At 39.7% G+C, this 285,854-nt stretch overlaps 19 protein-coding genes across 38 annotated transcripts; 9 read left to right on the top strand and 10 right to left on the bottom strand.

Moving 5' to 3' along the window:
- Positions 1-21,551: 21,551 nt before the first annotated feature.
- On the top strand, positions 21,552-46,289 carry pax2b (paired box 2b). 7 transcript variants are annotated; one of them, XM_026351502.1, is made up of 12 exons: positions 21,552-21,600; positions 21,885-21,887; positions 23,155-23,320; positions 23,663-23,860; positions 26,967-27,046; positions 27,143-27,262; positions 34,501-34,676; positions 37,389-37,503; positions 42,969-42,974; positions 43,494-43,595; positions 45,305-45,391; positions 46,149-46,273. In XM_026351502.1, exons 1-12 carry the CDS (start codon positions 21,558-21,560, stop codon positions 46,223-46,225), a joined length of 1,173 nt encoding a protein of 390 aa, XP_026207287.1. In that variant the 5' UTR covers positions 21,552-21,557; the 3' UTR covers positions 46,226-46,273. The 7 variants fall into 7 exon arrangements, with proteins under 7 accessions (XP_026207287.1, XP_026207284.1, XP_026207283.1 ...); XM_026351499.1 differs by lacking the exon at positions 21,885-21,887 and having other exon boundaries at positions 21,558-21,600; XM_026351498.1 differs by lacking the exon at positions 21,885-21,887 and having other exon boundaries at positions 21,558-21,600; positions 23,143-23,320.
- A 34,219-nt stretch (positions 46,290-80,508) lies between these two features.
- Positions 80,509-83,440, bottom strand: fbxl15 (F-box and leucine-rich repeat protein 15). The gene is made up of 4 exons (XM_026350934.1): positions 83,291-83,440; positions 82,793-82,952; positions 81,879-82,381; positions 80,509-81,760 (listed from the first exon to the last, which is right to left on the bottom strand). Exons 1-4 carry the CDS (start codon positions 83,314-83,316, stop codon positions 81,571-81,573), a joined length of 879 nt encoding a protein of 292 aa, XP_026206719.1. The 5' UTR covers positions 83,317-83,440; the 3' UTR covers positions 80,509-81,570.
- Positions 82,915-85,382, top strand: gpx9 (glutathione peroxidase 9). The gene is made up of 5 exons (XM_026350936.1): positions 82,915-82,983; positions 84,262-84,419; positions 84,541-84,634; positions 85,016-85,146; positions 85,248-85,382. Exons 2-5 carry the CDS (start codon positions 84,288-84,290, stop codon positions 85,380-85,382), a joined length of 492 nt encoding a protein of 163 aa, XP_026206721.1. The 5' UTR covers positions 82,915-82,983; positions 84,262-84,287.
- A 950-nt stretch (positions 85,383-86,332) lies between these two features.
- On the top strand, positions 86,333-88,723 carry ndufb8 (NADH:ubiquinone oxidoreductase subunit B8). The gene is made up of 5 exons (XM_026350935.1): positions 86,333-86,465; positions 86,716-86,842; positions 87,019-87,118; positions 87,767-87,922; positions 88,554-88,723. Exons 1-5 carry the CDS (start codon positions 86,333-86,335, stop codon positions 88,644-88,646), a joined length of 609 nt encoding a protein of 202 aa, XP_026206720.1. The 3' UTR covers positions 88,647-88,723.
- A 162-nt stretch (positions 88,724-88,885) lies between these two features.
- On the top strand, positions 88,886-99,403 carry sec31b (SEC31 homolog B, COPII coat complex component). Of its 2 annotated transcripts, XM_026350932.1 has the most exons (26): positions 88,886-89,007; positions 89,694-89,942; positions 90,175-90,370; positions 90,477-90,572; positions 91,066-91,206; positions 91,369-91,511; positions 91,589-91,688; positions 91,794-91,955; positions 92,360-92,512; positions 92,605-92,835; positions 92,931-93,005; positions 93,121-93,213; positions 93,296-93,413; positions 93,546-93,724; positions 93,807-93,933; positions 94,080-94,225; positions 94,564-94,737; positions 94,854-95,006; positions 95,109-95,292; positions 95,380-95,781; positions 95,869-95,907; positions 96,579-96,637; positions 97,457-97,582; positions 97,680-97,799; positions 97,891-97,962; positions 98,136-99,403. In XM_026350932.1, the coding sequence occupies exons 2-26, from the start codon at positions 89,740-89,742 to the stop codon at positions 98,313-98,315; spliced, it is 3,672 nt and encodes a 1,223-aa protein (XP_026206717.1). In that variant the 5' UTR covers positions 88,886-89,007; positions 89,694-89,739; the 3' UTR covers positions 98,316-99,403. The 2 variants fall into 2 exon arrangements, with proteins under 2 accessions (XP_026206717.1, XP_026206718.1); XM_026350933.1 differs by lacking the exon at positions 95,869-95,907.
- Positions 99,404-101,858: 2,455 nt separating this feature from the next.
- Positions 101,859-107,227, bottom strand: scd (stearoyl-CoA desaturase (delta-9-desaturase)). The gene is made up of 6 exons (XM_026350693.1): positions 107,113-107,227; positions 106,620-106,872; positions 105,977-106,107; positions 105,631-105,836; positions 104,658-104,890; positions 101,859-103,902 (listed from the first exon to the last, which is right to left on the bottom strand). The coding sequence occupies exons 2-6, from the start codon at positions 106,849-106,851 to the stop codon at positions 103,703-103,705; spliced, it is 1,002 nt and encodes a 333-aa protein (XP_026206478.1). The 5' UTR covers positions 106,852-106,872; positions 107,113-107,227; the 3' UTR covers positions 101,859-103,702.
- A 1,797-nt stretch (positions 107,228-109,024) lies between these two features.
- Positions 109,025-113,697, top strand: dnajb12b (DnaJ heat shock protein family (Hsp40) member B12b). The gene is made up of 9 exons (XM_026350696.1): positions 109,025-109,337; positions 110,415-110,592; positions 110,752-110,897; positions 111,016-111,189; positions 111,297-111,367; positions 111,619-111,728; positions 112,250-112,422; positions 112,594-112,750; positions 112,851-113,697. Exons 1-8 carry the CDS (start codon positions 109,205-109,207, stop codon positions 112,713-112,715), a joined length of 1,107 nt encoding a protein of 368 aa, XP_026206481.1. The 5' UTR covers positions 109,025-109,204; the 3' UTR covers positions 112,716-112,750; positions 112,851-113,697.
- A 524-nt stretch (positions 113,698-114,221) lies between these two features.
- On the bottom strand, positions 114,222-116,020 carry ddit4 (DNA-damage-inducible transcript 4). The gene is made up of 3 exons (XM_026350929.1): positions 115,864-116,020; positions 115,411-115,629; positions 114,222-115,310 (listed from the first exon to the last, which is right to left on the bottom strand). Exons 2-3 carry the CDS (start codon positions 115,589-115,591, stop codon positions 114,811-114,813), a joined length of 681 nt encoding a protein of 226 aa, XP_026206714.1. The 5' UTR covers positions 115,592-115,629; positions 115,864-116,020; the 3' UTR covers positions 114,222-114,810.
- A 1,401-nt stretch (positions 116,021-117,421) lies between these two features.
- On the bottom strand, positions 117,422-119,908 carry anapc16 (anaphase promoting complex subunit 16). Its single transcript, XM_026350930.1, has 4 exons — positions 119,774-119,908; positions 119,315-119,468; positions 118,178-118,252; positions 117,422-118,084 (listed from the first exon to the last, which is right to left on the bottom strand). Exons 2-4 carry the CDS (start codon positions 119,454-119,456, stop codon positions 117,975-117,977), a joined length of 327 nt encoding a protein of 108 aa, XP_026206715.1. The 5' UTR covers positions 119,457-119,468; positions 119,774-119,908; the 3' UTR covers positions 117,422-117,974.
- A 109-nt stretch (positions 119,909-120,017) lies between these two features.
- ascc1 (activating signal cointegrator 1 complex subunit 1) lies at positions 120,018-129,846 on the top strand. Of its 8 annotated transcripts, none has more exons than XM_026350926.1 (10): positions 120,018-120,389; positions 120,500-120,602; positions 120,715-120,812; positions 120,899-121,077; positions 121,164-121,297; positions 121,864-121,983; positions 122,101-122,225; positions 122,866-122,939; positions 124,412-124,553; positions 126,432-129,846. In XM_026350926.1, the coding sequence occupies exons 1-9, from the start codon at positions 120,275-120,277 to the stop codon at positions 124,526-124,528; spliced, it is 1,065 nt and encodes a 354-aa protein (XP_026206711.1). In that variant the 5' UTR covers positions 120,018-120,274; the 3' UTR covers positions 124,529-124,553; positions 126,432-129,846. The 8 variants fall into 8 exon arrangements, 5 of the variants coding, with proteins under 5 accessions (XP_026206711.1, XP_026206710.1, XP_026206713.1 ...); XM_026350925.1 differs by having other exon boundaries at positions 124,412-124,562; XR_003298273.1 differs by having other exon boundaries at positions 120,019-120,389; positions 124,412-126,302.
- A 3,137-nt stretch (positions 129,847-132,983) lies between these two features.
- Positions 132,984-166,479, top strand: LOC113155903 (testican-2). The gene is made up of 11 exons (XM_026350640.1): positions 132,984-133,252; positions 147,705-147,713; positions 150,155-150,200; positions 157,011-157,125; positions 158,832-158,940; positions 159,461-159,575; positions 160,278-160,397; positions 160,524-160,742; positions 162,505-162,567; positions 164,169-164,306; positions 164,887-166,479. The coding sequence occupies exons 1-11, from the start codon at positions 133,007-133,009 to the stop codon at positions 165,030-165,032; spliced, it is 1,326 nt and encodes a 441-aa protein (XP_026206425.1). The 5' UTR covers positions 132,984-133,006; the 3' UTR covers positions 165,033-166,479.
- A 1,087-nt stretch (positions 166,480-167,566) lies between these two features.
- sar1aa (secretion associated, Ras related GTPase 1Aa) lies at positions 167,567-173,513 on the bottom strand. Its single transcript, XM_026350624.1, has 7 exons — positions 173,451-173,513; positions 172,413-172,485; positions 171,826-171,945; positions 171,318-171,383; positions 170,109-170,212; positions 169,874-170,005; positions 167,567-169,767 (listed from the first exon to the last, which is right to left on the bottom strand). The coding sequence occupies exons 2-7, from the start codon at positions 172,468-172,470 to the stop codon at positions 169,651-169,653; spliced, it is 597 nt and encodes a 198-aa protein (XP_026206409.1). The 5' UTR covers positions 172,471-172,485; positions 173,451-173,513; the 3' UTR covers positions 167,567-169,650.
- Positions 173,514-173,815: 302 nt separating this feature from the next.
- Positions 173,816-177,117, bottom strand: ppa1a (inorganic pyrophosphatase 1a). Its single transcript, XM_026351619.1, has 11 exons — positions 177,057-177,117; positions 176,784-176,848; positions 176,399-176,452; positions 176,095-176,214; positions 175,928-176,014; positions 175,722-175,848; positions 175,503-175,630; positions 175,173-175,258; positions 174,818-174,887; positions 174,533-174,572; positions 173,816-174,436 (listed from the first exon to the last, which is right to left on the bottom strand). Exons 1-11 carry the CDS (start codon positions 177,115-177,117, stop codon positions 174,408-174,410), a joined length of 867 nt encoding a protein of 288 aa, XP_026207404.1. The 3' UTR covers positions 173,816-174,407.
- A 1,686-nt stretch (positions 177,118-178,803) lies between these two features.
- On the bottom strand, positions 178,804-181,565 carry lrrc20 (leucine rich repeat containing 20). 2 transcript variants are annotated; one of them, XM_026350657.1, is made up of 5 exons: positions 181,300-181,565; positions 180,193-180,281; positions 179,813-179,962; positions 179,479-179,646; positions 178,804-179,359 (listed from the first exon to the last, which is right to left on the bottom strand). In XM_026350657.1, the coding sequence occupies exons 2-5, from the start codon at positions 180,260-180,262 to the stop codon at positions 179,223-179,225; spliced, it is 525 nt and encodes a 174-aa protein (XP_026206442.1). In that variant the 5' UTR covers positions 180,263-180,281; positions 181,300-181,565; the 3' UTR covers positions 178,804-179,222. The 2 variants fall into 2 exon arrangements, with proteins under 2 accessions (XP_026206442.1, XP_026206443.1); XM_026350658.1 differs by having other exon boundaries at positions 180,193-180,269.
- Positions 181,566-183,095: 1,530 nt separating this feature from the next.
- On the bottom strand, positions 183,096-185,909 carry ndr2 (nodal-related 2). Its single transcript, XM_026351803.1, has 3 exons — positions 185,645-185,909; positions 183,534-184,318; positions 183,096-183,248 (listed from the first exon to the last, which is right to left on the bottom strand). The coding sequence occupies exons 1-3, from the start codon at positions 185,907-185,909 to the stop codon at positions 183,096-183,098; spliced, it is 1,203 nt and encodes a 400-aa protein (XP_026207588.1).
- Positions 185,910-187,442: 1,533 nt separating this feature from the next.
- pald1a (phosphatase domain containing paladin 1a) lies at positions 187,443-231,038 on the top strand. 5 transcript variants are annotated; one of them, XM_026351280.1, is made up of 20 exons: positions 187,443-187,600; positions 196,466-196,663; positions 196,865-196,967; positions 198,123-198,302; positions 198,756-198,920; positions 199,031-199,191; positions 199,736-199,811; positions 200,469-200,623; positions 200,726-200,822; positions 201,026-201,130; positions 201,222-201,317; positions 201,407-201,541; positions 201,768-201,884; positions 202,331-202,510; positions 202,654-202,851; positions 203,222-203,362; positions 203,479-203,550; positions 205,838-205,978; positions 221,308-221,463; positions 229,265-229,414. In XM_026351280.1, exons 2-20 carry the CDS (start codon positions 196,479-196,481, stop codon positions 229,412-229,414), a joined length of 2,613 nt encoding a protein of 870 aa, XP_026207065.1. In that variant the 5' UTR covers positions 187,443-187,600; positions 196,466-196,478. The 5 variants fall into 5 exon arrangements, with proteins under 5 accessions (XP_026207065.1, XP_026207066.1, XP_026207064.1 ...); XM_026351281.2 differs by lacking the exon at positions 187,443-187,600 and adding an exon at positions 190,711-191,069; XM_026351279.2 differs by lacking the exon at positions 187,443-187,600 and adding an exon at positions 190,711-191,161.
- Positions 231,039-235,793: 4,755 nt separating this feature from the next.
- Positions 235,794-267,105, top strand: LOC113156854 (A disintegrin and metalloproteinase with thrombospondin motifs 14). Its single transcript, XM_026352231.1, has 22 exons — positions 235,794-236,200; positions 236,614-237,035; positions 246,355-246,511; positions 247,681-247,877; positions 251,530-251,613; positions 252,828-252,984; positions 255,180-255,285; positions 257,458-257,601; positions 257,779-257,911; positions 258,306-258,419; positions 258,597-258,745; positions 259,192-259,364; positions 259,509-259,642; positions 260,172-260,295; positions 260,559-260,639; positions 262,363-262,526; positions 262,612-262,777; positions 263,183-263,315; positions 263,495-263,702; positions 263,867-263,996; positions 264,903-265,010; positions 265,102-267,105. The coding sequence occupies exons 1-22, from the start codon at positions 236,122-236,124 to the stop codon at positions 265,641-265,643; spliced, it is 3,705 nt and encodes a 1,234-aa protein (XP_026208016.1). The 5' UTR covers positions 235,794-236,121; the 3' UTR covers positions 265,644-267,105.
- Positions 267,106-267,755: 650 nt separating this feature from the next.
- LOC113156540 (steroidogenic acute regulatory protein, mitochondrial) lies at positions 267,756-269,819 on the bottom strand. Its single transcript, XM_026351755.1, has 7 exons — positions 269,756-269,819; positions 269,551-269,658; positions 269,326-269,471; positions 269,012-269,170; positions 268,602-268,786; positions 268,387-268,480; positions 267,756-267,860 (listed from the first exon to the last, which is right to left on the bottom strand). The coding sequence occupies exons 1-7, from the start codon at positions 269,817-269,819 to the stop codon at positions 267,756-267,758; spliced, it is 861 nt and encodes a 286-aa protein (XP_026207540.1).
- A 7,560-nt stretch (positions 269,820-277,379) lies between these two features.
- tbata (thymus, brain and testes associated) lies at positions 277,380-281,871 on the bottom strand. The gene is made up of 9 exons (XM_026351674.1): positions 281,840-281,871; positions 281,339-281,565; positions 280,137-280,307; positions 279,973-280,061; positions 279,705-279,854; positions 279,403-279,484; positions 279,100-279,244; positions 278,973-279,013; positions 277,380-278,303 (listed from the first exon to the last, which is right to left on the bottom strand). The coding sequence occupies exons 2-9, from the start codon at positions 281,529-281,531 to the stop codon at positions 278,251-278,253; spliced, it is 924 nt and encodes a 307-aa protein (XP_026207459.1). The 5' UTR covers positions 281,532-281,565; positions 281,840-281,871; the 3' UTR covers positions 277,380-278,250.
- Between the last annotated feature and the right edge of the window lie 3,983 nt (positions 281,872-285,854).

The raw sequence follows: 285,854 nt of genomic DNA, 5'->3' as shown, positions 1-285,854 counted from the left end.
TCTTCAGACATGAAAACAGCATCTCAAGTGCTACAATTCCAGAGGGGGTAAAGTGCAATTGCTGTTTTTACATTTCTATATCATTTTTTGCCCATAAGGAATATGGATAACAAATGAAATATTCAGCCCCATTGTCTGATTTATTTCTTTTATTATCTGCAAATATCACCGCGGCAATTTAAAGGATAGCTCGCTTCATTCTGGGCCTTTTCGCTGGGGGCCTGACAGCCTATCAACTTTATACCGCATAAACAGGTCAAGATTGTTTGAGCTTTCCTATATGTTATACTTTAAGGTTTTGAGCTCACAGAATTTCTAAATAGAAACTGGAAAAAAAAGAAAAGAGAAAGGATCCTTAAGGGATGCTGCAGAGCCCCTTGCCCAAGAAATGATAAATTTGCACTGTGCCCATTTTTGAAACGGGGGAACAAAATGTTATTAATTTCAAACCAACTGGAGACGTCCGTATCACAATTTCTCAGACTGTAAGTAATATGACTCTCCTGAAGAGGATGATTGACTGACAGGCGCTCCAGCTTGGCTTTTTTGTGTTTTGGAGCATCCCTACGCTCCAGTTTGTCTTGAAGCAGTCAAACAATATAATATGCCCGGGTTCTTGTCCTGTAGAGATGCTCTGGCTGTTAGTGTTTATAAATGACCATATTCACAATTAAAAGTCCAGCCAACCTGAAGAGCAATGCAAAAGAAGCTCAGCGTCTTGCCCATAGACATGACATGAGATCAGATATTTGAAAATATGTGACTGCTGCAAAAATAGTTTTTCTGTTTTTCTTTTTAGAGATGTAAACCTTAGTCTTAGTCCATAGAAAACAAATAAATGCTGTAAATAACATCAACCTAATGTTCAGTTTGGTGTATGTGTTGGTCTCTTTATCAGCTTTAAAAAGATATTGAACTTCACCAAATCTGTTCTTTGTTCCTTATGACATTTTTTATTTTTTAATTATTTATATTTTATTAAATTATTATGGTTTAATTGTCAGAGACTGTTGAATAGCAATGATTTTATATGGTCTGTACAATTGATAAAACTACTCTGCCCAAATCAAAATAAGCTAATTTGGATTTCTGTTATTGGAGTTTTTAAACAGTTAAAAGTTAAAAAATAAATAAATGTAAAAAACAACAACAACAACAACAGAGATTTAGACTCTAAACCAATGCAGTATCCATGTGTACATTTTTTGTTGGTATACTACATATAACACACAGTATACAACATCAAATATGTACCTGTTTGGAATGATAAGAAAGACATACAGTCATTTCCATACATTGTCAGCTTTATTATACATGCAAGTCCAATTTATAAATAATAAAAAAACTACTGCAACTATTATTATCATTATGCATGATATGTGGAACATCAAACAATGTGGAAGAAAATCCAATGTCAATATCACCCAGAGGGTTGTTCCTTCATAGAGCTGCAAGATAAAAAGACATAAAACTTTGCCTCTAAAAAACAAATATAAACAGGTTAATTGCTGCTGACCAGTGACTGAAACACATTTATTGAACTGTGGCTTGCCTCAGAATAACTTGTAAAAAATGTATCATAAACATGGCTGAAGGGAAATGTTTTGCCCTATGACCTTGAGAGAAACAATCTGCTGCAGGTTGCTTCACCTCTCTGTTCCTTGCAGGTGCTCTGTCCCTTCCCTCTGCATTTCCAAACATGCTGCATGGCTAAAGATAGTTATTCCACCTTGAACCGATCTACATCACCTCCCCTGGGAGCACCAGTCCCTCTTGTGAAACCTTACACAGTGCAGCATTTCTCACTTCCTAAAAAGGGAATCGAATGGCAGGAGGGGGTGGGGGGGTTATTCAGCAAGCCTTACTTTAAATCAAGATAAAAGACTGAAATGGAAAATAATAGGGGGAACAAACCCCTGGACGGCCCAGACCCCCTAATGGAAACACATGGCTGAAGGCTGAGATGTTGTCAGCAGCCAACACTGTGACATTCCTTTTTGATAATCTGGCCTGCCATTAAATTAGAATAGCAAATACCTCCTGACAAAGATGCATGTTCCTCCTCTATTGTGCCATCATAAAAAAAAAAAAAAAAAAAAAAACCTCCACTGGTGACTCTGAACACCACAAACTTCAATTTAAATTTACAGTGCTGCGAAAGTGATATGCACTCAAAAATTTTAATAACCTATTAAGTTACGACTTCAATTTCATTTTATGAATATTTTCCTTGGGGAGCACAGCCATCACCAGAGAAAGATAGAAATTTAAAAAAGATAAATAGTGCCATTAATCTACAACATTTCTCTTCCATTATCCCTGAAAATGAGGAGTTATTTTTGCTCAGATCCTCACGTAATTAGCTCCTTATACTTGATTCACTAGCCAGAAAATGACCATGTTCAGAAAATTAAAAATTTGTCATTAAGTGGAATTTAACATAATATCATTTATCTTTATATATTCCTCAGCTGACAAGCGGCAGCCTTGGGTGTTGATCAGGCTTTTGTGTCAGAGGCAGTGAGCGAGGACTTAACATTATGAGAGGAGCAGGAATCTTAATGTCTGCTGGGTTACCAGGTGAATATTGGTAGTTTTAACTGCTTTCACTCAGAATATTTGTCCTACTAATGGCGCTGTCATTTGAAACAGGGACTTGCCATTTGTACTGAAATGAGAATAAGACTGTAACACCATGTTGTACTGTTTTACTATTATGAAGACAGATGTAAACATCCCCTTTGGACTAAAAAGGCACGTTGTAAGGATGTTTGATACAATATACTCACATGATTTACATGTTCTCACATTGTCTGGATTATTTTACTTGAAGTGAATAATAATGACAATTATTTTGTTTGCAAAATGGGTGCACAGTGAAAAGCAAAAAAATAGTAGTGCAAAAGTAAAACATCAGTGTATATATCTGTATCAGTGTTTAGATTTACATACTAATTTGGCCACAAATGACAAAATTAGAATAACAGAATAAATGCTGCAGTTTTATTTTTTTTTTTAAGATGGTAAAAGTTTGACTGTGACTAATACATCGCTATTAATAATTTGATGGATTCAACATCTATGTGGGCAGGCACCAAAATATTTCATAATTTTTCCACAGCTACAGTTACAGTTTTGTATCACTAAAATGTTTAATCCCTCTTGGCATCCTGTGGGGGGTGCTCTAGGAGCCCTCTGTTAAAGGCTGTCGGATCCCTGTACAACTGGAGCAGGAGTTTGGGTCGCAGTCAGACCTATTCCCAGTGCATGTTGGACTCCAACAGAGCTGCCCTATGTCACTGGTTCTGTTTATTATTTTAATGGACAGAATTTTAATACAATTTCTCTCTCAGGTTTGAGGACAACAGGACAAATTCTCCGCTTTTTGCAGATGATGTTGTCCTGTTGGCTTCATCAGGGCCAAGACCTTCAGCGTGTACTGGGTGGGTGGTTTGCAGTCGAGTGTGAAGTGTTCGGAATGAGATTTAAATCTGAGCTCATGGTTCTCGCCTGGAAAAGGTAGCTTTCCCCAGATCCTGCCTCAAGTGGAGGAGTTGAAGTATCTTGGGGTCTTGTTCACAAGTGAGGGAAGAATGGAGCATGAGACTGACTGATAGATGGATCAGTGTATTAGTAACAGTAATGCAGTTCATGAACAGGTCTGTTGTGGTGAAGAAGGTCAACCTATGCTCCTACTGTCACCTGTGGTCACAAGGTCTTTCTTAGTCATGACTGACAGAATTGGGTCCAAGATACAAGCAGGGTGCAGGGTGGCTAATCTGTCACACCAAATAAATAGCCTTAACTATCTTATTTTGTTGCTCTACATATTTTCATCAGTTCATTATGAAGTAACTACCAATCCACCCCAATCATGTCTTTGTCTCAGTGTTGCAAGTGACATCAGAATATATTATACTATACTATATACTATATAATATAGTTACATTTGTCAGACCAGAAAACAATTTTGTAATACATAAGAATTATAACAGAGCAGGTGTTAAACATTAGCAACTAGTGGCACATTTCTAAGTGGAGGTCTAGCTTGCTAGCTTATATTTTTATAGATTATACTGCACTATAGAAACCATGAAAGTTCACTATGTGCAACATCAGTCAAGTGTCAGCTGTGTCTGTGTCTTTATTTGAAAAGTAAATAATTAAGTACAATATCTACAGTATCAATGCAGTTTACACAAAAAAAAAAAAAATCCTAACTTTCATTAAAGCTCTAGAAGTTAACATTCATTTTAAACACCAACAGTGGAAATTATTTGAAAATACCAAACAAATCCAGTAACGACACATTTAAAATGAAGTAATCAATGACTGAAACATATAGAGAGCGGTTTGAATGGAGCCTAAGTTCTGTGCTGCTGTGTATGGTGTGTCATTTACTTAGTTCAACACAAAAACACGTTGGTCATCATCTCACAGCACAGCAGGCTATCCATTAAGATCTAATTGATCGTCAGAAGGAATGGAAGGAAGAAATGGAGTTGATAATGGTGAGAGAAACCATTTTGTCTCACTCCCATTACAGAGTAACAACATTCTTGTTTAGTTATTATTCTCCTGTGACTATGAAAACAAAAAGTAAGGAGCCACATGCTGCACTTTCCTATTGAAAAAGTTTTACTTGTTATAATAGACCTATGCAAATCTTTTAGACAGGGGCGAGCCAGAGAGGTGCCTTTAAACCATTTTCCCACTTATATATTGTGCTTATCTATTGCTCTTATTTCATATCAGAATATATAAAAGTGTACATTATTTACAGTGAACAATCATTTTCATTAATAAACAGTGGGCATCTTTGAAAAGCAATTTTACATATGACTTTACCAACTTTATACACGTTTTCCAAATGCGACCCCCTTTCAGTACGTGCCCTAGCCTGAGCCCCCGTTGAAAGGATTCTAGACTATCCCCTGCTTGAGAGGCCTATATAAAGACATGATTTCTTGTTTTAGTTCAAAAATATACATGACAATGCTTGACATCATGACAGGAAACAGTGTGAGATTCATAATCATTCACTATTCAGACTCACACACCCTCTGCACGCACTGTAGCTGAATTGGTTTGCAATGTGCAAGATGTCACGGTACTGAGCCAAATTAGGCATACATGAAGTACAATGGAGCCTTCATGTCAAGTGGCTAATGCTGACTCTCGTCACCCATGCCTGCTTCCCTAAAGCAAAAGCACATTACTGCTGGCTTTAAAACTAATAAACTCATTTCATAATAATATGTGCAGCTGGGCTGGTAATAAATCATTATGGGACTCGTTGTTTCCCTGATACAGTATTGAGGCATTGACCCCAATCAAGTTTTTCCAACAAATATTTGGAAATACAGGGCGGAGTTGATTAATTTCAGCAGATTCTGAGATTATTCGAGGGGATCAATTATAAGTCCATGTGTTTATAGGAGAGAATATTTGAAACCTAACTGCCTTCAACAGGGTTGGGTATACAGTACATTTGCTCACATAATATACTGCACAGAACTAAAATATTGTTCTTTAATCCACTACATTTTTCTAAAAGCTGGAATTACTAGTACTTTTCCTTTGATAGATGATGCTTTGACCTCATCCAAAACTCACTCTTGACTTTAAGAGGACAAAAACATCAAAATATACTTAAGTCTTGGAATTGCTGTTTGTGTCAAATCTGTAAACAATATGTTTATGATTTTTAATTATTACAAGAATTTGGCAACAAAACAAACAAAACGATACGTTACTTTTTGTTTTGAACTGAATTGTTTTCGATTTAATTTCTCTTTTCTTACAAAGATTTACTAAGAATAGGCACTGTAAAAGTGCACCAACATTTGGTAATGATAAATTACCTTCATCTGCAAAAATAATAGACACTGTGCTGAAGTTACCTTATTAAATCCATCAAAATTCACAATATTTTGCAACTACAGAATGGCGAGGATAAATAACATACAGGGCTTCATTTTGGTCTTTTAAGTACCACATTGTTTTACCAATGAATGTACCTACATGCCTACAGTCAACTGCATCATAAGGAAATGTGTTCCTTAGTAAACATAACATTTTAACTGTGAACGAGACTTCAGACACCATAAAGCTTAAAAGCGGGATATTAAAGATGAGCACGATAGTCAAAAGCAAAGGAACAAAAGTGTAGCTTAAGGATGCACCAGAATCCACCACACATTTTTCACCAGCCCCTCCCTCTAAACAAAACCAGGCAACCTTACATGCGACTCACATCCATTCAGCTCCCTTGGGTTCAAACCAATTTTTTTTGGATCCTGCCAGTCTCTCTGCTTCAACCTGCAACAGCCATCAAACCCATTAATCCATCCGCCAAAGATGACTTTGACTGATTTGATCCCAAAACAATCAATTTGTATCTTTCTCACTCTGTCTTCTGGTGGGGATGTATAAAATATCATGAAAAAGGTGTCAGTGGTAATAGTTTCACCAGAGTGAAATAATAGAGTAATAAGGCAATGGGCATTTGACCTTGGACGACAGCTAATTCATCTGTGCATCTGTCTTAATTATTTCCTCTGAAAAGGATTCAGAAGATAAACTGAACATTTTGTTTGTTGTTAGACGACAATTTCATTTATTATTTGCTGGTAATGCTTCCTTTTTCTGTGTGATGTAGCATTTCCTGACATTGGTCAACAGACACTGTTCAAGTAGTTTGTTGCAGCTACATTTCAAGACCAGGACCTCAGTGGTAATAAAGTGGAAAATTAGTCCTGATCAAAAGTCTTGACATCGGCCATTTAGGACTTCATGAGCTTGCCCTCACGAGAATTAGCAAAATTCAGCTAATTCCAGCAATATTTGTTAAACTTTAAATGTAAGGTACTTCATTTAGATCAAATGGGAGAAAGCTTTGACAAGTCAGTTAGTCAAGTAAAATTAAAACAGCCTTCAATCAATCTTTCTAAACTTACTTAAAACCAATGTGGTAATTGCATTTTTTCTGAGAACTCGTCTTTTACTTCTTTAAGACTAAATATGCTGACACTAAAGAGGAAAGAAGCACTGAGGTGCCTATTAAGGACTAAAAACTAAAATTAGGTTAAAAAGTAGGTTAAAAATGTGTGTCCCCCTTCCTGGAAATCTACAGCAGCTACTCTCATTGTTCTGACAAAGCCTCTGACATTATTTTAATATTTACAGAATTCAATATTTTGCTGGCACAACTATCCACTTCCAGAAACAAGCAAACAAAAATCCATTTTACTTCGTTAGCTAGCTTCTCAAGAAAAGAAGAAGAACAGAACAATTTAGTACTGTGCATTTAATGAAAAAGTAATACCAACATCTCTTGGGTAAGATTGTTCACTTCATAATAATATTGTATAATATAGTGGGTTTTTTTTTTACCATTGTCATTAACAATATTAAATTATATTATTTTAATAAACTAATCATTTCAAATTGATGTGATCATTTCAAGTACTGGGGTGTCCTACTTTTTACTTTATTGGGGCAATAACAGCTGTGGATCTGGCTGTCTATCAACAGTGAATCACTCAGGGCTAAAACTGTCTGCTGTCAGCTACAAAGTGCTGGTGAGCAGCAGTTGGAAGTACTTGTAGCTTGTCAGTCTTTCTTGGTCTCCATCAGCGGGAGTTTTTGAGAGTCTGACAGATGATTCAACATGTAGGTTCAGCTCTGGTTGTCGGTCAGCTGAGGGCAGAATGCTTGACAGCTTTAAATGATGCCATGGATGGTGAAAGAGCAAAGCTTTTCTAGTCGATGACTGGTTTACTTTTATAATCCCTTACATCCTTATTTATCCCTTGACATTCATGATATTCTCTTAGTTTGGATATAAAAAAAACACTGGGCTACAGTGTTGTACCGCTTCATACTAAGAGGTTCAGTGCTTATTTATTGTCAAAGGTTATACTTTCCTCATATGAATCTGAATGTTAATTAATTTGATATGAATTAATAAAGAATACTAAACATAAAATAAAATAAAAAAATAAAGCTAATGGGGATCAATAATGATGCACAGATTAATATTAAATAAGATTTTGTTAGTGTTTCAGTGTAGACCCAATAAAAACAAACAAGAAGAAAACAATGGAAGTCAATGGATACTGAGATTAAAATTTAAAAATGCTGATTAACAAACAAGGTACATTCTACAAAATCTAAATAAAGCAGTTTTTAACGTTGATTATTTGCAACATCTTCATTAAATGGCCCATGTTTGTTCAGCTTATATTTGTAAATAGACCAAATTAAGGAGATAATAAACTCCCAAAGCGGTGCACATGTATATTTGTTTTGTCATGTGTCAATTATGACTGTGATCACATTTGATGCAGGTTACAGTACATTTGATAATCATATAACATATTTTTCCAGCTTCTTCTTCTTATCTTCCTTTCAGCTGTTCTCTTTTAGGGGTGACCACAGCAAGTCATCTGCATCCATTAAACCCTATGTGCTCTGCATCCTCTTCTTTCACACCAACTAACTTTGTGTCGACACATACTTCTCCAGCTAAAAAACATTATTATTACATAAAGAGTGTTAAATGTATCTTAACAGAGAAAGCCATACATGCTTTCCACAACATATGCCAGTTTAGAGCCAGTGAGAGAAAAGCATTCAGCAGTTTGGATACAGAGCATAACTGTGATATAACCCTGTGTGATGCATTCCCGAATGCAAAGCAGGCCATCTGATAGCAGAGAGCAGAAGGTAGGAAGGAGGCATGTGTCTGGGAGAGGCAGTCGGGGAGCATTTGTCAGGAGACAGTGACAAAAGGGGGTTGAAGGGGCCTTGCTCAACGCTATTCAGAGACAATTTGTAAGCCCGGCTGTTGAAGCCAGGCCAAAGACTCACGAACAGCTGGAGCCCTGCCGTGATTGATAAATGTGGGCCTCCAAGAACTTCATTTTGATATGAATGAAGACAAAAACGCGACAACATTCTGTGAGTGTTTAATATTACCGTCATTAAGTGGCGACAGTGGACAAACGCCCTGTCCTCAGCTGGGGATACACAACGCCAAAAGGGAGGTCAGTACCCCCTGGTAATTAACATTTTTATGACAAAATACCCTTTTTGTAGCAGATTTGTAATTAATTCAGGTTTCAAGCTGAGTGATTAAAAGAACATTTAATTTGGATTTAAAGGTTTGGAATACACAGAGGAACAATTAATGAAAAACTCAATTCAAGCCTTTTGATAACACATTTGACACACTATTTGGCTTTTTTTATTTCCTTTTTTCATTTGTGTTCAAAAATATAAGACATAATAAAATATTTAACTGTATAAAAAGTGTGTATATATATATATATATATATATATATATATATATATATATATATATATATATATATATATATATATATATATTATACATGCATATCTATATATTGTCTCTCTGCATCTTCAGAAAACATAATTTAAATAAAGAGTATTTATTTTATGATAGTTTTAACTTACAAACAGAGAGAAATGCTTGTCTCTTTTAGCACACTGATATTTATGAACGCTAATCTAATTACACTGCAGCCAATTTGTCATGCTAATCATGCAATAACCAAATTTCAACACATATTGACAGCACACAATGAAAAGAGTTTCTCTTGTCACAGGCTTTTGCAGACGTTGTGACCCATGCTCATATGGGTCATTGAGAGCAAGACTGACCATCTATGAGCTGTTCGCTTTCTGGGTTGGCTGACTCTTAAACCTGCTAGAAACGTCTTTATCTGCAGCTGATTTATATCTCAACACGCCAATTATGACACTTCACATTCTGAAAGGAGCTTTTAAATAAAAGAAACACAAAAAAATGCAGGCAGGTGGCTCAAATTCAATCCTTTTTTTCCTGTTGATTATGCTTTTTCAAGTAAGCAGTTTTATCAACATAACACAGGATTTCTCATCTGTTTTATAGAACTCAGAGTAAACTATGCACATTCATCCCTGACCTATTTAATGGCTGGATAGTGCCAAAGACCTACACATGAAAATTGAAAAGTTTTCCTTCATTAAGTGATATATATGGCTGTGACTGGAGTCCATAAAAATTGGGAATTGTTCTATTCTAATTTAAAATTCAATTTCAGACACTCCTCACAGTGACAAAGGAGAACATCCATCCAGTAATACAGTTGAGAATTTGCTGCCAGGATTCACGATGAATGAGTGAATATTGATGAAGTTGAAAAACTCCACCGGGTGCCTTTTTATACATCACTCCAGTGGAGGATGGGATGGGGGGAAGGGTGAGCTTTTACTGGGTTTCCATGGACAGAGGCACCTTTCTCAATATTCAGAATCCCAGTGTTCTGTACCAAGTCTCAGGAGGAGATCAATCTCACTTTGAAGCACTGGGGGCTTCATCTGTTTGTGAAGGATGTGAGGTGTTGCCTAAATGACTATGCCAATTCTTCAAAACCCACTCGCATTTGACACTAGGTGCCTCTGCGTTCATTGTTTTTTGGGCTCAAGTTTGCAGACGCATGATGGAATCCAGCCCACTTTGGAAAGCCTCACTCAGAATAAAGATTTAGATGCTTGGCAGTTATATTTTTCACTTAACTTAACACCTACTATCTCAAGCATCAGTAAAGTGAACTATAAAAGACCCAGGGAAAAAAGAACAATAAGAATCTGAAGTGAAGTGGGAAAATGACATCTGACATATCTGTGGATTGACTTAAAAAGGAAACATCATTTTAGTTGTTTGTGAGAGATTAAGAAATATTAAAACGTTTTAGTACCAGAGACTACTACATTACCTTGTTGTTGTCCAACAGAAGGGAAAACACTCCTTGGTACGATAATCATTTATAGGTTTTATAATAGTGTTTACTTCTGTTGGATAAATACATTCACTGTGCTTTTGGGAAATGTTACAACCATGCAAGTCTGCCAGTGGAGCCCAATATATACATATATATATATATATATATATATATATATATATATATATATATATATATATATATCCTCTCTTTGTCACCAGTGCTTAAGTAAGAGTGCGTCAAGCCTTCTTCTCCCAGTTTTAGCAGTGCAATGGCCCATGCGGTTCCCTCACGGTGTGTTTAGAAGAGAACCCTACCATGTCTGCTCAGTTGTGCCTGGTTTACCAACACTATTGATTGCAGGTGATGTTCTGGACAGAGTCCATCTGACCTCTGGAGGGGCTTAAATACATCATTGTCCAGAGAGAGACCTCCAGAGACTCTGGTTATACTGTGTGTGCAGCCCTGCACCTCAGTCCCAGACACACTGATAAAGTGGCAACAAAAAAAGTCAACGGGACACATGGATAAGCGCTTCTTACTCACTTTCAGCGCTCTGCAAAATCTAAAAATACAGCATGAGATTGAATAACTGTGTTGGGTTATAGGCTATTTCTCAGTGAAGCAGTTACTGCATTTTAAGTAACCCTTCTTTCAACCTTTGGACTCTTAAAATGTGAGAGGAAATGCTGCGGCCGAGCTGCCTTGTGTATATGTTGTGACTCAGACGATCTTCCTTGCTCTTGTCATAATTACGCTGATCTGCTCTTCTCGTTGCCTTGCTGTGAATTCTAATTGGCGTTATTAATCAGCAATCATGTTAACACTCTCCCTAATCTGTGTGGCAAGCTTTTCTTCCATACACACCTCAGAGCCATTGATGGAAATCCAATGAGACATAGGTTTACCTGCCATGAAAGTACCTAAGAAACAGTCGTCAACACATTGTGGGGAGTGAGGGGGGAAGTACACTTTAAATTAATTAACATGAAACCTCTTGTAATACTTGATTTCTGTAAACAAACATTGTAATATGCACTAATTAATTAAATATGCCAAGCTTCCCTTCTGTTCCTTATGTGAATCTTTCTACCTGTCGTTCACTGTTTTAGGGCTTATCTCTCTTTAGCATGGTTTACTGTTTAACATATAGTCCTCAGATAGGAGGTGCATGCTGTCTCTTTATTTTCATTTTCATACTAACTAATCGAGGTTTTATATATTGTACATTAAACACTTGGACCATGGAAGGTGGCAATCTTACCACTACACTATCCTTATATAAACTTATATAACTTATGTTAAGCAGTGTATAAAACCTGACAAATAATTTAGAAGTAGTGTCAGATTTTAGTCCTGTGACCCATTTTACATATATATGTATTGATTTGTATGTTGTTTACATTTGTGATGTAAACGATCAAAGATTGTCTTGTCCACGTGGAAGCATCATTTGCAACCGAACTTATTGCGAGTGGCACTAATTTCAAACTAGGGCCCTGCTTTTTGTTGTTTGGATTTCCATTTTATATCTACAACACTCACGCGCCTAGCTCTGCATGAGAGGTGCTCATGGGTGATGATTTTTGAATCGATTTGCCATTCTCACAAACAAACGGCACAAAAGGCTGAGCAATCAGTCTAAGGCTGGCTGCGTTTGGCCCAGAGAGAGGAGAGATACTCTGTGAGTGGAGGGCAAGCATGGCTGATCTGAATCATGAAGAATAATGTTTAGCCTGGCAGATGATTAGGGATGTTAATTTTTTGGGAGGAGGGTGGGGGCAAAGGGGGCTGGCACTTGGTGATGTCACTTTGGCTATCTGAACAATCTGGCAGGGCCGATCCTGGCGAAATGCTGCTCAATTTGCTGGGGCTCCTGCTCCATTTGCCTGTTAATGAGCACTGTTGTTGGAGGTACCCATGTGTACCATGTCATGAGGCTAGCAGGCAGCACCTTCACCTGACGCTCTGACCACAGAGGAAAATGGCAGCCGCCATGACAGATGTTTTCGCAGTCCTGGGGAGAGAGCCACGGGAGACCTGTACAGTCAGAGGGCCCCGATATATCGCCGGAACAACTGCTACAACATGTGTCTGCCTCAGCGTACATCCAGTATGTACTGAAAACAAGGCGTCAGCTCTTTTGTTTAAAACAATGTAAAAATGACAAAGTGGGTCCTTGACAAATGACAATATATATACAGTACATATATATGTAGTAAATATATGTATACTATTCTACATTAAACTGCAAAAAATAATCTGTGGGAACTACAAAAATATTTATTTTAGGTTCAGCAGGAGTGAAAACATAGTAGTGTTACTCGTATTTTAGCTTTATTGATACATTTATGCTTCGTGATCCAGGGGAGGAGCTCTCATGTCACAGGATGGATGGTCAATAGTCAACAGAACTACCATGTCATCCTCTTAGCACTGCTTTAGTTGGGGAAGTTGTCAGGTCACATCAAATACAAAGCAATTTAAATAAAAAAAAAACATAAATGTATTATTTTGTATCGTATTTATACGTTTAACTTTATCTGTGCTGTGTATTTTACGTAACTATGAGTGTGAACTCCATCTGGACTGAACAGTACTAGTACATGATTTGTGGGCGGAGGAACTAAAACATGAAAATACACGGTTGTCCACAGGCTGAAGACAACCTGACTTAAGGGAGAAGACAAAGCCTCTGAGTTGAGATGAAACTTGAAGGTTGCTGAGGTTATTTATTGACGGCACTAAGTGAAATGTGCCAATAGTTCGGGTACATGTAACACGATTATACAGTGCATCATTAAACAGATCCATAAAACAGACAGGCAACCAGACCAAATTTTAAACACAAAAGTGCTGAGATACGTATAAATACAATGTAATTCAGCAAGGTTTCATGCCTGGTTAAGCATGTACATCTTTTGGAGGCCCACTAACTGATATTACTTCAGCGCAATATTTCAGAGCACATCAGCATCCCGGTGAAATTAACTCTGATGTGTGTGCAGACCCGGGTCCAGCACTCCAAACTGTCTCGTGATTATTACGAGACAAGTCGTGCACAAAGCTCTCCACAATCTACGAGCTTGTCCTAGCACATTTAAATATGCCTCGGAAAAAATTGGGAGATTCATTCTCTTATGTTTGTGCTGCTGGCAAACAGGGAGTAGATGCAATTCCCTGAGAGTGTTTTTGGAGGCAGTTGGTTTTTCCTCCGTCTGATTACTAAATCTAGGCTTGATATACAGATGTAAATATGCTGCTTAGAAGCCCCCTCCTACTCCTCGACAATCCCTCCCTCCCTTTTCTCTTCCATCTGGCAGACAATAGTTTAAAATTCTTAATCCATGAGCAACCATTGAACATTAGTGAATTGCAAATTACAGATGTTTTACTGTCTCTCCCTCTCATTTTTTTCTGTTTTGATCTGTGCATCCCACTGTCACTCAGTGTCGCATACGCATCCCCCGCTCCTCTGCATTCATTAGACACCCTGTGCCATCGTGGCACCATATGACACTGTCATCATTTGGTAATTAAACCTTTGCTCGTTTAAATATGAAAAGCTGGCAAGGGTGTGATCATAAACAATGTTGCGCAAACCAGATTTTCCAGGCTAAATGAGAATTCGAGCAACATCATGCCAGAGATGTTTTTTTTTTTTTTCTCTATCTTCACTTGGAGCAAAACAAAAATGAAAAACAAACACTGGAAAAGTTGCTCTTGTGCCAAACATATCAGTCTGTCACACGCATTAAAATTCATGTAAACACATACTTTATTTAAGGCACAAAACAATGCACTTTACAAAACAAACTCCAGCTTCATGTCTGACGTTACTGACACACATGCAGTTTTAGGGTCACAGCCACAGATTACACGTCTCATCTTTCAGTTCAGAAGTAAACAATGATAATAAACCAACAGATGACAACACTTCCAGCACCGACACAATCACATTATGATGGCAGAGGGATTTTTTTTTAAATTATAACCTTAATAGATAAGCACATCAGTGTTGCACTTTTCTATCCTCTAAACACAGTTATGTGCTTGATCATGTTGGACCACCACACAATAAAATCTCCCCGGTGCCTGAGGACAGGCGTCAACATCTCCCAGACTCTCATCTACATTCATACAGGCCTCCATCACTGAAGATTTAGCCAAATGGCTGTGGAGAGGAGGAATGCCCGAACCATTACAAGCCAAACTACCGGCTTTTTATTACCACTAAACAATCTCCCTCAGAGCCGTCCTTTAGCGCACCTCCAAGCTCAGAGTCAGTGAGAAAGTACGTGGGAGGAGGCCATTCAGTCACATTATGGCTTTCCATAGATCAAGGTCACAATTTTCATGATCATTACACCACTGAAGGTGACAGGAAGCATTTACAGAAGTGATCAGGAGCTTATGTGGGAGCTGCTCATCCGTAGATTTCTGGGGAGAGGAATATATGTGTATACACAGCCTCGCACACACCCACAGACACACAAAACTAATCAGCAAATCACGCCGTGCAGCTGACATAATATCATGCCATCATTACAATGGAGATAACTAGCAAAGGCAAGGAAGAAAAAATGATCGAAAACACAAGACAAAGAGGGGAAATTAAAGAAATCAACTTCTCAGTGGTTAAAACAAAATCAACATTGGTGAGTTCGGATTTGCCACCAGGAGGTGACTGCTACATTATGCATTCACATGCCATAGGCTAACACATGTCAGCAGCCCACTGGACAGAAGCTCTGGTTCCCATATTGCTGACATGTGATTGGAAGCTGTTGGCTGTCTGGTTGGGACAGAGGCAGCTGGCGGGACACCTCCAAGCCGCCTCAGGCTGATCTCTGCTGCACACACACTCACACACACACACACACACACACACACACACACACACACACACACACACACTGATCCACTGAAGGATCCAGCCTCTCCCACAGTGATAAACCCACGACCTGATGGGAGGACGGGGCGGCGTGTGCTGCCTTTCTCCACCGGAAGAGGGGCCTCTGTGCACCTCTGGTGGCCGTTGAAGTTGGAGGAGAAAGTGGAGAAGACGGGGGTGTTATTTTTAGCTTAATGACTTGTTTGTGTAAAACAATAAAGGAGAACAATAAGAAAATGTTGGAGTTGGATTCGTGCAATTTTCTTTTACATTTCTCCCCAATATTCCTGCCTTTGATTTGCAGTGCCCTTACAATTGGACTGTTCTGTAAAGCGTCTCCATTCTTTGTTAAGTCCCAACCAGAGGGGCACATATTTAACTATTCATGTGGAAAGTTTGATGGGGAGGAGAAGGGATTTAGCTCGTGTTCCCAGTGCAATAAATGCAACACGGAGAATACTTTTGAAAATGACAAGATACAGTCCTATTTTTAATCCAGCACTGCAGGGCATATTTAACAATTACTTGCGAATCTGCATAATGAATGAGGAGTGAGAGTTTATTTTAAGACTTTAGCACTTTATTCCCCAACTTACAAGTGTGTTAATAGACGGTGGATGAAAAGACGTGTGTGAAATATTTGATATATTTATGCTAATTTATGTTGTGCACATGAAATCACCTATGATACAGATTTAAAAACTTCTACCAATAGTAATATGTAATGTTGTTTTTTTTTTTTTTTAAATAGGTCCTTTCTTCATGTTTAAATGCAAATGAGATGTTAATTTTTCTTAATGATTTGCTGTACCTGAGGCATGGAAAAGCTCAGCAAACCCAAGTGTCTGACTGCTTTTGTGCTGAGGGTATGAAAAGTAATTTAACAAAGTGTTTTCCAATCAAAGTAATGTAACCTGATCTCACTTGCATTTGGATGTTTAATACAATACAAAAAAAAAAAAAAAATCACCAGGACCACTCGGTCTGTGTGTTTGTGTGTGAGGACTAATGACGGGACAGATCATCAGCTGAACAGTCAACCTGAAAGCGCAGCAGATATACGAAGAGTTTAATTAACGCCAAGCTGGATGCAGGTTTTTTCCAAGTGGACTTTTTTTTTTTTTTACTGTTCCTCTGCAGAGCCAGAGCAGCAACATGTCCTTCCTGTGTGCGTTTTATCTCCTGAAATACGACCCTGACAGCTGTAAACTTTCGCACTGACTTTTACGCCTGTTCTTAATTTTTGATGATTTCCCATCAAAGACAGCAAACGGTTAAACTGGACGCATTAAGCTGACATATTTATTCTTTTAAGTCCACTTAGAAAGGTGGCACGAAATGTAAGTTATGGACTGTCATCAAGCTGTCGATGAACAACCCATAGGAAGAAAATACACTGCAGAAAAACTCGCTTTCGCTTTCATACAGATTTTGCTCTTGAACGCATCAATTTTAAAATAAATAAATCATATTCTACCAATCAAACATCAGCTGCAGCTACATTTAGACATTTGAATGGATTTAGACGTCTTACATCCCTGAACTCAAGGTAAAAGAGGATTCTGTATTATTTATACAGTTATTATTATTTATCAGTTATTGTCAGCTGCACATGGAGCTGAAACTACACTGAAGACCTTATTTGCAGAGTTATGGTCAGTTTTCAGTTGTTTTTATTATTATTATTTAACATCACAGGGATTTATTTTAAAGGCGTTTTGAAAGCAGAGATGCAGCCTAACAAATGGTGATAAATTAATAATATTAATATAAAGCCCCGTGTTAATCCTATAATAAATTCAAAACGACACAGTACATATTATAATAAATATTATATAAATTACAGGGGCATCACAGCAGAGGCTGTGAGAACAGCATGGGCACAAGTTCACTATAAAAAAGTGAATATTTCAGAGATGTTATAACGATTGTTCACTGAACAACAGCAGTGTGATGTTTTAATTACTTTATAACCGTGCGATTTGAATATAGGCATATACATTTACTGCATTATACAATAATAACTGGACGATATTTAATTATAAATATAGGTTTTGTTGCTGCAGGATATTTTTTTTCCCCAAAGAAAAGAACGAAACTACAATTAAAATAAAAAAATAAATGCAACAATAAGAAACATAGATCACCTTCTCATTCACCTTTGGTTTCGCCTTTAAACGGTGGGATCAATGGAAAACAGTTGTAATGATCTAATTAATTATGGGCAAAATTAAAAGCAAGTGCAAAATCAATCTTTCACGGTGTCGAGGATGGAATCAAATTGATGCTCCATCTGTTCATGCCAGCAAGATTTGTAGCCCGGAGTATAGTAGCCTCGCTGCAGGAGCACAGAGCGCAGAGTGGAAATCCAATATACAGTAGAGAAAGGAGATATTGTTGTTAGTGTTACAGTAGCAGAAATACGAGCTGAACTTCGAGGATGTCCTCCTGTTTCGTTTACACTTGTTCGTATTTATTTTTTAGCGCACATCAGTTTCAGTGCTGTCTTTTAATGTAGTCAAATAAAGAGCCTCCAAAGACGGTTGTGTTGGTTTTTATTCCAGCATGCATGAGCATGAGAAGCACAACAAACTCTCAGACTTCCTCATTTTTGGACATTATATTAAGATATGCAACATGTAAAAAAAAAATAACCTCAGTTTGGCTCCAAATTGTCCTAAATCACCACAGACCCCCCCTCCTCTGAATCCAAAAGGATTAATATTCAACTTACAACCAGTCTTGTCAGCTCCCCCCGCCCCCCCCCCCCACCCGTGCAGGGGATCTCGGATCGATTGGTGACGTTGGAATAACGCGAGACACCCAGCAGAGTGTGCGCATGGAGGAAATGACACCTCTCCCACCTTTAGAAGTAAAAAGGTCTTTACCACCGCCGAGACGTCTCGATCATCCTCCCCACAGTTGGCTCAAAGTGTGAGCTGATGTTCGGCGGGTGGAGCCGCTGGACCCTCGGTGCTCTTGCTCCCTTCTCCTCCGCCTCCTCCTCCTCCACACCACCTTTTCTGTCTCCTCTGCACAGGCCATTAGGAAGCGGGGCAAAAGATAAATTGCTCACTGTCAATACATTACACCTCTCCTAATGGGTGCACACAGGCTCCAAAAACATTTTCCAAACTCTTGACATGGCAGTGGCATCGTCTTAAATACTACACTGGTGTGTCAGAGCAGGAAGGAGTCCTCATTTGTTATTTAAATTGTTGCTTTGTTATTTTTTTATTTCCTGAAACTCATCATTCTCGCTGCCTTCTGACTTTTCACTGATCACATGATTGCAGGTATGCAGAGTTGAATAATTAGAGGTAAAACTGACAAATCATTTATTCACTCGTCTTATTGCTTAATTTCTCCTGAATGGCTTTTTCAGGAGCTCCCTGACCCCCGTGTTGTAGCATGTGAACAGAGCGGACCCCCTCCTCTAAAGCAGGGGTTGTAGGGCCCATCTGACTGCAGCCAAACACACTGCAAACACGAGCCGAACAAAGTAAACACGTGAAAACGGTGTATTCGTTTGTATATGTGCTCAAAAAACGATTTCAGCATTTATGCCCCCCCACACACCTCCACCGCCCCCCACACTTCTTCCTCCTGCTTAATTTTTTGCAGTGGGGAGATCAAATTGTGGGGAACAGGAGGGCATAAGAGAGGAGGGGTATGGAGAGGGTGATGATGGTGATGGTGGTGGTGGGGGTCTTATGGGGGGGTGTAGCTTTAAGGGAAATGTGCAGCCGGGTGTGAAATTACAGCCTATAGTGCTACATATTGTACCAGAAGCTCACTCCAAAAACAGTAACAAAAAGAGGAACCATCCCCAAACCTGACCACGAGGCAAGGCGCGAGATGTGGCCGTCTGCCCCTAAGAGATGCCCCCAACCCCACCTATACCCCATGCACCCCCCCCCCTCCCACCCCCCAAATAAAAGGATAAACATTTTACCAGTGAGCATGATGCACAATAAACAAGAATTAGTAAGTCACCTGCTACATGCACCAGTTTTATATTAAAATTATTATGATTGTTGATGTTTTTTTTTTGTTGTTATTTATATTATTATTAGTAGTAGTAGTAGTATTGTGTTGTTGTTGTTGTCACTTTGGGCTTATATACGTTACATAACAGACGTACGTTTCCTTCATTCATTTATTATTATGTAGCTTATTTTAAATGTTGCCTATTTTTAAATTATATATATTTTTTGACATTAAAATAAATGTTTGTCTTTTTTCCCTGTAAAACTTCATAACATTTCGAAAAGTGCTTCACAAATTGCGTGTATTATCATTGGAAAGGTAGATTTATTCAAAGCATAAAATAATTTTCAATAATCAATCATTTATTAATATTTGAGATATTAGAATTTTCTATGAACTTTTTTATTTGCATACTTAAAATGAGTAGATAAATATTATAACTCTATTTAGTGTAATGGCTCCACAGTCCAGGCTTTAATCCTCTCATAACATCTTGCTTGGACCTATAACTTATAGATAATTGTTCCACAAGTGTATATTTACCTACAGGCGCACAAGTGCACCCCTAAGTTAGACCTTTTTTTTGGGGACTACTCTGACAGTATCTTTGAATTTGGGAAACTGTACAGCGCCATCTACAGAAGCCAAGCAGCCACTGCTGCCTGCAGGTCAGTTTCACCTCCAACCTCCAACCACCACCGCTGCTCCCAGGTTGGACGATGCACTGCAATCATCACACCATCATCTGCATGTAATAAAGGTCAGTGCAAATGCATTATACACAAAATAATCCGTCGGTTTAACATTTTACACCAAATTAAAGAAAGAAATGTTGAAAACAAAAGGTTTTGGCCTACTTGGGTTCCAGAGTGGACATGAAGACAGGTGACAAAAAATTAAAAAAGAATAAAAAAAGATCAATTTCTCAGGACGATCGAGCTAAATCCGGGTTGTTTGGGGAGCTGTGCACACATGGACATCCTTTCCATTCCCAGAGCCCAGGGCTGTTAATCCGTGTAATTTAGGAAAAGCAACACAAATTTGAAAATCTCTATTTCATTGATTCAAAACTTCCAGTAAGCGAGCATATAATTCACAGCTGTTATAATATCTAATAAACTCTGATATTTGTGACTCCGAATCCATTCCTTATTTAGCCTACCTCCCTCCCCTTTCTGTCGGTGTGTCAGACCCAGAGACCTCCTCATTTGGACCCCCGTTTTTTGCGTTAGCGAATCACACAGTGTTGGCATCTATTGCCTTTGTCTGACAAGTCATCCATATAAGCAAAAGGGGGGTCTGCCGAGGGGAGGAGAGGGGGAGAGGAGGGGACGGTTGCAGCTTTTAGAACCACAGACTCAGACAGAGGCTTCATTCCCAGCCCAAAGATCCAGCCTAACGCATCCAGCGCGAAAGAGAAACCCCGACGTGTGTGCGCGCGTCTCTCCGCCGTTTTGACGCGTGAATCGAGGCCGCCAGGATTGAGGAGATACCGGGCCCCTGCACGCTGGACCTGAACGTGTCATTGCGTTAAAAGAGACGCGGTCTGCTCGCTGGCATGCTGTGAGAATTACCTCTGGTCATCACAGGCTTTTAAAAAAACACACCGAGAAACTGCACACAGGTCGCGTTGTTGAAACAATCTTTTGGTCATGCTGCGCACCTGCCAGACCTCCGCTGCCGGACCGGACTGTTGAAGAGGAGAAAGGCAACTTTTGGGGAAGAAGTTGCCATCAGAGCGGCTGCTGAGAAATCGGAGGTGGAGGGGCGAACTGAGTCCCTCCATCGAGTAGAATCCCATTTTTTTCTTCACATTTTCATCCTTGATAGGAGGCGAAACGGCGACTTCAGTTGATTATCTCTCTTTCCTTTGCTATCCAATGGATATTCACTGCAAAACAGACCCGTTCACAGCGATGCACCGTAAGTAGCACAACCTGAGTTCTTCTGCCACTGCAGCTTTTACTGTATGCGGATCAAAAACAATAAGAAGACACTTTATATAATCCTATTTCTGCTTTATGCAAAGAGCTGCAGCAGAGAACACGGAGAAGTTTGAAGGTGCAAACAGCATCTTTGCGCATGAAAAAGACAAGTTGCAAGCTAATAAACTGACATGCAGGCAAACAGAGGCAAACATGGAAACATGAGGCTGATAGTGGGATAAATATTCTCCTCATATTTCACACCTCTTCTTATCTTTGCAGCCAGTAATATAGAAAAATATAATTTTAAAAAATTTAAGTTAACCAAAATAGTTGTGTACAAAGAGTGATGCTGTGCTGAAATTCAACTTGTCATAGTAAACAAAAAGCATGCGTTGGCAAGTACACTGCGTTTTAAACGTGCATCACCTTGCAGCTTCCCGCGCACTGTGTGTGTGTGTGTGTGTGTATTTATGTGTGTGTTTCGGCCCTAACAAGTCATGACACATTGGTTGCACATCCATTATTCAAATGATCAAAAGATCTGCAAGTCCAAAGTCCAACTTAAGGCCACAAACAGTGTGGTTGACCTGTATCTGGTCAACGTGTGTGAATAATTGTCAGCCACGTTATTTATTAAATCAGATGTAATATGAGGAATCAGAGCTCGTTCAATTATCTAAAATTATCGTGCAGTGAAAATGAAGGAGCTTGAAACTTAACGCCAAAAATGAGCCGTGACGCTGCTGGGAAAATGTGAAGCCTGAGTTTTGACTCCGTCTCTGACCAGTGAGACACACAACACTAGTGGAGCCTCGAGTAAATCAATATTTTTTAATTATTTACAGAAATTAAATCGCAGTTATGACACAAATCCACATTTAGTTTAATTCAGACTGGATTCAAGGAGCAAACTGTGTGACAGGCAAAGATAAATACATTTGCTGCTGTGTTATTTTATTCAAAGCATTTTAAAGACATTGATGTAAATATTCAGCTTTTTAAAAAGTTGAAGTTGAAGATAAATTACATTATTTACTCAGAGAGAGGGAATAAAAACAGACAACAAGAAGAGACAAAATAAGCAACACCTGTGTGTGTGTATTGTCCATTTTGTTTAATTAAAAAATATTTATTTTTAAATGTGCACATACATCAGTTGTTTTGCAGTGTTGTTGATTAACTGTTAGGTTTTTTTTTCCAAATGACCAACAATAAAAAATAAAAAACATTAATTATGTGAAATAATGAATCATAACTGGTAAAAAATTAAAACTTTTTAATTAAGGATTTTAAACATTCAAATAATATTTTTGTTTTAAGGCTTTTATCTAATGCAGCTAATTTATGTAAATCCATCTCCTCTGGAGGCAAAATCATTGCCAACTAATCTGCAGTTATTTTATTTTTATTTCCATTATTTTTGTCTCCAAATGGTTTAAAAAATAAAATAAAATAAACACTCAGCAACATACTCACCTGCGCCTGCGTCTCCCCAACGACTTTATGTAATGTTACGGTTGTGTGTGTGCTGCTGTTGTATCCCACGTAGGGCACGGAGGTGTGAACCAGCTCGGCGGGGTGTTTGTGAACGGCAGACCCCTCCCGGACGTGGTGAGACAGCGGATAGTGGAGCTGGCCCACCAGGGCGTCCGGCCCTGCGACATCTCCAGACAGCTACGGGTCAGCCACGGCTGCGTCAGCAAGATCCTGGGCAGGTGGGTGAAAAGCCAGGTGGGCTGTGCAGGTAGTGAGGAGGGGACCCCGAAACGTAACAACTAAAAACAAATACAAAAATAGCGTTTGACCTTTCCCTAAAATCTAGATGAACACTGCTTTTAAAGATTAAAATTATTTTTATGTGGATGTTGGAGAGAACTGAAGAATGCGTTTTTCCACATTTGCGCACTGATGGACTCGTGTTTTTAAGGAAAGTGGAGTTTGTTTTGAGACACGAATGTTTAACTACATTTTAAACACAAGTGGACCTCACCAAAGCTTGTTCTGAGGTTATCACCGTCCAACTCTCATCTTCTCACTGATGCATATTATTTTTGCAGGTACTACGAGACGGGCAGCATCAAACCAGGGGTGATCGGTGGCTCTAAACCTAAAGTGGCCACGCCAAAGGTGGTGGAAAAAATTGCAGACTACAAGAGACAAAACCCAACCATGTTTGCCTGGGAGATCAGAGACAGACTGCTGGCAGAGGGCATCTGCGACAACGACACAGTTCCCAGCGTCTCATCCATTAACAGGTAGGAAGCCAAATAAAGGTGTTTGTTTTTTGTTATTTAAATATGCACAAAAAAAAAAAAACAGGATGTAAACACTTTAATGAAGAGGCAAATAGCAAATTAAAAATCATTCATCACAGGATATCGGTGCTATAAGCTCACCACCCACAGCAGAATATTGTTTGACCAACTTTATGCTGCCCGGCACGGCCGAGGCTGCCTGCGGTCTCAGAGGTGCAATTCAATCTTTCAGACCAAACTCCCTCAACAATCAGCAGTACATCCAGGACTGAGTGAATCTGTCGAGATGAAAACCGATCAATATTCGGTGACCAGATCCCGTGGCGCTATAAAGCAGGCCAATTTTCTTTAGCACATCTAATGTGCAGGAGCTGCAGCACTCAAAAGGGGCAACGCTGGCTTTTCTGCAAAATTTGGTTTTTAAAGAAATGGTCTGAAAATGAGGTAATTAGAGGAGAATAGATCCGCTGCAATTTGCAAAATGTTGCATCAAGTACATTATTGGAAATCAGAGGCAACCACGACTCAATAAAATCCTCGTTTTTATCACTAAAGCTGCTGATTTTAACACTAGAGGTGTAATTGTGCTGTAACTCAATTTGATGTAACATTATGATGATGCATAAAGATGCAATGTTCATTTTGCCTTCATTATGGTATAAAGAAGGTCATTTAAATCCCTGATATGTGTATTTATCAGACAGAATATTCAAATTTAATATTATTATTATGACCATTCCTTCTGAAAATCTTCAATTTTCTTAAAGAAAGTCATAAGTAGCACTGTACTTTGAGAATGGCAGTTATAGGAGGACTCAGGACAACCCCAACCCACTACCTCACCCCTCTTCACTCCCCCCACCACCACCACCACCAGAGATCCCTAGTGATGAACTTTGGTTAAGAGGCAGTGTTCCATAGAGCCAGCATCAGCATTACATTTTAATGAGCTGATGGGAGAGCATGGACAGCTCCGCACAAGACATCTTTTAAATAGAGAAAAGGCTGAAGAAAATTCATTTCATGCTTCGTGGCTGCTTAAAAAGCCCCATTTAAGGAGGCTCAGACACATGTATGTGATAAATTCAAAATGTACATTAATATCATTAAAGGAGCCCTATAAAGTTTTTTCACTTCCAATTAAAGCTTTCTATTTTGAACTGGGGGGTCGGCTTATGTGTCTTTGTTTATGTGGGAAATTAAATTGCAAATATAAAGAGCAGTAATTCTATCAGCGAAATATGAGAGCTACTTTGAATTTCTATTATGGCTCAAAAGCTCATGGTTTTTTTCTTTTTTTCAGCAGAAGATTTCAATGTGTTGCTCTGTGCTCTATAGCACCACACACACTCAGTGGAGCGTGCACACAAATAAGGCGGCACAAGCATTTGTTTTGATTTAGCTGGGGCCAAATATTTCAATACATGCTTGGATTTCTAAAGGAGCAGTCCACGGAAATCAATTAAAACATCGTTAGCGGTGTAATCATTATGGCAGACTTTGCTCCAGATCATCTGACGCTGCTTCAAGTTGCTTAAACGTCACTAGAAGAAGCAAAGCTGTCTTCATTTTAAATGATGAGATGCATTTAAATGTGGCTAAGACAGTTGTAAAACTGGAGCCAAAGTCTTCTCCAGTTGGATGGTTCAGAGTGGAGCCAGTCGTGAGTTTCTGTGACATCACTGTTAACTAAAGAAGCTGCGCTATTTAAACACCTTTTCCCTGCATGCATTATTAAAAGCAACAGAGATAGTGTTGTACTTTGCGTCAGGGCCACCACAAACAACAAGTAACGCTGCCCTGCTGGCAGACATAAAGAAAAAAAGGTCCTCAATGACGCTTGAAATTATTGATTCAGAAGTAAAGCAATTTTAATATTTCTTCAGGGGATTTTCAGCAACAGTCAGGTCATTAATTCATTCTCCTAAATTGCTTATTCAATATCAAGAACATGGATACCAAACAAAGTCTTTGAATTTATGTAGCACACACAAGTCAAGGGGTCGAATAACTGTTATGGGGAGAAGTAAAAAAAAAAACCTAAAACATCAATATGCGCTCTCTGGAAAAGCTGGGTAGCTTTGCCTCAAAGGGAAGATTTTTATATATATTTTACAGTGTTGGATTTAGTCCTCTGAAGCCCTCTGGCACCCATACAGCAATATATATAAATATCCAAATCATCTGATGTGGCTCTGAAAAATACAGAGCATGAAGATAATAGGAGAAGCATATCTTCGAGTTGAAATTATAATCTGGGTGCAGCATGCTGTGCAGTTTTATCTGCGCAAGTAAATATTTTCATCCCACTGAAAAAGGATATGCAAAAAAAAAAAAAAAAAAAAAAAGAGAGAACAATGGAACAAAATTTGAATTGCACAGAGAAATCAATCATAAAAGGCTCTATAGTGCTCACCCAAACGGTTTCATTGTGCTTTCATGGCATCCATGATGAATAGTTTTAAAGTTTACAAATTATTGTGACAGGTCCTTTTCTCCCCCAAGTGCCATTCAGATTAAAGGAATCTAATGCTGGCGTAAGCTTGTGCAAGGCAATAAGGAACTATTGCTTTCCTGTCACATATAATTTATAGCTTTCTATTTGCATCTGTTTGCCCGTGTGACTAATCCCTAACTTTTTCTCCCCAAGCCCCAATCAATACAACCTCATCCGCATTGGCACATGGGAGTTGCTGGTTCTACAGAGATGTTTGATCTAGGAAGCAAAGGCCTGCTATTGGGCTGCGATTGGCTCCAGTTGAAACCCCCTCCATATGGGGGGCAAGAGAGGGAGGGTGCAAGCTGATTAGTGTGGGCCAGGTAGAGTCAGTGAAGCTGATCATTGAGGTGAATTGATGTGATTTCATGCTTTGTTTGCAAGATCACTCAGACCAAAAGTGCAATGAAGACTTCAGGTCTCACCTTTAAGGTAGAACCACAGACTAGCTCCCATCTTGTGTATGAGTTGCATTTGATATCTTAATCATGTAATATCTCCAACTGTACACTCACATTAGTGAGGCAGTTTGGAAATATCCAGGGGAATAGAGGGAAGTCGGGCATAGAAAAGAAAAGCCATTTCATCTGCCTTTCTTTTGTTCCCCAGGATCATACGAACAAAAGTACAACAACCTTTCCATCCATCCCCAGATGGGACATCCCTGTCAACACCAGGCCATACTATAGGTAACACTGCTCACAACAACAGCAGCAGCACACGGAATAAGCATGTATTCGCTGTAAAACACAATTTGTTTAAAAAAAAAAAAATCCTTTTTCTAGTACCAAGCACAGCCTCTCCACCCGTAACCAGCGCCTCCAACGACCCCGCAGGATCGTACTCCATAAATGGGATTCTGGGTATTCCGCGATCCAACGGTGAAAAGAGGAAACGGGATGAAGGTAAGATCATTTCTGTGTCACAAAGAAAACAAAACACTGCTGAGGTTTAGGATTAGCATTTGGAAAATATCGAAAGCTCTACAAAAGAAGCTAAAAGTTGAATAGAAATCACTGCACCTTCATGCTATAAAACCCACTTTGCTGAACTTGCAATTACGGCATTAAAACCTGCTTCAGTTCCAGTAGATGACCCTTATAAAACACCTAAGTCTGAACTCTGTTACACCGCTGTGTCAATCTGCCAAGGAGTCTTTTGATTTGAAGACACGACCTCCGCTGTTGTCTCCTGCAATTAATCTTTATGGAAGTGATTAAAGGCCTTTAGATAATTACATGTCAAGATGATGTAGCCAACCACCCAGTTCAGTCAAGAAAGCCACTATACCTCTGTGGAGGGCTTTTTTTTTTTTTTTTTCAACAAAAGTGGCTCCACTTCGGCTGCTGCTGAAGTAGTAGGTTAGTGGATATAAGGGAGCCTGAGGCGATATAGATTATTGGTTCTGTAAGCAATAGGCTTCCTTAATGTCACTACATAAGTAGCTGATGAGAATAGCTAAACAGATGCACTCATGTTCCAAGGCGGGTATGGCTATGGAGGGATGATGTGGCTGCTGAAAAGGGGCAGTTATCTCAAACAGGGTGGGGAATGAGTGCCTTATTTCTGCAGTGCTGTGGAATGAGAGCTAATCAGAGCACGGCAGCAGTTTACATAGCATCTTCTTTGTTCTGGCATTTGTTGAGAAGCACGGGGGTTTGCGGGATATTGAGTGGAATTGATGTTTTATGTGCGTGCGGGGAGGGAGGGATGACTAATGACCTGTCAGAGGTAGATTTCCTGGCAAAGATATAAAAACCAGCATGACGTGGACATGGCAAATGACATAATCAAGTCTTTCCCTGTAAGAGATGCAATCGTGGAGGCATAATGCAAACGTCTGGTATTTTCAAGGGTTCATTTTCAGTCTTTCGAGGACCTCTCATATTAGCCAGGGTGTAATGTCTAGTCACCGAATGATAGAATGCACACATTTCTATGCAGATTGCTACTGAAGGGCAAAGAGGTATTAAAGGGCATGGAGAGGAATAACGTATGTGTGTGTGAGGCAAAGAACTGGCCTGTTTTGTGGAGGTCTTCCAGGTGACAGCACTATGTTTCTATGGCTATTCAGTCTCAAATGATTCCCCTGATGTGCTGCCATTTCTGTGATTTAGGTGCTCGGCCAGCATTACGAGGAAAGAGAAGAAAGCTGTGTGTGGATGTGTGTGCTCCTCTGTGTGTTTACGACAGGGTAGGACCTGTACCGAGGGTGACGGAGGGGGACCTTTAGTTCTTATATACTCTGTGAAGGGCCAGCTGGTGCCTATGTGCCTACTTGGAACCACAGGGTCAGGGATACTTTATCTTTCCAAAACATAAACCCCAGGCCTTGGCTGTACACATACGGGTGCAAAAGCAATGTCTTGCCTTAAGCCACAGTTTGTAAGAATAGTATATTACATATGATGTTACCCTGTAGACACTATTGTCCTGTTGCTGCCTTCTCTTAAAGTGCACCTCACCAAACAAAAACCTGTACTCCAAGATGTTAAAACTGGTGGACTGAAGTGGCCTCTCATTCTGGGCCACATATCTCTGGTGTATCATAACCTACAATGTATATGACTAACAAAATTATTATTATTGTTATTTTTAGATGGAGTGTATTGTTGAAAACGTTACCACATAAAGCATGGTACACATGCTAACATTTAAAACACGTCATGTATTCTGAGTTTTGAGAAATGCGGACATTTTTGCATCCATGAGTAATTTTTGTTTAGATGAACAAGAAGTGGAATCAGGAAAATAGTGAGTGCTTTGCAATTTAGGCTACTTTTGATCTGGTACTTGATGTGTATGTGGCTCCATATAGTCCCGTGGTGAAACATGGTGCAGAAATGATCAAGTATAGATTGCAGATTTTTGCGTTTTTAATAACCAAACAAGGCTATAAACGCTTTATATCCACAGTAGACAAGTAGAAAAGAAGTAAGAAGAGTACATCTTTTCCAGATGATGTCTGCGTTTCTGTGTTGCCTTGTTTGCCATTCAGGTTTTTATTTTATTATGTATTTTGTATCACTCAGTAGGCAGTAGTCTATAGTCAGTTATTGCTTGGATTAAATTTCTTCACAGCACAGAAGCTTGCCTGAGCCCTATTTAACTTGCTAAGCCTCATGATGATTATGGCACAAGCAGTCATTATTAAGGGTGGAAAACATGAACAAAAATGAGCAAAGGCAAGTGAAGGAAGGGAGGGGAGGACCTGGGAAAGGGGAGGCACTGTGCAACACAAACCCTAGTGAAATGGATTGGCTATGTAGCCCAGAGTGTTTGTTTTAGACAGTAGCTGTGGCTCTTTGCCAAACAGGCAGACAGCTCTTAAGTTTCCAAGTCAGCAGTGCCCTTAAAAAAAGGTCCCCCATTACAGGAGGGATGTAGAGATAATGTAGTGTGACACACGTTATGTACACTGGGTCTCGGCAAGAGGAGCTTCAGGGACACAGGTGTCATAAGAGCCATTAATCTGCTATTGTCACGTGTTATTGCAAATTAAAAGTAGCATGTTACACTTGGCAGCCATTGTTGCAGATGGACAGAGTGGGAGAGAGAGTCCCCTGGAGATGGTGTCTTTGGTGACCATGGCTGTCCGCATGTTTTACAAAGTGACATATATTAGAATTTGCAATTCTGCTGAGAAAAGCTATTACCTTACAGATTAACATCCAAGTGCCCCACCACTCTCCTCACCCCTGGATCCCGACTCCACCACCCCCACCGCTACTGTTTCTGTAGGCTTCAGAAAAGACAACGGAGAAGCTTCACTTGCTTCTGTGTTGATGTAAACCAAGCATGTTCACACAGTCACTGATGTTTAAGTACAAATTTGCTTATTCTTGTTAGTAAGTTTGCTCAACTGATGTGAGCCCACAGCTCGGAGGTCTGTTAAGAACATGCAGTGTCCATGAAGTGTGTCTGCTCCTTCAAAGTCACATCTCATGTCCTTTCAGAGCTGCTTACAAATTACACAATCAGACCTGTAGATGATTCTTAATTTCAGCTATTCTGAATCCTTTTTTTTTTTCCTTTGTGTCAGATTTTTCAATGATATATGAAAAAATACCAAGAGAGAAATTCTCTTGATAAGATGATCATAGTATATTTCAAAAGGCAACAACAATAGCCAGTGGCAGTGAAAACGGATGTGATTCTGTGCTTCAGTAGCTGCTGAATTAATTATTTCTCATCTCTGAGCGTCATGAGGACTGAGTTGAAGTGTGTGGATGGAGATGAGTGAAGGAGCGGGTCGCCGTCACACCCTACTCTGTGTATCAGTAACTGTTTTGAAAGAGAGAAGGAAGAACTCTGAAATCAGCCAAATGTCAAAAATGCCGCTACGTTCTACTGACAAACATTAATAAAACCTTTAAAAGCTCATGAACTCCACTGCTAATACAAGAGTAAGGGATGTTACCTCTTCTCTAACAGAGACAGTATTTCATTTATACGTATAATCAAAACATTCAATTAGAAAAACTAAATGCACCTGAGTTCATCCAATTTGATGCAAATGAGTTTTAATTTGATTTCGTTTAGAATTGAATCAGGCGGGAAATAATAGAGGTGTGCTATTGTGAAATACATAACAATGCGTTAAGGGAACAAGAGTCTATGTATGTTGACATGTTATTTAAACAAGGAGCAGACTGGGGTGTGGGGTAGGTGGGGGGGTGGGGGGGGGGGGGGGGGTTAAGCGCATTCATCTGAGGGACGCTTTCATGACCTCAAAGTGTGAGCTCATCCCCCTGTGCCTCTAATAAGAAAGTAGAAACTCTGTTTTCATTGCGTGAAAGACTTGAAATTTTGACTATGAAATAATTTTCTTCCTCTTTAGAGACAGAGAGTCCGAAAAAAACTACTATTCATTGTCAGTGTGCACCTCAATCATGATAATTGTTCTGTTTTTGTTTGGCAGACAGTCACTCAGATTCACTCCCAGACCTAGTATTGCTTTGCTTAAAGCCTCCTGCTAGGGGTCGTGACCCCCGGGTGCCAAACTCACAGAGAGGAGTCTGCTTTATAAAGCTGGTTATCTGATCTGATAGAGGCTGCTCCCTCATTACCAGAGTGTTAATACGGACTGATGTCAAGATGAATACACTCAGCTCCAGAGATGATCAATAAATGACCACGAAGCTGGACAAGCATGGAACACACCAACAAAGCCACTGTGGTCAAAGATTAGTACCATCGCTGCATAATGGGCAGAGTAGCTAAGACGTTTTGTAGTGATACGTGCTTTTAGAGACTCTTAAAGTAGATCCTTAAAATACATAATTTCTAAAATGAATCCACTTCATCAGGGTTAAATTGCTTGTAGCATGGTCGAACAGCTTTGGATACATTTCTGTGTCCTATGGTTTCAGTAACTTTACTAATCCGGCACCCTGATCATACATCGTCACGGAGATCAGAAAGCAAGCAGGGTTTTCACTTTTTTCATTCGTAACACAACTACGCTGTCGCTTTCGTGTCACTAACTTCCTTCATATATGTAAAATCTTTTCTAGTATTATGCAGCTTATAGAAATGAGATGGTTTGGGTTATACCAAAGGTGCTGATCGATGAAATTGACCAAAGCCTGATGCAGTTGAGTTTCTCCTGTGTTTGTCTAGTATGTCACTTGCGTATCCCTCGTGAAGGCCGCTCTCCTGAAATCAAACACGATTCACCCTTTACTTTGGGATATAAAAGTAGATAAAGCCTGGATGATCTTCACAGACATGACTTGGGTTAACATTATCATTTTTCATCATCATGGTAGCAACATCACCATCAGTAGAAAATGTTTTTAGACATTTTAGTAAAACAACTGCTGCTGCTTTACTTTCGAACCACATTAACATAACACACTCACCTCTAAGCAGCATAAATACACACCTGCAGAAATGTTCAAAATGTCTTCTGAGTCGTCTTCATCACCAAAGCACGTTGTTGCTGATTTGTCAGATGGGAATCAGTAGCTGGGAGGGCAGATGGGGCTGTCTTCACTCTGAGTGGGAGGAAGAGTGTGTAGGTTGACCCAGGATGGTTTGTCTTGTGTGTGGGAAGTGTATTCCACAGTGGTGAATGACAAATATGGTGGGAGTTATTGATCAGGTTTTGTGGTTCGGGCTGGCTGATAGAAAGTAATTAATGACTCTATTTGCTTTGGTAGCAAAGAGAACAATTGAGTTTGATAAAGTGACAAGCAGCAGCGAAAGAAGGTGAGGCCAACAAAACATGCTGCATGTTCACCTGAGCGTGCTCAGATGTGTAGACGAGAAAAAAAAAAAGTTTTATCTTAAAGAACAATTCATTGATTTCGAGAAATCACTTATTTGAGATGCCGTACATAAACGAGTCGTGCATGGTGGGGAAATGGCTAGCTTAGCTTAGCATAAAGCATGGGGGGAAATAGTTCACAGTGGAATGTCACTCACACATTTATCAGACATTTCCATTTGAACAGATGAAACAGTTAAACCCAAATTCAACTCTTAATGTCACGTTAAAGCTACTCGTTTCCAGGTTCCAGGCTTTCAAAAATCCAGTTATCTTTGCTTAGTCTAGGATTAATTTGATGTAAAACTGTAATATGTTGATACTTTGATACTTACACAAATACACCTTATCCAAATTTTTCTTTTCCATTACATTATATCTGCCCGTATCGAATACTGGCCCACCACTACTACTCTTTATATTACATAAATTATATCTATTAAAAAATGTTTTTTGTAACATTTGTGCATTATTAAAGCTGACTCAGCAGCCAGTTATGACTGACGAGCACATCACAGAAAGCAGTCATTTTCGATTTTATAATGATATAGGCAAAGACAAATAACAATCTGTTGTATTGGATCATGCATCTCTTGTTAACTAGCAGTAAAAATTGAATAGTTAATGAGCTATTTTTAGCAAACCCCTAACTTATTTATTGTGTGACGTTTTTGCAGCTCTCAGCACTATTTGAAATTAGACACACCTACACGTGCTCTGACACACACACACACACACACTCACACTCTCTTTTATAGCTCCTTCAGCTCACAGGAGAGTCGGGTTCATCCTCTGGTCTCAGCCTGTGAAAAAAGGTCAAGCAGCAGAATAGAATGGCAATAACCCTCCCAAATGGTACTATCACACAGACATGATTGATCAATTGAATTCCATGGCAGAGAAAAATGTGGGATTAAGTGGAGTATTATACGCACAATGAGTTGAGGCATGATGTTCATTTCAAGTTCATTTCAGCTCCCTCTTGCCACCAGATCAGGCAATCAATAGGGGCCTTGCATATCATATATCACCACTCTCCCACTGAAGGGAGAACATAATCTGCCGCAAATTTAGAATGACAGATTTGCAAGGGAGCTGAAGCTCTCTGGGATCTGGGGAAGAGACCTAGAGACAAAACCAATGCAGCCAGGATAGGTGGGGGTAACGGAGAAGGAGGGAGAAAAAAGAGAGGAAGGGAGGGAGGAATGGCAGGATGGTGTGTAAAGGCTTTAAAGCATTGCACACAATGGGAAAAGCTAAGGCATCCTTCTCCCAACAGTCGAGTAATCGGGTCAAGAGTCAGGAGAAAATTCCTGTGTTTGGAGAGCAGGATGATTGAACTAGACTGTACGATTTTATTCAGCCTGTTGTCCTCTGCTGCTGTTTCCAAATGGAGCCACACACTCGCAGAGAATGAAAGTAGTATTGAATTGTGAAAAGGATGGAGAGGAGGAGGAGGAGGAAATTGTGCTTCTAAAAAGAAAACTGCTCTTGATTTCAGCCAGCACCAGTAGGCTGGAAAGAAAAGGCAATATAATGGGCTAGCTGCTGCTTTCATTAGTGCACATACTTGCCACAACATGTATATAGTTGCAAGTGATGGTAATCCATCAATTACCAGAAGGCTTTCACATCATGATGGTGTTAATACCGTAGGGTGTGGGGTGTAGGGAACAGCCTGTCTGATGTAGCCGGTGGCTCACTATAGCCATTAAGGTGCAGAAAAACTGCACTCCATCCTTTTCTGTCTTCCTCAGATCCCCCACAGAGGTGATTCAGAAAAAACATGAGGAGAATATAAAGTGCAAAGCTTGAAGTAAAGGCCAGCTTCCCGGGGTCAGTGTCTCGATTGTTGCTTCTTTCTTCTTGTAGATGGTTCAGATGGTTCTGGCCCAAACAGTGATTCTCAGGGTAGTGTGGAGAGTTTACGGAAACATCTGAGGGCAGATGCCTTCACCCAGCAGCAGCTGGAAGCATTGGACCGGGTCTTTGAACGCCCCTCGTACCCTGACGTCTTTCCTACAGCGGAGCATATCAAAAATGAACAGGTTAGTGCAACTGCAACTCATCACTTTTTCTTCAGTGAAATACACCTAAACTGTGCATGTGCTGCTGAATCAATTACAAAAACTCCCCACCTTTGCCACAGATAGTCCCAAACCATATCCAGAAACAAAAGCTAATTAAAGAAATCTCTGAGATGGCCAAACATTGGATTACCACCAAGCATGTGTAATGCTGGAGGGATCACTAAGAAAACTCCCACACAGTATTGATTTTGTGATGAAAAACACATTCCTTGTATCCCCTATAATTGAGAATAACAGTAAGGCAACATGAAATTAATCAATACCTAGATTTTTCTTCATTTCTGCTGTGTTATTCATCTACTGCTTCTTGCTCTTGTTTTGTTTTGTTTCTTTCAACTCTGTGTCATATCTTGATGTTTAATGACTGGCACAGTCATTAAAGCTGCTTTTACTGTAACATGTATTCACGAAATGAATGTATGAAGCACTACAAACAGCCTCTGTATACTCCTGCTCCTTCTGATATACACAGCCACCATCCATCCTCATTTCAAAAATTAAGAGGCATATGGGGAACAGCCACCCCCCATACCAAAACGACAGCCAGAAAGCACAGCTTATTAAAAGCTCTGAGCTTATTACAATGGATAACCTTTATTTACTTTCATTATACTATTAAACAACAAGAGACTATTAATTTCTCCTACCAAACTACAAGTCGGACCCATAAAGTAAAAGCAGTCGCCTAATTGAGTTCATTTTAATTTCTCTCCAATCGGGGCGCATTACGCAGGTGATAAATCAGTGGGACAGGCCTCACCTCCAGAAGAGGGCCTAATTTGCAGCTAATTACAAAACTGAGTTCTACTGGAAGATCAATACCAAAACGAATTGGAAATGACTAGCAATCACAAAGAGCGTCAGGGAGAGTATTAAAAGGCAGAGGGAAAATGGTTAGACTAAAAAAAGGGGCGAGTAAGGAAGAAAAAAAAAGAAAAGACGCCAGAAGCAGCCCAGAAAAATCAGCTTTAATTTAATGCAATATTAATCAGAGCACTTTCCCTTTCATGGGTGCCTCACTTTTTTTTTTTCTGTGAAAATGTGGCCCTATTAGCCAGTGTCTGGGTTCTGTAGCTAGGCATTAAAAACCCATTCTGGAGATGCAAAACTCAATGGATTCACTCCTCCCACACTTCTGCTAGCCATTTGGTCATCCTTTTCAGACCTATCTTTTCAGTTTCCCCCTCCTGCCCTTTATCTGCATGATAAAACGTCTGTTTGGCGTCTGAAGCTTCAGAGAATAGAGGAAAACATCCGACATTGTGCCAGTGAACAGTTGTAGCAGACAATTAGAGTTTATCGGTGATAGTGGCAGACAAGCGCGGGGTCACAGGCGTCCCCCTGTGGGAGTGCGGCCCCTGAGCCACTCAGGCTCAAACTGGGCTTTGGACAAACATTGTCAACACTCAGACTCCGGAAGTCTCATCTCATTAAAACAAACTGCTAACATCTGCCACGAGTGTCTTTTAGTGGATTTACAAAAGCAAACATGAAGATGAAAGACAAGTTAGGAAGAGATTATTTCATTAATGAGTTTTTTTTTCCTTAAAAAATCCGTTTATCCAATTTAGGAAAAGACATCCTAACTTTTATCTCCTGCCGCTTTTAGATATCTGCCTGAGATATTTCTGTCTCCACCAAGTACAAAGGAGGTAGAAGGAATTCTGTGTGTGGAGCTCAAATCCTTAATTAAACTACTAAAAAATCATATATAAAACTAGTAAACATGCATTATACAGCATAGGATAACCAATATGACATTAACTTTGTGCATAGGTTCATCATTTGTTTGCTTATTATTACTATAATTATGCTAATTTTGGATTACAGCTTCAGAAAATATCACTGGAGATGTTTAGCTTAATTTGTAGGGTTTTGTAGAAAAACAAAAGGTCACGTATTATTCCTATACAACTCGTATTAAGAAAAGAAGACTTAAACCCACAAGTTTCCTAATGATTCCAGTGTTTATTGTAAAATTAAAGAGCTACATGTGTACAAATTTCATCCACCTTCAGCACAGACATAGATGTTATTGAGGAATTGAGTTATATCTCAATTCTTTGGCATATAAAACAATTACATGCATAAGAACTAAAAATATGTTTGTGTGTGAGAGAGAGAGAGAGAGAGAGAGAGAGATTTGGGTGAACTAGTCCTTTAAACGCAATATTTGAATTCACACAAAAAGCTAAATCAGTTAAACAGTAACAAAAAGCATGTTGTACGAGTTACACCATTCAGAGATAAGAGGCGATGCCGTTTAAAGGTGGTTTCAACTCCAAATTAAAAGCAAAAAGCAAAAAAAGGTGAATGGTGTCTCTCAGACGGGACCACATGGTGTGCGTGTAACAAAGCCGAACTGCTTTCTCCCTTGGCTGATCAGGGGTAGGACTGCAGTCAAGCACAAAGGGCCAGCTGACGCCTTGGCTTTTCACTCATCTCAAAATCCCACTTCCTCTCAGACAATACCAAAATACATTCATGATATGCTTGAACTGCCACCCTGCAGCTTGAACACACACACACACACACACACACACACACAATGCTCTCATACAAATTTATACTCACACAGGCCTGTGTGGACCACTTAATGGAGGAGAAGTAGGGAGGATTTCCATCTAGGTATTGTGTGGTTGTGTAATGATTCAACTGTCCTTTTCCCAGGCTAATGAGTACTCGCTCCCTGCCCTGAATTCCAGCCTGGACGAAGTCAAATCCAGTTTATCCTCTAGCGCCAACCCAGACCTGGGCCCCAGTGTGTCACAAAGCTACCCTGTAGGTAAGATCAAGTGCCATACCATACGCCTTTATGCCGCTGAGCCACAGCTTCAGCTGAGGGGTTTGAAACGACGACAATGTAAAAGCCAACAAGGCTAAGCGTGCTTGTGCAATTGATGACAATGTGTGAAAATAAAAGCAAAACCAAAAAGTCAAGTGTGAAGACTTTCTTAATATCATTTCACTCTGAGCTGAAAAGGTGGTACACTGACGTGATAAAAGCTTAGCAGCTGTCCACAGTCTGGGTTTTTCTTTTTTTTTTTTTGTGCTGAGCAAGCAGGTCTACAAGAGAGATTGGGAGGTGTGGGGTGAGCTGTTTAGTCACCACTGGACAAGGACCTTTGGGTGTCAGCACATCAGAAGTATGACTGTGTATCAGAGCAAGGTCTCACAAAAACAAAAAGGGCCACCATGCAGGATCGGCTGCTCGCTGGCTGCTGCTGCTGCGTCGCTCTTGTGATTTGTTCGCTAGGAGACACTTTGTGTGTCTCAAAGCACGAGTAATGTGCCTCGGTAAATACACTCTGGCATTTCTGCCTCCTAACTCTAAGACCATGATCATTTATTTCACCCTCCTATCTCTCTTTCTCTTTCTCCCCCACCGTCGTCTCCTCTCCTTGTCACAGTTAATGACTGCCTGGCTAATTGAAATATTGTTTCGTTGTGGCTGTGTTATTACCAAGAAGAAGGTTAAGTTTACTGAAAGTTTACGATGACTGTCAGGGCCCCGAGATTAATATACAGAGCTTTTATTAAAATTCATATAATTATGCAGCAGCCATCAAAGGCAACGAGGTCTGCGTGGGGGAGGACAGGGTGATTGAAAATTGCAGCAGCCCCCCTTCTCAAATGATAGCCAAGCAGCCTTATGAGAAAAAAGGGCCCTTTTCTCATTAATATGTGGGAGGTAGATTTCCCCTGTAAGGCAGACCTCCTGAGAAGAAAGGTGTATGTTTGTCCTTTGTGAACTGATAGTCTCATAGAAAGCAGGCCTGGTTCTGCAGGCGGCTTTGTTTGCACCTGGGATATTTTAGATGGTCTCTGCAGAGAGAGTCTCCTTACTGTGTTACAGGTGCAAAGAGACATGTGGAGGAAGAAAGATGGGATTGTTGGCAAATCGATGTGTTGCTGTGTGTGTGTCTGTGTGTGTGTGTGTGTTTCAGTGAAAAGAACATGACTTCCTTTTGTATTAGCTAATAAGTTTATTCCATGCCCTTTTCTGGCGGTAAGCCTCATTGGAGGCTCAGAAATAAAACATACAGAGGTCAAACTAACGAACAAACATCACTCCGACTTCCACTTGGTAATTAGTATTTAGTTAGTGGCTTCTCTGCTTGGTTTTCCCTCAGTGCCTGACTCTGTGGATAATGGGTGATATTCAGGTGTGTGGTCTCTCTAATGGAGTATTACAGTTTACTTGCCTGTGATAAGCCTACCAGAGGAATTTTAAGCCATGCAAAAACTAGTAAATTATCTGCAGTAGGCCAAGATCCAATTTCAAATTAATTGTGTCTTTACGGGGGAGAGAACTGGAGATTACGTTCATGCTTAAAATGTTTTCGAACACCAATTAAAACGCCTGTAGTTATTGATCTTGTTGATTTTATGTCCTGGAATTTGCATAATCTATTAAAAATGAATGATTCATGAAGTGCTCATTGCCAGAAATCAGGATTCTCAGTGAACTGAAAGACTTCAGAGATAGAAATCTTTTGTGTCCTCTGCTTATCCTATTAGGGTCCAAAAGTACCTGCAAAGCAGGCTTAAATAAGAAAGGGATTTAAGGGCATTGTGCACATCATCAAAATTCAGGGGCAAGAAGCCACTTCCATTAAAACTGCTTTTTTCTCTCTCCCTTTCCTCCACATTAATGCTGTATTACCTGCTAAATAGTCCCTCTTAACCCATAAAAACACCAAAGGGTTCCATGAATGTGTGGCTAGGACAATTGCATATTGTGGGGTAATATCTATTGTTGATATGGGAAGTAATTTCTTTGATGAATTCCCTTCGAGAGATGGATTTCATCTCAAGTGCTTCTTATTCTTCTTCATTAAAATTCAAATAGTGTGAACCCTGGGTGAATTTATGAATAGCAGAAGGAGGAGCTCTGAACTTTTTGTGTATTTTGAGAAATAAATGGAGAGATGGCCTTGATATGGCAAATTGTCCACTATTTCTATACAGAGTTTCTGTATTTCCTGAAGTTGGTAAGAGCTGTTTTCTTGATGGTGCTTCAGACTTAAGAGCCACATTCGAGTGCTGAGTGGATTCCTTTGAGCTTTCAGAGTTTTACACATCTCCACTGAGTAACTGCATCTGAAAACCCCCAAAGGTTTAAAGCTCTTGTGTCAATGACACTTCTGCTCCTCAAGCAATGTCTTCTGCACACTCCTTTATCCCTTCATGTTATACTTCTAAACAAAATTGCCATTCGCAGCAAACACAACTATCCACACTTAGCATTCAATTAATGTGAGTGAGTGCTCTCTACACAGACCTGTTGTCGTCCAGTGAGCAGCGAGTAACGTTCAGACAGCGAACCTGCCGTCAGTGATGTGTGGGCTCATGACAAACCGCGCGCCTGTCTCGCCACAGGGGAAAACGCAGGCTCAGGCACCGAAATTAATGCTTATTTCTTCTTCACAAAAGCAAACTAACCTTTGAGCACACATTTGATAATGAATGACTTTCAGTGGGTGTTTAGGGAATTAAAGCAATTTGGCTCTCCAAACATTCTTTACTTAGTTGTAATTAATTAGGGTGCTGAGATTTTTTGGCTTGTGATAAATTGCCCCTTTTCTGCATATAGCCTAGAAAATGGAGGTCAAAGATTTTTGGTTGTTGTTGTAGCAAACATGAAGGTGTCCCTGTCATGCTAAATTTAATACTCTTGCAAGCAAAGAGTCGTTCACAAATGACTTTGTTTCTGTGCCAAATAAAGAGAAGGTCACCCTGATTTTCTGTTTGCTTTTCAAGAAACTGAGTTGATGTTAATCCAAAATCTGTGCTTAATGTTTGCTGTCACATTGTTGTGGGTTAGGATAAAGCCCAGGAGCCTTGTCTCCACAAAAAGGTGTTTTCCAGTGTTAAAACTGTGTCAATGAGCAAATCAAGCCCTCATCTCTACCTTTTGGTTCAATACCTGGAAAATCACAAGACTCAAGCATGTCCAGTCAGTAAAATGTTGATATTTCTGTCTCGCACAAGTAGGAGTTACTGTATTCCCAGCTCAGCAGCGACCATTAGAAGCCACTTCTCAAAATAAGACAGAAATCAACAGGCTTTTGTAACAGCAAACCAAAAAATCTTTGAATTGATTTTCACAGGAAAAGAAAAGGAGGGCAGAGGAAAATAAATAGCTTGATTTGCTAGCATTCAATCTAAGGGGACTGTCAGGGGAAACAGACAATATAAAGAAGCCCATCTTCTAATGAGAATCTGAACACACATCTCTGTTGTAGAAACAACAAAGGATAGGAAGCAGCTAATGAGGCTATCGTTGCTGTACAGAGAGTTCTCCAAACTGGCGTCTCTCTGAAAGAGGGCTTTAAAGGGGACATAAAACAACAGTCACCGAGCTACTGGCAGCCACTGCCAACTGTATACTGAAATATACAAAATCCAGCCAAACAGGCTGTTATTATCATCATCAGGGTCGACGTGATGAAAACAAGGTTCATGGAAAATATTCGTATACAGCATGATGATATGACACATCATGAAAATGCGTCATATCGCATTTCCATGATGCGATATGACGCAATCTAACATAACATATTATCCACTTCTCAAGTTACTAGCTTTTGTTAGCTTAGCTTTTTTTTTTTTTTTTAATAATATCCTGCTTGATTTTTTACTCATCTAGACTAACATCAAAGCATAAAACAAAAAATCCATAACAAAGGTAGAAGCATTTTGTGATGGTTAAGTTGAAAGTATTGATGTCTCGATCCGATAGACTGGATCAAAATAAGGGCTTATATTGATCAGGTGTCGGCTACAAGATACAAGTGACTGACCCACATTAAGTAAGTTTGAACAAAAACAGCATTATTAAAATGTGTACAAACATTAATGGAATTTAGTTTATGAGGCTTTTTTTACAGAACATAAAGTGATAAGGATAAAGTGTGATTGGTTTATTCTGAGTTACAGAAAAAAGCAGCTTCCAGCGTAAAAATTCAATTTCTGTAATTGTTTTTATCACATTTTGACTCTTTACTTTTACACTAATAGGGACTAGAAGACTAGAAGACTGGGTCAGTATTTGCTAAGATAGTTAGACAATAGCTACCAATGTCTACACACACACACACTCACACAATGGACTCACCCCTGATGGACCCCCCACCTACAGTACTCCCACGGCTCCCTTTGACTTATGTGCACTGGCTTGTGGCTAACTAATTCTTATTATAAATGAAAGGTCCGGCATGACCTCACTCCTCTCTGTAAAGCTTTTTAACTGTGCAGCCCTCGAGTCTCGGTGCTTTAACCAAAATGACACATCTCACCAGGTCCTCACACAATACAGCAATCAGGGCTGAGATCTGCACATAATAAAGAACAGTTGTACAACATAAGACTGAATTGTATCTTTATCATTTGATGATCACAATTTTCTTTTTCACACGTGTTTTAAATGAGAACCCGTTTCAAATTTGAGTCACCATGCGAATTATATACGACGTATTAAAGCTTTACGGTTTTCAAGTAATATATTATTAAATGAACAGTCACCTACTGTAAGTTTATGACTTATACTTTTATATTTAAGCAGCATTTTAACGATGTAGCAGATATATGTATTACACATAAACGAATAAGACAACTGTATCAACAAGTTCAGTGAAGATGCATCAACAGGTCTAATTTTCCAGAAGTTTGTTTCTTTTAAAAATTAACCATCTTGATTTACAGTATGTGGCTAAAAATAGAAAATATACTTCTTTCTGGACTGTTATTAAGGATAAAGTATTAAAAACAAACAAAATGTCCACTTTGTCAAGATTTCACTCAATAATCAATCTGTGATAAAAGTTTATTTTGTTAAAGCAACAGCATAACTGTTGTTGATCAGTCAACTGTTGTCTTCTGGTTCTGTTATATTATCATTGTGTATTTTGTTCTGGATCCTCATTAAAGGTCTACTGGGAAACTATTTCCCCTTTGAATCCAAGTGGCCCTCATAGCTCAGAATAGAGCAGGGGCCTCTCCTACCCCGGTCCCTGCTGCAGATTGGGGTTACGTGCTGTAAATGTACCCACGGCCAATGAGGACAACCCAACCGTCACTCTCAATTACAGAGCTGAATATCTGCAGATGGGTGACGCTCTGAAAAGGGGCCTACATGCTTGGCTTTCACAGTTACAGGGAAAAAGCAGCCAAGGCTGCTACTGTATTTTTAGATAAGTTTGAATGGTCGACTTCAGTTATTCTTTCAGCTGTTAGAGAGACAGGCAGTGTCTGGTGTTAGAGAAAAGTTTATATGACAGCGTCCTATTTGGTACGTTTGACTGTCTTCTTGACTGTCAGCTGTGGTGGTGATGAGCCGTGACGTGACATGAAGTGTGGTGTTTTGTAGTCGTTGTATGCTGGAAGCAGTTTTTAAGTTGAACACTAAAAGCAGAGATATAAGATAATATAATATTAACATAATGAAAATGAAAACACGGTACATAGTACATATACTGCTTAAAATTTATTCCATCTTCGCCTGCAATGTTTAAACATTCCTTAATTCACTGTTAATGGTATTACAATTATTTATTTTATGTCTAGTAATATGACAATGCACTATTTTAATGCTAAAGTGTCAGTATCTCAATATCTCTTTTTGTGTAGCAGTTCTACAGACAAATTCATTTCTATGTAATATTTTTAAAGGCATCTTTTTTTGTTGTCCTGCATGAGCAGATAGTTCTCCAGTTGTAGTAGTTGTTAATTGAAGATATATGTTTCTGTTTGTTTGTTCATTTGTTTCTGCAGGCCGGGACATGGCCAACACAACCTTACCTGGGTATCCCCCTCACGTTCCCCCCACAGGCCAGGGCAGCTACCCAACCTCCACGCTTGCTGGAATGGTTCCTGGTGAGTTATAGACAACGTCACTGCTTCATACTGTCATTAGGTTCTATTTAACAGGTGGTGTTTCCCTCAAAACCAACAGGTGTAGAAGCTATGAAGCAAAGTGAGGACACTTTAGAGCCAAATTGCGCAGAGAGGTGATGACTATTAACCTGCCGAGTATGAGGCAAACACGTCCTTATATTAGCTCTGAGTGTATGATTGGATTAGACAGGCTGAATAAGTGATCAGAGACGGGGGAGAGGACAGTCGCTCTCTCTTCCTTGCTGCTTTCCCCTCGGTCTTATTGGCTCATTATCTTCCCGCGTGGCCGTTCTCACCAGCCATCGATAAACACCACCACAGCTCTCTCAAGCCTCTGCGCTCCAGAGCATATCCCTTTCCTCTCCTCTACTTAACCTGCAGTTCAGGTTCACAGCAAACAGTTCAGGGTCAAAAGGCAGAGGCATGGGAGCCTGGTAAATATTCAAATTGCTGTCTCTCTGAGGAGGCTAGGCTTGTGTTTCACTGCCAGGAACAGGGCAGGGATGCAGTTTTGGTGCTAGTTTACATGCTTCTTAAACTCAAGCGTCAGTTCTACCAAAACACAGCTGGCATCTTACTTTGGTTTGATTACACCACATGGTTGAGGAAACTAGCAGTGTGTGTGTCTGGTTAGCATATTGTTTACCAGTTACACAACTCATCATAGGCTCTAGCAAGCATATCTTATATTTATATTATATATAACTATAACCACAATTACAAGTCTAGTTAACCCTTGATTTTTAATTATTACATTGAAGCATTTTCATTTAAAAACACTTAACATCTGCTGTTTAAGTGCATTCTAGGTTTTCTCTCTGCTTCATTTTAGAAAATATAGACTTTACATCTCTGACATACTTCTGTAAACCACTAACTCAATTTGTAGCTACCAGTAAAAACCAAAGGGAGATGTGGTGACAGTGCAATCCAGCTTTACTTTTGGATTTAAACTAATAAAACTGTTAAATCATGTGGGTGGAAGAGCATCAAGTCAAACATACTTTTACTTTCCATTTGTTCTTATGTGGCCCAAAGCAAAAGATGAGGGCCTTAATCCCATGGCTTGTGGTTTTGTGTTACAACCCATTCATCCTATACACAACCACTAAGATTTAGTGACAGGCGCAAAACACTGTTAAAGCAAAGCCATTTTTCACCAGCTTCATATAAAATATAGCCTTTATTGTCTCGTAAAATGAAAGAAATGTGTTAAACCAACAGCAGCGCTCACTAACATGCTCCAAGTTACTTACCCTGCAATGACATTCTGTCTCAAGGAGCACCAGAGCTCAGACTGGAGGGTTTTCAGACTGGAGATGGTAAAATTCCTCCAAGAGAGGCTGCAGGATTTACTACAGCAAACCAAAAATGTATGCATGAAACTGTTTATTACCACTCTGTATTTATTAGGTCAGTTTGGAATATACTGGAGGAAGAAGAATGGGTAGATATCCATAAATGGGACAGGGAAAGCCGCCTTCAGTGTCACATCCTGTATTGTTCAGTGTTGCATAACTTAAGTGAAATGAAAAAGAAATAAATTACTTGCTTGACTGGTCGCACATCGATGACTATCATTTTGCCCCTCAAATAGCATCCTGTTTTGAATGACGAGAAATGACTGCATGTGGAGTAATGGGTTTGACGCATTGAAATGCTAATTGATTTGTTGTTCTGTTTTGCAGGGAGTGAGTTTTCGGGGAACCCCTACAGTCATCCGCAGTATACAACCTACAACGAAGCCTGGCGATTCAGCAACCCAGCACTACTAAGTGAGTAGAGAGGCCGAAACTTCATCGACTATTCGCTAAAGCCCAACTGGGGTGTCAAGCTTTAGGTTTCCCCACATGCTAAAGCGATGTTTATGGGGCTGTGAGACCCATGATAACGAAGTTAGAGTTATATCTTACAAAGAAATGTGAAAAGTAAAACTATTCAGAATAGAGAGGGAGCTGTGAGATGCCAACAAGAAAAAGGAAGGTTTGGATAAACACCTTCAGTATTCTGGGTTTAAATGTGTTTCAAGCCTCTATAGTCCTTAAATTAGTCACTCCGCCTTACTTTTTATTGGACTAAATGCCTGTTTATCACTCAACATAACATTACATTTGCCAAACCCATGGATTAGTCTTCATCCTGAAGGCCTTTTCTTTTGTAGCACTGAAAGTGAAGACATACATTTAAAAAAATAAAAAGTATGTGTGAGCTGTGCAGCCAAATACGGTTATGTTGGATTGTTCATCATCCTACGCAGACTTAAAAATAAAACCACCTTGAGATCAAGTGAGGATTCTTTTCAAGCATGTCTGAAATCCAGGATCCAGTCTTTCAAAGGTGATTTAAAAATCATTAAACAGACAGCTTGATAGTCATAGTAGCAACTAGTAGTAACTATGGATGGGGCTTAACAAATAGTCAATTCACATCTTATCAATTAAAGTCGACTGCTGATGATAATAATGTGGTAAATGGCAGTATTAACTGTATTTGTTGGTTTTTCAAATGGTTCGTTCTTCTGTTAACTTTCAGGTTCCCCTTATTATTATAGTGCCGCATCGAGAGGCTCCGCCCCTCCCACTGCTGCCACTGCCTATGACCGTCACTAGTTACCATGGAAACCAAATCAACCTGCAGGATCATGGCCTCAGCCTCCATATTGCCCCGGTGTGAGCAGCATGGTCCACTGGACACTGAGCAACTGTGCATAAAATGTTTCCGGCTCACACAATGAGAAACTTAGCGTTTTTTGGGGGGATTGCAGACGACTTCTCTCCTCTCTCTCTCTCTCCTTCTCTCTCCTCTTTTTTGGACGTTCAAAGCCAAAAATAAAAAAATAACTAACTACCAGTCATCGTCAGAGACACATCAGAAAGATGCTACACCCGTAATGAAAACTGTGGCTAATTGCAATTAATTTAAAAAAAAAATGAAAAAAGAGAAAGACTATAAACAAAAAATATCCAGAATTTATTTTCCCCCTGTAGCAGTGTCACAGTTTCATCCCATCATGGATCAATACTGTACATTCCTCTTCTTGACAGCTCTCTGCAGGGACACTGTCCAGAGTTTAAAGAGTAGCAGCAGCCGTTTTCTTTTTCCCCACTCCTTTTTCCATTTGTCTCCCACTCGATTCAAATGGCAGCGCGGTGAGATCAGAGGAGATTAGCAGCAGCACGTGCAGGCTGTGGCAGGCTAACATTGTTTTTATCCATCTGAGCAGTCACGACCAAACATCGAGCATGAGTAAATCGATCGCTTTTGACGCCATGAGAAGATTAGGACATGTTCTCTGTGATACACAATCAAGATGTAAAAATGAAATGAAATAAATAAAGAAACATCCGTTTGAAAATAGACGCAGCCATGACAATATATCACCATGGCTCACTATTTGCAAGATTTCAAGAAACTAGTAAATATATTCTTAAAATGATTTTTTTATTTCATTTTTATAATTCGTAATGACTAAACTGCAGTTTGCTTGGCTAGTGTTTTACTATTTCTTATTTGTCGGGATACAAAAGGTCATCAGGCAAGACCTGTTTGTGTTTTTTTGTTAATTTTGCACTATTTTGGAGGTTTGCAACACTGGAGCGTTATTATGCAGAAAAATGATGATGCATATTTGCTTTATTTCATCAAACTGTCTGTAAGTCTACTAATTCTCAGTCTGAAATGGCACTTACAGTTTCACAGTTTTTACCTGTAATTCAAGGCCCATCATGTCACTGCCTTGACGTGCACTATGTTATGTTCTCACAACTTATATTGTTATTTAAGTTGATTAAGTCTTTGGCATCCAACCACAGAAAAGGATATGACAGCCATCCCAAGTCAAACCAGTATCACCTTTTGTCTAGTTTGATGCCAGAAGTGTCCAAAATTCACTCTGATCGGATGATTCTGACGAGTCCAATAATGTCAAAAAGCAGGGCGACAATTTCAGCTAAATGCCTTAAACATGTTTCCTCCTAACCTGGGCTCCCTCACATGTTTCAGGCCAACTCATTTCTTTGAATCAAGCTGGAATAGTTTCTTCATCTGTCAAGTGAATGTATTTGCATTTGCCAAAGACTTAGTTCTTGTTGATGTTTATTTACAGGCCACCTATATGCATCATGAGAGCAGTATTATTATTATTATTGTTATTATTATTATTATTATTATTATTAGGGAAAACCCACATTGTTCATGAGGAAAAGTATATGTATAAATTCTATGCAGTGCAGAGATGGTCATCATATGCATATTCAGCTGTAAACCTAAAGGTAGGTGGAGTTTATTTAATGTTATGTTATTTACAAACTGTTCATTTTGTAGGATTTTTTGTGTGTGATGTGAAGACACTTCTCTGTAAATACAGTAAGAAAAAATGTCTTTCATGTTCATGGTATTATCACTTTCATTATGCTGGTCTCACTTGTACAATAATAAAAGTGTCTGAAATCTTTTACGCAATAAGGGGCTGCGTGGTGTCTCTGACTATCTGTGGCATAGGTCTGAAAAGCATCCTCAGTAGAAAGAAGGTTGTTCAACCACACTGTTGATAAATATTTAAAGTTATTAATTAGGATTATATGCAACAAATTACTCTTTCAGCTTCTCATATTTGAGGATGTGCTGCTTCTCTCAGTTTTGTAACACTGTCATTTAAATGAGTTGAGTTTTTAATTGTTGATCAGACAAAATAGCAAATAGAATGTGGACAAAACAAGTGGGAACAACAGGGAGAAGCCCTCTGTTAGTTGACTGTTATCATCAGAGGCTTGATTTGAATTAAACTTTATTTAAACTCCATTATAAAATAACACAATGGTAGAAAATGTATACTTTTGCTACTTTATAATTAAGCTCTGTGTGCTATTTTTACTATAGTATAAAAACTTCTTACTTTACTACATTTATTTAAAGTTACATCATAATAAGGTATTTTGAATAAAAAAAATAAAGCATGTCAAATTTGATTCATTGCTAAAGTTTCATCTGTCCTACTGTTGGTAAAATAGCTAAAACAGTGAATTATAACTAATATAAAATATTGCTCTTACAAAAAGAATCAGCAGCAACTATGTAATAATATAATTTATATTACAAACATTATAATAGTCTATCATTAAAGTGTTTTATGAAGCATGTATGAAATGTAAGTGTTTAAATAGGTTTTAAACTATTGAGACTAAAGGTGCATTTTTAAAAATCTAAAATATGATTTACTCATGAGCTCATATGCACGAACATATGCACAAGTGAAATATTCATAAAAACATGAATATGTTGTTATTAACCCACCTACTGTCATAATGTAATTGCCAAACATTTAAATTATTGCAGCTACATTATGTCATCAGTCATTTATTACACTGTGCGTCAGCATCTACTGACGCCTGACAGGAGATGTTTTGGGTGTTTAAGTTTTTAAGAAAAAAAAGGAGTTAGTAGAAAAATAATTTCATGGTTACAGGTTAAGATACTGTTTCAAGATATGATGTTGGAAATAAAGCATGAGTAAACAGGTAAATATAGAAGTTACTCTTCATAGACTCACAGTGCATGATCTGTGCCACTGTGTTTGAACAGTCTTTCAAATGTTTTCGCTGTTTCGAAACACCTCAAAGTAGTTCTGGAACATTTAATAATCCCCACTATCATAACTGTAAATGTATTTGCATATATTCAACAAATAATAAAGAACATAACTAAAGTCAGGGCAAAGATTCAATTCACCAACCACTAAGCGCGGAGGATGTGAACAATAGATAAATGCTGCTTATAAATGTTATGTAAGTTAGTAAGTTAAAACAAAGTGTCGCCGTGTTAAGCTTGAGATGGCAAATAAATATTTCCAGCCAGCTGAAATAAACAATATGCCACAGTGAATTCAAGCACCTAATCAGACCGTTTCGTGATAAATGTATTTACTTTTCAGGTATAAAGATCACATGGTACATGGCAGCAACAGTGAGAATGCCTCTGAATGTTTTCTCCATGATTTGGATCACTGAGCAGCACATAAAGTGTTTAACCTCTCCTCGCTTTGTAAAGCTGAATTAATTTTTCTAGCAGTGTGCCTGAATTCAATTTGTGCTAAGTTGCAGCGAGAGATTTATGCATGAAATCCCTCTTAGAGCTTATTTTCACTCTTTCTTTGCTCCGTAATCCCTTCTGCTACTGCCACCTTGTATGACTTAGTTATATCATTATTGATTTACAACAAGTGGACACTGTCCTGATTAGCTCTGTGTGATTTGCTAAGGATTTGGACTGCAGGAGCACACGATAAAGCAACATATGCACTGGAGGCAGAATGGGAATATATAATACAATAATTCAGACATCTATTTTTCTAGGTCCCGGCACTATTTGCAATCGTGTTTTAATGGTAAAAAAGTTTGTTTTTCACTGGTCAGGCAGTGAAACAACAATATTTAAGTTTATCAAGTACAATACTCTATTTCAATCATTCTATTGCATCTTTTCCTCCACACATCAACACTATAAAAACAAAGCTGGGTTGCTTTTGGTGCACTCTGACGTCTCTGGGTCCATGAGGAGAGACCTCCTTTTTGCTTTGTAATTCAATTTCTCTGCCTGTTGTTTATTTCATGGCTCCCCTGTGAAGCATCAAAAGATGATGTTCTGTCAGCCTCTAACTGTCGTATATGTTTGTCATTCACAGCCCTTGTTAAAGAAGGAGGAAAAAAAAAAAGAAGTCTGACTATTTCCTCTCCCCAGCTGAGAATTCCCAGAAGCAGAATTATTCTATTTAGATTGAAACTTTTTTTTGTCACTTCCCTGTCTAAATTGGCATATCTGGCTCTCTCCTCCATAACCAATAAACTGTGAACCAGGATGTAACTGTCAATCAAGCACAAATTGACTGCACCATGCCAGATGACAACAGCATCCTCTGGAATATAAATATATATATTATTTACAGTGTATATAAGAGTGGTGGGATGATCTGATTGGCTCTAATCAGCGTCTGTCACTGTCTTTTCTCATCAAAGATTCAGGTAATAATAAAACAGTGAAAGCACTAGAATAACAGTGGTTGTCTCAGCTTGACTAAATAAAAGCACAGACTTCCTTATAAAATTATGTGTTTGATCCTGAACACAATCAAAATAATGCTGAACTTGGCACTGGGCAGAAAAAATTAGGAGTTTATTCATATGAATGTACTATTCAGTAATCAAATTAATGTTTGAGTGCTGAAATCTTGATTTACAGTACATTTTATATATGAAATAAGCTGATCTACAACTATGATTCTTAATTAATTTGAGAGAAAACAATCTTATTATGCTTCTCTTTCTGATCTGCAGCTAACTGCGACTTTAATGTTATTACTCCTTATTGGATAAACTGTAATTATCCTAATGCGTAGACCCCATTGTATACATCGCCCATAAGGGAGTCGAATTATGATTTCTAAAAGTTGCACAACACAAAAGATATAGATCGACAGATTTTGGGAATGCATGATCCTTTAAATACAGTTCATCATTAAGGTTTAAAGAGACACAGGGATGTATAGGTTAGACACTAACAAGACACACTTCTATTTCAGGTATTAAAACAGCAAACCTCGTTGTGCACAGCTTCAAAACCACAGTGTCAGAACTAGATGTTGACCTTTGGAGCTGGTTCGCATTAATACATGCTGACTGAACGCTCTCTCTGTGCGATTTGTACAGTGGTTCTATGAATATGCCGCAGCAACTGAATTATAATTTGGTTACTGGCGTGTCAAATGTGTAATAAATCCTCAGGATGTTATCATTTGCTGTGACACGACCAAGATGAGGGCGGCGGCGGTGGTGGTGGTGGCAGAGTGGTGGGTGGTGGTGGGGGGGGGGATCTGTGGAGAAAATATGAAAATGCATTTCACATCTTTATATCTGAGTAGTGGTTTGGATGTTATGAAAAGAGAGAATGGATCTGCTGCTTTATGTGCTGTATCTAATTGGATATGGCAATATATAATATGATTCTCCAGTATCCATCAATTCCTGTGTTAGACCTGTTTGTCTGGCCGTGTCAGTGGGGCAGCCTAGCTTGTTATGATGCCTGAGCAGCAATTATGAGGTCATTTTTGACTCTTGCTGTGTGAGGCCATCCAGAGGATACTTGAGGGGAGGTTCCTAATGAGTGAGCATTGATTGATTGGACATAATAAGTGCCCTGCTTGACTAGAAAGAGAGTGTGAGAAAAAGGCAAAAAAAAGAAGAAGAAGAAGAAGTGAGGAGTGGGGGGGGGGCGTCCAAATGAAGCAAATGGCAGGCGATTAGATCTGTTAGTGTATAGGTGAGCACCACACCTCTGCCAAAATGTCCTGGCTGGCTGGTTCAGCCCAGCGCCAAAGCTCATTTACCCTTCACCAGTAAATAATTACCCTAATGGCTATTGTGTGATACATGATGCAATTAAAGCCTAATGCAATGCACCTCACTTAGTGAATGTGTCAGGTCCTACAACACAGGCACTGGTGGTCCTGGGCTAACGGGGCTTGCTACCTGACTGGCTAGTAATGGGGGATATCCTCCAAAGCAGACAGAAGAGCTCTCTAATCAGCTGGATCTGTCAGCCAGGCGTGTTTGTTTGCAACCGGAGGGAAATATTCAGAGAGAGGAGTGAGAGAGGAAAGCAGAATTTGATGCAGGCTATTCCTGTTCGAGGAAGTGGGGATAATAGAGGCGGGTAGAAGAGAGGGCACAATCATCAACCCCCAGCCTTTTCCCCCCTATAACCCCAGCTTCTCCTGCAGCTCCCCACACCCCCGCCTCCCCACCACTACCACCATCACCACACTCCCAACACCCCAGTCACTGTCAGGCCAAACACATGATGAATTGCCCTGTCAACAGAATTCATTCAGGGACCAATTAATTCAGCAGAAATGAACTAGAGCCATCAGTCGCTGAAAAACTCCGAGCAAAGAGAGCAAAGTCGCTCTCTTTGGAAGAAAGAGAGGCAGTGTGCGCCTGTGTGTGTGTGTGTGTGTGTGTGTGTGTGTGTGTGTGTGTGTGTGTGTGTGTGTGTGTGTGTGTGTGTGTGTGTGTGTGTGTGTGAGGGAGAGAGAGAGAGAATGAGAGAGAACGAGAGAGAGGGTGCCAAGGGAGTGCAGTGGAAGTTAGCCTGACAGGAATTGGTCATTTAATGCTTTAGCGCACTGGAGACAGCCCCTGTCATAGAGGAAGCCATGACAGGGCTCCCCTGGTACTTTATTTATTAATTATCCAGAGCAGCAAGGGGCATTTAACTGTCTCACTCCAGGCCTGTCAACTCGACTTCTTGTCATTTCCTCTCCATAAACAGACCCTTTAGAAATAAACCCAAATCAAAGCTGGAGAAAATGTAATTATTCACACAGTAGACAAATATTTTTGTTGCAACGGCTGTTGCGTCTAAAAAAAAAAAAAAAAAAAAAATCAATTGTCATGCTCGGAGTTGTTCAGAAGTGTAATCCCTGTTTGAAAATGTAAACACTCGTCATCGAGAACACACTAGCCAGCCCTGTGTTATGTCAGCTGATCAGCTGTCAGCAGCAAAGGGACTCCAGCAAACCAGAGCACTGCGACAACCTCCAGAAAACAAACACAAACATAAACAAAATCAACCTGCGAAGGACACAAACTAAAGTCTTTTTTTTTTGTGGGAGTGGAATTAATTGAGATAGAGAGATATGAAAATGAGAAAGTGTAGCAGAACTTAGTTGCTAATTTAACTCAACTAAGGAAATCTTTATGACAAGCTTCGTGCAATGATGTGTGATTTAAAGCTCCTTTTGCTGTTACACCAAATGTCAGTGACATAAAACTATGAAATGAAAGGAATTAATAAATGAATGAGCTTATTATAAGTAGAAGTTTAATGTTGTCAACCTGCGAAATACACTTTTACACGAACGCTACTCTAAAGAGGTTGAAAAAGAGTTTCTAAATAATGGAACTACAACTGCAACTATTGTTTTCATACAGCTGGTACAGTTGTCTTTTCACTGCAGGAAACTCAATAACTCTGTGGTTGACCTATTCAGTCAAAGGTTTGATCTTTTCCCATTGTGTTGCGTTGATCAAGTGGTAAATATTTGATGGAACCTTTTCTTTAGCGCATTGTGCATCCCAGTGTAACAGGAGGATGAAGTGGCAGCTGGGAAGCTGCTTATGCCTTCAGGTATTCCTTACCGAGATCACACACCACAGCAAAACAACAACGTCAGCCCGCCTTACAGCATTACAAAGCACTTTTATGAAACCAAACCTCTTGAAAGGAATATTACATGGTGAGCGAGTACTTTAAAGAAATGCTGTGTGGTGAGTTCAGTATGCAAAAAAACGTGTGTTAAATCCACACACTGGCATCACAGAGGAAAACCCTAATTGAGCACCAGCACCTTCCTGAGAGCTGATCTTCTCTGCGAGTTTGAAAACAAAGGCGATGAAATCCAGAAGAAGCCAGAAATAAGGAGATGTGCTGCAGTATATAATTAATTAAATGAGACTAATTAGGAACATGAGAGCAGGTGCCAGGCTATGGGCTGACAGCGTAGACAGCCAGACAACAGGAAGGGGGAAAAAAAAACCTATGGGTAAGGGGTGTAACGTGACAAGAGTAGGGACAAAGCAACTTTCTGTGTTTTGTCACATGAAACCTCCAAGGAATATCTGTGACAGAAACTGTAGACCTAGACACCATGGGGGTCTTTCCCTTTGTTAAAGACAGATTTTCGTTTTTACCAATTTGAGGTTGATGCAAGCAAGAGATTTTCCTCCTCATTATTTTCGCACATTCTCGATTGAGGCGCTTGTAGAGTATATGAACACGTGCAGTAGCTCACCGGAGACAGCATAGAGATGTCACACATTTAGAAATACTATGCATATAAATGGTAACACAGGACTTAGATCACCGACTGCCTAGCCTCTGGTGTAATATAGAATTCTTGCATTATAGATTCTGCAGAACTCATTATAATGTGTTTGCTATTTTTTGGTGACAGAGCTAATTCCAGCTCACTAGGTCCTGTTTCAAGGTGATATCAGGGCACATAACATAACAGTTATCCATATGAATTTTGTTCTGTCACATAAATAGTGCACAAGAGAGAAAAAAACTAAACACAAAAATCGTCTCTCATGCTGTTTTTCTGCCACACAAACGCGGCTCACCACATTATACAATGTCCAGCTTGTGCAGCCGGAGATGCTCAGAAGGGGCATCAGCCTATTTTATCACAATTTGCTCGCTAACCAGTTACAAATGTGGCATGTGATGACAATAATGAGGCTTGATGTCACTTAGCCTTTGGGCCGTGTGTGTGGAATAGTAAAGCAGGATGTGAGAGTGCTGCAGGTCTTCTACTCTGGCACTGAGAGGGCCTCCTGCATGCGAGGTGACAGACACTTCGGTTAGAGAGAGAGCCGCCTTTATAACAGCATTATAAATTACTGTAGATCCTATTTGTGTCAGTGGAGGCAAGTGAGGGGAAAATTCAACATCAGCCTATTTATTCATTTACTTATTCCCTGGCTCGGTCAGGCTCAGTGCTGCCGGAGAGGAGCTCTGCTCCGCTCTGCAGTGCCACTCTGCCTCAGAACAAATGTCGTGTGTTTACAGGGACACATGGGCATTTTATTTTAGAGACACTGGTGATATCAGAGTCAATCAGGCCAGAAAAGGGAAAGCAATAAAGTACAGCTGATTTTTTTTTTCTTCCTATGTGAGGCTGAAATACCATGAAGTGCAAATAAAACTACAAGTGTAGACAGCTTGTCAGCCATGGCAAAAACATCCTCTCTGAAAAAGGTGTTTGTATGTGGAAGTTTGAGGTGTTTGGTTGGTTTATGATAGGATAAAACCAAAAAAGAAGCAGAAGTGTTTCACCAAAATGAATGGATTAGTCATTGCAAAAATAATTCATATGGTGTTTGTGATCTAGTACCTTTATGAATAAGCTTCAGATTAGTTGGGTCTGGTAGTTTAGGCAACTAAAACCCGGTTAATGTTGTTAAAAGTGGTTATAATGAAAGGTTTTTCACTTTAATGAGAAGATATTAGGCTCTCCTTTGTCAGTGTTTTGTTGATCCTGGTCAAGAGAATTAACAGTAACAACAGGCATCAAGCTAACAACAAAAATATGCTATAAACCTGTGTCAGAAGAGCAGAACAATCCAAAAATGTGATTATGAAAACAAATGACAACAAGAACCTTAAATGATTACGTCCTAGAAAAGTGACACTTGAATACAAGTCTAAAGCCCAACTTAGAATCTAATATTTCCCAACACTGACAACAAAAAACATGGAGAGCCGACGCCGTGCGCTCAATAAACAGACTCACCTGACTGAACGTTCAAAACAAGAACGTTAACAGTTCTTACTTTGCGTGATCGATAACAAGTGACAGAGAATGGATTGTAAAAAAGTCATTTCCCGGCTAACAATGCCAAAAGTGATTTAAAGGAACAAACTGACTGCAGTTCGATATGTTTTTGTGAATACCTGTTAATTCACCAAAACAAAAGAAAAAAAAAAAAAGCTAATACAGAAAAGGAGCTTTCATTTAATTATCAAGAGATAGCTTAGATTGTGCATCATCATTAGTTTGACTAAATAGCGTCGGTCAGTGATTCAAGTAGTGGTAAATGGCACAATTAGCAGGCTGAGCGGGGAGAGGTATATTCAAATTGAAAGCCTTCTTTCTTAATCCATCTCCTGTGATCATGAGAAATGCTGAGCTATGGGCTTTTACGCTCAATGGCATTAATCAGGTTAATTCCAAGTAAAATGTCAACATTGTAATCAAGAACTAGCACACTCCAGCAAAACGTTAATGTGTAGTATGTGCTAAATTTAAAAGTCCAGCAGCTTTTATCATGCTTTTCTTCCCTATCTTCCATCTTCATGTTGTCTTTTTCTTTTTCACAGACTTCTCAGTTAACTAGTTGGTACATTTCCTCTTCAGCTGAGCATATTTGACTAACAGCTAAGAAAAAAAAAAGGAACAGATTAGTTTGAAACCCACGTAGCAACCAACAACAATGAATAGCTTAAGCACAGACACCAGGGAGGTGTTGACATGCTTCCTTAACATGAATCTGTTGTTCCTTGTTCTACCTCTCCCAGTGCCCCAGTGCCCCAGTGCTTAATCCCCCGGTGCACTTGCTCTGTAACCCAAGCAGGTGCAGTGGGAATCTATAAACACAGCTGGTGTGTCTCAGCGTCGAAACTCTCAGATCTACCCTCACCTCGCACTTCACCCCACCGAAAAGCCCCTCAGTTTACTCAGAATACCAGGCATAACCCAGATTCACGACGCTGGCTGATTCTTTTATCGGGGCTCCAGGCAAGACAAGGGTTCATGTCGACTAATTACGAGTACTCACTGTTTCCGCCAGGATATTTTGAACATGTACAGGGTCGAAAAGTCACTGAAAAAGCTCATAGACCATTAGACCATGAGACACTAAAACTCATTGAAATAATACAACTTTGTCTCACATTCGCTATCAGAGGAGACTGAGATAATGATTTGGTTATGTTAAAGTTTCAATCCTAAAAATGTAATTGCTGGTTGATTTAGAAATGTCTTTGGTTAAGAACATTTCATAAATTAAGTTCTGTTCTTTCCAAAATTACATCTTTATCATCCATCGTGAAGTCCTGACATCTTTTTTATAAGACCTGTAGCTGGACTTGTACCAACACAAATAATTTCTTCTTGGAAATGTCTGCTGTTTTGTTGCCTGTGGGAAATACCTTAATAAATACCCTTAGCCCGGCTTTGCTAAAGGTTTTTGCCTTTAAAGGGAGTTTCTCCTCTCTACTGTCACCTAGTGCTTGCTCAATTGGAATTAGTAAAGTTTCAATTTAATTCTATGTAGCTGTATTGTAATTTTTTTTAATATTGCATTTTAAAGAGCCTTAGGATGAACTTTATCTTTTTAAACTGAATCGTCGAGAAGTACTCTAGAAGAACTACAGTACATATTATGTTATATTATAACCTTAAATTTGGTTAAGCTCAGGGAAAGATTTTGGTCATTAAACTATACTAGTGCCAAATGTGTAGCTACCAGTAATGTATTTGATTTTTAGTAATTAGAAGATGCACATCTGAGGGCTGCTGCAATACATGCAGTGGGTAGTAAAATATATTGTGGCCTGGACACTGTAATGCTTTACAATGTAATAGACGCTCATGGGCAAATATTTAATATTGTACACTGCATCTGTTTCTCTGCTGTGTGTATGTACAGGCATGTCACTGTGTGTCTCTTCTTTTCTAGAAGCTTGATGTTTCCAGGTATTGGTTGTCTCATTCACTTTAATGTGCTTCTTAGCTTTGCATTTTAACTTGGTAAAGTGTCGTAGTCTATACCTGCCCGGGAACGTTAGTCCTGATTGCTCAGGAAATTCACCACTGCCTGTCTGTAATGAAAGTGGACAGAGGTTAGAACAGCTCAATAGAAGAGATAACCAGTCTTTGATCCAAACAGCCATGCAGAACATACAGGCAATACTATCAGAAAATGTACTGTCAGGAATTTTGGATTTTAAATTACACCTGATTAACCTGAAGGGAGATGGAGACAGAGTTTAGTGGACTGGGAACGGCTAAAAAGAAACAGGAAGTCAGTTAGTCACAAAACCTGTCAACTATTCTGATGTCTGTGAGACATAGACGTTTGGCACAAAGACAAACGTAAACATACTAAACAGATACATGCCACAAACAGACACATGCAAACGCTTGGTGATGAGGGATTTTATTTCATGCACCTGTCATTCGCTCCCATCTCGAGCGCTACAGAAATGTGAGAACAGCCCTTTCTGATCAAGATCAGTGAACAGTCTCCTGTTTGCAGATGTCTGCTGGGTTATTATCACAAAGCATCTACACATCACATTGCTGCCATGAAAGATGCATTGTAGAGAGTTATGATTCAGTCGAACTGAAATGTGAAATATTCTCACTTGAGTAAAATGATAATTGAATGTGCGTAGAATTAAATTCAAACACCACAAATCCAAACTTAAAAGTTCAACTTAACATTTAAATACCTATTATGCAATAAGCCTGCATGTAAATCTGCATGTAAATCCTGGCTAAAATCATAAGAATATAAGATATTAATGCTAATGTTAGCAGTGATTCTTCAAACTGAAGCTCCCACCCTCAGTCTTTTCTTGTCTTGCATTAGAAATTGGGGGATCCAGCAATAAACCGGCTCAAAACTGTCAGTATAAACCAGGCTGATGGGTAAAATAATTAAAAAGAGGAAAGTGATTGCTCTTCTTTATAAAAACAAAGTATTGTATTCATCCCAAGGTCCCCAGGTATTTACCTGTAGATTGACATGAAAAGCATATCTGTTTACAAGATGACATAAGCCCCTGTAATTAATATTTTTATGTAATCAGGATTATGTTCTGACAAATCTCCTTGTCTGACTTTGATTAAAACTGTAAATTGATACTAAACATTGCCTCAAATCCCTCGGCTCTTGAATATTCATGAGGGTCAGCTAAAAAAAAAGAGATTTTGATCATGAGTTGTGACCACAGCTACAGGCAGAGTGCGTCTTCCAAAACACCTGAGGGGAAAAATGAGTTCCTCATCGCCAGGCTAATGGTGTTCATTTCTGTTAATCTATGGCCCGGTGTTTTCCAATTTGGAGGGTGTATCCTCGCTCTTTCCACTGTCTAATATACTCCAGGGCCGGGGAGAGGCCACTTTCTCCCCTTCTTGTGGCACTTGAATTAAATGGAAGCAACTTGATTGCTGGGAAGCACGAGGCTAAGCAATAAAGCAATTAAGACACTCCAACTCTTGGCCGAAACATGGGGGCAGCAACAGCTCAGGGGAGAATTAATTTGTACATAATGATATCATCTAGTCTTTTTATTCACATTTTTGTCTCATGGCTCTTTGGGGCTCTTTTGTGTGGAGAGTGCACTCCTCTCTTGGTTTGTCAAAGAAATGAAAAGGAATCTGTGGTTAATAGCTCCTCTATGGACAGAAGAGGTCTATTAGAGAGCCGTTTAAGAATGAGTGGGAGGACTGACTGGAGAGACCAGAACAAAGGGTTTAGACAGTGGAAAACAAACTTCTGCTTTTCCTCCTGCTTAATTCTGCTTCATAACAGTTGCTTCAATTTGAATCCTACCTTTATACAAATTTGCTGTGAAACAGTTGGAGCTGCTGGTTTATTACTTATAAACTGTGTCTGCTCCCAGTGCCAGTCTTTAAAACAGGTTCATCCAAAATACAGAAACTACTAGATTGTGATCTTAGTTATTTGCTGAAAAGCACTGACTTTTTCAGTAGTTGACAGGAAGTTTTGAATTTTAACCAAATCTGAGCTTGCCTATACAAATTTGCAGAAGCCCAACCAACCAATCTAAGGTGTTCAATGCTTCACACTGTGCAGCCATTCAACACGACGTCCAACAGATATGACAATTTCACACTCCACGTGTATTTTTGGAAAAGTAAATCAGTGTTAACATTTTTTTAAGATGATGTTGGTTAAATGCTGTGAGTGTCGAAAGTGACACGTCATTCAACGTCTATTGTCTAAAAATTAGACAACACACAACCTCAGCAAATAAAATAATATTTGTTTACATACAACAGTACCCCTGGAATAAGGGAGAAAACGTAATATTTTTGTATTTGGTTCCTCATAACCAACTAAAGACACAGGGTTATTAATATGCACAAGTATGTAACTATTGTCCCAGAAAATATAAATATATAAAGGAGTTCAAAGCAAGATAATAATTTTCTAATCACGTGTGATGGCTTTTAGACACTAAATGTTTGAGAGCAAACAATTTTCTCTCCAGCTGGCCTCTTTATAGATCATGAAAATATACTACTTAAATCAATGGGAGACATCCCACACACAATGGCAGCCCTGCTGTTCAATGATGGCTTTTCTATTGGGGATAATCTACTAAGGTCATCAATCACGTCAAGCATTCTCCACTCTAAAAAACACACTGGCTGATGTAATGGTTTGAAACATACCTATTATAAAACTTCTCCCTTCATCCATTCTTCACGAAAAAAGAAGATGTGAGTTTATGTGAAATATCTGTAAAGAAATACGTATGTTTAGTACCACACCAGGGGGATACTTTCCACTAAACACCAAGAGAGTCAATAAGCCAAATTGTTCCAAATTCACTGTCAGGCATGTGGAGAGACAGGCATTTTCACAGCAAAAGACTCCCCGGATGGGCTGGAAAAGTACAATTGACCCTGTCTGCCTCTTCAAAATGGTGCAACATTATAACCTGGGGGAATGTGTTGTCATCCAAATGAGATAAGTTTATTTTCTGCGATGTAGCATTTGTTCCATCAGGCAGGGAGGCTATAAAGCTAGAAGGATCAGTGGGGAGTCGAGCTCGGCACATGTGGCTCGAACAAGGAGCCCGACGAAAAGGCTTGGCCACCACCCAAATCTCTGCCTCTGCCTTCTGTGCGGGCCCGGCCTTGGAAAGCAGGAGGCCACAATATTGTGGAACAAATTTCCTCTAATCTGAGCGTGCTGGTCTGGGGCTCCTGTGGGAAGGCTGCTCTCCTGTGCCCTCCCCGCCAGTCCCACAGATCAGCCCAGTTTACCCTTCACAGTGCCAACACACTGCAAGACGGATGGGTTGTTGGCGGGGGAGGAGGGGGTTAGAGCTGTCGGGATCTCGGCCCTTCCGTGGACCGCTCATGTGTGCTCTCAGCAGGCCAGCGCATTGCCCTGGAGAAAGGAGCTGAGTGGAGACGAGCTGGCACAGAACTGTCCCTCTCCCACCTGCATCTTCACAGCCAACACTGATCTAACTTTTACAACTTCAAATCATGTTATTAACCCGAGACTAATTGTTGTTCAGACCAAGTCAAACTGTTTTCAACCTCTTGAGTGGCCTGAAATATTAAATTTAACCATGTATAACTTGTCTATTACTGTATAAGAATAAATGCTACATGTTTATGTTACATTCCCAAATGCAAAGATCCCACACAGCCAAGCGAGGATCCTCCTGTTGTCAAGGACTACATTTAGATTAAATGTGGTGCCATAGGCACAGATAGAGACAGGTCACGTGCTCTGCTGGGGACTGTATCCATCAGCTTCCCGTCATTTTACAGCAGCATGCAAGGCTCCTCGGCTCAGGATTGATCGAGACAGGAAAAGAGTGGGAGTGATGAAATGTATAGCAGATAATTATTTATGGTGGTGATGCTATGAAGCTCCTCCAGCATTTTTTTTTTTTTTTTCTTGCAGGCAGCTTCTCAGGGAATAAACATTGTTTATATCAGAAAGTTTTAGTGTTAAAAGTTTGAAGTGACAGTCTTAAGATTGATTTTTAACACTTGTTTGTGACTGAAAGTTGGTTTAATTTTGATTAGAGTAATGAAAGAATTGTCATGTCACAGCTTTGCAATAGTTATGTAAAGTCTAGATTTGTTAAAAATTAAAACCAATATAAAATTTGTATACATTAGTCCTGCAAAAATGTGCATTAGTGGAAATCCTTCTCCTCAAGAACTTCTTCACATAACTGATTTAGCTTTTTATTGGATTTCCTGCTACGTTTACAACTTCTGAGGTAAAAGTCCCTGACGCCATGCAGGTGGAAGATATCAAAATTCTATATATCCCTCCTGCAGTTACCAACAGGAATCAGAGGAACCGTTTTCCCAGTCAACAGTTCATATTTACAGAATGAGAATCATGATGTGAAGGCAACGACTGAGTACTTGCCAATTCTTACAATATTTCAAATAGCATTTAATAGTGTTGCGGTGAAATTACTGATTGTCACTGTTTAATTTCTCCTGGTCCCACTGGGTTGTAGTAGACTGTAACACTCCTCAAAAAAAAGGACTCACTGACACTTGAGAAAATCATCCATAAAGGGTAATGCATCCCAGTCTCATGCTACATGGAAGCTGGATGTAATATATTTATAATCCAGACTCAGATGTTTCAACTTGCCATACTGTTTTTGTAACGAAGACTAAGGGGTGAACATTACTGTGCATTCACATGCTAACGCTGTCCAAAATGCTGGGGGCTGTTTCTTTTGAATCATGTGTATGTAATTTTCAGTGAAAAGATGCACCCCAGCAGTGAAAGTGCAACGTATTAAGTGAAAGTAATTTTAAAAGGGCTGCTGCAGAACATAAACAGTATTAAAAAAGGCTTTTGGCCTGATGAAAAGAACTTTAAAAAAATAATTATCTTCATAATACACAGTCTTCACATCAGTGATCTATAGATTTCATCTTTTCCACCTTTTTATGTGTTTGCATGACACTTTTGTTGTGGTTAATTAAAAATAACCCAGATTGTGAAGCAAACTGTTTCTCAATCTTCTTCTACAGCCATCTTAAAGGCACCCAGTCTAGGAAATTTTCCAGCTGCAAAGCCAAGCTGAGCACTGTTAAGCACCTGAGTGCACCCCGAGCCATTTTCCATTTGCAATAAACCCTGTTTGAAACAGGGCAGAACAACAGAAAGTTGACTTGTTAATACAGGGAGAAGGAGGAGGACTTGTATGGTCTCAAATGAGCAGTCCGGGGCATTTTCATGCACTTGGGTGGAGGGAATGGAGGGGTGGACAGGGAGGATGGAGGAGGGGGTTGTGATTTCCATAGCAACAGTCAAGTCCCCAGCTGTCATGTTTGGGCTGAGATAGGTGCTGTGAGCATAGGGACCACTTAACCCCAGCCACACTTCAACTTAGGAAGTTAAGATGCTGCTGAGTATCTGTGCTGTGCCTCACTTAAAATGCAAACTCTATACCCCTGGGAAGATAAGGGAATGCATCAGAATTAACCCGGGGATACACAAGGTATGCAAAAAACCTCCTCAGAAATAATTAACCATCAATGTTTTTTGATGTCACTGAATGAAGTGTTAAAAAAACAGACAGTAAGAGCACTGAGTGAGGCACACAGACATAATGAATTCCCAGTTTATTGTCATATGTCACCTAAAAGAAGACGCACTGTCAGAAGTAACACCACAAGGCGTTATTCTTTCCAAGCTGAGGGAAATCAAAACTCTATTTATCTCCCTAAATAATCCAAGTTGTTGAAGTGCGCTTTAGATTATTCATCAAAGTGTTTGTTGAATATGAACATTGTGTAATACGATTCAGCTTCCCCTCGCTGAACTGGAAAGCCAAAATAAACAAATTGCTTATTTGCTTATTAAATACACAAATTCTTCTCTGTAAAAACTAACCCCCACCTTAGTGCTGATTCTCTGACTTTGTCCAGGTCACATGTTTTAACTCTCCAATTACGAGCACCTGAGAGCCTTTGATGCACAAATGAGTGAAAATGAATTCATATTATGTCCTCAGCTACAAGTCTTGGCCGAGACAGAGAACATGGCATTATAATATTATTTAAAGTGGGGCTGTGTAGCTGCTAAAACCCAGTGCAAACCAATGTAAGGACAGAGTTTGAAAAGCAATAAAATCAGAGGAAGAAGTGTAAAACGACTGAACTTCAACTCAGTTCTTTCTTTTTTACTTTATCAGTACATTAGATTACTTATTTCAAACGTTTCACATATTCAATGTGTATTTTATTATTAGCATTCAATTTAGCTAAGATTCAGAACTGTCATGGTTTTTAAAGAAATTTGTTAAATGTGTTTTTAAAAAGCTGCTAGAGGAGGCAGTATTATGTCAGTCTTTCCAATTAACAAATAAGAATAAACTGTTTTATTTGGGACAGTATTAGGATTACCCTGAGTCAACCTTTGTGCAGTAGTTCCACTTAAGGTGAGCTAAATGGTTAGAGCTAACTTAGACTGTACCACCAGTTATGTCATCTCACACATCCATTCTGCACTTCTAGTAAATCATCTGATATCTATTTATATTTAAGATAATATTAAACATTATTAAGACAAAAGGGGAACTTCCCTCCTCCCAATCCACCATAAAACACTGTTTAAACAGCCACTTGTCTCCACATGCAGGATCGCTCGGGCTCCACTGAGCTTTTCAATCAGCCTTCCACAACGTAACAGATATTGCTCACGACAGGCCAGACAAAATGTCCCTGTTGTTTTGCAAGGGAAAATGTGGCATTGTCCCTCCACAGCGGTCCCCTTCTGGGTGTGAATGGCTATCTAATCAAGCTCTCCCTTTCACTGCAGCTGGTTTACAGCGAGCAGCGGGCCTGACCTCTAAGGGGCCTACCTCCCCCTTCCCGTCCTCTGGGACCCTTCAACAAGCTTTAGAGGCCAAATGAGGTGTAAGTCTATTAAAAGGGAGTTTGTGTGTAGATCACAGTCCCTCTGGGGGTGGGAGCCTTTGCCTTGTCATTCAGGTGCGGCTAATTTCCTTCTGCTCCACACGCAGACATGAGGCCTGCCCATGGTCCTCATTGCACCCAGACAAGACTCGCTGCTAGAATTTCAAATGGCAGCGTCTTGCAGAGGCAGCAGGTGATTTATTAAAACAGAACAGTGAAACAAAGAGACCTTGCCTTAATGTTGTGGATTGTATTTACATTGTTGCTGTGCAGTGTTCACAAAGCATGATCCAGTTCATTTATGAGGCCCATTACTGTAGTGCTAATATCACTTAATGCAAATTAGATGAGACATTTTTCATGGTTAAAAATCTGATATTTGGCCGGAGTTTTTTTAAGGGTGGGCGCGCAGCTACACTGACTGATATTTGGTCCTGTTAACTGCTTCTTATTAAAGTGGCTTTTCCAACCACTATTGAAAAGTGGTTGGAAAAGCCGACAATGCAAAAACGAAATGGAGGAACAAAGCCACAGGCAATGCTTGAATGAATGTGAGTTAATGTTTGCAGCATGAATTGATTGGAAGTGAGGGTTGTCAGAATAACATGATATTCTACCAGTCAGGGTCATGTATAGAGTCTGTTTATTATTGCACCTGGTGAGGCACCTTCAACCTCACACCTCCAAACACAGAGACAATAACAGCAGAGTACACTGATGTAATAACATTACAGTGCATCAGGACAGTGCTATGACTTTGTGCTGTCCTCTGTAAAATGAAACAGTGACATCAGATTTAAGTGAAGACTTAAATCTTAAATAATTGTGACTGGAATGAAGGGAACTCAGAGTTAACACAATGAATGATTAGCCACTGTTGTACGACTGCACTGTACGGGAAAAGTCTTGATTTACTGCACAACTGTCAGATCTCTTTACCCACTCAATTTTCACTGTATTAGCTATTCTTTATCTCTCCAGCTTATTGAAGTTGGATTATGAACACACAGTTTGATCCAAAAGACGCAGAAGATCAGCTGTATAAACAACATACCAGATCATCTCTGGACCAAGTGGCCGTACTTGGCAATTAGGAAAGAAATTACATAAGACTAGACTTTTAAACAGGCAACCTGAGATTTGGCTGATGCTTCTCCAAATCAAGCATCGACAGTGTTTGTCAGAGGGGACCAGGGTCAGCCGAGCAGCATTAACCTCTAGGAGGCCATCTCTGCGCAGTGCATTAGTCACATAGAGGAGGAGGGATGTCCTGTAATAGATTATTGACCAGCGGGCAGCGGCCTGCACCGCACCATGTGGTCCTAGCCAGCTACTGACCTCTTCATCACAGATGGAGGAGCCCACCCGCAGTCCAGAGTGAGGCTGGAGGACACACACATATGCATACACTCCCACAGCAGCATAACCCCGATGACTGATGACAAACACACAAGTAATATTCTGTGTTTGGTTGCAAGACAGTTAGCAGGACATGAAACCTGAGGGGTTTGAAACCGTATTCATTCATAGCTATAAAATGGGAGTCCTAGGCTCATCAAATTGAAAGTGCTGGAGAAACAACAATTGCTTCCATGAACTTAGACTACCTAATTAAAGGCAGGCAATTTCTCTCCAAGAGTCACACTCAGGATCTTTAATTGAAATCAAAATGAATATGACTGGAACACAGAGAGGAGGTTGCAGTGAGCGTGGGGGTGGGTATGGACACATCCATTGCCATTTTTCAGGTCCGACTGTCAACTCATGTGCTTCTGTATTTGATTTGTTGATTTCTTAGAAATAGATTCTGAAATAAACCTTTCTTTTTTTTCCCCCCCATCGTTAGGTGCAAAAAGCAAAAAGCACAAAAACAACAGAGCAAAACATATCAGAAGACAGGCTGCCTTAACACAGAAAGAAATCAGCATCTCCAAACCATTGCCAATATCATCTGTGCTCTGTTTCCCTTTGGCTCAGCCTCACTTTTTTTTAATTGTTTGATAATTCATCTCCAAGCTCTAATTTACCCCCCATCGTCAGCCCTGTATGTTCAACCATTGTGTGAGACATTCAGCTGAATTTCAAATGAGCTTGTAGCATATAAAGTCTTTCTTCCAGGGAAAGCACCTATTTATGGAGATGTTTGTTTGTTTTTCATCAACATTAACCCTTTGGGCAAGGAATGTCCGTATGCTGTCTTTTCAAGAGAGGTCCCAGGAACGTCCTTGGGCAGGACCTCACACTGTTTCGCTTAGACTGGTTTCTCTGTGACTCCTAGGGTGAAAATATAAGATCATTAATTTTGCTTCCAGAATCAGAATGTGTGGTCTACAGTAAAAGTCATTTTAGGCAAAGAGCCTTACCTTTCCACAGGAAAACACTAATGAGATATGAGATATGAAGTGTCAGTTTGCATTTTTAGTAAAAAATAAAAGTCATAATCTGTACAATTTTGGTCTGATGAAAAATTGTTAGTTATGCTGTTATTTAAGTGTCACCATGATCCCCTGTTTCCTAATAAAAGGGAAGGAGGTGATGTACCACTCACCTGCTAATGCCAAGAACCATATACAGTATATACTAGTATGCCTATTTATTTTCCCCACTCTACATGATAACATACCTCATGTGATGATTAACACTTTATTTATGGTATTCACACTCCTTCGCCTACCCACTTTCTTCAGATGCCAGTCTTCCAAGCTCTTCCAAGACCTGCATATATACCTTTAATAAGGAGGTGTCCAAGTCCACCAGAAGGAAACTAAGAGTCATGGCTAATGGAAGAACCTTGTCAATTCTTAGACGGCTTGTGTGTCTGAGAGGCTCAGAAGGATTTTTGGAAAATATCACATACCTGTCTAAATCAAACCTGCAAACACAGAGAGGCACAGGACAACAAAACACTAGACAAGCAATATTGAATATATAGTCCAAACTATACAGCCGATAAACACGAGCATGGCCCAGCCCAGAAGAGCAACACTTCAGGACCCAAATTAGCCAGACCCCAGAATTTGGGGTCCCATTTCGACGAGTAGTGAATTAGAGGCTGCAGTTTCTTGACAAACAATTACAAGTATCTAACAATAGTATACAAACAGGAGAGAATGCATAATACAACATGTAAAACAGAACATGAAATAAAGGCCTGAAAGATGCAACAGCTGGCTACTTTTGGTGATGATCTTATCTGCCGTAACTGCACCCATGTGGCTGGCCATGACCATACCTCCTGCAGTCAACCAAGTATATAATAAATAGTCTTTTATGTTATAAAATTATACTTCATTTGAACATATCAAGCATTAGACATGTAGAAGTGCTACTTAAAGCACAGTGAACAAACACACAAAGAAACACTCACACACTCAAACAGGATTCAGAATATGAGGCTATCAGAGCCTTTCATGTTACATTGACTGGTGGAGGTCTTCACTGTTTAAGTGGGGCTGCCTGCTGAGGTTTTCCTCCCTGGCAGCAGGCCTATAAGGGTGGTAAGTGGCGGTGATGAGACACTGTCCCCTGTGCCTCCTTCAGCTGCCATTCCCTTTAAATTGAAACAGAGTCCTGCAAATAAATGCCACATTCGGAGGAGGGAGAACGACTGAAAGTTGCATTTCATATAAGCACCCGTTTGGGAATTGGCCCCAGCACAGTCTGCTTTATTCGCTCTGGTTTTTGTTATTTATATGATGAAGGAACAGGACTACGCCAGGGTCATTCAGTGTTCATTTATCTTTTTACATTGTGTTCTGAGGCAAACAACTATAGTCAGACTGTCAACTGAGCCATGTTCTACTGTGTAAGTCCCCTGCTATCGCTCTGAATATTACAGACAATCTTACTTTGATGGTTTCACTTCCTGGTATCAGTATACATTTCTTTTACGTCCCGTTCATTAGCTTAAAATAGTATCTCACTTTAGGATTAATCGAAGCTGATATAAAAGAAGATCACAACAGTGGCCCACTATTTGTTATTCATGTTGGCCTGAAAACGGCAACAGTAAATCCTCTAAGTTGTTGTTAAGCTGGCTGTATTACCATATGTGTGCCATTTCCATGGAATGACAGACCCCCCCCCCTTGGATCAAATGGGGACTATTGATCCTGCAGCACTCCATTTCAAGTTAATTGTGCTTGAAATGAGGTGCACACACTCAAGCATACCTGCATTGGGAAGGCTTTATTTATTTATATCTGTCAGGGAACTCGTGTCACATAAACAGAAAATATTCAATTCACGTCTTATTCAATTTTGCTCAAAAAGCTAGTTGTGCTGAAGTATGTGCTGAAAGTGGTTGAACCAGATTGAATCAGACTTTGATCCTCAGCAAGGCCAGCGCCACATGAGACTACAGGCAACAAGGGAACATGTTTAGGCAATACAATGCCGGGGACTGACTGAAATTATAATAGCAGGGCAGTGTTTTAACCTCATCATTGGAAAAAGGATTAGATTCTGACAATCGCACCCTCTCATCCCAGCCCTCCTCCTATGAGTCTTTCCCCAGCTGGTATGTAAACTTGGTTGTAATATTTCAGGAGGGGTCAGGTAAAATCTTCCTTCCACGTGTCCCATTCAGTCTTCAGTGTGATTATGTGCAACATTATAATTTACTGTATGCAAACTATAGTTTGCAAATCATTTATTTCCACAAATGGGTAAAGGTGGATTGATCATTTGAAGTGTGCATAATTCATTTTTTTCAACTGCACAGGCATCTCCTTTGTCAGTGGCTGTCAGTGAATATTTCCTCCACTAGCCCTGGGGCCCCTGCACAGGGAAACAGGCCAGCACAGCCCCATTTATTCAACAAACCCCTCCCTCATTTTGTTTATAAGCCTATTCTTTTACAATAGTATATATAAATAAGTGAAACTGTGTAATGGATCGCAATAAACTGGCAGGCATATTGAGGCAGGATTTAATTTGCATGCCAGATTAGCTTGCCATTGGTTGGGGTACTGCCGTAGGGCAGCCTATTCATTAATAGGATCTAGTCTCTTCAAATCCATTAAGTCAATTGAACCCATACATAATCTGATTTCACAGGCAGCATGTACTGTAAATGTTGTACTGATACGCCTGGTCTAGGACAGGCCTTTCACTGAACTGAACAGCAGGCCAGTTCAAAATATAGAAATATGAAACCGGCTGCTTCTTCTTTCATTTAAAATGATGCAACACTAGCTTTCAACCTAACCTAAAGCAGCCAATAGGGAGTATTGTCAAGTCCTTGTAAACAGTTATCACCTAGCTCACCTTACTACTTCTCTCTGCTTCATAGCCTCTTTAAGGTCATTGTTGAGCTTTTAAATCATCCGATTTTGTTTCACTCTCATTACTCAACCAAATTGCAACTAGCCAGTAAACATAAGCATTTAACACCTAAAGGCACAAACATTTTCCTCAGACATTGGTGGAGACCAAAACAGAGTTAAAAGGAGAGTTAAGATATAAATGCTGAAAATGTAAATAAGCATCAAATTTCTCACACAACTAATTGGCTATATTTTTATTTGAATAAAAAAAAAAAATTGTGGATCAAATCACATGTTTTGAACTTTTTGTGGCCAGTGCTCTGCGAACATGATTGAATTTAGAATCACAATGAGCAGAATATGTGCCTCTTTATAGGATCTAGTGGTGGATGGAATATAGATGCACAAAATCAACAAAACAAGGAATGAACTCCACGTAAACATCTTAATCTCTGCACCCACAGATCACTGGAAGCGGTGACTCCCAGCCACGTTAACAAAGTCACGGGGTGATGCAGGGGGGTCAAGATGACCTAAATCCTTGTTTGTGAGGCTGACTGGTCAGAGCTGAGGAGGGAAACACTGCTGGAGGCACTCCGAAGACAAGGCCCGACATAGTCCAGGTCATGCCTGAGCGACCCAACTAGCCCCAGATTTACACACTGTACACACCCCAGCATCTGGGCCAACAGGGAGCCACACATGCACACAGACACACACATAACTAGCTCACAGATGCACACACGGAAGCTGTAGATGTGAAGAGAGAGGACAGGGACTCACCATGGGGAAATCTATACAGTTTATAATTGGTGGAAGCTACAGAAGAAAGAAGAGAACCATAACAAACCTACACAAGGGTACATGAGGCTAAATAGACTTGAATGTCTAAAAGGAGACTCAAAAAGTGGGACGATTTTAGAAGATGTGTTACAGTAAATCCATTTAGAAAATCACTATATTTGCAGCGAAAGCCAAAGTTTTGTAAAGTTTATGGTAGAAAATTTACAATTAGGTGGTTTGGTTTTCATCATAAACATCCACATTTCTGTTACATGCACATTAAGAACACAACTAGAAGTATACACATGCAATGGGCTAGTTATAGTTAAATTATGCAAAAGCTGAAATGAACAGTCACAGTGGGAGGTAGTTAACTGCCCCCCACATGAAGCCTCAGACACTTCAGTGTTTAAACTGTACCACAGTGATTTCAGTGTCAGAGGATTTGTCACCTCTGCTGTGAGGTCTTCCTGCTTTTCAAAAACACACAATGGGGGAAAAATTAAATCCCTGGAGGAGGATTTAGACACTTATATAACTCCCCAATTACAAAGTTTTTTTTTTTTCTTCAAGAAGCACCAGTGCCCTCCCTTCTGTTTATATGACTCACAAATATCTAATACTGAACTGTGTATAATGCCAGTATGCCCACATGACTGCAGAAAAGGCTCTTTTGCTTTCTGCCCGACTGAGTCAGGCATAATGGGAGGCTTGAAAAGCTGTGAGCTTAAACCAGCGCAGTCTTGACAAAGCCTTGGTGGCTTGCTGGGAGACTGTGCATCCTCGGAAGTTGCCAAAAAACTAATTTTCAAGAGCACTCAGCATGGTCTTAAAGCTATCTAATGGAACCACACCCAGACTGGATGTTAAATACTTCATTCCTGCATGGGCAATTTTGCTGATGATGAAAGAAATGACTATGTGGGCTACTATTGCCACCGCACACAGAAGCACACAGAAAACAATGTCAATGATGTAAATGACACCTTACATTTTAACACAATTTCACCATTCAATATATGTATATTTTATCTATGAAGTGCAAGAAAGTAGTGAAAAACATCAACTACAACTTCGACTTTCTTCGAACATCTGTCCAAAACATTTAATTGACTGCAATATACAGTTAATGAGAAGCTAGAACCATGCAGACATTATTTTGTATTTACATTTTTGCGTTGAAATTACTTTAAATGATTAATTGATTATCAAAACAGCTGTTTTGTTATGGATTAGTTGATTAATTGACTAATGACATCAGTTCTTTTCATTACTAGATTGATAAAATCATAAAACCATTTCTTTATGAGTCCCTCCTCCTGATTTCTTCTCTTTTTGTGAGGAGGTCATATTAAATTGTTTTAGATCTTCAAACTAAATCTAACATAAAACAAAGGCAGCAGGAGCAAACACAGAGTTCAAGTTTTGAATGATGATGATGTATCTTTTGAAGCAAAAAGGTTTATCTAATTACAACGACATAAGTGAATACCTAAATGTAATAGCTAGTTCAGGTCTGAACTTTCTCTGGGCCTCTCCAAAACTTTAATTTTATTTCTTTTGAGCTTTTCAATGGCCAGTGTACTCTTATGCTTGGGATCATTGTCCTACTTCATAACAGTTGCACTTTGGATTTAACTCACAAGGACACAACTAAGCTGAATTAATGCTTTCTTCGATTATGGCAAGTCATTCTGACCCTGAAGCAGCAAAGCATCCGCACGTTACATTACGCTGCCACCACCATGCTTGATAGTAGGTTGGATCCTCCTTACTCTTTACTTTAATGCAGTATTTATGGCACGTTGACGATGCATGCATTATGAGTACTTTCACGTTCAAAGAAAGAAGTATATTTAATGTATTTTATAGTTTGATTATTCAATGGCCATTTTTGTAATAGAATATGTTTACACTGTATTAGTATTTTACATTAGTAAATCATGTAAATTCCAACACCACTAACCCTCCGAGCCTACTCTAAAGCAAAAAAGTACACAAGTGATTATTAATCAATAGCTCTGGTCCAGTCAAGAGTATTTTGTATAAAGAATGTCTGGTATTTTCCTCAGCTCTCTTGCAAGACATATTTACAAACCATTAGGAGGATCTAGTCCCTTTTGACCCTCTTACCTGCTGGTTTCAAAGCTCCTCTTACCCTCTACTTGTATTTCAACCCACCTTGCTGTACCTGTTTAGTTGTCTGTGGGTGGTCCACCTGGTACTAAAATAAATTCCCTTCCCCCCTACACCAGCAGATCCAGGCATAGAGTACCTGTTTATCCGATTTCAGGAAACAGCCAAAGCTGCCTGCTTGTTTTGCAGTTTACATCCTTGGTATGAAAGAGGTAGAGATGGATTGAGGGTGGGCGGGCGGGAGCAGGAGATCATTCAGTAGAAAAGTCCCCTGGCCAGGCCTCAGGACCACCTAACCTGTGGCTTCTATTCCTGACCTCATAATGTGTGTGTGGGAGGAGGGATATTACCTTTTCGTCGACAGTGCTTCCCCATATTCCCTGACCTCACAGAGACATTACAGTGGGCAAATATAAAGCAGGGCTTCATGAAGCCTGAGCTTATCTGGGCTCTGAAAGTATGTGAGACATGCCTGGGAACAAAAGGCCGTCTCTGAGCCTGGGAGCAGGCCAAGGGGATCTCTTTCAGCAGCCACAGATTGTCCTGTGTTTTCTTAATTGACAGACCCTGGCCACATTTGATAGAAATGACATGCAGCTGGCTGGGAGCCCTGGGCTTCCAGGTAGACCACCTTTCAGCAGAAAAATTGTCCTCAATTTACTTCATAAAGAAGCTCGATGGAGGTCTCTTGGTCTGTGTCATAAACATATGATGATGTGGTGGGGTTATCTCATTGACTGTGGGTGCTACTACTTTAAAAACATAATCTAGAAACTTCTGCATAGTCTATGTACCTAAATATGAAGTAACATTTAACAATAAAGACAGACCTGTTAACTTGTCTTGTTCATTATTGCAAATTAAAATACTGTTTGCTGTTATTAACATTCAGATTTAATCCAGCATTTACTGGATAATGTTGCTAAATATGTTCATAGTGTATGGTTTATTGCTTTGTTCCTGCCATATATGTTTATTGGTAATCATATTCAAGTATATGTATGCACATAAAACATTTACTTCTACTGGAATTATCTCAGTCAGTGAAGTTGCATCTTATCTCAATGCTGGATTACAGAGGGTTCGTAAGACTACATATAGCTATATTATGTTCACCTTTCTGAGCCTGAGGAAAGCATGTCCTCAGCTGGCCAGATCGAGTAGTGCATGCCAAAAACAGACCTGTCAATCAAGACTGAAATATGGAACTGGATTTATCTTTACTTTTATATTTATTTACACATTTAAGATGAAATGTAACCTTAAATAAAAAATTCTTATATTTTATTTAGAAGATATAGGATAAAAAAGTAAATAATAGGACAACAGATTAAACATGTGTTACTACAGGAAGACTACGAAGATTTCCAAACTACCTCTGTAATAATAAGATTATGAAATTCGAAAAACAACTGATTTTTGGGGCGTATTTCAGATTCTTGAGATTCTTAATTTGTTATAGTAATGTCAGTAAGTTCCTGCCATTATGATACTTACATTTATTCTAATTAATTTTTTTGTCTGATTTAAAATTATTTTAGAATCATATTAGGGAATATTTTGTTACCCATTTTTATGTCTGTAACTTACTGTTTAGCCAAAAGGCACATTGTCAGTACTTGGACAGGTTAATGTTAAACAGTACAGTACAGAACACAGTAGTTACTTAAACATGGGTTTCCCAGACTTATTTTGTATAATATGTTGGTGCACACTAACCAACTCGTTCATAATTTTAATGTTTTCTTTTTTCTTTCTTGGAAAAAAATATTAAAACCACCAGAAAAAGCCCTGTTTTATGCAATTGTGTCTAAATATACAGTCCCTCACCAATGCAAATGCAAATGAATCTCATCGATGTGCCTGCAATAACAAACAACATCAGCCGCCAAAATGCCTTTGTCACATCACATATTGCCAAAATCTCTTGTGTACATTTAAATGCTGGGCATCCCAAAGGCCTGAACTCCATGGGGAATAAAAAGGGGCCATATGGCATCCATGTCTCAAGCCCTTGTGATCCACCCAGACTGATTTCCCATCCAGTGTAGGAAAAAAGGATTTCAGGGTGCCAAACGGTGTTGGTCCCCTGTGGATATTAGTTGGCCATGGAAGATAAGAAACTAGCCATCCCAGACATCCAGTTCTATCAGCAGATAAGGGTTGAAAAGACCCCTTAGCTCCACCTGACCCTCCAGTGATTCACTTAAGCTTGATGTGCTGCAACTTTACAGCAACCATACAAAACCAGTTTCTAACCACATGTTTTCAGTTTGATGATCAATGCAGCAGTAATAATCTTATATTAGTATTTTGAATTTGGGTTTCATATGTTTCTTTGCTGTAGAAAATCTACTCTGATTGGTGGAGATGTTAATTTTTCATTTTATACAGCTAATTGACAGATTTGATGTGTGAAAAGAACATCATTCATTTTTATTCTCTCTACAAATCCCACCCTTCACACAGCATAACAAGTCAAAGCATCTATCCAAAACAAGTTAGTAGACAGTGTGCTGTATCTACTGTATATGGACTATTTTTCACTTGATGTTTCTGTCAGCTACAGTTTGAGCACACATTAAAGCAGACTTTTCTAGTTGCATCATCATTTTAAAAAGCTTTTTTGAAAGCAGCACGCTAATCTTGTGTGATCTGAAACTCCATACTCCAAGGACTCTGAGTAACCTGGAAAGGACAGAGATGTGAAAATGTAAAGTCATCTGATAACAGCCGAATAAGCCATGAAACAATGGATTGTTCATACCAGCATTATGATTTTATAAACAAAAATCATCTCAACAAACCCAACTCACCTTGATAGCACCACATTTTGATGGCGATTCATAACCAGGTGATGCTCTTCGTCTTGTGGAGCTCTGGTCACTTTCCTGTTCTGCCTTTCTTCACGGTGTGCACTTCCTCTCAGAGGCGCAGTAAAGGCAGAGTGGAGAATTTTTTAGGGAAAAGATGGGTCACAACTTCCCTCCCCTGCTCTACAGATGCTTGTCGGTTAATGAAGTAACAACAAATTGGGCCGCAGGCTAATTTAGAGTGGCGTTTCCTGGCCCCTCTTGGCCCATAGAGATGTGTTTCATTTTCTCTTATCAGTGATTCAGTCATGTGGATTTACGCATGGACGCCTCTGTCTACCCCGATCGCTGTGCTAATGGAAACTTCGTTAATGTCATTAATCTATGGGCAGAGACAAGTACTAAACACATATTTTGCTGTTTGTGCTCCATTTGTCAAATAAGGAGCTTCCTTCATGTCAGAGCTTCTAGACACATTAGGAAAGAGCTCATGTGAAAGGCTTCTGTAATGTTTTTGTATGATTATTTAAAATTGTTTGGATGATATGGTTTTGTTGCTTCAAACATACAGACTATTACCCCCTATGAATGATCATGTTCTACATTCAAAAGATATCCCCATCCATGTCAAGAGCACAATGTAAGACTCTTACCACTGGAGTGAGTTCAGACTTGTCTTTCTTTCTTGAATCAGATCTTTGTCTCTCTACAAAGTAAGTGATGAGACAGCCTCTAGCATCTTTCAGCCTCTACTAAGCATAACAAGATGTGATCTGTGATTACGGCACAGCGCTGAACTCTAATCTCTGCTGGCTGGAGGACACAAGTTCAACACAGTTACTTACAATTTAGCAGCCCAGATTTAGTCAGAGGGCAAAATGCTCCTGCCAGGGCGAATCCTCATCATACTTATTGTGTACGTATTCTCTATTAGGTAAATCGGTGTGTTTATATTGCAGGCAAATTGAGCGTAGCCACAAAAACGTGGCCTCTGGGTGCTTGGAAGTGGGCTGAGCTCAAGAATGGGTATCAGAAGGCTTATGGTAAAAGGGACTGCCATGTGAAAGGTGACCTCGCTCTTCAATAGCAAGCCTGAAGAGTAGGAGAGTGGAGGAATGCATCTGTTGAAGGACTAACAGAACCACGACTTGTACAGCCCATGAAATGTATCATCTGATTTCTTGAGGGATTGACCCCATCAAGAACTGTCAGAATGCAATCTTAAGTGTTTATGATTAAAGTTGCTACGCTACTAAATATGTGCCACTAAAAAAAGATCTTTAACACCCTCAGCTCCATGTCTGTGAACTCCACAGATAAAACGATAACATCAGTGGTTCACAAATGGTGCTTCTCCAATTGCTTTTTGTTATACTACACTGTATTATAGAAACCAGATCATGCAATTGAGACTAGAAATAAAAGGCAACAACTAATGATAATAATTAATTATTTAATCAATACAAGATCACAACACAGTTTTCCCTGATTTGTTTAAAACATTTTCATAAAAACATAAATAGTGTCTAACTATTTAAATTCTCTCTTCAAATCACAAATCCATGATCATTCATCTTTAAGTGGTGTTTTTAATGTTTTGGCCACCCAATACATAATTGAGGGCAGCCAAAACATTATAAACACTATGATGCACTTCATTACGACACTCCCACCCACATACAAATATAGTCCAGTTATCACCTTTCTGACAGTTTCAATAAAAACTGAGAAGTTACAATCATCTAGAAGTAGAATTCATGGCAGTGCTGTTGTTTAGGACTGCATTTGATTGAACAGGCGTACCTAATAAAGTGGCTGGTGAGTGTATGTGTGGGCTGTTCTAAATAAGAAGTGGGCCAACACATTCCTGAACCAAGCAATGAATAGTTGTGAGTCACACTGGCCACGATGCCCTATCCACTCAAAGTAACTGAGATGAAAATGTCTAAGCGAAGACTAGGTATGGAAGACTATGCATGGATGATCCAGCAGGGCTGGCGTTAGCTGTGTTGCTAGTCCGGTCTGAGGGTAGAAGCACAATAATTAGGACAATGCTAATGGGTCTGACAGTTCTCAGTCATTGGAATGCTTTAAATGTCAGTTCATTTGTGGCTGCGGTCTAAAGACGAGTCTTGTGTGACGTCGTCATTCATTGCCCTCAGATGTTTGGCCTGAATGTGCACATCCATAACATGCATGTGAATCCTGAAGAAGCATCTCCCAGATCAGCACTTTGAAAGGTTTTCTAAATTAGACCCTCCACAGTTTAGCTCCCCAGATCCTAAACATGTATGTTTATTCATGCTGATTTTTAAAATCCAACATTATTTCTTGCTTCGTTGATCGACATTTTGATGGCCATGCACACAAAGCCACTTTAATGTTGTCATTAGTTATGCTTCTCTGGTGGCCAAAAGATGGATCCTTAAGTCCCAGGATCCAATAAGGTCATATATGAATGGTTGAAGGAGATAAACTACATCAAATAAATGAAACACAGACTCATTCACTGATGGAAGACGGGGGAGAAAAAGTCTGTTAATTAAAAATATGAAAATGAACAAAATCTCTGACACAGTTTTGGGCCCATCTCAACAGTCACAGTAATTCTCTCTCCACCTTACATGAACTACATTTAATTAACAGGAAGCTGACGAGTAGCCTAAACCAATTTCTATTTTTTTTTTTTTGAGCAGCATCTGTTTTTATGCATCCTGAAGATGAAAATAATATTTTGGATTCATGTAAATGACTGATGATCATTTTTACTTTATTATTCAGATGGTTAATGTTACATTTTAAGAAATAGCTTCTGAATATATTTATTCCTCATAGTTTTCCAGACTAATGCATAGTGTTTTTTTTTACAGGTAAAATAAAATATATTACTTAGAATAAGTATTATAGAATAGAAAGAATAGAAAAGGCCCAAATGATTATTTTTGCAAGCACAGTAAACACAAGTTATCACCTTCTTATTTTGTTAATAGATTACAATACATTTATGAACTGAATGATTTATCATTCTGTCGGGTTCCTTGTTCATATATATATATATATATATATATATATATACACACATACACACAATATAGTTTGTTTTTGTTTTGTTTTATTTGTAGGATTAACTGTATTTTTGTGAGTGAACTAGCTGCCATCTACCAGTAAATTATTCTGTCAGAGGACTTTGAAAGCAGCCAGAGAATAAACTTAAATTTATTACTTGTTTTAATACGTACAGTATGTTACTTGCAGCCAAGGGCCAAAACTGCATTCTGAAAAAAATGAAAGTGACTTCATTGCCTTAGTATAAAATGATCAGTTGCTATTGATCAATAATTTAGACAAGTGCCAGATTATTGACAGGAAGACAAAATATGTTATGCCGGCTATGTTTGAGAAATCCCCCCATACACTCAATCACTGGAACAGAAATTGCTCCATGGTACACAATAACGCTGCTATGTTTCTTCCCACCCTGCAGATCAATGCTAATTGAGGTCCTACATGATGAATGCATTCTGAAACATTTTTAACCCACTGACTGCTGAGCAGCAACAAGGACCAGCCACTGTTGGGCCACTACTGAATGGTTTTCATCCTTATCATTAAACTTGCAGGTGAATTTAACTTAATTTTTGGTTCAGTAAAGTAATGAAAGGAAAAAGTCGATACTAAAAAAAGACTCTTCAACCTCTAATTCTTGCTTGTTTGTGCTTAAACATTAGAAAAAGCTTGCTTACTTTAGTTAAATATGAGCATCTACTTCATGAATTGAAATTTCAAGGTTTACTTTATAGCTAATGACACTGTGATGCCACAGCGGTGCAATATGATGATCAGCACAACTAACAGAAGGATGCTGGTCGATCCCTGAAGCCCTCCAAGCACAACTCTCTGTTGGTGCAAATTCAGCTTGTGGACAGCAGGCAGCAGATGGGGTAAACCATGCCATCAAGTGGAAAATAGACCTGTTGTGTTGTCACAGAGACAACTTACAATATAGTCTAGCCAATTGGACCACCAGAGGAAACTGTAGGAGGGATTCTAACACATAGCTAAAGCAACAAGGGGACACATTAATTCTTCCTGGGCATTCTCTGCATCAGGTAGAACGAATGTTTCTTTCCACAACCTGTCTAACCAAACATTAAGTCTCTTCCTCTAAGCCTATTTTTTTATATATACTCCTGGCCCTGTATCCTGACACATTCAGCATTGTAGACCATGACTATGGTTCCTGTACCTCCTGTAATTTGGGAATCATGTAGCCTCCCAAACAACTGAATGAAAACAGACACATATCCTAACCGATTGCTGCCACCTTGTGTCCATTTTATGTCATAAAACTACAGTGAACTGAAGATATGAAAAGAGTCTATCTCCAACTGTAGGACACCAGCATTTTCAACATTTCAAATGTTAGGTTTAAAGAGAAACAATGGATTTGGACTTTGACTTAACTAAAACTATATCATCGTCAGGAATTTCTTTTTTTATTCAACACAGTCTTCCACCTGTCCTAGAATACCCACAAATCAACAAACATTGAATTATATAATAGCAATAAAATCAGCATTGAAATCCATTCTTGTGATACTGTATCTTACAATTTATTATGCCTTTATATTTCACACACTGCATTACAGAGCAACAGCATTTCAACACATGTACTTTTTACAAAATTTGTTTCAAGGGATTAAGGGACAACAGTCATAATCAATTCATTATTATGAACATGTATTATGTCGTACAAGTAGTGCATTTACTAACTATGTAGAGTCAAGGGCTGTTTCACCCACACACACATAAAAAAAAACAACTTTCCCACTATACCATAGTAACATCTAGCCATATAAAACTGTAAGAAACTGTTAACAGTGGGGAAAACTGTTAGAAACTGTTGACAATGAGGTCTGTAGATTATCCTGAGCAAACAGGACATTGTTTCTGGAAGACATATGTCAGCACCACAAACAAAGCTGCATTCAACTTTATATTATTGTGGTGGCAGCAGAAGTCTCAGCTGAAAGATAATAAAACCAGGACAAAAAAATGGCTAGACAAAACTAGTAGTAAGTGAGAAAATGTGGGGTCTTAAAGTTGTAAAATTAAATGTTTAATTAAACTCAAACGTGTTTAAATGTTTCTAAAGGAAACATACGAGGCGCGCTTTGCAATGACGTAAACACAGAGTAGTTGGTTCAATAAAACAGCAAAACGAAAGTGTACTTTGGCTAGATTTGCTTTCCTATAAAGCCACATTATTAAAACACTGAACAATTAAGAAATAGTGCAGTGACACCTTTTGCACATGAGGCAACAATTCAAAGGTACATGGCTTTCTTAAATCATTTGCAAATGTGACATTATTTTCAGTTCTTAAATATGCATCTTTGATCGCATTCCAGTGTGTTGTTTTATTTAGCTGCACAAACCTAAGTGCAATACATCTTCTTGGATTGTTCTAATGTTTCCTAGAGCTCCGCATGTGCTCATGTGATGCACCAAGTAAGCTCCCTTTTGGTAAATATAATTTTTCTATCTTATTTGTATTATCTATTTGAATATCTAACCATTTTGTAGATAGAAATGTCAGAACCTACAGTAGATATTCTGCTAATATTACCTACCTGTGTGCACTTGTTAGTGCACAGATGTTTCTTTAGCTATATTTGGAGATTGATAAAAGGAGCAAATCCCAACACATCCTGAAGAAGTACCAGTGCCCTCTGTAAAGGCGGCTCAACATCTATCACTACATTGCGCTTCCGTAGAGGATCGAGGCTCGACTCTGTCACATTGTGGCAGTGATTCACCTTCAGGGACTGCAACTTCGGGCAGTACTCTGCAAGAGTCCTGTGAGCACAGCATGTAGAGGATATTATGGATGAGTGCGCGAGTGAGGAGGTGCATGTCAAAGTGTGGGCATAGATGTCACAAACTTAGATGCATTAGATTTGAAAATAAGATATACCTGATGGACTGGTTCCTAACCCGCAGGCAACCTGTCAGGTCCAGCTGCTCCAGGCCCCTGCAGTTCTTGGCCACTTCCTCCACTGACTCATCAGTGATGTTGGCATTGACTGCCAAAGATAGAGACCTCAAATTCAAACACTTCTTGGCCAGGTAGCAGATGGCATCGTCCTTGAGCTGGCGGCAGGCGGTTAGGTCAATTGACTGAAGCTCCCTGCAGTGGTCAGCCAGGCTGCGCAGGGACAGGCTGTCCACCCACTCGCAGTGCGCCAGGCCAAGATGCTGGAGGTGCATGCAGCTCAAAGACACAGCCACAAGGGAGTGACGAGTGAGACAAATGCATCCGCTCATGTCAACTCTCTGCAGATGCTGGTTCTGGCCAATAACTGGCAGCAGCTCCTTATCTGACACCCAGTCTGAACAGTTCTGAAGTGACAGACTCTGGAGAACTTTGTTGTCCTTTAACATGGAGCAAAACGCTTCCTTGGGAATGCATGATCCAATCTGTAAATAGCACAGCAGAGAAGATGGCAGATTTCTTTGAGAACTTGTGCAGAGGTTGAAAAGCCATAAAAAAGAAGTGAAGTCTCAAGTATCAAAACATTTGCAATTACTTTACTTTGTCCTACTTAAAATGAATTTTAAAAAAATGTAATTTGTAATCTACTCATAAGATTTTCTGACACTTACCTGTGTCACATTAATTATTATTACTTGTACTTATGAATTTGTTCCATTAAGTTGAGAAGTACAATGTAAAAATGTTAATAAAACCATGTAATTCATTGAAGAATGTGTCTCATTGTCCCTAAATTATTTTATTTATTATTAGTTTGGTGAACACTATAGAAACCCTGCATATGGAAGGAAAATGAAACAGTCCCAGTCCACCTCCTCATCATCATCAGGACTCACCAGGGACAGATCAAATGTCCTGCAGTTGGCCAGGTACACCTGGATGAGGCTGTGGAACTGCTTGCTCACCCTCTGCAGGCTCACCAGGTGTTGCAGTGGTAAATAGCACAAGATATGTGGGACAAGCACGTCCTCCCATGGCAGGTCCAAAAGATGGCATCTGCTGGAGAAATGCAAACCTTGGTGTACAGGTGAACCTTGATGGTGCACGTAATGCTAAATCGGTTAAACGGAAATCATCATAAACACAGTTAACGCATTTTTTGTTGCTTTATAAATGCAGGGATAGTGGCAGTGATGTTACATTAGCCATGAGAACCTGCCCTGCCGCCGTAAAATATAATTAAACCAAAGTTAGCTGCCATAAATAACAACCGGCGGCTACATATCTCAGTTACTCGGCGGTGGTAGCTACCCTGTTAGCTGAGCAGCTAGCCTGCCGGAGCCACCAATCCAGCTGCTTTTTAAATTAAAAACTCCCTTTTATAACGAACTCACGTTCGTATCGTAGCTTCTTCATCCATACTGAGTCAGCTATGTTATAAACAGTATTTCAAGCCGTGTTCTTCTTCACAAAAATGCCTAAATAACGTATTTCTCTTTAGCATCTTGCAAGCGTTTAAGGTGTAACCCAAACCTAAAGCTGCGTTCAACACCGTCGGAAGACTCCGCATTAAGTCACACAGCAGCCTCAGTCATCGGAATGGCACGTATGAGTATCTGTCTCTCATTTATCCCGTTTGTAGTTAAAAGCACAAATAAACGCACCATTTAACTACAGCAAGTAATGCTAACTTTATAGGGTTAGTATGTGGGAAATGTATAGCACTAAAATGCCGGATAATTCTTTGGTTGATAATCACGGGGGAAAGACGAACACGTGAACGCAGCAGTTGTAATTTTCCTGGTTTTCGTCAAGGTTCATGTTAAAGGGAATTAACACAGACTATCCAGACAAACTGTGTAAAATGTTTCATGCAGAATATTGTTAATCCACAGTTGTGGATTTGCGAGCATTTGCTAGTTTTATGTTTGTTTTAAAGCTTTTATTGGCAAAATAAAGAACAAAGTAGTGTGCGGACTGTATGTTGCAATTTCTTTGCAACCTTTAGACTGTGATTTCAGACTATGGCACTAACAAGCTGTGATCAGAGATTACAATGAGGTTATCAATTATCAATTAGATGTCTTTCTGTAATTTTCTATTCTAAAAAGATAGTGATGCAGCAAGAATGTGCCTGATGTGCTGGAGACCTTTTTTCCCCGTCACAATTAGTTGCCACAATTTTATCAGCTACTCTTTCTGTTTTACATGTGTTGAACAACTGATTATCCTACCAGCTCACCTCTGCCCAGAAGAACAATGAAGTCAGCCATGCTGAACAATTGCTGACCCATGAGTTACGTTTCAGTGAATGAGAGCAGGCAACAGGATAGCTGACAGAATTCTCACTCTTATCTGCCTACAGTCCTATGTACGAGCTAAAGTACAAGCATGGCGAATCAATCAATCTATGATTTTTCTGCTGAGACACTGGATGGACAGGTGGTTCCACTTAGTAACTACAAGGGTAAGGTGCTTCTCATCGTCAATGTTGCCACCTTCTGAGGGTCAACAATAGAGGAGGTAATAATCTGCAGGAGCACTGATATACAGGCCTATCACATTATCATATAATTATCGCATAACACGTAACACATACTGTAATTTTTATGAAAGGGTTTTTTTTTGTGTCCTGTTCCCTCAGTACCACCGACTGAATGCACTGATGGAAATGTTTAGTGACCTCAGCTTCACTGTTCTGGGGTTTTCCTGCAACCAATTCGGTCTTCAATCTCCTGGTAGGTGTAATAAAGCATTAACAGTGTATTAACCTGATGGTGAGTAAGAGAAATACCAAGCTATATAATATTATATATATATTGTACTGTATGGAAGATACATTAAATTACTGTACTTAGTAACATCAATGTCTGATTGGGGACTAAACTGTATCAGTAATCATCTGCAACAATAAAATGTCCAATATGTGTTGATGCAATAGTCTAATACTATAATTATCAGTCACATAGGTCATTTTTCTGAGAAGGTCATTAACTTCAACTTCAAATTTCAAGTTGTAGTAGGGACAGAGTTGTGAAAACATATTATTGTGTTCATATGTTTACATAATATTGTTTTCATATGTTTAAATCACATTGACAGTAACACTTTTGTTTCAGAGGTGAACCACGAAACCCTCAATATTCTGAAGTATGTGAGACCTGGTGGGGGGTTTGTACCAAAGTTTCCAGTCTTTGCCAAGGTTGAGGTGAATGGATTAAATGAAGAGCCTCTGTTCACCTATCTAAAGGTAGTTTGATTAACACAGGATTTGATTATAAGAGATTACTTGTTGATTATTGGTTTGCCAAACTAAACCTGTTACAACTCCCATTTCTTGTGTTGCCCTAGGAATCTTTGCCATTTGTCAACCCTGTTATTGGCGATATAAAAAAATTCTACTGGTCCCCAATTAAAGTCAATGACATACGGTGGAATTTTGAGAAGTTTCTTATTACAGCAGAAGGCATGCCCTTCAAAAGGTAAAACCATTAACCTCAGAATGCCAAAAAGAGTGTTAGGTTCCACATAAGTGTGATTGTAGATCTAATCTATCTTTGCTGCAGGTATGAACTTCACTGCCCCATTGAGGAAGTGGAGAAGGACATAGCAGAACTTCTCTGTTGAACTTTGTCCAGTTTAGCACTGGTGGCAGAATGATGATCCCTCAGTAAATGCAACACATGCACCTGAGGTGGATCTGATGGAAAGAGGAATAGGACTCAGAGCTTCAGTGCATTCACTCTGAGAACAAGTTCCCTTCAGCCACTGGAGGAGTTGTTTTTTTTTGTTTTGTCACTGTCACACTTTTCTCACGTGTGATGGTCCTTGCTACTCCATACAAATACGAATAAAGAACTAAAAAGCAAACGCTCAAGAGGTCATGGTTCCTTTGCTTGTATTATATGACTATGTTATTATAAGTCACTCAGTAGTCACTACTAATAAGTGGTGGACGATGTATTTCAATAAATAATATGATAATAGTTTTAACTACTTTATATACTTTAGTAATTTTGTGTAGTCCTTGGCGAATCAGCCTCATTTGAAGGTAAATCACATCTGTTTGAGGGGTTCTAAAATGACTCACTGAAGAAAGATGATTATGTATATAATAATATAATATAAATGTATTATATACCTATTACAATGCATAAATACGTTCTTAAATAAAGTCTACAGGTGAAAAGTCCATTGGGGCTGCTAACACCTGAACTAATTTACCAAAAGAGCCAAAGGAGTCTGAAGCCAAAGCGATTAGAAACGTGTTTTAACCCTTATTTTTTATAATATTCAATCATAATATCATGCGGGTATATTTTAATCATAATCAGTAATTTGAAACTCCAGCTGCCAGGGACATGTAGTGGAAAAGACAATCGCTCCGTTATGTGTGGATCTGGTCCTTCTGCCGACCCATACTTTCAACCTCGCGCATGCGTACTTCTCAGTCTGTCAGACAGCTGCAGCCAGTAAACATGGCTGGTGTTGGTTTCCGACGCTTGGCCCAAGCACTCTCCAAAGGGAAAGGGTCTGGTATTTCAGCCCTTTTGTCAGGATGTAGAGCCGGTCAGTAACGCATTAGCTTTTTGGTATTGTGAGTGATGAATTTCGTTGAGGGTGTGTCAACTAAAAAAAAGTTTGCAGCCTTGAATGGACGTAACCTTGACATGCTAACGTTAGCTTAGGCTAGTTGAACCGCTACCGCTACGACAATGTAGACAGATACAATAACATTGTTGTTCATATAGCGTTATTCGCTTGGTAGCTACACATTCTCGACTTCTGCCATTCACATATGCAATTATTCGTGTTTCAGCCTCCGGTATGACCAAGGATAGTCTACCGGGTCCGTACCCGAAAACCCCAGAGGAGAGAGCTGCAGCTGCAAAGAAGTACAACTTGAGGGCTGAGGACTACGAACCATATCCCGACAACGGAGAGGGGTTAGTTTTATTTAGTGGTGTAAACGACAATTGTTTTTTCCTTCTGCTGTTAGTACTAGTGCTGAAATGGTTATTTAGCAATTTTAGGTTGTTTATCAAATGCACACAGGAATTACTGGCTCCAGCAGTAGACGTTATTGCATAAATAATCATATCCCACCATTGTGTTTTATTAGTTTTGGTGACTATCCCAAGCTACCAGACAGATCTCAACAAGAGAGAGACCCTTGGTATCAATGGGACCACCCTGACTTAAGGAGAAACTGGGGAGAGCCGGTATGATACTGATGAATTTATTGTTTTGCTCTTGAAGTTATTATTTTTGTTGGGATATTGTCTGTTCATATGGTGCAGATACACTTGCCAGCCTGATACTACCAGCACTTGTGATCTGCGTGAAAAACCCGACAAGTTGCTTTTTTGCAATATTTTAACTAGAATTTAGAAACATTCTCTAATGGCATATTATGGGGGGGACGAGAGCCTTTCAAGTATCGGTAGTGGTGTCTTTTCAAGGAAAATGTAGGTAGGCTTTAGATTTCATTTGTCTTCCTTCATATTATTCAACCAATATATATTATATTATATTATATTCTCTATATTATATTCTATTATATTATATTATATTGACCTAATTTATATTGCTTCTTCAATTAAAGCACACAACAATTGTGACATCTTTGATCATTGTATATACATAGTTTTGTATAGACTGACCTAAAGCATTGTAGGCTTAGATCTTAACATTATTTTAATACTATATAATGATATAAATACTAATTTGTAATAAAATAATATGTGAAATGCTACGAAAGGCAGGGCCACTGTAATTACAATTTCATTTAGATGACAAAATAAATAGTTATTATCCAATAAGAGTGTCCATGACTGTTAATTAGTAATTGTTCTGTCTCTTTTTTTTAGATGCACTGGCATTTTGACATGTTCATCAGGAATCGTGTGGACACATCACCCAGCCCGGTGCCATGGTCCACTATGTGCAAACAGCTGTTTGGTTTCATTGGGTTTATGCTGTTTATGTTCTATGTTGGAGAGATATTTCCATCCTACCAACCTGTTGTAAGTACAGACTACTGCTAGCATTTATATTTTCAGGGCAATATAAAGTGCCTTAATAAATCAATCAGTCAACAGTTTTGAAAAGGAAAGATCTCTGCCTTTAACTCTTCATTTGAGCTAAGTATATATTGTCTTGATTGTGTAATTTTCCATAATCTAAATCTGTTTTTCTCCTCTGTGCTTATTAACATATTATCATTTTGAATTGCATAATTTTTGTATCACAGTTTTTCCTTTACAGCTAGAGCAAAAGTTGTTCAACTAACTTGTTTCACCAATTTGATTTGACTGACAAGCATACTTTAAATTGTACATTTACTGCTAGTAAGTAAACATTGATGATTTGGTAAATGTAGTAAATGCCAGTAGTGAATGCTCTGAAGGAACAACCTAATAGTCATACATGTACATCATAATTATTTCCAGCTGGTAGCTGACTTGTTTGTGTGAAATAAACTCTATATCTAACTAAATGATTACATTAAAGTACATGTTTTATCTTTTTACAGATTTTATAAAATATCATTTTTTTGCGCAGTGCTGTATCTATCTGTGGAGAAAATGTTTTTTTTTTAAGTAATGAAATAACATTTTCATTAAAGTCTTGTTTTTTTTTTCTTTTTCTTTTTAGGCACCAAAACAATATCCCTACAATGATCTGCACGTAGAGAAAGGAGGAGATCCTGAAAAACAACCAGAGGAAGTCAAACATTATGAAATCTAATGACTAGAATCTGATTCTACTTGTCTGTATATATATATATTTCTGTCATGAATAAAGACTAATGTTAAAAGTTCAAATTCCTGCTTTTGCTTCTGTTTGTATGGAAGACAGTGTGTTTTGCTAAAACAAAAATCATAAAATGCTAGTTTTTCTTTTACTTTTTTCTCAGATAAAATAATTTAGGGTTTCTTTAGGCCACCGCCAAATGAGAAATGTCCGTGTCGGCCACCGTAGCGTAGTGACAACACGGCAAAGCACTTTGGTCGGAAGCCGTCTGTGGCTAAGCAGCTAGCTTGGCTGATAAGTAGCGATTCAGATTGTTGTGGATGAGGACAGTCCGGCTGTGATTTTGGCAGTTGATGTGAGTTACTTCCAAAACCAAATTTTTTTGGCTGGTTTTAAACGTGTCTATACATAGTCTTCATTTCATAGAAAAATGGTAACAAGGGTGGTGTCTGTTAGCTTGCTAGCTAGCTAGCGGCAACTTTGGCTAGGGTTATACACTGGAATCAAACGGCTAGGTACTGTCGTTAAAATACTACCAGTTAGTTTACATGACATCATTTTTGTGGTGGCTTACACGATCAATAAATTGATAACGTAAAACTACCAGTTATATATAGATAATGGCGAAACCAGGCTGTTAGCTGAGATGCTTCTGGTTAACTAACATTACATGTTCGGGGCTTTTAAGCGATATGTTAACATTAAGTGAATACCTAAGTAACTTGGCAATGATATAATGCAGACAATATGACAGGTAACTACATTAAGTTCACAACGATATAATTAGCATAAATGTTGGTTGAAATAATTGTATACTTAAAGTGGCTATGTAGGAAAACGGTTAGGTAAGTTATTGCAGGAAATAGTCGGTTGCAATCTGTCAGAGTCGCACCCTGTTACGGCAGGGCTGTAAGTTGGGCTGAAAGTTGGGCTGAAAGTGGGAATATTTGAGTTTGTAACGCAGATTAGTTTGTCTACGACTTTTAACAGTCTGTTAATTAACAGCAGTTATGATCCAGTTAATCTATTGTCTTGGTTCAGTGGAGCCCCCATCGTCTGTCCAGAACCTCAAAACGTAAAGAGGAAAATGAGGCTGAAGGAGATCCAGAGGACTGCCCACCAGGCGTGGAGTCCTGCGGGACACCATCCTATCTACCTGGCCTTAGGAACATCGGCACAACAGCTTGATGCTTCATTCAACACCACTGCTGCCCTGGAGATATTTGAGATGGATTTTTCTGACCCCACTCTGGAAATGCAACTCAAAGGGTCACTGCCCACCTCCAACAGGTAATCTAATGTATATCAATTACAAAACCATAATATACAATGTTTTAGTAACATTATAAAACACTATGTCAGCCTTTGTTGAAAAGTAGCATACCTCAGTCCTTTGCAGTATTTGGTCCTTCCGTTATCTAGGTACATGGAAGTGCAACTGTGACGATTCTTAGGTTGTTTAAATCAATGGAAATAAGTAAATTTGTTGCAAATAACTCACTATACTATTTATGTTCCATAGGTTGCACAGCATCGTATGGGTGAATTTTGGTATGGGAGCAGATGGTACTGGAGGAAGACTGATTGGTGGCAGTGAAAATGGTGCATTAACTGTATATAACCCAGAGGCCATTATGAGCTCTGGTGCGGAGGCAGTGGTGGGACAGTCTGACAAACACACAGGACCTGTTCGAGCACTTGATTTCAACCCTTTTCAGGTAAATGTCTGCAGTCCTGTGACAGTAAAGACAGTTTGTACAGAAGTATGTCAGTGGTGCCGTAGAGAGCATTAACATGAATTTTTCTCAATTGTTCCTCTCCCAGAGTAATCTTCTAGCATCAGGAGCTAATGATTCAGAGATATACATTTGGGATCTAAACAACTTCAGCAGTCCAATGACACCAGGGGCAAAGACACAGGTGGGTGCATGATTGAAAGATTTTATACATTAATGAGACAGGAATTAACTTTTATCATGATGTATTATTTTTTCAGTCAGAACACAAAACACAAAATAGAATCCCCAATCCTTTACAGCTTTTTTTGTGACCACTTACAGCTTTTTGTTTCATGTCTGTGACTTGAATGAAAGCCACTGAATAAGAATGTTTAGCTTCTGGTTTTTATTTAATGTGCTGTTTATGTAACTGCCCATGGATAATACTGTTAATGCATTAATATTTTAATAAATACATACAGTATGTAATTTATCAGTTTTATAAAACACCGACTGAATATCCTGGTTCTACATCAGCTCCATCAGCTTTCTCTAAAGGTTTATTTAAATGAGTACCAACAGTATTTGCATGGCACAGATCATGTACAGCATGGCCATTTAAATATTAGTTTGGTTTCTCCCATACTAACATTCAGGTTTGTTTTGACAATACTAGCGTTTGTCATTTCTTTCAGCCTGCTGAGGACATCAGTGTTGTGTCCTGGAACAGACAGGTTCAGCACATCCTGGCCTCTGCCAGCCCCAGTGGGAAAGCAGTTGTGTGGGACCTGAGAAAGAATGAGCCCATCATCAAGATCAGCGACCACAGTAACAGGGTTGGTAACTTTAATACAAAACTCAGCTTGAGAGTTACCTTTTGCCATCTCACTGCAAGCTTGACTTTGCTAGATTAATCAATAAGACTCACCTGTCAGGTTTTCAGGTCTTTCACGTTACGCAGAAAGTTAAAATGATTATGTACTCTGATGATCTTTCAGATGCATTGTTCAGGAATGCTCTGGCACCCTGATGTGGCCACCCAGTTAGTATTGGCCTCTGAAGATGACCGTCTGCCAGTCATCCAGATGTGGGACCTACGTTTTGCCACATCACCCCTTAAAGTCCTTGAGAACCACACAAGGTGAGACCTTTAACAGTTGGTTCATTGTCATTTTACAGAATGAATGTATGTATTTTATATTGGTATTTTTTTCCCAGGGGAATTCTGTCCATCTCCTGGAGCCAGTCCGACTCTGAGCTCCTGCTGAGCAGTGCTAAAGACAACCGGATTCTCTGCTGGAATCCAAACACTGGAGAAGTATGTAGTAGGCATCATTTGCTGTTTCACTAACTCTAATTTATGTGCTTCATTGATGTTACTTGATTCTTGCCAAGGATTCTGATTCCATTTACTTTGTTTTAGGTAATTTATGAACTTCCCACAACGAACCAGTGGTGTTTTGATGTCCAGTGGTGCCCCAGGAATCCAGCCCTGCTCTCAACAGCGTCATTTGATGGGAAAATAACAGTCTACTCTGTGATGGGTGGGAGCTTGAAGGCTCAGCAGCAAAGCACAGCTGATAAGGTAGTGTTTTTGTGGGGTGGATACCAATGTCTCTGTGCTGAGTTGCATTGTTTGTCCACAAGACAGTGCTGGTGTCAAGGGACTGACCGAATAGTAGGGCCACAATTAATAATTGTTACATTGATTAATCAGCGGATTTCTTTTTTTAATTTTTTAGCAAACAATAGTTTGCTGGCATGTGTGTTATTATTTAAACGACATTTTTAAAGGTCTGTGTGTTCATGTTTCACCATGAGTCAGATATTGAAAACAGGCCGATATCCATGGTTGAAAAGGTACAAACAATACATTTTTGATATTGTACCTTAATTGTATTCAAGGTTTGTCTATGAATTTTCTGTTGATCAGCTGTTTCAGTTCTAGTATAAAGAGTTTGTTTTAACAGTCTGTGTTTTGTTTAACAGATATCCTCCTCATTTGATGCAATGGATCCTTTTGGTACAGGGCAGGTGTTGCCTCCGCTGCAAGTGCCTCAACCAGCAATGCAGGAGACCATAGTCCCCCCTCTGAAGAAGCCGCCTAAGTGGGTGCGCAGACCAGTGGGCGCTTCCTTTGCTGTGAGTTTAACATAAAAATATGTTAATATATGTTAAATAATGACACATTATTTCCTTTATTACTAATCTGTTTTTTGTTATTACTTCCTCAGTTTGGTGGAAAGCTGATAACCTTTGAAAATCCCAAGCTCCCACCAATGCAGAGCCCCCAGCCTGTCCCCAGGCAAGTGTTTGTGAGCCAGGTTACTACAGAGACAGAGTTCCTTCAGCGCTCCAGGGAGCTACAAGCTGCACTGCAATCAGGTTCCTTCAGCAACTACTGTCAGGCCAAGATCCAGAATGCCAAATCAGACACTGAGCAGGACATATGGAAGTTTCTTTTGGTGAGCCCATACATCATACTGTTGTTGTCACAGCATCTATCACTCAGTTCTCAGTATTATTATATTTTGAGCTAATTAATATCTTTTGTGTACAGGTCAATTTTGAGGATGAAGCCCGCATTAAGTTCCTCAAACTTTTGGGTTTCAGCAAAGATGAACTGGAGAAAAAGGTATTTTGCCTCTGCTTCTTAACTGCGGCTGTTAGCTGATTTCAAAAGTTGTATCCATATACTTTACCTCTCAATAAGTTCCTGTTTCTTACCTGTAAAAATATTGTTCATTTAGATTTCAAAATGCCTGGGCAAGAATTTCCAGCCCAATGGTCATGGAGTAGATGCCAAAGACCTGGCAGAAAAGATGCAGCGGCTTTCCACTGAGGTCAGCAAGTCTGCACAAAAAATTTAGCTTATTGTTATTTGCACCTCCTATTTCCTGTAAACTATTTGTTTTGTATTTTCAGAGGTCTGATGAAGCCACTGCAGTAGCTGATGCTAGAACCTCAGGTTCAGTTTCACCAGCAGACTTCTTCAGTCAAACCCCAAAGGAAAACTCCAACTTCCAGATCCCTGTGTCATGTGGTAAAATCCCTCATCTGCGATACTTTGTATTATGTTATAATTACCCTGTGAAGATATTTGTCAAATGGGTTTGTTATAGGTGCAGATTGTGTTGCCGGGATCATGGCTAAAGATGTTATTGTTAATTTGCAGATACTGATGGTTTGATAAGCCAGGCACTGCTGGTTGGTAACTTTGAGGGAGCTGTAGATTTGTGTCTTAATGATGGTCGCTATGCTGAAGCCATCCTGTTGTCTATCAGTGGAGGAGAAGAGCTACTGAAGAAAACTCAGCAAAAATACCTAAGCAAGCAAAAGAACAGTATTTCAATGGTAAGAGTTTTTTCTTTTCAGTTGGTACAATGACGGGGGAAAAGTTTAGCTTTGTATTAATTTAATTTGTCTCCAAATCTAGCTTATATCATCAGTCGTGACACAGAACTGGAGAGACATAGTGCAAAGCTGTGAGCTGGACAATTGGAAGGAAGCTCTCGCTGCCCTGCTGACCTATGCTCACCCTGAAGACTTTGCCCGTCTTTGTGGTAAGTTTTCCACAAGTGTTGCAGCACAATGATCATGCTGCAACTTGCTTTAGTTCCATGATAATGAAACCATTACAGTTGTACTTTCTTTTCTGTGTTCAGCCGCTGATCTAATTTCAGCCTTCATAATGTCATGTTCTTGGTAGATACCCTGGGAGGCCGATTAGAGCGTGAGGGGACAGAGAAGCGCAGTCTGCAGGCCTGTCTCTGTTACATCTGCTCTGGGAATATCGAGAAGTTGGTGGAGTGCTGGGCCTTGCATAGAGACTGTTCCTCCCCTCTTGGTCTAGAGGTATAATCTTCACTACATTTGTAGCTACATGATTGCTTTTTGCATCAAGTGGATGGAGTTTTTATTTGAGTAAATGCATGAAGACAAATCTGCAAAAGATGTTAAAAGACGTTTTGTTTATTTCTTTTAACTTTTAAAAACTAACTAACTAAATCTTAAAGTTGATGTCAGAAAGATGCTGCAAAATCAACTGATGAGGAAAGGTTACTTTCCCTATTTAAAAAAGCCATGCAAGACTGGTGTAGCGGTTGCATGACATGCAATACCCCATTGTAACCCAAAAATGAGAGCACTTTGAATATAACAGTCAACAAGTCATGCTTGTGTGGATATTGCAGGATCTGGTTGAGAAAGTAATGATGCTGCGCAAGTCAATCGAACGCCTCCGCAACAGTGAGGTGCCGGTCCAAAGCCCCATCCTGGCTGAGAAGCTAAGCTGCTATGCTGGCATACTGGCTGCAGAGGGCAGTCTGTCCACTGCCATGTCATACCTGCCTGAGAACTCAGACCAAGTAAGAGGCATAGCAATTGACCAGTTTCCAAACGCAAACTAATTACATATGAGTTTTCCTCTATTTGTAATAAACACCTTTCTTTGTTTGTTCCATTTTTTTTTTGTCTTCCCCAGCCTGGCATCACGATGCTGAGAGACAGACTGTTCCACGCTCAGGGAGTAACTGCCACTAAACAGCAGCCTCCAAACTCCTTCAACAGAGTAAACGTGTCCACAGCCAAGCCCACTCCTGCTGCTGAAGCCCATGCGCCACAATCACAAATTATGGTATGGATTACTTAAAAATCCATAGCATCAAATCATACCTGTATTTTGTGTTAACTTCAAGGGTGACTGTATATTTTTTTATTTTTTTATTTTCAACTTTAGAGTCAGTACCAGCCCTCTGCTCCATCCCAGGTGGCTGCACAACCGCAGCCTTTTATGCCGTCGGTTTTTACCCCGCGTGCTGCACCAACCAATGCTGGGCCCGGTCTGCCACCGTCTTCTCATGTACTGCCGCCCAACGTGTCTCGTAGGCCTTCCTACCCCCAACACCCTGCCCCAGCTCCAGGTGTGACCATGATGCTGAGAGACATGCTTGTTTGTCCTATATTTGTATTTATTTCCCACTGATTTCATGTCATGTTTGCTCTCCCAGGTTTCCCTCCTCATCAGCCTTTTCAGCCTCAGCCTGTGCACATGGGTGGACCCTCTGCCTTCCCACCTCCAGGTCCTTCTATGCCAGCTGCTAATTTATCAGGACCTCCGCTACCATCTTTGTCATCCACTCCTGGTGGCTTGCCCCCAATGCCCAGCCCTGGAGTGCCACCAACAGGCTTCATGCCATCTACCTCATTAGCATCAGGCCCCTTGTCACCTAGTTCCCAGTCTGGAGCCCCAGTTCCCATGTTTGCCGGAGGCCTCCACAACCAGGGGCCTGCACCCTCCATGGCATCTGGTCCCTTTTCTCCTCCTCTTGGATCAGGATATCCACAGGGGGGCCCTGGAGCTCCAGCTGTAAAGCCCTTCTCAGCTACTGCTGTTGCTCCTCCACCTACAGGTACACACCTTGTTGGTTACTTTTCAGCCAGACATTCAGAGAAGATCTGCTGTTCTATTCAGCTGTCACTCCTTATTTGACTTGCAGGATACTTTCCCTGGCTGAATTCCCAGTGTGAACATCAAGGTGACAGATTTAGAGCTGGAAATGAAATAGAAGTGCACTGAAACATACACTGAGGAAGACAAGAAAAATAGAAACACCTGTACAGTGTAATGCAAAATGACACAATATACCGGTATTTAAAATCTTCCTTTGTATCTGATTGCATTGCATTGCTCAGGATTTCTGTATTTCTGGTCACTCAGTGTATGTCAGGTGTTTGCTTGTGCTATTGTATGCTTGAGGGAGATATACTGACTTAAGTGCCGAGCTATTTATTTTAGGTATTAAATATTTGTCTTGGGTTTTTCAGCTTTAAGTACAAAAAGCATAACTAGTTTCCAGTCCTAAAGCAAGACTGGAAACACAACATTTATAGTTGATACAGTGCATATATGCTTTAATTAAAAATGTGTTCAGTAGATGCTTCTGATTGTTAAGCACTGGGATAATGATGAGTTGTTATTATTAGGTTTCCGCTTGAACATTTTGCTATATTTACTGTTGTGTCTGCTGAAGTCTGTGTCCTAATGTCATGTTCTTCATAAGCTTTTTGCCATGCAGGCTAACATAACTCAAGGTATTTTGTCTACACAGGACAATCTTTAGCTGCCTGAGTGTAAAAAAATAAAACAAAGAAAGAATAGAAAAATTGTGCTTGCATCTTTCTAACTCTCACTCTTCTTCTGATTTAGGACCTCAGGAAGGTTGGAATGATCCACCAGCTGTCCGAGGTGGACCTAGAAAGAAGAAGGTACAGCTCCATTCATTACTATTGAAATAGTCCAGTAGGCAATTGTGCTCAGTCTTTGCAATATTTTATTGAAATTTGACTAATATTCAACAACCATGGCTGTGCTAGATTTCTGTTGAGACTTACAGTTTTTTTTCCAGTAGATTTGACCATCATTGTGTTTGTGTTATCATTTAGAGCAACCAAAGCTGGGCATAGCTCTCTGTATGATGATGTACTTCTATATATTGACTTCTCTGCTCATCAGCTGCTCTGCGCCATAAAATATATGAAACATCAGCCACAAACTAATAACATTATAATTTCTTTTTCTTTTAAATAGAGTTAATTTCCTTTCAAATAGCCCCTGCTAACTCCTTCTGAGTACAAGAATTCCTGCTTGACAGTCACTACTGTAAGATGCTACAGCTATTTTAAGATGCATGTTAAGAGCTGCTGTGTAGTAATATTGGCAAAGTTAAATTTAATGTGTCATTCTAATAGCTGTAATAAAAGTTTTATTAACAACAATCCATCAAATGACTACATATAATTTAATGTTTGTAACCCAAAGATAAATATTTTGCTGTCAATAACCTAATTTAAACAGCAGAAGGCAGGTGATTTCAGCAAACAAGCACTGATATAAACCCACAGTTTATAACTCCACCTGCCTTGTACTAAATGACAGAAAGACAAAGATATCAACTAGCAAACTATAAAGTAAATTAAATTCAAACATTCAGTCAGTTGTCTCCTGTTAATATAACTACAAATCATAGTCTCAGTGTATCTGAACTGTCTCGCACTGACTGGTTGTTACTGTTTGTGTGTGTGCAGGTCCCTGATAACTACACTCCACCAGCCCCCATCACAGCTCCTGTGATGGGATTCCCAGTGGAGGCCCCTCAGCATCACGATCATGCCCAAGTCCCCCCTGGAGCTCCTCAGGAGCCCAGCGTTCAGGTTGGTGTGAGACAAAAGGCTTTTAACCTAAATTGTAGACAGTATTGCATGCAGCAAATCCATCAACGCCTTGTTTTTGTTTTCTTGTTTTGCTCAGCTTCTCCAGCAGCTGCCAGCAGAGAGGGTGGAGCAGAAAGAAATCCCAGCTGAACACATGATCCTCAAATCCACCTTTGACAGCCTGGTGCAGCGCTGCCAGCTAGCAGCAGGAGACCCAGTAGGTTTCTGACTGAAGCAGCCGCCATGATTTGCTGTGTGTGTAATAAAGCTTGTTTAATATTCTTTTTTTTTTTTTTTCTTTTTTTTAGCAAACAAAAAGGAAACTTGATGATGCAGGCAAACGTTTGGGATACCTTTATGACAAGCTGAGAGAGCAGTCGGTAAGGAATTATTACACGGACATAAGCTTATCATTAGTTAAAACAGCAGTAGGTTGGATGTTTACATAAAATCTTATAAATAGGAAAGAAATTTAAATGAGACTCTGTTGGTTGTTCTCTTTGGTTCATTGGAATTTTATGATTGAACAAGTTCATATGATTCCTCTGCTCAGCTCTCTCACAACATCCTGAACGGACTCCATGAGATCAGCCGCTGTGTGTCGAGCCAGAACTACCAGCGAGGTCTGGACGTCCACACCCAGGTGGTCAGCAGCAGCAACTTCAGTGAGATCTCCGCCTTTATGCCCATCCTCAAAGTGCTCATGACCATCGCCAACAAGCTGGGCGTCTAACACCCTGGGGGCCACCACCAAGCAGACTTCAGTGTTATCATATTGTTATATATGTATTTATTTCTTTTTGACTTGATGATGTGCTTTGATAATGAGACGAATTACTGATAATATTGCAAATTGTGGTCTTTATCACTCCATACATGTTCCTTCCTAGAGGACTCAGCTGATTTGGGCAGTGAGGTGGATTTTTGTCGATGTTGCTGTGGTAATTTTACAATAAGATGAATGTATCCTGAAAGTTGTGATTTTGTGTAAATTCAACATTTGATGTAATATACAAAGCAAGTGGTGCAAAGTTGGAATTGAGGCAGTGCAAGTTGGTGCATTTTCATAGTCCGCATTGTACTTCACACGTTACACCAGCTCACATTTTTCCTCTCGCTGAAGCAGTGGTTGAAATTTTTGAGCCACAACAGAAGAACCAAAACACTGGTGGCTTGAAACTCCTACGTCCAAGAAAGGGGTTTGAAATCATGAGAATAAAACTTGGGTGGCACTCATTATCCATCTCAGTGTACTCTGTATGAGGGAGAAAGAGACTGTTGTTTCTTTACACCCGGTGTATATCGCAACAAGCATCAGAAGCATTTGAAGACACTGTAACATAAGTACTGATTGTTCTCTTCACTTACTGTAACAGATTGTGTCCAGTTAAATGTGCCACGAGGGATTTTGGGCCAATGCACTGCAGAAGAATGTCATACAGTGATTGTCAGGTTGCTGTTTTTCCCCCCGGTTCTGTTAACTTGGCCCCATTAGCTGATAGCTTGTATGACTGACTGAGTTTGGTTTCCTTTTACCCTTTGAACTGCAGCATTGTGCATGTTTCCCCATGTGAACTCCTTTGCTGACTGCTGAGTTTACACGGCAGCTCCTAAACAATAATTACATTATTTTTTGTTGAACTGCAAATGAATTGACATTGTTTCTGCTCCCTATGTGTTAGCCCTGCCTATTAGTCATTGGTCAACTAAAGCTATGTGTTATCCTTTTGTAACTCTAAATTACTTTTGTAAAATCCTTTTTGTTTTAGATTAGACTGTACAAGCCAAATTAACCGACAAATTAAATAAATGTGAAATTGAGAGGTTTGTAGCTGGACATAAAGCTGGATAGTTTGGTGTATCATGGCAGCAGAAGGCAGTAAAGTGCCTCGGTGTGCTCATTTTGTTTGCACAGATATTTATACAATCCATGTTGCTTACTTCACTCATTTCAATATCTTTTTCAAATAAATTTCCACTTCAGTGGTTTTGAAACTTGATCATTTTCAGATATATTAACTGAATTCTTAATTTTATCAGATTTATCTAATATCTATGCTGATGTTTTTAATGTTTTTAATATTTGTAAAGTGATCACTCACTAAATACACAAAGAGATTTACCTAGAGGAGGAGTTCCTAACCCTGGTTCTTGAGAGCCGCTGTCCTGCGTGACTTTCAACTGTCTCTGCTCTACCGACTGTTGGTTACCTGGATCATTTAAGCTGTAAGTGCAGAGATGGTTGAAGAAACGAAGTACAGTGGCTCTTGAGGACCAGCGTTAACCACGTCTGACACAGAAGAGCAATAGTGTCACGATGAAACGAGACTGAACATCACGCAAATGGATTTTCACAGTTTGGCAGATTCATTCTAGCACTAGTTAATTGCTTATAACTAAGAGCGAAAAATACAACTTAACTGGCCTTTACCGTATTATTAATGTGTGAACGTGTAATATATAAAGCGAGTGCCATTACCAAATACATGATTATTTGAATTGATGATATGATATATGAATAAACAATTTGGCAGTACACTGTATGAAGTAGGTAAAAGTGCTATAATCCTGCTTTTACATAAATCAAATAATAAAAATACGGAATGATGTTTTATTATTGTATTTAGTGCAACAAGAACTTGTGGATTTTTTGTCCACTCATGTCTCTTTATGTTTTGTAACTACACATATTTTAACCCGGTGTTTTGCTTGTAAAGAATATTGCTATTTCCATCTTTGAACAGTAGGTAGCGCTCTGTTTTGACATGCTTCCCGTGCATCCGGTTCACCTTTTTGTTGGTGCTGCACAACAACACAACAGGCTCCTCTCTGCACTCACAATCCAGCTTTACACCCCTGCATGCACAGGGCGTGGCTCTGTTTTCCTATTTCTTACCAAAAGCACTCGAATGCATCAGAGGCATTTAAAACCACTTTCCTCTCTGTGATCGTACAGGAAGGTTTCACAACTCATTCATTAAATTCCCGTACGTGTACGAGCTGGCACAGGTGACTGACCCGCTCGTCTCTCATTGGTCCAGGAGGATCACACGTCAGGACCTCGATGCTCATTGGTCGGCTGGAGTCAGACGCTGCGACCTGCGTGGCGTGAATGTTTTTTTGGGGAGGGTGTGGGGGCTTTGAACTGCAGTAACCTCGATCATGTCAGTCTGGGGTGATTGTAATATAAAACATCTCTCCCTCACATCACACCACAGTAACGTGTCTTCAGTTAGTCATACTGTACTCTGCGTCTCATGTGTGCTTTTGGTTTCAGCATGTGCTGTGCTGTTGGACATCTGCACTGGTTTTAGCAAGAAGATATTTGAGAGGAACCTTTTTATGCTTTCTTAGAACGCTTAAGTTATAGGATAGCTGTAGTCACTTACAGTTAAATATAAGCATCAAAGCAATGCTTCCTCAAAAGCAATACATCATTTATAATAAAAATATATAAGTCAAAATGTTTTGCTCTTTTTCTTGATAGACTGACGCTTGACTTATTTTATCATCAGGGTCGTCTGCTCACCACAACTTTCACAAAGCACGGACTCGTCAACCTGGAAAAGCCTTAACATCATCTAAACTCATCACACTGCGCCCACATTCCTCGCTACCCTGTGTAAACCATTAGAGAGGGCTTTCTTCATCTGCAGTCATGAGCTAATAATTGCAGTATTAAGTAGATGGGATGTATTTGACTTATGTCAGCAGCAAAACTGGATGTGTTGAGCTCTTTAACACAGGAGGCAAAAGTGTGCAGGGAACAGAAAAAACCCCAGATAGGCTCCATGTGGATTCCCACTAGAAACCTGCAGATTTCCATGTTTCTGCAGCGGTGGGAGAAGTAATACGGCCACTTACCAGAGCGATTTTAGCAGCACCACTATTTAAAAATACTAGATTACAAGCCTGAATTAAGCCGTGTTCATTGCTATTTAAAACTCCACATGCCCTGACAGCATCTGGCCTTGTTTTTCACTGAATCAAGATCAAATGCTGTAACGCTGTTCTGGGCGTGAACAGCTGCAGCTGGGTCACTTCAAAACTCAGCTACCATTAAAATACAAAAAAAAAAAAAAAGGTCCAGTGACAGAAAATAATAAAGCAACAAAATCCAGTTTAAAAACACACTAAAAGTAAAAATCAATATGTGTGTGTGTAAATCAGGAACATTACTAAGAATACAACACAGTGTAGATTGAAGTCCTGTTAAAGAAGAATAAAGAGCACAAACTTAAATGAATGACAAGTGTTTTGAAAATACTGTGAATTTTATTTCAGAGTAGAATATAGTTTAGATTTGACATCCTCATTCAAAATGACAACATTTTCCTCCTAATCATTAGGAACATGTTAAATTTGGCGCTCTAGGCAACAGGGCTTGTTTGGCGTGTGAAATTGGGTTTTTTTCATAAGTGCTCTTACGATGCTCTAACGTTCCTCATTAGAGCACCTCTGATTGGACATTTTCATACTAAAGTGCAGTGATTGGTTGAAACTAGTTGGCACATTCAGCAAGGCCCATATTTTGCAAGTCAAATTTTGTGTATGACTAAACACTCGGCATTAGGTTTGCATCCGATTCTTCAAAAATGAATCTCTAACCTCTATTTGTAATTACGGTACCTTAATGTGCTCGTGCTACAATCCGCCTCATGTGGTTTGAGAATATAAACAATGTTTTACTTGATGTTTTGACCTGGAAGCACAGACCTTGGTCAGATTCATTTTGTGGGTCTTAAAATTATTTGTCTTATCGGACGGGACATAAAGAAGATCAGGAATGGATCCAAGTTATAAGGCATTAGGTTGTATCCTGACCTTTGGGAACAAATAAACGTGCAATTTGCTATATGTTTCAGATACTTTCAGCCAAACTTGCAGACATTTCACATTAAAGCAATACATATTTTTTTAAGTCAATATGCAAAATATAAATACATAAATAGGAGAATATAAGCGCTAAGCACACCAGAACTAAAGATGTACAGAAACACAGATGCACCTTAAATTTTGCAACAACCTTGTAGGACATCGAAAGGAAACAAGACCCAGTCGCAGAAATCACCACGGCAACAGTTCCGATGCTCCAAACGCCATGAAGCTCAACAGTACATTACAAAGAACAGCAGGAGTTCTGCCATTAGAGTCAAAAACAGCTCACTATAACACTACCACAATATATCGTCATGCATGGGTGGCATGTAAACACCAGAACTGTCACATGACCGGCTGCCACGTCGACCAGTGAGGTCCCTGCTGCAAATGTTTTAGGTCAAACAAAGGGACACGGATAAAACCTCAAGGAGAAGCTAAAGCCACTGAAGCCTTAATATTACAAAAGGTTCCACAATGCTGCTGCCTGAAGAAACGTTATCACATTAATGTGCTCTAGTGGAAGATATATTCATCAAAAACAAGAACGTGAATAAAACATATGACTCTAAGGTAGTGTATCATTCACTGTCAGCGTTGTACGGCAGTTAGAATTGAATGATTTCTTTTTTCTTTTGAGGACAAACGCGCGACTTCGCACTCTCACGTCATGTGCCAGAGCTTACTAAAGCTAACAACAAATATAAAGGTGATTCTAACCCTCATCCCTTTTCTTTTTTTTTTTTTTTTTTTACAAAACGTTAAGCACTCAAAAAGTTGATGTGTGTGTCAGAACTTTAAAAGAAAACTGTAAACTACAAAGAAGGAATCAGTATCCAAACAGTATCGTACCTTATCTGTTAAACTGTTTCCCAACATTTTCCACGCTGTGTATATTCATTGATAATTGAGTAACACTTACATAAGAATAAAAGCTTTTGCATGAAGAAATGGCCATCGCAGAAGAGAATTAAGTTGACTTGTAAAATGTACCTACTTTAAATCTAAAAACATCTTTGCAAGATCTTGGCCCCACAGAAACCAAGAGCTTAGCAAAAAGTGTTATCCATCGTGAACAGTTCGTTCAGTTACAGCCACAGAAAACACAAAAACAAGCAAAATGTTGTCAAGGCCCATAAGAAACAGACTGTATCCTCAAAGAATGAGAAATGTAAAGCTGTCAAAGGAGTGATTTCTTCTTTTAGGGTGTTTTGCCTTGAAAATTACCACCATTCAACAACTTTAGCCACTCTGGTGGCTTCCATCGCCAGTGCGCTGTATTCGGCTCAGGACCATCTCACGGGAGACTTTCTTGCGGTCCCTGGCCAGGCCCAAGAAGCACATGAGGTCGATGAAACAAGTGGTAATGTTCAACTTCCAGCCAAACTCGCTGGTTGCATAGTCAAAGGGGAACGTGTGATGATAGTTGTGAAATCCTTCACCTGTGAATAAGAGGAAAAATACATGAACGATTCAGGCTTGGCACAGCTGGAGTGTGATCTTTACTAAACAGTCAGATTATAGTTTAGACAGTGACTTAACCTACTGATCTCTACTGTGATTCTTCTCTTCTATATCCTACCAACTTATAAACAGATGAAGCAAACACCAGTGGTTAGGATTTGGAAAAGCAGGATCACATGATGCACAGTGGCCCAATAAAGAAATGACTTACTGATACAAACACACAAACCCTCGACGTGGCTCTTTGTATTACCACAGTCTAAGATATTGGGTCTAATAAAGAATAAAATGTCTTGAGTTGGTCTGAAAGCATCTGAAGATGGACTCTAGAAGTTTAGGATCAGCATTTTTCACAATTTTCTGATGTTCTACAGCCTAAACAATGACCTGATTCAGCATGGGAAAGCCTCAATGCTAGTGTTGGTCAACAGGTGTCCGAGTAAACACTGTGTCACAGTCTGCATTTGGAGCTCGGTCGTAAGAGCAATCATTAAAAGCAGGTGGATTCAGTGTTGTAGCTGGTAAATTAACTTTGACAGGTCCTGCAGCTTCGACATGGCATTTTGTCTATGTCAATACAGCCAAGTAACTCATTTAAATTGCAATAACTCAGGAAGTATAAAGCAATGTGAACATGAATCAACACTGCCGAGCACTGAATACTTCTTTGAATTCTTAATTCATGCATTATTCACAGTGTCAGTGAGTGCACACGTTCATGTGTTTCTCATACCTATAGCACTGAATGTGACAAACGCGTTCTCCCTGGGGCTGATGTTCTTGTCATAGGGCCTGTTTCCCCACATATGAGCTGCACTGTTGACCAGCCAGGAAGCGTTAAGCACCATCGTGTACCTCAGCAAACCTGGGATGAAGTACGAAACCCACAGAGACTCCCCCCACAGCAACCAAGGCACGATTGTGGGGACAAAGAAGCACATGAGCAGCACAGACGGCTTGTAATACCTATTGAGATGACAGAGGGAGCGGAAACGCAGAATGAGTTCATTGTTGTGTACACAATGCAGCATAAACACACAAATGTCCCGCTTGTCAGACGTGAGATTGTTCGCTCTCACTTTCCTGACACGGTTTTCATTAAAACTCACCCGAGTCTGTTACGCTGAGTGACAAGTTGCGGCCACACACTCTAGCTCACACCTTTAGCTTTGAATACAGCATTCACTGTGGCATTGTTTTGATAAGTTTCTGCAACGTTACAACATTTGTTCCCATCCCGCATTCATTTTTCTCCAAGATCTTGGATTAATGATGAATTCTGAAATATGCCCATGCCATCAGGGAAGAAAAAATCCATTGAGGGAATAACCTGGTCATTCAGTATATTCAGGTAGTCAGCTGACCTCATTCTTTGGACACATTATGTTGCTGAACCTAAACCTGACCAACTGCAGCAACCCCAGATCATAGCACTGCCCCCACAGGCTTGTACAGTAGACACTAGGCATGATCACTCTGGAACAGGGTAAATCTGGACTCATCAGACCACATGACCTTCTTCCATTGGACATTTCTTAACCCAGTTTTAGTAGTTTCATCAATCTCCATAGATGTTTACTTTGCTTCTTGCTTTTTCTTTATATTTCCTAAAGCAACTTTACGACACACTGTGCAGATTGTTTACTGTCCACACTCACTGTCAAGCTTTTGAAAGAAGTTCAAAATCAACAACTGAAGATACTTACTTCCTTTGAAACATAACAACTTTGTCAGCATACAAGTCTGCGAGGTCCAGCTTTCGTCCTTTCTCAATAACGTCAGGGTGTTTGCGCACCAGCAGCCAGCCAATGTGAGCAAAGAAGAAACCCCGGCAAGCGTTGTGAGGGTCGGCATCCGTCTCTGAATATTTGTGGTGAACCCTGTGGTCTCGAGCCCATTCGAAGATATCATTCTGTGGGTTGAAGTTCAGCCATATTACATGTACCGTACGCACAGCATAGCACTTACACAGCAATGAAAACAGCTATTATCAAAACATTAGGTGTGTGTTTGTTGAGCTGCAGGTCTACGTTGTATGACATGTTCAGGTACCTGAAACGCCATGGAGTTTGCAATAGCAAGGAAGAGCCTTAGAGGTAATGAAGCCTTGTAGGACCTGTGACTCCACAGGCGATGAACTCCTGCAGTAATTCCCAAACCGCTTATCACAAAGCAAAGAACGGCTGTGGGATAAAAATGCATCAACAAATTAGTTTGACCACATTCTGCTCGCCTGCTTGTGCCATAAACTTTACAGCAACAGTAGTGTCCATCTCTCACATGTTTTCTGTACACTTGTTAAATCATAATGAAAGTGATTAAACATCGCCCTCCAATAAACCGGTTCGCACCAGCCAGCTTGCTTTAAATAACCGCATTACAGGCGAGTCATGTTACATTGAACTACATTACTCAGTAATGTAATATCAGATGATGATTCCATGAGTTCAACTTCATAGATGACTCTAGTTGCTCAATAATGTTGTGTCAATCAGTTGATCAATTATCAATTTATCATTTCAGCTGTAATATACTGATAATTGGATGCACTGTACTGTTTTAAGATGCATGCTGGGACATTAGATCTGTGTAACCACCCTTCTGCAGGCATGGACCAGCTGTGATTTGGGGAAAACTGTATTCCACTAATAGAAAAGAGAAATGCTGTAACAGGTAGACCTTATTCTCTACTTACAAAAAACCAAGGTCAAGGGAGATGCGGAGGGGATGAGGAAAATGCCATACAATGCGCCCAGATGCAGCAAAGACATTAGGATGACGTTTCTCCAGACGATGACCATTGGAGGTTTGGGGCCTTCTTTCTCTTTATAAGCGTGATCAAACGAGTCGTCGCTACTGGTCTCTGGAGGCGCATTCCCGTTGCTGGACTTGTGCTGCCTCTTCTCCAACGCCTCCGCCTCTGTCATCGTGGCTGCGGGTCGGTGATGCTGTGAGCGCCAAAGGAGGAGAAAAAATCGGTCACCCCAACTGTTTCTGTGATGAGCAAACGCCACGGAGGGGAAAACACCCTCCCCACACGGTGGATATATTAATAATTATCGTGCCTGTAAATCCATCTGGATGTAATTTAACGAGTTTTCCGTCAAGCTCTCGCTTAACACCTATATGACACATGTGGAAATAATAATAAAAAAAAAAAAAAAAAAAAGGAGTGATGAATAACTCACCAAGGCAAACGAGGAGGAAGCTGGGTCTGGCTGGAGATGGAGCAGGTCTGCGTAACCCAAATATACAGTAACCCAGAAACGGAGAGTGATGGTCGGCTCTGCAGAAAATGCATCAATAAGAGCTGGAGCTGGGAGCGCGACTGACCAATCAGCGCTCGGATGCCTCCTCATTCTCGGGCTCTGATTGGCTGGCCCGTTGTCTGCTGTTTTACCTTTTATTCATGCTGTTGACAGATAAATAAATATATATATATATATATATTAATATCCCTCGGAGTGCAGCTGTTGCCATCTGTACATGTATTGAGTTTACTGAACTCATCCATCGTGTTCATTCACGACATGATTAATACCAATCTGCAGAAACTCGAGCAGTGCGGCGAGGTGTTAAATTTGAAGATGAAAGAAAAACAACTACATAAAAACATGCAGCCATCACACAGGGTAGTATATATACACCGCATTCAGGAAATAGCCAGAGCCACTGCCCTTTTTTGTTTGTTTGTTTGTTGCAGCAGAATTGCTCCGATTCATTTTTCTCATTCATCTAAACTGTAAAACAACATTTTACAAATGTTTGCAAATGTATGAACGAGGAAAAGCTGAAATATCACACTGGCATGAGTGATCAGACCCTTTGCAACAACACTTGAAAAACTTGTAGTGTAGGTACCTCCCATTTCTCTGGATCATTGCTGAGATGTTTCTACATGTTGAGTGGAGCTGGTGAATTAAATCAATCGGACATGATTTGGAACCTCTCTACAGCTTCTCTACCATAAAGCCCAGATCAGCGGAGGGCTGCAGCTGGTTTGCTGTCTTTACGGCACATTGTCTCATCTCCACTCAGGATCTTCGTAGTCACAGGGTTCTTGGTCACCTCTCTTACTTTTGCCCTTCTCCCCATGTAGCTCATTTTGATTAAGCAACCAGTTCTTTGAAGAGTCCTGGTTGTGCTAAACTTCTTCCATTTGAGAATTATGGACGTCACTGTCCTCTCTGGAATTGTCAGTGCAGCAGAATGCTTTGTAGCCTGCCCATGAACTATTCCCCCCAGTTATTTTGTCATTGAGCTCTGCAGGCGGTTCTTTTGACCTCATGGTTTATGGTTTCTGCATTGCCAGCTGTGAGACCTTCTTTAGAGAGGTGTGTGCCTTTTCAAATCATGTTGAATCAGCGTAATCCAACACAGATGGACTCCAATCAAGCACCTACCAGCGACATAAAATAAAGAGGAGGCACCTGGGCCACATTTTTAGTGTTGTTATAAAGGGTCTGATGACTGATGCCAATTTGATATTTCAGTTTTTCCCATTTCATACATTCGCAAACAGATCTAAAATCCTGGTTTAACTTTCTTATTATAGGGTACTGACCATAAATTAATGAGCTAACCACTGTAGTTCCAGACTGCAACGTAACGAAATTGACAAATAGTGAATAACTGGCTCATTCTAAAAGGGAAACTAATAAAACTGTGACTTGCTGTGCATCTTTCAAAATAAATTTGTATTACTGTAGGACAATAATGCAGAGATCTTCATTCATCCATGGTCTTGAACCTAGTTTCAGTGAGCAAAATTGTTATTCTGTTGTAAATGGGATTTATCAGATTACTTTATTATTTTGTCTGTGAAGCAAAATACACAACAAATCAATGTTGCTTCTCTTCTATCTATCTTCTTATGCAGGAGGAGTGGAGGATCTTTTTATGTCAGTGCTGAGCACACCGCACCAGAGAGGGAGATCACGCTGAACTGTGTCATGTCAGGACACAGTTCCCAGATCTAAATAACAGGTTTAACCTAAAGGAGTTGGTCCTCGTCTGCATAACCTACATTTGAAAACAGACCCTTTGTCGCCATCTAGTGGAAATAAAAGACATAATAACCGAGCTGACGCTGCCTTCATGTCGTGCAAACGGAACTAACCTATTTCCAAAATCTCCAGACAGCAGCAACTAAACCAGTCCCGCACTAACACATGCCATCGGCTGCATTTCTTTCTGTCTGCAGCACCCGCATGACGTCATCAGGAGGCGCCTTTATTTACTTCTGGTCCAGTTAGCCGCTGGTGCTGCTGACCCGCCGCAATGGAAGTAAACAGGGACGAAGCGGAGCGCTGCATTGACATTGCAACGGAGGCGTTGACCCACGACCAGCCGGAGAAGGCGCAGAGATTCCTGGAGAAGGCGCAGAGACTCTTCCCGACAGAGAAAGCAAAGGGTGAGTTAAAATGGCCGTGCTGGAGTAAAGGAGCGCTGGAGCCGCGGAGCTGCGCAGCATCATCACCTGCAGCATCACCTGCATCCCGGATGAAGTCTGCAGAGCTTGTGCCGAGGCCTGGGATAGCTCACTAGCTAGATGCTTGTTTTTCACCGTGTTCATCACATTAGTAATTATATATCATAATGTGACATATGTTGAGACACTGAAACTGCGTCCGCGCTTCATGTTTATGTATATTTTTATTTGCGTTTGAGTTTTTTTTGCATCACATACACATTATCTCTAGACCCACTCCTCTCAGCTCCACACCAGAGAGACCACAAATACCACACACAGCAATACAGAGTACAAACATGAGAACTACACACAGAGAAGAAAGAATAATGTAGTTTAAGTGAATATGTATGTATTGCAGTCAGCATTTGTCCATGAATAACTGAGGTCTTGAACCCATTCCAAGTTTTCATTCTGTGGGCTGAAGTTGGGACAAGGATTGGGTACGCTGTAGACACAACACAGCCATTGCACAGTAATGAAAACTGCTATTATCACCACCTTAAGTGAGTGCTTGTTTGGCTGCAGATCTCTGTGATTGAGTCCTGAAATCCCCTGGAGTTAGCAACACTAAGGAATATCCTTAGAGGTAATGAGGCCTTGGAGGATCTGTCAGTCTGCAAGCCTTACGATTTGTTGCAGCATTCCTTGTTCTTCTTGTCATCGGAGCTTGTTCTTTATGACCCTGGGTAAATGTTTGGGGTTGATCAGATGCTTTGCTGATGGTGTTTTGTGATGGATAAGAATCTCTCTAAAATGTTTGCATAGTATCATGCACACAGTGGCAAGAAAAAGTATGTGAACCTTTTGGAATTTCATGGTTTTCTGCATTAATTTTGTCATAAATGTGATCTAATTTTTATCTAAGTCAAGATTATTAACAAATATAATGTGCCTAAAATAATAACACAAAACATGTGACCGTCTGACCATTAGAAAAAACAGGCTTCATCTGTTGCAATACAGAAAGCTTGTCTAAATGTCTTTAAATATTTAACACTGCTATTCTTTGCCTTCTAGCACTGCTGGACCTAATAGCAAAGAATGGATTTGCATATAGACAAGGGGGCCGCCCTGACTTCAGTGGGACCACAGGGCCTCGGCAGTGGCAGACTACTAGTGAGGACACCAGACCTGAAGAAAAGCCCTCAGACACTTCAAAACCCTACACAGCAGAGCAGCTAGATGCTGTTAGAAGGTACCTAAGACTGATAATTACATAAATCTTGAATTTTACTCTGTTGTTGTAATTTTCACGGAGGCTGGATAGTGTGGTGGTAAGATCACTGCCCTCCATACGGTAGACCCCCAGTAGTTATGTAAATGTAACATGAAGAACCATGTGTTCTCTACACAGGATTAAACAATGTAAGGACTTCTATGAAATTCTTGGGGTCCAGAAAGACGCCTCTGAGGACGAACTCAAAAGATCATATAGGAAACTTGCTTTGAAATTCCATCCAGACAAGAATCAAGCTCCAGGTGCAACAGAGGCATTTAAAGGTAACTTACACAAATGTGTGTGATGCCGGAAGCAAAGAGGTTGATTAGATTCTATGTACTGTACTGTCTTTGTGATGTTCAAACCTAACCTGACTACATATTTGAACAATCCAAACAGCTATTGGCAATGCATATGCCGTCCTGAGTAACGCTAACAAAAGAAGGCATTATGATCAATGTGGAGAAGAGAGGAGACATCCTTCGCGACATGGACCAGACAGTGGAAACTTTGAGCCGGATATTTCCCCTGAAGACCTCTTTAATATGTTCTTTGGTGGAGGTTACCCAACACGTGAGTGGCACTGCTTTGTGTTTTCATTCCAAGCTTATGAGATACAGTATTGTTATTGTCACTGGCAGTGATATCTATTAATTGTCACATATGCTCCATTAATCTAGGTAATGCTAATGTGTACACTAATGGGAGGATGCACTATCAAAGGCGAGAGAGAAGAGAACGACAGCGAGATGTAAGTTTAATGTTGACTCTGCCTCACAGCTAGGATTGGCTCCAGCAACCCAGCTACCCTTAACAGGAAAAGTGGTTAAGTTAATGGATGGATGGATGAATGTAGTCATGGGAAACAGCAGGGGGAGACATTCAACCACATACAGTTTTACCTTTGTAGCACATTCAGTGTCTTTCAAAGAGTTTTAAAACGGAGAGAGAGGGTAGATGAGCATATTTGAATCATCTGTTCTGCAATATGTTCTTTTGCAGGGAGGTCTCGCTGTCTTTGTGCAGGTCATGCCCATCCTCATCCTGGTTATTGTGTCAGCTCTCAGTCAGATAATGGTCAACAGCCCTCCCTACAGCCTCAGCTTCAGGCCGTGAGTGTGATCCTTTTACTGAACACCTGCCAAAGAAGGATATTAAACACCACAGCTAACACTTGTGCAAACTTTCAAGGAATTCAGTCAAGGGATTATATTTCTGTTACATAAAACTCAGCATAATCCAACCTGTGTTTATTAATTGTTATAGTGTCATGCAGTGTTTGCACAAGCCAGAGAACAAAGAATGGTGACTGTGTCTGAAAGGTCACTGATTTATAGATAAACAAACTCAAAAGTAGATTTACATCCTCGGACAGTTCCACTGTGCAGATTTTTTAAGTTTGTGATTGTTTTGCTTTTTAAATCAAACAGAGCACTTCTGTGTTTGCAAGGATTGCTGGCCTCTCTCTATGTTGTGTGCGTTTGTGTTTCAGATACACTGCTGTAATTTTTGGCCCATCTGCGCCATTATCAGCCATGAGTCATGCTAACAAAGACAGATGGTGCCAGACCAGTCATGCTTGTGTTGTGCTCAGTCATATCTCTCCCTCATACTTTGTCCTATTTTCATGCAGGTCAGCAGGTTACACACAAAAGAGGCTGACTGAGAACCTGAAAGTGCCATATTATGTAGGAGAGCAGTTCTCCAAGGAGTTCACTGGAGTGAATTTGAAAAACGTGGAGCGGATGGTGGAGGATGATTACATTTCAAACCTTCGCAACAATTGCTGGAAGGAAAAACAACAAAGTATGTGTGCCAGGAAAACAAATAATGCCCATTTATTTATTTAATAAACACAGTATTGGTCACTGGTTTAGTCATTATCACAAGGGGGAAAATAATTAGAAACATATTGTAATTTTTTTTTTTATTATGCCTCGTATATCTGTCATGAATTGTTTCTGCTGTTCTCCACAGAGGAAGGCATGCTATACAGAGCTCGTTATTTTGGAGACACTGATCTGTACCAAAGAGCACAGAGGGCTCGTACACCAAGCTGTGCCAAACTGTCTGAGATCACAGCTTTATTACATGGTTGAAGCTGTGATTTCAAAATGAAAAGCAAGTTCTCCTTGTAAGACTTTTCTCTCATTTTAACATCAGGACATTTTACAATTCACTACTAACCTGCACGTTTCGTTTCATTAACTCATCTGATCTTTTCTTGTTTCCAGAATCAACACGAGGGATTATTGGCTGTAAATAGACGAGCTTCAACAACTGGAGACTGAAGATGACTTAACGAGCAACACAAACCAACCAGCATCGAGCTGACCGCACAGACTGGTTGAAACTATCAATTTTAATGTAGTAGGTTTTAACATGAAAAGCCATTTAAAATAGCTTTCCTTTACAACAAGACAACTTAAGTCACAGTTTCGACTGGAAGCCATGAGGGTGGCAGTGGTCACCTCATGGCTTTTGTGGGGATGTGGTATAAAATCAGAAGGTAGTAGCTATAATAGATAATATTTATGTAGCAGTTGATCAGATACCACAAATAATGCTTCCTTTTCAGTTTTATGCCGTCAAATCAGTAATGGAGGTGGGTTTGAGGGGTATTTGCTGATTTGACTTCAGATGCGCATTCTGAAAACTATGCAGGAAAAATGTGACACCTCCAATGAATATACATTCACCTGTATATGGTTAGTCACTTGAACACCTGAGATATATCATATTCTTCTGCTGTGTGTGAGAGATAACAGTAAATATCCATGTGCACCTTGCCTCCTTTAATTGTATTAAGGATATAATTGTATAGTAATTACAACACTTCACAGTAAACTTGAGAATGAGAGATGTGCCTACCCACAACTTGGGACTTCAATAGTTTGTAGTTATGGAGTGTAATGTCTCTGATGAACATCATCTTCTGGAACAAGCCATTATTGTCACATGTTTTGTTTGTAGTATGCTCTTTATTCTTTGTGTTATTTATTTAAAAAAAAAAATGAACGAGTACAGTTTTTGCTCACTTTTTCCACCACATTTCTACTCCCAGATGAAAATAAATATGAATGCCCAAACGTGTGACTCGTCGCTCCAAGTAGAACAAAGAATGTGGAGTCAAATGCTCACTCAGCACGTTCTGCACATACAAACTGTGCCGGCTGTCTCTGGTTGAAACCAGGAACTGAAAACATGGCCCTGCACACGTTCACATTTTTGTAGACGTGCAGCATGTGTTCAGCAGCAACTGCAGCGTCACATTCCTTCACCGCAAAATGTACTCAGCTGTTTTTGGCAGATGTTGCATCAATGCCTTTGCCTTGCAGGTTTCTGGTTTGCAAATTTCGCACTTTGTTATTGTTGTGAATTATGTGCCTGTGTCGACTGATCTGCAGTGTGATGTGGCTTGATAATTTCTCACGGTACAAAAGATTTTTTATATTGGTGTAAATCAAGAAAGAGGCATATGGTGTCATACGGCTTAAATGATTTCTCACCCATTCTTTAACAGAAAACTAGAAGCTGATCAAATTAGCAATGGATTAATTGAAACTGACTGGTTTCATAAAATAAGACAACAGAGAAGACAAAAGTATAAAAAGAAAATAATTTATTTGCAGTCATGAAAGTACAAAAACAGTGCAATGTTATGAGTATTTGAATATCAAATAAATAAAGTTGAAAGCAGAACAGGTCTACACAGATACAGGATCAAGTTACATTGGAAATCTTTGCTGCAGCTTGCACATACACTGCACAAGGCAAGGCTCTAAGATCCACTCACTATGGTTTGCTTGGTGTACAGTTCAATCACTTGCCATAGTTAAAGAAAAACAAAACAATGGTCTTCAATGACTAGAATCAAATAGCTAGCTGCCACTGTATGGTTTCAATAGAAACTGAGGTAGGCATTTTTAATACTCGCAAAATGCCTGTTTACCACATAAAGCGTGATGGTTACACATTATGATGTGAAAATCTGAACGTCAGTGAGGAACAAACATTAAAGAAACGTGTCCCAGGTACCATAACCTTCAGGTCCCTTACAATAGGAAGAATAGGCTACATCACAAGCCAATCCTTACACTTCAAAAGGCATCATATGCTTGTCGTTTAAGTAATAAGGCCCTTATGTGAGCTTAACTGGACATTTTAATAACATTTTAAAGTCCCTTACAATCTTCAACATTCCTCAATGAGCAGTTCTTCAGAGCTATAAAGTTTCTTCTTGATCACACAGAAACCAGTGCTAAGTTTAATAACTTGTCTCACTGCTGGACTGGAAGAAGACTTTGTGCTAAAAAGTCCTTGGATCTTAGGCCACAGCCCACCCGACTCCAGCCTTAACACCAGAGTCAGCTGAAAGGTGGGGACAAGGTAGGGGTCCACAGATATCTCTCCCATGCTCTCACAGATGGTCCCTTGCTCTACACACAGGTCAATCAGAGCCCCTCTTAAACCGCATGGCTCACTAGCTGCCAGGTGAAGGAGCTCCTGTCCGATGTGCTCCAGAAGTCTTTCTGGGATGAGCAGTTTGGTGCATCGTAAGGCGCAGTCCGAGTCTTTGGCTTCTCGTAGGCTTCGTTCGATAAGGTCCACCACTTCTTTCAGAATCGTCTCTTCCATGGGACCGTAGAACAGATCTTCATTAGAGGGAGAGAGGTCGCTGGAGATGTCGGAGCCTGTTGAAAACACACGATGGGTCAGAACCGAACAGAGCATAATGTGGAGAATAAAACTGACCTGTGAGGTACGGTTAGATATATTTGGGGCATTGCTCACCTGTATCTGACAGATCACTCCTGCTGCCAATGCTGGATCCTGACTCAATGCTGCTGCCGTGAGCTGTGCTGAAATCTGTCATCCTTTGCACCAGTTTGCCCCAGGACAACCTTCTGGGACTGCCGTCCACTGGAGATGGAGGAGAGCTGCCGAAATCAGTGGGTGCAGAGAGAGCAGGCATGTCTTTGCAGATTTCAGCAGGATCAGCTGCTTTTCTAGCTGTTTATGAAAAAACAAGCAACAAACAAAAAAAAACACATAAGCACTCAGAGAAACAACATTCATTGCAAAAGCTTTGCTTTCTTAAACTAAACCTATGTGGAAATGTATGAATAGAACAAGTCTGAAGCAGGAACATCTTTGTTTGTTTGTTGCTAAAGGTGCAACAGCACCAAATAGCATGAAAATCAGCTACAGGGCGAGCAAAATAAGAAACTGTGATGCGGTACTTACATCTTATTTTAAAACGTCGCTTTTACAGTCTGTTGTTGTTGTTGAAAATAGCTGTTTCGATGGTTATTGTCTGCAAAAACAACTATCTGGACACTTCCATTACCCGACGTGTAACCTGCTCCTCGCCAGCTGCCAGGCTCTGCGGTTTGTCCCCGCAACAATGATTATATAGGGGCTGGGAGGCCACGCCCACTGTCCTCCGGACAGCCAATCATAAAGAGAGGCACGCCATCTGCGCTGTATCTTGCCTGGTAACATGCCAGCAGAGAAGAAAGACAAACAGGGGGGGGGATGGAGAAGGAGGTTGGAGGGGCATTGAATAGCACAGCAGCAATGGCCCAGTGTTGTGGAAATTTACAGGGACATGCCTGGGCTTGCAATTATCATTTCATACTTTTCTGTGTTTAATATCCTCCAATAAGCAGAAATAGATGCCTCTGCTGTATGTGCATCCATGCAGCCCATGCAGGTCAGACTCAGCTGGTTCAGTGTTGCAGTGCACATTACGTCACCTGTTTTTGCTGAACCATTACATCAGAATATCTCCCAACACAGAGATGCTAGCGAAACACAATCAACTGCGCAACCCAACTCAAAGTACATGAAGCAATGCTAGTTCAAATATTTTATCGCTATAATGATGTGCAATAAATCTTGCTTTATTTGTCCTTCATATTTTAAACAATCAAACACATTTTCAGCAATGAAAGCATGCATAGATACAGGTATGCACCAGGAGAGTAGCTGAAACAACACTATTTAACAATTTTTCTGTCATACTATATATTCTGGTACATATTATGTTGCCTTAAGGCATAAATAATACTTCAGGGGAAAGAACCGAAAAGTCATAATTTGTTTGTTGCAGTTAGTTTCGGTAAACCACATAGAAACAACAAGCAAACTGCAACAGGAGAACTGTAGTGCAAAGCCTAAACCACTGTTTCTGTCTGGCTGGGCCACATTATATAGACCCACTCAATGTTTGCTTAAAGAAAAGTTTTTGGAAAGTGGCCAGATATGTGCGTTGCTACACGTGAGTGGGGTGGGATGTACTTTATGTTAGTGAGGAACTGAAGAACATAAACACGTGTAGGCACAGTATGTACTGAGGGGGATGTTATAAATTTAGCGTCACCAGTGGAACGTTGTGATGTGAAAAAAAGTGTTTGTTCCTTTTTTTTGTATACAAAGAATGTGAACAAAGGTCACAGGCTTCTGCAGGTCAAAGAAAAACTAACCAGAAACTTTATAATGTTTGAGTAAAACAACTTGAAACATTTTCCTAGAAAGTGCAATATGTGAACTGTTGAACTCATAAAAAGAAATTTAAGCTCTGGAGGCTAGAGGTGTGTCTTGTAGCGTCCCGAGTCACACATAGGCATTTACAATCTGAACAGTACATTTTGTACGTTCCCACCCGATTTGTTTGAGAACACTCCTTCACTGAGAAAAACATCAGCATCTATTGACGTTAGCTCATTCAAGAAAAGCTCGACATTTTCAACAACATATTCAGGCAACACAAAACAAACAACAGTACAGAAACTGACACAAGGACTGTCCAAGTATGACTTTATTTACAAGCTGTCTTTGTTTTTCTACAAGTGCTGCTCGAGCTGCAATGATGACCCATGAAGAAAGGAAAGAGAGTGAACAGGCACTGCAGCCCACATTTCTGAGTTACAGTGCAGCCATGTAGAAACACAATATCTCACATTAAGGACTGTAATATGATACCAGATATCTTTTTGCCTTAAACTGAGGCTAATAGCAGATGGGACTGGCAGAACAACTTTCTAAGCTGAACCTGTTGAAAAATCTATTAACAATTCATTACAAAACACTGAATTGTGTGAAGAAACTTTGCTTTATCACTGTTTTATTCTTGTATACTGGGTCAAATGTAACAAGTTGTTTCAAAAATCCATATAATAGTTAAAGTGATAAAATAACACATTTCACATTCAGTATCTTCACATATTATGTAACACTTAGTATATAGAATAAAAACACACGGAAAAAACTGAATTTATGAACTGAAATAAACCATCTCTTGCCCTTTCCTTCCAATCGGCTGATTTATATATCAAAGGCATTGGGATCTCCATTTAGGATGGTGTAAATCCCAATAGCTGTTCAATTGGTTTGTATCGCCACTCATCTGCTTCCAGCTCTTCCACCAAGCTCGCAAGTTTTTCCATTCGTGACACCTGTTGATCTGAAAGAAAACATAGCATGTGCTTTAACGGTGGACCAGTAACTGTCATATCAGCCAGACGGACATATTTTGCATATACAGTTACAGGCTTACCATGTTTAACCTGCTTCAGTGTAGAGGCAACTTGGTAGCTGAATACAGACTCACATAAAAATCTGTCAGAGCCATCTAATAAGAGACAAAAAAGAAAACACCTTATTAAGTATTATGCAATTTTCAGAATTATGTAAAAGGGCTGTCCGTTTTGAGACAGTCAGCAAAAACAAGAAAACAAAGGCAAACAGCGTGAGACCTTTAGTATCACTGCAGCCCTATTCATCACTTTGTTGGTTGTTTTTAACCTGCATCTTTCCGCTGCCAAACTAACCACATTAATTAGAGTATTTTGAGCCAGACAGGCAACAAACAACAAGCAAAGAGCCAGATGGCCTTTGCTCCCATAAACAAATCCTACGTGTAGGGATAAAGAGCTAGTGAATGAATACAGAGGGTGGACCAGTATTTGGCTGCCGGGTAATAACTGCCTTTGGGCAAAGCAGAACATCTTAATGCCAGACTGAGACTTTAATCATAAAGTTTGGATAAGTTTACAGTGTTCTTTTGAGTGCTATATGAAAGATGAATTTTACCATAGACCTGAACTGTGTCACTCATTTGATTTGTTTTTACAAATGCAAGTTGTCTATTAACACATACCACAAAACTCCTTTTTCTACCACTCAAGATCATGTACAGCAAAAAAAAGCATAAACTCTTAACCCAAACTCAACTCAAATGTTTTAATTTGTTTCCAAATTTGCAACTGTTTCTTAATCAAAACATAGATGACAGCCAATTTTCTAAGGCCTAAAAATATTGGTGAATTGTTATATTAGAAAAAGGATAAACATGCATAAAGGGACCTGACAACAAAGCTTTCTATCTGGTGCAGAAGATGCAATCAGATGCCACATATGACTGTCCTTAGTTTGCTTAAACATGCTATTATGCAGTCCAAGGATTTCAGAGTTTGGCTTTTATTTAATTCAGTAAAACAACAGATGCCCTGTGACTTGAATACGACCTTTAATGCGGAAGCCTCACTTGTCACTTAAACAACAAATTGCCTAGGAGTCATGAATTTGCAGCAGTTCCTTGTCAGTGTAAATGTATTACTTCCACATGCACTGTCGTGTTGAGAGGACACAGACCGTTTAACACAGATGCCTTGAGTTGTGTGATTTCTCTTACCTTCCATCATTTCACCTGCGCCTTTAGGATACGTATACAGGACTTTTCTTGGGGGAATGAGCTCTGAAGCACTGAATCCAGAGCCCGTCACCGAGCTGCCGCTCACTCCTCCCGCAGAAGACGATGAAGAAGACGCTGCCATTGTGTCAGGAAACTTCAAAACACGGATAGAAAGACACTTACAAGAACTGTCGTTGCCTCTGTCACGACCAGTGAAGAATTAGCACTGTATGGAAAGCTCATAAATTAAATAAACATCAGCTAAAGCAGTCTTCAAATGCTAATATTAGTCGCTGTATGGTACAATCTAACAGCAAGATATTAAGTGCATCACTACTGGGTGGCTAGCTAGAAAGCTAACTATCCTCCGTTCACCAATGTAGACCATAACCATGCACTATTAATGTTAGCAGACACAACAAGGAAACGGCTAACTATTTATCTACTAATACAACTTACCTTCACTGTCCTAGTACATTTACAACGACTCTAAATAAGTGGAATTAATTTGGTTGTTTTGTTTAACACTAGCTAAAGGTCTTAGAGTTTGCGACACACACATCATTTTACGTTTGCAGTGATGACGTCCTTACCACAGATTCTACACTCATGCGGATGGCTCGTCAGCGTCGTGCTGCACAGAGCGCTCGTACATTTCCATTTGTAGATCTACTTACACGTTATACGACGCCGCTGACGTACGTGTGTCAACTAAGTTTAACTAGCTAGCTAGCGAATTCACTTTCAAAAAGCCAAAGTAGCATAAGTACACATTTTGTCTTGTAGTTACACTTTTTAAGCGAGCTGACTGAAACAACTACCAAGCTGTGGTAGCGTTGTTGAGCTAAATGAAAGAAAGAAATTACACCTTTTGTTTGTGTAGCTAAGTTGCTAGCAGGTTGCACAGGTATTTATCAACTCTGATAGCATAGCCTTAGCTTACGTTAGCTAGTTTACAGCATGGACATTTTACGTCCACCTCTTATTAATATTGACGGGAGAATGTACCGAAGAAACATCATAAAGGAGGAACATTATCAAGAAGAAGAAGATTTCTCTTGCATGGGGCCATTTGGTAAGCTGAGATGTGTCAGTGTTAATGGTTGAGCAGATGTATGATACATGTATGCACTGTCAGACTATGGCTAATCTTTCAAACCAGTAACTGTATTTCTCCACGTTTAGAAAGTGAAGAGCTTGCTGCAGATGAAACGTGTGATTCCCACTTCATTGAACAGACTGATAAAGGATACCGTTGTGCCATTGACGTCCCAAGTGTTCTTTACAAGTGAGTTATCTACTAAATGTACATGTTGTGAGTGTGCAGTATCTGTCCCAGCTTTTGTTTTTTAAAGCATAATATGTGTCTGTGTTTTTGTGTTTGAATGCTTGTTATGCAGATACGTCATTGGTAAAAAAGGAGAGACACGCAGACGTCTGGAGTCAGACACAAAGACCTCTATCAGCATCCCAAAACAAGGGGTGGAAGGACAGATTGGTAAGGGTTAAGATAGCAGCATCATAAAACACATTTGCGTGAAATGATGGAAAAGATTGTCTTTCAACTATTTCTTTGCCTAACAGTTATCACAGGTTCCCACAAAAGTGCAGTTTCGTCTGCGGTCACACGAATTGAGGTCCTTGTTGAGAGTTTCCGGAGGAAGCAGCCTTTCACACACTTCTTGTCATTTCCTCTGAATGATGCTAAAATTCAACAAGGATTTCTAAAGTTTAAAGAAGAGGTGTTACAGCAGAGTTCACAGGTACTTTATAAATAAATGTGGGTGGTAGTAATGAACAGTGTACTCTTTAATACATGTTGTATTTCTTGTTCTGATTTGATGTGTAGGATCACGGAGTAGAGGAAAGCATTTTTCAGAACCCTGCAAAACTTCACCTGACAGTTGGCACCCTTTCCCTGTTAAATGACATGGAAGTCAATAAGGCACGTGAACATCTCCAAGAGTGTCAAAGCTCCATCAGGTAGGGAATAAACAAGGTAATTATATCATACTAAGATGTTAACAATGTAACAGGAAAACAAGAATATTAAAATAAGTATACTCATTTAGTTATTTAAAGGTGCATTTAGTGATTTTATAGTAGTTTTTATGTTGACAATGAAAATAAATAGAACGATTCTACTAATGAGTAATGTATGTAGCCAGAAACTATAAATAACACATCAGTGATCCGTGCTGTTGCTGTTGTGACATGTTTCTTCAGTGTGATGAACATGGGCTCTATGGTTTATTTTTAGTTAATCCCTAAAACACTGCTCTACTGCTATAAACACTCACTAAGGCAAATCCATGAGAAAAAAAAATGGAGAAAAAAAAGAAAATAGAGTATCATGATCTATATCCTTTTAAAGATAAAAAAAGTGTATGTCATTAGATAGATTATTTGTAAAGCCACATTACACTGATTTAGACTGACATTTGTTTGCATCACAATTTTAGACACAGAGAACTTCTAAATGCAGCTGTACCATTAACTGGACGTGCCAGGTGAATCACTGCAATCTGCTTCGTGTTATCTCCCATCAGGGAAATTACCGAAGGAAAACCACTGCCACTGGAAGTGTGCGGAATTGAGTACATGAATGATGACCCAGCCATGGTTGACGTTTTATATGCCAAAGTTAGTGTGAAAGATGGATCTGACAAGTAAGTAGATCATCAACAAAACCGATTAAAAAATGTTCCGTATGTGAAGATACTGAATGTGAATGTCTCTTTTTTTCACTTGTATGTGTGCTTTTGTTTTATATAACCAAACTTTAGGTTGCAGGTGATTGCAGACCGCTTGGTAGAGCACTTTGTCTCTGCAGGGCTGATGGTCAGACAGTGGGACAGAGTAAAGCTGCATGGGACTGTGATGAACACTTTATTCAGGAAAGACTCAACAGGTAAAATAACACCACATTCCAACATCAGAATAAACAACATGAATGTAAACAGTATCTATGCCTGTGTTTAAAAATGAGTTATTGACCTCAGTGATCACACTGGTAACTGTGACCCTGAATGAATTTGCCATGTCCCCTCATTCTGTTTTGACTTGGACTGAGGCTGCACTGACAGCAAACAACAAAGCTGAATCTTGAACTATTACAACAATGCATTCCTGAAGACAAGCAGCATCAGGCAGCTAAATCTGTGCTTGGCCACAGCTCTGTTTACGTTCACCAAGCAGCGTGTTTTCCAAGTAGTCTGACAATGGCTTCATTCATTTTGGCCATAGATCAAGTTCAGCCACAGTTCTCAAATTTGTTGTGGGCTGACCAATGACACAGGAAAAGAGAGGGGCTATGTCACGGCTAACCTTGTTTACCAGCATGTGGACGTGTCCAATTAAAATTCAATGTTTTTTTTCCCCCTCTATTCCCTCTTTAACAAACATAATGCACTAACTAATAGACCTTGAGGCTCACTTTGCACTGCAACTATGTACCAGTAGCAACAAGTATCATTATAAGAAAACATTTTATTTATTTTTATTCTGTATTACTATGTCCAGTTGTCTCTTATACTGTGGTGTTTTTCCAGTTGAAGACACGGGTGGCCCAGGAAGACAAACCACAAGTGAAAGAGAGGCTTTCGATGCCAGAAACATATTAAAGGTTAGAGGAAATTTACTCTTGCCTTTCTTTTCGAATGCTGTTGAATTACAAACATCCTGCAGCTAGCTCAGCTCAGTGTGGTAGGGGGAACACACTCCAACACAACTCCAGCAGAGAAAGCAGCATTTTCAAAGACTAAACTAAAATAACCTCCCAAAACTTTGATTATGCCCACACACCTCTATTGAATTTCGCAACAAATGTAAGATTCATTCATTAATTAAATATTCCATGAAGTTGGTCACAGTTGCCCCAACTCCAAAACAAAAATAACATTCATCTGTCTCCACCAGTCTGTACACAATTTGTGTTTTGGCTGAAACTCCCATTTTGTCAGTTCTTCTTACATTAATTAATTTGTCATTAGTTGTCATTAGCGTGTCATTAGTTTCTCCCCTAGTCCTCTGGTATGTGACAGGCGACTCTCAGCAGTCGTAGTGGGAGGCACATGTCTGTTGAGAAAAAGCTGTTATTGCGTCAAGGAATAAAACATTATATTGCACAAAAATGGCAAATTAATGGTGAAAGATGTAATTAAAAACACATCTATCCAACTGCTCAGTAACAACAAGTAGACAGTATTGTAAGGTAAATGTTTCAGAAAGGGGCCTCGTTTGAGTGGTCAATAATATTTTCCAGTCAGAACCTGCTCATTTTTGGATATAATGATATAATGAGTCAGGTGAATAATCATACACATGTCATGATTGTTCTTTATTACTTACTTATAATTTTAATATTCACTTCTATTTTTTATTTATTTAGCCCAAATTGCTAAATATAGGATGCCCAAAATCTATCACCAGACAGCTATCCAGCTATAAAGAATGTGAATGATCGTGACCAGTTGTTTATCGTAAGGCGCTCAAAGCAGCACTCTGTGGTACTTGACAAATGCCAGAAACAGTTCTGCTTGAGAGAGAAGTGCAAACCCTGCTTATTCTCTCAAATCTACACAGTTAGACTGCCAGATACTTAAACAACAATACTCAAAACACCCATGAAGCTAAAAGAGAAGAGTTTTAATTGAATCTCTTGAAAGTAAGACTTGTCAGAGCGAGATTGTAACATCTTGCAGATGCTGTTTCTTCGAAACTGCAATGTGACACCAAATTGACACTGCAGATAAAAAGCTCTAACATTCACCTGCTTTTCCTCTCTGGTGCAGAGATGGTTTTGTGAGAATATCAGCATTTGCTTTCTCTGAAAACGACACACAATTGCCTACCAAATGCTCAGTCCCCTATTACCATGGTAATGCCATGTTTGTGATTGACAGCTTACCTTCTTTTTCTCCAGGCCGTATCAAGTAAGGCAAAGTTGTACATAGTGCTGAGTTTTCTGAGTCATTCAGTGATTAGACTTTGATATTTGGAAGGATAACTTCTAATGCAAAATAAACTACTATGATCTTTTTAACTATTCAAGTTTTTAATTTAACTATTTAAGGACCTTTGCTGTTTTCATTACAGAAATTTGATGCTTATTGCTTCGGGGAGTTTGAGCTGAATACTGCTCTGCTGTCCCAGAGATATTCAACAGATTGCACGGGCTACTACACCTCTGCAGGAAGCATCAGGTTCTCATGAGTTTCTACGCAGAGACTCTTCTGAGGTGAGAAAGGTAATGATGAAGAAATTAAGTTTTGTAGTTTAGCAGGACTAGGTTTGACAGTGTTGTCCAGTAGGTGGCAGCAGAGTTTTTTATACCTCAAATGACTTGTTATGCCTGTCTTTGTTTTCGAAAATCTCTTTAGGGACAGTTTGTGTGGAAAAATAAAATGATCACAGTGCAGAATGATTGAAATTTGAGACTAAAGCTCATCCAGAAGATGAAACATGCATGCAAATCCATTCTGAAATGCTCTAGGCAGTCGAATTTATGTTTTTGTACTTGAGTCTCCAGACAACTGGTTCCCTACAGGGAATCGGAGTCAAACAACATCAAAGCAAAGGACAGAAAATACATTTTAACTCAACAGACATAACAAACATAAAAAAAACAAGAATTCCCATCAGTAACTTCAGTGTTGTGTGCACATTCTCTTGTCTCGATAAAGATTTGAAGATTTGCTGTTATCTACAGAAAGATTTCATTTTGGATTAAAGAGGAAAATCCCAACAGAAATGTGAAATATGGAAAAAGTGACATTTTGTTACTTTATACCTCCACTCTGTTGCATTTTAAACATTATTGTTTATTTTACTTATTACACATGTGGCAACTGTAGTTACATTGCAGCTTACTGTTTTTCATTGTAATTAGTAATGTGAATTGTAATAATTTGTTATTATCAATTAATATATTAGTATGACACATTTAAAAGGGGGGTTCTGCACAGTGACTACTTTTACTTTTGAATTAGATTTTGTTAACAACACTCCTGTCCAAATAAACAAATACAGTTCGACCCTAATAGCTGCCAAAACATTAATGGGATGTGTGAAAAATGGCCATTTTGTTGTCATCTGGCCATTTATGTGAGGTGACTGGTCGATGATCAATATTTACACCTGGTCATACAGAAAGTCAGTATTACTGGTGTTTTGCAGTCTTATTGCACTGTCACTGTCACAAAAGCTTAAATAGCTGGAGAGAACTTTAACACAGTTTTTCAGTTTATTATCTAATCATGAGGTTCACAGGGAAAAGACGCAATAATAGTAAATAATGTGCCAAACCAGAAGTCTTTCATAACTGTTGAAACACCATAGCTGAGTTTCCCATGCATCTGGTTTTGTCTACACACTGCTGGAAGTCACAGCCAAGTATTACCCATTTCCTGTCATCTCACTGGCTCATGAATGTGTTAATGCGTCATTGACATGATTTATTACACCAGCCATGTTTTTTCTTCCCCTCCATGTTCGTTATCAGTGCCCTTCCCACACGAACCACAACCTTGTTCCCACTCCCGTCTGTCGAGTGTGTCAGTGAATACAGACATCGGACACAGAGCCTGGCACTCGCTCTTGCCGTCAGGGCTTTTTTCAGCCCTCGCCTCAGCTCCCAGTTCTCTGTGCTTGGTATGCAGCAGGGTAATCGCAGAGTGGCCAAAAGTTACACTGAGGAAAACTGAGAGTGCCTTTTGTTTGTCAGCTTTGCCACCCTGTGCTGTCCGTCATGCCATTTTAGCAGTGAAATGATTTTTATTTCTCTCTATCCTCTTGCATGTGTCAACAGACACCTTTAGAAAGTCTCTTGAATTTCTCCACTGGGAAACAGTTGTCCATGTATTGAATATGACCCTGACTGGGCTCACATATCTGTTCAAATTCAAAGAAGGGGCCTAATTATCCTCTCCCTGTCTCCTGAGAGCATGCTTGTTAGTGGGTCAGGAGTCCAGCGCAACACCACTATCAGGTAACAGATACGGTGAGGATGCTGGGAATTACCAATAAAAATGCTCATAAGAATATGGAGAGAGAAAGAGGGGGAGAGACAAGATGCTTTCCAGGTTAATTAAATTCAGTGTGACTGTTCATTTGGCAGGGACATGATTAAGAATGCGTTGGGCAGATGTCCTCAGTGGTGATCGTGCTGCAAACACATGAAGGAACATACGTCATCCGCAGACAGACTCAGACACTGAAGACGGATTTAATATGTCAGGTGATTTCAATATAAGATGTTAGGACTACATGTTTTTTTTAAAGGGCCATATGTGTGTTATGTTGCAATTTTTAAGTGTTTAGCATGTACAAAGAATAATTCCGCTGCAGGGATTCTTATGTAATATAATTATATACATATTTGAGAAAAGGTGACTCAAAGAACGATTGTTTCTCTCTCAGACACATTAATTCATTGTTTTTCTTACACTCAAAGACAAAAAAAATAGCAGAAAGATTTTGACTGTTGACCAAATCAAGTTGCTATGCATGTGTGGGTGAGTTTGCTTTCGCACTGGCCGACATACATATACTGTATATATATATTTGTCCCTGCTACATCTCTCACCCTAATTAGTTAGCTCTGTGCTTCATGCTGTGGAACTTCCAACCTGACCCTTGAGATTTGGAGGCTTTCAGTAAGCCTGATAAATGAGACTTCGGTGTCTGTAGGTGTTACTGCATACCTTTTCCTGTGTGGGTGTCATGTTTCTAAAGATATGAGGAGACACAGGAGTTGGGTTTTAATTAAAATGTTTAGCTGTCAAGTTGTATTTGAAGGCATGTTTGCATTGCCTTGTTTATATGCATTGATGTGTCAAAGAGGTTGCTTGTATTGAAGAGTGGTTTACTAAGCCCAATGAAAACAAGCTTTCTCAATGTGAAATCGCATCATTAAAACTCTAATATTAATTAAATTATGTTTCAATTATTAAAAGTGTAGAATTAAAAAACTGTTATAATGAAATAAAGAGGGTGAGCATAGTGTGCTTTATATTTAGAGAAAGCAAAAGCATCACTTAAATTGAACCCTTGAATAATGAGAATTCATATACTGTGTGATCAGTTATTATTAATACCATATATACGTAGGCCAATTTGCATATTTTATTAATGCCTTAATAAAAGTGGCCTTTTTATACAAAGACTCTTACTTGATCATTGTCAAACTAGAAAATTTTGGGTGATATTGGACTTACCTTTAAATACAGTAGCTATGTTTGACTTGCATGCTGCAAGTAACTAATAATATACAAAATTAATTAAGCACCTCATTACTTTGTAGGTCATGGTAAGTTGTGTGTCTTACAATACGAATGTTTATCAGGGTTATTCAGTGTCTAAATAAAGGAGTGAACTTTTCCCCAACAAGCTGGGATCCTCAGATTATTTTGAGAAGGCTAATTTGATTGAAGAAACAAATATATGCCGAAGAACATACAAAGGTGCTCTTTAAATGAATGAACGTGCTAGATAAAGCTGACAAATCTTTTGAATTGGATATTGTTAAAAGTGAAGTATGACAGCGTCGGCTTTTTTGATTATTCTCTTATGTTGGCTGTGACTTTCCACTTGAATGTCACGGCTGTTTGAATTCCAAACTAATCACTCTGTCATTAATGGGCATGAGCAGCCTTGACAGACAGCCAAGGCTAGAGTATTTGAAATGTCTAATCTGTGTCTCTAGTGAGAAGGCAGGTGATCCCTGCAGCAGCTCTTTATCATTCAGAGTGCTGAGTCTGGAGGCTGCCTGCAGCTGTCCACGTCTGTTTACTGCTGGAGGCACTCACACAGGGAGGAGAGGCGCAAAGCCAAGTGTGTTTGAACAGCAGGTAGTGATTCAGAGCTGCTGTTTACTTTATGTACCTTCACAATAAGTGTTTAAAACGGAGCGTTCAGCAAACGGCTTTTTTGATCATTGTTTTTTTGTCCATAAAATGGCAGAAAATACTGAAAAATAGCTTGATAATTTCACAGAACACAAGGTGATTCCTTAAAATAATTAGTTAATGATACAAAACACAGAAGTGATGAATGAAAAATTACAATTTACAACTGTAATCTCTCTGTGTATTATGTAATAAGGTATAAAGCAAAATCCTTGTCCTGACTTACATATAAATGTTTTATTCCTCTACTCTGAAGTGTACTAGTGTGAAATCCCCTCATACAGCACTTAATGCTGTTTCTCACTTGTATAATTAAAGTGAAACCGATGGAGATTTGTCATTTATAGTATTTGGCATAAGCTTCATAATACTGACTAAAAATAAATTATACTGAGACTGGGCATGTCAAAAGTTCACAACATTACTCGGCTGTCTGTTGTGTATATTTAATAGAAAAGGTGCTGCACTCTCTTCCACCCCTTCTGCAGCCGCCTGCAGTGCTAAACAGCAGCTACGGTATGTGCAAACTGCTGTCAGACTGTACTCAACTAACTTTGCACTTTTAATAGCTGTGTGACCCAGTTTGAATCCATTTGAATTAAATCTATACACATTTATAGCAGCTCCACTTACAGCTGTAAGTCACTGGAGATTACTTATTAAATGCTTCCTGATATGATTTATTCTCACTTCAGCTTTCAAGCTTCTTTTGATAGTTCCCTTTCCAGGAACTTTGTCATAAATATCTCATGTTGTAATATCTGTTTTGACCTATTCTATATATTGTTACGGATTTAAATCATATCTGTATATGCACACATACAGTATGTGTCGGAAGGGGTGGATAATCACCATAGAGACAAAAATACTTTATTCACACCATCCATCCTACCAAAATCTATAAATATTATTGTTGGTATTGTTATTCTTCTTATACCCCTATATAGAATATACTGTATTTAGGTATGCAAACATATACACATTGAGTGATGGATATGTGTTGATTGACAATTTCATAAAGAAAATAAACATTATTACATGTGCAGCACACTACACTGAAAGTTTTAACATAAATACTAGGTATTACTGTTTGTATTGTTTGTCTTTGCTTTTTAATCTCCTTACAAATTAAGGTAAAATTAAACATATAGGCTGTAATTAAAGTTGTTGTGTTGTCATACTGTGGCGTCGGCGTTCTCAAATAAGCTGCTGAATCTTTCAGTAGTTGATTCATCGATCAATAGAAATTCATCAGAAGTCTTCAACAATTAGTTTTTCATGTTTGGTAAATATTGTTATATTTATTATGTTTGTTTGATTGTAATATAATCTCCTTGGATTATGAGCAACACAATGTAACAAATCAGTTGTTGTTAATGGTAAAATTGTTAATTGCAGCCCCAGCAAGTATAAATATTGATCACTTATTATGTGTTGCAGGCAACATCTGTGAACATGGCAGAAGAAAGTGTTCAGTGTGGCTGGTTCATGAAGATGCAAGGCTTCGTCAGATTTGAACATGATCAACGTAAATGCACTTTGCATTTGCTCTTTTTTGCAGCAGGTTCTACACTTTAACATTCTGTATACATTTCCCATAAATAAATCATATATCTAAGACATCCACTCTTGATGTGTTGCATTAATTGTTGTATACTGTGAATTTCTGAAGTACTGGATCTGTTAGACTGTATCAGTATATGTATAGTTGGGCCTGAGTCGTGTGTTGTGTTTAAATGTGAAGACACCGAATATTTATAGATAAGCAAGCCTCTTAATGCTGCTGCATGCAGTCTTGTCTGATGGTTTTTTAAATGGAGCTTTCCTCCCTTCTGTCCTGTGCAGTGATTATGCTTGGTGAACAGGATAGATAAGTTTTATCAGCATCTTTGTAGAGAGGAACAGGATGAACTGATGACATCAGTTAATTCATTTTACAATTAAGGCACTCTTCCAAAGCATAACTCTGATTAAAAGATGTTAAACAAATTATGTGGCACTCTTGCATGTTTAAAATATTAGAAACTGCACATCACTCTTATTTTATATAATGTGCTTAAATGTGTCTCCTAGCATCTGACATTGGTTAACACTAGTAGAACTAGTAGAGAAGAGGATTTCTGACACTTCAATAAGACGAATGAAGCAAAAACATGCCAGAAAATCATTTTTCCCCTGTACCTTATGTTGTGTAAATATAAAAACGCTTTGCTCCTGGTCACTGTGCTGCTACCTCTGATTGATGTAGCAGGAGAGGCAGGCTCATAAAAACCTTTGTGCAATAAAAAAAAAAAAAAAGGCCCTTCGGGTCTTCTCATCCTTTAACTTACCATCTGAAGTGATGAACAACTCAAAGCTTCTCATCAACATGTTTTCCATTTGCTGTTGCTGTTCTTGCACATACAGAGTTCCCTCAGGAGGCTTCCTCTGCCACGGTCCAGAGAGAGGCTTCCCAATAACATCTCAGCTCGCAAACAATCTTTAAAAGCAAATGGTGCAAAGCGGAACACAGTCCTTAAATGCTCCTGAGTGATCTAGTTCTGCTGTGTGATCACCCTGATCACGACATGAATAATGGCGACATTTTGAGTCACATATCATGTCCATCACTTTGTTCTGTCGATGTGTACAGCTGGCTGACACTGCCTCCCAAATCAGCAGCTTTACACACTAAGGAAACTCTGCATCTGCCACATCAGCTATTGTGTTGTCAGTGTCAGAGTTAGTTTGGCCAGCTAAGCAGCAAAGCAGGGACATGATCCTGCCCTTGGCCGCTCAGCTTCGGCCAATGTTGGTAACCTTAAACTCAAATGAATCTGAGCAGGGCGCTGGATTATGTCTATCTCCATGGGGATGAACTAGAGAGTGGAGGAATTGAGAGAGAGAGAGAGACGGCATGGAGAGTTTAGGGAGAAGCATGGATAACGTGTGTAGACTTAAAATGATGTGCAGGTACAGCAAAAATCTGCAGGCCACAGATTGTTGAAGAAAAAGGAGAACATCACATTTTATCTCTTCAAACCTGACTTTATGCACATAATTGTTGCAGCGGTATATGTAGATGTATCTTTGCCCATAATGAGTTAGTGACATATCCATGTATGTTTATAAGTGCATCCCCGTGGACATCAACCATTTAACATTAAAGCAGTGTTTGTTTTGGGGTTGTTATCCTGAAGGAGGAGCTACGGACTGACACAGACACAGATCCCTCTGTCTCTGCACAGTGTGTTTTGCTCCAGAACATCTTGATACTCTTCTTATTTCATTGCACACAGATTCAAGACACCCTGTTCCAGACACAGCAAAGCATCCCCATAACAAAACCGAGCCTCCTCTGTGCTACACAGTGGGGATTTTGTTCTTTTCTTTGAAAGCTTCATTTTTTTTTCTCTTATGTGAGCATTGATGTGATGTGACTTACCAAATAGCCAAAAAGCTCTCATTTGGATTTATGTCATCTCCTGTGATTCATTTTTCAACAAACTGAGTCATCTTCCATGAAACTGATTTTCATTCTGAAAGCACCTTTCCACCGCTCCTGTTCAAAACCAAGGGGCTATTTTTCCCCTTGCACCACATTCAGAGAGGCTGACTAAGGATATTTGATCAGATCAACCAGCAGATGGATCTGCAATTAAAAATAATTGGTAGTAACACCATTATTGCACTCCTCATATTAGGATCAAGACTTACTTTGAAGAAGAAACCCCCAGCTGAACGAGCAGGGTGAGCGGCCATCTGCCTTGACCGGTTGGGGCAAGTGGACAGAGAAAAGGAGAGCGGACAATAGCAAGCAACAGACAGAACGTGATGAGCAGCATCCTGGTGCAACCAACCAGTAGGAAGACCGAATGCACAAGAGAGTCCTGTGTCAGCTGCAATCGTGCTGTCACTTGTGTTGCCTGAACGAAAGTAGTTTAAATGCCAACAACCTGAAATAAAAAACATTAAAGCAGAACTGAGCGCCAAATGTGATTATTTCCCTCTAAGTATGATGCTGTTGCTGTGGAGTGCTGCAACAGCCATTCATAGTGATAGTTTGAGTTGTTAAAACAGGCTTTATAGTAAGATACTTCACAGGAACAGAAACCCCAGAGTCACTCTCGAATTCTCTAATTCTCTCCCAGTGCCGCTAATGAACAAATTAAGAATGAAATGGAACTAATTTTAAGCTAAATTGAACCTCATTTGCCCTGAGGCCACTTGGGAGTCTTTCAGTGACCCTCAGCGGTCTGTGGAGCCCAGCTAGGGCTCCGCCTCGGCTCGACTGCTGCAATTTTCCTCACATTTCCTCCAACTTCATTGTTTAATTGAGTCATTCTTTTCACGGTCTAATTCTGTTATAGCCGGATCCAGTTGAGTCTTGTTGGCTTTATATTAGACGGGCGCTCGGCTTCTGCCAGAAAAACATTTTTAATACAATGAATAAGATCTGAGTGATCATGAGGAGAACAATAAACATCTGTTCCACTTGTAAGATTCATTCGCAGTGTGAGGATGGGGATTTCGGAGAGGGTGTGCGTGTGTGTGTGTGTGTGTGTGTGTGTGTGTGTGTGTGTGTGTGTGGGCTGCTTACAGACACAAAAACACCAAAGAAGACCCTGAACTAATGGATCCAAGTGAGCAGAAATAAATGATTAGTGCAGGATCTAAACTGTCCTCTCCCCCTCTCTCTCTCTCTCTCTCTCTCTCTCTCTTACCTCCCCCCCCCCCCCCTCTCTCTCTCACATTTCCATTCAGGCTGTTGAAGCAGCAGCAGCAGCAGCAGCAGCAGCAGCCTTGCATGTGGATCCTTGGCTTAGAGGACAGGAGCAGCCGCAGGATACATCCCAGACCAAACTGCCCGAGCAACATGGTCTTCAGCAGAGCCGTCGCTTGCCTGTGCCTGCTGGCGGGTCTCTCGCTCCAGGTGGACGTGAAAAGTGGGAAAGAGGCAGGAAAAGCCGGGAATTTCATGGAAGATGAGCAATGGCTGTCAACCATCTCCCAGTACAGCCGTAAGATCAAACACTGGAATCGCTTCAGAGACGTGAGTTGTGTATTGAAGCATCTTATTTTGTCCGATTTGATGTCGGTCGTGTTGGTGTTTTTTTTGGGGGGGGGGATGCTTCCCGTGCAGGTAACGCAGGTTGGTTTCCTCATGTGATTTCGTGCACAGTCACCTGTCACTGTGCACGGAGACATCACACATTGCACACCTTAAAGTGCGCTTCAAGGTTGCGTGTCCGAGGAAGATTGCGTGATAATGAAGTCATTTAGAAATTCACCTCTGTGTGTTTTCGGGCAAGGTGCCTTTTATTTCACTGTCTGCTCTGCAAAACGGTAAAAATGACATTTTTATCTGTGGACCCTCTTATGGAAGAGAATAAAAAACAACTTCCAACAAGTGGAAATGTATGACATTACCACTGGTCTTTCCAAAGCCCCTTCTGGGTACCTGTGATAAGCAGAACAGTGTCTGTATCCATTGATCAATACTGATCTGCCATATTTCACATGAAATATAGGGCTTTAAGACTGAAACACAGCAATAGATCACTTGTGTATCCTTTAAATTACAATAAAAAGTACAAACGAATAAGCATCTGTTTGTTGCATAGATCTCTTTACCAGAATGGTTTCTGGGCTGTAATGGGACAGTTTGTTTATTCTGTTCAGTAATAGCATAGAGACTATTCACCAGAGGTGGACTATGTGTTTGTTAAATTACAGGCTGTAAAAATCTCCTTTTTTCATATTGCAATTAGAGCTTAAACAATTAGTCATTAATGTGTTGACACAAAATGAGTCAACACCTATTTTATAAGCACAAATGTCAAATATCTTCCTGTTCAAGCTTTTTAAAATGTGAGCATTTGCTGATGATGTTAAATCAAATTTCTTTACGTTTTGGATTTTATCCAAAAATCCTGTTTTTATCGGATTTTATCCAAAACAAATAGTTCCAATCCCATATAGTTGTACTGAAAAGAATATTTTATTAAGGTTAACTAATTAGTCAGCCCTCTAGTCGATGTTACAGGTTGGTGATATTAATTAAATCTTCTATCACTGTCTAATGTGAGAACAATATAATCCATTCTTGTATTTACAATTAATTTAAAGTGAAATTTACATTCTTTGTATTTATAGATAAAATGCCTATGTTTGTTTAATCCACTGCATAATCCTGTAAATATAATATTGCTATCAAACGGTCCTGCTGATTAATTAGCAAAATTCCCCCCAGTGGCTGTTAAATGCTCAGGATGAGTCAGCTGATCTTCAGCCTTCTTCACTTAAACTAATGTTCAGTGTTTTATGTGAGGTCATATATGATATTTTAGCATATTTAACATGTTTTTATTACAACCTTTATGTTAAGTCTGCTGTGTTTTACCTGACTGCAGGACAAATGTATCAGTGGGGACGATAAAGTTGAATTTTATCTAACTTTTATCCATTCAATACTCGTTCCAATACTTCAGCTCTGAGTATCTGCAGAATACTCATCTGTCACTAGAGCTGTCTTTTTCTTACATTTGAATTCTGTAGACTTTACTATATTATTTTTATAGGATGTGATGCGAGATAATACAGTCACTTTAATAAGGTCACACAGATTAACATATAGTGATTAAAATCTATAGTGGCATAAAAAATCATTGTAAATATATCATAAGTGAGCCAATATAAGAAATATAAACAAAAAACATATGTACACTGAGTTGCAAGTTAATAATATTATTTATTACAACCTATATTATAATATACTGTAGATTGTAATGTTGGCAGTGATACGTGTTGCTTCACATTACGGTCATTTTGGAAGCTGCAGGCTGTGGTTCTGTTGGTCTGAATTGTGTTATATGAGTGATGTTTCTAACAAAATGCCGTGTTTTGGATCCCCATGGTCCAAAACACAGCATTTGGTAAGGGGTCAGGAGGCTGTGATGCTGGGTGTGTCATTTTGGCACAGTGATGATGGTTCCCTGGTGCTAAAAGACAGAAGACATGGCATGAATCAGGATGCTAGACATCTCTGAGGAGGAGTCCGTTAGCAACGCTCAGATCCAAGCCTCTACCCTGACAACCGGACAGTCGTTTGATTTCATAGCTGAGAAATATCACCTCACACAGATAGTCTTATAAATGTGGGCTAGATTTATTACGTTTATTACGTTAGAAGGAATGTGTCCGACATTTGTAAATTTGTAATTGAAGAGCGAATATTTGATGTCAGGCAAATTTCCTGTTGGTTGTGGTCACTTGTCTGATTGGATGAGTGCTTGATTAACATAAAGATTGAGAGTGCATTGAGTCCTGTCACAGTGGGCATGTGAACCCACCCTGTCCTTTGTTTAGCTGCATCTAAAATTTTAATTCGATAGCAACAAATATGGGAAGAAATCATATGAAGGCAGACGTGCTGTCACAAGAGGTAGTGGTGATTCCAACCTGTCGTTTATGTCTTCAACTTTGTTTCTTTTGGTTGTTTTACTGCTTTGAATTCCAGTGGATTAGTTAGTCGTTTCTGCAAGAGATAAAAAAAAGTCACTTAAATGTTTAAATCAAGTTTATAAACTTCATTCAGCTCAGTTAGCGTGTAGCCAAATACAGAATATTAACATATGGCCACCTTCCGTAAAGCTGTTTAATCCACACCAGGTGTAAAAATAACACTTTGTGGTTCCACGGGGATATGATTTGCCAGTTGGAATTGTTTTGATAGCTTCTACCATCATGGAAAAAGATCGTGCCTTTGCTTAAACCTGCTTGTCCATCTTATTAAACAAAAATCAAGGCACTGAACCGCAGCACATAAGGAACTGTGATTCTGTAGGTAGGCAGACAACTGAGTTGGCTTGGCTTCGCTCAGATAGGACTATTCTCTGCTGTACCAGGCTGTGAGATACACCATCTGAAATATGATGGGGTCATATTTGTTTACTAGCTGTCTCGGCAAACAGGTGGCGTGAAAAAAAAACACAAGCAGGAACATTTATACTACATCTAAATAAAACTGGGGAAAAATGTCTATGTGGGCTTTACAGACATAGCGACGGCGGTGTGATTGATGTGGACCAGTGTACATATGATTATCCAGCATGGGAGCATAATGAGGAACTGTTGAAAGGGAGAACAATAAGACCAACAGCTGCAGAGGCAGGATGTGTTGGTATAATCGACAGCAGGTTACAGAGTGTTATACAAGTTCCATTATGACTGGCATCACTGTCAAAGCTGCAATCATGACATACTGCAAATGTCAAGACATCAAATATCTAATGTACCATCTTGGGAACAGAACTGACTTACATAAAGCAAGCCAACAGGTTGCAAATGCACAGTGTGCAAATTTAGCTTAACTGTAATTAACTGATTGCATCTTCTTCCCAAATCTGCTCATCACTTAAACGCCTCACGGATATTTGATGTATTTTATTATCCCAACACAAGTTTCACTTTGCATTCTAGTGTGTTCGAGCAGATCTGTTCAGTGGGAGTTCAGGCCGCTGCTCGTGTGGACAATACTGCGCTGTTCATTCGCGGCCAGATTCTCCCATCTCTCTGCAGTGCAAAGAGGGAACTCATTAAGGAGCTGTGCAGCCTTTCAGTCAACCACAGAGGGCTGTTTAAGGTTTGCACCTGCTCTACTGCCAGCTACATTTTTAATGAGGGAAAATTGCTACATCTTTTTCAGGTAAATGTCTTCTCAGCTTCTTTGGTTGTTAAGATTAGCACTGAGTGAGGCAAAAATAGGAATAACCATTAGCCTTACTGGTGTTTATGATTGAATTTGATTTAGGAGGGTGATAAATGCAATAATTAGGTAACAATGGGTTCCTCAAAGCTTCTCTTTGTGCCTAAAACTACATACTCTATACTCCAGTATCTGAAGAATTGTAATATTGTAGGTGTTGCTATACTATACATGAAATGTAGAAATCACTAGATGTAAACTGTCATTGTAAACTGAATATCAACGCAAAACACTTAATGTAACAGATTTTGTCACTATTTCTAAACACATAATCTCCCTGGAAGCCCATGAAAAGGCTTCTGGTTATAGCTCAGCCTTAATTTCACACACCCCTGTATAGCAGTGGACAACTTTTTTTAACCACAGGCCTCCTTTGATGGACATCACTGGAGACAGCAAGTGGTCATAATGTCAATTGTAAACTAATCTGTTCACAAAGTTAACACAACAGCTAGAGAAAAGATGCCTTTTTGTATTGGAAACAACAGCTGATAGGTAAAACTAAAAAGCACAGATGCCTGGGGCTATGCTATAAGCTAAAAGTTACCATCACAACAATTAACCAAGATTACACGTGTAATTATGTGTTTTTTCCACAACACTCCATGTAATGCTCTTGATAAACCGAACTTTTCTGTCAGTTCAGCACTCGACTACACTCAGTCCACAGTGACATTTAAGTACTTCATATGGCGACATACAAATAAGGACATCAAGCAGGTTGGATGAACAAATTGAGGTCTAATAAGCAACCTGATACTTCACCTAAGCATGGATCAGAGCCATTATTTATCCGCACTGCTGTTAATGAGATGATCGTGATGGCCCGGTCACTGACACGGCCATCAACACAGCTCCTCTGTGACAGCTCATTGATAAATGCAAGACCAGGATTCACTCTGCTTTCCTGCATATGAGTAGTGAACATGATGTTGTTGCATCCTAGTTGACACTGAGCTCCTTTACTGAGCTCATAGACACCCTGCCAGCTGTAGGTTTTTTCTCCGGTCATCAACCTGAGCCATTTATTAACTTCCCACAGCCTTTATGCTCCAGTGCCAACAGCCAAAGTTATTAAGAATATGAAAAATTTGTGTGCAATGACAGTGTGCAATTGTAGAAAATATGTTAATGAGGCCAATTTCCAATTACAAGAGAATGGCACTGCAGGAGAAACTGTAGCAGTTAATAGTATCTACATGTGTCATATTGAATATATGTGTGAGTCTGGTGGTTGCACACAAATTTGGTCAAACTGGCAGAAGTAGCTTCTTGTCATTGCAAGTATTTTATTGGAGTTGAACGTTGGGGAGATTTGCTGCTGAGTGTTTGGACTGCTCCGATACGATTCACAGTGGAGACACAGAAGAAAGGAGATCCTGTTGGCTTCCTAACACAAGCGTGGGTGACTCTTAATTGAGTGGAGAGGCTGTTTTGTGTTGTTGCTCCACTGGAGCTCTCCTCGCCGGATAGCAATTTATGCTTTGCGAATAAAAAGCAAAGGCAACACAGAAGCTCAGCAGCCGTTTTGAACAGTAGAGCAGCTTTTTCTTAGGAAGAAAATGTGTTCCACAGCCCACAGATTGTCCAAAATAGACAAAATCTCTATCTTTCTTCTATCTTGGCTAAATACAAGTAAGCTACTTGTTGTGATAGAATTGTACATGTAGATTAATATGTTTTTATAATGGAGACTGGCTGTGTATTAGCACACACACACACACACACACACACACACACACACCAGCAGTAATGGTGGCTTGAATTCTGTCTTTTTCAGCTGTTATTGTCTCTGTGAGTTGCTGAAATGTCAGGCTGAATAATTAGCTGTTCCAAGGTTCTTCTTCTGGTTTCTATTGTTCATGCATTATTTATAGTGGCATCTGCCTGTGAGTTGTCTCTGTCTACTGGTGAAGCTCCTCTATGCCTTGCTGCAGGCAGGCCGATAAATACTGCCACTCTGCTTGTGTGTCTGTCTTCATTCATGGCTGGCACGGTGGTATTCCCAAGACCCGATTGATGGTCTGGCTTTTTATTAAACAAACTGATATCAGCACTTACTGTGAGTTGGTAATGGAAACTGGTAGAGCATTGGGATCTGAATACACATGACATACAGTAACCCTCAAAATGACAAAGCTAACAGGCTGGAGTTTAGCCGATGGGGAGCTGACATTAGGTGGCATATTTGAGTTTTATTAACCGGTAAAAAGTAACCATAGAACATAGAACAGCTCTTCTAGCAAGGTATGTTGTTACCGTCTATTGTTCATTTTTTTCTTCAAATTAAAAGCAGCCAGTGTTTACCTATCATCACATGGCAACCTTGCTTTGTAAGAAATAATAACACAAACGTGTATAAGTATTTGATTCTTTTGTAAAATTATGTCACTTCTAGTAGCAATTTCCAAGTTATTATCCATTCAAAATATAATTTATTTAGCCAAAGCTTGCTTTTATATTAGGCATCAAAACTGACTGAGACTCCTGGAAATATATTTTACAGGTTGGTAAAGTAAAATGTGCAGTCTGTCATAACTCACATATGAAATCCACATGCGTTTGCCGTCAACTGAAGATTCACCTGCCACTCAACAGCCATGCAGATCCTTGTCTGTTTATCTGCAATGACCTTTACTGTTATCACTCACAGACATGAGGCAGAAACCTCAGTTTAGTTTAGTCATGGGACTTATTTGTGTGGAAATGGTTAGACCTGGAAAAAAAGCCTACAAATATACAGTAGGTGTGTATATATTAGCTATGTGGAAATATACTACTACTGCAGAAAACTGCTGTCCTAAATATATTCAGGTCTGCCTCAGGTGATAGTATGACTTGTATAGGACCAAGCTACTCAAAACACACAGTCTGAGCAAACACAGTCATATCATTTATGTTCAGTAGGTAGTAGGTGTAATAATATAAGGTGCTCAGGTTCAACCTGGCATTGATAGATTCTTTGCTTTAGGCCACAAATCATTCACTGTTGAAACAGCAGGCAAGTACTATACAATTAGGCCAGGCAGTTGGAAAAACTTTAAGGACATGCTCTTGCCTGGGGAGAATTAGCCTATTTTACTGTCTCCTGTATGATTTTAATGTTGGACAAGACGGGTGCCTGCTTGTCTTTGGCCCGACTGTCTTCAAACTGCATATGGAGGAGAAGGGAGAGCTGAACCTCCTTTCTGTGTTAGAGCAGGACAGGAGGAGTCAAGGATGCGCTGCTTGGAGGGGCCTGTGGTCCTGTGTGTGCACATGCTGTATTTAGCATGTGTGATATATTTGTTTGTGTGTGTGTGTGTGAGAGAGAGAGAGAGAGAGGGAGACTGTTAAGTTGTCGAGCTGGCAGGGTAATGGATACACACTGCAAAGTCATATTGAAATGACCTTAATCAAGCAAATCGTAAAGCGAGGGATGGGACGCAGAGCTAAAGCGCTAATAGCTTTTTTCTCAGTTGAAAGAACCCAAGAGAATCTCACTGATGCGTGATGTGGTCCTTCCTAAAGACACAACGTGACATCTCAGTGTGGTTCCCCGTTTTACTGTAATATCCCGCTGCCACTGCGGGAGATTAGCATTATCAGCAGCCACAACAACCCAATTTGTTCTCATGCTATGGCAGAAGGGGGGGGGGGGGAATTAAATGTAATCAGCCAGCTAGCATATTTAACGTTGCTACCCCTGTGAGCTCGCTCATGCAGATCCCTGCGGCACTTCGACTGGGATTGTTCTCGTCATTATCTTTGCCTAACCATGCTGCTGGTTTCTATACTCAGCTCTGTAGCTTTTCATTGGATCTTCATTTAAACATGAGGTGAACCTGTTGAAAATTTGGGGCGTTGGAAAAAAAAAAAAACTAAAACTTTACGCCACAGTGATTCATCTGCCTCCATTTAACGCTCTCCTCTGCATCCTCTTCTCTCACAGCAACTAACCTCATGTCTCTCTCACTACATCCATAGCTGCCAGGCAGGAGGGCTAAAGGAAGATCAAAAACATCAACATCATCTTTGGTCTTCCTCTAGACCTCATCTAACAATTCATCTGACATGGACTGCCCCCCTTATGTACACATTCCTGATCCGATCCATCCTCGTCACTCCCAAAGAGAACCTCAACATCTTAAGCTCTACCTCCTGTCTGTTCTTCAGTGCCACCGTCTCAAAGCTGAGCAGCATCACTGGTCTCACCATCGTATGTAGTATCTCCTTAGTATTTTTCCAGTGTGAGAAAGATTTGCTGGAGATTTAACTAAATAGTAGGTTTTAAATAGTAATACTTATTTTTCTCCAAGGGAAAAAACTCATTTTGTTGAAGTCTATTGGAGTGGAATTTATTTTCTTGGCCGTTACCCCATTCACTATGGAATCAACTTTCTGTGCAGGAATTAAGCTTATTCTTCTATTTATGTATGCTGATAGGTTTTTTTGTGCTTGCAAATCAATACAGATGAGTCCAGCTACTACAAAGTGATTTATTTTTGTGCAGCCAGATGCTTCAACTTGTCTTATTATGGGGTTTTTCTGCTAATATTGTACACAGAAGCAGCGTGGCTCAGCACAGTAAAGACGACCCTGCATAAGCTGCAAGCTCCCTAGGGCATCTGTGTGGAGCTCAACCTGACGGCTCACCGCTTCTCTTTCTGGTTCTTTGTTTTGCAAATGGGGGGAGGCAGTGATAAGATGCTGCAGAGGCTCTGCTGTTCCAGGCTTCTGCTTGGCTCAGCAGTGGGGACCAACAAAATCCATTTTTCTGCATCCATGCCATCCTCTTCCTCTCCAATTAGTGCATCTCACAGAGCATGCAGTGCCTTGATTCAACTATGGAGCCTGCTACAGTAAAGTGAACCCGGCCACCGTTTGATGTGCCACTTCATCAGTGATTTGGAGACCAGAGCTAAAGGGCTTCTGAAAATGGAAAACTCATCTGTGATGCAACTTCCTGAAATGTGCTTTTAATACCTGATGGCAGCGGCTAAGACGAAGAGCCTCTCCTTAGTGGTTTGGACTCATGTTTCAAGTTAAAAGAAAATCACATAATGACACATAAACACATAAACCAGCATGTGACTTAATACAAAATGTCTTAGTTTAATAATCTGCATTCATGGGCAGCAGTTAAATTCTCCAGTAAGTCTTATTGTGTCTGCATTTCAGTGCGGTGCAAATGTTTCAGATGGATGCACGCTTGACAGTTGGCTACTTGATGGCTCAGAAAGAGAGACGTGCCCTTCAGTGTGCAGTGATGGCTGCAGATTGTGCTCCATACTGTACTGCATTGCAGGCAGGCATCTTACCTTGTGAAACAATATGCATCCTTCGCCTGCAGGCCCCCAAGCACTCCGGCTCAGATGATCAATTTGATCCAGCTCTGTTATGCTGGGCTACAATTAATCCCATAATGCTCTTGTGTTTTACTCCAATTGAGACACCCCAATTTTTCCCTATGGGTTTTTTATTATTATGTTTAAAATGTGATCAAAAGTCTTGTTCTTCCTTTACAGTATATACATGGCATGTAATAGTCTTAAACAGTCTGCTTTACAACCATAGATCATGTCAGAGTGAACATTGTGCAGATGTCTTAGACCTGTCACTGTGCAATAAGAGCAAACAAAGCAATTGTTTCTTTATACAAGTGTAGGAATAACATCAGTTGGTATTGGGGGATCAAAGGAGATGTGAAATATGCCCATAGCTGTTTTTCTGCTTCGTGTTCAAGTGAAAATGTTTTGCCACTTTGAAACCTGTGAGTTTGGGGCAAGAGACACACAGAAACACTCTAATGCATTTCTAAGTAGTTCAATCTGCGGTGGGTCTGCACCATTAGTGTCTCTCCCCATTTCTACATCGTTTTTAAAGACAGTGGGGTACAAAACTGAGCAAGACAATACCCCCACCGCTCGGGCCCCAGCATGCTGAATCGGGGCGCCATAATGACACAGCAAGGCAAGATGCACTCCTGCTGCTCCCTGGTAACTATAGAGAGACAGAGGATGGAATGTAGATTCAGACAGCCTCTGCCTGTGTGCCCTTTGCAGTGATGTAAAGTAGACAGGGTGACGTAACTAATTCAGCAACATTAATCAGGCAAAGCACATTACTGTGCAAATGGCGACCAGAGGAATGATGAGCTGACAATGTCCTACCAGTCAGAGAGGCAGACACACCTCAATGATCTGATAGGATGACACAGCCTGGGCTCAGAGCAGAGCAATCAACTGGGGAAAGGCTTGCAGGTCTCCATTCATTACAGACATGACCCACATCACCAGTCCATCCATCACCTTGTGTTTATCTAGTCAGCACCAGAGTAAATGACTTCATGAAGCTGGATAAATGACAACTGGAGGAAATGCAAAATATCCAGATCATCATTTAACCTCTAACTCATATCCTGCTGCTTAAGTGATGTCTTCACTATGAAATATCATCTTCAGAATATGAATAAGGAATATAGTGGAAATTGAAGTGCTCCATTATTGCACTCACAAAAAGGGATTTCATCTTAAAGGCAGAGGCTCTGAACTGAAACTCCTGCACTCTGTGAGCATCTGCATTCAAATAAACACAGTGATGGACTGGTAGCCAAAAGTTTTAAAGAACACATCCTCTCTAAGAAGATTTGCATAAGGAACATGAACACTGAGTTACGGCCATTTAAATGCATTATACTGTTCTAGTGCCACCTAAAAGCCGAATGCCGTCAAATGTTTCAGGTTCATTTAGAACTGGTACGTGCACTTGTTATATAAATGTGGTTGCACATGCACGACTGGGTTAAAGAAGTTTGTGTCAAATTGTCCATAAAAGTTAGATGTCAGTCTTTGGAAAATGGGCTCTTAAAAGGAAGTCTGAAAAAGACTGGGTGAAATCTACTATAGGAGGAGAAGTAAAAACATAGTTTATGACAAAATGAAATGGCTCAAGATCCATTAAGCAGAAATATGCTTACTACCTCTATGTAGTGGCCCAAATTTCTAAGTTTGGGAAAATACTTAATTGCTATATTGTCATTTTTACATTTCGATTTTTGTAATGACAGAACTTTTTAATTAGTAGAGCAGATAGAAGCTTCTTCACTAGCTTGCAAAGAAGAGATTATTAAACTAGAAACTGCATAAAAGTCTCCTTTAGTATGATTCAGCATGTCCTGGCTGCACATAGATAAACTCTATGTGTCTGTGTAAAGTTTAGGTTAATTTGATTAAGTGTCCTTTAGCACCCAGACCATTCCAACCATGTCACATCACAAGATCAGATGATGCTGCAGTGATGGTGCAAGCGGGTTTCATGCCAGTGATGGATCGTCGCATTAGTATGAGGAGATGCGGATTTTCTCTCTGACATTTCTTTTACTCTGTGAGCATTTCTCCAGCGAGCTGAAGTGAGGTCATGCTTCAGCAGCTCTCAGTTTGACACTCTGAGCCCACAATCTTCTCCTCAACATTTCTATTTGAGCTGTTTTCTAAATCATCACTTTTGAGATGGCTTCTTGCATCATTTTTAGATTACTGCTTAGCTTTTATTCTGCCTTAGAGGTCAGGGCTACAGGACATTAGCTGTGAATTGCCTTTGACCAACATGTAAACAGTGGATAAAAACTCTGGTTACTGATACGCAAATCCTGTACAAATGTTTGCATCCCCTACTAAGCTTTTTATGAGTGTTAATATAACTTATGTTAATAAGTTAATGTTTCATTATTCAAATAACTCAGTACTGGCTTCAAACACAAGCTGAAGTTTCAATCCAGTGTTTCTTGGACAGATACAAGCGCATCAATTCAGAGGAGAAATATCAGTTTGGCAGTTCATAATAAGGGTTGGGAGTAACATGTTTCCAAACATGGAAAGCAGTTTGTGATCCACCAGAATGAATCCCATGAGTTTCTCTGCCTGTTGGCTTTGCTGTATTGCTGTCTGGAGGGAGTTTCTCACACTTTACACCTTCCAAAAATCTTTATTGTTTCAACACAACTTTTTCGCCCTGGCACTTCGTGCCTGTGCAGTTTCAAGATGCTCCTGCAACTTTTAGAAAGCTTGTAGTGTTTGTTGATGCTTCCGGCATTCTGTACATTGGTAACAGATAATGTTTTTTTGTTGGTGTTTTTGTTTTTTGGCATTTGTTGTTCCATTTTATAACATACGGTAGTGAAGCACATGATAAATGTGTGTAGAAAAAGAAATATGCTGCAAAGGTTCCCAGCTAGAGTTTAACCAGGGACTTGTCACTTCCGAGATGCATGTCTTACGACCAGCTCAGTAGTTGTAGGAATTGCATTTATATTCAATTATTCCTCTCATCTTACATCCAGGGACAAAGTTCAAAGCAGAAAGTAATATGCCCATTATGCAGTGAGGTAAAAAGGGAGGTGTGGAGTTTGGAATGGTGCATGAACCTGTGGCTATCTCCCTTCATGTAGACTAGTGGCTAGCATCCCATTACAGATCTTAAATTATTGTGTATTTTTATTAACCTAACCATCAGTGTTTTTTATTTGCCTCACCTTGTCAACTGGGTTTATTTTCTATAATCGTTACAAATATTGTAGATGCCATTAAAAAGATATTGAAGATTGAAAAAATACTGTTGAGTTAAATCTGGGGTTTTGCAGAATTGTCCCCTCAGTGTTCTTGTCTAATGACAGGCTTAGTTACTGTCGACCACTAGGCTCGATTGCCTGAGAAAACTGAGGTACAACAGGCCAATACTGAGTCTTAGATTGGACTATTACTAGCTGACAATTCCCTCAACAAGAAACCAGCATGCAGTTAGGTGGTTTAAGAGTCAAAGTTGAGCTTTCCCATGTGGTTATTATGTGAAGCCATGATGGGTACGACTGTTGTGGTGTCACTGCTCAGGACGGGCGTGTGAATGGTTCAGAATTATCTGTGGTATTTAATGTCGCCATCAGTGCTCAGTCGAGGCGAGATAGACGTTAAGTCAGAGGAGCAGAGTCAGGCTTGTGGCCAAGTGCTGTCAGCCTAATGCCAGTGAGTGGTCCAGGTAGAGCAGTCTCAGCATCTGGATAGTCAAGCTCCATTAGCCTCCTCGCTCTGTTTTACACCAGCTGCATTACATCCTTGTTGACAAATGGCAGAAGAGGTTGTGTGTGTGATATGAATCACATAACTCAAGGGACCTCCAACATGAATATTATACCCCATTGCTCTCTGATCTTTCTCTGCCTCTCTCTTCCTCTCCCTCCATCCCTCTTGTCTGGGCTCGTTGTGAACTCTAGCAGCAGCCTGGCTGGGATTCAGTGGTACAGCATTAGCTCTCAACCTTGGTGAAGGACTAAATGCAGCTTCAGCCTGGTGTCCTTGCTGCTACACTGCTGCTGGGAGAAGATAAGCACTTCAGCCTTTAGGACACACTGTAGGGCTCCCATTGGTGCCTGTGAGCCGGGTAATTGCAGAAGCGCTGCGAATAATTAATTATGCAATTGCTACAATACAACGTGCTACGTGCTACAACAGTTGTATCCTTGATGATGAAGAGTTGTTTTGTGGCATTTTATGACACCCCCCCTTCTTTCCTAGTATTTGCTAAAGCTAATTCTCAGCCTCAAATGACAGTGTCACGCTGAAAGTTCAGTGTTAAGTATATAACTTGTAAAATGCCATGTACAGATCCAAATCTCAGCACCTGACATTTAAAGGTTTTTTTTGTCAGTGTATAAATACAGACAGTTTGGAACGTTTTTCTAAGATGGCAGTGATATTTCCTGTGGTATATGTAGCCCCATGGACATTTTCACTGCTACGGGCAAAATATTTACCTCTAAGAATTAGTCTCTGAGGTGAAGTCTAAAGTTCTGCTGCAGCTCGGTGATGAATTCTTGCTGTAGTCTCGTAATGCCTTACAATTGCTTTTTGGCTTGTCCTTGTGTGGCCAGTAAATTGTTCATAGTGATATATATAAGATTCTGTCCCAGCACTGTTAAGCAGACAGATATAGTTTGTAGTGTGTGTGTATGTGTGTGTGTGTAAGAATTAGGTTTATTTACTGGGTTGAGTTGCTGAAATATACCACGCAGTGCTGTATTTCTTTCAAACTCACCGTAGCATTGAATGATGAAACACACAGGGAGAGGCTGTGGTGGGTATTGATGTGTAATGCCCTTGGACCAAAGCCAGAACGGTGAAACAGAATGAAAGGAAAGCAGTCACTCCCCTGTTAACTCAAGGTTGTACTTTACAGGAGCTATATCTGTCTGTGTTGTCAATGCTACGCTTAGTAAATGTGCTCTATGTGTCTGCCACAACTATAAAAAACATCTAAATCACATCTGCCCGTTGACTGCAGATTCCCAGCAATTTGATTGTATATTTCAAAGGCTGATGCGGTATGTCATGGCTCATACGCAACTTCTGAACTGGCAGGAGGCTGGCGTTTGGCAGGCGCTTGTAAATACAGCCAGAGAATGAGCCCTCAATGATCGGGACCCCTGCCAGCTCATAGAAGTGGCAGCTGATCATCCTCAGTTAATAGGCGCTCATAATCCCATGCGAATGTCTTATGTTGTCCCCCGAGAGGAACGAGACTAAGGCGTGTATTTGCAATCAGCATGCATTAAGAGCTGACAGTTTAACTGCCGCCATGACTGTAATAAACCAACCCACTGTTTGCATGCTGAATTGAAGCTAAATGAAAACTGTTAAGTGTTTTTTTATCTCTAACAATGACTCTGTCTTTCTTTCTCCCCTGCTGCTGCTTGTCATTGCCACAGGAAGTCGAGGTTAGTGTCTCTTCAACTGTGTACAATGCACTGTTTTTACATTGATGTTGATGTCACCTGCAAAAACATTGAAAATACAATGTACTACCACATTATCATCAGTATCAGTATTAAAATGAGTCAAAGTGCAGCCAAGTGCAAACCACCACATCCTAGAACATAAAAAGAAGCAAAAATAATAAAATCAGAACATGTAACATTGATCGTAAATGTAGATGTGTTCCCATTTTTAGACTCAATTCTAAATTCACATCAGGAAAACAAGTATAAACACAAGAACTATCCCTCCAACTCCTCATCCTCTGCACAGTATTTAAGATGCCTTTGGCTATACTTGTTCAGCTTGACTTGAGAGCTCAGCCTTCTTGTCCCCTGAGCAGAATAAGACCGAGCTAAACTGAACAGACCTGATCCTCGGGGTCCTCGCTGGGCCTCGTGCCTAGTGGTAACCACTTTATAGTTGATCCTCTCTGTCCTGACACACAGAGAAATGGGTCAGAATGGATACAGCAGTGGGATGCTGAATTTTTATTATCATTTTAGTGCAACACCACTAGGGACACAATCTAAAAACCAGAGCTAGTTTGAAAATATTCCCATTGCAACTGTGCAGGAGCTAAGATAGTCCAAGTCCTTATGTCCTTTCAGACACATTTACGATTCCCATGGGAACTTAGACGTTAGTAGCTGTAGCTGTGTCAATGACAAACAAGAAGAACAACAAAAATCAATATATTAAATATAAGATAATCTTGTCTTACAGGAAATATGCTCCAAAAGTTGTGTTAATGTGGAGAGGAGCTGCCAAAGCCTTGTGTGACTCACTGAACAGCACTGTGCTTCTTCAAAAGAAGAGCATCACAGTGTTTGATGTGTGAAAGTGATGAGAATATCGGTTAACAAGTTAATGTTAACATTGAGTTTGACAGTTTGGTGGACAAAATGAACCCAACCCGAAGTCCTCTTACTCATGTTTGATCATTTCACAAGGTCTTGGTGAAGTTGTACATAACTTTTTATAAAGATTTCAGTAGAAAAGATGTGCAATAAGGTAAAAACCCACAGAACAAGCAAAGACCCGGAACTTAAGTTTGATTAACAACATTATTGTTCTAACAAGTATCTCTTAAACATTTTATAAGCAAACTTTATGAGCTTTGTGATGATTTGGTATTCAGATAATTAAATTGGGTGCTTTGTGGGAGTTTTTTTTGCTTTAGAAATATGAGACTTGAACACTTTAAAGCTTTGGCTGACACTTCTGTGCAGTAAACGTAAGTAAACAGCTCTAAAGACCACTAATTCTCTTATTTGTTTAACCTGAACACAACCAAAGAGTAAAATTCTAGCCCTTATTCTAAGCTAAGATAATTGGTATAATAGCAAGAAAGTGAATAACTGCGTTTCCAAAAGGTCAAAATATCCTCTTAATTGTTGAATTTCTCTAGAAATTTATAAGAATAGCTGAATGGTTTGCTCTGGGCAGTGATAAAATATTACAATAAAACATGTTTGGAATAAAAAAATTAAATGGATAAATAAAAGAAAACCAAATTTGTTGGCTGGTACATCAGCCAGCTTGATCTCCACGGGAAATTCACACTGTGGGGACCCTCAGAGTCAAAGTCACCTTCAGAACAAATCCTTGAGAGGAAACAGTTTGGAGGGTCTGGTCTAAAAAGCTCATGCTGCTCACTGGCTCAGATGAAGACAACAGGTCAGAAATGTAGCCCTGGATCATATGTAGCTGTGTGTATACTCATAGGTTAACACCAAAATCTAAAAATCTATATTTGAAAATATACGATACAATGACATACAGTATATATAACACTTTATTGATCCCAGGAGGGGAAATTAGGTGTTGGAGCCCTGCAAGAATCAGAGCAGATAAAAATAGGAAAGGACACAGCAGCAGAGAGGGAAAAGCAGAACTTCAACCTAAAACAGATACAAAAATAAATAAACATATATATATGATTGACACACCTGTGTGATATATATAAAATGATTAACTTGATATTGAATATTTATAAGTTATTTGGTGGCTATGCACTTGGTTACCTTACTGTTTAAAGTTTTTATTATTTATCTTCAGTTAATATAAAAATAAAAATAAATCAAGTGAACTTCTGGTGAAGGGAGATGTTTAGTCAAATTAAATGAATTTATTTAATTTTATCAGAATTTGCTTTTAGCCCACTTACCGTCTCTTAAAGCCCATTTATTTGACATAAGAGCTGAATGTATTTGAATTACTAATCTATCACACTCATTTTGCATGTCTTTATTTCTGTCATGTCATTATTTACGGACTTCTAAATTATTCTTTTAATGATTTAAAAATCTTTGAGCACTAGTGCGAGAGTATACTTACTACATTGTGTTGCCTAACATGTGTTTTTAAAGCCATTTATGCAAATCTATTTTATTCTTTCCAGGATGACTACATCAAAAACACGGAGGAGAATGTGAGTTCTGATGAAAGTAAGTCAGAAAAAAATCATGTGTTTTCCACTTAAAGCTAGAATATAGACTACAGAGATGGTTAAGATAAACTTCAATATTTAAATTGCTCTACTTAAAAGGCCAATTCTACATGATCAATGGTGAGAACTGTCTGCCTTCATACATCAGCTCCAGACGATGAAATAACAAGGCACACTTTATCAAAGTGCTGGGTTCTTTTAATTGCAGCAGTTGTCTGAGGTCAGCCAGCTTGTGGTGAGCGCTGGTCCAGGGTGTCATAGATTGTGGAAGGTGAGAACGCAGTTGTGATTCAGGATAGGAGACGCTGAGACTTCAGTTGGATGCATTAGTTTGAAAAGCCTGCTATAATTGCCTTTGTTGCTGAGGGCTCAACTCAGAACTCCCACCAGGCTCCATTTACCTCCATGGGGTCTGTTCCTAGTCGACAAAAAAAAGAAAATCTCACTTCAATCTCAAATCAGCTGTGGAGGAGGAATGGAGACTGTGAACATGCAGTTCTATGCTAGTTCAAACAAATGGCCTTTTTTATAGTCAACAAAATGAACAATAATAGAAGAAAGAACTTCAGTTCATTCATTTCCAGCTGTTTCATAATATTCCTCATTTGTCATTTCAAATGGTCAGATTACTCAAGTTATAGTATTGAACTAATGACAGGCCTAAGGCTGGCGCTGATTACTTTGGTTTTCACTTTCTTTACATCCAGTGCCTGCATTGAACTGTGGCCATTTTAATTTAGCTGTTCTTATATATTTTCTTTTACACTTGGCTACAGAAAAGGACTCATCTCTTCAACAGTATCTCAGCTGCAGAAGCTTTTAACTCCTTCAGAGGAGTCACAGGTGTCGCCTCCCTCACTAGTCTCCTTCTGGCACAATCACTCAGTTTTTGAAGACGATCTGCTCTAGGCAGATTTACACGTGCCATATTCCCTCCATTTCTTAATGATGGATATAACTGTACTCTGTATTTCTTGTATCCATCCCCTAACTAATTTCTCTATATTTCAACAGAGGTTTAAAGCAGCTATAATCATAATTTTTATTTTTAACAATAAATGAACTGACACACTCGCTCTGTTCCACATTTTAGTGTCTTCGAGTTCATTTTTTATAGTTTTCTGTCCCACAGTATTACTGTTTTGTTTCTCTCTCAATTATATCACTAGCATTGTTTTCATGCACAGCAGGCAGCTGCTCAGCATCAAACAGCAGGTAGACACAGTTAGCTACTTGCTGGTGAACATAGTGAAGCATTTACCAACTAAAGAGCCAGTTCTTTTCACTGAACACAAAGATAACAGGAGGTTAGTCATAAGAACAGACATCTCACGTTCTTGAAAGGAGGGTTTTAGTGCAAGATTGTTGTTTTAGACTGTAATAGTTTTAGCAAGGTGCACCTAATGTTATGTAGAAGTGCATAAAAGTATATTATTGCTTGTTTTGTCAGTTCATAGCTGAACTGAGCTTGTTTCAACACAGCCGTCACGCTGATCTTAGTATGCAGCTGTGGGATAAGCGCTCGAGAGCAATGGTTTAACTGAACGGCAGATTAAGCAGGTCAAATGCTAACCAGTCCTTGAGGTAATGAAGTGGAGTATGACTCATTCCACAGGTCAGGCTATAAAGGTGCTATTCATACATGTTGGTGCCAATTTAGCAGACCCTCAGGGTTACCAGTCTCTTCCTGCTGCGAGGTGAGTGTGAGAGATCAGGTGTAGCACCACGCCCACACTGCCTCACTTTAAAGACATCGACAGCTTGCCTCAAATAAGAGCTGTGAGTAGGAGCAGCTCCAGACTTTATCCCAGACATTTGTTCCTATAACAGGAGGAATAACTAATGTAGGAAACGCGTTGCTTGCAATAGTGTGGGCGATGTTCATTTGAATACCATTGATTTCATCCCCATCACAACTCCCATTGGGACTAATTCTGCAGCCCTAATTCATCAAGGTCCTCTTCATTGCAAATTCAACAAGACAGCAGAGACTCCAGCAAGGTGTAGCTGCAAGACCTGGATAGAACAAAAGACCTAAGAGAAGACCTGAGGCATGTCCGGTGCTTTTTTAAATGAGCTGATTGAGACGTCAGCTCTGCTCTGTGGTTGAGGGTCATTTTGCATTTGACCTTGACATCCTTCATTTGTGCTGATAAATCCAACCTCTTTTGAACCTTAAGGAAGACGCCACTAATTGGGCCCAAAGAAGTGTCAGTTATAAGGCTTCCTTTAGTGCAACAACGTTATGAGTAGAATTAGAAGTAAATTATTTTATAGCTCTACTGGAGATGAATAACACAGCAACTAGCTATTACATGGAAGGATACAAAAGCTTCTTCTTCTAAGATGACAGTAATTGCAAATCCAGTTAAAACTAATTTTCCTAAATCCTAAATGGGCTCGTATCTCTCATTGTTTCTTACATATGACTCTGAGTTTTATCTTTTCACTTTCAGATAGATACTACTATTTCTTGGCAGATGAATGACAGGTCTTTTCTAGATCTTGTGTGCCCAAAGCCACAAAAGTACATTACTAAAAATATGATCTGGCAATTTTAATGTTGAAGCAAATGGTTGAAAGATTTTGTTGGAGGATCGTGTCTGCACAAAGAAATCTGGTGTGTGTGTGTGTGTGTGTGTGTGAATAGGCAATGGGGAGAAAGCTGATTGTGGATGAGAAGGCAGCCACGTTTGATCGCACTGCAATAATAATAATCTCTGAGAGATTGGATGTGAGCTCTGTGCAGTCACGTCGCCTTTCTTGACATGATTACAGGAGGATTTAAAACCCATAATGGCTCTTACACCTCCTGGCCCTGCACTGAATTCTCAATGCAACCTGGTATAAACAACAACCAGGAGAGCAAGCGAGATGAAAAACATATAAGATTTCTTATGTAAATTCAATCTTATGTTTTGATTTGGTTTTTCAGTCCGTAGGAGTTATATAAGAATACCATATGAGGGATGTATTTGGTTCTATGCGGTTGCTTGGAGGCACATTTGAAGACGCTCATAGCAATACTGAACATGGGAACAATGAAAGGGCTGCACATCAGCATCTGACACTATAGTGAAAACACCAAGCTCTGTTTCTATGGGAACATACAGTTAAGCAATATTGTGTTTGTTGGAATCCTTAAAAATATCCAGTTTACAAAGGTTCGGCTGTAAATCAGTTAATATCAGTATTTAAAGTCCGACAGTGATATCATATGACTATTTATATGTTCAATCACTTTGTTCTTTTTGTTTAAAACGAGTCTTTATATTTATTTTAAAGCTGCTGCGGTGCGGTGATTCATTTTTAGATGAACAGTAGATCAAACTTGAATCTGGCTTTCAGCTTCTTGTTTTGGTTTACACCCCTTAAAAACCAACTAGCTTGTGAGCATAGTGAAATGTTTAGCAGACAGATATTTCCCTTAGGGGTTGGTGGAGAATAAATTGGACGTAATTGAATATTGGACTTAGATTCATCAGGTGGCCCGACTCCAAATGAGCTGTTGCTGCTCTGTGTCTGCAGCACATGTAAGTAATGCATTTGCCACATCACCGCATTGATACTATGTCTGATATTTTGTGGTTACTGGTTGTTTTTGTGGTTCCCGAGTGGCCACAAAACCATTTGCTAGTGCAAAGCCTTTAAAAGAATCACAGATGTTAAGTATTCAGCAGTCTGTCTGTGATGCATGATTTTGTGCAGATCTGATCAGATACTGATTAAAAGTTTCAACTAAATGTTGAAATAACACATAAAGGAGATTGTAGAGCATATGTGGAGAATTTCTCCCTGAGTACATTCAAGTTTAATTTGATTCTTTCTCTCATATTCCGCTGGTGCAGTCCACGGGTCATTGCACAGTCTGTATATCTAGTTTCTTTGTGAATGGACAAGTACTGCAACTGCTCACTGGCTGAAAAAGTAATAACACATGAAAGTAGGAATGGTTTAGAGTGTACTGCACCACGAAATAAAAAAAAAAAACAGAGTTCGGCTCTCTGCCCCCATGAAACTTTATGATCCATGACTGGAACCTGTGTTAAAGTAATGAAATGTTAAACCTCATACCCTGATAGCAACTTCCAACAACATATGAAGTGACAGTGTGCAATATAAACCAGAAGACAGCCTGAGGAAAACCTGAGGGATGAGTTTCACTAAAGAGAACTGATGTAATTCATCGAAGCATACAGGAAATATGATATGACTCTACTCAAGCAGTAGTCCAAATGATATCCATGGTGACAGTCTGGGGGTGATTTTTCGGAGGTTTTATGTCTCAAATCCAAAGAGAAATAGCACACAAATGTACCTTCAGATATAGACTCTGGATATTTTTCAGCCGCTGGGGCTAAGTCATGACGGAGCAGAATACCTGTCAGTAAAAATAAAGTTAATAAAAGTCAAGTGGTCACAAAATCATTTATAAGGAGCGACTGTTTGAAGTTTATGAGATATCAGCACTGCCAGAATCCAGCTATCTGTCTTTGAGCTTCTTGGCTGAGCCTAAATGCTACGTCTTGTGTGTGTTTTATGAGTTTCTTCTGTACTGAGAGGTGGAATTTAGATAAACTGATTTGTAATTTAATTGCAGTATTATCTCACAGTCTTGTCTTTGTGACTCTTTACTCTCTGCTGAGTCCTGGGCCGTGATTTTAATACATAAAGTTAGTTATGCGGATTAGATTGTTGATGAAAAGGTTAATCAAACGTGTTTTAACTTTTATCTGGCGCTGTTTTCCTCAACAACCCTTAAACCGCTTTCCAAGAATCAAATTAGCTGTCTGAGGATTATCAGGACTATTTTAGCCTACGTGTCCCTGCTCCACTTCAAAGTCATCTCCTCTTTAATCAACCTGTGCTGCTTGACATATTTTTACATGCAGCACAGGGTTAGTTTTAATCTGTAGCTCTCTGAAGTTGAACTGGGGGATTTTATGCACATAATTGATAACAAAATGTGGACAAAGATAACTGCAGTATTGTTTTTCAGCTACTAACAAAACATGAATGCAACTAAGGAAAGTGGGAGAGACTCACCTTTCAACTCAGAGGGGCCAATATACTGTAGAGTAGCTGCCTTTCATCCTCCTAAATGTCATGTGGAATTACACTTTAAGCTGTTCCAGTAAACCAAAACGAATCAAACAAATTGGCCTGAATGTTTTGAGATTCCCCGTTTGTGACCTAGCACTAATGTCATTCCTTCACCTTGCGTTCCTTACACAAGCAAATTAAAATGTGACTTTCTTTATTTGTCATCCAGCTGCAAGTTGTATCTTCAAAGGTTTTTTTCTTATGGTGCAGATGTCTTCTCTCTGCACATAATGATAAATCGCTTAAATCCATTATTTCCACAAACTACTTTAGCTGCTTTTCTCTCGGCTTCTTCTTCTGTGAAGTCTGCTGTACAAGCAATTGCAGTCTTTGGAAGTGATAAAGCGCCTCAGAGCTCAGATAAAAATGGATGTGTTGCTTTTGGTCAGACTTCTCTGCAATTTTTAGCAGTTTATTCAAACACCGAAAGTCCTATTCTAAAGAGAGGGACATTGTGAGGGAGGACATGTGCTGGGCTGTGCTGTAGGTTGTTACATACATAGGAATATTCCTGAGAACATTGTGACACCCAACATAAGCCAATGTAAAAATACAACTAATTTCAATGTCAGCAGTGATACCTCAGTCAACATGAATCAAAACTCTGGTCAGAAGACTAAGACCTGATATATTTGTAAGATAACATGATGAAGTACTACATCTTAATTTTAAAACATGGCCAAAATGACAAAAAAACTACTCTACTAATCTCAGAAAGACGTCCTGGAAGCTTTTTATAAGCTCTAGTCACTAGTTTACTCTCATACCTGAGCTTTTAGAAGAAAAACACCACAGGCACAAGTCCACTGGTGGATTTACAAGGATCCGGCTGGCAGCCATCTCATATGTTGATCATGTTGACTACAAAGCAGCTGCTCCAAGCTGACTCAGGATTTCACAGCTTAAATTTCTCTTGCGCCGACCACCGCTTATCTCTGTAAGTTTTCTGACTGGGACAGTATAACATCAAGTGTCACGTGGCATTGACCACAGGCTAAGAAAGGTGGAGGACGCCGTGCTATTTCCATCCTCAGCCTATCAGTGAAGAAGAGACTGTCATTGAACCAAAGGACACAGCAAGCAGGGAGGGAAGAGGATGGAAAGAAAGGGAATGTGGGAGACAAAGATGGAGTACGTGTGTGTGTGTGTGTGTGTGTGTGACGAGAGAAAAAGGAAGACGGGGAGAAACAGTGATAAGTTGTCATGGGGGAAGTGAGATGTGACAAGCTGAGAGAAAGAGATGCTAAATCAGTGCTGTCAGGTTTTCTCGCAATCAGGCACAGCCGTTGGAGACTGCAGGCAGTACTATTGACGATGGGCTGCCACGCTAATGACAGCCACGTATCCATGTTTTCAGCTGTGCTGACTATAAAATCAATGGTCTCATTTGTGTACATCGCTAGAATATATTTCATTACACATATCCTGATTTTATTGCGTACACCTGTGAGAAAGTTTGGTGAGGGTGGAAGATAATTTTAAATGGTGTAAATATAACAGAGCTGTCACAAAATAGCTGCCTTCCTGTTATTTTTGCTATAAATCTGTTGAACAAATCCTCCTTGTCAAAGGAATAAATAAACAGGATAAAAAAAAAAATCAGATATTTCTCTGCTGGAGGTCACGAAAATGAAGAATAAAGGCAAAACAACTCAGCTTTGATTGACACCTCTGGATTTTCAGTGTTGTTGTTTTGTGTTTGCAGCCGTGGACACCACCAAGGACCCGTGCCAGAATGTGAAGTGCAGTCGCCATAAGGTCTGCGTTGCTCAGGGCTACCAGAGGGCCATGTGTGTCAATCGCAAAAAACTGGAGCACAGGTAGATGGAGGTTTATCTTTGTGTTTGCAAGATGTAATGTTGAGCTGTTTTTCGGGGGGGTTTGGTGTCAGTAAGTGTTATCTGTGTGTTGCAGTAAAAAGCTTTTTAGTGTCTGGTTGGAGAGCTATTGATTACTACTCATATGTACCTACTGAGTATTTTTTTTATTTAAATACTACTGAATTTGTAGCATTGGCATTAGTAGCTCGGTCAGATCTGAATTTTATATCATAATTTTATTGTTGGAGGGGTCATGTTAGTATTTCTGATGTGCCTCCCTTCACTCTGGGAAACATCACTAAAAAGCATTTATCTATTCCTTCACCCATTTATCCCACTTTGACTGAAAAACAAGCAGTTGTAGCCTGAAAAGAATTAATGGAGTGAATTATTGCTACCTGCAAAGTCTATCTGCACCGACAGGCATTTATCTTTTTCAATAAAGTGCTTCATTTACAGAGTCACTCCAGAGATGAGAGAGACTGTGTAGAATAATGGGTAATAAGCACGAACGCAGCCACACTAAACCACCCTAGCATTGTTAAGTAGCAGCCTCAGAAGTCGTAATGCAGAAAGCCTAATGCTTGTGCTCACTGAACGTGAAGTCAATCAATGTGTGAGAACAAAGCAAGCAAAGGGAATTTTGTGCAGTAGTGCATCCAAATATTAACAGGTGGATTATGACCTTGTGCTAATTATGATCAGAAAGATTTGGTTTTGTTGATTTGTTACATTTATCACACCTATTTGCAAATTTGTAACTCTGTGTTTCACCTCAGCAACCAGCTTACCCAAAGAACCGAACACATTTTCCCACTTGAATCTACGTATACTGTACACACATGCACAGTTTGGATTTTATTGGTGCAGGCTGTGCCTTTGACATGTCCTTTGTGCTTACTGGATTCAAAAATGACATTTAAAAAAATTCAAGAGCAGTGCATCTTCTCCGAAACAGTGTCCAATTAAATTATGTTTATTTCGCCGACAAAGCAACTTACAATAAGTGCATTCAAATTTGACAGGAGCGAGCCAGATGCCGTCAAAAATCGAGCCTGTTCACTCTTGCAGCAGTGCTTTCATTTGTTGTTGTTTTTACTTTTAAAGAAATGAGACATAAATAACAAGGCTGCCAAGATAGAGCGTGAATAGGCGAGCGCTCAGCCTGCAGCAGGAGATGGACAGTGACAGGCGTCTGTTATCTGTTACTCCAGATAAATCCCTGTTTTCATTAGCACCATTTTCTGCGGAAGGAAAAGTCTGTTGAAAGTGTGTCTAAAATTTTTCAAAGATGTTCAGGTTGCCCAAAAGATTAAGCCAACTATCTATAAAGATCCACTGACTTTTAGTCTTGTGACTAAACATTTTATTTCTCTATTATTTTGGTTGATTATAAAATACCAGCAAGCCTCATATCCATCGGCCTGAGCTGTGCTTTGCATGTTTTATGCAAACAAGAAGCTGAAATAGTAATTGCTGTACCTGTGTCATTGTGATCATCTTGCTTTGAATTGTCAAACTCATGTAATAACAGTGTTATTAAATGCAATTTTTCAGTGATGTGTGCACCATAAACAAAATGGTGCTCTCACCACCTTGCATTGAGCTGACATTGAAAAAAAATATTAAATAAAAAATAAAATGTTTTTATCTGGAAATGGTGTGGACTGACACTTTAAATTATACCTTTTTCTCCTGATGTCCAGAGTCAAACAGTCAGGACAGCTGGAAGCCCGTGAAAGCAGCTGTAAGCCGTGCCCTGTGGCTGCCTCTTCGCCTGTGTGTGGCTCTGACGGACACAACTACGCCTCGGAGGTACAAGAAAATATTCAACGCCAGCGTCTCGCTTTGAGAGCACTCTACATTTTAGTATGATTTGTCTTTTTCTTTTTCTTTTACTTGTTTCTGCCACAATAATAACCTTGAAAAGAAATGGAAAGTGGCCGTGTCATCGTTTTAAATAATGAGAAGAGTCCAGTCAAGTGCTGTTTCCTGTTGCGCTGACATATACGTGGGCGCAGCAGGGCAACACAGTTCATCACTGCTCACAGGAGGACAAGTGCACCAGCTCAAAGTGGCAGTATGATTAATGACTGACGTAGTTTTGAGCGGCATCACTGTACACCAGCCAATGCCAGGACTCTTTATTGATTTATGCATAGGTTTTAATTTTGACCTTGCATGAGAAGACGTTGGAAAGTGACAGCTCCTTCTCGTTGCCTTCCTCTAAGTGCAGTGTCTCATCTGAATGAGCAATCTATTTTTCCTGCGGTCACCCCCATAAATATTTTAACTGCATCCGTGCCTCTCTCTCTCTCTCTGTTTCTTCTTTCAGTGTAAGCTGGAGCAGCAAGCCTGCCTCACAGGCAAAGACCTGAACGTCATGTGCGCTGGCTTTTGCCCCTGTGCCACAGCCCCTGTTACAGTCACAAATACTGACACCAAACGTGGCAAGTGCCTTTTCTTCACCTTTCATATTTATGCATCTTCATTCTAGGATTCACGTCTCCATGTTTGCACCATTGTCATCATTTTCATAAGTCAAGGTTGAAAAAAATAAAATGAAATGAAGTTATGATGCATTTAAGACCATGTGCACTGTTAGTTGGACAGGACATTCTTTTTCTTATAGAACCAGTGAATCCAATGTTTTGGGATCAATACCCACCAATTTCAGAGATTACTCTTAGCCAAATATCCCCCATGTGGTTAAACTGCTCTTTCAATCATGTTGTAATTAATTATTTAGAGTGTACACTATCTATCATTGCAGCCAAACAGTATTGATTGTCCAGGCTCTTGGGCACGTGAAAATTCGAATTGATCAAAAGGATCAAATGTTATTCCTGTTTTTCATCTGTAGCCGGGAATAAGTGCTCAGCCTGAGAATAAAAGTGGATTTGTATTGCACAACAGCACTTTCCTGTGGTGGAGTTAATTGCAAAATAATGTTTTCTTTGATTTGCAGATCTTACGATTATAAATCACAGCATGAATATCAAACAGTTTGCCTCAGCAGCTTTACATACGGTGAAACCTGCGCCTTTCATTCTGTTTACTGTACATACAGTAAAGAAGAAAGAGCGCTATGAAGCAGCACTGAGTGTTTGCCAGGGTTTTGAATGCTGGGATTCCCTTTTTTGTTCCCACAGAGAGCTGCACTGGCCAGGACCTGGCAGACCTGGGCGACCGCCTGAGAGACTGGTTCCAGCTCCTTCATGGAAACGCAAAGCACAATAACTCTGGCAAGCTCGGAGCTGGCACTGCTTCAGGTTAGAAACTCACAAAGCAGCTTTATTCTCTGCTGCCTCCAAATGTACAACTCAGTTGTCTCTGCGAAGAAATGTAGTGTAAACAGAAAGATGCTAAAGCTCCCTGTAAATTAATATTTCCAACAGCGCTGGACAAGAGCCTGGTAGCCAGCTGCAAGGACTCCATTGGCTGGATGTTCTCAAAGCTGGACACCAACAGTGACCTGTATCTGGACCAAGCTGAGCTGGCCGCTATTAACCTAGACAAGTATGAGATCTGCATCCGCCCCTTCTTTAACTCCTGTGACAGCTACAAAGATGGGAAGGTCTCTACAGCAGAGTGGTGCCTCTGCTTCTGGAGAGAAAGTGAGTGAACGGACCTGCAGTGCAGAAGCAATGTAGACTAAATGGGTAAAATAATGTAATAGCAAAGTTATAACACAAATAAATAGAGGTTACAGAGGGGTGTGTACTGATGTCAATTTACTCTAAGCTCCTCATGACCACTTCCTTTAGTGGTCTGCAGCACACCATCACATCGTTTGTGTACCTTGACATCAGGAGAGTGTTAAACTTTAGTAAATAAGTATATTTGCTCTCTGGCTGGTCTGGTTATGTCCAAAACCATAAATCTAGTATTAACACCTCTAAAGCCGAAAACTAGATCTTATCTGACTAACTATAGAGCGAGGTTTGTTTCAAACTTAAACAGAGCTAAGTGATACATTAATCCCCTCTGGGAAATCCTTGTGGACAAGCAGCTACATTTAAAGCACCAAGGCTTCTGGCTTCAGTCTCTTGGAGGTAACTACCAAACCAGTGGTTCTAGACGACTGCCCTACCAACTGAACCACAGTTGTCCCAATGGCCTAATAGCCTCCTAACCCCATATGTATCAGTCAGACAGCAGGGTGGTACTGCCTGGTATTTCCTAAAATGTCAAACTATTCCTTTAACTAAGTCAAAGCCTACAGGCTGCTATTTTAAACCAGGATTTGGCAGCCTTCAAACCACATTCTGGTTGTCTTTTACTTCTCCTCCTTTTAAGACTTTGGCAGCTTGTGCAAACTTATGCTTGAAATCTCTATTTATCCATTCATTCATTTTCCACTGCTTATCCAGGTCCAATAATATTTCTAGCATGATTAGCAGTTGTCCCCTGCTGCGAACAATCTGGGCAAGACCTCTTTTATCTGAGTCATCTGAAAATGTGCCACAATCACTTTCTGACCAATAGAAAGACTTTACTGAACTCTGCCCACAGCGGAGTTTTGGCTCTAAACGACGCTGCAGAAAATGCCGTCCTCACCTGGGTTCCAGTTCTCCAAATTCAAAGGTGGTTTTATTGGCTGCATAGGGGTTAAAATAAAAGTTCACATGCTGAAAGTGTCACTTTGGCAACAATGCTGTGATTCATTCAATGACGTAGTTATAGTTTGTAAAATATAACAGGTGTCTAGATAGATCTTTGCACTGGTAACTTACAGTCACAATGCTATTATATATCAAATGGGCACATACTACGTACAACATGAGCCCCATTTGTACCGTTTGACCTTTCTAAACAACTACAGGATGCTCTTGGCAGTAACCTCATTTGCATGCTGATTATCCCATTGATTTAACCTCCACCCAAAAGCTTAGAAGAACACCCTAATCAGTTGTTTCGTTAGATGTTGGTGATATCTAATGACTACTTTACATTAAGCCTTTAAATAATAATGGTTTCATAATAATGATTTGGACACAGCTGCATGAATAGGAATGATTACAAACCACTGTAACAGGCTTTTCCCTTTGTTGGCTTGACAACAAAGCCTCAGAGAATTAATACTGCTCTGATTTCAGCCACTTTTGTGGAAACACAATGCACAAAATAAATTCTGTACAGCTGAGTAAACAGAAATATTATCTATCTATCTATCTATCTATCTATCTATCTATCTATCTATCTATCTATCTATCTATCTATCTATCTAGAGGAGATAGATATATCTATCTATTTCTAGAGAAATATAAGACTTCAATATCAGCAAAAGTCTAATTATGAGGAGCATTGATTAGATAAAGTTGGGGGTTGATGCCACAATGGATTAATTCCATTCCTGTTTTTGTCTGATTCTGACAGAGCCTCCATGCCTCGCTGAGCTGGAGAGGATCCAGGTGCAGGAGGCAGCCAAGAAGAAACTGGGTAAATACATTTGTCGTGACATGTGGAGTTCAGTATGTGATTGAAGATTTTTAATAGTAAACTTGCTTAGAAACACCACGTGGACATGAATGGCTACAGCCACACTTCAGATCCTTGTGGGACCCCGCACTTGCTCCGGGTCTCTGGGTCTACTTATGTAACAAGGTGCCTGGAGCAGCAGACGAGTAGCTGGAAAAGGCTCATTAAAGAGATCACAAGCACACAGTTAGGATTAGGCCCTAATCAGGCTGGGGGGGGATTAAGGGGCAGTGCAGTGCAGGGAAAGAGCACGGCTAACGCACCCATTTGGCTCCATGAGAAACTCCACGTACCGTAATATGCTCATCGTGCTGCACAGCTGCTTTTCAGTCTTTTGCTCCTAACATAGAGATATGTTCTCCCATCCCTGAAGCCCACTTGTCTCATTGCTTGTGTTTTCTCAGTGGGAAGGGCTGGTGCTTGTTAAAGAACTGCGCTTTGGGTTTGACAAGAGAGTCCTGAGGGAGGCTAAAACTGTGGAGCTCTGTCACCAAGGCTGTCACTACATTTTTACATGCTACTCTCACAGCATTAGAAAACACAATATGCCAATATACTGTACTCTGTCTTCGTGGTATCCATCCTGACTGATGGTCTTAGCTCAGGTTCACTAAGGCGTGCTGGTGTTCTCGTTTATGCTGCACTCATCTCAGGCATCAGCATCAGGCAGCTATGTGGCTGAGGATATAAATATTTAACAACTAGATGCGGGGCCCTTTTTAGGCAAAGCCAAGCTAGGCTGTTGCTTTGGCTGCCACTAGCTGGAGGGGTGCCAAAGAGGAGGAAGAAATATTTTGAAAGTAATGTCAGATGCCCAGTGTACTTGGAACAGTTCATCTCTGCCTTCCAATAGAATAAAACAAAACAGTGCTCACACTGCGCTGAGCGTCTGATACGGCGAGAAGACTACAAGCAGACTGTGAGACGACTGTATACTGCAGGTTTACAATTACTTTAGCATCATTAACTGGCTGGCTGCCTCTTAAACTGCCACAAAAGCACATAAAGCGACATGTGTAAGAGTCACATATGAGTAATAGATTACTTATGTTTCATAATAAGAGTTCTTAATGATACAAATACTGTCTGCTGTCATACTGAACAGCTGTCAAAACCACTGAAGGCAGAGTGCTGTGAGTGACCTGCTGAGCCACTAAATATTAAACCTTCCCGCCAGAAGGAAGTTTCAGACTGGCAACATGTATGAATATCAGATAATACTAATAATATACAGTACAAATGATAAAATGTTATAGGAAACAAGCACAGCATATACTCTGAATAGAAGATCGGCTGATCTGCAGTACAGGATATGAATAACCAGGTTATGTTCTGTGTCATATCTTCAGCATGATTACATGATGAATTACATGATTCAGAATGACATGACACAAAACAGAAGCTGACTAAAAAAGCATTTCAAAATAAACTATTCCAAAAATATGACAGTTGTCGTAAAATATTCTAACAAAAAAATGAACGGGGGACTTACTTACCCTGACGCGCGTGTGTGTGTGTGTGTGTGTGTGTGTGTGTGTGTGTGTGCGCGCCCCTTCATGCAGTGATGTACATTCCCAGCTGTGATGAGGACGGCTACTACAGGAAAGTGCAGTGTGACCAAAGCCAAGGAGAGTGCTGGTGCGTTGACCAGCATGGTGGAGAGATGGCTGGCACCAGAATCCATGGCAACCCTGACTGTGGTAAGAGGGGGTCATTTAGAAAACTGCACGAAGCAAGAACATCTCCTTCTTGTAAAGGCCTTTCTCTCTGTGAAAGTTATGTTTTATTGTGTTGACCTGGCTTATTATTTTATATTTCAAGCTATAGACACTTATTTCCAGACAGGCAGGATGTAATAGTCTTTCTTTCGCCTCAAACTTGTGAAAAGTTTTAAAGGTTTTTGTGACTCAGTTATAGAAAAAAAATAATTTCAGCAGATGGAGAGTTTTGGCAGTGTGAAGTAATAAGAGCTCCAGTTAAAAACACAGTGGTAGGGCTCAGTGTAAATAGCAGAAATACTGTATCACTGAAACAAATGGCTATTTTAATTATCATTTACTAACTCAGTTATGATTTGGATGATTTAATTAATTTTTTAGTCTGTCAAATGTCCAAAACTGAAAAATACTTCTCAAAGTCAAACGTGGCTTCTTCAAATCCCTTGTTTTGTCTGATCAGTCCAAAGATATTTAATATATATTTTCACAAGCTGAGCAGGTGTTTGTCATTTCTGCTTGGCGTTTGTTTACATGTTATTACATATCTACTTAATTTTTACAGATGAAGTGGCCGGATATTCTGGAGATTTTGGAAGCGGAGTTGGCTGGGAGGACGAAGAGGAGAAGGAAGCAGAGGATAATGGGGAGGAGGCAGAAGAGGAAGAAGAGGAGGAGGGTGAGGCAGATGACGGAGGATACATCTGGTAGAACTGTCTGACCCCACGTGGAGAGCCGAGTCACAGCTGCTGGCAAAACCTACAAGGATTGGCTCTATCCTTACAGCAAAAGATTTTGGGATCGGACTGGGGGAGGCATGGAATTGTGTTGTCATCCTGGTGGGATATGTGGTGGTGTGCAGGTCCACTGATGAGAGGATGCCCAGTTTTTGTCTTAGATATGTGTAATTGCTTCATTCTCTTCTCTGTTTTTGAGCAACAGAGCTTTTTGTTTTGCTGTCCTGAAGACCAGGACCCACTGACGACTGCGCCATAGGTAGCTAAAGTCCATCAGAATTCCTATCTTGTCCAACCGCCATCTATGCATATAGAGATTACCAGTAATTTTGTATTGTGTGAACAATTGCTTGAGTAGTTGAGCCGCCGTCCCACTGGAATAACTAGAGATCAGAATTTAAAGGAGTAGTTTGGCATTTATGCTTGGAAATATACTTGTTTGCTGTCTTGCTGAGATGTAGGGGAGAACTTTGATAAATTAGCTTAGTGAAAAGAATAACTGAGAGAAAGACCCACAGAAAACGACTTTCTGCACAAAACAATAAAACAGACACTGTTAGTGTCGAGCAACAGTGCAGCATTTAGCAGCTAAAGAGACAAAAGGTTCCCTCAGGAGTTGATAGAAACCAAAAAACAGGGCTAACATTCACCAGGTGAGTCCAATTAAATGTTATTTTTAATTGCTAACACGTTGGCGATATCAATCTTAAAGATGATGGTATATTGTTGCTTAACTCACAACTTGCTTGCAACAACACTGGACAAAGAAACTGCAGGCATAAGCGCAAACGCAGACACAGCATCTTCTTGTTTATCTCTCAGCAAGACAGCGAAAGAGCGTACGTCTCAAAATGTTCAACTATTCTTTTGAAGCAGTTCAGTGCAGTGTGGTTAAGTATTTACGAACTGATCCTGTATATACATGTAAATCCAGTGTAAATGATGTGATGCAAATTTAGACAATTTCAGGTTGCTATGGTTTCAGGCTACCTTTACGAGAAAGGGCACCACAGCTCATAGCAGTTTTTAAATGTTTTACCAATCCAGTGGATGCACACAGCCATACACGACCGACATTTCTAATTGGATCACATTTAGTGAAAATCTAGAGAATCTACTCTTGAGTATAAACCACTCTGTGCTACTAACTCTGAAATCATGTCAAAGAATGTGCCACAACTGTTATATTTTTGTTTGCAACTTGAAAATCTGTATTTTGTGTTTATAGAGGAAACAAAATGTGTGTGTTACTTGAAGTTCTGTGTGCATACTTGAATTCACACTGTATTTTTTTCTATGAGAATATCGTTGCCATGTTGTTTTCATGCTATTGATAGGGCAGACACTTGGGTGTTTTTAGTAATGCATGTTAGTAAATAAGAATGTACATCTAGGCTGAGCACTTTACTAATAAAGGCACTGGAGCCAAGCTGTACGTTTACTTTAATCGTTTCAATATATTTCGGGGATGGAAATTATCATCTGGGGAGAAATTAGTTTGGTCACACACCATCCTTCTCCTGTTGCGTTTATTGTTAAGTGTTTTTTTTTGTTTGTTTGTTTGTTTTTATGATGTTGCTAGATAGAGTAAATACCAGGTTTAGGTGTCAGCATGGCCTAGACTCCTCTCATTACAAATCATCTCATACCTCACCCAACAGCTCAAGCATTAGATTCCTGGACAGACAATGTTTGTATTATCTTTCTTTCCTCATTACAAAGATATTAGCAGGAATGGTAAACACGCATTCTCGTCACATTCCGTTATTTCTCTTATGCCTCCTCGCCCCTTCAATAACAGCAGCCGCCTGTGTGTAAGCAGATTAAATGTGCTTTTCAACGCTATCACTTTCAAAATTGCAAAATCCCTCATTTTGACGCGCACAACTTTCTTTGGACTTTTGGTCTCCCACCTGGTGTGTACAACGCTGATTGCTGAAGCTTGTTACAGCGAAGGCCTATTACAGCTGCCATTAAATTTGATTGTGTTTAACAAGGCATTAACTAAAAACAATTTCATCATCATCTACAATCATGGACACAGCAGCAGTATAAAAAAGAAAGGAGGCTGAAAGAAATGAGCCAACTAGCAGATTGGGTATTTGCTAAGATATTTTGGAGCTCAGCTGCCACCTCATTGCTACAAGAATTAAAGCAGACTGCCAGTCTAATGGGATACCACTAAATGACCATAGACAACAATACAGATGGCATATGGAGGATAAATCCTGCAGCAAATGAATCAGTTTGCTTTATTATGCCTATCAATTCTACAGGGGAAAGTTAAAATCCAGGATGTCAATAATTACTTAGGTTAAGTAAACAACAATTACAATAACAAAACTGTATTTCCAGTCATATTCTAGTCTAAAAACATAATAAATATCATCTAATCATCCATAGTGAGTCTTATAATTAGGAGAATACAACCTCAGATGTGCAACAACATATATTTATTTACAAAAATGCCAAAAGCCAAAAAGAAAAAAAAAAACGTGAACATTACTGCTTCCATGGGATTTAAAGTTGAATATTTAAAGGACTAAGATGAGCAAAAAAACTGATATTGTTTGGTAACTGAACAGGGTGAGCATGTGAAAAACATTCAGATGGAAATAAAAGACAAAAGTCATGTCCCATCTAGTTCTAAAAGGTGTGTTTTATTGCAACAACTCATCAAATGACCGACTTACCTTTATGTGTAGATGTTTATTCAAGTTGAAACTATTAGCTCATAACGTAACAGCTGAAAATTCAAAGTATGGTCAGTTATAAATGACATGCGGTACCGCTACAGCTACAGGCAATTAAAAGTACAAACATCTGTAACATACATAATTTACAGAGGGAGTTCGTTAACTTGTGCGCTGATCAAAAGAAAAGCAGTGTGTTTACAAATTTTAGAAAACACTCAAGACTCCTTGTATAAAATTTTCACATGTAATTTTTTTTTCATCTCTGTCACAAATATCCCTTCATATATTAACAAACAGAATATTCTAAATGTTACCCTGTTAACACAGAAATGCACAAAACTTTCACTTTCATGTTCCTCGGGATTCCCAGCCTCTCATAATGAGGATGCCAATTCATACAGGTCATTGTAAAAGTGTCCACATGTTTACATGCCTGGACTCAGAGAACACAAATACTTTAATAATACTATAATAATATGTATCCACAATAAGCTGTTTAACACAACACAATCATTTACAGACAGTGAACTAATATCTTCTCAGACATTCAAAAGGTTAATTGTTGCACTTCACCCGCTGATATATTGCTCGTTGATAAACCAATAAACACATTATAAGAATACATTAACTTTCTTATTTAAAATATTACAGCTTCAAACTGGACCTCGATTCAAGTACTTTTTAAAGTGTATTTTAAGCAGAACTAGATAATACCTACATTGGTGAAAAGATAAACAGATAAAAAACATATAACAATGTATATTCTTCCCCACTCTCAAATCCACTGCAGTAAGACCGTCTCTGCTACAGTACCATTGGTTATACTGCTTTATTGCTTCCTGACATTTTAAGGGCAACGGATGATTACTGCCTTCATGATATGATAAAGCCACGGCAGCCACTGGAAGTCATAAAAGTTGTGTATGAATCATTTTAGAGTTCTGTTTGAACATCTCTAAGTCAAAGATAATATAAAGACTCCTTTAATCCAACTAGCCCATTTTGAATTAGCGGACTTTAACGCAGCATGTAGCATTACTTATGAGGTAAACACAGAAAGGTTATCATGTAATTGCTGGAGGAAAAGTAAACAAGTCATTTTCATCAAGAGACTGAAAGTGAGTAGTACATTATTCACAGTGTACTCATCATTGAGCTAATCAATTTGACTTTGATTACTCCATCTTTGCCTTTATTTGTGTGGCATGCTGTGTTCTCTTCTTTTTGGGGTTCTCTAGGGGATCTGACCTTATTTTGACTCAGTGCTCAGCCTGGAAGATATCTTTTATTGATGTCCAATCTCTCTCCCTGATTATCCCTAAGTAATTAGCATACTTTGGCTTTATGCTTAGAAGGCAGTTACTGCGTATCATCAGAGTAAATTAACTAAAATTAATCTTCTGTATTTGATATTTGTCTAATTAATCTTCTAAAATCTAAACCTCAGCATCTTAATCTGATGCCACAAAGAATTAAACCACTCACTACAATCACCATAGATCCTTCATTTTCATCATTCACTAATAAATTCATTTACTAACTAATGAACAGTGCAACATTGAAGAACATATCATTATTCTTGCATAAAGTATGGCTGCTCCTGTATTGTAATAAGCTGTGATAGAACCTAATTAACATGGCATGCAGTTAGACAACTCAGGTTATTCTCACATGTAGACAAGTTCACCATGAACCACTTTTAAAAGGTTACATAGAAACCTTTAAATTCTGGATAAATGCTTTAATTGTTAAAAAGAAGATGCTCTTAATATGTTCCTACTGACATAATTTGATGTTTTGGGGCCGACCGACACTGGCTAAGAAGCAAACCCTTTTGCCAAGCTTCATGAAAACGTGTCAAGAAAATCTTTTCTTGTCATACTTCAGTCCTGCATGTCAGTCGATGTACTGTGATAACCATCTGAAGCCCTCCCCGTAGCCTTGTTTTTTCAACACGCTGCACATGAAAATCTCCAGTGGTCTGACATTCAGCTCCTTCAAAGAGACATTACCCTGTCAATAACAATAAAGACAGATGAGTATGACTGTCTTCAGAAACTGGGACATGTGCCCACACTCACAGATTACTATATTCTGTTAATTAAAAGACAAGGCCCACCTTTCCAGTGAGCTGACCATCAAGAGCAAGAGCTCCACTGAGTCCTCCTTCACTGATGGCCTCAGGACGGTCTATTTTATTACCCAGCACCAAAACTGGTACATTGACTATGGTCTCATCTGCTAGGAGAGCCTAGAAATACCAGAGCAGCACAATCACCACCAGTCCATGATTAACAGATAACAGTCAGTACTACACAGGGGAAACAGTCTGTAACAAGGATGGTTAACCTCACATCAAGTTCAGCCTTGGATTCTGTGAGTCTGCCGTGATCTGCACAGTCTACAAGAAAGACAACTCCATTTACTGCAGGCAGGTAGTTTTTCCATACTCTTCGAGCTATCAAAAAAACACAAAACAAACAAAAATAGGTTGTCAATTGGCTCTTCTTGCAGCAATGTGAGAGTAAATGCCTCTTGCAGCTTGTTGTTCAGCAGTGCTTATGAAGACCTACTGACAATTTACTTCAACATCCTTTATTTCTCTTATCTACAGTCACAAATTGACACAATTAACTTCATTCACACCAACACACACTGTACATTCAATCACTCCAGATAATTAGACCATTGTCAGGTGACATTAAGTAAATCTATTCTGGGAATTACACGAGGTCACCAAACTATATGAAGTACTAATAAAAAAATTGGCCCAGCTTATCAACAGAGCTACAGGGGTGTGGGGGAACTGTCAGTCATGCACAGCACATACACACCTACACTGACTTGAGACCAGCTCTAATCAGGCATCATAGATGAAAATACATGTGTGGTTGGACAATGGGATTTTGATTTGACTCTAAATGGTAAGTATGAGTTTCACTGTTTTACCTCGAGAATAATGTGATAGTCTTTTCAGAAAGCAATGTATTAATCCATGTCAAGCTCTAGTGGGTTGCTATTTTATTGCTAGTGCAAGTGCATCTTCAGCAATGACACAACCGCTAGATACTGACATATTCTGCATTAAAATTTACTTTCAAATGTTTACATATGCTAATGCGCAACCCCTAATATAAGAAGACTTAATTGCTGTAGGGGCTATGGAGACACCATGTGGTAGCTCTTAGAACTGTGCTCTGTTAGCTGACTTCAGTTTCTCAACCATTTTTCTGAAGACCGTGGACATAACTCATACTGAAGGCAACAGAGCAAGATGAAAGTGGAACTGACAATCGTATTTTGAAGTGTAGATTCCTGCAATTTATTATCATAAAATTAATAAAATCATAAGGAGACACCTTTTACTGTGAATGAGTAAGGCAGGCTGATAATGTTCATGGTTCTATGATAATGTTCATATAATGTTTATGGCTAAGGACTATACATCCTGCTTTACATTGCAATATTTCACCAAAATCAGTTGTGGATGAAAGAGCAATGACAAACACCTATTTTGTTTCTTTAGTATATCATTATTAGAAGAAAGTGTAGAGAAATCTTACCTTGTACATGTCCTCCCAGATCAAATGTAGTAAATGTCATGCCGCCAATTGTCAACTCCTCAGAAGCTTCATGAGAAAGAAAATAGAAATGTTTTTTAAAGCCTGTAATTATTTGATCTACATAGCAAGAACAAGGATTACAAGATACAATACCATCACGCTTTTGCCCATAATAAGGATCATATGAGCACACAAGTGATTTTGAGATACTACCAGAAAGCGTCAAACACCAAGTGCCAAAAACTAACAAAAGGTTGAACAGACATAAAGCAAAACAGTCAGGATCCTAATAGATTGTTTTATATTATAAGTGTTTTGATACTTGTCTGCCTGTGGATGTCTTGACATTAACAGAAGAGAATGGTGATGTTATAAGTACCATATTTCCAGAAAACACTAAAATGATGCAAACTGTACCATAATATGCTGCGATGCAACATAAATACAAAGTCTAATGTACGAAAAATCTTATACCACCCTTGGATTGTACACTGCAATATTTCCTTACTTGGATGCAGTGTGGGTACGTGCTGGCCAAGTCGATCGTCTTTCAGCATGTGCAGTAATGTTGTTTTACCGGCATTGTCCAGGCCCAGGAACACCAGCTTCCCATTCTTTCTGTACAGACCTGGATGAAACATTTCACAAAGTAATTACAAATTATCCAAACCTTTTAGGGTAAAAGCTAAATCTGACTTAATCCCTGAGGTGGGACATAACCTACATAATAACATTCACTCAAGAACTTTCATTTTATGAGAATTTGCTTTTTACTAACACTTTTCCTCTATTTTCTACATTTCAGAAAAAATATCCATTTATTCCAGTATTTCATTTACATTTCTTTGCCATCTGATTTACATGCACAGCAACAAAAAGTGACTTAATTAAGGCCTGCTACACACCTACAACCACATACATAATTTAATTACTAATAATATGTTTTTATTTTTGTGAATACACAAACACCATTGTTGAAACTGGGCTACTTTTACATTTGACAAAGTGCTGGTGGTTTTGCTAACTCTATTAAGTAGATAATTTGAACTTTACCACTACTTTGACCTCATTAATGAACTGCAGACAGTTACTTACCTAGGAATTGTAAAACACTACTAAACCCCCTGTAGATCCAGTCAAATAAAAATGACATCTTGATGATCTTTGTCTGAAACAAGAAAGTGGATAGATTGTTGTTGCAGAATACTACATTAAAAAAATAATAAAAGAGCTGATCTGATTAACTGGAAATTAGTCAGAAAATAAGCAAATAGGTAAATATATTTTTTTAAAATTCTGAATGTTGAATGTGATGCCTTTTTTGTTCGACATGATTGTGAATTTTGGGGAAAAAAACAACACATCTGAAAATGAAATTATAGACGTTATAAATTAATTTATAGGAGTTTTTCTCTTCTATAGCAGTTTATAAACAGACTGATTAATCAACAAAATAGCCGCAGCCCTTGTATTTTACAACTATCCTCCTATTTTTGGGAGACTTTCATTCACTATTTTATATCTTGACAGTGTCTCAGTGAGGTGCTGAATAATTTTTGTACAATAATTCTTGGAAGTATAACATATACTCATGTTGTGGATTGCACTGTATTATGATAATAATGTTATATTAAATGTTTAATATCAGTAATATATTCGCTGATCCAACGTAAGGCACCCAAAAAGTCATTTTAATAGCTTTATAAATAACATCACTGACATTAGCTTCTTACATTTCCACCGTAGTTTGGTAATAGCCATTTGCTAGCTGAGACTGTATGAGATTACAATTATCAACAATATGCTTTTCTGCTTTCCGTAAGTATTCCAGCATTTGTAGGCATGTTATGATTGCCATTTCTCTAGTTTGTTTGTTTCCGTTTTGTGTAACATTTAAAACTTACAAAGTGGAAATCAACGTTGTGTTGTTTAGCTAACTAGCTAGGTAACGCTAGCACGTTAGCAAACGTTTATCCTCTGGTCCTTTCTAGAATTTGACCACATGTGATTCAAGACGACATTAAACGAAAAACCAACCGTGAGCGGACTCGTTATCACGAGATGTCAACAGATCAGTATGAAGTTAAATCGTCAAAAGTCACCAAAGTAATTCTCCAACTTCGGCTAACTTACCTCTCACCACTGTCTCCTGCTCAGTAGTGTCGCTGGTCTCCTTGGAAACAGTCAATCAGAGACGCGCATCTTCTTCTTCGTGTTTTAGAATCAGTGCCAGTTCGTTTTGCTAGCGCCCCCTTTTGACGGATGGTGGTCAGTGACAGATCATCCTTAGATCCTGCTTTATCATGAGGATCCTTCTGTGAAATAGCTGTGTAGTTGCACTTTAACTGAGGGGGAAGAGTTTGAAATGTGCTAGAAATAACACACATTCATTTCCAGAATGAAAAGAAGACAGTTTTATTGTAGCCAATAAAGCTGGACTGGTATATAAATAGCTCCACCTCCATTACTAAGTGTGAATGGCATATGTCTCAGCCCTGTGCCAGACTAATCACTGACTGTTCATGGTGTAATAAAAGTGTCATAAGGTCACTAGAGAACTCTCTACGAAAATGTCCTACCACTGTACACATGGTGTGTGTACATCTCTTACAATTACACGGCATTACAATACATTTGTGTCGTTCTAACCATAGTTCCCACACAGAAAAGGCCTACAGTGCTCATTCAAGCTTATTATTTAATAACAGCCTACAAAAAAACCCATGGGATTGATTCACTTACGACCAAGGTCATTTGTGCTTTTGAACAGCTATTACATTTCAAAAAACATGAAATGCATCATTTCTTGGAATTTGCTGTGGGCAATAGTGTAATTTGTTGTATGACATAAATTACCGGATGGAGGAGAAAACAGAAGTGGCTTTTTTAAGATTACACAAACATTTCCTTCTGTGTATCTTCTCCCATTGGGACACCATGATGCACTTAATATCAGACAATCACATGCGAACAAAGAAGCAAGTAAAATATGACATGCAATATACATCCTGCATGGAGATGAGATGAAGGAAGGAATGAAGATGGGAGGCAAAAGGTCACACTTCCTGTTTCTGCTCAGGCTTTTCCTTCTTACTTCTCATAGTAGAACCATTTGTCAACTGAAAACACAAATTAAACATAAACTGTATGATATATACTTCCAGAGAAACAACAAAGAATACCTTACGCAGGTGCACTAGTGGACAAACACCTACCTGAACTTGGAATAGGATCTTCAGCTCCAAAAGCACATGTCTGTAAAAAGTTATAGCATAATCATGAATTCTGGTTCTCATTATATGTGAGAGATCTTGCTGTGCGTGTGCTCCAGTTTGTGAAAGACATATTTTTTGTCTGAAGTAAAAACAGACTGCCTTTAAAAATCTCTGTCTTTTGCCCCTAATTATCCATTCGCTGTGTCTGAGGGCTTAACAGGTTATCATCACGGAGGCTGAAGATTTTTAAATTGTTACCATAATTTAAAATTAAAGTGGACTTACAGACTTAACCACATCCTCAGCATCCCCAGGGGAGCAGCGGAACGGACTATCTGAGACAGTGGTGTTGATGCTGTTATCACACAGAGATAAAAGAAAGGAAACAATTAGAGCTCTATAAGTATTAAGAGACCTAGAGAGCATATATTCACAAAACACTAATCTATTTTACAGTCCATTAACTGAGCGGCAACACAGTGTACAGTATGTTCTATTGTCTAAAAAGTTTGTAATTTAGTTATCCATGCTCTGCTGTCAACTTTCCCTCAGTAATTGTCTATTATGAAAGAATTGCATATGTCACTTATATTGTCGTATGGCCTAATGTTTGCATAATGGAGAATTCTGAGTTACTCACCAATTTATCTCACCAGCATTAGTCTTCTTAGAGATCAGTGCCTTCCAAAACTCATGGGTGCTCTTTACTGTTTCAATGGCAAAGTCCTGAAAAACACAAAATATCTCTCCATACAAGTGCTCTTGTATAGATATATCTGTAAAGATTGAGCAATTTTACTCCTAAAAATGCTTTATTAAATTAATGCAAGCTGAACTTTTAATATATATTTCAAATATAGACAGAAACTTGATTATATAACTATTATAAAGTTTAAAACATGTTCAAGACAAAATCTAACATTTGCTAAATATTCTGCAGATACTGTGAGTACAATTTTCAAAGGTTTACCCTGTCCTTGAACTCCTCATTGAAAGCAAACTGATTTTCCGGTTTTCCATCTGGGACTTTGTATCTTTTGAACCAGTCAACAGTTGCCTCCAGATATCCAGGCTTTAGACGCCTAACATCGTCAATATCTGCAACAAATAAACAGGAAGGAACTCGAAACTCATATAATCTTCTAATCGCAATTTGTGGTGGATGTCAGGAATGCATGTTTGTTCCTACTGTTGAAGTCGGAGGCTTCAGGGTCCGCAGTGTTGATCACAATCACCTTCCAGTCTGTTTCTCCCTCATCAATCAAAGCCAGAGTTCCCAGCACCTTCACTCTGATTACTTCTCCTCGAGAGCACACCTGAGAATCAGTTGCAGATTTGTAAAAATTTGCCTGTCAAATTTCTTTCTCAGTTCAACACCCATGTTTATTCCTGCACCTTATTTCCTATGTCACATATATCAATAGGATCATTGTCTCCAGAGCATCCAGTGTTGCTGTCCTTGTGGTTGGGGTCTTCCCATGTCTGTCAAATGGGACACACACTATTTTAATGAAACAGACAAATGCTTTCCTCTTTTGGAATATCACCTGGGTTGGACTTACCTGTGGAATAGCTCCATAATTCCATATATAACCTTTGTGAGGAAACACATTGGCTACATAACGAAGATTCCCTTTCTTCACATCTTGTTTCAGTGGATTTAAAGGATCTTTGGTGGCAATCTGAGAAACAGAAGAGTAAAAACAAATTTACACCAAACATGAGAAAACAGATAGAAGCAATGACCTACAATATATCATGGTCACTCTATTATCAATAATCATAGCTAACTGAAACTAAAATATGAAATAAGAATAATAATCCCAGCAAAAGTATATGAGCTAAAACACATAGTATAGACTGTACCTCCAATTTTGCATTTGTCCATCTTGGAACCTCCACAATGGCATGAAAGATATTCTGCAGGAAGATTAGAAACAGTGTTGTTACTCCAAAGAAGAATTAACTTTCTGTTTTGTATTCCGAGCTTATTGAGCTGCAATTAGTGTTAAAGCTTTACAATGGAACATACAAATCCTTTATACAGTACACTGTGTGTGCTTAAAATAGACATCCATTTATTGCCATGGATGCTATATTGTTGTATGTGGTGCGACATAGATAAATCACACAGTGACAACATAACACCACATTTTCAGATTTGACACAGAAATGACAGGCTCTGTTCACTCCTCTAAAGTCTTACAGACGTCTTACAACCGTGAAGAACTCACAGACACACGTGGCTCACCTGTGCTTCATCTGCATACATCGGTATGTCATGGAAGGGAGAGATGTACCTGCCCTCAGAGTTTTCTGTGCAAAGTAAATATGCATCTTTAGGCCTTTAAAAAATTCAAGACAGCACCTGAAAAGTGTGTGATCCCTTTTTTTTTTAAAAGCTGTGCACTATGTCTTCTTGTGAATGCAGCTATTTTGGCAGCTAGAGGTTAATCAAGCAACACTCACACTAGAAAGAGATTGTTCCCCACTGACACAAGTTCAATCATAAAGCTGCACTTACTGAAAAACACCCTGTACTCCTGGGTGTTCGGCCTGCCCCTCTCCTCGATGGTAAAGCTCATGTCTCCTGTTTGATTCAAACTCACTCCCACTGGGGTCTGTGCACTAACTCAGGAGGACTAAACAGCACTTGACTGACAGGCAGTCATGGAAGCAGGGGAGCAGACATGCGCACTGCTTAAGCCAAGGCACCTGAAAACGGCCTGCATGTGACAGGAGAACTGCCTCGACGTGTTCCTGTATGGTTACTGAATCCTAATCACGTATTGGCATCTGCTGCTAACACGAGTAAACAAACCTCAAAGAGAAACAGAATTTCTCATTTCACATTAATCAACACCTAATCCCTGCCTGTTGCCACTTCTCCGTCGCTGCCATATGCATTCTGCAGCTTGGACGTGTTTCTATCCTGTTCATGTGTGAAGTGATTTGTTTCGCATTTGCCTCTCGTAAGATGTGGCTCTTGAGAGCTCTGTCAGACGTAAACAGATGGAACTGGTTGGTGTTAGTTGTAAACCAATTGACTAGGCAGGATTAAGTGGCATGCTCATGTTGTGACTTCTTGCCTCTTTAATTTCACTGTATTTATTTGAACATGTTTTTGTATATCTATCAAATTTATCAAGTAGCATGTTTCTTGATTGTAATGATTATGATGATTTGTAAATCTTTATTGTGCTATTATGTTATAAACAATATATTTTATAGGCTTTTGTACAAATTAGTCAAATTCTGTTTTTGTCTGAAATGTATTAAGGAAAATATCTGCACTGATTAGTATAGCATATCTATTAGTGTAGCTAATAAAGAAACTAATGTGTGTGACCATGTCATTTATAATATTGGTGAATGTTTATCTGTTACCGATATTATCAATTCTATCACAAATTAATCAAAGTCAGATATATGTTCATTATACAGTAGTCATTGACACAATGCCTAAATGAATATCCTCTGTATGTGTTTAATATGCCATAGACATGGAGCAACTAGGAGCTGATTATTTGGGGAAAACGGCACCATCTCTGTGTGAAAAATACATGCTGCAACAAGGACCTAAATATCAGCACATGCACACTAGAAGTGAAAGGAATAAAATGACCATAGTTTTCGTCTGGTACATCAATAACTTAAGCACAGTGGCAACGCAAGGTCACAGCCTGGGCAGCACAGGAGTCATGTGACATGGTAATCTTGCCACCTTGCTAAATAATTCTCTTGGCTAGAAGACATTCTGCTTCGGCTAACTTGTAGATGATTGACATCCAGTCCACACATACATATGTTTTTTAAAATCATTTCACCCAGAACAGGGAAACAAAACTGTACTAAACTTTATAACTGCATTAGTACTTATATATTACAAGCATTGTGTTGATGTAGTACAAAGGCTCAAAGTCGTGAGCCCACATCACCCTAGGTGATCAGACTTAGCACTGATGCTATTTAAAGAATTCCTGAAAAAGCTAAACACAATACTTTGAAATGCTCAACTGTGTGCTGGTTTTTAAGGGTTTAAGAGCTTGATCAACATTTATACAATCTCTTCCTCTATCCCCTACTAAATCAGGTGTGGTGCCTCCAACTTACAGTACAAGTGGTGACCAGATACCTTCAGAGCATTTTGCTGGTCTCTCCAGTGAAAGGAAACACAAACATCTGCTTGTGTCTTGTATCTTGGGGTTAAGATAAAGAAATCTTCAACTAAGGTTCATCATACATACTCACAGAAAAGATACTGACACCCAGTGACAATGACACAGCTTTATAATTTCTAATCAATACATTTTAATTGGAAAAATAAACTCATAAATAAGTTATTGATAATGTTTCAAATAAGCCAAAAGGAGTCAAACTGTTTGTGAACATGGACTGTTTTCATGTTCGAAGGTGTATCTCATCCAAACATCTACTTCAGCTTTTTGTTCCTCATTCAGAGAGAACAACGTGGAGGCTTCAGGGTGCGAATTCCAGCAGCACTGAAACTACTCAATCGAGGAGGAGGCCATTTTTGCGCCCCCTGTTTTCTTGTTTCTTGTGGAGTTTTTTGACAAAACTTCAAATATCATGTTTTCTGTTCTCTCAGGCACAGAAAAGCCTCCTATTAGAGAACACAAAGGCACACAGCATGCCGTGCATAGGCAGTGAAATATTGTAAAGGCATCTTTTAAGATGCTGTGCCAGACAAAACTTCAAATTGTTGGGGTGATTCCAAAGCAGACTGAGTGTTTGAGTCCAAAGGGTTTGACTTCAAATTTAGCCACTTCAGTGCTGGCATGGCGATCAACTTCTCCAGTGGAATTTCTGTGAAACAATATAAAAGTAACTGAGTAAATTCAAACTCAAATTCAGCCAATCAAGCTTAGGACAATAAGGTTATTGTCCATTCTTTTAAACTTCCACTTTTAATATAGTGTTGTTACCAGTGATGCTATTTCCTTCCAAGTTAATCCTCTCCAGTGTGGCTATTTCAGTAAGCTTATCAGGGAAGACGCAGAAGCTGTTATTAGCCAGATTGATGCTGGTCAAGTGCTCCATTTCTCCCACAGCGTCTGGCAGTTTGGTGAGAACATTGCCTTGCAGGTCCAGCTCTGCAAGGTATTTCAAGACACATGTAAGTTTAGAGGCTGATTGCCTGTTCTTCTGTCAGAGCATGAAGACATTCTGTTAACACTTGTGAGGTGAACAGCATGTGAGATCAAAAGTGAACAACAACACAGTCTACGGATCAAATAGCTGTGGTGTTTTATCCACTACCTCTCAGCTGAGTAAAGGTTGAAAAAAACTTGCTGGAAATGGCCTTCATCTCATTGTCAGCCAACGTGATAGCGCTGATTTTGTCGGAGACACTCCTGAGAACCTTGAACACACCGTCCGGAAAAGAAATGAGCTTGCATTTTGACAGATCTGCCAAAAAGAAGAACATGATTATGAGCGTGTCAACACGTCAACATGCATTGGGATACATTCGGTTACTTTATTGAACAAATCTAAGTGTCTGTCACCATCTGGTGGTGAAATCTGAAACAGCATCAAGCACAGTATTAAATAAGTACTATTCAATCAATCACATCCTCAAAAGCTACGAAGAGTCTGTAATTACAGACAGAGAGAAAAATGTGGGAAGTGAGTCTTACCCAAACTATCTTTCCCCTCTTCTACAGTTGCATTAATCCTTCGGGCCACATTTGCTACTGCCTCAGCCATTTCTCTTCTGTAATAGTTCCTAAGGGAAGTCATGCAACATTACACTTCGACATAGACACAGAAAGGTGAGATGTATTACAGCAAAATACCAACTGCTGCAACCAGTCACTTAGAGATGTATGTGCTCTTAGGCTCCTGGCTTTATTATCATTTTAGAAAGAAATACTTAAAATCATTCTGTAAATAGTAATAACACAAAGAACAGATTTACTACAATTTACAACAACATGCTCTACAGACAGGATACAAAATAAGTTAGAGTAATAACGCACTAATTTTAACATTGTCTTTGAGATTGTGATTTTAAAAATGAAAAATTATAAAACTATAAAAAGACATTTTTAAAATGTTGTCACAAATGTGATAACTACTCAATAAGATTGCTAAACTACAGTCAGTCAAAGGGGAATCCCCATAACACTGAGAGGTTAGATACACATGATATTATGATATGATACATAATATAAGTGATAAATAAATATTAGTATAATTTATCACTTATATTATGTATAAATTAATCTGCTAATCTGATTTCTCCTTAGGTGGCATCTCCAAATGTTTATTTTGGTCTGATGCATAAGCTGCAGTTTAAGATCTTAAGATCAATGAAGAGAAAAGTATTATTTACATTTACATTAATATATATTCCGACTAAGTATAAACTGGGACTAGAGACTATCTGGCTTTTTACTGGGGAATGTCAGTTCTCTTACCAATGAATGACCATAAAAGCAGTTTGTGTGTTAATTATATAGAAATCGCTGCAGCTCTACAGGTCTAATGATTCATTTTCTGAACCTGGTTGATTCTCAGACACAGAATTAAAACTGTTAGATATTAAACTTGAAATAGTTTTTAGCAAACCCACAAGTGGCACTGAATCTTAAGATCACACTGTGCATGCTCCAAAGTAAAGTTAATATAAAATAAACTTCAAGACTAACGTTACTATATCACAACCCAACAAATGCAACATGTAAAGTTATAGATAGTCATTATTTAATTAGTGTTTAAAAGCACGCCAAGAAGCCACTTACCCAAACTAGAAGCTACTATCACACAGTCACAGAGCCAGGCAGCTGTTGGCTAACGTTAGCTACAGCAGCTCAGCCACAGTCACGCTTGGTGAGTGTGTATTTTTAGCCCCTGGGAGGGTAAATCACCTGAATGTTGCGCTATTCATTGTAAAAGTAAGGCCTACTGACGACACCTCACACAGGTAAACAACCTTTTGTGGCTCACTGAGTCAGCATGAATTAGCATTAGCTTTAGGCTAGTAGCTAGCGCTCGACCAGGAGCGATAAGGAAGCTCAAGAGGGTCAATCCTGCGCGTTCAAGTTGCAACTTACTCAAAGAGGAAATTAAGCAAAACAAGCAGTAGAAAAGTGATAATATCGCTTATAAAATAGTAATAACTAACATTACTTCAGTAATAGTATCTAGTTTGCACGTATTTTGCCACCATATCCACAATATTCGTGTCTGAGAATATTTGCTATTTAAAAGTAGAATAATTTTAGCTCCGAGGTTAAAAGGGCACACATGCTTTACAGTCTCTCTAAATATATCTCCAAACTGTGTCCATAATACACAGTTTAATACACAAACTGTGTCCATAATACACAGTTTAATACACAAACTATGTCCAACAGTCAGTAATATTAATTTTGATGCTATAACAAAAAGCAGAAAATAATCACATTTGATTTATTGAAGCATTTCCTCACACAATTCATCCATTATGGAAATAGCACTTAATTTATATAAAATTATTAATGAATCCGCTGATTAATAAACTTTCAACTTGATTGATTGACCTGTTGATTATTTTATGAGTTTTCTGCTGTCTTGTTTTGCCCAATTTAATCTGCTATCTTGTTAAGACAAGAAAAACAGAGAAACTCAACCTATTTAATGTTTGTCATTTTTACTTTACTGCTTTAACAAAGAATTATTTATCAAAAATAATACATGTGTACTTACCTCTTAGTGCTGGTCAACTATTCCCAGCTTGACCTCTCGCAAATTCCTGCTTAGCCAGTGTATTTTCAAAGCATCTGAATACAATGAGCTTTCTGGCTTCAGAAGAATAGTATTTAGTTCAGCATTGTTAAAACTATCTGCCACTTTGCAGTATTTGCTGGACATTCCCCTCCTGTCCAAAGCTTTATTTTAAATAACTGGACATCAGTGGGGTTTGACTGTGACCCACTGTGGATGATGGAAGCAGTGGGAAACTAGAAAACTCCACCTTAGTGATCCAGGCAGAGACAAATATGTATTGTGTGTTGTAGAGATGTTTTTGTGTGTTTATAGTTTCATGAAAGTATCGGCTGAAAGTATAGTTTAAGTAATAAAAAGAAAACATACTCCATGTGCAAAATGTACATAAATACACCTTTTTTTAATATTTACAATAAATATACATTAATTTACACAAATGGCAGTGTGCAATAAAACAGTGCTGGAATATAAAAAAAAAAACATTGTCATTTCATGTTAAGTTTGATGAAACTGATAAGTAAAATTTGAGGTGCACTCATCTGGATGGCTGGATACTATACTGTACAGATGAGTTTGGATTTCAGTAAACTTTCTGTTTTTCTCTTCTCCTTTCAAACCAGAGCTCACGTCACAAATTCAAGTCAGTTCTTTGCACATAGATCAGCTGTAATCATACACTGGGCAGTGACAAGTATTAAAGAGCTTTTTTTCTCCCTTCTGTCTAAGTGTTTTGTTTTTTTCAGAAACCAATTGCTCGTGCACAGCATTTCTGGGATGTTATGCTGCACAGCAACACAGTTTATGCTTGGGGGGGGGGTGGCTGAAGCCGTCACTGGCAGCCACACTCATCTACGATCATGTCTTCATGATGTCGGAGGAGCATTTCTCCATTCTCATAATACAGCATGCTTAACGGGCTCATTTTGATTGGTGCACAGCAGGGTGATGTCACTCGGTCAGGGTGGTAATGTTTGAGTAAACTCTGGAAAAGAAAAAACAAACAAATCAGATAATTTAGTACTGTTAGAATAAGAAACAACACAATAAAACACTACATTTCTGTAAATAAGGAGTCAAATGTTTATCTTGCATTAATGTAATGTCAGATTTACTTTAAATGTGAACTTTAGATCAGTGACATCAGTTCATGTAGGGACATGTTTATGTTCTCCAGTATCTCCTGTGTTTCGTGTTTCAAAACACAGTTAACACCACTAAGTTGAAATAATATTTTTCCAGATTTCTTGTGAGCAGCTGCAACACTCACCTGCATGTAAGCGTGATTGGTTGGATGAAGGTCTTCTCCCAGAGGACCGGGGCAGGAACCTTCACAGCGGTAGGCATTATATCTTTTAGGAAAGACGATCCAGGACCCCCAGCCTATTTGATTAAAGTCCACATGCAGGTCGACTCTGCGACACAGAGATTTTCCAGTGTCTCTTTTGGACACCTGCGGACTCCTTGCTGTTTGTTCTCTCTGGCCCCGTTTGCTCCTGCCCCTCCTTGGCCAGTGGGCCCTTTTGATTTCAGCAGGGGACAAGAACTTGGATTGTTCAGCTGTTTGAAGTAAGCTTGCTTTGGCCTTGGAGCTTTCATCGGAGCCAGTGTGTGAAAAGATGACCAGCAAGGCCCGGTCACTCACATCCTGCTCTCTTCTCGAGTCCGCCACAGAGTCAGGCAGCTCAGGAAGCGACAGGCCTCTCTTTGTCTTTCCCACTCTCCGTTTTCTTGGCACTCTTTTCTGTCGAATTTTCGCAGTTGATTTTTGTTTGAGCCAGCTCAAAAGAGGACTTGTCACATTGAACACTTTCCAGTTCTGTGATGAAGTGACCAGTGACGATTCAGTGAGCAGCCCCACCAGCTGCTGTTCTTTGCAGCTCTGGTGGGTATGGCACGCCTGGTCATGTTGGTGATAGACTTCCACAGAGACATTTGAAGCAAGCTGTGCCCGAGGAAGCCTGATTCTCAGCTCTGCTGCCTGGATCTGTTTGTCTGCCAGGAGAGCGTGGAGGTCAAAGGTCGCAACCCAGCGCTCCTGACTGTATGTCAACCCTGACGAAAAAGAGAAAAATAAGCATAAATGTGGTGCACGCTATATCAGACAAAATACTAATATCTGGATCAATATCAGTCTCATTAGCACACATCCCATTGATATGAGAATATAAATGTGCCGGTGAGCTTTTTAAGGAAAGCAGGACCCACCTGTTGTAGTCAAAATGTGTGTGCTCATGGCAATTTAGATTTACAGGATTGTTTTTTAAGTCACATAAAAATGCACTCTATCACACAAGTGCATGGTGAGATTAAAGGGATGTTTCAAAATATATGGATCTATGCAGACTTCAGTTAAGTGAAATAAGTGTGCATGGTCGTAACACTGTGGTATTTCTACAATAACTGCACCACTGCAATTTGTTCTTAACTGCAATTAAGACTTGTTATGCAAACCGAGGTGCAGACAAAATAATGAATATCAAATATAATCAATCTATTATTGAGTTCATGATTGATGCTTGAATTGCTGTTGGTTTCAGCAAATACAAAGTGCATCTAAAAATAATCTGTAACGGGGGTCATTGTGAGTCAATGCGCAGGTGTGGTTCAAATTAATCTAAAGGATTAAAGAATCTCAAACATTTAACATTTGTGTTGCCCCAGTGCATTGGCCTATTTAGCTACACCGTTGATCAAAAGGGCAAACCATCCTGGTTATTAATCCACTCAAAGCGAGCACCGAACCGAAACCCATCACTTAACACATGTGTGCTTGTCCTGGCTTCTGCATATCCTCAGTCAAACAAATAGGTAATAACTCTAACACCTAGAAGCCATGTGAAATTGGATTCAGCAGCGGGGATGGCTGTCCTCTGCTGCCTGCTTGTGCCACCATTAAATCCCGAGCTCTAATCTAATCAAGCCAAGTGTGAAAAAGAACTAAGGGAAGTTGTTGATTTGACTTAACAAGAGATTTGTATAGGGGGATGTCTGGCGAGATACCTAATCAACATCACCTATTTAAGGAAAAAGAGGTTTGCTTTGAGAATTAGATAGAAAAGCGTCCTTTTCACACGCTGATCCCTGCATGGTTATTCAGCCCCCTGAGAGGGATGTGGATTGAAGCCCTCTGAGGTCGTCTGGCACGCAGCTTTGACAGGACAACACTTGAGCCAAAAAACTAACATTAAAAAACGTGTCCTTTGAATGGTGGAAGGCGGATTTGACCGAGGTTGCAAAACCTGAATGCTTAAATGAAGTGGATGTATTTGTTCTACTATAATATATCATCTTGTTTAGTTGCGTTTCTGCTCACCAATCCCTAATAAATTGCATTTCTTTCTGTTTTTTTTTTTTAACATAATCTAAACCAGATCTTACTTTTAGCCATCACGCTCTTCACGGTGTCCGCTTGCTTTGCTGCGTCTTGCTCCACAGCATCCCTCGGCCTGGAAAAGTTTGACTTGAAATTCCTGTACAGATGCACCATGTAGGTTGGCAGGTGATGCCCGGCTGATCGCTCCATCAAGGCAAAACGATGCAGCTGCCTCATGTAAACTCCATCTCTGGGTTTATGAATCCCTTGAGCCAGCAGCACCAGCAGAGATGCGTGCAGAGCAACTCCCAGAGCTCCCAATGAGCGCATGTTTTACGTCGGTCGGTTAATGACAAATTCCTCTCCTAGGAGATTAGGGGTGTCTTATATACCCTCACCCACCCCCTTTTCGTGTTTAACAAGTAGCTGAGAACATTAAAGGAAATTGACATGCGTCCTCAAGATGTGTTACCTGACAGCTCATCATCCATTCAGGTGGTAATGAGGCGCCTGGGTGCGTGTTTACAAGGAGCGCAACTTTTTGTTTGCGTCATGTTCTTTGGGCATCTGCGGCCTGATTCCCCATTCGCGGACTAATTGTTTCAGCTATTTGCCTACACTAATTGTTAGGCTTTCCCATCGTGTAATGTAGTCTACTGAATACCGTGTGAAATGGACTACAGGGAGAGGAGCTGGGCTGTTTGTGCTTATTGGACACAGACTAATTAAACATTACAAATATTAAAATAAAACAAGTCAGGGTATCCCCCACATGTTATCAGGATTAGAAATAGCACTTGTAGCACAGGATTGAATCTTTTTTATATTTTGTATAACTATATTTATATGTTATGTGCATTTAGAGGTGCAGACAAAAATCGCACAAAATAAGTGCGTAATGTCTCCACACTAACGTTCATACAGAGCTTTATAGTTTATATATGTTATATATGGTTTACTTTTTACAGTGCTCTGGATTAGATAGGCTTTTGTGGTTCTCAAAAGGCCTGCCTAAACTTCAGGTGATGTTTGCATTATAATATTGGACATTTTCACGGCGGTGACCCTCACAATACTCACGCGTTATCTCTGGTCCATAGCAACTTATTCTAATAGTATAACTCGTATTATGCAGTAGATCCCCGCTGTCTATGGCCACAGAGTCAGCTGGGTATCAAACTATAGCTGGAATCACAGATTGATTGTGACTGTAGCTGTATCTGTGCTCTCTATCTGTTATTATTGCATTTGCTCAGTGTGAATATGAACCACTCAATATAGTTAAACAGAGCTGCTGATCTGAAACAGTCCTGTGGATTGTGACTACAGACGTGTCTGTGCTTCTGACTGTAGCTTCTAGGTCATGATGATGGTTAAACACTATATGAATTACTCAGTATTTCTCCAGAGCTGCAGATCACCTGCAGTACCAGTGAACTATCATGGATGCTGGAGCTGATCTGTACTTTAGGTACATGTTACTGTACACCACCTTACTGACTCCATACCAGCTGTAATTCCAGTTATACTTTGTCTCAATCAGCCTCAGCTGCACTGGTTAAATCCTGTCCACAGCCAGCAGGGATCTACTGCAGGATACAGACTATAGCCTACTATTAGAATAAGTCGCCATGAACTAGTGATAACGCAAAAAGTACATATAAGAAGTTTTATATGTATAGGACAGCGTTAAGTTTAATCTCACACAGTTTTGAAGCTCTGTACATTCACACTAACAAGTCGATGTTTTGGTTGCAGGGATTTGCACAGAGCATCAGAGGGATGACCGCAGAGTGCGCATGCGCCATTCGTCTTTATTCGCATAGCGAAATCCTGTTCCTCGTAAAATTCCCGAGAAAGAACAAAAAAAAAAAAAAGGTCAATGAATGCTTTTTCTTCCAGGTGGGATAAACAGAAAGCGGTGCACTCAGGATTCATCCTCCACGTCGGACAATCCGTGCTCTGGAAAACCATGTTTTCGTCCGGGTCAGACGCTTTTTCGTCGACCGTGTGCTGAAATGGTGAGTAGCGTTAAAGTTTCGGGCTCTGTGTCTGTGCACGGCTCGACACGGAGGCTGTAAAGTTACCAATCCCTGCAGTCTGAGATGCGATCGTACAGTCGGACGCAGTATGAAGACGAGTATTAAATTATGCGCTGCAGATATTTGCAGTAAATCAGTTTGACGAGAGTCGAAGAATAGTTTTACTGTGGAAGTGTTTGTGTGGTTGATGGAGCATACATGTGCTTGGCACCCCCTCCTCCTCTCCATGCCTGTGCACTGCATCTAGTGATTTCCTCACAGCCAGTGACTAATATAAATCATAATAATAAGGTAAAGTTAGTGCGTTTGTTTTCTTACTACTACAACCACTCTGCAAACTGAGATTGTTCCACTAATTAATTACAGTGTGTGCTGAGCTCTCAAATAAACCCAGACTAAATATACATGGACAACACAAGTTGCAAAGACATCATTTAGTGATCCAAACACATTACACGCAATGTATGATCAACCCTTGCATACATTGATGCTGTCTACCAAAATAAGTCCATGAAATTCCCCTAATAGTTTATTTTCCTTAAAGAAAACTTTAAAACTTAAAACTCTAAAAAGTGGCATGAACATCTCAACTTGCATTTAGTTATTTGTTTAAAACAGAAGCACTTCCAGTGTTGGATGGATCTCTTGTTCTTTATTCTACATGGTTTAAATGCACATTGGACAAAATGAGTAAATGTAATGTTTAAGATAACTGGTTGCCATCAGCTCTTAAGTAGAAGCTGTATTAAGACAATAGAGTAGCAGTAGCAGCAGTGTAGATATGTGTTCAGCCAAGATGTGGTCATTCTGCATTATTAAAGTGCGCCTCTGAATATATTAAGTCAGTGCAAACTCTTTTTTCATGATGTTTATAAAATGACCAAGATATGTTCGTTTCTGCCATTAGGTGCTGTGTAAAGTATCCAATGTCCATAACGCCGTAAGACAAAGCACTTGATGCCCTTTGATGTATTGTAGTCCTGGCTTTTGTTTGATATGGCCCCATCCAGCTGGGATCAGTCTCCTCTCTTCATATCATTTTACGTTACCTCCTGGGGGAAGACAGAAACCGGCGCCTGACAACTGAGAGCACAGATTAAACCATGAACATCACAATTAATCAGGAGCGAGGGCATGAAACTCCTCGATGAATGGACACCTGGATCATAAATGATTGAGCTGTTTATACTTAGTTTATCTTGATAAGAAGCAGGAACTTTACTCCCCCACAGGATTAACTTGAAAAGTGGCTGGTTTTCTCGTGGGGATATTGATTGGAAGTTGATAAACTCAAAACAAGTTTCTAGTTAGGTTTAGGGCTTCTATTAGGCAACATGAACCCCCTGAATCCTGGAGACGCTCCAGACGTTATGAGAACATTTCTGAGTCCCATAAAAAATGTTATTGTCATGAACTAAATTCTCATCTGTTGACTTGTGCCAAGTTACTGTATAAACACCTGTTTGAAGTTAAATCGCTGTCATAAGATAATTAACATCTGTGCCACATATGACTTGCAACAGTGTGTATGAGTGCAATGGATCATTTTTACCACAAGGTGTCATATTGTATCACAGGACTGGGGCGAGAAAAGCACCACAGTCCCCTAACTTGGTCTTTTTAAGTATTTTTAAATGATTTTAATTTTAGCTTCCCATGAGCTTTAGTGTTTGGGAACATTTGTTGACCTGGCTTCATTGTCTAAAGAGGAGAGAATGATGCAGTGAGTTCCCCATAAGTTGATAAAATCTAGAGATATTTTTACCACTATCATGCTCCTGATCTTAACTGCACAGGTTTCTTTTGCTATCTCCTCCTTTCCTGTTTTGTTTTTTTATTATTTGGAGTGAGATAGACACCAGGCCTGAGAAGAGGGTTCAGAGAAGACAGCTGATATTAGTCGTATGCTCCTTTTTTCCATTGTGGACATTAAGCTAAGAGGATGTTTCTTTGAATCTGTCACAAAACGTATTCTCTTCATCCTCCTACTTGGACCTGTGCTCTGTTTTATTTCTATCTAATATAAAATGGAAGGAAGTTAAGAATTTGTCAGTGTCACAGTAACTAAACATGTCATTTTGCAGCTTTTTTTTTATTTATTTTTTTTTTAGTGCTTTATTCCACTTAAATCTGGTGTCTTTTAGTTCAAGTTCTTGCTTCTTGATATGTGGTTGTTACAAAAATCCCCCCAGAAAACAAATCATGTTTATGATCTCTCTCTCCTTGGACTGAATTCATGTTCTGAGGTTTGTGGGCAATGGGAGGGTTTTGTTTCACATTCATGGTGTTGCAAGAACTTCAGAGTCTTGGCCTGTGCTACTGCAGGAAGGAAGGAACAGGTGTGGCAACAGTAGATTTTATATCCATATCTTAAAAACCACTCACTGCTTTTGCAAATGTGGTTAATTAGAACATTATCTTATGACAGACTCTTCTTACACGTGGTTTTATAACAAAATATTCTCATAGGAAGCCACTGTGAGCGTAGGTGTCTGTCCTTGGTTGTTTTGTATATTGGTTTACTGTGTTCATTTGGAGTTATAGTCATCAGATATGAGCATTTTTAGCACAGTTAGCCCCTTTTTTAAAATAGATTTGTTCCTGTACAGGTGTAACATTGCTCAGCAGCTGCTTTGTTCTTGTTTTATAAAGCCAACAGGATGAAATGGGACACTTGATGCATGATGAGCTGGTCTGACCTCCAGAGATCGTGAATAAGTGACTTACGGGAATAAGTATTTGCCCAGCTGTAAGCCTGTTTGCCTTAACATGGCATGTGTTAAATGCTAATGAATCAAGTAATTAGAGTGTCGTAGCGACTTAGGCTTACATGATGTCATGTGTATGCAGTCGGCACTGATTGCAAGCCTCCTGGAAGGTCTACATTAAAACACTTTGCTGAACGACTGTGGCTGATTGTAATAAGATTAATAAGTGGAGGTTTAATTTATGTGTTAGAGGCATTTGTTAAAAGGTCTACCGTGTGGGGGAGGTACTGTGATTGGATAGCGAACTGGGTGATGAGTAAGCCTCTCTGGGTCCGCCTCCACATCCTCTTTACACATCCCCACACATATACACACAGAGTAACACACCACACACACAAATCCCAGCATGCGCAAACAACCGTACTCCTCATGCAAAGGGAACACGTACAAAAAAGTAACAGAAAACCTCAGAGAGGACGCAGTCACCCATCTAAACCTCAAACGAACAAGCTGTGTCCCCCACTCCACCTTCTCCTGCCGAGCGCCTGTCTGGGATCTTTCCTCACTGAAGGACACTTTCATTGACGAGCTTTATAAGCGCCTGTGATGCAGGACCGCCGCCTGCCATAGCGTAGTCAGCGAGGAGAGACTGATTGCCTCACAGATCAGCGAGACAGAGATGCCAGCGAGGATGGCTGACTGAGACCGGTGCCGCTGTTAACCGGAGAGCTGTTATTCAGGTTATTTTTAACCCACTTTTTTCAGTTTTCTTACGGCGTACCTCAGAGAATCAGGCACATCTCGGATGGTGGACTGTAGAGCTGAATGTCAGGTACAGTTGTGATACTTTACATTCTCCGTGTTATGACACTTGACTCCTTCTTGTAGCTTGTGGTTGCCAGACATGCCATCAGTATATCTCTGAAAGATACAAAAGGAAATGGCATAAATATCACTTCATGTCTGGTGGGATGTTATCTCAGACTTCAGACTGAAATGACTCAACCATTCGCCAATATTTCTGCTACTTTTCCTTTTTTAAAGAAACATATTCATTGGATAACACAACCTTTCACACCACCAGTCATGTCTGATAGTCACGTAGCTCTATGCATGCGATGCTATAGGCTGAAGTGCATATCATCCCTCATTCTTTTACCAGAGCATTAGTGCCTGTGTGACAGCATTCGTCCAACATCCCGTGCCAACTTATACATGCAGCTGCTAAGGAAGGATTTGTCTGTACATACACAAGTTGGCTGCACATACTACTTGAGTGACGAGAAAAACGAAACCAATTCACAAATCTGTGTAGAATCTGCTTGTGGGGAGGCTGTGACACGTAAAAATGCTGTCGGCATAGCAGTGCCAACAGAGTATGGTGGTCAGACAGTGGGGTTTTAAAAAAATGAAAGCCACATCAATGCAGCCTTGAAATGATAGGGAGATAAAATTGCCATCTTGACATGAAATAAATTACAGGCAGGGTTTTTTTAAAAATAGATTTGCGCACCCTTTTTAGCAGCTCAATGTTAAGCTGCGATGAAAGCAAGAATGTTGAAGGCTAAAGGTTGAGCTGTTACTCTGTGTTGCAGAATCAGATTTCAGGGAGTTTGATCAGACTTTGAAATTGCATCCTTGAACAATGCATAGCTTCCTCTTTTCCACAGTCCGGTTGGAATTTTATTTTGGACAGAAACAAACGTCGGAGCTGTAGGTCGACACAAACTCACAATGAGGTCTTTGGAACAGTTGAAGGAAGACGAAAAAGGTTTTCTGCAAAGGAAGCACTGAGCTAATTTCCGTGCAGCATTGATACTTGGTTCAGGAACTAGCAATGTCCTGTGGAATCACGCCTGCATGTAACCCTTAACCTCACTGGTGAAATATGTGTACAGCTGCAGGGAGGAAGTTTCAGAGAGTACAACTAAGCATTTCCTGCCAAGGTGTGCTTACACTTCCTCTGCCTGGGGTGTGTGACTGGGTGATATAGAAGGGCCTGCTAGTTTATCCTGTGATGACTGAGAGACTTTGCGGTATTGTCTCATTCGTGAACTGGATGACTCCAGATCTGATTGTACTGTATGTAACTACAGTGTTGCAAAGAGGCGCATGTTACATTCACTTTGGACTTTTTCTTGCTGCCCCGCCTGCGACTCTCTTTTCCATCTTGATATGGGAAGTTGTGTTGAAAGATCTTCTCAGCATTGCAAAGTGATACCCAACTCTCTTGAACCCCTGCATCTCTTGTGAATGAAGAGCGCTCTGCATCCTTCCTCAGGGCCACCAACAGATGCATCCTGCAGCTGCACGCTGCTTCCTGTCTGCACTCAGACCCTTTTGTCTGAAGACGTTGCTACAGCAAAGTTGGGACACCGGCAGAATTTAAATGGGACAGCCCTGAATGGAGCAATACTGGTAGGCTGGCAGAAGTTTCCAGTTTCCATGGTCTTATTCTTAGTGCCACCAGTGAATTTAAATATTAGTGCGGTCAGCTGTTCACAGCCTGGCTGGTGGTCCTATAAACACAAAAAGGCGAATCCAGGCTCATCTTGCTTTGATTTTGGTTCTGCACTTTTTGTATTGTTGTTCTACATTGTCAGGGGAAGGTCCTGTCATTCTATTGTCCTCACAAGCCAGCACTCCTCTGGCTGACATTTGAGATAAACAGCCTCTCTGATGACTTGCCTTGATTGGCTCTACAGAAGGATGTTTATGACTGAGGGCTATTTCTATTCAGGCCTCCACCCCAACAGCCTGCCCGTGCCGAAATCTTTGTGGCTGCCGAGCTGAGGTTGTGTGTAGCAGCGACTTCCGTATCAAAGTGCTTGTGCATCATGGTCTTGCAGCAGAGGTAACGGGCTGTGAGGTAAGACGGGAGGGTTTCTGATGTACTAGTTTCAGTGAGCAAGCTGATGTGCGTGCTGCATCAAAAATGAAGCGGAAGAGGAAGAGTCAGTTAGCCTCATTCAACACTGAGGCTTAAGACATCTAACACATATGAGAGATATCTGTAGTCATGTTCTGTTTTATAGCCTTTGACTGAGCCACTTAAGAAAATTCACATTATCATGCATGACTGTGGTGCTGGGTAAAGGAAACCTACTGATTAAACGCCCTCAAAGTGACATAGATTGAAAATGGTTTGCTATGCAAATTCTCTTTACAGTGAAGAATGTGCACTGTCAGTTCTTTTTATAGTCTAAATAGGAAGTCAGGGAGACACACAATACATCCTATACCTTATTTTTCCAATGCACAAGTAACACTAATGCTGCCACTGTTTATTCATTCTAGTCAGCTCAATTTAGTTTAATTCATGGTGCCCAAAATTATTAATCACTAATTTGCATCTAAGTGTTTTACAATGTGTACAGCATACAACAACCTTTGGTGTGCTGAGAAAAAGCAAACTGCAACATGACGCATATGAAAGATGTTACTTGAACCCTCCCTAAAGTTTCTGCTTCACTGCACTGACGGAAAAATGATCCGTCATGTGGATGAGGAGGATAAATTGATCTTCAAATAAATACATACATGAGTATAGACATATTAGGAAAATGTATTTTCGTTTGAGGTTTCGCTGGTTGAGGTCTCTTCTCGTGTGATGACTTAATGACACTGGCTGAAAAAAGACTGCTACAGAGCTCTGTATTTATCTCAATGTGACAACTCCTAATAAAGTGGTTGGATACATGGACAGCATTTTCTTTTTCCAATTTTCTGGAAATACTGTTAAAATTCGAGCTCTGTAGATTTTATTGAAAAATGACAGTGATAAAATTCACATCACATCCATGTCCTGAGCTTACACTGATGTCTTCGGGGTCCAGACATTTAAATCCGGTATATGTTCACATTCGAAAAGCTGGAGCAAGCAAACACAGGCACGGGCACTTTTTCTTTAAAAGAAATCTGTAATTGTTTATCAAAATACTTCTAAACTCATTTAATTAGCCCCAGTTAATTCAGTCATCATTTCAGCATTTCAGAATGTACAGTACAAGAGTCGACTGTGTCGTCTTTGTGGACAGCCTGTCCCTGTGAAAGGGAGCTGAACTTAAGCCATCTGGCTGCCAGATGTAAAGACTCGAGTCTGTTGCATGAATCTAGTCCTTAACATTAGACAGGAGACAGCACAAGGAGTACGCTGTTTGAAAGCTCGAGGCTCAAAAGGCTCGAACTCCTGAAGTTTTTGCTCAGTGCCAAGCAGCCGGGCACTTCGAGCTCCTGCACAAGGGGTGTTTCCCACCGACTGGGGGTGGGTGAGGGCATTCAAGAGAGGAAGAGTTCTTTTTTGGATGTGATGCCAAGTTCTCACAATCCTTTGGACTATGGCGGAAAACAAGCAGCACAGAAAAAGGTCTGGAATTAATGAAAGATTTCAAAGTTTGTTAAGTTGTTGCTGTCTAGAGGCTTTGTGTTGTTTTTTCTTGTGGTAAATTCTGGCAATAGAAATGCTTTTGGTATGTGGTGAGGACTTAAATAGATCTGGGCAGCTGGGGCACAGTATTCTTGAAAACTTAACTTCCATTTATGGAACTTGGAGAAGGTTTGGGCCTCTGTTTTACTCCTCAGTTTTTTTATTTTACTTTGCAGATATAGTTAAATATTTCCTCCTTTGAACAGTTATTGAAGTCAGACTGTTCAAACACTTTTTCTGTGTTTGTAACAGCTCAAACAGACAAGGAAACGAGCAAATTTATATGTTGTTGTCTTAACTGCTGTGCTCAGAAGAGAAACTTGTGAAGTGTTACGTCTCTGAAGACTTTGCCCATATTGAATCTAAAGGTCACTGAGTACAAGGTTCATCTACGCACTCCTGCTCCAGATGCAAAAGATGTCAGCACTCGCGACTCACTTGTGTCTACCCAGAGTCTCTGTGCACAATGAGAGACCACTCTGTTCAAAGATGCAGATCACACAGAGTTGCTCTGGGATCTGTTGGCAATAGACACCCCCGCTAAAGCTGTCAGCGGTGTCGCATCCTGAACATAGTGATTTTGGATTGATTCTCTGCTCTTGATCTAAACTTTGCAGCTTCAGTGTACAGAATTTGCATCAGTTAGTTCGTGTTTCGTGTTTCTTTTTGTATATACATTATGCTCTGATCAGGTGCTATAGGCTCCTGATTAGCCATGTGTGATGTTTAGGAGAAAGGTTGTTCCTGACATAAGTTACTAACTACTAGCTACAGGCTTGTTGGAAGATTGGTTTATCTCCAAACCTGCAAAGCCCACAGTTAATTCAGGGGAGGGTGTTTTGCTTAAGACCTATGGCTGGCTCACACAGGGGTGCTCTGGATCAAGTGGTGTGAATAAATTCAAAGTACTTTTGCAGTCAAGTATAATCCCTGTCACTATGATTAAATCACAGAGATATGACACTGATGATTATAATTTGAGTTCTGACTGAACCAAAAAAAAAGCATTTCAAAAGTCACTGCCTAAACCTCTAAATGCTTACAATGCTGCTCCCGTTAATACATGATAAAATGTGTTTGAGGTAAACAGAAATAAGAAATCATAGCAAGAGGAAGGTTTTATATTAATGGTTTACAAATAATTTAAATTTTTTGGATTCAAAAGCTTATCCAAATAAGTGTCATTGTACTACACTGTGCTTTCAGGTGAATATTTTCTGTGTAAAAATGAACCGGACTGCTCTAGATGAGTTGGTCGAGCAGTCATCCACAAATCACAGAGTTTGTGGTTCGATTCCCGGATCCTGTCGTGCCAAAGTCCCACTGAATGGAGCAGCTGTATACAACAATTTCCCCACAGTATAAATGTGTATCTTAATGAAAACCTGAATTTGTGTTATTTATAGAATATCAGTGACTATACCGTTTTTATTACGTCAGTGTGAAAGTGAAAGACACTATTGTCACACCTTAGACACCAATGACGCCAAATCTATTGCATGTGTTGCTACTGTGTGGGGGTCTGTGGTTTAGGAGGTACGGCAGTCGTCTACCAATCATGGGATTAGTGGTTTGATTCACTCCTGTTACATGTCCAACTGTTCATATACCCTAAGTTGAAAACTATTTACTATGTGCAGGCTTGTTTGTAGGTGTGTGATGATATGCGTTTGCTTCCTCTTTCTAAGTTCAACACTATTCCATTCACAGCTGCTTGTGGAGCATGGGTACAACTGCCAGTGCAGCACCACCGCCTGTTTCCGTAGCATCGCCGCTTGAGTGTGTCCATGGCAACGGGATGGCCGACAGCAGGCAGTCTCTTAGCACGAGTCCCTTTCAGACAGTCAACATCCACAACAACAAGGCCAAGTCCATTATCACCAACAAAGTCGCACCTGTCGTCATCACGTAAGTCCGTCCCCGAATTTGCGTTCTCACAATTGGGTGTTAATCCTCTTTGATCACGGCTGTGACCTCCCCCCGCCTTCCAGCCGAAGTGTTTGCCCCTGTTATCATCTCATTTGTCAATCCAGGCCTGGCAAATAGTAGCTGATAATTGAATTGACCTCTCTTCACCACTCAGTCCTGTTGTTATGTTCTGTTTTACAGGTATAATTGCAGACAGGAATTTCAGATTCACGATGAGATTCTCAAGACAAACTACAAAGTCGGTCGCATATCAGACGCCATGCCTGAGCACTATCTGGTGCAGGTAAGGACAACATGCAGCACCAAAAGCTTAGCTTGCAGGAAGGCACTGCGCTGGAAAAACATGAACTAGTCTCAGCTGTCTTTATGTTGTGGCTTGTTGCTTTTTTCACATTAACATGTCCACATTGCTGAGTGGTGTAGGAACATTGTCATTCGTTTTTTTATGATGTGAGGCAGCTATTGAAATAGACCTGTTGTCGCCCTCCTTCCAGGGCTTTGATCTGCTCTGTCACCTCTGCTGTGGCGGTTCAGGCATGTAATGTTTTGTCAGTGGTAAAACACAGCTTCAGTTTGATGCAGTGTGTTTACATGCACTGAAGTAACCGGTTACAGTCGGCTTTCTCAAGTATTTCTTGTGAACTGTCATGTAAACGGGAAACCTGTTTAACATAATCGGGGTATGGGATTAGAGAAATCTGGTTTCCCCAGGTAGATTTCTCCCAGAGAACTCAGATTACTCTGCCCTGCATATGCATTAACCAGGTTTCTAATTTGCTTTTTACAAGTACTCTTGTATAGGAAAAAGCTGAGAAGTGCAGCTGGATTAAAGGGGAAATCAGAAAACCACTCAATTTGGTTAAAGACCTTTAATGTCGAGCAACTTCCAGGTTCTGCCAATATTGTATAATACAAATTGATTTGTACATTTTGTGTTTATGTGATTAGAGAAACATGAAGAATAACTCAATGTGTTGATGGTAGTTGAAGTGCCGCAGTGGAAGAGTTAACGTTGAAATGACAAGTTAAAATCTGGAAAGCATGACAGTATTTTGACTTGACTCTTTAGAAACACAACTTAAATGATCTTGGAGAGATGGAGGTGATGAAGCAGAGATTTACTTTGTTGAGACAACAAAGTAATGAGACTGTGACTGTTTTGCTATTTGCCAACAGAGAGAGGAGGAGAAGAAGAAAGTTTTAGTGTTTCAGTGTGTTACGATATCCTGGATAAAGAATAATATTCTTTATTAAAAAGCTTAAAATGCCAGTGAGGATCCAAACCTTTTCTACTTCAGACCTATCTGACCACCTAAGTGTTGACATATTTGCTCTGCAGAATTTACAAATGTTAATGAATGCTTGAGTGCAAGCTGGAGAAATCTTTAAACACACATGCTCTTAGATAAATCCAGATGATCTTCGCATTGCTTTTCAGGGAGAGTACTTCATGGTCCAGGATGTGTACAGCAAGGCAGATGTCCTGAACACCACGGGCAGCTATGGAGCTCCCAACTTCCGCCAAGTTATGGGATCATATCCACTGTATGGGATGGGTCAGCCCAGCTTGAACGGCTTTAAACAGGTCCTCCAGAGGCTCCAAGCACAAGGACATGAGGTTACTCTTTCTTTATATATACACATTAATACAGGTGCAACCGTGCAACCAAAATATTTAAGCTGACAAAACAGTTCCCTAGCCGTGTTGCTCCTTCTCGAGCTCTGCATGGCCTCTTTCTAGCCATGTTGTCAGTAAATATTTGAGGAGTCAAGTGCTCGGTGGAGGCTGTGGCTGAATCGAAGAACTCAGCAAGCAGAAAGTTGTGGTAATGTCTACCAGTGGAAAACGAATCTCTCCGCTTCCAGTGGCTAGAAACTGACCGTAATTGAAATTAAATTGGTAAAATTATACATCAGGCCTCTCTAAACTCCTTACTCATGTGCTGCATGTCATAGGACAAGAGATTGTTTCCAGTTGCTCTTGGCAGTGGTGTAATTGGTAGAAGTCAATGACCACTTACTTTTAAAAACCTACTATTTGATGTCTATCTCGCTGTGCTTTTATAAACAGGAGGTTATATTCTTCTGTGTAAGAGAGGAGCCGGTGGTTTTCCTGCACAAGGACGACGACTTTGTGCCGTACACCCCCAGGAGGAAGGAAAACCTACACGAGAACCTTCACGGCCTGGAAAAGGAGGAGCTGGTGGAGAATCTGGAGCTCACCATCAGGAAGGAGGTGAAAAACACACACCTACTGTATTTGTTTTCCAAACATGTCAGAGCTGCATTTTTTGGCACAGCTTAGTTCATAGCAGGATTAAAACACTTTCCCTCTCTCTCCTGTAGCTCCATGATTTTGCCAAACTCAGCGACAACATCTTCTACATCTACAATGACATTGAGTACTTTAAAGATGAGCCCCAGAAGATCTCTCTCATGTCTGAGGAGGACATCCATGTCACTGAAGAGGTCTATAAGAGGCCCATGTTTACCATGCCGTCCTACAGGTTGGTTACAATGCTACTTTATTAGTCCTTACCTCCCAAGCTCACACTTCAGTTTCGACAGAGCACCGTGTGGCTGCCTGGTGCAGACTATTTAGTGCAGGTTAAAAATAGTGCTTGTTTGTGCAAAGGCTGTTTGCCCTGCTTTTTTCGGAAGAAAGGGGGTGTCAAAACTAAAGACTGCAGCATCCTGTTTGCAATCAGATCAGCACAGTCAGCTTTATTGAAATGTTACGAGCTGCTCACGACATTTCCAGGGCAAGAGCATATGTAGAGCGCTGAAGCCTCGTCTCTGACTCTTTTGAAGTTTGCTAGTCAAAATAAAGTGGCAGGTTGTTTTATCACGCATTTTGAAAGTGCAGGTGGTGTTTTTAAGGCTTTAATCATCCCATATTTCTGATCTCTCATGTCGTCCTTTGTGCATTGTCAGGAGATGGTAAAGTAATACTTAAGCTCTGATGAGTGCATGCAGTGTGTTGTGATCTACCAAAAGGCAATACTGACACCAAACAGGCTCGGCTCTTCTTAACAATCCGTTGTATTGCAGGTACTACAGATTGCCACTGCCAATGGAGGGAGCACCACTGGAAGAAGACTTTGATGCATTTGTTAACATACTCAGGGTAAGCTCATGCAATAACGTCAAGTGTGGTAGTCCACTAGAAAAATAGACCTTTTTTGGTTGTGCTTTTTTTAGTTAAGATTATGTTTTAATGTGCCATTAAAGTTATTAATGGTAGAAGTGTTGAGGCATCGAGCATCTGGACTTTCTCACTGAGGTCGCCAGAATGTCATTGTAACATTTCCAATCCAACCTTTTAAATCCTCTCCGTCTGTGCTACCAATCACTAATAAGTGTGATAATTACAAGAAAAAGGCAGAAAACTTGCAGCTTGTACCCACGTTGTGTCCGCTCTTCGGTCATCCGCCTGGCCTGGTTTCCGTCCTGCCATTTACTCACACAGGATGTGCTTTTTGTCTTGCTTTGCCCTTTTTTGGACTGACTTGCCGTCCAACTCCCTGTATTTGGAAAGCGGTGTTTGGATTGGACCTTTAGTCCCGTCATATGCTTTCTCAAAGTCTTTCTGTGTTATTTTGAGTAATGTTATTGTCTTCCTTCATTTTGCTTTAAAACCGCAGTTTACTTATTTCATGTTTGATATTCCAACATGAATTTTTTACGTTAAATGTGTGAAAATGTCAGCATTTATTCAAATTTACTCTAGATTTTCTTTTTCTTGCAAACCACTAAAATCTTGAATATATGTTGTGTTTTCCAGGAGAGCCCCAGTTTGTCCCTGGGTCACGATGTGTCCCGGCCGCTGCCTGCTCTGCTCTTCAGCTGCCAGGTTGGCGTTGGCCGCACCAACCTAGGAATGATCCTGGGCACACTAGTCATGAATCGCCTGAGGGGTGATTCAAAACCGCCCCCTCAGTACGTATTCTGCAGGAAACACACAGAATGGCAGCGTGGTTTCATTGAGCATTGTTTTTCTTTTGATTACCTGCAGTTGACCCTGTTTGCTTTGTTTTGTAGAGCTGAAGAGGCAGCCGCATCAGAACCCAAACCACTGTTCCAGGTCATCCAGTCTGTGATCAACAAGCTCCCTAATGGACAGCAGATCATGGAAGAGGTACAGCTGAATCTCTGGTTAGAGACAAAAAAGAAAAACAAATAGGAAATACATATTATATGTATGTGTAGATAACACTTTGGGTTGCTCTGGTGTATGAAAAGTGCTAAAGAAGTAAATGTCTTATAGGTCCTCCATTTTATTCTGAGCAAAAACTAATTTGACGACACCTTAAGATGATATCTGTTTTTTATTTTTGACAGGTTGACCAGGCTATCGCTCTGTGTTCAGAAATGCACAACATAAAAGAAGCAATATATGAGAACAAGAGTAAACTGGAAGGGATCGGAGAAGATTATCAAATTCAGGTGAATGATGACATTTTTAGTACACGTGTCATGTGTGCTAGGAAAGCAGTGGGGTCTTCAGCACATATTGAAGCTTGTATTTGTCTTTTAGGGAAGCAGCACCAAAGACTACTTTCTCAACAGAACCATGCAGAGCTTGGAGCGCTACTTCTACTTGATTGTATTTAATGCATATCTTCATGAACAGGTGAATATTTCTCTTTTTAGTAGTCAAGTAACTCAAAATATTTGAAACCATCATAAATCTGAGTTGTAACTCTTTCCCTCATTTTGCAGTACCCTCTTGCCTTTGTGTCCAACTTCAGCCAGTGGATGTGCTGCCATGCGTGGCTGTACAGGTTGCTGGCCCAGATGGACCAATCAGAGCTGTCAGCCTCGCCCAAGCTGGTCACCAAAGGAGCTCGTGTCTTGGTGAGGAAGTCACACTCAGATTACAGCTGTGGTCCCTATAATTTGATCATATCGCTCTCCGTTATGTGAAATAAAACCACATTATGCAAATCCTCTCCGCGTTCATGCAACGCTGCTGCTGCAATTTCTGTACTGATAAGGATTGCCACATGACACAGTCTTCTCTCATGTTATCATCTGTATCTTCAATGTTCCGAGCAATTAATAACTGCATGTTTCCGCACAGGTTGCCGATGAGTACTTGGCTCCTGATGTTCTCGGCACAGTGAAGGAGATGAAGGCAGTCAACTTCAGACGAGTGCCCAAGATGCCCATTTATGGAGTGGCTCAGCCAACATCTGAGGTACAGCAGGATCCCTCGAGCCAACATCAAAAGCTCTAATTTACTCTGCAACAATGCTTAAACACATAAATCCCAAACATAATCATGGAAGATTGAAATGGATATTTCCACCAATTGTTTTTCACATGCACTAGCACTTCCACCAAAAGAGAATGTGTTTTAGATTATTCTTTTTGTTTTCTATGTCGTAATTATTAGAGATTACAGTTGACCTACAAATCAAGCACATACAGGAAGCATCATTTGTAACTAACTCACTGACGTCTTCACTTCCTTTTGACGAGATTTATTTCCCATTTTTTATAATAATCACCAGCGTGCATTTTCACTACTATGGATAAAAAAGAGTACAAGTAGAGGACAGACTCATGCTGATTTTCTGGAGATTCACATGCTCATCTCAGGATGTTTGAGCCAGACCTTCAGCTGTCTCTTTCTGCATACAGGCTACCAAAGCAGTTTTGGCCCATTTGACAGACGAAAAGAGGAAGCACAGCCACATGCTGTGGGTCAACCTGCAGGATGAGTTGGTGTTGGAAGGAAATGGTCAGATTTTCACACCCAGAGAGCCCTTGTGTCTCGACCAGCACATTTCTATCCCATCATCTGACCCAGAGCTAATAGAGGTAGAGTAAGAATTAAGCTTTTTGAATGCTTATAAGGCCAAATAAATTATCAAGAGTGCCTGAAGCAGTCACTAGTTTTATCACTACAAGTATAAAAGTTTAGTCCGGCTTCAGACTGTTTAAATAAAAATGCTCTCCTTTAGAAACTGGAGACGTCTCTCAAGGAAGAGATACTGCAAGCTCAGAAGTGGCTGGAAGTGACGCTGGAGCAGGAGAAGCAGATGAAGATGTTTAAAAGCTGCATGACAGTGCAGGAGATCTTCAACCAGCACAAAAGCGCCCACCAGGGCCTTTTCTACAAACGCATCCCACTGCCAGACTGCAGTGCACCCACAGAGGAGGTACTGATGAGAATACACACACATACACCTAGTGCTCCCTCTAGCAGTAAAGAGTGTTACTGTTGTACTGAGCAGTGTGACTGCACAGTGACACAAATCACATCTCATGATTTTCTTCACTGACATTGCATATTTGTATTTGAATTTGTATCTAAACTTGATAATAAATCAGTTTGAGGCTATTTCATTTAGGATTTAGTTTATATTTGAATTTATTGTATCGAATATGCATGACATATGTTCACAATAACATTGATTTCCATTAATATTTTTGTAGAATAAAGGTCAAGAGTGTGATTACCATTATTATTTGATATGTTATATACATAACATATGTATGAGCTCCGTGTGTGTGTGTTTGTGTTCTCAGGATTTTGATAAGCTCCTGGAGGCCATGAAGAGTACTTTGGCTGAGGACTCACACTCTGCCTTCATCTTTAACTGCTCCAATGGCAAAGGCAGGACCACAACCGCCATGGTCATCTCTGTCCTGACTCTCTGGCACTTTAATGTAAGATACTCTCTTACGTTTTCTGCAAGTGAAATAAGTCTCTCAGTGTTTTAATATAATTGTGGTATATTAAACCATATAGCTAATATGTAATGATCCAAAATCATTCCCTGCAGGGATTTCCAGAGTTTGCAGATGATGAGATTGTGAGTGTTCCTGATGCCAAGTACACAAAGGGAGAGTTTGAGGTATGTACACTTAAAAAAATCAGCCTTCTGCAGCTGGTAGACCTATAACGACACTTCATCCTCTGACAAGTTGTGCACTCGATATTATTAAGCTTTATTACCCTAACAATGTATCTTGATCAGCATAGCGTTTCTCTCCTTGCCCTGTGTGTATTTTGATGTTGAGGTATTATTGTTCTTGTGCGTTACATTTTCCATAGTGAAAAGAGCACAAACTTTAACCTTTAAACCTTTTGCTCTCTGTTTATGAAGCCTGAATTTCTTGTGGGTGTGTGTTTGGAAGGTTTTTAAGAAGCGATGGTGTAGATAAGTAAGTGAAGGCAACATTTTGGATTGTACTTTGTCACACACCATAACTTCAGTGAAGGATAACTCAAACATATTACTAGTAGGGCAGCAATTGCAAAGGTCATTGTTGGTGTAAACTGCACCCAAATGTATCTGAATTTGCATCACCAGATACTGGCAAAACTAAAAATGCATGAAATATAACTGTATATCAAAGGGACACAGCCCTTTTCTAGGTCTTTTCAGCCTTTTCTTAAGCCTTTAATTCTGTACCTGTGATTGATGGAGTTGGGCAAAGCCAGAAGCCAAAACATTTCTCTGCTGTGAATAGTGGCTGTGAATTTGAGCCACTGGGTGTTTATCTTGATTGAAGAGCTGTGACAATGAATCAGTGGTTGGAACCTGCTGGCTGAGTCCTCAGCACTGTAAACACGGACACACAGAAAGAGGCCACACTCAGCAGGCACACAATGCTGCATGCCAATCACAGCAGCGTGGCCACTGGAGTTTCTGGGATACACACAGTGGTCACCACGGAAACCTTGTCTGCATCTAATTCAACCTCTGAAGGATGTGGGATGTTGCCATCCCCATTGCCTTATTTGCCAAAAGAGGCGTTGCTATGGTTGTTTCCAAAGGATTATGTGAAGGAGGAACTCGTGTAGTGTCGATAGAGTTAGTAGCCTACCTTTATTAACCACTAAGGTGTGTGTAGCATCTATGATCAGAAAAAAGACGCCCTCAGTAGATGCGTTAAGGTTTCCTCAATAAAGCTAGTGTATAATTGATATTTCTATAATAACAATGAATGAATGTAAGGTTGCAGGGCAGTAAGTAAACACACACTTACAGAATAATAATAATAAATTAATAATACATTTATTTATAGAGCACTTTTCTAAACATATGTTACAAAGTGCTTCCTTACAGAAGGAAGTTTATGCAATTGAAAAACCAGCTGCACACACTGCATGCATTGATAGACAGTCACTCATAGCGATGAACAGATAATCAGTAACCCAAGTGCGCAACTCCCTTTAGCTTAACGGAACCTCACACGAAGGTTGAGGTGATTGTGAACGTCTGACTCGCACTGTTGTGGTACAGATTCTGGCCGCAGTGGTTTGAAGTCAAGTATCTCTAAAAACCCCCAGTGTGCAACCTGCTCAGCACCAAACAGCTGACAAACACCGACAGCAACTAGGTTGCAAACATAATGAAACAACAATCAGCTATACTGTGGAGGCACTAAAGCAGAATGAATGTTGAACTGCTGGGTTCATAGTGCGTTTCTGCTCCCCCCAAGTGGCCAGAAAAGAGCCTAACTCATACCTAACTCAGGCCTCAAATGATTTTTGTGTAGTATGTGTGTATTATTTGTTAACTGATGGAGGGGTTGCCAACAAAGTTAATCAAAGAAGGTTGCAATTCACTGCCACTAAGTGTGTGGTGGTTTTACATTGTAGAGAAACACTGATAGAGACTTTTTTATTTTTATTTTTTTTATCACGTCAACGCTATAAAACATGCTGACACACACTCGCAGCAGTATTTCAGTGCAAGTCATAACTAACAGGCAGGACTTTTCTTATCAGCTCAGTTTAGTGTTGCACACAAGCAGTGATTATGAACAGCAACAGAAAGTGTATCCACATATCTCAGCTCAAGGGAGAACGTGTGATAGGACTGAAGACTCCAGATCAGCTAAATGGACTCCAGTTGTCTTGTTAGATGTTGTTTTCGAAGATCAAAATTAAACTTTTAATCTCAGCCAATTTCACTTCACTCTGAAGCTTTTAATCCAATATGATTAAAAGCTTCAGAACAGCTGCTAAATTGCAGGTGCAGGTGCAGAATTTGTCTCATCCACTACACTATGATGAAATCTTCTTAGCTGGGATGTACTGAATGTGATCGTGCAGTTTTGCCAAAACTTTGCACACATTCTTGAATCTTTTGTCTGGAATTATAACAAGTATCTGATGCTTCTGTTGTCCAGGTTGTGATGCAACTGGTGCGACTGCTCCCTGACGGCTACAGAATGAAGAGGGAGGTGGACATGGCCCTGGACTCTGTCAGCGAGACCATGACGCCCATGCACTACCATCTGAGAGAGATCATCATCTGCACGTACAGACAGGTAGACCACATGTCTCTGTAGTATTACCTGCTTCTAAACATGGACATTCAGCAGCATAATGTTGAATCAAAGCTCGATGTTTTGGCAAATGGCTTCATTTATGCTGGGACACATTCTGTAAGTTTTTATAAATTCGGGGTGCAGTTCCCACGTGGTGCCTGTAGATGGCGTTACGAACTTGTTTTAATGTCTTTTGCAGCTACAGCTTTTCATCCCAGAGACATGAATGAATGAACGAGAGGGATTTAGTGTTGGGCAGACACGAGCTGCGGAGCGTGGAAAAATGATTGTGGTGCGTCACAAGTTATCTCTAGAACTCAATGAAATTCCTCTGGGTCTTAATGAAAAAGAGCGAGAGGAAAAAGGAAAACACATGATTACTGCTGGGATTTTGAGGCTTGACTGACCTCTTGATGTTTTTATATTTTGTGCTGTCAATCGTCCAAGTAGTAGCCTGTGTGATTGCTGCGTACATTCGGTGACTTTAATTGTCAGGGTGAAGGAAACAGACAAGACAGGGAAGCACTTTAACCTTTGTTTTGTGTAAAAAAAAAAAAAAAAAAAAAGGATGAAAAAGAGCTGCACCTCTATCTTTGACAGCTGTTTCAGGTCATTTGGACATTTACTACAATACAAAACAAGACATAAATCTCAGCAAGGTCCCTGCTGATGCAGTGGCCTCTGCAGGACCAGGGCTCTGTTTTAGCCATTTGTAATGCAGACTGTAATCTTTGTGCCTCTGTGCACCGTCAGCCGTTCTCAGTGCGCTGGAGGCACCCGGTCCTGTCTCCAACGTATCAATGGGCCTCATTGTCCAATGAACTCTGTCTTTCGCCTATATTCTCTCCCTGTCTGTCACTTTCTGATGCCGGCCTCCAGGAACCAGATTGCTGTCAGATCACTTTAAAATCAACGTTTTCCACAATATTATACTAGTTATTTTTTTCAGTTTTATACTTTTCATTTGACAAATATTTGAATTTAAAATATTGCGAGGAGACACGCAAGTTCTGCAAGTTCCAGAAATTAAAAGGATAGTTTTAGTAATAAATAAGTTCTTAACGTTGTAGTTGTGGCCATCATTCCTGTCATTTGGACTTTTTGAACACAAGCAGCTCTACGAGCAAAAAACAACATGCTGACACATGAGGATGCTGGCGTTATGATATCATTTAACTGGGTAAGAAACTATAGTGGTCAGAACACAATTAAAATGTAACTTCGTGGCTCAGTTTTTAACAATCTTGGCTGCTGAAGAGCAGTTTGTAGTGCAGTGCTAGTTGTGCTTGCGCACTCTATTCTTCTATTCTTTATTTGTCTCAGACGTTGTCGTTCTAGTGATGTTTACAGAATTCTGCAGTTATCGTATAGTGTTATCATGAAAAAAAAAAGCTGATCTGAATTATCTTCTACCCCTTCAATAGCAGACCTCAGATTGGCACACTGTTCCCCGATCAGCCTTTCCCCTCTCGCCTGAACTAACAGGCCAAGTGATAAACAGTGCCAGATGTTGCTACAACCCCAGCAGGCAGCAGCAGATGAGAGAGAGAGGGGGCAAAAAAAAAAAAAAAGAGGGGAAAGTTTTCACCCCCACTCTTTTTCTTGTATCCCTCCCCCATCCAAAGCACCCTCCTCCACTTTGACGGTGGTTGGAAAATGTGTCTTTGATAGAGAAAAATATATATTTACACTGGGACCTGAACCGTCTGCCAGCTCCTAAAGGGGCCTGGAAAGGGGGAATGGAGGTGGGATTGGTGGGGTTTTTAGGGGATGGGGTTATCTTCTTAAAGGGCCCGTAAATCCCTACTGTTGACCAGGCGTGACCCCACATTGCAGATGCATCTTTTCACACAGTGGAGAGGCTACTTCGTCTTCTCTCCCTCCTCCTCTGACTGCAGAGGACTTTCCTTCCATCGTCAGTCCAGTTTCAGGTAGAAAAGTGCCTCAGCCCTGTCTCATCCTTGTCCGTCTTGTCCAAGCTGCTTACAGAGAGACGTCTCGCTGCACACAGAGAATATGTGATAATATAAAATCAGTGGATTCAGCCCTGTCCGTCAAGGGATGTTGATGCAAGTGCAGTTAGCAAAACGGAAATCTGGCAACATTTGAAACTGAATTATTTTTGATGGGCATCAGTTTCAGTGATTTTAACCTTTTTTTTCTCTTTTTTCTATTTCTTCCAAAAAGTTTTTACCCAGGTGGTGTGTGTGTGTGTGCACATATGTGTTCAAAGAAAGGCCCTCATGGTTTGGAAGGGGCAGTGGAAAAATATTTTCAGAAAGGGAGAATGCTCCGAGCTGTTTTTGAGGAAAGGTAGCGGACATCTTTAGGATAGGAGAAGGGGAGGCAACCAAAGCTGAGGTTGAGGGTACCACCACAGCACTACAGCCCAATTAATTTAACCAAGGCATAGAACAAGGGAAGCAGACATCAGTGAAAAAAGAATGAGGGGGAAAAAAGTGGGACGAGGTGGGAAAGTTGAGGCATGCTGTAGGGTTAATGAACCACACTTTCAGACTAGTATAGTGCAGCTTTGCACTTTAAACCTAGGTATCTCGTTAATACTCCTGTGGTTCAAGAGTTCTAACATTTGTGTTAGGTTTCTTCTCAATTAGGATTTGCCACTTGACATAAGTGGGCCAATTACAAGGTGGCCAAAGGAAATATTGGCACCGAAATGAGCCCACCTGTATCTGAGACAGGTTGTTCTTCTTCCCTAAAGAGCCAAATGACTCCTGAAAAGAGGCTCTTATGTAGATCTAGCACTGGGTGGGAGGGAGGAAAGTGGGAGAGCCAGAGGTTGTTGTTTTTGTTCATAATTTCCAACCTCTCACATGCCAATGCCAATAGCAGTGTTTGCTGTGGCTGTCTAAAAATGACTTCTTTTTTTAATGAATCCCACATGAGCAGGTGCAACCAGCTGAGATATTTGGACATGGATAACACAGTCACACAGTGCAGAGATTTAGTCCATGGAGTAGAACGCTGTGGTACAATTCGTGTGTGTGTGTGGCAGGACACATAGAGGTAAATAAAGCATCTGTGGGGGCTTTCCGGGGTTTAGTGAGCGAGGGGGTTTATATGCAGCTGCTCCAAGTCAGTCGCGTTTCGGGAACTCATTTATTTTAAGCGACTTTCCATTGCTTGCGAATTGCTTCAAGTGATACTTCAATACATCTAGTGAGTGCTTAATGTGCCAACTCGTGTCCGACATGACATGATTCATTAGAGGGCCACTGCATTTACTTCTGTTGTTGTGATTTATGTGGTTTGTTTAGAGGCTGTGAAGAGTAGGTTCAGCTGTAGATCTAGACTAGACTAGACTAACAAAGGGAAGAAACACTAGTTGGGATAGGATCCCTGCGACTTTCTAAAAGCAATTGAATCATCTCCTTCCAGTTGTTTTTTAACACTCCTGTTAAATTATGATTCAGTGGGTATTTCAGCCGTGTGTGTGCCACAGAGGGCTGAGTGTATGTAGGTTTTCATTGAAGCCATATGTCTGCACTAGGTGATTTCACGTCTTTAACCAAAGTGGAGGAACTAATTTACGAACTCACCGGGCGCCGTGCGTCATCAGAACAAATAAAATACATTTTCACAGCAAATGATTCAACTCCCCAAACTATAATGAATTCATGTTTAGCCTGCTTCTTATCCTAACTTTTGCTACCACTGTGGCCATGCTCAAAGTTTAATTGCTTTGGCACTTCGTACTACTTAGCCCCACTTCACCATTTAGCCACGCTGTGATTCATATCCAGAAACGGCATGCTCATCAGCATTTGATTTAAAGTGTTATTTTCATCACAATAACACTCGGTGCACTTGTTTCACCTCTAACACAATGCAGTATGGGCATCCCGCTCGATTTCCTGAACTTCACCAACTGACGTCAGAACCTAAAGTCTTTTATTTCAGTCCTGGTGTTTCTACCTGTCTCTTTGTATGGTTTTGTGTTTCTCACCACCACCTGTTTACTTCAGCTGCTCTTTCACACTGAGCAGGTAGTGCTGTGTGTGAGTTCTGGGAGCAGCTGTCCATGGTTTTAATGAACCAGCAGCATGTCTGCTTTTGTTAGTCCAGCGAACATAAATAATCAGTGGCTGAAGGCTGCAAATAGCTTCGGGGAGTCATGTGACTATTAAAGCCGTTTAATTGAGTTATTATCAAATGTATCAGCTGCTGCAGCAATAACAGTTATGTTAGTTATTTAATTAGCACCCTTTGCATACTTTGTGCATGTTTGCATGTTTACACATGCATTTTAATAACAAGGAACATTTTAAATATGAAACTCTTTCTAATTCTTACAAAAGAGAAGCAATAGAGTTGATTGTTCTCTTGTACTAGGCCCATTTGGCAAATGTGAGCTCCGGTTGAATGTAAGATACATGTGCTGTGTAACAGATTTATCATAAGTTTTGTGAACCTGTGGATGCCTCAGTAGTTGCCATGGGTTACCTGTATACTTTTTTGTTTTGTTTAGCTAAGATGTTGCAAAATTTGATGGATAAAGAAGGAAATTGTGAAATGAAAAAGAAAAACTCATGAACAGGTTAACGGTGAGCCATCTGCTAATTCACAAGCCAGACACCAGCAAACTGCATCAGAAAGGCAACATGATCTTCACAGCATGGCATGCATAAATCACATTCTCTGTGGCGACACAATCATGCATTACTGTGAAAAGGAGTTAGTTTTTGTTGAACATTATGTAAAATCTATATCTGCAGGTTTTACTAGCATCTGTATGACTTCAAATAAAATGTCCACTGTTTCCATCTGAAGTGTAGTGTAGTGTAAAATATGAACAACAGTGGTCATGTTGAACTACTGTGCAGCATAGATTAAAAACACACTTGTATTAAATAGTTCTTTATTCTATGGTCCTGCATTATTTCGCTTTTCAGGCTAATCTCTGTGTTGTTTTGTGTTGATCCTGCAGCCAGTGACAAATCCTGGAGTTATTGTAGCTATTATAATTTCAAGTGCTTTATCATTTTTCCTGTATTGGATCAGTCCTAGGTGCGCTGCCTCACTCTCGACATGCTGACTACACAGAAATTGTTATGTTTGCCTTCGAGTCTATCTCCTTTTACCCTGAATAACTGAACTGCCCTGGCCTGCCCTTTGCCCTGACCTCCCCCATGTCCCCCTCTCCCCTCTTACCCAGTGGCCTCAGGACAGCGATTCAGACCTTGCTGGGCACTGCACAGAAGGACTGCCATTTCCTGGCCTCACACACTACACCCGTCATTGCTCCAGACCCACAGACCAGGAATAACTACCTCCAAAACCATGCATGAGTGTTTAAGCATGTCCCAAGTAGCTGTGGTCATGGTATTTGTCAGATCCTACTAAGCCCCAAATCATTTCACCAGCCAAAGGTCCACCTTTTTTTTGTTGAAGCGTTCACATTGGCTAGCTTCTGGAACTGAACAAATACCTGTGGGAACACAATCCCAACGGTGAAATGACTTAAATGCCAGCCATGTGGATATGCAGAAGTCGTGACTAGGTTGAGTTGCACTTTCACAACTCAGTGGGGAAGCAATGTTTCATATGCGGGCACAGTTGAGCAACAGATGAAGCCCGTGTTAACGATGCCATAACTGCTCCCAAAGTGGCAACAACTGACGCAGTCGGCAAAGAACGTTCAGACCTGCCTCTATAAATGGATTTTTTTTTTGTCCTTTACAGAGGCAATAAGGAACAGTGTGGCTTCTCTTGTCATTCTTTAATTCCTGAATGGAGAACAAGTATTACATACATTATGTGCAAATATAAAATAGGCTCACGGCCAAAAAACATTACATAAATCCACCAAAGTAGCTGCGCAGGTGGCGAAATCTATGTGTTGCTGTTTGTATGACTCACTGTGATGCCGGTACATTCAGAGATCAGACTGTTGATAAAAGGAAATAAAACAAGTCTATAGCCGCACTCGCAGCGTCATGACCATACAATGAACATTACACAACAGGTTAGAAAACCACTGGATGCTGAAAAATGGAGACAAAAATGATAAAGTTTGGTGCCAGAGTAAAGTCGGCCCTCTGACTTGAGGCCCACATCTCTGGTTTGTTTATTTATTTTAAAGCGATTCAAATACATCTGGTCTTATGTTCACTGGCAGCTGCCTCCCTGGTTGGAAAAACAGATGAGCCAATAAAAACTTTGTAGGTGGGATTAAAAATGGGCACGTCATCCTCTGTGCTAGAACAAGAAGAGTGGCACCAGAAAGATTGGATGATGGAATTCATAATGTTGAAAGTTATGAATACACCTGCCTTTGTGATTTGTAGGGAAAAGTGATCCTTTGGAAAAATAATGAACACAGTGTGAGTCACAAGTTAAAACAAAGTCACATTCAGTCTGGTTATCATGCTGGTGACAGAAGAAAGACGGGTCTTTAATTGGTGCTTGAGTAATTCACATAAACAGCGGGTCACATGACTAATTTATGCTTGTGTCCTCAGGTCAGCTCATCAGTTTATTCCAGCAGTATCGGTTTATAACCAGAGCTCTGACCCGTGTTAACAGATTAACCTGCAATGTTTGTTATGTAATGCAAACGGCCATCGCGTATTCAACTTGTTAGCATGGTAACCTCTTCACGTTAAGCAGGATTTCATGTTGGTGTCTGATTCTGGTGAGAATGTGGTCTTTAGTTCAGAGCTGAAGTGTTTGACATGTGGAAAATTTGACCTATCCGTGGCCCTGTGACAGAACGTCTGCACCAAATTTAATGGCAACGCATCCATAGTTATTTAAATATTTCCTGTGACTAACAAACAACATGCTCTTCACAGTAGCTTCATTACTCCCTCATATGGAAAAAGTCAATACATTTGTTTTCTATTTGCCACCAGCATCAACACAAAATGCCATTTGTAGCCAGGAGAACAAATTAGATTAGAGGAACTCTTTTTTTTTTAGTGTCTGATTAGTTGTAGCTCACAGACATGCTATTTTAAAGCCCCAGAGTTGGGTTTGCATGCACAAGATATTTTGATAGCCCTGTAAATGATTGATTCACAGTGGGAGTATTGGTGTGCTCGTTGCCAGGCATGTACACGTACAGAATGTACCATAATGTATGTGGTTAATGTGGGCAGATATTCCAGTCTCTGTGTAGGCCAAGTTGATGAGCCCTGTCTCCTCTTGTGGCTTTTGTAATTTCTGCTCACTGGACAACTTTTACTGTGCTTGTTTCTTTGTCTGAGGAATTGGCCCTATTGGCTATTGATTACACTCCAAAATCTTCCTTTAGTTTATACACTTTGCCTACATTTCAGCATTTTTGTGTTTGTCTGAGCTCTTGAACGTTCAGTTTAAATGTTAAATGAGGTTAAATCTAAATTTGTATAGCAAACGTGATCCACAGTGATGTCATAAGAAAGTGTTTTTTTACATTCAGTTTCAGGGCTGATTGGTTGATGGCAGATCAGCATATACAATATGTGGATTAACACAGCTCGCCCCTAAAATCCACCTCAACCACTTCATGATTTAATCAGTGTAGTGTGGCTGAGCGACTGGAAAAAGACAGAGGATTGGAATCTGTGGAAACCATTAACATAAAGGCATCTCCATCCCTTCCTCTCCCTGGCTGCTACATGGCTTCGCTGCTCTTTTTAAAAAAAAAAAAAAAAAAAGAGTTTCGGGCACGAAAGATCAGTTCTGCAGCTTGAAACCAGATGATATATAACTTTGATTGCTTTGCTAGTGGCCAACCTGGCAGGCGGCAGACAGGATGGGTGGATGGTTGGTTTTTCAGGAAAATGGCATAGAGTGGGAAAAAGAAAACATATGCTTAATGCAACCCAGAGGAATATATGAGAAATGTGTTCATATACAGTACTCCTTCGTTTTTGTCTTGCAAACCCCACTGAACACACAGACTATTTTAATAACACCAATATCAGTACTTATGGCAGTTAGGATATATTTCACCTCTGTAATCAAAGTTAGAGGGATTCACACAGACTAAAACAGAAGCCACGCTGAAGTGCTGATGTAGGTGGAGCAAAAATAAAGGATGATAAATCGAATCTTTCACTTGAGTCAGAGATGCAAGTCCATAGTCAACATTGGAAGAACTCCATTGCTCATAAGCAGAGGGTAAACAATGTTTTGCCTCACCAACCCAAATAATGGCCATTAGGTTTGCAGAGCTGATGCCTAATGTAGAGTAAAATTATAGATTTCATGTTGGCCCACTACTTTACAGCACCTGTCTTGTTCATAGGAAAGCAGAGAAATAGCATTATAATAACATCTATTATACAGAAGGAAATAACAGTACAAGGAATTCAGTGTTGAAAAGGAAAATTGGAACAGTTTTCCATTTAAACACAGTGTACAACATGAAATTGGCCCTTATGTCTCTGTCAGTGTTTTGTGTCTCTTTCTGGTCTTTTTTCCTTTGTGGTTATTTTGCATCACTGGCATCACTATGGGGATGCACTTTGTGTGTCTTTGTCATCATTTTGTATTTCTTTGTGGTTCTTTTGTGGAGTTTTTATTTTATTTTTTCCCTGAAATATTGTGCAGTTAGACCCCCGGAGCCCCCTGTCCCCTTGGGCCCCCGGGCCTGTGCCTGGTAGTCCCATTCAGTAATCCATCCATGCTTTAATTCGTGTGTACATTGAGTCAAGGAGCCATGTGTAGGCTGCCTGTCCACTCTAGACAGGACCTGGTTTAGGATTTGGGTGGGAGGTTTTCTTGTAGAATCTGATGAATGGCTGCTTGTGAAAACCTGGGTGGGAAGGACCAATATGGATTGGCCTTTTTACCTCGGCAACCCCATCAGCTGGTAATTGGCACCATATGTCAAGCAGACAAACCGCTCCATAATGTGCACTTCTCTGTTCAGTCCTCGCCCGCAGAAAGGTTGACCCTCAACACTTCCCTGCAAGTGTTCGGGCATTAAACTGTTGTGTGTCCTTCCACTAGTTTAACATTTTGTAAAACACGTGTGAATGAAAAACAAACATTTATTGCAAGATTGAAAAAGAAATGGAGTTCTAGATGCATGCACGCTGTAAAATAAGTTTTCACTATACACCATCTTACCTGTATCGCACCTTTTTTTATTAATATATCATACATTACATATACAAATACAATTTTCATGGTGACAGTAGTCTGTATTTATTTGTCTCAGCTTTTTGGGTAGATAATAATAAACAAGGACTTTTTTGTTTTCATGTCCTCAGTTTCTCCTTCTTGTAATAATTCATCCATTCTGACTCAGATCTCTTTTAGTGACTGCCTCTGCTGCTGGTTCAACGCGCTCAGCTGGCTGAATGGCTGGCAGTATGAGTAGATTAGTGCCAATGGTGCCAGACACAGCATACAAACACTAAAGGCAATGGTCAGTCTCAGCAGCAGCAGTCCTGAAGAGGCTTACGGCCAGTTGAGGGCTTGGTGTGTTCAGGGCCAAAACTCACTGCACTTGCTTTAGCAGGATGTAGCATTTGATTTAGGTATTCCAGTCACTTTAAAGAACAAGAGGAAAAGAACAGATGGCCTTTTTTAATAATTGCTTTTCTAATCCTCTAGTCTGGCATGTGCAAATCATTCTGTAACTGCTTTGATGTTTTTGTCACTTCCTTCTTCATAAGAGCCAATTTGACAGACTGGCCTATGAAATATAACCACAGTCGAGGCTTGTTGCAAAGTGCGTGAGAGATATTCACTGTGAGAGACGGACAGAAATTGGTAGTGCCCTGAAACACCCTGGCGAGCAAAATGTCAGTGATTTGCATTGCAGTTGACTGGCATGCCTGTCTGTGTGTGTTCAGGGAGCCGGGTAGGCGTAACATCATTGCTGATTTTAGACTGTAAATAAGGCTTTTTGTATGAATGTTGAACACTCCTCATCCGACCTCGTTTTTGAGTGTGTGCAGTCAATACAAGATTTTCCGACTGAACCTTCAATCCTTTTACCTCAAGGACCGGTGATTGTGAACCATTATAGCAGACACGCAGTTTCCCCTCTTTGCATGCGACGTGCCTTCAGCTTGTGTATCTAAAGGAAACCCAAAGCACTGTTTTGATGCTGTTACCCCAAATCATGACTTGATATGACTGTTTCCTATTTAGAAGAATTTTAGAAGTAAAGTGCCTCCTCTTCAGCAGTCAAATTCAACAAGTTGTTGTTGCCGAATGCAAGTTTGTGGGTCATTTAGATGTAGTAACTGAAGATTTGTGACTGTACTTGACTCAGTGTAATGCTGCTATACACTAGATAGTAAAACTATCACTATCTCCTCCCTCCCCTCTTTTGCTTTACTTATTACTTAATCTACTTACAGTGAAGATTAGTTATACTGCATGTGCTGGGACAAGGTCAGTCATCTTAAGACTGAATTTTGGGAAACATGCCTATTTGTGTGCTTGCTGAGGGTTAGGTTGTACCACTCTCATGTCCATTCAGTGCTGTTTGAAGCTGGAGCAAAGAGATGGTTATCGCAACTTGGAGTAAAGACTGGAAATGGGGAAATGGGAAAAGCTTACCCTGGCTCTGGCCAAAGATAACAAAAATGTGCCTGCCAACACCTTTGAAGGTCACTCATTGCCGCATTAAATCTTGTTTGTTTAATTCGTACAAAAACAAAAAGTACAAAATGTAAAACTTGTGGTTTTCCTCGCGCAGTTGCTGTGATTTTGTCGGACGATCAGTGGCCAAGAAATAGCCTGGCACACACCTGTCTTTTTACACTTTGTCTTTTACGGATAGACAAATGAGTTGTAAAATTGTCATTATAGAGGTCTTGTTAGTTGTGGTTTCTAACTTTCAACAGGTCTAGGCTAGCAGTTCCCCTTTTGTGTTCAATCTTTTTTGCTAAGCAAACCTAACCATCTCTATCTTTGCTGCAGCTTTATACAGTATAAACCAGACAGAGGAGCGGCGGTACTGGTTCTGATCAGTTAAATGTTTCCCATCTGAAGTGCTTGTATTGAGAAGGGATAAATAAGGTTTTTGCAGTCGAGCATTTAACAGAAAGTTGTCCGTGCTCTCGTGAGTGTTTGTGCAGTGAGAAAAGACTCACTCCACTTTTTCTTCTCTCCTTTTTACATCGTCCTCACTTAAAGCTCCATGCAGCCATCCAACATTCCTGTACTCTCTCAACAATGGTATGTGATCTATGTTTGACTGACTTCTCCTCTCAGTCATTACCGCACCTCAGTGGCTGGCTGAATTATAACTTTCACCTTTAATAATGAACTTTGTTCTGAAAGGCTCAATAAAGGAGGGATACAGTTCCCTTCTTTGACCATTTTGCTGTATTTCAGAAACTCGGTAGACAATAATACTCCTTAATCTTGTATGAAATTGTCCCACATGTGGAAGTAGGACCATAACCCTTTGATGTTCATCTCGATGCAAGCTGCTCAGAAGCAGACTTGATCATCATAACCGTGCAGGATTTCTCTGCAACATGGAATGGAAGAATTTTAGTCTTTTTTCTTTTTTCACCACATCTTCCCAAACATTGTTTTTTGAGGTAACTTCTAAGAGTGGATGAGAGGCCGCCCAACCGCACATGTGGCTCAGTAGATGCAGACAGACATATGGCGGCCACAGAATTAGAGTTCAGCAGATTGTGGAGGTGTGAATTATATAATCTTTGCAAACTGATCCGAGTGTGTGTGTGTGCTTGGCATTTGGCCGTGGATTATGCGTAGATAGCAGCCAGGCTGCCAGCATTTTCAGGCTAAGAGATGAAATGCTAAAAGCCCCCTAGGGGTGCAGGGTGCACAGGGTAATCAGGTTCACTGGATGGTTTTCACCTGCCCTTCCACTGTAGTCAATGTTAGCTTGCAAAGATTAGGAAAAGTTAGATGTGCATGTGTGTGTGCTTACTTTCTTCCTGCCCTGGTTGGTAGAAAACAGAAAGCACATTCACTGTTTACCTAGGTGTAGTTTGTCCTAGGGGTAGTGTGTTATGCAGTGCTGGAATGATTGTATTATAGTGTGTTGTGCACATTTGACAATAAACTAAGTACTAGCACACCTACTTTGTAAACCTTTATTATTTTCTGTGCAGTGTCAGGCTAATATACACTGCCCATCTTAAAAAAAAAAGAAAAAAAAAAGTAAACCTCCCATTGGATAATTACTGCATAGATGATTGTGTTTCAGCTGGCAACAAGTTATTTAACCCTAACTGATGCAGTGAGCAGCTTCTCATTTCTTAAACAACCGTTTTAGAAGACACATCCTGTGGTCGTGGAAAAGAAGTTAATCTGTATACAAAGAGTCAAATTATTAGCATGAATCAAACAAAGGCATCTATGGAGATTGATGAAACTACTAAAACTGAGTTAAGAACTGTCCAATGGATGAAGGTCATGTGGTCTGATGAGTCCAGATTTACCCTGTACCAGAGTGATGGGAACATCAGGGTAAGAAGGGAGGCAGGTGAAGTGATGCACCCATCATGCCTAGTGCCTACTGTACAAGCCTGTGGGGGCAGTGCTATGATCTGGGCTCGCTGCAGTTGGTCAGATCTAGGTTCAACAACGTTATATGTCCAAAGAATGAGGTCAGCTGACTACCTGAAAATACTGAATGACCAGGTTATTCCCTCAATGGATTTATTCTTCCCTGATGGCCACGGGCATATTCTAAGATGACAATGCCAGAATGGCAGAAAGACGGGTGGGCAGTGTACTTTGCTGATGAGCTGCAAACTGTTAGCAGATATCCTTCAAACTTTGTAGTATTTTTCTTCAAAAATAAAGAAAAACAGGCAAAATGCTTGTTATGATGCAGACAACTCTCTGCTTTAAGAAAGTGTCTAAAAAACTGGAGCCAATTCACTGAGCTACCTCATCCTCACTTGTAATTTCTCTTTACCCCAATTGGCATATTACCCAACCTCCCACACACACACACACACACACACACACCTCACACTCAGACACACAGACACACAGCTGGATGGCAGACCTTGTCACTTGATACCTGAAAGAGCTCCAAGCTGTAAGCATTCAGAAAAATGGAGAATAAAAGAAGAGGGGGTAAAAAAAGGCAAAATGGCTTGACACAGACTCACCACGCCGATGAAAGCCTGTCTGCATTTACCTCAGTGCAGCTCCTAGCCTGTAATTGAAGAGCAACCAATTACAAGAGTCTCTTTGTGAAAACTGCCATTCAGTAGTGCTGTTACAGAACTGCCTCATTGACAGATTCTGCTCTGCTGTGCTAGGTTATATAAACAACATTTATATGTATTTCTGACTTATTGCTGCATAGCATGTTTTTTTTTTTTCTTTTTGTTTTTCAACTATCTTGTGATCAAGGTCAGCTTTGCAAAGGACATTTGCTTTCCCTGCTGTAGATGGTGAATTACAACCAAGAGAGCACTATTATGTTGTCTCTTAAATAACAATCATGGGAATTATAGGGGCATGTTCTGCTTTGGAAAATTGCACTGTTCTAGTGTTTCAGATCATAGGGCGTTTACATGGAAAAAGTCGATTATTTAGTAATTATCACAAAAATAACTGTAAATGTAGTGTTGTTTAATACTTGATATAGTGGAGTTAAAAGGTCTTTGGAAGAACAGGGACTGAACATTTGTTTGTTGGTGTGCTGTGGGGGATATTGTACATTTCTTGACAGTTGTACTAAATAAATTACTTGCTATGTGAACTCCTTCCAAATGTGTCTGGCTCAGGGTTTCTTCAGCAGATAGAAGGGGTGAAGAGATGATGGAGGGTACAAGAAGGGGGGATAGTGTTTGTGGGCAGTAGGTTGTTCTTTTCTTTTGTAAGAGTTCCTCACTCACAGCAGACAGAGCTAAAAGTTGTTGCCTCTCTGGTCAGAAAGCTGTAATTACGCACTTGGTTAAAATCACAAGGTTGGGAAGGTCTGGTAATGGGGAGCTAGTGGGCAACTGTTATATGTTCCTACACATATCTGGGTTTATAGTATATTGTCATATGTAAACCTGCATTTTGCAATGATTTTTTACATGTTAATGCGGAATTAAATGACCCACAGACACAGCTGAATATGTATGTATTTTACTTTTATTGTTTTGCTTTATTTATACCTATACCTACTATTGACATTTTCTTTCTCTAACTTTCTGCTTCGTCCTCCTTTTAAAATTCCGCTGTGTGTTGAACGAGCAACTCTTTGCCCCCTTATCTTCTTGTGAAATGAAAAATTAAATTCCATTCCTGGATAAATTAAAAATGCTGCAAAAGGAGCTCTGGCTCCTTTTTAGAGTTGTTTTAGGAATGTTTACTTCTCCATCGTCCCTACCGCTTTAGGCATGAAAACAATGGAACTCCATTCTACAATAAGCTGTATGAGGACTAAAGTTTTATCTACAAAAGTTGACTGGTTGTTGCTTTTTATTACTTTTATTAACAGCATAGTTGAAGAAAAGAGGGTGACAGTGTGAGCTGGTTGCTAAGAGCTTCTCATTCTTCTGTGTTAGTGGGGGTTTTGTGTATTATAAAAGGTTAATCAAAGCTATTGATGCATGGCTCAGAAAATATATTTACCACTGTGCATGCACTTAAGAGGTCCCTGACCCTCTGTTGGTGGAGCTATTGGCGTAAGGGAGACTAAGGTACACAATATTATGGTGGCACTAAGTGGAAATAATGTCATACAGACAGGTGGTGGAGTAGATGCAGGAGAAACACAAGGTTCACAATGTTATATAAGCTGAAAACAAGTGTGATCTCAGTGGGCAAATAGTTCAGCACACAGTGCCCTTGACTTGACTGTCACTGTCACAATATGATGTGTAAATGCTGTGGATGTGCTTTACTTACTTTTTTAACTGAATTTGCTTAATATTTAATAGTTACCGGTTACAAACAAATTCATTTGTTTGCTAACAGGATCAACAAATGTCTGAGTTAGGCCATGCACTGTTGAAAAGGGGATTAGTTTTTGGTTTGAATCCGTGCATCACATTTACTGCATATCCCCGCTTCTTGTAATTAGTGTTCTTAAATTACTATTTTGGTGAGATTAAGATAGTGTTAAATATACAGTATTGTGAAGCAGCTGTGATCTCTGACAGTTTTTATCTTCAAATAATTGGAAAGATTGTGCACACAAACAGATAATAATAGAGATGTAGAGACTGCCATCTTCCATCAAGGTAGGTAGAAGGTCAGATTGCCCTGCTTTTGATGCTATACACAGTACAAATGTAGAAATCTATAAGCCTAAGGTACTAACAGCAGTAGTTCCTTCATAGAATAATATGTTTGTTGTTCACACTTGAAATATCAGAATAGCCATGTTTACCTCTTGTCTTGCTTTTTATTTTTTTTTTCCTCAGATCAAAAGTGGTAAAACAGAGAAGGAGTGTCAGCAGCTACTGCTGAGGAGCCTGCAGTACCTGGAGCGATACATTTACCTCATCCTCTTCAACACATACCTGCACCTAGAGAAGAAAGACTCTTGGCAACGCTCCTTTACTGTCTGGATGGAACAGGTAAACGCCACCTGTCCTGTATCTCGTTATATTATTAGGATGTTTATATACACATTAATTTGATATATGCATTTCATTTTTTAACACTGATCCAATTAACATACAGAGAGAAATCGAAAAGGAATATGACACAACATTTTATATTGTGACTTGTCTTCAGTTTTCCTCAGAAAAATGGCAGAAAAGACACAAAAATAAAAAAGTCAGTGTAGCTTCATTGTTATCAGAGCTTTATTTATTAAAATCGCGATTGAGGGAAAAGTAGTTTCTCTTAGCCGAACAGAAAGAGGGACAAGACCTGAGGGACTTTTTTTTTTTTTTACATTGTAAACTGGTTACCAGAGTTTCATTTGGATTTTCCAGCAAGAATTTACAAGCTGGTTCTGGTTCTTCACACACTGAACTTGATAATGTCTCAGCTGTGTGTTTTTGTTGGTACATTATCGTTTGACCAGCTGTGCCCCTACAGTAAAGTCGAGAATTTATGTGCATTCCAAGCAAATGAGTAGTCGGTAAGTGGTGCCTAAAGCACACACACACAAACACACACACACACACACACACACACACACACACACATATACACGCTATTATGCAATGTACATTTTAATTGCACACTACTCATATACACATAAACTCAGGTTGTGGTTAAAATAATCAGTTTGGCAGGTTGACAAAACACACATCAAGTTGATGGTAAAAGCCGCTGGCTTCATATACAGCGAATCACACTGTTTTGTTTACGTTGGGTCTTGATTAGAAAGTTTACTCTTCTTCTAGACCCTGATTTTGCCGTGAGCATCAGCAAACTTTTGACTTTTGAAAGCAGATTTATTATCCTTTTCATCACCAGCAAAAAAGTGTTTTTTTCTTATGTTTTTTCTGCTGAATGATGACATTTTTATGGCCGCGGTTTGACTGCGTCAGGTGTGGGTGCCTACAACTCAGCTTAAAAGCAAACAACCGGGCCTTATGGGGATTTGAACTGCAGCCGGCTACTTGTGAACCGTTCTCTATTCTTATCGGGGAGTAGGTGATCTGGAGAAACACAGCCAGGAGCCTGGAATGTTTAAAAATCACTGAATGAAAATCTCCTCCTTCTTTGTCTTTATTGAGGTGGAAAAAACTCAAAGAAAAAAAAGCGGAATTCCAAAACAGACCGGACCAATCGCTGTGAAAACAATTGTCACAGAAATATGCGTGGTCTATCGGTGCATATTCTTCCTGTTATGAGTAGCAAATATATGTGGTGCATCAGAGTGACTCTAATGGCCCAGTTATGCCATGAGAAAATACAGGCGTACAGACACAGACACAGAAGACAGGAGCATTGTTATAACACAATGTCAAAATCTTATCTCCAGGATAATAAGTATCTGGTGTTTCGTCCTGTGTTTATTTTCTTCTTCCTTCTTAATTAAGGTGCCTCGATGAGAGTTTTGCACAGCGGTCGTACTAATATACGGTATAAAGTTAGGAACAGCAGCTGCTTGTGATACAGCTTTAAATTAACTGAATCTTTAAACCTTTAATTTCCTGCAGCATCTATCAGTTTCTTTCATTTCATAGATTGTCAACACTTTTAGGCCACATGGGGGCAGTGGAAACAAGTTAAAAACCCAATAGTTATTGCCGTTAATTTGGTTAACATTCGTTAAAGAGCAACGTTATCATTCTCTTAATTCGGTATTCACTTTTATTTCTACGCCCACATTAACACAGTTACATTTATAAAGATGTCTTTTGCGTTTCGTTTTAGCTCTCCCTCGAGATTAAAGTAGTATTTTTTCCAAAACTGTCTCCAAAGTGTGTAAATCTGAGACCGCTGGCTTGACACTGTAGCATGCACAAGGAAAACGGATTTGTAGAAATGCTTTTACAATGGTGACCAAACAGATAGTGGCAGTAGCTCAGCATAGGAACGAAATATTTGCTTGTTTAGCTGCCAAATGCTTTATTAAGTTCTTCAACCTGATGCTGTGTCAGGCTACTGTTTAGTGCTGAGCAGCTAGTTTGCAGTGTTTTTCAATATTTTTGCCTGCTGTGGTGGAAAATCACACAATTAGAGTGGGGAGAATGAACCACAATCGTAAATTTATGGGCCAGACAGCTAAACAATTACTGTTTTGTTCTTCTGTTTGATTTGAAAATAATTTGAGCTCACATACAGGAAGGATTTAACTTTAAAAACACTGTTGATACGTCTTTAGTGTCACAGACACAAAAGACTTTATAGCATGAAAATAAATATATATATATATACTTTATTTGATGTACTGACATACCACCAGCACATTTTAGTGTAGAAACTGCTGGAAAACATTTTTTTTTTTTGATAAAACTGTTTCTGTTTCATTGTTTATAGTGTTTGTACAGTTATATTTCAGTTTATACCATAATTACAGTATAAGTTTCACTGCAAGTATTGTATTTCAGTGTTTATTCTGTTCCTAAACTAAATGTTTTTTGGCACAATTAATATAAAAGTGGTAAATAATCCACTTTGAAGTAATCTAAGCAGGTAATTACAATACATTTCTAAGCCTAAAATACAATATGTGTATGATTTTTAAACATGTTTCGTCTTTATCAGCAGTCGTGTGCTTATCATTAATTATAATCATGATACTAAGTCTGGAACATGCACCTCCAAGCCTCAGTGCTGAACTTGTTGTGACTGCAGAAGCATCATCTTATCTACAGAGCAGACTTTGTGCCCCCTCACAGGCGTCTTATGATGTGTTTTTGAAGCCCAATTTTAGGCAATTCTTCTCCATCTGCCGGAACACCTGGGGCCATGTTTTAGCAGGATGACAAAAATAAGCCGGTGTGTCTTTTAGATTTGCCAGTGCAGTGGACTCTCACAAAAAAAGAGGTAACTGGCTCGGTCTAACAGAGCAGTGAATCAGCGATACTGGGCTACAATACATGAAATTAGGCATTTTCTCTTACCTTCTCCTTCAGTCATAAATAGGATAATGGATAAATGGATATTTCCTCTTGTGCTTATTTTTTCTCCAGACTCAGTTTCATTTTAGATCAGAAATATCATTTTGTTGTTGTCTAACTCCAAACCTTTAATTGTTTTGGTTAATTATCCTTAAGTGGCACCTAGAACGTGAATTAATCTCCACCTGTGGCAAACTAATTTGACTAGATAGCATTTAGAAAGGCACACACCTGTGTGTGTGTGTGTGTGTATGAGATCCCACAATTCACACCGCATCTCAGATGAAAGACATTTTCTAGTCTCTCCACAGGGAGATTTGAAGATGCTTTTAGATGGCAGTTCAGAAGTTTCCCGTCCAATCTGACCGAGCCTCATAGGATTTGCTAAGAAGAGAGAGATAAACTGCCCAGAAGTGGGAGGTTGTCGAGATTTACCCAAGAAGACACAGCTGTAATTGCTGTGTTTTTACACTCTAGTACTAAAATTTAGATTTGCTGAATTTTCTAAATTGTGTTTTCACCTTATATATAAAGGTTGTTGGGGATATATTAATTAACAATTAAAACAAAATATAGTGTATTCATTAGTTTCAATTCCAGCAGCAGCAGCAGCAGTAGTTTCTCTGAATTAAATATGAACAAACTTCATCAAAATCACACTGCACAACCCGGTTTAGCACAAAAAAATCTCCCCAAGCATATTATTAAAATAAATTGAATTATATCTTACTCTCTGACAAAATGTTCCCCTGCACTATACCTGCAAAAAGGTTCATTTGAACCAGTGTGACACTGTGAGGAGAGACAGCTGCTGTGACAGCCACTCTCCCTGGCATGATGGTTAGGATTAGGTGTTATCTTAAAGAGATCTTTATCCTGATTGATTTCTGAGCCCATGAAAAAGTCAGGAAAAGGACAAGAAATATGTCACCACAGTTGTCACAGAAGTCACACACACAATAAAAAAAGAATATTGAAGTCTAAACTAGGTGTTTTATTTATTTAGTTTTGTGTATTTAGTGCTAAACGATTAAGACTTTTAAACATCTCGTCAGAACCGGTCTTCTGTTTACAGGTTATTTAATTAAAACAAGTAATCTAATAAATGAATAGTCACACGCAAATATTGTGAAGAACAGTCTTGTGACAGATGCATTTTGGTCCCACCCCCACTGGTATTTGTCGTGTTTACTGGCCCAGATGCTGCAGAATCTGGCAGCGGCCCAACCAATCTGACCCAACCAACCCTGAGGCATAATCATTAGTCTATCACCAGTGACCGTGGCAGGATCATTATTGACAAATCACCATGCCAGAGGCAGCAGTTGGGCATCATGGCCATCACTACTCATGCACTGGAAGCCATGGTTATACAACCTGCCACATCGTAGTCATGCAGTCTGTCCTGACTCTGAGCATGTGTATGCGAAAGGACTAATTTGATCTCTCCAGCCATTCAAAGCAGGAGCACAGTGTTTCCAGTCATGCAGGGTAGTAGTCTGCTTTGGTCTTGTTGCTTCTCGTGAGTTGAACCGCAGAAGAATGTGTTTTGTGTTGTGACACTGATCAAGATTCTTATAACCATGTAAAAATGCATTACTGTAGAGGTTTATTTAAGTTATATATATTTGACCATGTATTGAAATCAGAGCAGAAACATCAGAGGGGTGTTTGGAATTGAAATCCATGTTTGCTAATCCAAAATGCACCCCTTTACACAATGGCAGGACTTGTGTACAGTGCATACCATAGATGCCTGTAGGAGAGGTACCCTATCAGTCACTCCAGCTGTTTTGATGTGTGGCACAGAGGCCTCCCTGTCCCCCTGGAACATGTGCAGCTTTTGAGATAGCCGACTGTGGGGAGGACCAGCACCTCCTCACTGCCCTGCTCCTCCTGCCTAATATGTTTTGCTGTTTGTAACGTCTTTCATGATGGGTTGAAGACCTCTACCACAGTTCCTCTGACTGTGTCCTGGAAAACTTGTAAGCACACACATGATGACTCTCCGTTGTTGTTGTTGGAGTTTTCAGATATAATGAATCTCTGCTTTTCCACATGTCATGCCACCACAACAGCACTGTGGAGTGACAAACTAGTGCCAGGCAAGATTTTAATTTGAGTGCATATATATATATATATATATATATATATATATATATATATATATATATATATATATATATATATATATATATATATATATATATATATATATGTATATGTATATATATGTATATATATATGTATATATGCATAAAATGTGTTGCATAAAGTATAAAAGGGAAGAAAAAATATGTATGAACTGTGCATTATTATATATTTAACTGTTGAAAATGGAAGGAAATATGCTGGTTTGCAGTTATTCCAGATTGAAATCTTGTACAGTTAGTCATGGTCCCCATTGGATCAATCAGGATGAAGGATGAACGTATCTGAATTTTCTTCCGGTACAACCAGCTGATCAGAGTTTTCACTTGGTCATTAACATTTACGTGGTGGATTACCACTATACCCTCTACATTGCTGCTAAACATCAGCTTGTTGCAGTGTCACAGCATTTGGCTCTAACCAATTGCTGTGGCTTTGTTTTATGCAACAGGAATGGAAACTAACTCTCCCAGACTGCTGCATCTGCACAGAAAAAGCTTCCAGTGCAGGTGTTTAGTGGTCTGTGCTTTGAAAAAGAGAAATTGACTATATCAAGGTTTAAAAAACAGAAAATGAATCATAGTGGAGATACCGCTGCTGGTAAATCCTCAAAGCCATTAGTTGCTGAGTCAGCAGTGAAAACCATTTTACTGTAATTAGGGGGGTTGAATGTAGATAAACCAAACATAGTATTAAAAAAAAAACTTTGAGGAGAATCAAGAGAACTAAATGTCAATGTCCTGAGCTCTGACCCACAGAGAAAGTAATTGCGTCACTGTTGATCCTCTCCATCTCGGCCCATCAACATCCTGTTCAAACTCCTCACTTAACCATGAGTTCACTGGTGTCTGTGATACAACTTTTCATTGTTTCCAATTTTTCACACCCCCCCTATTTAGACAGCTGGGATGAGTCAGGTTAAGTGCCCTAGTGAACAGCACAAATCCAGAATTCCTCCTGGGAGTCCCAGCCTCTGACTAATGGTTCCACTGCACCCACTCACTTGTTCCCACCAAAGAGGCGCTGCCAACTGTCCAGTACATTTAGTCATTCGGCATACTTACAAGTATGAAGACTGAATGATAGAGGCTTATAGTGAGAGAGCTCACAACACTCAGGAAAGGCTTTTTTAAGTCATGAGCCAGCTTTGAGCGTACAAAGCAAAAGATTTAGCGTGACGTGATACCTATTGTAAGATCTGATTTTGCACGGTCAGCAAGTAGGTAATCTAGACCACACTCTGTGGTGTCTTGTGTTTATTTCTGCACAAAGCTGGATAGCGAAGCTATAATTATTGTTGGTGAAAGCGATATCTGTATACTATTATTCATGTTCATTGTTCCAATATGTCTTCCTCAGCATTGAACCTGACAGTTCATTTTTAAAGTATCCCAGGCAACACTTCATACTGGATTACCTCATGGCTTTAGTTTAAAAGTAGGTTTCAGTAAATGATGCCCTCATTTAACCCAGTGTTTGAACATTCCTCCTCTCACACATTCTTCTCTACTCCAAAATTTGCAGACTTCTTGACTGCCAGCGAAGCAGCAGAGGTTAACTTGGCGAAGCATTTTAAACCACGTTACCTCCACTGAGTCATTCCCTCAAAGTCTTCTAAGGTCTTGCGAACTAGCTAACAGCTGGTGGTTCAGATGAATCTTGTATCGAGCTCAAGCCGAGGGTGTAAGCTACAAATAAAATTACTTTCTTGCATGCTGATGTCCTTCAAACACAAGCTGCAATTCTTCAAATGAGCGATAATGTGAAAATCGATACACGGATGAAAAACCAAGAACTTCAGAGTTAGAGTTTTAACAGTATTTGACTTGCATTGAAACGCACGTTGCTTCTTGCACGTCTCTTTTTGCAGCCCTTCCTGCAGAGTAAACCGGGCAAGCTGTGGCACTTCCAATGGGGCATTTAATCTTTAAGGTTTTTGCAGTGAAGTTGGCGCCTGCTGGGTTTGTTTGTGTTTGTATTGTTTGAATTTATGGCCAGATGTTTGTGGTTGTCCATGGTGTTTCCCATCTGTCCTATAGTGTTTGACAGCCATAGCATTTCTTTCTGCTTGATATGATCACTGAGTCTTGTTCCTCCCTCATGATTTAGATACAGATTAGATATAGAAAGACTGAATTTATATAGCACTTTTGGCTAAAGCAGTTTAGGTGCCCATCATTCACCCAGTCACTCGCACATCTGTCACAGCAAGCTACTATTCAAGCCTAACTATCAGGAGCAAGCTGGGCTTCAGTGCCAGAGATCCAGCTGCCAATTGTGTGATTAGTGGGCAATCTGTTCTACCTGCTGAGCCACAATAACTCATAATTGTATGTATTTTTCAGCACACTCTTCCTCAGGTCTACATGCTTCTTGTTTGCACTAGATAAACACAGACTGTTAGATGAACTCCACCTTAGACAGCTACAATGCTAAATAGCTGATTGCAGCAATAGTAAGAACAACAATAACGCTGCAAAGAAGAGAATCAATTATTGATTAACTGATGAAATAATTAAACTGGCTTCTGCTACTTCCTGTTGCTTCCAACCCACAGTATAAATACTGTTATTCTAATGTAGCGGCCGCACATGTAGGAATCCAGCAGATAACATGCTGTATCGCTGCAGAAGTAGCAATCGGAGCATTTATCATCTGTGTGACAATTAGACATTAACATTTCATGTGTTTCGTGTGTTAGGTGGCTGCCAGGGCTGGAGTTTATGACATCCTCAACCAGCTGGGCTTCTCCGAGTTTGAAAACCCGAGGGAGTCGCCGCTGGCCAGACTGCGCTGCCGTTGGCAACAGCAAAACATCCTGTCACTTCCTTTCCGAGGGGAGTTCATCTGAGAAAAGACTGCTGGGAACGCATCAAAATCAAACTGTGCTTTCCAGGATAAGATACTTTTCTATATTTACACCAGTATAAGGGATATTTCTGCATCATCTTTTGTTTGCGTCACAGCTTTTTTTTTTTTTCCAAACTCATCAATCCTAACATTTTGTAGGTGTTTTAATATTAGAACTTAGCAGAATGTTGCTCATATATTAGACATTGAAATTTGTGCTTTTGCCCTTTTTTAAACGGTAGAAAATAGTTTTTTAGCCTACTAATATTTGTTATTTTCTTTTTTAGGAGTTCTAACATTTGAAGATGAGACAAATTTAAAACTGCTGTTGTACAAAGCAAGACAAAAGTCAAATGTTATTATTGAGGATAAAAGCAGCGTCCATTCTGTTGAGACCTGTCCTTTTAGAAACGGCCATGCTTTTGTCCAACTTCAGGTTTTCAGTTTTTGAGAAGATTCCCAGTGTACATATGAAAGATGTTATTTAACTGAAAGATGTTATTTACCTGTTGAATTTGTAATGAAACTGATCAAAGCGGACATAGTTGTTTCTTTTGCTACGGTAACAACAGTAACGTGGCCCTTTGTTGTGCCTGTTTCTTTTTACATTTGTTTTTACGTCATGATACAGGTACTAACGTTACAGCAGCCAGACCTTTATGTTGATTTTAATTTAAAGTTGTAAACGTCTACATATTTGCTTTAGTAAACATTGGAGCAATGTTTCTTAAATGTGTACTTTTTTTCTATTAGATTCCTGCCTTGTCAAAATTTGTTGCCTGCATTACCCACAATGCAACTTGACTGCTGACACTTTGCTCATATTAAGCCAGTACTGTAGTAACTAATGAAGCCAAGTCAAGATCCCCAGACGACACCAAATCAAATTATATGTATGACTGTAAAATGTATGGTTTGAACCCGCTGGGCTTGCAAATACTTGGTGTAATGTGGATTTTAAAGAAATCTCTGGGTATCAATTGATGAAGGATAAATATACCCTTTAACAACTGTAGCGCTTGTCGGTGTCATCAGTAGGAGGAGACATAAGGTGCATGATTCACTGTACAATAACTTAGAATTGCATTGTCAGCAAAACAGGGCAACAAGTAGACCATTGTTTTTGTTCCACTCACACCAATTATTGCTTAGCATGCCTCCAACTCTATAATAATTTTTACTGTTCAGCATATTTTTAGATGTCCTAACATGTTTTTCTTTGAGTACTTTATTATTCCTTAATACTTGGTTAGGTGTAAAGTAGCATGTAGGTTGAATTGTGCTTTCAAACCACGAACCCTGATTTATAGCCAGATTTCATTCCAGTATTCTGTTCTGTCAACACATTTGCACTGTATATAACTGACCAGACTAATTGAACAAAATTATTTTGATGACTGAAAAAGGAAATGAGAGGATCCATTACAAAACCTCTCAGGGTGACATGAGAACGCAAGAGTATACATGTGCAGGTTTTAATAACACCCTATTGTCTTAGGTAAGCTCTTAATTTAAGTTTTTTTTTATAGACAAGAATTTTTTGTAAAAGCAATGTATTATCCTCTATTCACTGTATGTGCCATTTATTTTCTTTTTGGGGGGATAAAATAAATAATTCAAATAGATTTAACAGTCTGCTTTTGGTGTCATTTAATTGTCGGCTTTTCTAAGGATAAAAATAAAACCGATCCATCTGTGTCAAGAATTTAGATTTAAAAGTGTGGGGGGATATTCTGACCATGGATATTTTGCACACAACTCTTCGCTGTTCATTGTTTCATTGAAGTTTCTGATTCAACAACGGAGCCAAATAATTGTCTCTTCCCTGCTCGACTTCCTTTGGTCTTCCTCCTTATCCCGGCATCATCTTTTGCTCCAGATACGCACCGCTAAGAGCCCACTCGTATATCCGGATGGCCTCTTTGTCTTGTGTCAATGCCAACGTTGGAGAGCAGAGCTGGTTATGAGCATCGAGCAGGGTACATTGACACAAAACAGATGATTCATTGTTGAGCTGAAATCTTAACATCTTCCATATACAGTAATAAAGAGCTTAGGTGGATCAAAAGACTAATCTGAGTTGCCTTTTGAAGTGGACAGGTAAGGTCTTAATTAAAAAATAATATGTTCACTCTCTCAAGAATGGAGGACTGTGTGGGGATTAAAAGAGACTGGCCGGCACATCAGTGAAGCTCACTTGGCTTTGCTGTCCTGCTTTGAAAGGCTGATATCCCAGATGACTTACCATCTTGTAGGTACATAGCAGGCTTATCTTTGGGAGTGCGGAAGTTGTTAGGATTTTATCACACCACAGCCTATCCTGGTTTATTGTAAATGGAAACCAAGTGGTCCTAATTCAGACTCTCCTTTTATAGTTTGTTACACTTGTTTCCTTTTTCCAAATCGTCTCACTTTATGAGCTGCTTTAAACTTTTTTCATAGGGAGTTGGCAGTGTCTGGAAGATGTATTAGAGAATTCACAATAAGGCAGACACACATTTATAGAGCACAGTGTCTGTTTATGAATTTCTCTTAACTTTACCAGCAAAAAACAGCATGTAGATGTGGAGAGGGGCTATTCAGTTGCAGCATGTGGCCAACTTGACTCCAGGTCAAGATAAGCGCAGGACATGAGGACCATGCTTGGATGATATAGCGGCCCCTTGCCTTTGAAATACTTTCCAGACTCATTGAGATACTCCCCAATGTGAAACTCAAGCTAGCGGTTCTGACGGATCCCAAGATTACGACGGACAAAGAGCGGCATTGAGAGGTGAGCGATGAGAGGGGATGTAATGAACTTCATGTGAAAAGCTTCCCTCTGCAGATGAGAGAGCAGCTCAGAAGAGGAGGCATGGTGCCGGTGCAAAGGGTGCATGGGTGCACTGCAGCCTGCTTTGATTGTTCTTGTGTGGTTAAAGGCAGCATTAGAAACACCTCAGAGACACAAGTTGGCTCTCAGCCCTCTGAGGGATTTGATCAATTATAACACTCTGGACATTTAAAATGGATATTCCTAAATCTGAGTTAGCAAATACATACCACGGTTTTCATTTACTGTGGGCAACAGACTGATAGGCCTAGCACTCCCCACTGAGCAAGGTAATGAAAGGTCTCAGCAGGCAGGATAAAAATGACTGATTCAACTCCATTTAATTTTTGGGAACATCAGCTAAGATATTTTTATGTAGATGTCCAGGTTATATACTGTAAGTGCCTGTACACAGGTAAGATGTTCTTATGAAGACTGGACTGAACAATATCCTAAAGTGATGTAGATGTATACATATTGTTTGGTTTCACAAATCTTGTACCAGGATAAGACTGCATCTGTTCTGACTCCTGCACCAGTCCGGTTGTTCATCTTAAATCGTAGAGCTAAACAATCCTGAAGCTTCATGGGTCAAGTGTTGCTTCTAAGGTCAAGAATATCAAGTATTAAAATGAGATTTAGACTTACTGTCAGTCTTCTTATCCCAAGGATTGCAGAATGCATACACAGTGTATTTTGACATTTAGTTTGGAGTACATGTTGGGCAAGACACAGTATCCTTTAAACTTCCACCACGTACTGTATAATTACTGTTAGTTTTTCAGAAGTGAATAATCAGAGTGTTCAACAAATCGTAAGCCTCTCGGGTGGAAGAAATGAAGATAAAACCTTTGACACAATTGCAGTTTAGTGAACACATCAGATTACACCACAGACAGAAAAGTCTCCCACACAAGACTATTCACATTTTCTCAAGGAAGATTAAGTGTAACTCACTGAGTCTGACCAGGGTCATAATTCAGCCCTCACTGTGAAACATTCGGTCTCAAATCCCTCCATCCATATGGGGAAGAAGACTATAATAACAACTCCTTCAAGTCACTGGTTTGTAACTTGGCAAATGCAGACAGTCGTCTTCCCTCAAACTGCTGGGCAGGCTAGCAGCTGCTTTGCATCTCCCTGCATCTTGGAGATGAAAAGTCACATATTTTCTCAGCGCCCTGGCATGGCTAGACCACATTACAGCACACACTGAGCCCCGCAGACTGTGCTGTAACTTCTCCCCATTGCTGGAAACACAGAGGTGAAAGCTTGATTCTCTGCAACTCCACCCTCACAGACAGGACTAACAACTGCTCAGAAGATTACAATATGTCTGATTCAAAGGTTCGCTACATTTCTGACTTTGAAATACGTCTCTTTTAGGCAAGAAGGGAAAGGACAGTTGTTTTATAGTTCAGTATGTTTTATATAGTAATCACATTTCTGAAGAGGAATGACTTTCATACCTATGAATGTCTTATTCATGCTCATAGTGAAAATACTAGAGATGTGGGTTTAATGTAAGACAAGAGTTTATTAAAGTTCGGATCTCACACTGCTCTGAAGGAGAGTGTTCTAATGCAAGCGCTGGAGAAGATGATTGTCATGGTGTGTGGACTTAACCACAGACTGTGAGTGGAGCTATTCATTTCAGAAAGGAAAAACAAGGCTTCTAATTGAATACTATGCTATATTGTGGAATGTCATCCTGGCTTTTAGACACACATGAAAAAAAAAAAAAAACTCCAAACAGTATGGATGGAAAAAGAGCATAAAACTTGGCCGTTTATGGTTTCCATCTCTTAATGCTGTGGTTAGTTTCCATCGCTTATTAATGCACAGCTCTGGATCACCATCCATTTCTCTTACTGGTGCCGTGGGGTGTAAGATGACTGTGTAAGACCCACACCTGCTCTCCGCTGACCATCCTGAAAGTAATTAACCACAGATTCAGGGCGCTGCGAGGGTGATGCCCAGACCAACAGAGTCCAGAAGGAAAAAAAAGTCCCGTCTAGACACCTATTTCTCAAAAAAGTACCTGACAGTCAAAGCTCATTTTAGCCCAATCCACTTCTCTTTTTCAGAGAAGGATTCCAGAGTTGTTAGTTCAGTCTTTGCGTGGTTATGTCTCACTAAATCTGGACTCCAGCAGGGTGAGCCAGGCCAAAATAATCCCAGTTGCTTGAGCAGTCATCTAGAGTTTTAACAGGCTTTCATCATTTCGCTGATGAAATCCACGCTACAGTTTGTACGTCCTCTAAGGCTCTAATGATGATGTTGGATTGGTTTCCTTTCTGCAAATGGAATATATGCTCACAGCGGCATCAACGGGATTAGCCCAGGGTATGAAAACTTTATAAACAGTAAGTAGTTTATTAAATTGGACGTTTCAATGTGTGCTTGTCGACGCTAGAAGAAGAGAACTGGAAAATGTAGTTGTGTCAAATTGGGTTTGTGTGTACAATGAAACGGCTCCTGGTCGCTGGAAGTGGCCCCCACTGGCCCTGAAGACACAATGAACAGAAACCGAATTGTGTTGGCTCTAACTTTGGTTATCTTCCAAAGTTACAATCTGTTTAGTGTGAAATTGACTGTTTATATTTCCACAACATAGTTTCCTTGCTGAGCGGCAGTAGGAGGAACTGTAATTCACACAAAGAGGGAAGTTTCTACTAAAAACCTTTGGAAGATATCCACTTGACCTAAGTCATATGTGAATTCACATGGACAGCAAACAAAAGCTATTACTGGATATATGGGCATATAAATATTATTTTGAAATAGAAAAAAGGTACTTGTCTCATCCAGGACAGTAGGAATATCTGCCTTTGGTTTGACCTTGTTGATTTTTTTCAATAAAACGATTTAATGCTCTTAATATGTGTTTATCTTGGTATTTCCTGTTTATTCTCTGTTGATGACTGTGTATTGTTGTTTGTTGTTTAGGGTGCACTTCTCTTCTACTGTATCTGTCTCATATCTGCTAAAAAAACCCCAATTCTTTCCTCCAAGCGTGCCAGAAACCTTTCACTTCCACCTTTGATTTATTATCATCACTGACGCGTTCGTGGACTAATGCAAACACGTTTGAGTTATTACTTTGCATCTGGTAAAAGTTTTTTCCTCCGTCCTTAAGAAGGAAAAATATATATTTGAAGACCCAAATATTAGCTGTGGAGGTGGACGCTGTTGCAGGATGTGATGATATAACGACTCGAGTTGGAAATGAATGCGTTGGAGTAAAGCTGGAGTTGGAAAAAAATCGCTCGGCTCAATGTGTTTGTGTTAGTGGAGAGAAGGCGCTCCCACTGTTGGCTGCTTGTTGGTTGGTGGTGGCTCATGTTGAGGAGTTGTGAGTCCCGCGGCCGAACCATTGGTGCGTAATGGTGCACGACTGGACGGCAGATGTTTCACCATCGAGACACTCTGTCTTTGCACACTTTCTCTGAACCCTTCCAACTTTTTCCCCCTCAGCGTAGGCGTGCGTAAACTTGCTCTCTTGCGTTTTTTTTTTTTTTTTTGTGAAAAACGTTATCTGAGGAAGGGGGGGGGGAGAAAAGAAAAAGTGGGGCTATCTTTTTCAAATCGTCCCGGTTTTTACCGGGGAGTTGTCGTCATCAGCAACCCCAGATATCCCCCCTCGGCTCCCTAAATGGATGGGGCAGTCTTGGTTTATGCAGTTCAGCACAGGCCAAAAGATTGGAAACTACTGGTGAATATCCGTCAGATTGGAGTCTAGAGAGAAACGCTCAGGCTGCTTCGGTGGAGCTCAACCCTGAGGACGTTTCTCCTGCATTTGTGCGTTTTCCCAGGAAGAAGGGCTCTGCTCCAAGTTTGCAACATAAAGGAAAGCTCCGCGTTGAAGTGGCGGCTCTCACGCTACAGTCCTCACTATGGATTGTGTCTATTTATTTATGTGCTTTTCACTCAGTCAACTATTTTTGGAGCAGATTTTCGCTGCAGAAGCACATGGTGAGTTGTCCGTTTCATTTTCTTTTTTCTTTTTTTTTTTCTTTTTACTCTTTTGCTTTTGCACTGTGCATAGAAATCCTGTCCACAAAGTGTAAGTGTGGAGGAATTTGACAAAGCAAATTCGTCTATTTTTTATTGACAGGTCAACATAGGGGTTGACAGCCTTGCTCTTCTGGATTAACCAATGCAATACTACAGGATTTACCTGTATGTCCACAATATTTTAGTTTCATAAACATTGTTTGTATGTGTTTTATATGTAATCATCATGTCTGATTCAAAGTTTAGTAGTGTTCTTCATCTCATTGTCATTCATCTCCTTGAATCACTCACTTCTTTACAGTCTTTTCCATAGTATCTCACCATGCAGGTCTGTGAATGTGATTCTCACTTGACACTATCTGTCCCATCAGAAAAACTCTCTGGAAAGTTAAGTGAATATGGTCTTATCGTGCCATTCAGCACAGACTCCCAAGGCCGGTACATTTCTCACGTGGTCTCTGCTGGAAGTGGAAGTAATGGTGGTGGTGGTGGTGGTGGTGCTGATGCCTCAGCCTTTGGCAGCAGAAGAAGGGTGGCCCGCAGTGCCCCTGCCATGCCCTCAGTCACCTCCTCTTCGACTCAGCACTTGTTTTTCAATGTCACTGTGTTTGGGAAAGAACTGCACCTCCGCCTCAGGGCCAACAGGAAGCTGGTGGCCCCCGGGGCTTTTGTGGAATGGCAGGAGGACTTTGAGGAAAAGGCCAAAGAACGTATCCATAGGGACTGTGTGTTCACTGGAGATGTGAGTGACATGCCGGAAGCCTCGGTGGCAATCAGCAACTGTGACGGACTGGTAAGTGACCAATGCACAGACAAAGCTTTAGCAGGACAATATAGGCTCTCCTTTATTTAGTATTGTGTCAGACAATGTGGAGTGTTATAGTTGTTATAGTAACAGTCCTGTGGCTATTTATTCATCGTTCAGGACAGTGGTCACTTTTTGACACAACCTTAATCATGCAACACATCCATACATTTACATTAAGTATCTAAAAATCTAATTAAATATCTGAAACATTCACACCTGCATAGGCTTGTCATTGCTGTACTGTAGGTGTAGCTGTTTGATCCTCTGCTGAAAGGCTGCTGACATGTTGGTTACTATGGCTTGTAAATGTGACAAGTGTTCACTGTATTTAAAAAAAGCATCAAGGCTTTATAATAAAAAAAAAAAAAGTCCTGCAGCAAAATCTTTTTCCACATCTTTTTTTGTTGCTGTGCAGCTGTGTTTGAAAATGCTAATGAGAGCACTGACACTGAGCCAGAACCTTAAAGGTACAAGCCATAAAACTAAAACAATATAATTAAAAAATGCTAATACGCTGCATAGAACTGAGGAGAACTGAACAGTTTTTGTTGGGTTTGTCACTATATGTGACCTCTTTCATTTGGTCATAGTACAGAAATATTGATTAGTGCAGCTTGAATGAATTGACCTCAATTAGCTCCAGCAAATACAGTCTACACACTTCAGTGTGTGCATCACTTCAGCTGGTCAAAGCAACAGGAAATCAGGAACTCTGCTATTTGGATGTTTTGTATGTTGCTCATTGCAAACAAAAAAGGAGGAGAGATAAACAAATCTGTAAAAGATTTGGCTGGACTTCAGATTGTTTGGCCAAAACTGAATCAGGTCTAAAATAGAAAGTAATTAGACCCCATAGATAAGAAACAGTGTATTTAACCAAAATAAGCGTTTGTGAATATTTCAGTCGTCACTTAAGGTGGGGACTTTGGTAAAGACTACTTAAGACTTCCAAAGACTGGACAGTTCACACTTGAAGACTGTCTCCACCACTGATCACAGATTTCTAGTCGTTTAGTCTGGAAGCAGAACCGAGTGACGGAGTGGAGTGTGGGCAACACAATTAATAAGTGTAACGAATGGATGCATGTGCACTTTTCAGAAACAGTGAAATTTGTGCCGAATAAAGCACTGACTTCAGGTAAGATCCTGGAAGAAAAGGCACAGACAACGCAGATTATAGAGCCTACATGGGAAAACATAGGTAAAATATCTTTGATGTTAAAATGTCAGTTGTAAATATAGAGTTTTTACACAACACACACTGTCGACTGACAGCACGGACTGAGCCAGACTGGGCCCATCTAGGTGTGAGCAGTCATCAGCTGATGTATTCATAATTTGTTGTACTGTAGAGTGTGTGTCAGCATTAGTGAAAACGAGTTGAATACCAGCAATCAATTCACCAACTGTGCTCCAATGCATTCATTCAGTGTCATCTCGACCTTTAAAACTGCCTTGCCCTGTTAGAGTAGAACGATGGGAGGTGAGCTGAGCCACTAATTGATGTTTACAGTCATTTAAAGGCGCATATCACATTTAAATTGTCAGAGTTGACCGAGGCTACTGCTTCTGATTGAAATGACTCTGTTAGAGTTAGATAGTTAGAGTTAGAGAATGACTTCCTGACCCAGGAAACCAGTTGAGGTCTTATTTTACATGCATACAACAGAAATAAGCACATCTGTCAATAGTCCAAATTACATTTAGTCAAAACTGTATGTACTGTATATACTGTTTTTCCTTTTTTTAGTTTGACTTGTTGCTTTGATAGAAATTAACACAACATTGATCTAAAATAATGCATTTACCTTATTAAAGAGGGTTAACTGCATTACCTTTACCATGACTTTGGTACATGAAGTGCTTTGTTTTACTTAATTAAGCATATAGACAAGGGTTTCACTGTACGTCAGACCCAGGTCCAAAACTTTTCTCCAATATGTAAGAAAATAAGAATAATGCATATAATTCGATCATACTGGAGAGTTATTTATTTCTATTAAAGGTTTGGTTAACCAAATCACCTAAGCACATGTTTACAGTAGAGTATATATTGACATTTTTCATGTTTTTATACCTGTTTATGTGCATTAGCAAAAAGATTCCAGGTAAAATGTACTACATTTAGTCAGTTTATCACAAATTGTTCCTAAGGAATCATGTCTAAAAAGACATTCTTTTGTTTCCCTTTTCAAATGTCAGCTATCAGAGCTTTAAGCATCACAAAAACAACAACGTATTTAACATTGCATTGTATTGTGGTGGCGACAGACGTCTCAGACAAAGTAAACATAAACAAGAACTATCTGCATGTCTAGATCCCCCATGCTTGTGAGAAAAGATGCTTTTTGTGATTCAGTCAAAATCACTCTTTAGAGGTTGCAGTCTCGCTGTTAAAAGCATCATGCATGCGTTTCTTTACATGAAAGCCAACATAAACATAGACCTGTCTCTACACGCAGGGGTGTTCAGCAGCATTTGAAGGTGCATAGACAGCTTGCAGGCAAATTATTTAGTCTGAAGTGTCTGCTTGATGTTGAAGGACTTGGAGGAGATCATGTCTGATGAAAGGACGGAGTTTGAAAGGAATAGGAACATGAATCACGTGCTGAATTCACCACATGTGGGCCAAACCTCTGCAGAGCCATGCACGACTTTATGTACCAGCATTCGATCTTCGATCTTGAAACGTATGAATGATGGGACAGACATATATTCTGTTTGCGCACTGGAGCATATAAATTGTATGTGACATTTGCATAGTAGTCATTTTTTTGATTCCTACAGACTGTGCATTCCTTGGAACAAATGCTCAGATTTCAAGAAAACACTACCACAAATAATTTTTAATTTTTTAATTTATTGTTTTTTCAATGGACTGAATGTTCATAATAAGTTTTGCTACTTGTGTGTCTTCTATAGAGAGGCTACTCCCAAAGAGATGACATCACCAGTAAGAGATTACATTAATGTGGTCTTGGTCTACCATGTGCCCCGAGCCGCAATATTTATGGCATTCCATGCTCATGACAGACGAGATATGTACATTTAGGCTTACTGTATCGTCGCCAAAACAAAATCAGCTGGGATTGCACAGAAATGCAGAATGCCTTTAAAGAGACCTGCACTTTCAGTTTCACTTTAATGTACTTTATGCTTCTTTTTACCAATAGTCTGTGATATACTCTGACTGCAACACCTGCAAGATGGCAACAGCTGTGTGCTCCAGACAAGCATGAACTATTGTTGTGGAGTGATGAGTGATGGCTATGACTATACCAGTGCTGCTCATGTGTTGGGAATTAGCACAGATGACAGGCTGATTGAATTACATATGTGATGGAAACACGAGTGCCAGATAACTGCAGTCGTAAGAGTGCTATTTCTGTATCCATCGGTTGAAAAGAGAGAACCACCTAGCAACAGTCATCAGTCAGTCGGCTTGCTTTTAATGGGTTGGAGGGAACAATTTCCATCCATTGGCGATGGAAATGCTTGCATAAATTGTTCTATTCATTAATTTCTGCAGGAATTCTGCACAAGGCTGGCCCCAGTCCAGTATTCCAGTATTCTCTGGTGCTCCAGTCATCTGCTGGCACGAAGGTGAAGTCACTAAATTAAGAGCTCCATCAGTGGAAGCCCCGCATCTCAGCCAGTAAAGTGATTTGTTTCCCTCTGAGTGTAACTCTTGTTTCCAGCAGCCACAGTATCTCGGACTCATTCAGAGACATTGTAATACAGTGCATTTAAACACAGCATGTCTTCATATAGTTCTGAGGAAAATGCCATAGCCCATTAAAGTGATGTTAACCATCAGAACTTCATGTGCAACCTAATCTTCTACTAAACTGTAGTTGTAGTCTTATTATTACTACCACCACTTCTTCTAGTATTATATATCTTGTTAATCTATAGCACTACTATTGCTAGTACCATGTCTTCATCCTCCACTGCAACTTTTACTATTATAGTACTAGTTGAGTTCTTCTACAACCATTCTCCTCATACTGCTGCTGCTACTACAAATACATCTACTAGAAGTCCTAAGTCCTAATCTAAATTCATGTAATTTTCCTCTCTTTGATATCGGTCTCATGCAGATGTGTCCCGGTGAGTTTAAGCCCAGTTTTCTCTCTATTATCCTTGTCTCGATCACAGCTATGCAAGCCCTCTGTGGCCCAGCACCATGAGATGTGAAAGCTGATCAAAAGGAATCAAGCAGTAATCCCCTGCTCCCACAGCCTGTCTCAAACTATTATTTCAAACCTGCAACTCTGTTAAGTCCAGCAGCACTCAGCCATGATTTACTCCCTGGCTTACTGATCTTTCTAGTTTTAGTAGCGAAGGTTTTATCCAGCATCACCAACGGGTCATACTGTATGTTAATGTCAGAGGTGTACTGGGATATTGTTCGTGTCTGCCACTTACACAGCAGGTTTCTATTCTGAGTTTCAGGTTTATTTCAGGTTACGTCTCTCTGAACAATACTTTCTAATGTCCAGCCACCACAGCCCACGTGTAACATGACAAACTCATCTAATACACCCTGGATTATTACTGTACACTTAAAGCTTAATGAGCAACAGTGCAAGTTATTTGTAATTTGTAAGTCTGTAATTGTCTTACCCCTACCAAATACAGACTACCTGTACCTATCCAGCAGTCAAGTGATTTCACCACTTCTCGTCTTATTTGTTTTGGTGTGTGGGCTTTACTGAGCAGGTGCAGACTCCAACTGCTAGTATGCAGAGCTGAAAGAAGAAGCTGATATTACATAAATATCCACCTTCAAAGTTGCTCTTACTGATGTGTGGAATTTAGTGTACTGGTGTGGTTAACGGTTAGCTATATTTGCTTTTTGTACAGTGCCAGTGATGCCTTGTTGCTTCGCTGCCCAGCTTCAAAACATGTTTCAGGGCAGAGGCAGGAGAGGCTTCCTGGAACCACCTCATCACCGGGCTGTTCCTCACCTCTCTACCTGTATGTTAGTGTCAAGTTTGGTACTTGAAAAATGATGGGTGGTCATTTGTTATTTACAAGTGCAGATTGGTAACACTGAATCAAAAAAAAAAAAAAAATAGATTCAGTCCAGTGAGATTATATCTCTGTCACCACTGAGGCCCAGACTTAACAGTGTAGGTTAGTTTAATCTGAGGACAGGGAAACATATTCATGTTTGAAAGCGCAGTTGTAATCCCTCAAACTGCCCGGCAGCAGCAACTCTGAAAATTTATAACACTTGTACAGTAATGATAACAGCGATGGCATAATGTTTATTATATTTGCCATCTCAGTTAAAACTTCTCTAACTAGCACTAAATACAAAGTAAAGCTGAAACTGATTAATTTTGCACATATTTGGCTATAAACCAATGTAGAGTAAAACATTTGATCAGTAGCACTGATGCAAAATCACAGCATTAATCCTCTGAGGAACATGAATGTCTAAATGACAGAAATATATTCCTTGAAAATCAAATCCATCAAGTCAGCCATGGCTAAAAACTTTGATATGCTCATGTGTGTTACCTTAAACTGCATGGGACATTCTGCTGCCCTGTGTTTTGCCTGTCAGGCTAAATGCAGGACGCCTCAACTATTTAACTGTTAGAGGACTAAGCATCCTGAATAATTAAATGATTGTTTTCAGATCTTCATTACTTCATATAGATCTTAATAGGACGAAGACATCATAATGCAGAAGTTAGATTGAAATTTAGTATATTTAGTTTCTTTCCCAAACCTCTTCCTTTGACATTACCTTGCGGTGTACATATATTTACATTTGCCTCCTCTGTTCCTCGCTCTCTCCCCTCACAGACTTTACTTTCCACCCACTGCTGAAATAAGAGACCACAGAGGAAGTATTTGAGCATGTCTTACTAGGCATTTCCTGGTCAGGGGCTGGACAGATTCTTTCACTCCTTTCTGTGCTTACTGTCACTGTCTACCCTTAAGTTCACAGCACGTTTGTTCTTACTTCTGAGCGGCAGCACACTCAGGATTTTGAGATCTTTTGAGTTTTTTCTTCTTTGGCACATTGTTTTCTTAATTGCACTGTATTTAGATTTCTTTTTGTAGTTATAAATACACCCATTCTTGCCAAAACCTTCTTGGTGTGCCTTCTTCATGTGGATAATGATAGGCCTCATCATTTTTTTCTTAGTTAGGAGCAGGAATATGAGAAATGTTATTTGCTGTGTATTCAGACAGCACACTTTGTGCTCATTAAACCTAATAGGAACAAGATGGCAGCACATATATCAATGTCAGATTTGCTTGGCTTGCTATCCCAAGGTGCAGCACAGCTTTTCCTTCATTTAGGATACATACATAGGGCTGTGTGTTTTTATGATCAATAAAACATTGTTACTAACATGACAGTTAATTACCAAGGATCCACACTTTTCACAGCAACAGGAAAACTACAGGAAACTTGATGGCACAGTATTCCTTGAATTGATTCTGTCTTATACAGCAATATTTAACATAAATCCTACACTCCCCTCCAAAAGTATTTATAAAGTGAGGCCAGTTCCTTTATTTTGGCTGTAGACTGAAAATATTTGGTTTGACATCAAAAAATGAGACAAAAGATCCACATTTCCGTTTTAATTTCCAGGTCTTTACATCTGTATCTTATACATAGCTTAGAAGATAACACCTTTTGTTTGAACCCACCCATTTTTCACGTGAGTACAAGTATTGGAAATGTTACTGACAGGTATGTTTTGGTGCCTAGGTGCGTCTTATTACATTGATTTTTCAAACAATAAATAACACAAAATGTCTATGCTCAGTTTCAGATTTAGGTAAAGCTGAGAGAAGTTGTAAAATCAATCAGAGCCATTGCACAGACATTAACGATAACCAGTACAACCATTTCTAATGTCCTAAAAAAAAAAGAAACCACTGGGGTACTAAGTAACAGATGTTGAACGGGTAAAACAAGGTAACAGCAGTTGCAGACAGAAACCATGAAAACTGTAAAGAAAGACCCTAAAACAACTGTTAGTGACATTAGCAACAACCCACAGAGGGCAGGAGTGATGGTATCACAGAAGACTTCGTAAAAAAAAGTACAGAGGCTACACCAGAACATGCAAACCACTCATTAGCATTAGAAAAATAGGACGGCCAGACTGGAATTTGCCACAAAGTACAGAAATGGGATTTTTTGGGGGGACTCTGGGACAAAGTTTAATGAATTGAGACAAAGATTAACTTTTACCGAAGTGATATAAAGGCAAACAAACATACATCCTCATCTGTGAAACACAGTGGAGGTGATGTCATGGCTTGGGCTGCATGGCTTCTTCTGGGACAGGCTCAATAATCTTCATTGATGGCAGCAGCAACATGAACTCAGAAGTCTACGGAAACATTATGTCTGCCAAAGAAAGATAACCACTAAAACAAACAATTGAAAGAGGCTGCAGTGAAAACCTAGAAAAGTTTCACAAACTAAGAAGGCAAAGTTTGGAGACGTCAGTGGAGCACAGGCTTTAAATAAGGTCTCATTGACTTTATTTTAATTTTATTTTAAGTCGGCATTTTCTAATACTTTTGCTCATATGAAAAAATCTTTCTGCAGGTCTCTAAGCTGTTCTCCCTCAGTCCAGATGCAGATTAGGTTAAGTGGTGACTTCTACTTGCCCACGGGTGTGTCCATGTGTCAGGCCTGTGGTAGATTGTGACCTGAGGTGACCAGGGAACACGCCTCTCTCCCGGTGTCCGGGCTGTGATAATCTCAGTCCTCCCCTGACCTAAAAAATGCTGATATTGAATACGCCAACTTGTAACAGAGAGTCGAGTTGACTGTTATACAAGAACTTCCCTGACTGCATAGTTATAACTGTAAGTAAGAAGAGCAAGTATAATCAACATGTTTATCTTAACAACCACTTACATGATAGCTTTTAGTTTTATAACTTCAATCAGCTCATTGTTTTGGAAAAAAAATGGTGACGTGCTGACATGGTTAAAATAATCAACCACTGACAGACTTTGACTCAACTTAAAAACTTGATTACTTCACTAATAATGTCATCAGCCATGCTCCAACAATAACCAAAGATGGACTCAGCTTAGTGCACCCAGTGGATGTTGGCTTCCCTCTGCAGCCCATTTAATTTGACCATTCAGCCACATAAGGGGTGGAACAAAGTAACTCCAGTCAAGACGCTGCATTGTTACAGTTGATGCTCCTGGTCATTCATTTAGATGGGCCACATTAGAGTATGCTATCTCCTTTTAACTTTTTACTTAAATCACCCTGCAGCAACGTCTTTGTCCCTTTGTTTGCACGTGGACATTAAACTAAGCGTATCATGCCCTTTTGGAGCTTAAAAAACAGGCAATTGAACAGTCACAAAAATGTGTCTGTACACTGTCATGGTGTAAAACTGTGTTTTGAAGTGCACTTCTAACATACTTTGTGTGTCACTACATGCCCCCTAGAATTATATAATCGTGCTAAATTAACCAAAAAGTGGATTTTTGCATAATATTGGCCCTTTCTTTTGTCACAGTAACATACAATTTTCGTGCGGTGTTAAGCCACACACTGTAGTATGCCATCTACATAAATTACAAGAATTCATGTTTACTGCAGTTTTATTTGTGGGGCATTTCTGATGTTGAAACACAGTTTCCCAATATATTCAGTGCAGCTACAGCAGAATTACAATTACACAACAATTAAGTCAACTGTAAATGTCAGCTTAAGATCACTGTGCCGTAGAATGAAAAAGAAATGTTGGCTTCTGAATAAGCAGGGGCAACAGAATGCTCAGCACGCCTCCCCCAGTGTGCACAAACTCATTGTGAAACTAATAATAACCCCCTGGCTGTGTATTTACCTTCATGTGAAAGCAGCACGCTCGTGGCTGCTCTGTGTGACTAGTTGAAAGGAATTCTGGGAAGTCTCAGAATAGCTCATTCAAAAGCAGCACACTAGGCAGGTTGAGGGAAAGTAAGAAAATAAAAAAAGTGAATTGAAAAACTTCAACACTGGCATAGAATTATAAGTTATATTCGGCAGAGAGGTTTTCTTTGAATTATACAAAAAACATGAAACAGTACGGAGCTGAGATGAGACATCGTTACCCATCATCGTATTCAGGGTGAAATCATGGTGACAGTCAATAAATCTTGGCGTAGGCCTTGAAGGGCCCCAAATTGTGTCTACCTGCGTCATTCCCCATATCCAGCTGTTCTCTAAATGTTGCAATTGATCAGGTACACTATAATTACTGGCTCCAGCAGGGTAAGGGTGGACTAATTTGAAACCCTCTTTTTCCAGGCAGGTCTGATCCGGACTGATACTGGGGAGTTTTTCATTGAGCCTCTTGAAAAGGGCCAACAGGACGTGGAAGTGAAGGGGCGTGTGCATGTGGTCTACCGCAGGTCAGCCATCAAGCGGGAGACGGGCCAGCGAAGGGAGGACTTCCACAATGAAGGTGGGCGAGCAGAGAGAGTGTGACGTTAGTGGAAACAAAAAGCGCTGTGTGTGTTTATGTGTTTGGTTTCGATTGTGTGTGACTGTGTGAGTGAGTGTAATGCAGTAACAACCGCCAATATAGAACTGTAAAATAAGAGATTACATGATCATGAAAACAGACACAAAAGTGTATAATAAAAAGAAAAGAATCTTACAGCATAGCCATAAATACAGTAATTGAATTTCGGCTATGAAAATCTGTATGTAGGTATATGCAGTGTATGTAAAAGGATCAAAAGTAGAGGCAGTGTTTGCTAAACCAGCTAGTTAAGTGAGGAATGCTGGGCTCCAGTGGTAGTACTGGGGACTGGGGAGAGAGTCAGTGAGAACAGGGATGGTGACCTTTCGGTATTAATCACAATTAGAGCTTTTCAAACAGTTTTGTCTACTGCGTATTAAAAATTGTCACATTTTTGCAGTAGTTGAACACATTTATCTCAATTTGCTCAAATGCAAATTGTGCAAATAAGCTGTCATCTGTTATGTGTTTATCTGTTACGCATATTTTAAATAAATTGCTTCTCGGGCAATTTGCATGAAAGTAGTTGAAATAGGTTCACCAGATCACTACTTTTATCTTGAACTTCTGCATTGTACCTTGTCCAATGGATTATTCTGGTACGCACAAAACAATCTTTCATGTCTCCTTTTGTGTCTGGCAGCCTTGTGTCAGTACTGTTGCAAATGTGAAATTAAGGATTTTAAGATTTTAAGGTTTTCAGTGACATTAAATCAGACATTACAGTTGGCACTATGAAACCCTGATTCACACAATTTATACTTTGCAGTGAGTGTTTCAATACTGGCAAACACAGCCACAGATAGACACGTGCTTTATTACATGGATAAATATTGTTGGGATTCATGCTCTGAATGCACGTACAGTTTTATAGTTAGGTACACTTTTGACTCTGTAAGTCCATAATTTATTAGTCTGAGGGAGCATTTCAACTAAAGTTTGAGTGGCTTAGAAAATCCACAGCCCTCATGTCTGCTAAGTTTGTTTTATGCCTGGTTTGATGCCATATATCGCTTCACATGTACTGAAAGAAGAGAAAAAATATTACACATGCATCTGATTCCCACAGTCTGTTGATTTATGTTTTATTCACTGGTCATGTTTTTCAGTGGCAGACATCGGGATCGCAGACCTCCCCACAGCGTTGGATCTTGCTGAACATAAACTGTCTGAATCTGAGCGCAAGAGAAGGCATGCTAAGAAAGATGACTACAACATTGAGGTGCTGCTGGCTGTGGATGACTCAGTGGTGCGCTTCCATGGCAAAGAGCATGTGCAGAATTATGTTCTCACGCTCATGAACATAGTAAGTTTGTTCTAATTCTTGAAAAAAAGAAAAACACTTGGTGCTGGTTTGTGCAATGGACAGTTTTTTGTTGATAGACTAATCATTGAGGTTTTGGAAAAATCCTTTCTTCATATGTAGGTTTAGTGATTTTATTGTGTTTCTTATCTCACTCTCGAGATGTCCGACATCAGCTATTACCACACTTCTCCCCAGACCCTTACTTTCTCTAGCTGTTTATGGATTACCATTGAGGGGGTAAAAGAAACTCTCAGCTCATTCATTACCACCAGGTTCCACCAGCTCCTACCACCATAATCTCCTTACTGGGGCCAAATCCCCCAAGTCAGATTTTCACAGGGTGCTGGTTTCACTCTGTAACAGTTACCATTTGGACCCTGCATGGTGGTCTGATTAGCTGCACTAGACCAATTAGAAAGTTGACTGGGAGCTGTGCGGGACAGTTGTGAAAAAGAGTGCCAGAAGTCTGCTTGCCTTGCCAAGCTCTTCTTACATGGAATGATGTGTTCACTTACTATCATATTCACATTTCATCCCCTAATGTCTTTAGCAAGGAGACTGGAGACTGATTTTTGATGACCTTGGCTGATCATACTGTCAAGTGGCTGCAAGACAATTCTGTAATTGTCACTCCTAAACGTCTGTGCTAGCACTTAGAAGGATTTCAGATCTTTGGCAGGAAAAGTGAAATTGAAAAAGTTCACGTTATGTAAAGAAATCAAACTTCGAAATTGAGAAATTTAACTTCCCAAAAGTAAATTGATGAGAGAAATATGGAATTTCTAGCAAGTAAGGTGTGGTTTAAATAAATGAATGCTAAGACTTTTTAGTTCTACTTGTAAGCCATAGGCTTGCTCTGTCTGAAAGAGCTCTGCACTCTCAAATCCCTCTGATACTCTGCAGCTCCATGGCTGCTGCATGTGTAGTACCACCTGGAGAAACTCTCCCTGAGGGATTGATTACTGAACATCCTGTCTGTGCGAAGCCAAGGTGACTGCTGAGGTGCCTGCTGCACAATGGCCGAGTTGTTTGAGAATGGACCAGGCTTTGTCCACGTCAGTGCGATGCTGTACACAAGCCAGGGACACCTAGCGCCTGTAGCCCACAGCTGCTATTCTCATTTTCAGCCAAAACAGTCAGATTCCAGCCCAATGTGTGCTCCTTCTGGCTTTGTAATTACCCCTAACTACGTGGGGTTGGCCCATCCCTCAGCAGGACTAAACAAAGAGGTTTTAAAGGTTCAATACATAGACCTTAGTCCAGGTAGGAAAAATATGCAACTAGACTGTTTGCAAAAGTCTTCATGATGCTATTTGATGCTGTCCTCATTTTTCAAGAGTTTCGGTTCCAGCTCCAACATAAACGCACATATGTAGGTCAGTATAGAGAAGTCTAGGAATCTGAGATCGTAACAAATCTGGGGTCACTTGAGTTTCCTTTAAAGCATTTATTGACCTGAATAGGCTTCTGTGAATGGAATATTTGCTTAAATGCCTGGGGTGTAGCTCTGCATCCCAGAGCAAATTTGGACTTAAGCCAAAATAGCGTTTCTTCAATGACAGAGCTTTTGTTGAGTGTGGTCATAATTTTTACACAGAGAAAGCAGACTGACACACACGTCTGGCTCTTCCACTCAGCTATTATGTTTGCCATATCTGGACATTTCTCGCTTTTCTGAGCCTGTGTAAGGACAAATACTGAAAGAGCTTGAAACAAATAATGCCTCTGGTTTTGATCTTTTTAACAAAAAAGAAACATGGTAAGATTTTCTCAGTTATGCTTTATTAAAAACATGTACACTTGTATATTTTAATGTTATAACTTTAGTCAAATCTTCATATGTAAGGTTTGAGGTCATCAAGATGAAGACATAGGCATAAGTTGTGTGCTCGTATGTATTGATAGGCTACTTTATATAAGTCTGACTTCTTGTTGGACACCACACAAAATGAATAAAGAAGAAAAAGAAGAAGAAAAAACTATATAAATGAGTTCAATTTACACCATTTATTTTATTAGTAGTATTGAAAGCTGCACTTTAAGGGATGTTACAATGGTGTGACAACAGCAGTGTGCACTCATAAGGAGATCATTTGTGTCTTGGCACAGGAGCAGTTTCAGTTGTCTCACATTTGGCAAAAGCCAGATGGAAATTTCTCAAAGATATTGTTCCCTTGAACTGTCTCTAACAATTGCAACAGATTTTTGAAATGTTAATTTGAAATTATAATGTAATTTAGAGAAACACGTTAACGCTGTTACAAAGCCAATGATTCTTTGAAGAATTTGAAAGGTAGAAAGTTGAGATTACATGAAGATAAATGGTGATGTTCTAATGATTTACTCAGTGAGGGAACTAGGGGCTTGAGGCTTTTTATCTTTTCAATGAAGTAGTTTTAAATCATCTCACTTCCTCTGCAGCAGAGTCACAATCACAAAACCTTGAAGAAACACGTTTGCCAGTTTTCTGATATTAATATCCCTAAATCAGACTGCACGTATGTAATGTAATAATCCCTTTAAGTTTATTTTCTGGTCATCATTCATCTTTTGTAGTGAATGTACTGCTGTAGTGCCGTGAACAGCTGAACATACTGCAATACTCATGGGCCCTGGCTGGCATTGCTATGAAGGAGAAGCAGTCAGAGAGGAACAAGTGAATTCAAAACAGTTCTCACAGCTGAGAACAAAGAATAGCACCATAGTTGCCAAATTCTTTCAAAATTGACCCAGAATTCAATAGAGAAATGGTTTAAACTGCAGACTGTATTATTAGTTTTCTCAACACTGTAATCACAATGTTTAGCTCCACATTAGCCTTCTATCCAACACCGTTTTAAGCTCTGTGATTGTTTTTTTTTGTGATGCAGTGCTCCTTGGGATTTATGCTTAACTATATATGTGAAATGTTTTTAAAGTACACAACTTTTAAAGAAAAGATGATGACGACGAAGCTGTACAAGATGATATCCGCGTAATGAAGGGACATGCAGTGATTGGTGATTAAAGAAAAAATAATAATACAAAAACAAACTCAAGTGGAAATACAGCACAGTCATGATTGAGTTTTTTTTTCTACTGATCACTATCAGAGCAATTCCCAACATGTCTGCTGCTTGCTTCAGCAGATTTTACATAAAGCTAAGACATTTTAAGAGAGAGGTGAATTATTTGACTTGGTGTGTTTCAGCAGCACAAACTGCTCTGTGGCCTTTAATTCCCCTGGTCACTAGTCGACTGGGTAAACATGAACTGTGTGTGTGGTTTCTAACTGTGCAAGGCAAACATGTTGATTACGTAGTTAGAAAAGTTAAAATTCACATCTCCTTCCTTTACTGTACCTTCATAGTTCCTCCCCATTTATCAGCTAGTAGTGTTTGCTTTGGAAAGTCCGCGGATTAGACATGAACCCAAAGACCTCCACTATTGTTTTGCAATAATCAGATGAAAATCCTGCCTATACCTTGTTTTTTTTTTTTTTACTTGAGGTCAAGCACTGTATTTCTTCCCATAGACTTTGACTGTTGTTTGTTTGTATTCATTCTCTGCCTCAGGGCAAATATTGTGTTACATCCTCAGTCATCTGCATCAAATACATTGTGAGCCATGTATCCACTTGCACGAGTGACGGATTCTGTTTGCTTCCTTTCAGGTTGATGAAATCTACCACGATGAATCTTTGGGAACAAACATCAATATAGTCCTTGTCCGCATGATAATGGTCGGGTACCGACAGGTGAGCAGTGTCACACAGTCACAGATATGTGCAGTATTACTTAAATTACTTCTATTTGTTTTGAATCGAACCAAACAGAGCCAAGTTCACATGAAGACTCAATAGAAAGAAATTCTTCTATTTTTACGTATAAAACTCTGAGTATTGCTGTGGCCTTCAGCAGGATTCAACAACACTCCACCTTTCCAAAATAAAAGCTCTAAATGTTAGAGAATTAACCATCATATCTGAATGAAAGTCACTCAAAGGTCAACAATATAAAATGAGAAACAAACAAATAAACAAACAATAAAACCAATGAAAAATGCAAATGCTTTATAAACATTTTGATGTAAGTGGACTTAAGTAATAAGCAGACAGATCTATGAATGTTGTTTGTGCATAGTCAAAGTCAAAACATCTAGTCAGTATTGCGCTATAGGTGTAGATTAATTAGGTTGTCTCTTCACCTGTTGCTGTTCAACATCACTTTGTTGTTAGCAGGCTGCACAATAAGTACTAATGAGGTACGTATATACAGATGCTGTAGAATGACGACAGTAACCAGTGAGTCATTTGCTGCACTCCTATGTCCATCATTGCTCAAGTGTCACTGAATCTACGTAATTGACTGATGCTGCCTGGAGCTTGGTTGCCAAAGCAGAGAGATACTGTTTACACAGCTCCAATTAGATGAGCTCAGACAAGTTGTGTCACCAGCCGTTGTTTCAGCACACACTGGGAGACGAAAGACATATGTTTTACCAGTTCCTCCACATGCTTTTCTTTTCTCTCAGCCTCACACACTCTGCGGACAAGCAGTCTTGTTCCTGTCAGTCACCACTCTATTTCATCCTTGAGTGAGGTTTGTAGTTGAATGGAGTGGATTTTTACAACATGGGAGGCAAAACAGATATTATATAAGATATTTTTACTTTTATGTTCACAGTGTTAATCTGGTACTTTTACATACTGAGCAGCACGGAAAACAAAGAAAGTTTTGTAGGTGGTTTAGGATTCAAATTTAAGTGTCAATCCTGCTTTTCTGCCACCTTATTTTCCTAGAAAGAGGATTTAAAAGTGATATGATTTACAAACCATTCATTTTTGTATGAGGATTGGAAATAAGTGAAATAAATGTGATTCTGAATAATCAAACAGCACAATTACTGATAATTACTGATTGTTATATAAACGTCTCAATCATTCAAATCTTGTCCTTTAAACTTTTGCAGTCTATAAGCTTAATCGAGCGTGGCAACCCATCCCGCAGCCTGGAGCAGGTGTGCCGATGGGCCAACACGCAGCAGCGCCGCGATCCCGACCACGCCGAGTACCACGACCACGCCATCTTCCTCACAAGGCAAGATTTTGGTCCCGCAGGTATGCAAGGTACTGTATTTTTCTCGATCGAGGCCTGTGCAGACTGAGTGCTGATTTCTGCTTCCATTGACAAAGGGGGGTTGGCTTCAAGTCTTGCCCAGGTAAGGTCAATGGAAACTTAAAAGTGAAGGCTGCGGCTGAGGTCGTGAACCCAATTCTGCAAACACAGACCTCGCAAGAAATTAATTACTGAGCAGCTTTCCAACACCTTGCTGACTTGACGTTGATGCCACCCTGGATATGAAAATTTGAGAGTTAAAATTGTTGAAGAAGGTTTTTGGCATGTAGAGAAAAAAACAGAAATGATAAATAGTTTGTGATTATGTAAACTAACCGTTTTAAATGATTTACTCAGGTTTGTAAATTTCAGTAACTTTTCTTCACTGATAAATAATCAGTAGACAATTTTAAATCCTAATAATACATGTATGCAATAACTAGGAGTTTTTGAGCATACATGTGCAGCCAGTGTAGCGTTTGTCTCACTCTGTATTTCTTCTTTTCAGCCCTTCAAAACTAAGTTTGAAGTGAGCAGCCAAGCCAGCAGAGAAACGGGCTCCAGATATCTTGGGTTTACTTGTGTATATTTTTAACTGTTAATCGACGTGTCATGTTTAGGAGGACAACCTGAGGCTACCTGGTGTGCTTGTCCCACCTCCATATGTTGCCATAGTTGCCGTTGTGTTGTGTTCATAACAGGCTCGGTTTCTATGCACTCTGCTGGGGTGGACCCGGTGCTGCATCTCAGGGTCACGAGGAGACATCACACCCTCTTGTCAAAGTTTAGCTGCGAGACGGTAGATTCTATATCCACCAAATACAGATACTGTTGTCAGGGTTAAACAGGAGAGAGTCAGCTCAATTTGCAGTGTAGCTGAAAAGCAAATGGATATTCAACACTTTTATTCATATTTTAAGGTGATCACGAAGTTGCCACATTTACAAATGCACTGTCAATGATTTCCGGTGTTTGTGATCTACTCTACTTGTTGGTGAATTATGTTCTGCACAGTATAGTCATTGTTTATTCATCAGATAATGGAAAGTACCTCTTTCCTCAGTCAGGACAACAGAAGTAGCTGAAGACATTCTTGACCTCATAGCTGATGCTGCTGCACCTTTTTTGCTTCAATGTGCAAAGCTCTCAGCGGCCACTTAATGGGAATGTAATCTGCATTCTCCTGAGTTCCTTTTATCTACCTCTAAGATAAAGGATCATGCTCAAGAGCTGCTTTCATATTTCACTATTTCACTCACAGCACTAAATATGTCCATCAATCATGTGGCTCAAAAACACAGAATAACTTAATATACATGCTTTTTGTGTCTTTATCATCAGCTGCCTGTCTGCTGCGTTTTCTGCTTTTTACCTGCATGCCAAAAACGTCTTCCGAAGGTCAGAAAGCATGAGGATTATCTGAAAGCCGTCAAAAGAAGGCTGGAATGTATGTGCTTCTGAACCAAACCAAACGTGCCAGGCTGAATCGCTGCACACCTCTTGATCGAGTGATGTTCATTCATGTTTGTGCTTTGCTTAAATGTTTGTTGTCCTGGGGAACTGTGTGAAAAGTTGCAGTGCTGGGCAGATGTCTGCTGGGCAAATGACGACAGGCCTTCAAGCTTGCTGTTTACTTCACGACCTTCTTTATGTATAATGTGGAGACAACACACAGGAGCTTCAGATTCCTTCACATCGCCTCCCCTTGTATCTGTTTTAATACAGACATAAAGGCTTTAGCATTTGTTTAGCATGTCCTCAGTTTGCCATAGGTGAAAGGTGTAATTCACCATCAGTGAATGACAACTGGCTCTGAATAGACGTTGCCCCAAACGGACACTGCATCACACATTAATTGGGCGTGTCTATGTGGTTCATCATTTACAGATACCTAAATTTAGCGATTCATTAGAAGCATTTCACCTCTGTCTAATTACCATATGTGGGGTTTATCACTGAACGAGACTAAGCAACCATCAGAGTTTTTCAGTTGCTTTGTGCTGCACACAGTCTGACATCAAACCAGGCACCAAAAAAATGAGACCTTCAGAATGACTGGAATATTTCATACATATTCAGTAATGTCACATGGATTTAATAATAATAATAACTTTATATATCTCAATCATCAGCACTGTGTGAGAATGTCATGACATTCATCTTGGTACTTCATTATTAGGGCTTTTTGGTATTTTCTGTTGCCCAGGTTACGCTCCAGTGACAGGGATGTGCCACCCACTGAGAAGCTGCACTCTGAACCATGAGGATGGCTTCTCCTCCGCCTTTGTGGTTGCTCATGAAACCGGTCATGTGTGAGTAATTGCATGATGTACCAGCAGAGTTTCACTGCATCCAATTATGCCAATAGTTTTGCATAGTAACTGTAGTCTGTAATCAAAAGCAGAGTCTCTTCTGTTGTCTTAACATAACAAGGTAAAGTGCGTGGTTGCTTTGCCATGTGCGTGCAGACATAGCCGGGAAACATGAGCTAATTCAGCTTTGTTACTGGAAATACCAGCAGACATATGTGCTGCATGTGGAAATGTGTATGTAGGCATATATAGTATAAGAATCGCACATATTAGCATGTATTTGTCATGAGGACAGTGTATCTGTAGACAGCGTTGAATCAAATTTCAAAGATTGAAAGGTTTATGAATAAATAGTTCCACCTATGCCCAGCTGGATGGTTCATTACTCAAGTAACAACAGGCTGCATCCTCTCCGTAGATCTCCGGTCCTACTCATTAGCAGCTTATGCCTGTGGTCATAAAACAGAGTTATTATGAATGCTAGCCCATTTTATGCAAACGTCTTCTCCCTTAATGGGTCTCAAAAGGCTTATGAAGTAATATCTGTGAACTCAGACCCCTGCTGTAACATGAACATTAAAATCTGGCCAGACAGACCTGATTGACTTTCACGTCACACAAAAGAACAGAACAAAAGATCACTGACATCCTCATTCACTAAGAATGTAAAGGGGCAGTCATTCAGTCACGGTCACTGTTTCCAGTGGATTTAAAATACATGCTTTGAAGAACCTGGGATAATAAATCATGCATCCCAGAAGCGTATAAACTTTGGTGCACATGCATTAAAAACAGAACAGCTGTTTGGTGCACACAAACAAAAGTCAGGGTTATGGGTTAAAGCTTAAATTGTGTTATTGTATGGAAGCCATATGTTGAGATTACATCTTGTTATCTTCAGGCAACATGTAATGTCATTCTCAGTGTGAAAGACAAGCATGTGCACATTCAGTACTTTCACGTGTCGGGACACAGTCAGTTATTGACACAGTTCAATAATTATTGAAACCAAAACATCTTAATGCTGTATTGTACAATGTAATTAGTAACCACCTCATCCATGACAATTTAAAGCTATTAGTGTGTGTATGATGTTAGGCACTTCTTATTTAGCCTCTCAATTATTCAGTAGGCATGGTGACTCACATTACGTAAATGCACTGAGAGTAATTTGGTCAGGATTTATCAGTGCCAGGCAGGTGTGGAATCTGAAAATTGTTTTGATTTCATTGATTTATTATACATTAGTGCAGCAAAGTGTTTCTGTCATTCTAAGTGTCTTCTAATAGTTGTCACACAAAGTGAAAACTAGACCTGACCCGTTAGGTCGACTCTTTTCTGATGCGTAGGTTTACTGCTGTTGCTCTGACTTCCTCACTTGAACATACCATATGCAGGATAAGGGAGAATACTCAGCTGGGGAGTGGTTCAGGGACACACTGCTGAGCAGTGCCTTAAGCTGTATGTCATGTGCTCAACTCAACAAAAACACACATTTTTGAGAGGGTGGCCACTTGGTGGCTCCGTAGACTTGCCTGCAGTTTTACAGTTGAGCTCTTTTTTTTCTTTGTAGAGCCGGGAGATATGGTTCTTGCGTGGGAGAATGTATGATACCAGATGAGTTTAAGGTGGCCATGGTATCCAAAGCAACTGCTTTTAAATGGCTCAGCATAAGATATACACTCACGACCACTTCATTAGTTGTTGTAAAGTAGAGTTTAGTAGTAAACTCTACTTTACAAAGTTAAGATTTCTTAGGAAATTAGAGGCACCTCTTAACACAATGGACTCCAGTATGACTCCCCCACCCACTATGACCTCTGTAGTAAACATATAGTAGAATGATCACGTTTCTGATAGTTAGAAGATAGAAAGAAAAACATGAATTTTACAGAAAGGAGCACTAGTTCTAATAAACAGGTTACAAGTTTTAGTGTGAATGCTTGGAGCAGTGATCTAGACAGTGGGAAAAGGACCTGGAGGTAGGAAGTCACACTTCTCAGTACATCACATTTTAATATTGTTTTATGTGAGAAGCATCAGTAGAAGTTATAAATCTAACACATTTTGCCCTCACAAAGTGTTTTATGTTTATAACAACCAAAATGACGTGCTGTTTCCGGTGATGCTGCTCATACCTCCTGTTCAATAAAGATTTTTTTCTCCCAACAGGTTAGGAATGGAGCACGACGGCCAGGGCAATCGATGTGCTGATGAGACCAGTATGGGCAGCATCATGGCACCACTTGTCCAAGCAGCTTTCCATCGCTATCACTGGTCACGCTGCAGCAAGCAGGAGCTCAATCGATACATCCAGTACGTCGTCTTTCTCCCATTTCATAATTTCTCATATTTTCTCTCCGCTCCATAGAGGTGTAATGTTTCCCATTATTTACATTTCAATTTACATTTTGTCATGTCTCAGAAGATTTTATCCAAAACGTCAAATATGGTGTCACATTTACAACATTATTATTCTTCCCTATTCCTCAGCTCGTACGACTGTCTGCTGGATGATCCCTTTGAACACAAGTGGCCCAAGCTTCCCGAGCTCCCTGGAATAAATTATTCAATGGACGAGCAGTGCCGCTTTGATTTTGGCGTTGGTTATAAAATGTGCACTGCAGTAAGTCCTTCATAGCTGTGTAATGTTTTCTGTTATATCTATATTTCCACTGATCATCAGAAATCACAAGGTCCCCGTATTTATCTAAAGTTGTATGTATTGCTACATGACTGCAATTTAAGCCAGAGCAAAAAAAAAAAGTGATAACAGAGTGCAAACACAGAATAAATCTTTCCATATGGAATCAGTATTCTAGCAGACACTCTAGAAAAAACTCTCTGAGGCAAAATTCAAGAATGTGTGTCTCATCTTAAATTTAGCTCAGAGAAGTGTGATAGTAATGAATAATCAGATTGAATTTTCTACCCTCAGTGTGAAATAGCTGAATGAATGAGTATGTTTACATTTATAAGGAAAAGTTACTAAAGTTCAAAATGGCTGTTTCCTCATTTAGTTTCGAACGTACGACCCGTGCAAGCAACTGTGGTGCAGTCATCCGGACAACCAGTACTTTTGTAAAACCAAAAAAGGTCCTCCAGTGGATGGAACAGAGTGCGCACCCGGGAAGGTGAGAATTGTCTGGATCGGCTGTACAATAATGTGCAATAATTGAAGCGTGGAGTTCGCTGAGGCTACGAAGTAGAAAGAAAATTGTACTGTAAATGGCTTCATAGTCCACTGTCATTAGTCTGGACATGTTGACCTTTCTTTCAGTCTCTTAGCACTGTCTTTGTCCTATTTTTAGTGGTGCTTCAAGGGCCATTGCATCTGGAGATCCAGCCAGCAGCCTCAGGGTCACGATGGGAGCTGGGGCTCCTGGTCGAAGTTCGGCTCTTGCTCCAGAACTTGTGGGGGTGGAGTTCGGTCCCGCAGCAGACAGTGCAACAACCCTCCGTAAGTAATGTGACTCCACAGGACATGATTCTGGGAGAAACAGAGCCCATTTCTCATCCAGTACTTACTTTGATTAACTAGACATGTTAGCTACTGTCTCAACTCTGCCATTTCGTTCTGTTTTTATTTTGGTGGCCTTTCACTTACATCTTATCTTATCTTATATTTATGCAATTCATTTCAGAATTGTTTATTTTGAACTGTGGGGTACTACAAAAAAAGGTAACAAAATAAAAAAACAAAGACATCTTCCAACTTTTTAATACCTGACAATCATTTTTGGTTGAAACGTTCATTTCCTGCATTACAGCAAGAAAAGTACACAATAGTAGATATTGTGTATATTAACACTGTAATTACACATAGAAGAGCAATGTTTTGATCTTTGAGACTATAATGATAAAATACATCTTTCAGGGCATCATTTTGTTATCGTCATTTATCAGGCCTGCCTATGGTGGTCGAGATTGCCCCGGCTCTGCTTTTGACTACCAGATGTGCAACACAGAGGAGTGTGCTGGCCCTTATGAGGACTTCCGTGCTCAGCAGTGCATTCAGAGGAGCAACAAATACCACAATAACATCAAGCACACCTGGCTACCATACGAGCACCCAGACGGTAAGCAAGTAACAATTGGATAGATATTTACAGGATCAGCTACAGGTGGGTTGTTATCTGTCCTCTGTGTCCCGCTGATGTCTTCATCAGATCCTTAGTATACTTGGCTGAACCAAGATTGTGCATGTGTTTGTGTTTTTATAGAGGCCCGCAAGTGTGAACTAAGCTGTAAATCGAAGGAAACAGGAGAAGTTGTGTTTATGAACCAGGTGATGCACGATGGGACCCGCTGCAGCTACTCAGACCCCTTTGCCGTGTGTGCCCGGGGAGAGTGCCTAGTACGTCTTTTCTCTCATAGAAAATCCAGTCTATGAACATGCAAATATTGCACATTTTAGAAGTTTACCTTCACTTCACTAAGTCCATTGTCAATGTTTGTGTGGCGAAGTGTTCGCATTTCATACTGAACCAGGATTCGAAATGCCATTTGCCATAGCTCCTATGTATTTGTGTAATTTGATGATTTGACCTATGAAGGAATTAAGTAAATTTAATGACACAACTGGAAATAAATATGAAAAAAATGCTGCACACATCTGTACTGAGATTTTAGTACAAACGTCTGTATTTTGACTTAATTTTCACCTTGAGCATAAAGCTGAGATTTTTATTGTTGCAGGTCAATCACACAGTGTTATGGCTACATTATTGTTACGTCTGGGTGTACTTCTAATATGCACCAACGTAAACCAGGCTCTGAACCAATTGCATCGTTTCCCCACTGAAGTAATCTCAGTCTGTATAAAAGTCAGACGCAGCCACTCTGGCCTTATTTGATTGATTGTCTTTGCCCTTCTGCTCTTACAGCATGTCGGCTGCGACAAGGAGGTTGGTTCTTACAAACAAGAGGACAAATGCGGAGTGTGTGAAGGGGACAACTCTCACTGTCGCACCGTTAAACTGACGCTCACCAAGACGCCCAAAAAGAATGGTAATTACCTACTAAACAGAGCAACTCTGCTTCTGATGATTCATGATGTATGATGACTTCAGCTAAGCTCAAAATCACTGACCTAGAGGCCTTAAACGCATCTCCCCTCATGTTTGACCACATCTCACACTATCATCCAACAGATAACAAAACTTTTTATCTCAATGTCTTGATTCAAAAAATAATTGGCTGCTATAAAAGCCAAAAGTAAGTTCCTGCTAAGTCCCCCAGCTGTATTGTTCTTTGTCTTTTTGTCTTGTTAGGCATGCTGAAAATGTTCGACATCCCAGTTGGAGCCCGACACATTGTTATCGAAGAGAACGAGACCTCCCCGCATATAATTGGTGAGTGTGTCTAATCTGTGGAAACACATCATACCATTGGTGCTAAGTAACAGAATTAATTTGCGAATACAGTTTAATAACACAAGACAGATTTATTCCAGATGATGCAAGTTTCTAGTTTTGTGTGTGTGATGCAGCCTAAAATAAAAATGAGCAAAGTAGCACATGTAGCCATAGCTTCACATGAATAACAACAGGTAAAATCTGAATCTCAATGTCTTAGTGTTATGTCTAACAACCAGAGTGGGAATACATTACAGGAATGTACCAGAAACACCTATTTTATGTGGATCAAATAACCACCTACTGTACAGTGTGTGAAATTAAAGGGCGGCTGTGTAAAATGTGTATCATGCTGCTTTGTGAAGTTGCTATGAATTCTAAAATAGACAAAAAAGACTTTGTTCAGTAGGTTTGAAGTATCAGAACTACAAACTGCTTTGTTGTGTATTGTGTTTCTGTCTTTTGTATCTAAGAATAAATGACAGCAAGGGCTTTTGTAGCAATATTTAGATGTTCTGATGTTTTTTGGTGTGTTTTTTTGTACATTACTCTATGTTGCAGCTGAACTGTTGAGCTGCAGTTGAATTGTAATTGCAGTGAATCAACAGTGACAGCTGCTGTCATTCACAGAGGCAAGATACAAACTCTTCAGAGCCAGCCTTCAAGTTTAAAGGGAAAATTTGGTGCTCAAAAGTTCAATTTCCAGTGCAGTCCTCCCAAAAGATATTAAACACAATGTCAGGTTAGAAAGCTACATAATTATAATTCTAATTAACATAGATACAGATACAGTAGATACAGTGTGCGTAGCCCAGAGGAATTCTCTGCATAGCATTTGAAGTTACACACGCTGCAACGTCACACCATTTTACTCAAGAATGTCAAATTCTCCCTCTGGCGAGAAAAAGCTACAGAAATCAACCACTGCTTCGCTTTTCTCTTCTGAATTTGACACTTCGAGCCGTGTGTGTGAAGTGAAGCATTTCTTATCCCCGAGGCTCAGTACAGTACAATATTTCTGCTGAAGGGAAAAAGATGAATCAAAAATCATAGGCTCTCACTCCCATCTGCTTAATCTTGCAAACATCATCAGTGCGAGAACCTTTTTAACAAGGATCGCCACAACGGCACGAATGAATCACCACATCTTCATCTCCAAGTGGATTACGGGAATACATGGCATAAACACAGCTGATGTGTAATTTCACAGGTGCTATTGTGGTGCTGCGAACAGAAAACATGTTTTAAGCTGCTCTGTTGACTTTTGAGCTGGTAGAACGGGAGATGTCAAGGCGGGCCGCATGCATACAGAAAATCCTATTTGCAGTTTGAACCAGTGTGTCAGCCATAGTGAGCCCAGAGATCTAAAATGCATTCATGAGTGAAAGAGTGACAGACACATATATTTCAGTTTACTTTGAGCTCTCTCTGTGGTTTAATGACTTAGAATGAGTCAGGCTCATGATGGCCTCCCTCTGCTCTTTTTACTTTCTGGCATTTATTAGCTCATGGGAACAAGAAATGACACACAACTCAGAGGAATTGCTGTTGGTTAACCACAACACCAAACATTCAGAATACATACTGACATGATCCCTGTTTTAAAGGAAAATCTCGCTTCTCTCCTTTTGTTTTTAGTTTTTTTTTTTTCGAGCAGGGGAGGTCGAATCTCACAAATCTGTTCAGTTCTTGACATTTTTGTTTTGTGCACTATTGACAGCTGTGAAGAATCAAGTCACTGGAAGCATCATCCTGAATGCAGAGAATGAAAATGCCGAGTCAAAGACCTTCATCGAAAATGGTTTAGAGTGGGAGTATTCACTGGATGGAGAGAAGGAGACCCTAAAAACAACTGGTCCTCTGCATGAAGGCATTGTAGTGTTTGTGAGTAGCAGCTGGATCGTAACTCAGACATTTTGCTGAGTCTCATAGGTTATCCTTCTAATAAACTTTCTTTATTCCATTACAGGTCATTCCCCGGGAAGAAGACACAAAAGTCAGCTTGACATATAAATATATAATACATGAGGACCTGTTGCCACTTATTACCAACAACAATGTACTTTTGGCTGAACTTGACACATATGAGTGGGCACTGAAGAGCTGGTCTCAGTGCTCCAAGCCGTGTGGAGGAGGTCAGTGAGTGTATGTGTAAACACCTGAGAAATGAATGGCGCAAACTGTAATTTGTGTGTGTTTAAGCAACAGCGAAGGTGAATGTAGTGTGGTGTTTGTGATGTTTTGCCGACTCTTTGTTATTAATTTTTCAGAATAAATAAATAAAACATAACACACACACAATAATACAACATATCTGACTAACTACACTTACATCGCCTATGTGTGCTCATCCGAGCACATCTATCTGTGCACATACACCTACGCATACATATAAAAAAAAAAAACAGCAGCCATGAGCAGCAGAACAATATGGCTGTCAAATATATTGGCTACAAAAACACACATACTGCAACTAGAGTATTCATAGGTCTGGATAACTTTTCAGCAAGATTAATTATGTGCAATGTTGGGTCCCTCAGGCATACAGTACACCAAATACGGATGCAGGAGAAAGAGTGACAGCCGTTTGGTGCATCGGAACTTTTGTGAGACAAGCAAAAAGCCCAAACCCATCCGCAAACGCTGCAATGTACAAGACTGCAGCCAGCCAACGTAAGTAACTCCTGACTTTAAATCATACAGCTATATGTTTCTTTAACTAATACAGGACCAGAAGTGCTAATTATGCCTTTCCCTCCATGTGGCCATCTTCACATAGTTTATTAGTGAAGAAGAAAAATTTAATTGGCATGTGACATGGAAACTTTCAAAAAAGCCTGCTGTCCTCACAGGTGGGTGGTAGAGGAATGGAGCCCCTGCAGTAAGACTTGCGGGAAGCTCGGCTACCAAACCAGGGTGGTGCAGTGCCTGCAGGCCCTCCACAACGGCACCAGCAGGCCTGTCCACAGCAAACACTGCACCGAAGATCGGCCAGAGACGAGGAAAGCATGCAACCACACCATATGCCCTGCCCAATGGAGGACAGGGGCGTGGTCTCAGGTGAGCGAGGAAGACTGTTCTTAATTCATAATTTTGTGTTTACTTGGTAAAGTTGTTAACTAGCTTAAGCGATTGAAGCTTAATAAGCAAATTCTGAACAGCTACTACAAGTAGAAAACATTTTCTGTGCACGTACTCATATGTGTGTGTTTATTTTGTGGTAGTGTTCGGTGACCTGTGGGGAAGGGATTCAGCAAAGACAGGTGGTTTGCAAGGCCAGCGACAACACCATCGGAGAATGTGAGGGCGAGAAGCCAGAAACAGTCCTCATCTGCAAACTAAGCACTTGTCCAGGTGAGATATGTTTTGTTTTTGGTTTTTTTTGCAGAACTTGTTCAAGTCTTCCACAGTCTTGCACATTTAATCATGAACCTATGGTGGTAGATTTAAGAATTGCTACACAGGGATACTTCAAATAGTACAGTATATAATATTTTCCTGGTGAAATGTAATCTGACAGCCAGAATAAGCTGCGGGATAATTGCACTATGAGCAGAATTTATCCATCCATCCTTTTCTCCTCTCAAGGGTGAGACGGAGGGCATATACAGACAGACAACCACTCATATTCACACTTATGAGCAATTTTAAGTCACCAATTTTTCTAATTGCATGTCATAGACATTGGAATACAGTCTTCATTCTAAGATGAGCTGTCGCCTTATAACAAAAAGGCTTGAATATGTCAACCAACTGAAGCCTTCATGTGTGCATCTTGCATGTTCTCACCATGCTTGCATGGGTTTCAGGTTTCCTCCCACAGCCTAACATGCAGGTTAGGTTAACAGGTGACTCTAAATTGCCAGTAGATGTGAATGGGAGTGTGAATGATGTGTCAGCCTGTCCAGGGTGTACCCCGTGTCCCGCATGGATGGATGATGAATCACACCAAGTGCAATCTAACCACATAGTCCTGTCTAAATTGAAAGCTTCTGTGTCAAACCATTTCTGCACTGATGGCCTCATGCATTTTCTCATGTTATTTCCTCTTCAAAAAGCCGGGAGCTTTCTCCTAGTAAAAAAAAACATGAAGACGAAGAAGAGGTTATCCTGTCTTCTTTAGATAGCACCGAGCTTTATTATATGTTTCTAACAACACTCTGCTTTCTTGCAGAAGTAAGAGTTTGCCGAGAGCTTTTCTTGGATCTCACTATCTTTTTTAGCATAATTGTGTCTTGTCATTGCTGTTGTACACTCCAGGCCAGCCGGTGTCTTCTGTCAACATTGAAACAATGGGAAACGCCACAGCAGAAGACGAAGCTGTACACCAAAGGGTCCCTAAAAACCCTGTCCACAAAATCTCTTCTAGTAAGTGAATATGTAATGTATGTTTTAGAAGTCACTTTCACATCTATGGTAATATTGTTTTCAGTGATGTCGTTTCTCCCATTATTACTAGATGAGCCATGTCTGGGGGACAAATCAATTTTCTGTCAAATGGAGGTTCTTGCCCGTTATTGTTCCATCCCTGGATATAATAAGCTTTGTTGCGAGTCGTGCAACAAGAAAGAAAACCTTGGCACTCATGCTCCTGAGCTCCAAAACACCCCAGTGGCCTCAGTTGAACCTGAGATCTCCTTTTATTCTCGACATGCTACGACCCACAGCCCAATGCAAACCACTAAAGCCACCAGTAGACGGCTTCACTTTACCGCCCCAGTGCCCACCACAGCTGCCGCTGCTGAAACCTCGCCATCCACAAGTGCTGCTCAGCCCCAGGCTCCCACCGGGGACTCGTCCCTCACAGCTGGGACGGGAAACTCAGAACCGGGACCTCTTCTACCTCCAGGGCCTCCACGGCCCACACCAGACTCAAGTGGGGGTGCCTCGAAAGAGCACAGTCCAAACAGCACTTTAGGCCCACTCTCTGCTAGGTCAAGAAGGGACGATTTAGGATCTGAGAGCGACTTGAGTCACAGAACCATGTCAGCTCAGAAATGAACATTGAGCAATATTGTGAACATGCTGCTCAGTGAAACGTTCTCATACTTCGCAGCATCTGATTCTGACTTACAGCCTTGCTGCCGATATTTCCGTTCTTTTTTTATAAAGATCTTTTTCCATGCCAGTGAACTTAGAGCAGAACAGTGATGGTTACTTCATCAAAACTCCAGAGTGATCTGTGTGCAGCGTTGCTCTGCTCTCTGTGCTTCAAATATGAAAATGGAACAAAAATAAGATGTCAAACCGAAGGTGCTGTAAACTAAAACGACTACAAGATGTGTTCAAAATGTGATGACTGCATTGCTACACTCATGTTTTTATCTGTGTACAGTTGTATAGGCCTGTTTTTTTCAAGTGCATTAGAACTACTAGTGAACTTACATTGTGAACATGTGAGGAGAGGTCAAAGGCCATAATTTTGGAGGTGCACATGTCATATGGAGCCCCAAGTGTGTCACTAGAATAACTACAGACATTAACCAAAACCCGTTGTTTGCTACACTGAACACGTTAAAAACAACAAAGTAGTGTGGCAGCATTAAAGTAGGTCCAACCCACCTCACAGTGACCAGACAGCATAAAGCTTTATAATTGTTAACATAATGGTGATATGTTTTTAATTCATGCATGTGTCAAGTCACAAATAAGCTGATACTGAACATATCACTATAATGTTCCCACACAACCTATTTCTTTTTCACCAAAATACAGAACGATTGGCTTCTGGTTATATTTTCAGATGTTTTTCCATGTATTTTATTGCATATTATTATTTGATTAATAAGATTTTTCAACTTAAAAATGGCAGTTTTATTTGAACTGATCCAACAAATAGACATATTTAACCTTAACCAGCAGCAAAAAGGTGATTGTAGATGTGTCTTTGTTGCAGAGGGTCACAAACCAAAATATATGAGAATACCTGATCTAATTTATTCAAATTCTTTTGTTACGTCCTGATTATTCCAGTGGCACTCTTCAGACTCCATAGTCATCACTCCTTACAGGGAGCTTCATGGCTTCTCTGTCCCTGGTGCTTTTTCTTGTTGATTATCTTCACTGGTAAAGATAAAAATCATGACTGTCTGCAGACCAACTCCACTGTAGCATGCCCTCTTTCTGCCTTTGTGAAAGTCAGTTTTAAAGATTTAAGAAAAGAACAAAACTCTTTATGACAACTGATGTCTTTTTTCACTTAATATTGTAAATAGTGTAAATTTCAAGTTATGAAACAAAATTAACAACCAGGAAATGAATGGAAAAAAAGTTGCAATTGGAAAATACAGGCGATGCTGTACTGTAAGTCTACAGACTGTGATTGGTCATACTGTTACACCATTCCTGCTTTGCAGTTCATAACATCATTATGTTTATTGTATAGTTCTTGTACATACATATGTGAATGAAAGCTTTAAAATGTTAATATTTATTGAATTTTTAAGTGGTATGGAAAACAAAGTAAAACAGGTTTGAAAGAACTTGATTGAGATTCTTGCTACGTCACCTTCCTTTCAGCTTCTATTTAATGTTTACTTTTCTCTATTGAGATTTGAGTTGTTTCATAACTGACCTCCATTTAGAGCTGGAAATGTACAATGATGTGAGGAAACATTTCTAAATAGCTACTGTACTGAAGTGTAGTTGAATGTTTTCTAAAGACCTTAAATAAAAACCTCCCATTCAGAGATTAAGTAAATTAGCTAAAATGAGTCATGTAGACATATTGTATTGTCCCTGAGAAGAGAAATTATCATATGCAGCAACTCGAGTCATAGTCATATGCCAACAGAAAAGAACTTTATTTAATTTGTACAGCAGAGTTAGTATTCACAGACAGGTGATAACTCCTACTCGGGATATCTAAATGAGGTTTGAGTGGAACACTGTTACACTAATTCCTATTATAAGCCAGCTTCCTTCTGCAACACTGACGCTGGGCTGCCCACACTGGTCTGTGCTAGGTGAGCGTCCCCTCCAGAGAGCGTTTCCACTCTCGCTGGAAGAATTGTGTTTTGCCCAGCAACCAAGCTGCCGCTGTCCCTCTGTCTTCCAGCCTTCCCCTGTGAGTGATGACAGGGTGGGTGCTGCTGCGGTGTGACACACGCTCAGTCAACCCAGGGTGGTGCCTGCTGCGAGACGTCTTCGGAGATGTCTGGCGAAATCCAGCTGTGCTCGGGGCAAAGCCTGATTGACAACGGACTTTGGCAGCCAGCCCTGACAACAAAGTTGTCTTTGTTAATTCCCTGAACTGTATTTTAGCAAATCAGACCAGCTAGACAGACTTGCTCTACAATAAATATGTGATAAGTCCCTTTAGACCACATTCAGTGTTAAAGTACTGTTTCTGGTTTATATACATAAATATAATTAAATGGTACTCCAACTGATTTTTATACTGCAGTTTAATGAAGGTTATGGGACTCAGTAAAGACATTTTTGGATGTAAAACCAGCATACTAAATTTCAACGTTGTGACGCCCCCATCAAAATGGTTTGTGTCTGCCAGGTACTATTTCTTAATAACATATTAAAGAGTGAACCCAGAACACAAATATTTAGAAGCTTCTCAAGAGGCTTTAAACTGCACATCAGTCCTATGCATTTTTTTCAATTAAATGAATAGTGAGCAGTATTTATTTTTTAGACTTATTCATACTTACTTATTATATAAATTGAAGGAGACTGGAGTCTGTAGCTGTCTAATGTTTACAAAATTGAAAATAAGAACACATGAATTTACCTTTGCATCCATATTAAGAAGCCATGTGAAGCGGCTTTTTCTTGGATCCTCATCCAGTGCCTGTATGATGATGCAGGTCGGTCCATCTTCAGCTCTGTAGACATGCAAACAAACATAAACTTCCATTTAAACTTGGATCAACTTCTACTTAATGTACCATATACAGTATAAACTGAAACCACTGATTATCTTTTCACATATAATGGTTCTCCTACCTCACATAACCTGGCTGAGGTGGAAAGGACTCCAGATGAACTGCTGCTCCTCCAAGGTAAATCCTGCATTTTTGCTTGCAGCTGTGTCTGACACTCAGGAAATCTCTTTGGCCAATCAGATTTCCTGCTGTCTCAGCTGAAACTTCATGAGTGACAATAGTTTCAGGTCCAACACGCTTCAGAACCTACAGCACAACACACATAAATATCAAATCAAATTTGTAAACACTGTGAACATGAATTTTTAATTTGTTGTAGTAAAACCATTGATCCAATAATGTGGGATAACATTTATTGCTGCATACTGTCTAACCGTGGGGCATGTGTGCAGTAGGTTACAGTTTTACAATTGATCAAGTATGCAATTATAAACTGCAGCCTCATGAATTGCTGAAAGGTCAGAAGCTCACTTTAATGTTCTGTATGCTCGGGTTCCACTCGTGCATCTCCTCCACTCTGACAAACAGGAGGTCGTAGAGCTCCTCCATGCTGGCCTCCAGCACTGCCTCTAGCCTGAAGACCTTCTTGGCCCCTGGCATCATTTTGCTGCAGATCACATCCCCGTTGCTCTAGAGAGAAGTAAGAAACAAACAGATGTATGTAATTGTAACACAGTGGCCGCTTAGGTTATTTTAGAGCTTGTGAAGTGGATACAAATGTTCTTCAGAGAGGTTGAGAGGCACTTTAATCAGGCAGGTTGCCACTTAAATCAATATGTTGTTACCTCTGTGATCTCGACTTTCCAGCCAACTTTGTCCTCCAACATACTCAGGGCCTTCCTCAATGCTTCTTGGCCATGATGTAAATAAAACAGATGATCTTCTCCTTCTGAAGAAACAGACACAGCATTTAAATCTTCAAGTGTAGGCTCTGCAAGACATTCTTGTTAGAGAACCTCCAGCTACACCTTGAAATAGCTAACACAGATATTAGAATGATGTGTTTTTACCGTTATACTTTAAACCTGCAGGTATTCTTGGGTGATGCTGGATCCGTCCCCATCTCTGCAGGTGTGTGATCTCCTGGCCTATCACTGCCATAGCTGTTCGTTGAAGTCCTGTGTGTTAACAGGTGCAGAAAAAGTAATAAATACATAAATACAAATTAAGGCTCAAAAAAGAAAAGTCCTGCCTGTCATGTCCCAGATTGTTTACCTGCCATATTTCTCAGATGTGGGTAGGAGATTCCACAGCAAAGCTTCACAACAGCAGACAGCATATTGTCTGTCTTCGGCAGTGACAGCAACATAACAGTGTGTGTCTCTGGTCTTTATATGCCGTATGAAGGACACATCCCGGAGATAAGGACAAGAGAAGAAGATAGGACGTGTTCTGAATTCTGTTATGAAGGCCACGCTTTAATAGAGGTGTAGTAATAAAACACAGCATTAGATGAAGAGCATAAAGGAAACAGTACAGTAAAAATAAAAGATGGAGGACTAGAAATATAATATACTGTAAAGCTACATGCTGTAGCATTAAGTGGATATTTATACACCACAAACTAGTATGACTGAAAATGTGGTCTATACTTTTTTAAATATTGACTAATAACGATGGTTTCTGAGTAATTGAATTATTCACTGTATGAAGCAAATAATTCTAAGCTACTTGAGAGCAGAGTGGTTAATATACTGCGAAATCACTGGTTCAGTAAGGTGAGATCAATATTTATTGAAGATGTGACAGAGAAACATTTTGATGAGTCTAGGAGAATTTTCATTAAGTGCAGGGCTCAGTGGAGAATCGACAGGAATCTACACCCTGGTGGTGGTGGAGTAAAATCAGCAGGTGGATAATGGAAACTTCCAGCTGGGAATCCCTGCAAATCCAGGAGGTCAAGGTCGAGATGGAGAGGAGGTAGCTTGTGCAATATGTCTGAAAGGCTGAAAGATGTCACCTAGAAACGTATTGGCTCCAGGAGCATATGTTGATGATGAGAAATGCACTGTACAGTTTACTTTAGACACAGTGGGAAAAGTAGAAGAGCAGAAAATAGAAAATCAACTTGTAATACAGCATATGTTATTAATTATACCTTTAGCACAAAGACTGAGCAGCTAGGAGAGCATTCGTGTTGTTATACTGTTACCGTCTGCAGCCTTTTGTCATGCACGTGCACTCCTGTAAACAAACAAACAACAAAAACAATTAAAAGTCTGATGAAATCCAAGCGACTTATGAGGACAGTGTGTAGGGTTCGCATACTAGCAATGGAATGACATCACCTCATCAATGCAGAAACAAAAACACAATCACACAATCAATCAAATTACCCCCTGAGGACGTCATTATTGTCAAAAACACGAAATACCAAATTCTATATATAGAGGCTATAATTTGTGGGCAACTGAGGTGACACTTCATACAACAAGCCCTTCGCTTCAATTGGCTGCTATTAAAGAATGCTTGTGAGGTCATAGGTCTCCAGGGACACGAGGGAATCTGGAGAAATTTCAGTTGATTTCGGCCAAAACCCTGAAATGTAACCCTGAAAGAAAACATAGATTGGAGCTGCTTCGTAAGGTCGACTGTCAGATTGATCAACCAGCTGTGGAAAATGGGAAAAGATGCAACTGTACTAACATTTGCTTTACAGAGGTCTAATTAGTCACTGGAGATATATGTTGTGGTGTGGGGAATTCATTGACTGAATCATAATGCACGCTTTTATTATTAAAAATACATAATTCTGATTCAGGTTTGGCAAGTCATTATTATTGATCATCTCTGTGGCACACACAGGCTTCTAAATGTTAATTATGGGTTACATGACTGCAGCAGATGAACTCTATTAGCCAAACATATCTCTCAGCACCAATTAGACCAAATATGTTAAGCAGATGTAAGATATATTGTAGACCGGGATCACACAAATTATGCAGACAGCGCCACTTGCACACTTGTGCCCGCATATGTTTGACATTAAAAATAAAAACACGGTGAAGTGCTAAAGGGGTTGTTGGTCCTCTCGAGCTGATTAGCTTTCCCTTTACATTCCCAGGATTCAATATGGTTATGCTCCCTCATGTGAACCCTTGCAGAAGTGAGGTCAATATGATATGCGTGAGTGGCTCAGAGATAGCAGAGGAAATATTCTCGCTATAGTTACAGTGTCTGTATGAATATTAATGACCTTTGGTCCAAAGGTTTGTGTTTATTATATATTATTTAATCAGTTCATTTTGCATTAATTGGTTTGTTTCTTCATTCAACCCACTATGAAAAGACCTCTTTCAGAATAAAAGCTTGCTGTAATGAGGTGTAATACAACAACACAACAGCCATTAACTATTAACCACTCATTCATTTAATCTGTGTTAAGTTTATGCTCACACTCACCACTAAACACAATATAATATCTTTTTTGTTCTATTTAGTTCCATTCATCCATGTATTCATCTATACATGCGGTCCTCTTGTACACTGCATTAGTTGTCAATAAAGGAAAAATCTAAATGAAAATCACAGAGCTGTGTGTGGGGTAAAACAAGTCAACAGTGAAAAACAAACAGTAGCATTGCACAGATACTGGGCTTAGTCAATACAACCATCTCTAATGTCTTACATGTCTAGTTCTTGTGAGAGCGGTGAAGCACAAACCCACAACAATAGTCAGTGACATCATCGATGACCTCTGTAGAGGAGGAGGGAAGATAATACGACCCATTATTTGAACAAGACTTCATCAGCAGAAATATATGAACCATAACCCAAAATGCAGGAAGTCTGGAATCTCTGCAATGATCTGAAGGTGAGAGTTGTCTGTGTGATTTATGACCTGTCAACATAATAAATCTTAATAAAACAACAGTGCATTGCTTCAGTCATTCAGGATTGTTTGACTTTCTCATTTATTTATTTTTTCATTCGAGATGTATCATGCAAGATATTACAATTTATGACTCATTTTCATTTTCAGGTTTCATTTATGTTTCCCCCTCTACAGTACCTCCACCTTCTCTCCTAAAGGGACACCGCCTTTCCCTCCTTCTGCGTGTCTGCGCGCCTATGTTTGCATGTGTCTGTGTGTAAGGGGGAGTCACTGACATATCTGTGAAATATTTGGTATAGGGCCCAGTGCCGCCCTCTCTGCCTTGCAGAAGTGTTGCTGATAAAGGACCAGGAAACAGCTGCCTCTTATCGCTTGGAGCCAACAGGTGTCCTTGTGAGAAGGATTTGTGACGTAAATGCTGAACTTCACCTGCTGACCAGGCCAGTCGACCTCAAACTGCGGTCACGCCACGAGGGAAGAGGAATAAGAGTGGCTTGTTTACAAGCAGCAAAGAAAGAGGGAGAAGTTCGTTTGATCACAAATGTCTGGTTCTGTGGATCCTTTGGAGACATAAAATCTGGCTTTTGGAGCTTCGGGATGACATGAAGACAGATGTTCACACCAGATGTTCTCAGAATGTGTTACATCTACTTAGAGTCTACTCATACAAAAGCAGTGAAAAGGATTGTGAGACCGTTTTTTACGTTTACTGAGAACTTTCATCAGGATGCTGGACATTATGTGTGTGCGCTGTCTTAATGCTCATTCCATTAGCAGCAAAGACATCGCATAACACATTCTTTATTCAGTTATTCTCTGATTAACAGCAAGTTCACACACACACCCACGCACACGTCAAGGAAGAACGCAATATTAAAGCATAAGTAAGCCACAAAAGGAACCATTAATGACGACGCAATATCAACGAGAAGTTTTAAAGGTTACTGTTGACGCCATGTGTGTGCGTGTGTGCGCGTGTGGGTAATAACAACAGGTGTATTTCTCAGTAGAAGCCTATTTGTTCATTTAGCTTCCACTTCATACACATTCGTTTTTCTTATGCCAGATATGAATTGTTCTGTGAAAAACATGCACATATTATATTCCTTCTGTGTTCGTGACAACAATGGTATTGTTTGTCCTGCCACGTACTGATTCAATATACATAACTGCACCACAAAGGAGGATTAAAGCTCAAAACATCATCTGTGCAGTGTTTTGTACTCGTCCTAGAAAGTGTTGATAAATTTCATTAGAGCAGTGGAAACTTTGACCCGTTGGTGTTAACAGAGCAGGAAAATCAGGGAACCACTAATGCCACATTAGCATTGATGCTCTGGAGCATCGTAGTCATGAATGGAATTTATAGTACTCCATTAAATAGTGCTCAGATATTTCAATCACACCACAGTGGTGGACGAATCAACATCATCAGAACATAAATATCGTTTGCCCAAATGTACATTTTGTTTACATGCTTGTTAAACTTCACTATCACACAGTACAAATACTTTAATCAGTGATGATAAAATGTACATCTTGGTCTGAATATGTTTGCTAATTGAATCATTTAATCTCTGTAAGTGACTTTTTTCAGGCCTAAATGTTTAGTTCATTAGAATGTAATTGTGGGAATATTTAATTATGCAATTGATAATCTGATTGTATACTCATAACACTGTGTGGGAATTTGGGATGTGGTTCATTATACTAGTCTAATTTATGAATTCATTTTCTAAATTGAATAACGAGTAGCTGCAGCTACAGCCTAGCCTTTCTTCAGGCCCTTGTCAAAAACAGTGGTTCCCTGTCCAAGTCACACAGCACATTCATTTTAAGCTTTATCAATACTCACAATCAAGGGCTTTTTAGAAACAGTCAAAGCAGGACAATGTTTTCATTGATGAATTGATGATGCCATCTGTGAAAAGCCAGTTTAGTAATAGCTCAAATTAAAATTTTCTCTAATATGTTTTTCTTTTAGGACATTTATTCAAGCAGGAAACTGTGTTGTTTCTTGTGTTTCAAATCAGTGTAGACACAGTATTTGTCTGGATTAAACCATTTGCCTAACTCTAAACTTGATGTATTGCCAACAAATAGATATAACAGCGAAGCACTGCCAACTCCACATCAGTAGCACACTGGATCTGGAGTTGGTAGCGCCTCATCGCACACTGCGAGTGGAGCAGCTTGAAGGTGCTGCTCAGGGTACTCATAAGATGACCATGCTGTAAATATCTATATAAGTAGATATTATAGGGATCCCTACCCACCATCCATCCTGATCTATGGTTTGTGTGCAGTACAAACATGTGGTGCTTTCTTCACTGAAACAAACACCGCCTGGGAGCAAAACTGAGGCAGCAATTATGTTTTCCATCATACCAGAATGAGAAAACAAATTGGTACCATATAACCTTTTAGAACGCTCGGTTTCACATTAGGTGCATGACTGTGGACTGTGAAAACACAGGTCCGTGTGTGCAGACATGTAGTCTGCTGTTCTGCCTCATCTGTTGCACCCTGAGCCTTGTCATAGCCGACCACTGCACTGTTACACAACTATTAATATGGAGCAGAGCGATTCAAAGGACCTCTAATTTGTACCAAATGACCCCTTTAGTTGAGCACAGGAGGATCACCTCTCTCTCTGTAGTTCAGGCACACTCCAGGACACTCAGCTCTAATTTGCACCAGGAATCATCAGGATATCTGTAATTATGTCTGTGTCTATATCAGTGATAAAATGTCAAGGTCCTTGGTCTTTCATCTGAACAATGGGCATGACAGAGGCCAAAATGACTGATTCATTTATAAGTGCTCTGACATTTAAGTCTTTTCACACCTTGCTCATAATGCAAATAACTCTGTGACTCTGGGGGTAAATGTGGTCTCCAGTATTATGGGGAGTAATGATCAGGATCCTACTTTCATTACCATATGCATCATGTTAGGCTACATCTGTCATTGTTATCTCTGTCCTTTAATATTTACATTTCTTTCACTAAGACCTGCCATCTCCCATCATTTAGCTTCATTATGAGCTTATTGTATTATAGCGTTTGCCTTATTACAGTCAAAGCCTGTAATCCCAAATGCAATTAAAGGCAATTTGCAAATAAACTGCTGTTTTCTATGTTTTGTTCAGCTTCAATTGTTATATTTTTAATTTCATGTATTTTTCTATTTTCTCTCTATTATTGTTGAGTTTACAGTAGATTTACATTCTGTGTGACTTGTTTTAATCTATTTATACAATTATGTTTTGAAGTTAATTGTATCATCCTCGTATATGACACCAAGATTCATTTTACATTCAGGCACATCTGTATTGCATGCTTAGTGCTAAATTGACCTATAATGCAGCCATTTTCCAAGGTTTTGACACTACGGTGCTCACTGTCTTAACTGGCGTTTTGCATATGGCATTTGCAGAAAATAAGAAAGAAGGTTTAATTAAATAACTAGGGAGATTTTTTTATTCTGTATTGATCTGGAGGCCAGTGAAGTGATTCAAGTATTGTAGTAATGTAATGATGTTTTCTAGCAGGAATATGACAGAAACACTCGCTATAGGTGTTCAGAAACAGAAACAGAGCACACTCACATTTAGATTGACTGTCTCTACAGTACAGTCGCCCTGTCTTGAGTGGGAGCTCCAGTACAAGAACAGATACTGTAACTTCAAAAGCTTATTGCTGGTTTAAAAGCAATTGATGGCTCCCCATATATTGCTGACCTGCTCACTGACTACAGTCCAACCAAACCACTCAGATGATCTGCTAGTCATCCTTTGACTGCACCCAGGTCTTCAAGCGTTTGGTTACTTAGATCCCGTTCTCTGGAATAACCTATTGAATGATCTGAGATGAGTTAGTACTGTCTCCGTAGTCAAAGAACGCTTAAAATGTTTCTATTTGACCAGGAATATGGTTGATATATATATATATATCTCCTACCTTAGGAGTCAAAGCCCCCAGTGCTCCTACCACTACTAGGACCACTTTGACTTTCACTCACCACATCCTCTCCAGTCAGGCCTGCTTTCAGTTCTTGGTACTTCTGCAGCTTCTCATACTCCTTCTTGATGTTGCTGTCACTTGGAACTACTATTTCTGTCTCCACATAGTCAGTGTATGCTGTTGATGTCTGCATCTTGCATACTGTCTGTTTTTATGCTGGTGTGAAACATCTTGGATTGTCACTGTGGATGAAAAGTCCTACTGTGTATAAATAAAACTAACTTGACTTGACTGGTAAAAAAACTCCAACAACAGAGTTTAAACATGAAAAAATTCCTATCAGACAAACCCCTTTACAGTACTATTTGCACAAAGATCTATTTATGTTCCAAGCGTTCCCCTCACACAGATAAAACATCCACGTTATAAATATTAAAACTGATTTGAATTGACTTCATCACCTCTCTCACACAGCGAGATGGAGTTGGTGATGAGATTGTTTGCACTAGGGACCCATTGTATGTCCAACTGTTTTTTTTTTTTTTATTTCTCTGCAGAAATAGAAAATATAATCCTCACAGTGCCTGGGTCCAGGTAGTTGTACCATGGTTGCGAAGGTAAACCATTTTTATTATTTAGCTTGCGTTGGCTCAATGTTAAGTTTCCTGTGCAAACAACTTCATCTGTCCATCTAAATTACTCACATGAAGAGCTACAACTGTCCTAGGCTTGGTGTGAGCCACAGCCAACTGCTGTTTGTCCGTGATAAATAGTCTGATATGACTTGTGAAATGTCTTCCTGCTGAGCTCAGTGGAACAAATTTGCCACTTGAATGTGATTAGCATTATTATTCATAATGGATGTAAAATAATAAAACTCTTTAGGAAACAATTTTTAATTCAATGCGACACCACTTTATTAGCTTCTTGGAAAAGGAAATTAAGGGAAAAGCGAGTGATTTCCAAAAATCTATATCATCAACATTTATTCAATGAAATGTTTTGTTATTTGAAACACGTCATGCAACGTCATTTTTTTCTAATGAATTCAATATCTTGAGTTGATGTTTTCCTTCGTTTGATTTGCTGATTTCCTTTCTTTAAAGAAGAAGTTATTAGCTGTACTTTGATGAAACATTAATCATACTATGGCATTATCAGGGAGATGTGCTTCTTTTTAGAGGTCTTTTCTAAATCTTAAGTGTTACCTATAAGAATAACATAATAAAAATAAATAGAAGTTTGCCTGTGTGTCATTATCTCTTTACAAAGGAAAGATACTAATATGATTAATTAGCTGCACTGCCAAAGGCACAAGATGGTATCACTTTGCACATCAAAGTCTGTTTCTGCCATGTGTAAAATGAAATGTGTGAAATCTTTGTGTGAAAGTGTTGTCATTTCAGTCGCCTCTGGATCAAACTGAAAAATCTGTGCGTGTGGAGTTTGAGCTACATAACGTCTGGTTAGAGGCACATGGTTTTGAAAATGAAGAAATTGTCTTGTTTCTCTCTTAATCTGCATTAAGTTTGATCAGTTTTTAAAACTTGTCATGAATCTTGCAATGAGTGCAATGCTAAATAAGTACAGTACTCAAAATATATTTTGTTATAGAACATTAAATAGTCATAATGATGAAGTACACAACAATCAAATCAGACTTAGGAGTGTCACAAAATCACCACATTCTGATATTACCTTTTTAACCAAGTCCTGTCTACGTTTAAAAAACACAAAATAAAAATTTGGAATCTGAAATAACCAAAACTATTCTACTAGCTGTTATAGAGTTATGTTAATGTAAGATCTGTCAACTAAATACGCTTGGAAAATAAGAATCTTCAATCAATCTTATAATCATGAGAATAATCAAGACACCGTGTCAGCCCTGCGAGACTCGGAGTTGACTATCATGAAGATAGTTCTGTGTGGATTTCAAGGACTTCTGCATCTCCAATCCTCTCTAAAAAGAAAAGAACAAGAAGAATATTCACATGAAATTCACGTCAGTTTGATTCAGAAAACAAAGTTTTCTGGAGAAATTACATAAGGAGGTCACACAGTTGTTAACTCTGAATATCTGGTTCCTCCTTACACCTGTTGTACAAGGGGTACAATGCAGAAGACTACTGCGCTGGCTTTTTAAAACTATTGCTTTGACAGTATCATTACTGCAACATGCAAACCATAAATATACACGAAAAACAATATTCTTTGCCTAGCTAGATGCATATGCCAAGATTAGATGATCCTAAACACCCAAGACAGTTTTGTGTAAGGTACTTTTTCTTTAAAGGGTCTAGTAAATATTATATTGGTCTTGAGAATAATTCAAAAAGGTCACAAAGAACAAACTAAGACATATTCACTGAAGGAAAAATAAGCACATATCAAAAAAGAACACTGCAGATGGCAGATTTTAATGACTTCCAGGACCTCCTTCTGTGCTGTTAAAAAAAAACTGATGCCAAATAAAAATGTATGCTCTATCATAGCAGGGAGCTGTGATTCAACGTTGAACATATGGTAGGTTTAGCATAAGTGAAGTGTGAAGGGTAAGGGAGGACACCTGGTACAAGCCAGAAGAAAGGAGTGGTACAAAAACAAACAGGGTAGTGAACTATTTAGTTACCTGGTTTGTCATCACTCATAGTTTGGTTTGCTACACATGAGCTGTGGAGAAATAGACAATGTTAAAAAGCAATTAGAATAAGTTATTTCTAAACAGAAGACAGAAATCAAATCGAGTCCACTCTGACCTTGTTCTCTGTGGTTTTCTCCACAACTGGTTGGGAGATGCACCAGGATGAAAAGCCTGGAGCTGCTGGAGGTTCTGCTGCTGATGTCCTGAGAGGTCGACACCCTCCAGAGCTTGTTTGATCATCCCCATCACCAGGTCCTTCTCTGTGGGTATGTGACATAATATCAGGAAAATATGTCAATGATTTGAATTTACTTTAAACATTATGCTGCACATGAACTCACAGATCACCGATAATGATGGTTTATAATTAGTGGTAGGTGGTAGCTTACACACAACTTCAGTTTCTGTAAGTTTATACCTCTTTGGCCTGAAAGTAAAAGCCACTGCCGGACTGTGGAGAGAGAATCTGTCTGCAGGATCTGACAAAGAAGCTCCAACACCTGACAAAAGAGCAGGGAAGCATCACAACAGTTGCAAATTATTTGAGTTATTATATTTATTAGTGAATCATTCAAGATACCTGCTGTGGAGTATTTTTAAAAAACAACCTTGGGTAGAAGCAAAACTCGAATTTTTTAAGCTACATGGCATTTCTTTCTGATCTTTCTTGATTAAATACCACGTGTGGAGGATATCAAGACCAGCAGATGCGTAGCTCACCATGAGTTCTTGATCATGAAAGGGCTGAGGATATGCCATGCGCTGGGAAACGGATCGACGCTGGTAAGACTTGGTGGAGGGAGGAATGATTCTCCCGGTTTCTGCTGAATATTGGGTCTTTCGACGAACTAATTCTTCTACAGGTTGATCCTGGAACACAATGAGATAGATAAATAGACATGCAATAAAAAGTAAAACAGTAGCCAAGAGTGAAGCTTACTATGTGCCTTAGACATACAGTATTCAGATTACAGCAAAAAGCACACACCTCTTTATTTTCCTTTTGTGCTTGAGAAGACAAATTGACTTTTGCAGCAAGTTCTTTAAGTTCGTCTCTCCAGGCTTCTGAAAACAGTGCTGGGAAAAAAAAAAAAAAATGTTATGTTTATTCTTAAACTTTAAAGGGCAGAGCTTCAGTGATGTAATACATACCAGATTTGTTTTTGATGCTACTGACTCCATTAAGACTCTGAGTAAGTGGAAAAGCAAAAGATGGGTCAGCTGCTTTCCTGAGCACATGGCCCTTGAGAAGTGGATGAGGAAATACCGATGAAGTGACATACCAGTCATCCCGCACACTACAAACAGGTCTGCCATTGAGTCCTGTGGGAGATAGAAAGGCACAAAATTCTCAGTTCACGCACACGTCAAGAGCTCCAGAAATGTGGTACAATTAAAGAAACACTGAACAAGTGAAACCAATGCGTTGTTGTTGTTGTTGTTGTTGTTTTATTTTTTCCATATTGCAGACATCTCTTTCATGTGTTATATTGCTATTCCAGGTTTCCATACGTCTGCTCATTAAATATTTAACTTGCAAATGATCTCAGGAATGAGATGCTTCCACATTCACGGTCAGAGTTATGACCTTGTACAGCAAACTGCTCTATTCTGAAAGCAAAGTGGGAGATTTGAAACTAAATGAATACATTAGATGTAATTTGCTCTGACAATAAATCAATGGCGGTGAGCCTTAACAACTACATAACTGGACTGTTGTCATTTAGTGCATCTCAAGTAGACAGTTTATGATAATCAATACTATTTGGGGCACTCTTCAAAATAATATATTAACCTAATGCATGCAGAGCAACAGTGGACATTACATTGGTTCATGAGTTGCTAAATGGCAGAAATATATCTATTTTTTAACTCAAACTAGCAATGTAGCTATGGGGGTTGTAATGCCAGTATGCTGGACACACTTTCTGTCGTCAGTCTACCACTTGGGCCATAGTGGATCATTTAATATTCAGCAGACGTTCATGATCCCTAGATAATGCATTCTAGAGACTCTGTGACTTAAACATAGATGTCTTAAGCAGATTTCCAAGGTGCCCAGAGGCTAAATAAAAGTTTGGCAATGTGTCCTAATAATTCTCTAGTGCAACCAGCAGGTTGACATTTTCAGTTGTAGTTGAAATAGCTCAGCTACTAAAACAATAGACTCTAAATGAGATAACATTGCTAAGACAACAAACAAATACTAGGCTATTAAATTTATCCTCTTTTAATAATGTTAAAACAAAGGTTCAGAACACAGAGAAGTGCATGATAAGGTTCAACTTTCAAATGTAAAAACATTTATGAACACATGAAGTTACTGAAGGCAGCATGAAGGCTGAGCGTCTCACCTTGAATGTGCCTCACCCTGTTAGGATGAGGGTTGTGCCGGGAGAAGAACGAGTGGTGACTCAAAGAACCAAAGCGCGGACTGCTTTTAGTCAGCATGTTGGTAAATTCGGTGGTGAATGGCACCTGTTTAGTTTGAATGCTCCTCGACTCTCCTGTCGTCCGCCGGGAGTCTTGATTGTGTTCTATCGACATATCTGAATACAACAACTGGAAGTTTTGTCAAAATCTGAAAGAATAAAAGAAACAGCTGAAAGTAAATATTCATTAAGAAGTCATATGAATAGAAACATGGATAATTAATATTCAAAGCTGTTGTGACTGCAAAGTTATAACCAACTGTTAAAAACTAAATCCTGACAACAGGAAGGACAAAGAAAGAAAACTGAAACTTAGTTAAAGTTAAGTTTGCAATTTGACCAAACAATCTGTGGCTTGTGTTCTAGAGGATCACATAAATATTTCCATACAGATGAAAATATAATTTTGAAGAACAGCTTTACCTCTGGAAGCAGCGTCCAGCTCAACAGCGTTGGTACTTAATGTTCTGTGTTCCCTTTGTTGCTAAGAAACCTCCACTAAACAAGAAACAATGGCATGTATGCACAACGGATGACTGACGTCGTGCATGTTATGCAGAAGGGATTTGGACAGATTCTCATGGACAAACAGCCAGATATGTACTGTTTTGTGACGGTAAAGAAGTGCCGACTACACTGCAGCTTTCTATTTGTTACTTGAAACCTTCTGACATTTGTGCATTTACTCTGGCTGCATTACAGAGAGCACTGCGCTTTACTTTTATCTGGTGTTCAATTTTGGCATCTTTTGAGAAGGAACGCTATCTTTAAAAACTAATTAAGAAAGAAAGAAATAAAACAAAGCAGCTTTTTCAGCCCTATTAGTGTCTCTTCCTTTTAGGATGCAGAGACAGCCTTGTCGGTTTGTCTACTTCTAGAAATAACTATATAACTAATAGGTAAAGACATCCCTCCTTGAAAAACTAATAAAGCTTTTTCAACACAAAAACAAACACTGAACCCTTCACCAATAAATAATAAAGATAATAATATATAATAAATAATAAAGTTTTTTTGTTGTTTTGTTGCTGGTATTACACTTTGCTATATTTCCTCTTGTTGAAACAAGAAATGTGAGACTGTTTATGATTATTAGGCATGTTTGTATTCTAGTGAAACATTTTTTAAGAAACACTGATGTAACACCAAACTGTAAAATCATTTCATTTGTGATATGCGTTATAGTCTGATACGCAAGGTAATTAGGCAACTAGCATATTTTCTCTCTGAAACAGAACAGAACAAGTATGTTTCTTCTTTTCTTAAAAAGAGATTTGTAATCTATGATGAAACTGTATCTGTTCAATAATAAAAACGACCTTGAGAAAATGAACTTACATAATAATGATATAAACAGTGTAGTTTGACAGTGAGGAGAGAGTAGAAAGCAGCTTCACTTATGCCTAATGTATTCATTGCAGAAAGACAGCAGAAAGACAGCTGGTGCAGCTGATAACAGTGACAGCTATTTTAGTCGCTGGCTGACATCCAGCATGTTATGAGTTAGAGAGTTAGAAAATTGGGTTGTCCTGAGGACAATTGATAGGTCAAAACATTCATTTAACATGAATATTGAGCTTCCATATGACTACGTGACTATGCCTTTCTCTTTGCACTGTCCCTTTACCAATACGGTAGGTACCCGTATGGCAAAGACAAGTCTTCGGACTGGAGGTGACTCTGAGAAGCGCGTCAGCCTTTTTGTTTCCCTCTCTCTCATTGGAGCTATTCCTGGGAATCAGTCAGTTAGGCTGTGGTGATTATGCAGATCCATTCTCCCCAACTCACAGGGGAAATATGATAAAATATCTGTAACCCAATCTCACAGTACAAACAGCATTTAGATGAGCTCCACTGAACACAGATAATGAGCAGAAAATGAATTCAAATGCAGATAAATGTCAATTTATTTGAGAATGTTAAAAAGAATTATTTGTGATACACCAGACCACATATTTAGTCTTGTCCTGTAAACACAAGATAATAGCAGCATTTCAGTAAAGCCAACAGATTATTTTACTTGGGCTCTTTTGTTTATGGGATTAAAGTCAACCTCACTGACAAGGAAAGTGCAGCGTCACCATTTCTTTATAGTGGAGGGAAAAAAAGGAAAAACACAGCGTGAACTGTTTCAGGCACCACAGGTGTGGACCTTCATCAACAAAAGACTTGCTCACAAATGCTGTTTACCCATGTCTGCAATTCACCATTAAAGGTGAACAACAACACTTTTAAAATGGCAGAAATGTTGAGGTTTTATTTCAGATTGTTTGAATAAAACTGGCTGCACAAAGTTAAAGCATGCATTGTTCAAAGGAGGGAATATGTCTTGAGATATTTTAAGTCTGCTTATTCACTTCTTTACACAGGGTCTGGATGGAAAAAAATCAATTTAAGATTGGTAAGTACAGTACAGAGCTTGGTCTACAGAAATACACCTACCACCCCCTCTAAAGCTCACTCTCTAACCCATGGACAAAACAAGCATGTAAAGTAACAACTTGCTGTTTTAAAGGGTCTGCGACTGTGTCTCTGTATGTAACAGCTGGTGGCAGTCGCTTCCTGGAGGTTTGAGGTTGCCAGGTAACTAAAGGAATAAAAGAGAGACAGATAAACCTGTGTTTGTCACAAAATACGACAATACAAAATTGGGTCACAACTTCCTTTACTATCAAAATGAAACAGCACCTCAGTTACAGTCTTTGTACCTTTCTTTTAAAATTCATCAAAAAGTACAGCTTTGAGTAGAAGACGATTATTTATTTATTTGTTTTTGACTTTATCCTGGAGACACATAGTCTGTGGTTAGAAAAAGGGGTAACGGTTTAACCTATCATTAGGTCAAAGAAGGTCCTCAGATCATGCATTGTAAATCTGCAGGACCCCACAATAAGACATGCCCTTTCTGTCACGCACAGCACAACCAATTATTCCATAAACGCATCACAGTACACAGTACATCAGTGACCAAAGTACCTGTCACCAGCATTATCTCTGTTCAGTGAGCACATCTCCAGAGTCATTAGTATCACCCTAACTTAATCTATCAAACAGACCAGTCACGCTTAAACCACAATGGCCACTTGTTAGCAGAAAGCACACATTGGCCTATCTCTAGTTAGATTATAGGGAGATAAAAGCATAAGCATCAGAAATTGCTCCTGGCATAAAACCACATCCAGCACTTTCCTCCAGCTAAGCTATCTACACTTTCTCATTTCAATCACTGACCCTACTCCACCTGAGAGACTGCCTCTACACATCTACAAGCCTTGTTAAGGCTCTTAAAACCCTCTACAACGCGTTTCCTCCTCTCAGTGGCTTTTGCATCTAGTAGCCTACAATGACCTGCAAGGTTCATGTTCCTACTCAAAACCGTAAGCAGTAAAACGTGAGATTTTGTGGTTTTAGACGGTGTGTCTGCAGAGGAAATACTTTGTGTGTTCTGCAGAAAAGCAAAACAAAAAGAGATACAGACATGGTAGCTTTTAACTGCCTGGATCCTACTATCATACAACTCTGGTTACAGGTTTCTCAGAAAAATGGAGCATTCAAAACCCACATAATAACTTTAAATGTAGACTTTAGGACTCAGGATTAAAGTCCACAAAAGCATGTATTTACAACAATGAACTTTATCACAAACACAAGCTGGCTGAATGGACTCATCAGCTAATTTGTCAGTTGTCAGAAAACACGTGTACTAAGTGGATCACATCTTTACTGTGTCCTGTCATGATCAAAATCACAAAGTAGGCAGATGAGGCGTCTGCTTAATGTGCTTTTGCTTGGTCCCCTGAATGATGTCTTGCATCTAAACATTTTCCTGCTATAGACACAAGCGTTTTTTATGATTGCCTCAGTCCAATCCATTCTCTTATCTTTTAACTACAGTTACAAGATACCATGCAGTGCATGGTACGCAATTAAATTTCAAATTAGTGTCAAGTTAAGTCAGCTTAAACTGTGTGCACACCACAGCCGGATATCAAGGATGTCAGACGGATGAGGACCAAAGGTTCCTGCTATCTGGGATGCTTCGCTTCCTGGCTGCTAGTTTTCAGTGTCACACTTTCACCAACATGGAAGGATTTTTAATTCCCTTAAGATAAAAAAACAAATGTCAATTTTCTACAAAAACATAATCACAGAGATTGATGGCAGTAGTGCACAGGTCTGTGTCTTGGTGTTACACTGATAAAAGTGTTGGTAGGAAGCTGATGAGGGATCAGTTTGTCATTTCACTAGTACAACAGCATGGAACACATCCAGCTTTATTTTATTTTATCCATACCATAGTTGCCATGTGCAGATATTGAGCAAATGTTATAAAAGCTGTCACTTTATGTTTAACAGTGCAGCAGACTACAACCAGGGTATTTTACTTGGTAGGCGTAGCAGTGCACTGAACTAAAAGCCAATATCAGCATGCTAAAAT

This window comes from Anabas testudineus, chromosome 19 (genome assembly GCF_900324465.2).
Source record: "Anabas testudineus chromosome 19, fAnaTes1.2, whole genome shotgun sequence".
NCBI classification, from domain to species: Eukaryota; Metazoa; Chordata; class Actinopteri; order Anabantiformes; family Anabantidae; genus Anabas; species Anabas testudineus.
Note: the sequence above shows the minus strand (reverse complement) of the source record. Positions and strands in the feature narration are given on the sequence as shown.

Bases quoted from the DNA above. Each gene is read 5' to 3' on its own strand.
- sar1aa (XM_026350624.1), bottom strand. From the start codon at position 172,470: ATGTCATTTTTATTTGACTGGATCTACAGGGGGTTTAGTAGTGTTTTA. The intron at 171,946-172,412 runs GTAAGTAACTGT...TGTTTCATCCAG, and splicing joins TAGTGTTTTACAATTCCTAG to GTCTGTACAGAAAGAATGGG. The intron at 170,213-171,317 runs GTAAGATTTCTC...TTTTTTTGATAG, and splicing joins TCTGGGAGGACATGTACAAG to CTCGAAGAGTATGGAAAAAC.
- fbxl15 (XM_026350934.1), bottom strand. From the start codon at position 83,316: ATGGATGAAGAAGCTACGATACGAAC. The intron at 82,953-83,290 runs GTGAGTTCGTTA...TTTCTCCAGCAG, and splicing joins GAAGAAGCTACGATACGAAC to ATGCCATCTTTTGGACCTGC. The intron at 81,761-81,878 runs GTATATCTTATT...CTGTGCTCACAG, and splicing joins GTTAGGAACCAGTCCATCAG to GACTCTTGCAGAGTACTGCC.
- ndr2 (XM_026351803.1), bottom strand. From the start codon at position 185,909: ATGCGCTCATTGGGAGCTCTGGGAGTTGCTCTGCACGCATCTCTGCTG. The intron at 184,319-185,644 runs GTAAGATCTGGT...CTTTTTCGTCAG, and splicing joins GAAGAGCGTGATGGCTAAAA to GGTTGACATACAGTCAGGAG. The intron at 183,249-183,533 runs GTGAGTGTTGCA...TTTCTTTTCCAG, and splicing joins CCAATCACGCTTACATGCAG to AGTTTACTCAAACATTACCA.
- scd (XM_026350693.1), bottom strand. From the start codon at position 106,851: ATGACAGAGGCGGAGGCGTTGGAGAAGAGGCAGCACAAGTCCAGCAAC. The intron at 105,837-105,976 runs GTACCTGAACAT...TTCAACCCACAG, and splicing joins CAAACTCCATGGCGTTTCAG to AATGATATCTTCGAATGGGC. The intron at 104,891-105,630 runs GTAAGTATCTTC...TCATCTCAATAG, and splicing joins GTTGTTATGTTTCAAAGGAA to GTATTACAAGCCGTCTGTGC.
- pald1a (XM_026351278.1), top strand. From the start codon at position 196,479: ATGGGTACAACTGCCAGTGCAGCACCACCGCCTGTTTCCGTAGCATCG. The intron at 198,303-198,755 runs GTTACTCTTTCT...TTTTATAAACAG, and splicing joins TCCAAGCACAAGGACATGAG to GAGGTTATATTCTTCTGTGT. The intron at 203,363-203,478 runs GTAAGATACTCT...CATTCCCTGCAG, and splicing joins TGACTCTCTGGCACTTTAAT to GGATTTCCAGAGTTTGCAGA.
- ppa1a (XM_026351619.1), bottom strand. From the start codon at position 177,117: ATGAGCTTTACCATCGAGGAGAGGGGCAGGCCGAACACCCAGGAGTAC. The intron at 175,849-175,927 runs GTGCAGGAATAA...ACTGATTCTCAG, and splicing joins TATGTGACATAGGAAATAAG to GTGTGCTCTCGAGGAGAAGT. The intron at 175,631-175,721 runs GTAGGAACAAAC...TATTTGTTGCAG, and splicing joins TGAAGCCTCCGACTTCAACA to ATATTGACGATGTTAGGCGT.
- ascc1 (XM_026350926.1), top strand. From the start codon at position 120,275: ATGGACATTTTACGTCCACCTCTTATTAATATTGACGGGAGAATGTAC. The intron at 120,603-120,714 runs GTGAGTTATCTA...CTTGTTATGCAG, and splicing joins GTCCCAAGTGTTCTTTACAA to ATACGTCATTGGTAAAAAAG. The intron at 120,813-120,898 runs GTAAGGGTTAAG...TTTGCCTAACAG, and splicing joins AGGGGTGGAAGGACAGATTG to TTATCACAGGTTCCCACAAA.
- tbata (XM_026351674.1), bottom strand. From the start codon at position 281,531: ATGTCGATAGAACACAATCAAGACTCCCGGCGGACGACAGGAGAGTCG. The intron at 280,308-281,338 runs GTGAGACGCTCA...TATCTCCCACAG, and splicing joins CAGGGTGAGGCACATTCAAG to GACTCAATGGCAGACCTGTT. The intron at 280,062-280,136 runs GTATGTATTACA...TTTTTTTCCCAG, and splicing joins TAGCATCAAAAACAAATCTG to CACTGTTTTCAGAAGCCTGG.
- sec31b (XM_026350932.1), top strand. From the start codon at position 89,740: ATGAGGCTGAAGGAGATCCAGAGGACTGCCCACCAGGCGTGGAGTCCT. The intron at 95,007-95,108 runs GTATGGATTACT...TTTCAACTTTAG, and splicing joins CGCCACAATCACAAATTATG to AGTCAGTACCAGCCCTCTGC. The intron at 97,583-97,679 runs GTTGGTGTGAGA...TGTTTTGCTCAG, and splicing joins CTCAGGAGCCCAGCGTTCAG to CTTCTCCAGCAGCTGCCAGC.
- LOC113156854 (XM_026352231.1), top strand. From the start codon at position 236,122: ATGGATTGTGTCTATTTATTTATGTGCTTTTCACTCAGTCAACTATTT. The intron at 251,614-252,827 runs GTGAGCAGTGTC...AAACTTTTGCAG, and splicing joins TAATGGTCGGGTACCGACAG to TCTATAAGCTTAATCGAGCG. The intron at 255,286-257,457 runs GTGAGTAATTGC...TTCTCCCAACAG, and splicing joins GCTCATGAAACCGGTCATGT to GTTAGGAATGGAGCACGACG.
- ddit4 (XM_026350929.1), bottom strand. From the start codon at position 115,591: ATGCCTGCTCTCTCTGCACCCACTGATTTCGGCAGCTCTCCTCCATCT. The intron at 115,311-115,410 runs GTGAGCAATGCC...TGTTTTCAACAG, and splicing joins GAGTGATCTGTCAGATACAG to GCTCCGACATCTCCAGCGAC.
- dnajb12b (XM_026350696.1), top strand. From the start codon at position 109,205: ATGGAAGTAAACAGGGACGAAGCGGAGCGCTGCATTGACATTGCAACG. The intron at 110,898-111,015 runs GTAACTTACACA...CAATCCAAACAG, and splicing joins TGCAACAGAGGCATTTAAAG to CTATTGGCAATGCATATGCC. The intron at 112,423-112,593 runs GTATGTGTGCCA...TGTTCTCCACAG, and splicing joins CTGGAAGGAAAAACAACAAA to AGGAAGGCATGCTATACAGA.
- LOC113155903 (XM_026350640.1), top strand. From the start codon at position 133,007: ATGTGGATCCTTGGCTTAGAGGACAGGAGCAGCCGCAGGATACATCCC. The intron at 159,576-160,277 runs GCAAGTGCCTTT...TTGTTCCCACAG, and splicing joins AAATACTGACACCAAACGTG to AGAGCTGCACTGGCCAGGAC. The intron at 160,398-160,523 runs GTTAGAAACTCA...TATTTCCAACAG, and splicing joins CGGAGCTGGCACTGCTTCAG to CGCTGGACAAGAGCCTGGTA.
- pax2b (XM_026351495.1), top strand. From the start codon at position 21,558: ATGGATATTCACTGCAAAACAGACCCGTTCACAGCGATGCACC. The intron at 23,321-23,662 runs GTGGGTGAAAAG...TTATTTTTGCAG, and splicing joins GTCAGCAAGATCCTGGGCAG to GTACTACGAGACGGGCAGCA. The intron at 23,861-26,966 runs GTAGGAAGCCAA...TTTGTTCCCCAG, and splicing joins AGCGTCTCATCCATTAACAG to GATCATACGAACAAAAGTAC.
- ndufb8 (XM_026350935.1), top strand. From the start codon at position 86,333: ATGCGTACTTCTCAGTCTGTCAGACAGCTGCAGCCAGTAAACATGGCT. The intron at 86,843-87,018 runs GTTAGTTTTATT...GTGTTTTATTAG, and splicing joins TATCCCGACAACGGAGAGGG to TTTTGGTGACTATCCCAAGC. The intron at 87,119-87,766 runs GTATGATACTGA...TCTTTTTTTTAG, and splicing joins GGAGAAACTGGGGAGAGCCG to ATGCACTGGCATTTTGACAT.
- lrrc20 (XM_026350657.1), bottom strand. From the start codon at position 180,262: ATGGCTGAGGCAGTAGCAAATGTGGCCCGAAGGATTAATGCAACTGTA. The intron at 179,647-179,812 runs GTAGTGGATAAA...AATACCTTGCAG, and splicing joins AACCTTTACTCAGCTGAGAG to AGCTGGACCTGCAAGGCAAT. The intron at 179,360-179,478 runs GTAACAACACTA...ATTGTTTCACAG, and splicing joins GGAAGGAAATAGCATCACTG to AAATTCCACTGGAGAAGTTG.
- LOC113156540 (XM_026351755.1), bottom strand. From the start codon at position 269,819: ATGCTGTCTGCTGTTGTGAAGCTTTGCTGTGGAATCTCCTACCCACAT. The intron at 269,171-269,325 runs GTAACAACATAT...ACTTCTCTCTAG, and splicing joins GGAAAGTCGAGATCACAGAG to AGCAACGGGGATGTGATCTG. The intron at 267,861-268,386 runs GTAAATTCATGT...CTTTGTTGTCAG, and splicing joins TTCTTAATATGGATGCAAAG to GGCTGGCTGCCAAAGTCCGT.
- anapc16 (XM_026350930.1), bottom strand. From the start codon at position 119,456: ATGGCAGCGTCTTCTTCATCGTCTTCTGCGGGAGGAGTGAGCGGCAGC. The intron at 118,253-119,314 runs GTAAGAGAAATC...GTCTCTTATTAG, and splicing joins CGCAGGTGAAATGATGGAAG to ATGGCTCTGACAGATTTTTA. The intron at 118,085-118,177 runs GTAAGCCTGTAA...GTTTTCTTTCAG, and splicing joins ACTGAAGCAGGTTAAACATG to ATCAACAGGTGTCACGAATG.